Genomic DNA, 225,769 nt, shown 5'->3' on the forward strand with positions numbered 1-225,769 from the left:
CTTGGACTCTTAAAAGTTTCAAGTGACAGCCCTTATTAGTGGCACCCCTTGGGGGCTCCCTCAAACTCAATGCCAAGACTAGCCTGACTGGAGGGAACTTAGACAATGGGGTGGGCAGTTGATGTTCCAGCATCTTGAGTGGGTGCCATTGTTCTGTGACACCTGGATCCTGGGGTTCCATAAGCTGGGGTTCTAGGATGTCCATTCTTAGTTGAGTCTCATTTCCTGTCATATCGACGTCAAAGGCCCAAGACCTTCCTCCTCCCCTTGAGCAAACAAGCCACGCCCTGCACCAAAGTCCATCTCACCTTCCAGCTACCCTAGGTAATTTTCCTGGTAATTCAGTGTTTCTAGGAAAGCATGAGTCTTTCCACCCCCCGCCCTGAGATTTACTGACATATGAACACATATGATTGGCATGATATAAGAACCACTCATCTGCTGGCCATCTCTCCAGGTCTGGAGCCAGAGAAAATGATCTGAAATTGTAGCAGGAGAAATTGAGGTAGGATACTAAGAAAGCTTTTCAGGAGTGGGGCTAGGCAAGAGGTGCAGCATGAGGGAATAAGAGTGAATCCTCAGTATCTAAGGGAGGTGGCAGGTGGTGGGGGACTTCCTTATTTGGGTCATCTTTGGTGGTGATTTGACAGGAAGGAACAAAGTGGCTTCAAACATTATACAAGTCACTGGTCTGTTCTGTGTCCTGTTTTCTTTCTCATTCTTTCAGTGTGGAATCTATATGTCCCTGGGAGAGATGTTTGTTATAAGAATGACCAGCTGATGGAGATGCTGCTGTAATTATTGGTGGTAATAATGGGCAGCAGTGAGCCACCCGGTGTGATAGTGTAGGAGAAAACAGTCCAAACTCCTGCCAAACTCTCTCTACTGATGGCAAATCAGAGGAGACTCAAATTGTAAGTTTATAGTGGTCTGGCTTTTGGCCATGACAATGACACCTTGCCCTTTTAATTTGGGGCCCGTGCAAATATTCACTGAAAGCTGTCAAGAGGAAAACAGAATTGGTTATTGAATCACTTGCTTCCTCTAGGTGTATGAAAAATAATTTCAAGTTTAACAAATAGAAGGAAACCACAGGGTCCATGTCAAAGCTGATGAGCTATTTCTGAAACTCGTGCAGAATTGTGGTTTGTGTGGTCTATGTCACGGCACCCTTGAGGGAGAGTGGGCAATTGCCTGAACTTGGAGGCTGTGTCCTGTCCCCAGGCTGCTCCAGGGCTGCCTCCTTCCGACTGGGCCTTCTTATCTGGGACTGTTGAGGGCAACAGGCCTTCCGAAGACCAGTGAAGAAGGAGGCCCTGCAGACAGGAGGCTGACAGGGTAGGAACAAGGCCATGATCCCTTTGCAGAAGGACAACCAGGAGGAGGGTGTCTGCCCCATCTGCCAGGAGAGCCTGAAGGAGGCCGTGAGCACCAACTGCGGACATCTCTTCTGTCGAGTGTGCCTGACACAGCATGTGGAGAAGGCCTCAGCCTCTGGGGTCTTCTGCTGCCCCCTCTGCCGGAAGCCCTGTTCCGAGGAGGTGCTAGGGACAGGCTATATCTGCCCCAACCACCAGAAGAGGGTGTGCAGGTTCTGTGAGGAGAGCAGACTTCTTCTATGTGTGGAATGCCTGGTGTCCCCTGAACACATGTCTCATCATGAACTGACCATTGAAAATGCCCTCAGCCACTACAAGGTAAGCCTGGGTCACCGCATCCAGGCCCTGCCTCCACCTCGCTGAGGTGCTGCATCCTACATGTTCATCATGCCTGGCACCTCAGAGTAGCTCAACAATGGACATCTCTCTTTGTTTCTTCTGCTTCATCCTGTTTTGGACCCTTGTCTTGCTTTTCTGTGTATATTTTAAGGCTGATGTTTCCATGCATTAATGTGAGTCTGTCTAAAAGAGGATATTGTCAGTGTGATGTCAGAGTCCCAGTCTGCTCATCTGTAGAATAGAGTAATTGGACTAACTAATGCAAAACCCTTTCAGGACTAAAACTGTGTGAACTCCTGGTTGATAGTACTAGAAACTTGGCTAGAAATGTAATCAGGTTTTATATACACTAGTAATTATCCTGCAAATATATTAAAACCTGAAAGTTACTAAATAATTTTTTCTCTCTTTCTCTTCCTTCTGCATTTGTCTTATCTTTCCTTTTCCTTTCTTTGCTATGGCAATTATTTTATCTTATTCTGTTAAATTTTCTATCACAAAAGTTACATGCTGTAAGTAATAAATTCAGAAAGCACTGAAAGGTATAAAGTCAAGACTAAAAACTTGTCTTCCTTTCTCCCTCCATTCATAGTCCTCAGAGGTAACCATTGTTTGATTTTTGTACATCCTTCCAAAAAATGTGTGTGCTTATGAATGCACTCTTACACACACACACACACACACACCCTCAAAGGATTCTCTCTATATTTTTTTCTGTAACTCATTTTTGTTATCTAAAAGTATGGCTTGAACATTTTCTCATCAGCATGTATAGATCTTCTGAATTATTTTCAACAACTGTGTGGTATTAAATTCTATGAATGTACCATAAATTGGCAGACATTGGGTTATTTCCAAGCTATTGTTTTGTTTTAAGATTACACAGAATGTTCTAATGAATATCCTTCAACATATATATTGGAGGACCTAGAATATCCAAGATATATTTTGGTGAGAGCATAAGGTAGAAATCTAACTTTAGTTTTTCCAAGTTATAATCAATTTGTCCTATCACCATTTATTGAATGATTCATATAGTTTCCCCATTGATTTGAATGCCAATGTCATAATACACCATATATGCATATTTTCTTGCATATTGCCTTGATTCTTTGTGCTGTTCTATTCTGTCTACGCCTGCCTATAAGCCAAGGTATTTTAGAGATTTTGTCCTTACCATATATTTTAATGTCAGGTATTTTGATAGAATCCTCACAATACTCTTATTTTTCAGAATTCGTGCAGATATTTGTATATCTTTATTTTGCCAATTAGCTTTGGAATTATTTTTATCAACCTTTCCCCTGACCCCAATCCAGTTAGTATTTGACTGGACAATTGACAATATTTTCACATGGCATCCTTCTATCCAATAGTGAAGGCTGAACTTCCAAAGCTGAGGTAGCTTTGAGATATTTGACTTTTGGAGAACATGTTATGATACAGAATGAGAAAGTGGGGAGTCCAGATTAAAAGTGACTACAGAAAGGTAGAGAAATAATTGAAAAAGCCAGAGGCAAAGTTCTATTTGGTTCTAACATCATTCCCTCTAGGTGCAATGTCCACAGGAGAGTGGGGAGGGATTCCTCACCTGCTGATGAAGCAGCATAAGATGGAGAAATTTATTTCCTCACTAAACGATTTTTTCAGGTCTGTCCTTTGTGTTAGATGTCATGCTAGGCATTGTAGAAAGTACAAAGATGATTCATAATTCTTGTTTCAAATCTATCTTTAAATAATGACAAGAAAGCTAAAACAAATAAATAACGATGACACTTGTTCATTAAGTAAAAACTTAGTAAGTTCCTGCTGTGTGTGAGAAACTGCAGCATGTGCTAGGAATCAATGAAGACAGATTCCATTCCTTCTGCCAGGAGTTTGCAGTGTAGTAAGGGAGACACAAATAAGTAATCAAAGAACTGTAACTTTTTTTCTTTTTTTTTTCTCTTTTTTTTTTTTTTTTTTTTTTTTTTTGAGATGGAGTCTCACTCTGTCACCCAGGCTGGAGAGCAGTGGCATGATCTCGGCTCACTGCAACCTCCGCCTCCCAGGTTCAAGCAATTCTTTGCCTCAGCCTCCCGAGTAGCTGGGATTACAGGCACCCACCACCAGGCCCAGCCAATTTTTGTATTTTTAGTAGAAACGGGGTTTCACCATCTTGGCCAGGCTGGTCTTGAACTCCTGACCTCATGATCCATCTGCCCTGGCCTCCCAAAAGAACTGTAACTTTTTATTAGTTAGGAAGAAAATAAACAAGGGTCTGGGATGAACAGTAATGGGTGGCCCATGTCCATTTGGTCAGTGAGGGCCTCATAGAGGAAGTGACATTGAAGCTGAGGGCTGGCAGAAGAGAAATCAACCTGCAAAGACAGGAGGTAGGGAGTGCATACAGATGCCCACACCTGAGAAGTCTTGTTATATTTGAAGAATTTATCATTAGAGTTTGAATCGACAGGACTTACTGATAGATTAGAAGTGGGTTCTTTGTAAGAAAAAAACAACCCCATCAAAAAGTGGGCAAAGGATATGAACAGATGCTTCTCAAAAGAAGACATTTATGCAACCAACAGACATATGAAAAAATGCTCATCATCACTGGTCTTTAGAGAAATGCAAATCAAAACCACAATGAGATACCATCTCTGCCAGTTAGAATGGCAATCATTAAAAAGTCAGTAAACAACAGATTCTGGAGACGAAGTGGAGAAATAGGAACGCTTTTACACTGTTGGTGGGAGTGTAAATTAGTTCAACCATTGTGGAAGACAGTGTGGTGATTCCTCAAGGATCTAAAACCAGAAATACCATTTGACCCAGCAATCCCATTACTGGGTATATACCCAAAGGATTATAAATCATTCTACTATAAAGACACATGCACACATATGTTTATTGTGGCATGGTTCACAATAGCAAAGACTTGGAACTAACCCAAATGCCCATCAACGATAGACTTGATAAAGAAAATATGGCACATATTCACCATGGAATACTATGCAGCCATAAAAACAGATGAGTTCACGTCCTTTGCAGGGACGTGGATGAAGCTGGAAACCATCATTCTCAGCAAACTAACACAAGAACAGAAAACCAAACACCACATGTTCTCACTCGTAAGTGAGAGTTGAACAATGAGAACATGTGGACACAGGGAGGGGAATATCACACACCGGGGCCTGTGAGGGGATGGGGGGTAGGGGAGGGATAGCATTAGGAGAAATACGTAACGTGGATGATGGTTTGATGGGTGCAGCAAACCACCATGGCACATGTATACCTATGTAACAAACCTGCATGTTCTGTACATGTGCCCCAGAACTTAAAGTATATATATTTTAAAAAGTGGGTTGAAGGAAGGAGGAAGGTCAAAGACGACTTCATGAGTTTCTGGTTTGAGAAACTGAATAGATGATGTGAAAGATAATAACTTGGTAGAACAGGTTTGAATGCAACACCAAGAGTTTCATTTAAGACAAGCTGAGTCCAAGTTGAGACACATCGAAATAGGATCTTACATATGCAGCTGGATCACAAATTTAGATCTCCAGAGTCGTATTCCTAGAACCTAGAACAAAGATCCATCCAGACAAAGACAATATTTAAATCCAAGAAAAGTGGGCACGGTGGCTCACACCTGTAGTCCCAGCACTTTGGGAGGCCAAAGTGGGAGGATCACTTGAGCCCAGGAGTTCAAGACCAGCTTAGGCAACACAGTGAGATACTATCTCTAGAACAATAACAGCAACAACAAAGTGAAATTAACAGGATTTAAAAAAAAGAACGTGACAATTTGGGGCTGGGTGCAGTGGCTCACGCCTGTGGTCCCAGCTACTTGGAAGGTTGAGGTGGGAGGATTGCTTGAGCCCAAGAGAGTGAGGCTGGAGTGAGCTGTGATTGTACCACTGCACTGCAGCCAGGAAGACAGAGCAAGACCCTGTCTCAAACAAAGAAACAAACAACCAAGAAACCAAGGAAACTGATGTAATTGCCTCAAAAGAGGCTAGACAGAAAAGAAGTTTTGGGGTAAGTTTCTGGGAAAGGCCGTCATTTAGATGTAGGCAGAGGAGGACCCAGCAAAGGAGACAGGATGAGTTGCCAGAAAGGCAGGAGAAAAACAAGGGGAATGGTGCCCCAGCTGCTAAGAGAGAAGGGTATTTTAAGAGATTATAATAGATTGCATTGAACGATGCTAACACTTCTGTAAGATGGTGGCAGAGGCATGAGAGCTGAGTTGGGAGGAGGCACACTTCTTCCATAGTAATAACAGGGAACAAGAGAAGGTGTCTGCAAGCCTACACAGTTTTGCAGTTTTGGAAATCCAGGTTTTGTTCTGGTTTTTATTTTCTCATAATATTTGAGGAAGGAACATCAGCAGTATGGGTGGGATCAGGATGGATGTGAAAGGTTTGAAAAGAAACAAGATGGTGTGATGCAGTGTGGGAGAGCGCTTACAAGAGAAACTATGTAGGGTTGGCAGACAGTATGTAGCACCAATTTGAGTTCTGAAATGTTTAACATGTTTCAGGAGGCTGCCTGAGGACAGACAGCAAACAAGAAGGTGATGGTACATTTTACCATGGATAAGGAGTTGTCTGAAAAGTAACACAGAGAGGGAGGGTAAGGGAGTTGAGTATATTTCTGAAGAAGTGATTATAATGGTGGACCCTATGTGTACTCATGGATATTGACAGCGTACTTTTGAAATTAAGGAGGGTTTTTTTTTACTGATTTTTTCACCATATCTCTATTTATTTGAATTAAACTTTGTAGTTAAGTATTGTAAATTATGTTCTTTTAAAAGAATCATATAATCCCTGACTGTACTCTAAAAAGACCGAAAAATTTATAAAATCTACAAATTCTTATTTGTATACCTGTTTCCTCACTGACCAATCAATGTCAGTGTCAATCACTTTAATGTATTTTGCTGGTTTAGTAAGTGTGTGACAGTGATGTACGTTGTTTTACTTTGCTTGATTATGAATGCTAGTAGTGGTGAGGCTTTTATCCATGAAGACTCGCTGTCTGCATTTTCCCCTAGAATCAGGGCATAAATTCTACATGATTGCATCAAAGCAGTTTATCTTTTGGATAATGAGCTCCATTAGTTGTGTTTAACCTACATTTTTTTATTCTGTTATTTCTTCTTAATTATATTTTTGGGCAAATTTTTAGAAATTTGTATTTAAATTAGCTCTATTCTTTTTTATAATATAATCTCCACGTCTTAAATACACAGAAATTTGTTTAATATGAGTGTGCTGCTCTGTTTTATTTTTAAAGGTTTATTAATTCCTGGCTTACTTGGAATTTCATATAGTATGTTGTGTGAAGGATGACTCCACGTTAATTTTTCTTTATTCTGGTATCCAGTTGTTCCCAAAATATTTATATAACAGTGAGTCCTTTCCACATTTACGTGTTGTTTCTCGCTTGACATCAATTAAGTTCTCATGATGGGCTGTTTTTTTTTACTCTAGTCCATTGATTATTCTTTCTGTTATTATTATTATAGTTTTGACAACATGTTACTTTATGGTTTATTTTTAAATCTAGCAGCATTTTTGCCATTTAATAATTTTATTACCTGATATTTTTGCTGTCTTTTAAGATGAGTGCTTTTTTACAATGTTTCTAAATTTCATAGATCATTCCATAAGATTTTAATGGTTATTGCATTAAATTTGTTGATTACTTTAAGAATCATGACTTTTGGGGGTTTAGTTAGTCTTCTCAACCAGTACCAAGATACATCACTAACAGCTTTCCACTATGTATCTGAATCAGATATTAAATTGTCTTTACTTAAACCTCATGTGCCCTGACTCTATTGAGGGTAGCTATGTATTTTATAACACCATTTTTTTTGACAATTTTTACTTGTAGATTCAAATGAGATTCTTTGCTGAGCTCATGTATTTACTCATACATTTTTTTAAATTTTCTGACATTTTCTAGATCATAATTGTGTGAGTGATGTTGTTTTTAATTCATATTTTTGGACACAGTTCTGTAAGGAGCATGCATTTTGAAAGCTGTTAATTTTTCTTTTTTTTTTTTTCAGTGTCAGGGATAGGTACTTTTTGTCTGTTAACCACTTTTCTTTTGTACATTGTGTTAGCAAGTTGTTTAAGAACAAATTTAATGCCCTTTTTTGTCAGATTTTAAAAATTTAATATGATTTAATCTGAATGACAGAATTTTAAAATATTCATTTAGACAAGACAGGTCTTCGACTATTTTCTAGATTTCAACTTGTCTTTTTTTCTCTGAGGAATATTTTGGTAGGTGAAAGTGTATAGAATTTAGCTTTTCAATTCTAATGAGTGTCTTGTTTATATTATATGCACCCATTAAATACTTTTATCCAAAAATTGGTGAAAAAGTACTTTTTAGAAACAGAGGACTTTACCTTACTCATTTTGAATATTGTAAACAATATGACTGTATTATCTTCAGTCATTCTATGCCTTTATCTTTATTGCTGTTATCTTTGCCTTCTTTTTTTCATTCACACAGGGTCTGTAGTTGGCTTTATTAAATTTTAAACTGCCAGATGATAGGACTGTGGCTTTTTGAACTGGACCTTAATAGGCCTGACTTTGACAGGCAGAAAAATAAAGCACTCCTGACAGAGAGAAGTAAAAGGCCATGAGGAGGTGTGGCTGCACGGGTGTGTTTGGGAAGCAGAGAGCAATGTTGTGTGCTGGTGAAGAGAGTTCAGAGTGAGCAGAGAGAGAATCCCAGACAATGTCAGTTGGGGCTGGGTCCTGGGGCACCTTGGATGCTGGGTGGAGGAGTTTGGGCTTATCTTTGTTGCTGAGAAGCCATTTTGAAGGGAGGACTAACATCAACAAAGGTGAAATGTGACAGATTTCAAGCTGAATGGCAGGCAGAATGGCAGTCCCAATGTCAGAAACATGAAGGTCAAGAGGAGTGGACTGCAGAAGAGCTTGGGGAACTGGGCAGCATGTTTGATTCTACCATATTGATTTTGAGCTGCCAACAGGGCAGTAGGCAGCACTTAGCTCTCACTTGGAAGCATGAGATGGATTGCTAGGAAAAAAGATTTGGTTTTGGAATTCTAAGATCTGAAGGCTCCAGAAAGGAAAGCTAAGGACATAGTCTGAGATAGAAAAGGGTTGAGGAGCCAACTTCAAGGCTCCTTTTTACAGAAAAAAATGAAGAGGCAAAGAAGCAGTGGCAGAAGGCACAGGTCTAGGAAGGATGGGGTGGAGAGGAGGTGCAGAAAGGCACCTGCGGATTTCATGGCTGGAGATCTCAGGTGACTTTGGAGAGAGAAGCTTTAAAGGAGTGACGAGAAACAAGGCGGCTGGCTGAGGAATGACGACAGTGAGGAGGTGAAGACAGCAACACCAAACAACTTGACTGTGAGGGCAGCAAGTGAGTAGATGCAAGGGGTGAAGGCTGTTTGTGCTTTTCAGGACCTGAACTCTTGTGCTCACGCAGACAATTCCACACCAGCCTGTCACCTTCTTCAGCGAGACTCATGAGCGACATCCATGATGCCCATTTATTACCGCCCACTCCTATGACTTTTTTATTTCGTCTCTGCTGGGAAATGCCTGCAGGAAACACCCAGTGACGTGACACGTTTTTAGTAACTTTGTGGTGACATCACTGTCTTCTCTGCTTACTGCAGCTTTCTGTTCACCAAATGCCCTTGCTGACCCCTCACACACACAGTCCTTTGACCTTGATTTCACCAGGAAATTCTCAGGCTGGAAAGAACTTTCAGTTGTCTTCACCATCCCCTGACTTCTACCTGTACATCTCCAAAATCTCCTCAAAAAAGATTTAAAAAAAAAAATCTGAAGTAGGAAATATTTACTGAAACACACACTTTTCAGCTAATAGCACATCCTGATCTTTAGTTCACAAATCTCTTCTCGTTTTGTTTTCTATTTTATCATTCACCCTCCAACTGCCCCCCTGAACCATGGGCAGCCATTTAAAGCATTTGTTGTTATTTTTGCTTCTCTTATAGGTCATCAAAAACCTGAAAGCAAAATTTTTTTAGAAACTCAAATCATTCTTTAACTCCATAGCTTCAAGGACACAGCGACACATCCAGATGCTGATTTAAGATTGAGAGAGAAGGCACTGCCTACCTGGGCTATGAGTTTGCACCTAGTAAAGGGCTCTATCTTGTCACTCATCCTAGTGAGGACCAGGCAGCAGAGGTAGCAGAGGGTTGCCATCTCCTCTTTAAGGCAATTCCCTCCAGACTGGCTTCATGTGTTAATGTAAAATAGTAAGAAGTGCTAGAAGACTGTCATATAACTTTTATATGTTGAGAGAAAGCACCCTGAAGTCAAGTAGAAATGGTTCTGTTGCTATCTATTACTTTTTCTGTACTTCTAAGACTGTAAAAAAATTACCCATTACTATTTCCCCCCATCATTATCCAATAAATAAACTCTCAAGTCCCTTACTCCAACCATGATGCTCTAAAAGCATTTCTTTGTAGGCAGAATTTTACATTAGTTGCATTCTGGGATCAGGCCCCCTACCGTGTTCCATTGACTCCTCCCAGTGGGTGCCCCCCTCACTCCCAGTCTGACAAGCAGGTGTGTCTGTCTCTTTAGGAACGACTCAATCGCCGGAGCAGGAAGCTCAGAAAGGACATTGCAGAACTTCAGCGGCTCAAGGCTCAGCAGGAGAAGAAACTGCAGGCTCTGCAGGTGGGTTTTTCAGGTTCCTGGGAAGGACTCCCTGGAGTGTTCTCAGGAGCCCTTACTTAACTATTCTGGACATCTGTCTGTCCCTGGAGCAGCCTGATGTGGGCAGATGGTCGTGGAGGCTGAAAACCTGGGTGTTGACCTTGGCGTCAAAGTTTGCTGGTTCAGTGACCTATGCAAGTTAAGCCCTCTGATCTTTATGTGACTTACATGTTAAATGAGAACCAGTCCTGCTCTTCCTGGATCACAGTAAGGATCAAAGGAGACCAGTGTCTCGTCAATTGAAAATTACTACACAAGCCGTAGGCCTCTGTTTCTTTTTATTTTTATTTTTTTGAGACGGAGTCTTGCTCTGTCGCCCAGGCTGGAGTGCAGTGGCACGAACTCCGCTCACTGCAAGCTCCACCTCCCGGGTTCACGCCATTCTCCTGCCTCAGCCTCCCGAGTAGCTGGGACTACAGGCACTTGCCACCACGCCCAGCTAATTTTTTCTATTTTTTAGTAGAGATGGGGTTTCACCATGTTAGCCAGGATGGTCTCGATCTCCTGACCTCGTGATCCGCCCGCCTTGGCCTCCCAAAGTGCTGGGATTACAGGCATGAGCCACCGTGCCTGGCCGCCATAGGCCTCCATTTCTGTCTCTGACAGTCTACCTTTCTATTCCTCTTGGTCACATGACATCTGTAGATATTCAGAGAGTGAGGTGGAAAGGTGAGGTGTCCCTGCCTTTATGAGAATCAAAGCTGCTTCTGCAATACCTGTGACACACAGAACCAACACCATGAAGGCAAGAGGATTGAGGAATCAGCATTCCTGCTCAGACTTTCAGAGACTGTGAAGGGCCAGGAGGGAGCCACCTGACACTGAGTCTTAGGGAGCCCCTTTCCTGTAGTTTCAGGTAGACCATGGGAACCACAGGCTGGAGGCTGGGCTGGAGAGCCAGCACCAAACCAGGGAACAGCTGGGTGCCCTCCCTCAGCAGTGGCTGGGCCAGCTGGAGCACATGCCAGCAGAAGCGGCCAGAATCCTTGACATCTCCAGGGCAGTAACACAGCTCAGCAGCCTGGTCATTGATCTGGAGAGGACGGCCAAGGAATTAGACACCAACACACTGAAGGTGCATACCCTGAGGCCTTCCCCAAGGGCTGGGATTCTCCCCGATAGGAGGCAGCCCATCTGCATCACCCTTCTGGGAGGTGTAAGAGGGAGGGGCCTGTGTGATATGTGGTGACTTGTGGTAGATGTGGCTTGTTCCAGGCTACAGAGTGCTGCTGCAGCAGAATGGGCACAGAAGAGGGGTGTTGCTATGTTCCCCCAGTTCTCAAGGTGGCACCCCAGAGTGGCCTCCAAGAGTGAATTGGGAAAGGAATTTGGAGGTGATAGGAACCTGAGAACCAATTATGATTCTCACTTTTTCTCTCTCCTAGAATGCTGGTGACTTACTGAACAGGTACGAGCTGTCCCTTCTTCTTTCCCACATGTGCCTATAAACCCACACAACACAGACATGCACAGAGGTCAAGGAGACCCACTGCTCCGTTAGCTTTTGTATCTTGATGCTACATGGCCAATGGAAGAGCCAATGGAATATATGAATACATATTAATCTATGAAGGATTTCTTTGTTTCTAGGAGTGCTCCACAGAAATTAGAGGTTATTTATCCCCAGTTGGAGAAAGGAGTCAGTGAATTGCTTCTTCAGCCCCCTCAGAAGCTCTGACCTGTTCATCCCTGGGACACCTCACTTCAGGCTCACCTCAGCCTCCTCTCTCTCCTTCCTCCAACCTGTCCAGGCCCCCACTGGGTCTACCCAGTGCATCTTTGGGCCTGCCAGCTCCTGAACATGTCACCATTTCTTCATGTCCACAGTCATCACCTGATGCCTGACCCTCTGACTCTTGGATGATAGCCAGCCTCCTTCCAGGACAGGCTCATGCTTGGGGCTGCCACTGTGGAGGTCGGGGCCCATGGTCTCCGGGAGCATTTGTGAAATCTCCATTTTGCCTGTAAACTGATGGTAGTGCCCATCTCTCACAATCTCATTAAAATAGGATCCTCCAGGCCTCTGAATGGCCCGAGCTCATCAGCAGTGACACCACCTCACATGTGGAGCCCAGCTGAGTTCCTGCAGTACTTGTTGTCTGTACCACTCACCTGGCACTTATTTATTATTGTTGTGGAAGACAGACTCAAAAACAGCCTCCCTTCGTGATCCTCACCTCTTGGAATTCATGCCCTTGTTTGGTCCCCTCCCCTTGAGTGTAAGTGGGATCTGTGACTTGCTTCTAATCAATGGAATAAGGCAAAGGTGATAGGGTGTCACTCTGGCAACTGTGTTGCATTGTATAGAACTCCTCCTTGCTGGCCCACCCTTTTAGAGCCCCTCCTAGGAGCCAAGAGCAGCTTCCAGCCAACAACAAGCAGAGGCCCTCAGCCTTGTGGCTGCAAGAACCTGAATTCTGCCAACAACCTGAGTGAGCTTGGAAGCAGATTCTCCCCCAACTGAGCCGGATAAGAACCTAGTCCAGCCAACACCTTGATTATAGTCTTGTGAGTACCTAAGCTGAGGACCCAGTGAAGCTGTGCCAAAATTTCCCACCCACAGAAACGGTGTGACAATAAATGTGTGTGTTTTTTTGTTTTTTGTTTTCGTTTTTGAGATGGAGTCTCACTCTGTTGCCCAGGCTGAAGTGCGGTGGTGCGATATCGGCTCACTGTAACCTCTGTCTCCTAGGTTCAAGCAATTCTCCTGCCTCAGCCTCCCTAATAGCTGGGATTATAGGCGCCCGCCACCACACCCGGCTAATTTTTTGTGTTTTTAGTAGAGACGGGGTTTCACCATGTTGGCCAGGCTGGCCTTGAACTTCTGACCTCAGGTGATCCGCCCACCTTGGCCTCCCAAAATGCTGGGATTACAGGTGTGAGCCACCGCTCCTGGCCGTGTGTTGTTTTAAGGCAGTAAATTTGTGGTAATTTTTGTGGAGTAATGGATAATGAATACAATTGTATATTAGTCATTTTTGTATAAGCCTCACTTCTTTGGGTGAGCAGGGATCATACTGTGTCTGTGTCCTCATGTCTAGAACAGTGTCTGGCTCATAGCTGGTGTCCAGTAAAATTTTAAATGTATGTATAAGTGAATTAATAAGAAAGCATAAGGAAGGGCTCTTCTCAATCCTCTGATTAAAAAGAGCCATCAATTACCTTATAATCAGTATTTATTGAGCCCTTGCCAAAGTAGTCAATACCATACTGAGAGGTATAAGGAATAAAACATGGCCACAATTATAAAACAAGCCACGTGGTGGTGCGAAGAGTGAAAACTACAGGGTCAGACTTGAGTTTAGGTCTCGGTCCTGACACCTAATGCCTCTGTAACCTTGGGCAAATTACTTAGCCTCTCTGAACCTCTGTACTCCCCCCTCTAAAATAAGGGTTATGGTACCTGTGGCCTGGGATTGTTGTCAAAATTAAATACATGCTGAGTGTCTGCTAAAGTGTCTAAAACGTAAACATTCAGATATGTTCATTTTATCTTTTTTTTTTTTTTTGGTGTATTCTGGCTTTATTGGTTTTTTTTAAATTATACTTTAAGTTCTAGGGTACATGTGCACAATGTGCAGGTTTGTTACATATGTATACATGTGCCATGTTGGTGTGCTGCACCCATTAACTTGTCATTTACATTGGGTATTTCTCCTAATGCTATCCCTCCCCCCTCCCCCCACCCCAAAACAGGCCCTGGTGTGTGATGTTCCCCACCCTGTGTCCATGTGTTCTCATTGTTCAATTCCCACCAATGAGTGAGAACATGCGGTGTTTGGTTTTCTGTCCTTGCGATAGTTTGCTGAGAATGATGGTTTCCAGCTTCAACCATGTCCCTCCAAAGGACATGAACTCATTCTTTTTCATTAAATCTTTTTTTTAAAAAACCACTTCCCCTTTTGAAATGAAATATGGAATGATAAAAAATTTTTAAATAAATTCCACTTCACCATCCAGAAGTTTATAATTTAGCTGTGGAACTATGACTAAACAGATACAGAATAAGAAGAGAGCGTGTAACTGCACTGAATTAGGTATCACAGAGGCTAAGTGCCCTGGGAATTCAGATGAAAGAAACAGCGAGCCTGGGAAAGTCAGGGTAGGTTTTGTGGGGGAGGTGGGGATTGGACAAGTGGGAGAGGAAGGTGAGAACATTCTAGGTCACAATAACCACATGAATGAAAGCATAGAGGTAGGAAAAAGCCACGGCACCTTTGTAGGAGTGTGAGGAAACCAACCTGGTTAGGCTGGAATGTTCAGGAATGGGGAAGACGAGAAGTCAACAGTCTAAATGGATGACACCAAGACATAGTGAGGTTTCTGAGTCAGGAATGAAGGGAGAAGTGGTGTTTAATGAAAGCCAGTCTGGATCGTTTGCACAAGAAGGACTGGGACAGAGAGTTGGGGGCTGGAAGGAGAGGGGAGGAGAAAGAGCCTAGTGTAGATGTTCAGAAAAAAGGTATAGTTATTTGGCAAGAAGCTGCAGATCTCAGAGAAACATAAGACCCCAAATCTAAGAGCAAGACATTAGCCAAGGAAAGAACACCCCTGAAAGTGACAGCTAGCAATTCCTGCATCCCAGATGGAGTTAATGTCACCAAGAGAACTTGTACTAGGAGTAGGAGGAGACTGACAGCCCCCAGGGTCTCTCCTCAGGAGAGAAGTCAGTTATACTGAAGATGCCTTCCAGGCCCCCCTTGGTCCCTTCTGACGTCACCGCAGATGATCGGGCCGGGGTGGGAGTCTGAACAGCAGATAATTGGCCAAACAAGTCTATGAGGTCACCTGTCAAGGAAGACCTTATCAAAGAGGGACAATAGTAATTAACTGAAACCATCAGGTCCTCTCGGAGATTCAGAAGGGATCCATGATGAATGTGTCATTAGTTGGCAACAAGAGCAGACACGGAGAGAATCAGAGATGCATGTGCAGCCACGATGTATTGGAACAGGTGTCCACGACCCATGCTGCTGAGAGGCCGCAGGAATATCCAGTCTTCGTACTTCTTTGGACTTCGAGCCCACTTCTTACCGGTAGATCCTGGGCATACAACATACCACTGCATAATGGTCATGAGCACAGACTTGGGAGCCAAACCACAAGACTTCAAATGCTGGCTCTGCGACTTACTATCAGCTGATTTGAGACCAGCTGCTCGGCCTCCACATGTCTCAGTTCTCTTATGTACAAGATGGGCACCTACCTCCTGAGGTTGTTGTGAGGATTAAATGAGTTAATATATACAAATATTTATTATGGTGTTTGGCCAAAATAAGTTCTATGTGTGTGATTGTTATCAGCATTTTTGGAATCTCTAGTTCTTCCTACAGGAACGAGTGGTGACCCCACCAACTCACTCACGCCTGACATAGCTTCTCACGGGGCCTGGCTCATGGTGGAAAATCGCATTTTCCTTATTTCTGCTTTTATAATAAACTTACCTATCATTTGAACTAACTTGAGTGGGTCTCAATTCTTTGCAATAGAAAGGGTTGCTACCATGTAAGCTGTGAAAAATGAGGTGTAAACTGTGGATGTTACAAATGTGCAACAGTCCTTCAGAGTCGGAAAGGGTAGCTGGGACTCTGGGGCCTCTAGACTTGAGCACTTCCTGGGGAGGGAACCCAGAGTCCCACTTCCGGCCAGCAGAGCAAGGAGGTTCATTAAGCTGCCTTATCTTGAAGTTACCAGGTTTTAGGATCTACCCACTTCCCCTGTGCTGACTCCATACTCCGAAAGCAAGTAAACTTCAAGTAAAATTACCCTAGGGGAGAAGCAGGTACTGACAGACCAACATGAGTGTTTTCACTTATGAGCAGTTTTATTTCTCAGTGTAAGACATATAAATTGTTCTCACTGACATATAACTATTAAAAGAAAAATAAAATAAAACAATTTAAAAAGAAGAAATATAAATTGTGTTTCTGAATCCAAGTCACCTGTGGGGGTGTAGCCAGCATTAAAATAATCGCCAGGACCCATGCAGGCATCTATCTCTGAATGAGGCAGTGCAGCATAGCAGTTAAGAGCTCTTGGGTCAGACACAGATGAACTGGTTGCATGATCTTGGCTCGTTACCAAGATAAAGTGACACAAGGTGTGTAAAGCTCCCGAGCTGCAAGCCAGGATCTTCATACACATACATTTTAGAGGATAATAGTCCTTTCAAAAGACACAGCTAAAGCCAATAAAAATAAACAGAAAAATAGGATCTACTTTTTAGTGGAATCACAGGTTTGGGTGCTTTGGATTTGTTTTATCATTATATAGGCACTTGTGTGTGTCTGTATTTTTTTGAATATACAACATTTTAATGAGGTACTGCACACTCCCAGGGAAAGCAATTCAATCTCTAATCCCTGGCTTATGATCTCCACCTCTTTTCTACCTGCTGAGCTAAGGATGAACAACAGAACTTCTCAATTGAATTCTAAGCTTGGGCCTAAGCACGCTGTGCCCTCTGCCTTTGAGTTTGCACCCTGGATGGCTCCCCTCCTCCCAGGAGACCCAGTAGGGAGATGACAGAGCATTGTAGTTTACATCTGAGCAGAGTAAACAGATGATGTTAAGGAGACTGTCAGTGAAGGGCATGATTATGCAAAATAAAATACAATAGTGACAAGAACAAGAAAATAAAACATGGTCACTCTTCCATCCCATTTCTCAGATGTCACTACAGTAGTCTCAATTACGGTAGTCTCAATTACGGTAGTCTCAATTCCAGTAGTCTCAATTCTTTAGGCTAAAGGTCGTAGGTCATCCAACTTATGCCCTGGCCTCCTTCTGGAATTCTTTTACCTAGCAGTTTCTGAGCCCACAGCTGAGCTATTTGTGACCCATTTGCTTCCACTATCTCATTTCTTGACCTCAGATGGTAATCAACTGATCAGGAAGACAATTTCCCCAGGGTTGAGTGTGGTCCCTGGGTTATGATTTATGGCTATACCTTATGTCCTCCTGCCCCCAGGCCCTGCACCTTAATCTCACCCAGAAGTGGCAACACCAGGAGGAAGGAGGCAGTGAGTGGTGTCGGCTGGGGATGGCACACATCTGCCCATGAGGACAATGGAGACAACCCAGTGCTCCATGAGTCACAGGTCATCCAGCCAGTTCTCTGCTGTTTCCTCTTCTTAAGACGCTTCTTCCCCTCTTTTCCCTATTGACCATAGGCATCCTTTAGACCGTCCTTTTCAGAAAGCCATCCCCCACTCACCCCGTCCTTCCAGGCTGGGCTATGCCCCTTCCCCTGAACTCCCATAATGCTGGGGTTGGACTTCCCGTAACACCCACCACACTGTGCTGTAATTTCCTCTTTATGTTTCTCTGTCTTCCCAAGAGCTCTTTCAGATATAGAGCAGGGTTTTTTTTCTCTATATTTTCAAGTCACCAGTGGCCACCACACTGCTTGGTTCATAGTTAACACAAACTAAATGGTTCTAGAGAATGTGATTACATGAACTCTAACATTACTGGAAGAAAACAAGATGAAAAGAGGTGAGATGCCTTGTTTAAAGTCATACAACTGGTTGCCAGGCTGGTTCAAGAACCCAGGTCTTCTGACTTCAAATCCAGTGCTCTTTCTATGCAGCTACTTCTGTGCCAAGCAAGGATGGTGGTGAGCAGAACTGGCAGCAGCCTGAGTCCCCAGGTACCCTGGCCATCCACTGGGCATTGGGGAAAGGACTTGATCAGTAGATTGAGTGTCCTCTCCTCTATCCCTTACCACCCGGCCCCATCCCATCTTCTAAAGCAGTCATTTCTATTCCAAGTCGTCCAGGTGATTCAGCCAGGGATCAAGTCCACATGGTACTTGGGTTGATATGAGTCCTGTACTTAGAGGAGAATAGGTAACTGCTCCTTCTCAGGAGCTCAGGGAGAAACTGGACCCTCGGCCCCAGAGCCCAAAGAAGGGAATGACCTTCCTAGTGAAGGAGGCAGTGAAGGTGTAGATGGGCTCTCGGGTGACAGCGTTGGTGAAGGTCACCCAGCCCACCTCATAGTCAAGAGACACCCTCACCTGCCAGGGCTGCTCCTTCAGGGTCAGCCGTGTGGGGAAGGAGCCCAGAGCCGAGACGAAGCCCCAAGCCAGCCTCACAGCCCACACCCCCTCCTCTGGCCGCAGCCGAAGCTCCCCCTTCCGCTGCACATCCTCGCTCACCACGCCCATGGTGCAGCTGCCCCCATGGGCCAGGTCTATACTCACCACCCACGTGTGTCTCCCCCCTGTGATGCCAGTGTGGGCCAGAACACAGGTGGCCCGGTCAAAACGCTGGGGGTTGTCTGGTGAGTTCTGCCATTTGTAGGAGAACTGAGCTCGCTGGTGGTCCTCGGACAAGAGGAGCTTGGGGTGGGAAGTCTGAGGGTCTAGAGAAATGTGAGCTGTGGGGATAACCAAAAGCGACAGATGTCAGCAGACATGCTATTACCTCCAAGGAAGGCATAGAAACTCCCCCTGGGCCCCTCCTGTTAGTGTTATTATTACCAAAAACATGTATAGTGCCTACGTGGACCAACAGTGTGGAACCACCTGGGAACTTGTTAGATATACGCTCTCAGAATCTGCATCCTAACAAGATGCCCAGGTGATTCGCACACAGGTAAAGCCTGAAAAGCCTGCCTCAGAGGATGTGAAAGCTCTCGTTTAGTTCAGTGTGGTCCTCGGGAAAGCTCCTCTTCTCACCGCAAATTGGTTGGTTTCCAAAGCTGTGTGTGCCAGCTTGGATCTCCTGGGGCTGATACACCACATTCTCCCCTCCTCCCATCTCTATCCCAGAGCGCAGCGACATTTCTCCCTTCAGTCCAAACTTCATGATTCCTCCCTGTTTTCCTCCCAGGGCACTGGTGACTCATTTACAGTCTTCCCTCCTGGCAGGCTCTCTGGCTCACCTCTGGGTTATTCACTCTGCCTCAGTAATTCTGAAACTGTCAGAGTCTGAGGACCACTTTTTAACACCAAAAACTGCTGCAGAGCCTTGCATTTCGTTACTTTTAGTATTCATAAATTGAGAAGCTTCCATAAATTTAGGTCCATCCGTGGGGTAGAGAACCCCCTCCGACAACTCCGTGACTCCCAGGGTCTTAGGCTGGTTGATTGAGAAATGACAGCCTTGAAGGGGTCCATTCTGTTCATTTTTTTCCCACCCACAGGCCGCCCTCCTTCTGTCATCTGTGAAATGACATCTGAGAGGAAGCAGGGGTTCCTCACAGTTCTAAAGAGGTGATTATAAACCCAGATCAAAGTCCCCTTTATCCAGAAAGCATTCCCAGATGGACTTTATCCCATTCTGCATTTTCTGCTTTAATCTTTCTATCTACTCAACATGCGCAGATCAGGATGTGAGCTTCATACCACGAATGTAGTATGTGTATGTGCTTGTCCTTTCTTCATGTTTCTCCTGAGAGCCTTACAAACAATGTGACACACACACACACACGTATATATACACACATGTATTATATACACACACATATGTGTATATATAATATATATGATGTATATATGTATCCATGGGTGTTTGTTATGACTATTGTCATGGTCATAACATAGTCATAGTGCAAATCCTGCAAAATTTTCTCTCCTTTCCAAGGACTTCTCATTCCCTCCCATCCTGACATAGGCTCCTTACCTGGCTCATAGTCCAACTCAAAGCATAGTTTTTCTGTAAAGAAAATAAACCAGGATGAGATTTTATTAGTCTTACAAAACCATCAGACACTTAATGATGAGAAAACTGAGGCCAAGAAGAGGGAAGGGACAAGAAGAAGAATGTAAGCTGGAATCCTCTAGACCAGTGGTTCCAAGCTTGCATCAGAATCATCTGGAGCTCTTGTTAAAACACATCTGTTTCAGATTCAGGTGCTCTGGGGTGGAGCTGAACATCTGTATTTCTAACAATTTCCTGGGCAATGCAGCTGCTGCTGCTGGTGGGAGCCCCACTGCCCTAGCCCTGAGCAAACAGGGACCATGTCTGCCTTGCTCACCTCTGTACCCGCAGAGCCCAGGACATAGTAAATGCTCAAGAAATATCTGCTTAATGAATAGAGAAATGGGTTCATTTATTTATTATTCCACTTGGAAATAATTTTGGGGAGAGTCAAAGGTCAGCCTTTGATTAGAGTGAAATTTCCTTCACTGACAGGTCACTGGAAGTATTTGCAGGAAATGGAATTATGGGAAAAGTCCTTCTAGGGTGACATAACTGTGGGTGGGTCATTTAAAAATTGGTGTCATCATTCATTCTGTCATGGTTAGTGAGGAGGTGGTTGGCAGAGAGCCATGTCCCATTCCTGACTCTCATCCAAACCCTCCCCCACACCCTACCACCACTCCCTGTTCCGGAAAAGGAAGTGGAGCACAGTCCCCGTAGGACCGTCTAACTCTGAGCCAGACTAACAGAAAGAAAGTGAGAAGGAAGGAGGGACGAGCCAGATACCACAGGGTCAAGATAAATACTGTTGTTGGCTATTAATTAACAATGTTCATCATCAAAAACTTATCACATATTACAAATGTTGCTGTGGGATTTTTTAACTTATTAAGAATGATATATTGTTAATCATTCTCTTTCATATTGCTTAATGACCACTGATCAGATTTGTTGAATTATTTTAAAATCTGTTTAACTTTTTCACCAGAAATATTCACCTTTATTCTCTTTCTTCATTGTCACAATATCCTAATAGGCAGATTTTATAAAAATCTGCAAATAAGGAAATCAAGGCACAGGAAGGAATAAGGCTTGCCAAAGTCACACCTTTCATCAGTGGAGCGTGGAGGCCACTCCTAAACCTGGGCTTCATGGCCACCTGCGCTCTGTGGAGGCCTGGGGTTCTCTTACCCAGAAACATCTTCATCTCCCTCTGCAGCGGGAGGGCCTGCTGGGGAAAGTCCCGAATCCTCTGGCCCAGCTCTGGCGACACAGCCACCGGTTTCCGGCACTTTCTGGTTTCACATCTAGGGGCACAGAAATGGCTGGGTCTGGGAATTATCATCCTTAATAATGTCTCCAGACTCAGCTGGTCATCTTCTAATAGGGCATGAAGGCGCTAGTTCCTGCAGGCAGACGTACTTCCTCTAGGATGAATCCCACTGCCCATTTTTGGGCATCTACGGATATACCTGAGAAGGCATTTGGGTATATAGAGGTTTATATGTAAATTTGTATCCTTAAGTGAGAATGTTATATACTTGTGTGGCAATAACTAGGCATGCAGTACATGTATGTATATTTATATGGAAAAGGAAAAGAGAGAAACTATATTGCTTACCTTATTAGAGTGCTTCTGATGTCCTAGGAGAAAGAGATACCAGGGATTCAGTTTCCAGCTTCTCCTTTCCATTTTTCTTTCCTTTCTTTTTCTACTTTTATTTTATTTATTTTTTGTTTGCTTGTTTGTTTGTTTGAGAAAGGGTCTCACTCTGGTGCCCAGGCTGGAATACAGTGGCGTGATCATGGCTCACTGCAGCCTCAACCTCCTGGGCTCAAGAGATCCTCCTACCTCAGCATCTTGAGTAGCTGGGACTACAGGTATTTGTCACCATGCCTGGCTACTTTTCTTTTTTCTTTTCTTTTTTTTTTTTTTTTTTGTAGAGATGGGGTTTTGTTATGTTGCCCAGGCTCCTCCCACTTTTCTTATGACTGGAAAAGACAAAATATATTTCTAGCCCTGGACAGGAAAAGGATACCAGATGCATAGAGTCACAGAGCATTAGGACTCACCCACCTCTGTGGATCAGAGCCCAAAGCATTTATTTTTTAGATAAAGATGGTGAAGTGACCTTCCCCTGCTCACTGGAGGCAAAGTAAGTCTCATACCAAGGTCTCCTGTTTCTCAGTCCTAAGAGCATCATTCTAAGTCATTCTGCCTTTCCAATACTTTGTGGGGACCCCAATATCTCTCCTCCAGTGTGAGGAAGTGAAATAGACCAGGACAAACTTCCTGACTGGTGGTTGGTGACATTTAGGTTATAGAGAATGGTTTGCAACGTACTTAATACTTTTTCAAAGTGCTACTTTCACTTCCATCTTACTGTTGGATCCTCACAAAAGCCCTGTGAAATATTTAAGGAAAGTATCCTCCCTATTTGGCAGATGGTGGGACGGAGAGGTGGAGACCAGAGAGCAAAAAGTGACCAGGGAACTCTTGGAAAAGCATGAACTAGAATTGAGACCTTCTGGTCCTCTGACCCACCTCCCATCTGGGATACAGAGATGTGTGAGTCAGGGAGACATGGCTTAGGCAAGACAAAGATGCAAGAGTCACAGGACAGCACAGGTGGGGCAAGGTTCCGGTTCAGGCCTCACCGTCAGGAGCTCCCTTGCTGGCCTCTCATTCTTCTCCTCCAGTTCTTCAATAAGAGCACTAAACCGGCAGATCTCCCCAGCAACCAGCAAATCAAATTCATCCCGTTGCTTCAAGATGTCCCCATCCAGGCTCTCCAATTGTGCTAAGAGGATGCTCTGCTGTTCCTCTAGAAACTTCCTCAGGTGTGCGAACTCAGAAATCACCTGTTGTCTCTTGGTGGACACCTGAGTCTGAGGGGGCAGGAGGCGAGCCCAAGAGAAAGTTTGCTTCCTCCTTCCCCCTCTGCTCCTCTTCCTCCCCTGTCCCCAGGTAGATCTGGAACTGTGTCATGGTTTCCTTTTCACTTGTCATCCCATTTTGGGAAGCAAGACTCACACTGTTGTCTCAGCACCATCTGCTGCAGCTTCTAAAAGGGGTAGGGCTTACAGGAGGTGTAGGAGGAGGTGGTGGGGACACCCTACCTCCTGTCTTGTATGAAAAGCACATTATGTACACAGCCCTGACCTACTTTACAGTTACAATCTCATTTAATGCTTACAGTAATTCAATGAGGTCATGATGATTTTTACTCTCCATTTTACAGATAAGTAAACTGAAGTTGGAGAGTTGCTTGAGGTCATAGAGTTAGTGTCAGAGTCAGGATTTAAACTCGTAATAACTTCAAAGCCCTATAATCTATGTTGCCTCAGTTTCAGGAAGACACTGGACCCTGAGGAAGGGGAAGAACCTGGGGAAGGGGTGATGACTTACCAGGAGGACTTGCATCCTTTTATTTTCTCTTGACTGGACTTCTTGAATCTCCTCTCTCTCTTTTCTTAGACATTTAAGACACTTATGGATTTGTTCCTGGGGAGAAGGAACATAAAATACTCAAGATGGAAAATGATTTGTTCAGGTTTGTCTGGTCATCTGACCCTCTGCCTCCAGGAATGAAATGGCCCCAGGAGAGGAGTCCCTTCCTTAGCTGACAATCCCTGAGCCTTCACCACCCTGACAGCTTACTCCCTTTGGGTCTTGTTCCTCTTGATTTGTCTCCAAGACTTTGGGTCAGGACTTTCCCCCTTTATCCTGTGCCATTAGAGGCTGTGACTTGGTTTTCCCACTTGAGTCTTTCTTCAGGTTTAACATTCTATTGTGTTTTGCTTCGGGTAAGTGGTATCTGGGGTCTGTACTGAGTTTGATATGCCCCGCACTGAAATCATTCTGAGTTTCCGACTCATCCCAAAGGAACATGTGTAAATAACAACCCTCCCTTGTTACTGAAATCAATTATCTGTGTATGACTCCAGAGGGGAGAAGAAACTTGGGTAATGTAAAAATAATTGATAAATTGTTTTCAAAATTATTTGCTCCAGAATAGAGTTAGGAACAGGTACACACACATGATAAATATGTGTGTTCAAAGATATGTTAGAATTCTCACTATCAACTGCTAATTAACTAATTAAGACATCCACACACAGACTTGTACTAAAACGTAATTCATAAGCACAATGCATAAACAACTAAAACCAGCACACATTCATTGAATGACAGATAAAATGGCATGCCACATACATTTACCCAGCCTGAATATATGTAAACATGAATTTATTCACAAACAGGAGCTCTCAGTTACACTTACACACTCAAATATATACATACTCAGACTCCCATCCAAACACACCAGACACACTTCTAAACATGCAAACATTAACACATATACACACTGTTTGTACAATCATTCCCTCAAATGCAAACTTCAGACACACCTGATCCATGGCACAGACACACACACTCATGTTTGGTCACTCATTCATTCAACAAGTACTTGTTGAACTCCCGTTATCTGTTGGCCACAAGTGAACACAGAACACACTCAACAAAACATAAAACATAAACACAATTTTCCATGCCTGAGTCTACTGCCTGGGTGATCATGTAAGTAAGGAGAAAGAATTTGGCCCCCGGGTGGCCTAAATAATCCACAACTCTGCTGTTTCTCTTAGTCCAGTCCAGTCCACCCTGGGATCCCCCAGTTCCCCTTTCCTACCCTATAGGGAGCCGCCGCATCCTCCAGGAAGCGCATGGTGTGGGTAGCGTGCTCCCCAGCCTCCCGGCACACCACGCACAACTGCATCTCATCATCCTCACAGAAGAAGTAGATCTTCTCTCCGTGCTCTTGGCAGACATCCTCCTCTCCCAAACCCAGTGTGGACACCAGCTGGAGGCGCTCAATGTTCTCCACCACATTAGCCAGCTGCCAGTTGGGCCGGAAGCTCCCAGGACGGAAGGGTTCTTTGCAGAGTGGGCAAGTAGGGGACTCCTCCAGGTCTGGGCCTGGTATCTCACAGTAGCGGGTAAGGCAGGCCCGGCAGAAGTTGTGGCCGCAGTCGATAGTGACCGGCTCCCTCAGGGTACCCTGGCAGATGGGGCAGTTGACTTCATCTGCCAGGCTGGTCACAGAGGCGGCAGAGGCCATGCTGGTACTGCTGCTGTGGCTTCCTCAAGGCCACTCTCTCTGCTTGGCCACGGGGGAAGGGCTGGGTCACACACTCACACACCCACACATGCACATGGCTGGACACAGGCACATACTAAATATGCACCAGCACCCATATCATCACACACTTGCATCTCTGGCAGCCAGGGTTCTATTCTCCTGCCAACAGCAGAGATGGGAAATAGCAGAGGAGAGGAAGGAAGAGGGGCTCACAGCATTTCAGAGGTGACCTTAGATGACCATAACCAGGGGCTGGCCATTTCTTTCTGCCCATCCAGAGACACTCACAGTAGAAGGAAAGTGGTGATATGTCAGCTGTCCACTGTCAAAAGAAATATTCTTTTGGGGGCAAGTGGGAGACTGGGTCACAGAGTGGAGATGCCACTCCAGCCTTTCTGCCATATGGCCAGCTGTCTCCAAAGAGATTGGAGGTATCAGCCAGCCCAGGGCTTGCCCATCAGCAAGCAGGAGAGTGTGGGGACTCAGATAAGGTCCTTGTGCCAGGGTGTACACTGCACCAGCAACTTCAATGGTGATGCCTCAACTGGCCTGCTGCAGGCCTCAAAAGAGGCTGGAATATTCCCTATGATGGGGAGGAGAAAGAAAACTAGTAATGGCCAGAATTTATTTACAACGACGGTACAACTTACATTGATACAAGCAATTTAAAAGTATGATCTTATTTCTGTGTCTGCTCTGCAACATCAGTGCTATTAGGATCTCCATTTCATAAATGAGAAAGCTGAAGCCCAGCCAGGTTATTCAGCTTGCCCAAGGCACACAAGTAAGAAGGTGAGTGACCATAAATAATTTGCTGTCAGATCTGTCTTCCGAACAATGCTATTCAACATAAACGCAAAGTGAGCCACATATGCAATTTAAAATTTCCTAGTGGCCATATAACAATAGTCTAAACAGGTGAAAGTAATTTTAATGATGTTATTTTATTTAGTCCTATATTTCCAAAATATTATCATTTCAATATGTGATCCATATAAAAAGTCATTAATAAGATATTTTACATTTTTAAATTTGTGAAAAGTCTTTGAAATCCGGTGTGTTGGCCGGGCGCGGTGGCTCACGCCTGTAATCCCGGCACTTTGGGAGGCCTAGGCGGGCGGATCACGAGGTCAGGAGATCTAGACCATCCTGGTTAACACGGTGAAACCCCGTCTCTACTAAAAATACAAAAAAATTAGCCTGGCGTGCTGGCCGGCGCCTGTAGTCCCAGCTACTCGGGAGGCTGAGGCAGGAGAACGGTGTGAACCCGGGAGGAGGAGCTTGCAGTGAGCCGAGATCGCGCTACTGCACTCCATCCTGGGAGACAGAGCGAGACTCCGTCTCAAAAAAAAAAAAAAAAAAGAAAAAAAAGAAATCCGGTATGTATTTTACATATACAGCATGCCGCCATTCAGACCGGCCACATTTCAGTGCTCAGTAGACACATGTGGCTGGTGGCTCCTGTATTGGACAAACTAGTTCCTGGGCTGCACTCGTGGCAGGAAGAGCAGAGATTGGATGGGAAGGGGAGGTAATAAAGTGATTAGAGTAAAAAGGGAGCAACCACAAGGGGCTAGGCTGATCACCCAGTGGGAGAATGGGGGAAGGCCTGGTTTTATCCACAGATGTGTGCATGGGTGAAGGACCGTGGCTGCAGATCTTGGTCTTGGCGTGAGGTGTGGGAGGAGCGTAGGGCTTTAAGCCAGGAGACTGGGATCGTCCCTGACGTGATACTTTCTAGCTTTGTGACCTTTGGAAAGTCACTTTACATTTGGAAAGTCAGTTTACATTTCTTTCTCTGTAAAAGGAAGGTAATAATGTTTGCCTAGAGGGTTATTAAAATTGAATGTAGTAATATAAAAATACTAAACCCTAGATAAATGTGGTTGAAACTGATTATCTTTCTGACTAATCGTTTTCTAATGTGTATCAACATAAATCATTTGCATTATGGTTTCTTGCCTTCTCCCCGCTACAGTAAAAATAAATAAATAAATAAATAAATAAATAAATAAAATAGTCCAGTGTTACCAGAACCCCAAAGGGGACTGTTGTGCCAGGTGGTGGGGGATTTGGGACCGTAGGAGGGGCCACCATGGGCAGATGTGGTGAGGGAGGAAAGGAGAGCAGAAGAGGGGACCCGATGAGCAATCCTTACACCCTACCTGCAGTGTCGAAACAGCGTCCCGCCCACACACTTCCCGCAGAATCTCCCGAAGTCCACACCTCTCACTCCAGCCTGGACTTTGATGCTGTGGGCACGCCTCAGAGCCAGAAGTTTATGGCTCCCACCTGCTCAATCTGACAGGAAGCTTCTGCTCCCCAGTTCTCCCCAGCCACTGTGGTCTACAGATTCCAGGAAACCCATCCCCCTGTGACCTCATGGTGTGCTCTGTTCTCCACCCTAGGGACCAGAAGGAGCCAGGAGTAAAGAACTGGCTTACTTGGCCGCCACTGGGAAATTCTGGGTAATTCGAGACGCCCTGGAATTTGGACCCACTCCGCTGATAGGTGGTGGCCAGGGTTCTAGGGAACACAAGAGGCGGAGCCAGGTGGCTTCCCTGTGCTGGCATTCTTGCCTCTCTCTCTCTTTCTCTCTCTCTGTCTCTCAGCCTTGCAGCCGTTTCCCTCTGCGATTCATGTAAGTGTGACTCGATTTCAGGGAAAGGGAACTCGCGTGGGCTGAGGAGACCGGAGTGGACGGGCTGGGGAAGGCACCGTGATGCCCGCAACCCCGTCCCTGAAGGTGGTCCATGAGCTGCCTGCCTGTACCCTCTGTGCGGGGCCGCTGGAGGATGCGGTGACCGTTCCCTGTGGACACACCTTCTGCCGGCTCTGCCTCCCCGCGCTCTCCCAGATGGGGGCCCAATCCTCGGGCAAGATCCTGCTCTGCCCGCTCTGCCAAGAGGAGGAGCAGGCAGAGACTCCCATGGCCCCTGTGCCCCTGGGCCCGCTGGGAGAGACTTACTGCGAGGAGCACGGCGAGAAGATCTACTTCTTCTGCGAGAACGATGCCGAATTCCTCTGTGTGTTCTGCAGGGAGGGTCCCACGCACCAGGCGCACACCGTGGGGTTCCTGGACGAGGCCATTCAGCCCTACCGGGTAAGAAGTGTAGCTTTACCTAGGGCCTGTTTGGGGCAGGATGATGTCCTGTTATGAGGGGAGGAAATCGGGGGGTATCTGGATGAAAGGCTTCCACATCAGGGAACCCTAAGGTTACAGGGACTTTCGAGGCATTCCCAGACTGAAGGCAGATAGGGCTCCACTTGGATATGTGGTAGTTCCTGGTCTGGGGGGAACTTCAGCTCCAGCTCTCGGAGGACCCCACAGAGGTGGAGTGCAAAGAACTGTAGCCTTGGCTTCACTCACTATGGAAAGAAAGCTCCAATGCCGAGTGGGATCTTCTGCAGATTATGGGCAGGGTAAACTTGTTCTCCCAGGATCCAGACTGGAAATGGGATTTATAGGGCCCTGACTGCCAGGGCGCAGAGGGGAGGGAGGAGCTGGGAAGGGGAACCTGCTAGCACTGCTCTTCTTCTTGAGAAAGGGAGGGTGGCAGTAGTCCAGAATTGTGAGAATTCCCCATCTGGCCTTGGGGCACTTTCCTGTCAGCCTCTCAGATCTCTCTCTTGTCATACAGTCACCAGGTCTGGAAGTGGTTACCTTAGAAACACCTCCCAAATCTTTAATTCTGCCATATCCTCACAGCCAGATTCTCCCTATCTCTTGCGCAGACTTTGCAGTCTCCATGGCATTTCCTGTCTCCATTCTCACCCTTTCCAGTCACCTTCCAATCTGCTGGGAGACAGATCCTCTTAAAACACAAAGTCACTCATCTGCGCAAAATCCCCCCATGTATACCTAGTGCCCAAAGAAAGTCCAAGGTCTTTAGCAAGACATTCAAGGCCCTTTGCAGTCGGGATCCTTCCTCCCTGTCCGGCCTCATCACTCAGCCTCCCTCCTCAAGGCACCACGTGTCTGGCCAGACTGAGCTGCGCTTGCTGTTTTTTCCTGAGTTGTCTTATTCATTCCTGCTTCCGATACTTTTTGCACATAGTCTCTTCCTCCTAGAATACTCTTCTCCCCTCCTCCCACCTCTCTCTCTCTTTTTAAGTATACAATTCAGGGGCACTAAGTCCTTTTCTCTTTTTTCATTATACTTGTTCTGGGATACATATGCAGAACGTGCAGGTTTGTTACATAGGTATGTACGTGCCATGGTGGTTTGCTGCACCCATCAATCCGTCATCTACATTAGGTATTTCTCCTAATGCTATCCCTCCCCTAGTCCCCCAAGCCCTGACAGGCCCCGATGTGTGATGTTCCCCTCCCTGTGTCCATGTGTTCTCATTGTTCAACTCCCACTTATGAGTAAGAACATGTGGTGTTTGGTTTTCTGTTCTTGTGTTAGTTTGCTGAGAATGATGGTTTCCAGCTTCATCCATATCCCTGCAAAGGACATGAACTCATCTTTTTTATGCCTGCATAGTATTCCATGGTATATATGTGCCATATTTTCTTTATCCAGTCTATCATTGATGGACATTTGGGTTGGTTCCAAGTCTTTGCTATTGTGAACAGTGCTGCAATAAACATATGTGTGCATGTGTCTTTACAGTAGAATAATTTATAATCCTCTGGGTATATACCCAGTAATGGGATTGCCAGGTCAAATGGTATTTCTCGTTCTAGATTCTTGAGGAGTCGCCACACTGTCTTCCACAATGGTTGAACTAATCTACACTCCCACCAACATTGTAAAAGCATTCCTATTTCTCCACATCATCTCCAGCATCTGTTATTTCCTGACTTTTTAATGATCACCATTCTAACTGGTGTGAGATAGTATCTCATTGTGGTTTTGATTTGCATTTCTCTAATGACCAGTGATGACAAGCTTCTTTTCATAGGTTTGTTGGCCACATAAATGTCTTCTTTTGAGAAGTGTCTGTTCATATCCTTCACCTACTTTTTGATGGGGCTCTTTGTTTTTTTCTTGCAAATTTGTTTAAGTTTTTTGTAGATTTTGGATATTAGCCCTTTGTCAGATGGATAGATTGCAAAATGTTTCTCTCATTCTGTAGGTTGCCTGTTCACTCTGATGATAGTTTCTTTTGCTGTGCAGAAGCTCTTTCATTTAATTAGATCCCATTTGTCAATTTAGGCTTTTGTTGCCATTGCTTTTGGTGTTCTAGTCATGAAGTCTTTGCCCATGCCTATGTCCTGAATGGTATTGCCTAGGTTTTCTTCTAGGGTTTTTATGGTTTTAGGTCTCACGTTTAAGTCTTTAATCCATCTTGAGTTAATTTTTATTTCAGGTGTAAGGAAGGGGTCCAGTTTCAGTTTTCTGCATATGGCTAGCCAGTTTTCCCAACACCATTTATTAAATAGGGAATCCTTTCCCCGTTGCTTGTTTTTGTCAGGTTTGTCAAAGATCAGATGGTTGTAGATGTGTGGTGTTATTTCTGAGGCCCTTCTTCCGTTCCATTTGTCTATATGTCTGTTTTGATACCAGTACCATGCTGTTTTGGTTACTGTAGCCTTGTAGTATAGTTTGAAGTCAGGTAGCATGATGCCTCCAGCTTCATTCTTTTTGCTTAAGATTGTATTGGCTATGTGGGCTCTTTTTTGGTTCCATATGAAATATAAAGTAGTTTTTTTCTAATTCTGTGAAGAAAGTCAATGGTAGCTTGATAGGGATAACACTGAATCTATAAATTACTTTGGGCAGTATGGCCATTTTCACAATATTGATTCGTCCTATCCATGAGCATGGAATGTTTTTCCATTTGTTTGTGTTCTCTCTGATTTCCTTGAGCAGTGGTTTGTAGTTCTCCTTGAAGAGGTCCTTCACATCTGTGGGCACTAAGTCCTTTTCTCTCCCTCTCTATTCAACTGGAAATTTATCTTTCAAGGCACATTGTAAATGTTTTCTGCTTTCCAAACCTTCCCTTAGGCCTACAGGCAGAGCTGACCTCTGTGTTCCCATCTCACTGTGTGTACCCCTGGACTATTGCATTTATCTATCTGTATTTTAATCACTTGACATTGACTTCTTCCTGAGATTGTGGTCTCTTTAGGGCAAGGACTGGGCCTTTTCCACCTTTGAACCCCTCAGCACTCAACGGTGTGCCCAGGATGTGATAGTTAATAATTGTGAGTTGAATTATTAATTCAGTCACCTCTATCCACCCATTCTTCTCCCCACAGGATCGTCTCAGGAGTCGATTGGAAGCTCTGAGCATGGAGAGAGATGAGATTGAGGATGTAAAGTGTCGAGAAGACCAGAAGCTTCAAGTGCTGCTGGTACAGGCCACGTCACTGGCTACCTTTTCCTTTGAAGGTTTTCTTAAGAGACTCTGGGGAAACCCGTTGGCTGGTATCTGTTTCCTGGCTGAAAAGAACTGACAAACTGTTCTCATTCACCTTCCTGTGGCTGCACAAAGGCATTTGGGATCTCAGACCATGAGCACTAGAAGTGGTTCTGATGTCTTGCAATCCAAGATCCATCTTGTATATCACATTTTACAGAGCAGAAAACTTAGGACCAGAAAAGCAATGCTCCCAAGGCCACATAGCAAAGCTGAAGTTCATGAGGAACCTGGATTTCTTGACCCTTAATTCATTTTTCTTTCCATCCTAGTCTGTTTGCCTGAACACACCACCTTCAGGTGGGAAGCCTGGGGTCAAAAACATATGTTAGTGTCGGGATTCTAGTCCTGACTACAGGCTGACCTTGAGGACAGTAGGCTGATGGTATGGCTACATCTGGATCCCTCACGCCTCTTTTTTCATGCTATAAAATTATGGAGGAATCACAGTGTGAGGATTTCTGGTACCTTGACCAAGGAGAGAGTGTGGGGACAAAGCAACCTATCCACCATCCCTCAGCTCTCATCAAAGTATGCCCTGTAGTTGGTGATTTCCACGGCTAAAACCAAAATTACACACTCTCCCACTAAGTTGTGTTGACTCCAATCACAACTTACTTTTGCCTCTAAGAAATTATTACAGTCTTCCCCACCTAACTCTAAGAAGGCATAGTAGGGTTACGATGGTATTGTAGTTGTGGAAATATTTTTGAAAAGTTCAACATCATTCTGAGAGCATAATGTAGCATTATTATTAGAGTATCTAGCTAAGACAGTAGCACAGCCCTCATCATTGGTAAGTTCATCCTGAGACTTAACTACTTCTAGGCATATTAGTAAATGGAATGAGTCTTGGAACCAGTTACTCCCTATCCCTGTTAATCAATAATAAGTATACAGATGATCATCCTGGAAGCTATCTCTGAGCCCCTTCCTAACCATGTCTGCCTTTTATCCCTTGAAGACTCAGATCGAAAGCAAGAAGCATCAGGTGGAAACAGCTTTTGAGAGGCTGCAGCAGGAGCTGGAGCAGCAGCGATGTCTCCTGCTGGCCAGGCTGAGGGAGCTGGAGCAGCAGATTTGGAAGGAGAGGGATGAATATATCACAAAGGTCTCTGAGGAAGTCACCCGGCTTGGAGCCCAGGTCAAGGAGCTGGAGGAGAAGTGTCAGCAGCCAGCAAGTGAGCTTCTACAAGTGAGAGACACCTCACCACTTTGTAGGATAAGAGAGGGACTCCACGGGGAAAGGGGTGGGCACCATGCTTTGGGCTGGAGAGAGGCAGGAAAGGGAAGTGGAGAGAGGTTAAGGGGGTGCAGATCCAGAGGGGCTGGAGACTTGCCCAAGTCATACACTGTGGTCATGTTAAGGGCTTTAGGGTCAGACAGTCTTGGATTTGAATGTTGGCTCTTCCAATTGTGTGACTTGAGTGAGTCTCTTAGCCTCTCTAAACATGGCGACAGCAATAGCACCTCCCTCATAAAGTTATTGCAAAATTATAAGAAACAATCCATAAAAAATGCTTGGCATGATTCCTGATATACAGAAAGAACTCAATAACTGGTGTCTGCTATGGTTATGAATATGTGATCCTGGCTCACATCAGGTCCAGCTGATAACTGAAGGCAGGCCCCTGCTCTCTACCACCTCCTAATCATTGCAGACACAACCCACCCCCACGATAAGGCTGAAACAGGGAAACCAGCACAAATGAACTGACTACAGAAACCCAAATTAGTAAGAAAACATGATGTAAAAGAACAATCTAATGAGTAGGTAATTAAACAGGACAACTCTGCAGAAGGAGAGTTTTGAGCTCATATTTTAAGGGAAAAGTGATGTACAGAATCCCTGACAGGAAGGACTTATGGAAACTAAATGTATGTTCTTGTCTTTCTTTTGCAGGATGTCAGAGTCAACCAGAGCAGGTAGGGCCCACTCCCCGGTCCTGCCTCCTTTTACTCAACATCAAGACTGAATGGGAAGGGGCAGGGGCACTTACTGCCACCCACTTTGCCAGGAAAGCAAAGGCACTCTGGCAGACACACTGTCTCATTCAACTGTGCACAAACAGTCCAAACTAACTAAAGATTTGCATTCTAAAGGTTCATTTTTAAATTGAGTGGTTGGTATTGGGGACACATTTTTTCCCCTAGAAGTGAAGTTATAAATAATAATCATGTTTTTAGGTTGATCCAGGAACATTTATTTAATCTATGAAATTATTAGTACTTGAGTCAGTATCTAACACCATTTAAAATGTAATTTAAAGGGGGAATACTTTCTGTAGACTATGATAAGCATGGAAACCAGGAATACCAGCCTGTTCTTTCATTCATTCATTTTTTACACACATCTCTGGTTTCCTTCAGAATTTTCTAAATGCTACTGTAAAAGGACAGCCACCAGGAGCCAGAGACATTGTAAATGCATGGCCCTTTCCTTCCCTGTCTGCTATAAGCATTAGCAGTCTGCACTGAGATGAGGAGAGGTGTAGTGACTAGGGAACACTTGTCACGTGCTTTGTGCCTATTCCCGTGCAGGGAGGATAAACCCAGGGTCCATGAATCAGGAAGTGTCTCCAAACATGCTTTTCAAAGAGCATTAGAGGTTTAGATCTAGAAGGGCTTGGAGGTCTTCCAGTCTGAGGAAGAAACTGAGACCCAGGGGGTGAAGAGTCTTCAAGGTAATGCAGCAAGTGTCTAATGAGGACTGAGCTGGGACCAGAATCAGGAGTTTTTTTCATTGCAATATATATTTTCGTTGATCCTTTTTTTTTCTTCCCTTCTAGCCTCTTTTCCTTTACAAATAGCAGCATACATAGGGTAATTTAAGGCTGTTTTCAAATGGTACCCTGTTGCCCTCTAGAGACCAAAAGGGGTAATGATCTCTGTCCCTCAGCCCCTACAGAACTAAACATTCTCCTAGAGGGGCTTACCTCCAATTCTTGAGAAGTGATTATCCTTAGTTCCTCTGAGGTTTAACTGAAATGCCTCCTATTTTAGTAACTACACATTTCCAGAAAAAGTAAAGAAATGATACTAAATTTGATTATTCACCACAGACGCCAAGATCATTCTTTAGTCTGATTTCAGCCTCACTTGGTCTCACCCGAACATTTGTTTTTGGAATTTGGACCTAACTGGTTACCAAACCTGTCTGCAGGTGTGAGATGAAGACTTTTGTGAGTCCTGAGGCCATTTCTCCTGACCTTGTCAAGAAGATCCGTGATTTCCACAGGAAAATACTCACCCTCCCAGAGATGATGAGGATGTTCTCAGGTAAAGGGGAAGGCGCCACAGTTTTCCCCAGTCCCATTAGCTGCCCTCCTGTCTTCCACCCATCTCCATCCTTCTCTGCCCTTGAAACCTGGCTCGAGACATCTTCCCTCCCCAGAGCCTTCCCTTAGTGATCTCAATTTATTCAGGGGCACTATTCCCAGAGCATCTCCTCCACTCCCTAAGGACAGGTGCAGGACTGAGAGTCCAGGAGGGCGAGGACCCTTCTCCTTCACTAGACCACAGCAGAAGCCGAGTCTTCTGTCCTCATCTTCACATTGTACTCAAGACACCTTGCCCCTGGGGGTGCCTATAAGAAGTAATAAGTCACAGATCTCTCTTTCTATTTCTGCTTCCCTCAGAAAACTTGGCGCATCATCTGGAAATAGATTCAGGTAAACAACTTGGGATTTGGGGAGTCATTCTTCCATTCATCCATTCAATCCATGGCAGCAAACAGAGCAATAAAATGCATGAATTTTGGAGCTTGATTGCTTGAGTTCTCGATTCCAGTTCTTGCTAGCTCTGAGACACTGGGCAAGTTATTAAGCCTCTGTCCCACAATATTTTCTTCATCAGTAAAATGAAAATAAAAGTACTGTACCTGTCCCATAAGTAGCTGTGAGGACAAAATAAATTAATACATGCAAAGAGCTTAGTATATTACCTGACTCATAGTAAGTGCTCAATTAATGTCATCTACTTGTATAGATATTACTCGTTGAAAAATACTTATCAAGCCCTAGTTTTTTGAGCAGCATTGTGCTGGGCTCTCTACTGATTTGAGCAAAAAATGTGCAATTTTCTAAAAATCACATTTATTTTTAAATTGGTGCTTAGTTTAGAAGTTGTTTCCATAAGCATCACCTCACTCACTCTGGTATAGGTAAGTGCTTTTCAAACTTAATATGCAGAAACGTCTCCTAGGGATCCTGTTAAAATGCAGATTCTGATTTAGTAGGGTGGGATGGGGCCCAATATTCTGCATTTCTAACAAACTCCCAGGTGGTGGGGATGCTGCTGGTCCCTCCCGCTGCACTTTGAGAAGCAAATCCTTAACAGCACCACTTGCTGATTAGGTAGAAGGGCGGTTCAGAGAAGTGGCCCAATGGCAGGCTGCCTAAGTCCAGTACTCCTTCTGCCTCCCACGTGCGTTGCCTGCTCTAGGAACATCTGTGGTTGCCGCCCGCTGTTGATGTCTGCGCGCTCCTCCCTCTAGGGGTCATCACTCTGGACCCTCAGACCGCCAGCCGGAGCCTGGTTCTCTCGGAAGACAGGAAGTCAGTGAGGTACACCCGGCAGAAGAAGAACCTGCCAGACAGCCCCCTGCGCTTCGACGGCCTCCCGGCGGTTCTGGGCTTCCCGGGATTCTCCTCCGGGCGCCACCGCTGGCAGGTTGACCTGCAGCTGGGCGACGGCGGCGGCTGCACGGTGGGGGTGGCCGGGGAGGGGGTGAGGAGGAAGGGAGAGATGGGACTCAGCGCCGAGGACGGCGTCTGGGCCGTGATCATCTCGCACCAGCAGTGCTGGGCCAGCACCTCCCCGGGCACCGACCTGCCGCTGAGCGAGATCCCGCGCGGCGTGAGAGTCGCCCTGGACTACGAGGCGGGGCAGGTGACCCTCCACAACGCCCAGACCCAGGAGCCCATCTTCACCTTCACTGCCTCTTTCTCCGGCAAAGTCTTCCCTTTCTTTGCCGTCTGGAAAAAAGGTTCCTACCTTACGCTGAAAGGCTGAAGTGGGGCGCGCGAAGGGCGGCGAAGCGGAGACGGCGGCTCTCCGGGATCCAGCTCCGCCCCTGGCCAATGTGCAGCCCGGGGGCTCCCTGTGCCCGCGTGAGGCGAGAGAACAGGGGACTTGAGTCTCGAACAGCGGTTGTTTTTACTTTATTTATCTTAGGCCCTCAGCTCCCTGACGTCCTGAGCCTCCCTGTGACGCTCCGGCCTTCTCTGCACCTCAGAGTGCAGAACCACAGGCGGCTTCGGCTGTGCCTAGGGCAACAGCCAACCTAGGAGCCAGCTGGCTTTCGGGGAAAAAAAAGAAAAAGACATCTAAAATAAAATGTTTAAACTGTTTCAAAATAATTATCTTGGGAAAATCAGGGTTTTGCTGGGCTTGCACTAATTTATACAGTTAACTTCGTACTTTGACACACACCTGAAGATGCCTCCACCTTTGTAGGGCTTAGGGCCTTTTCATCAGCCCTGGGTGGACCCCAGGGCCCCTTCCTTTCCCCTCCCTTCTGGCCATTTCTCTGGACTTGTAGAGAATGTCCTAAGAAAGTGTGACTCACAGACCTCTGGATTCCATGTGTCCAATTAGCGCTGATGGGGCTGGAGAAAGGCTTAAATCCAATGGAATCTGCCTGTGTTGGCAATTTAGGGCCGAGATGGCTCGAGGGAGTAGATGCAGAGAGGAAGGGTGATGATCCCTCTGTGACCAAGACACAATCCTGTCCCTTCTTTTAGTCAGGATACCCCTGATGACAGACAGTGGGACAATCACCAGGCCCCATTGTTTAATAAAACGAGGCTTTTGCTCAGGTCTAACTAACCTCTCAAATATTTGTTATTATTGCAGTTATTATTTGGACACAGAAACAGACCACAGGTTAAAATAACTTTAAAAAGCAAAGTATTAATCCCTATACAAGTGATGGTTCCTTCCACCCCTACCCTTTCTCCTCTCAAGTTGAACACTCACATTCTCACCCTTCCACCCCAACCTCTGAAAAAAATCTGCCTTCAACTCCAATCCAGGTTCCCTGTAGTGTAAGACAATACCCTGTGTACAAGAACACCTTAGGGTCGGCACGGTGGCTTGCGCCAGTAATCCCAACACTTTGGGAGGCTGAGGCAGGTAGATCACTTAAGGTCAGGAGTTTAAGACCAGCCTGGACAGCATGGTGAAACCCTGTCTCTATTAAAAATATAAAAATTAGCTGGGCGAGATGGCAGGCGCCTGTAATCCCAGCTGCTCAGGAGGCTGAGGCAGGAGAATCACTTAAACCAGGGAGGTGGAGGTTGCAGTGAGCTAAGATCAAGCCACTGCATTCCAGCCCGAGTGACAGAGTGAGACTCCATCTCAAAAAAACAAAAAACAGGCGAGGCTCGGTGGCTCACGCTGGTAGGCCGAGGCAGGTGGGTCACCTGAGGTCAGGAGTTTGAGACCAGCCTGGCCAACATGGTGAAACCCCATCTCTACTACATATACAAAAATTAGCGGGGTGTGGTGGCAGACCAGCTACTTGGGAGGCTGAAGCAGGGGACTCACTTGAACCCAGGAGGCAGAGGTTGCAGTGAGCTGAGATTGTACCACTGCACTGCAGCCTGGGTGACAGAGTGAGACTCTGTCTCCAAGAAACAAACAAACAAATAAAACAAAGAACATCTTCATTATTGCATAAGCCCTGCTCCTAAAGCATGGGTCAGATGTTTTAAAGGCACTCAAAGAGTTTGGACCATATGTGAATTTTATTTAAAAATTTAACATGAATCTATGTGATGTGAATAATTAACCCTAATTTGACTGCTGGGGAAATAGAGGTTCTTGATATAAGAGAAACCAGACAATGTGGGGTTTCTTCTGCCCCCCAGTGTGGTGAGCAGAGCCATCCTTTTCTGACCCAAGTGGCTTGGTAGTCCAACCTAGTAGTAGTAGTAGTGGTAGTAGTTGTAGTATTGCCCAGTGCTTATTATAAAAGTTGTATATGCTCATGGTTAAGAAAATTCAAACATTTTCAAAGTGTATAAATAAAAACCTCTTTCCCCACCCACTCAACACTTCCCCTTGCCACTCCCCATAGTTAATCATTGATATCAATTTTTTGTACATCCTGCAAGTTTTGAATACAAATATATATTGCTTTCTTTTTTTTTACATAAATTAGATTATGCCATAAGTATTCTTTGCAACCCCTCCAAAAGAAAAACTATGTGCAGCACATGCTAATTGTACCATTGGTCAAACGTTACACGAGGCTATAAAGTTAAAAAATTTGTTTTAATTTTATCTTCATTTGAACCTTACAACAAGCCTGTGAAATACCTAAGACCTATTTTGTTTTTCTCATTTGGTGGTTGAGAAAACTGGCACACAGTTAAATGAACTTGTCTAACAATTTTCACAGCTGGTCCTTGTGACCTGCTGAAGTAGAATCTACCTGTCCTGGAGCTCAGTGCAGTCACATTTCCACCACACTCAGACTTCTAAAACAGACACATCCCAATGGGGCTTTGTTTCATTTGCTACCCATTGAATTCATGTTTTAGACAGGGCATTTTTGGTTTCATATGAAACAGAAAAAAAAAAAAAAAGAACCGATGAACCATAAGCACACTGTATTTCCAAGTCTCTGGTACTTCTAATTTTAGAGTGGTCCAGATAATTTAAAAGTGTGGATATGCACATTTGGAGGCTTTGTGCCTATATTAATAAATTGTTCTGCATAAGAAAGGAAAGACAAATTTAGAAGCCAAAAGAAATTTGGGAGTGGCTAAGACCTCAGGGTGAGGACTGAGAGCTGCCTAAAGGAAAAGCAGAGGAAAACGATTCATTTGGTGGTCCAGCTGGAGCTGCAGGATGGCTGTGTTCCTGTGTTTGTGATGTAAAACTGTCCTCTATCTCCCCTACAGGATCCTCTGCACAACCTGTCTTGCCCCTAATGCTTTTTGTAGGTGTTCCTGAATTCCAAGTGCTGAGTTCTGTCCACTACTGGGCAGGAGGCAAAGAGATCCCACAAAAGAATTGCTGGGCTGCTGGACTATGTGAGGAGCAGTCACACTGATGTGCCTCAGAGAACCAGAGGGGTTATTGTAAGGAGCAAGGTGGGACCTATAAGGGAATCTCTCTGGAGCCCAGGAACCGTGATGACAGTGAGCTGGTTGTAATGGGAACTAGAGCCTAGGCAGATGCATTGTCTCTCTGGTGGGCTTACTTTGCTCTGGATGTGGGGCCCATTCTCCTGTCTATAAGGAAGCTTTATAGACATGGCCTTTATGGCCTTTATTTTCTCTTTCATTTTCAGTTCTTTCCTTCTTTCAGACTTCCAGTGTAGAGCGTTGACTCAGTCATACCTCTCAGTTCTTGGAACACTATCATTATCAGCCCATGCAAGGTCTTCTGGTTTTATTTGTATTTTCTCCTCTCTCCCCAATTTTTATTCTCATTCTCCTCACTCCCATAGGCAGCTACTCCCTAATGCTTTTGTTTTTTAAAAAATTTTTCAACTTTTAAGTTCAGGGGTACATGTGCAAGATGTGCAGGTTTGTTACATAGGTAAATGTGTGCCATAGTAGTCAGCTACACAGATCATCCTATCACCCAGGAATTAAGCCCAGCACCCATTAGCTATTCTTCCTGATCCTCTCCCTCCTCCCACCCCCGCCCTCCAACAGGGCCCAGTGTGTGTTGTTCCCCCCGCCTCCTGCCATGTGTCCATATGTTCTCATTATTTAGATCCTACTTATAAGTGAAAACATGCTGTATTTGGTTTTCTGTTCCTACTTTAGTTTGCTAAGGATAACAACCTCCACTTCCATTCATGTCCCTGCAAAGGACATGATCTCATTCCTTTTTATGGCTGTAAAATATTCCATGGTATATGTGTACCACATTTTCTTTATCCAGTGTATCATTGATGGGCATTTAGTTTGATTTCATATCTTTGCTATTGTGAATACTACTGCAATGAACATACACATGCATGTATCTTTATAGAGAACGATTTCTATTCCTTTGGGTATATACCCAGTAATGAGATTGCTGGGTTGAATGGTATTTCTGCCTCTAGGTTTTTGAGGAATTGCCACACAGTCTTCCACAATGGTTGAACTAATTTACACTCACACCAACAGTGTTAAAAGCATTCGTTTTTCTTCACAACCTTGCCAGCATCTGTTGCTTTTTGACTTTTTAGTAATAGCCATTTTGACTGGTGCGAGATAGTATCTCATTGTAGTTTTGATTTGATTTTCACCTATAACCATCTGATATTTGACAAACCTGACAAAAATGTCTCTAGTAGCAAGTATTACTAATCTATTAATTACTAAACTCCCTTTAATCCAAGAGTATTTGTTGTTTGTGCTCAGGATTTCTTTGGCTATTTGGGCTTTTTTTGGGAGGGGGGGTTGGTCCATATGAATTTTAGGATTTTTTTTTCAAATTCTGTGAAGAATGATGTTGATATTTTGTTAGGGATTGCGTTTAATCTGCAGATTACTTTGAACAATATGGTCATTTTAATGATGTTGATATTCCTTCCAATCCATGAGCATAAGGTGTTTTTCCATTTGTGTTGTTTTGAATTTCTCTCAACAGTATTTTGTAGTTTTCCTTGTAAAGATCTTTCGCCTCCTTGGTTAAATTCAATCCTAAATTGTTTTTGGTAGCAAAAATTTCTAAATGAGATTGCCTTCTTGATTTCTTTGTTGGCTAAATCATTACTGATGTAAAGAAATGCTACTGATTTTTACATATTAATTTTGTAGCCTGAAACTGTACTGAATTCATTTATCAAATCTAAGAGTTTTTTGGTGAAATCACACATTGTGTTTCTTTCTTTTGCCTGATTCTTATAGCTAGGATTTTAGTACTATGTTGAATAAGAGTATTGAGAGTAGACATCCTTGCCTTGTTCCAGTGCTTAGAGGAAAAGCTTTCCACTTTTCCTCATTCAGCATGTTAGCTATGGGTTTGTCACATATGGCTCATTTGAATTTGAGGTATGTTCCGTCTATGCCTAGTGTGTTGTATGTTTTTATCTTAAAAGAATGTTAAATTTTATCAAATGCTTTTTCTGCATCTATTAAGATGATCATATGGTTTTTGTTCTACATTCTATTGATAATATGTATCATGCTTATTTATTCGTATTGAAACATCTTTGCATCTCTACTATAAATCCCACTTGATTTTGATGTAGTATTTTTCGATGTGCTGTTGGATTTGGTTTGCTAGTATTTTGTTGAGGATTTTTGTATCTATCTATGATTTTGTATCTATGTTCATTAGGGATATTGACATATAATTTTCTTTGTGTTGGTGTTCTGGTGTATCTGTCTTCTTTTGGTATTAGGGTGATGCTGACCTCATATAATTAGTTAGGGAAAATTCCTTCCTCTTTGACTTGTTTGAACAGTTTCAGGAGGATCAGTATTAGTTCTTCTTTGTATGTTTAGTAGAATTCAGCTGTTAATCCCTCCAGTCCTAGGCTTTTCTTCTTTGAGAGACTTTTAATTACTGATTCAATCTTGCTATTAATTATTGGTCTGCTCAGGTTTTCTATTTTTTTCTGATTCAGTCTTGGTAGGTTGTGTGTTTCCAGGAATTTATCCACTTCCTCTAGATTTTCCAATTTTATCTAGTTGTTTATAACAGTCTCTGATGATCTTTAATATTTGTGTGATGTCAGTTGTAATGTCTCCTTTTTCAATTCTGATTTTGTTCATATGGGTCTTCTGTCTTCTTTGTTAGTCTAGCTAGTAGCTTATCAATTCTGTATATCTTTTCAAAGAACCAATTTTTCATCTCATTGATCCTTTGTATTTCTTTAAGTCTCTACTTTCGGTTCTGATCTTTATTATTTCTTTTCTTCTGCTAATTTGGGGTTTGGTTTGTTCTTGCTTTTCTAGCTCCTTCAGGTACATTGTTGGATTGTTAATTTGTAATCTTTCTACTTTTTTGATGTAAGCATTTATTGCTGTAAACTTTCCTCTTAGCACTGCCTTTGCTGAATCCCACAGGTTTTATGTTTCCATTTTCATTTGTTTTTAGATTTTTTAAAATTTTCATCTTAATTTCTTTTTTTTTTTTTTTTTTTTTTTTCAGATGGAGTTTTGCTCCTGTCTCCTAGGCTGGAGTTCAATGGTGTAAACTCGGCTAACTGCAACCTCCACCACCTGGGTTCAAGCTGTTCTCCTGCCTCAGCCTCCCAAGTAGCTGGGATTACAGGCGCCTGCCACCACGCCCAGCTAATTTTTTTGTATTTTTCACAGAGACGGGGTTTCACCATGCTGGCCAGGCTGGTCTCGAACTTCTGACCTCAGGCGATCCACCCGCCTCAGCCACCCAAAGTGCTGGGATTACAGGTGTGAGCCACCATGCCTGGCCTTCTATCTTAATTTATTCATTGACCCAATGGTCATTCAGGACCATGTGGTTTAATGTCTATGTATTTGTATAGTTTCCAAAGTTCCTCTTGGTATTGATTTCTCATTTTATTCTATTGCGGTCTGAGAAAATACTTGATATGATTTTAATTTTTAAAAATTTATTGAGACTTGTTTTATCGCCTAATATATGGTCTATGTTGGAGAAGTTTCCATGTTCTGATGACAAGAATATATATTCTGCAGTTGTTGTATAGAATGTTCCGTAAATGTTAGGTTCATTTGTTCTAAAGTCCAGTTTAAATCCAATGTTTCTCTGTTGATTTTCTGTCTAGATAATCTGTCTAATGCTGAGCATGAGGTGCTAAAGTCCCCCACTATTATTGTATTCCAATCTGTCTCTCTCTTTAGAGCTAGTAATATTTGCTTTATGAATGTGGGTGCTCTGGTGTTTGGTGTATATATATTTAGAACTGTTGAATCTTCTTGCTGGATTGATCCCTTTCTCATTATATAATGACATTCTTGGCTTTTTTTTTTTCACAATTCTTGACTTAAAGTCTGTTGTATCTGATATAAGTATAGCTACTCCTTCTCACTTTTTGTCTCCATTTGCATGGAATATCTTTTTCCATCCCTTTACTTTGTCTATATTTGTCTTTACTGGTAAGAAACTTTACTGAGTTTCTTGAAACAGCTTACAGGTGTATTATCTTTTTAAATAAATCCAGCCATTCTACATCTTTCAAGTAAAGAATTTATTCCATTTACATTCAAGATTATTATTGATATATGAGACTTTGTTCCTGTCATATTGTTTTCTGATTGTTTTATATATTCTTTGTTCCTTTCTTCTTGTTTGTCATTGTGGTTTGGTGGATTTCTGTAGAGGCACCATTTGAGTCCTTTCTCTTCTTCGTGTGATTGCTTTACTAGTGAGTTTTATACTTTTGTGTGTTTTTATGATGGTAAATGTCATCCTATCACTTCCAGGTTTAGGACTCCCTTGAGCATTTCTTGTAGGACTGATCTAGTGGTAACAAATTCCCTCAGTATTTGCCTGTCTGGGAAAGACTTTATTTCTCTTTCCTTTATACTTTAATTTGGCTGGATCTAATATTCTTGGCTGGCAGTTATTTTCTTTCATCATTTTGAATATACCATCCCATTATCTTTTGGCCTGTAGGGTTTCTGCAGAGAAATCCACTGGTAGTCTGATGAGTTTTCCTTTTAGGTGACTAGGCACTATTCTGTTGCTATTTTTAGAATTTGCTCTTTATTTTGACTTTAGACAGTCTAATTATAATGTGCTATGGAGAAGACCCTTTGCATTGCATCTGCCTGGGAAACATTGAGCCTCCTATACCTGCATGTCCAAATCCCTTGCTAGGCTTGGAAAGTTTTCATCTATTATTTCATTAAATGGATTTTCTAATCCTTTCATTTCTTCGTCATCCTCGGGGATACTAACAATTCATATATTCAGTTGCTTTATGCTGTCTCAAATATCATGAAGGCTTCGCTAATTTTTTTATCTAGGCAAAGTAAATTGAATTTTTTTAAATTATTTTTTCTTTATTTTTGTCTGACTAGGTTATTTCAAAAGAGCTGCCTTCAAGCTCTGAGACTCTTTCTTCTCCCCAATCTAGTTCTATTGTTGAAACTTTCAAAGGTATTTTGTATTTCCTTTAATAAATTCTTCATATCCAGATTTTCTATTTTTCTTTTAAAAAACAATCTATTGCTTTAGTAAATTCCTCATTCATATCCTACATTATTATCTTTTTTCTTTCTATTGTTTTTCAGAATTCTCTTATATATCACTGAGTTTCTTTTTTTTTTTTTTTTTTTTTTTTGAGATGGAGTCTTACTCTGTCACCCAGGCTACAGTGCAGTGGCACGATCTCGGCTCACTGCAAGCTCCGCCTCCCGGGTTCACGCCATTCTCCTGCCTCAGCCTCCCGAGTAGCTGGGCCTACAGGCACCCACCACCACACCCGGCTAATTTTTTGTATTTTTAGTAGAGAGGGGGTTTCACCGTGTTAGCCAGGATGGTCTCGATCTCCTGACCTCGTGATCCACCCACCTCGGCCTTCCAAAGTGCTGGGATTACAGGCATGAGCCACCGTGCCCCGCCTACTGAGTTTCTTTAAAATCAGTACTTTGAATTCTTTATCTAGAATTTCATGAATTTCTTTCTGATTGATAACTGTAGCTGGAGAGGTATTGTGTTCCTTTGTTGGTGTCATATTTCTTTGTTCTTTAGTTTCCTGTGTCCTTACGTTGATATCTGCACATTTAGTGCAACAGTCACTTCTTCCATTTTTGAAATTGCTTTCATAGGGGAGGATTTTTTTTCTAAAGATTTTACATGTTGTTTGTTGAGTAGGGTGCTTTGGCTTTGATTTTGAGTACCTATAGTAGTGTGATCCCTGTATGATTTATTTGGCAGTATAGAACATCAGTGGTTTCTGTGACTTCCTCATTGACTTAAGGTGCACTTATTAGTGAAAGCTGTGGTGAAGTTTGGCTGGGAAGTAAGATGCTAGGTGGGCCAGTCTTCAGGCCCTAGTGATGGCAGCGGTGGGTTGAATGAGCCTGTGCTTGGGCCCACAGAGTGGCTTAAACTGACAACAGTGTTAGTGGGTCTTGGAGGGCCAATTCTTGGGCCTTCAGGTGACTCGCTCAGATGCTAGCAGTGGCAGCGGTGGGCCAGGCATGTGGACAACTTCTCAGGCTCCTGGGAAGCTGGTGTGAAATGGGTAATGGCAGTAGCAGTGGTGGAACAACCTGCTAGGACCCAAGCAGTCTGTGCTGGTGTTGGTGGTGGCTGTGACAAGTTGGGCAGGCTAGTACCCTGACCCACTGGTAGCATGTGTGGGTGGGTGTCAGTTGTGGTGGTATTGGTAGATTGAGTTGGACTGACCTCAGATCCTGACAGGAATGATTCAGATGCCAGTGGTGGTAGATTGGGCTGGGCAATTTCCGGGCCCCTGGACGATGTGCTTGTGTACTGGGGGGATGGGATCAGGCCGGCAGACCTGTCCTCAGGGCCCCCTGCAATGCATTCAGGTGCTAGCTGTGATAGACAGAGATGGGGAGGTCCCCAGACCACTGGCAGAATGCTCAGGTGTGGGCTGGCTGTGGTGGCTGCACTGTAGTCCTGCAACAAGGAAAGGCAGGGCCACTCTCAGCTGGCGCATCATGAGCAAGTAGCTGTGGGGAGTGTCATCTGCTCACACCTTTGTCCACACCAGCCCATAGCAGCAGTGGTGGGATTTGTCCTAGGAATGTGCGGAAGTGCCCCATCTCTACTCTCCCTCCTCAACTTAGCCTTGGCTTGGCGGCAGCAGCCCCAGCCAGGCCCAGGGGCAGAATGCAGACCCAGGTGGTTGAGCTCTCAGAATAATGACTACAGGTTTGCCACCGGGAGGGCAGGACCCCTCTCAGGTGGAAGAGCAAGGACAAGTAGCCACAGGGAGTGCAGTCTTCTCAAGCCCTGGTCTCACAGCAGCCTGTAGCAGTGGCGATGGGATTTGTCCAGGGGGCGGTGCATGAGAGTGCTCAGTCTCCCATCTCTTTTTTGCCAGGTGGCAGCAGTAGCAGCAGCAACAGCAGCGCCACATCAGTCCGGCCTCAGGTCAAGACTTATGTGATAGGCATTATTCTGGGTACTTGGGATGCATCAGTTTTTAAAAAGTTCCTTTCTAAAGCTCATGCCTGTAATCCCAGCACTTTGGGAGGCCAAGACAGGTGGGTCACCTGAGGTCAGGAGTTCATGAACAGCCTGGTCAATATGGCAAAACCCCGTCTCTTCTAAAAACACAAAAAAATTAGCCAGACATAGTGGTGTGCGCCTGTAGTCCCAGGTACTTGGGAGGCTGAGGCAAGAGAATTGCTTGAACCTGGGCAGCGGAGGTTGCCAGTAAGCCGAGATCACGCCACCGCACTCCAGCCTGGGCAACAGAGCAAGACTCCATCTCTATTTAAAAAAAAGAGAAAATCTATGGCTCTTTCTGTTCTCCCACAACCATACTCTAAATGCACTCTTTCTGTACCCAGTTTGTCCCTGCTTTAGGACTTTGCTGTTCCCTCTAGCTGATGTGATCTTAGACCTTCCCTCTCACCATTCAGATTTCAGCTCTCATGCCATCTTCTCAGGGAACTCCCTTCTGATCACACATTATAAAATAGATACTAGGTCACTATCTATCACAGACTTATTTCACTTCCTTGCATAGTGCTAATTACTTTTTTTTTTTTCAATTTTAACATACTGCCTGTCACCATTTGCTGGAATATAACCTCCAAGAGTGCAGAACTTTGTTAACCTTATCACTGTTGTAACCTAGAAACATCCTGGCACATCACGGGTACTTAATAAATGAATTCAGGAGACATATGAAGCCTGGAGATAACAGATTTGAGAGAATACAGAAAATAGGAGGAAAAGTCAACAAGAAATAATTCAGGCAGGGCACAGTGGCTCACGCCTGTAATCCCAGTACTTTGGGAGGCTGAGGTGGGAGGATCACTTGAGCCCCGGAGTTCAAGGCCACAAGTAAGCTACGAGTGCATCATCACTAGAGCCTAGGTGACAGAGTAAGACCATGTCTCTAAAATAATAAAAATTCAGCCAGTTGTGGTGGCTCACACCTGTAATCCCAGCTAGTCAGGAGGCTGAGGCAGGAGGATCACTTGAGCCCAGGAGTTCCAAGGCGGCAGTGAGCTATGACCCCACCACTGCACTCCCGCCTGGACAAAAGAGCAAGACTCCATCTCTAAAAATAATAATGATAATTCAATAAAATTTCCCAGAACTGAAAAGCTATAAGTTTCTAGAATGCAAGAGCCCACTGATTTAACCAGCACAACAGAGGGAAAAGCTCATACAAAGTCACATCAAGAAATCTAAGAGTAAAGGCATGGAGTCTCATGCCTCTAATCCCAATGCATTGGGAGGCTGAGCATCACTTGAGACCAGCCTGGGCAATATAAGAAGACCCCGTCTCTACAAAAAATAAACAAATTAGCCAGGTGTGGTGGCATGCTCCTGTAGTCCTAGCTACTCAGGAAGTTCAGGTGGGAGGAATACTGGAGCCCAGGAGTTTTGAGGCCACAGTGAGCTATGATGCACCACTGCCCTCAAGCCTGGATGACAGAGTGAAACCCTGTCTCTAAAAGAAGAAAGGAGGGGGACCACGGAAGGAGGAGAAAGGAGGAAAGGGAGGAGGAGAAGAAAACTTTAAGAGTAAGAACATAGATAAGACCCAAAACTTCCGGTAAAAAACAAAAACAAAAAACAGGCCATATACAAAGGATCAGAAATCAGGGTGTCACAAGAATTCTCAACAACAAAGGATGCCAGAGGGCAGTGGAGCAATGCTTTTGAAATTCTGAAGGAAAATTATTTCCAACCATGAATCCTAAACTTAAGGAACCTACTTAAGTATAAAAGTGGGATAAAGATATTTCCAGATATTCGAGATTTTAAAAATTCAACTTCCATGCACCATTTCTCAGAAAACTCCTAGAAAATGTTCCACGAAAATGAAGTAAATTAAGAGAGAAAACATAGGATAAAGAAATAGAAGCAATCCAGGACCCCCAGTATGATGGTGAAGGAATATCCAGGAAGCCACGTACAGGTGAGGAAGCAGCTATTCCAGATTCAAGGCCAGGAGGCTTCAGAGATGCATCAAGACAAAACTGGTAAGAACACCTGGTGAAAGAGGACCTGGAGATTTTGACAACCAGTGAAGGAATTTGGAGTCCAATAAGTAATAAAGACATAGGAAATGATGCAAAAAGGGAAAAGGAACTCCAGGAAGACAAAAGGTTCTGCAGGAAGGAAAAATTATCGTGGCCACATGCACAGCTCTGGTGTGAATAGCTTTTACACAGATGTAATAACAAGCACACTGAATACTTGTTTAACCAGTTAGTACCACACTGAAGGGATGGTGATGGATGGAAGAGAATGTCTGTGTGTGTGATAAAGGAGAGAGAGAGTAGAGGGCTGCATCTTCCTGCTCCACAGTGGGAAATGAGAGGATAAGGCCCCAAACACGAGTTATTTAGAAAAAATCAAGGCAAACACAAAATAGTTTGCTGAAAGGTATGAACTGGGTCTTTGGAGGGAGGAATGGGGCAGGGAAATGTTCCTATTTGTAAGAAGCACTGTAGAAAGTTTACCATATGCGCAAGTAGAGTTATACAAAATGAAAAACTATGAATATAAAAAATAAAAAGGGAAAATTTACATGAGCCCACAACTTAGAGAACAGAGAGGAAATATGCTCTTTGCCACTAGCGTAATTTTACAGTTAGTTTCGTATAATCCTCCCTTTTCCATCTTTAAGATGGCAATTTAAAAAATCAGAAAGGACGGCTGGGCGCGATGGCTCACGCCTGTAATCCCAGCACTTTGGGAGGCCGAGGTGGGTGGATCATGAGGTCAGGAGATCAAGACCAACCTGGCTAACATGGTGAAACCCCGTCTCTACTAAAAATACAAAAAAATTAGCCGGGCGTGATGGCGGGCGCCTGTAGTTCCAGCTACTCGGGAGGCTGAGGCAGGAGAATGGCGTGAACCCAGGAGGCAGAGCTTGCAGTGAGCCAAGATGGCGCCACTGCACTCCAAACTGGGAGACAGAGTGAGACTCCATCTCAAAAAAAATCAGAAAGGACAAGAAAAACAGTTGACTGTGTTAGGATGCAAGGCTGAATCTCTGCACATTCTATTTCCTCTGAGGCAGTGCTTATTTTCCAAGGAAGAATTTTTGGGTGTGCTATACTGGAGGTCTCCCTTCTCAGGGAGAGTCATCACTTGCTCCAAAACGCTGGACCTCAGCTCAAGGGCACCACTGCAGGAGGAATAACAAGGTGGAGCCACGCGACAACTCGTCTTGTGTTCCGCAGTAGGCTCTTTTTGAGGGACTTCCAGAAATGACAGCATGTGTGCAGAGAACAGAAAGCAAAGTTACACTGTTACAGAAGGCACAGAAGGAAAACCTTCAGCTACTGCTATCAGTGGAATTTCTCTGTAGCCAGACTGATGTCTGGTGGCATTTGAGATATAATATATAGACCTACAAATACAGATCTCCAGGCTGTTCAATCAACAAGTCTTTATTGAGCACCTACTCTGTGCCCAGCACTGCACTAGGTGCCATAAGAATACAAGAGTAGTATAAGATGTTATCCGCCCTCCAGGAGCTTACAAAACTAGAGGCAGAAATAAGATGTACATGTGACTCAGGCAGCATGTGACACACACAAAGTGGGCAGCTCTGAGACAATGGTGGTCAAGAGACCACTGAGGCCCAGAGCCGTTGGAACAGTCTCTTAGAACAGGGTGGAGGACTTAAAACTTGGATGAACAGGGGCTGGCAGAGCACTTGGAATGGGTAAGGACAAGACTGGGAGATCAATTTGGCTGGAGCAGGGGAGCTTGTGTTAAACTATGATGATGAGGGGCACCTGGACAGAGGTTGGGTCCGTGGGCAATGAGAAGACATGTTACTCCCTCTCTTGACATGAAGACCTGGTGGGCTTGTGGCCTCCTGCTGCCTTCCTTTCCCTGTCTTCCCATCTCCACTCTCTCCTACGAAAGTGGAACCTGGATGCTGGTAGGGCCAGAGACAGAGGCTTAACACCCTGCTGGGGAACCCGGTCAGAACTCCCGAGGCAGGAGAGGTTCTGCTCCACCGGATGTTTGTCTTGGTGTTTTTGGATGTGCTGATCAAGAGCAAGATGTTCTGGATTCTTAAAACTCCCCTCACAAGGACCAGTCCACAGACAATTTATTGATCAGTGATCACAGCTTGTACCCCAAAGCCGTGTATGTCTGGATCCTTCCCTAAGACCACAGATAGCTCCAGGGAGTCCCACCTCCTTGGCTATGGAAATATGCTCAGCCCTGGTTTCAGAGAAGCCTGGACTCCACTCTGGACCCCATGAGATGATATGCACTGGTACTCCAGGCCTTAAATGGCCTGGGAAGCCTCAGCAGATTTTCATTGTTTATTTTCAGCATTGCCATGTATGCTTAACTCTGAGTTGGGGTGGGGTAGGTCTGTTTAAAATGCCAGGGAAGGTGGGCAGCAGAGTGGATTTGTGCAAGAAGGAACCTGGGGGGGTTTAAGGACAGCAAAATGATCTTAGGCGTAATTGACTGGTTTTTCTGAGGTCTTGCCACACTGGGCAAGAAAATGCTGCATCAGGCCCTTATTCCACAGAGAGTGCAGAGCTGGGGCCAAGGTCGTGGTCAAAAAGGAAAGGAGCCCTCATGGACTCCAGGGTCAGAAGTTCCCTCGGGAAACCAGCAGGAGGTGGGAAAAGAGCCCCATTAGGGCAGTAGATGGAGCAATAGCACTGAGTGAGATTTCAGGGGGCCACAGCAATGGGGAGGTGGCTGCCAGTGGATATGGGGTCCCCTGCTCCAGGTGCTTAGGCCAGGCATCCTGTCCCCCCATTGAGAGTCCTGGAATTCCAAAGAAGTGAAGCATCTGAGGGTTGGGGCCGGGGGCAGATGTCAGGGCTCAGGGTCTTAGCAGGAGGCGTGTTCCTGGCCACTTGAGCCACAGGAAGGGGACCAGGCGCCGCGTGAAGGTGGCAGTGAAGGTGTAGATGAGTTCCTGTGACTCTGCGTTGGTGAAAGTCACGGTGCCCCCTTCATAATCCAGGGCGATGCCCACTCTCCGGGGCCGCAGTGCTGGGAAAAGCTCAGCCTCGGGGCTGGTGTTGGCCCAGATGCCGGAGGAGGAGAGGCGCAGCGCCCACACGCCATCCTCTGGCCGCAGGGAGAGGTCTCCCTTCCTCTTCATAGAGTCTCTAGCCACCCCCACCATGCAGCTTTCCAGAACTTCCTCCTCTTCCTCCTCCTCTTCTTCCTCTTCATCACCCAACGATTCCTCATCTTCATCCGTTTCCCAGTCGTCGTATCCATCCCCATAGCCGGCCTCCTCTTCCTCCTCCTCCTCTTCTCCCTCTTCCTCCTCATCCCCCTCTTCTTCATCCTCAGACCAGCCCTCCCTCTCCACTTCCACTTCCCAGTAGACCTTGCCCCAGGTGAAGCCCTTGCTGCCCAGCACCCCAGGCTCACAGTCAAACTGCTGGGGGTGCAGGTAGGCACTCTTGTACAGGCTGGTGTAGGTCACGCACTTCCAGTCCTCTGACAGCTGCAGGTACCCACTGGCCGACTGTGGGTCCAGGGTGACGCTCACTGTGGGGACAAGGGGAAAAAAAAAAAACAGCATCACTGTTTTGTTTTGTTTTTTAAGTCAGAGGGAATAAAATTTATTTTGGCAGATAGTGTTAAACAAAATTAAAGTTGCATATATTAGTAATATAACTCAACTTCCTTAATTTGGTATAAGTGTGACACATTTTCTGGCTTTGTATTCTGCTAGATCACCATAACTAAACTGCTTTATAAACATGATATACTGAAATTTAACTTGACTGTTTTCGCTTACACTCTGATTCCAAACAAAACTTTTCATAAGCTTCCTCTATCTCTGGATCTCTGGGTCCAACTCATCATTAATATCATCCAAGTGTGGATCACCAGCCCCTGAAAAATCTGTTCCATTTTCTTCATAATCCAGAAAAAAAGTCCTCTTTTTCAAGTAACTCTTGATACGCTTCTTGGTAATCCGGATCAGCTGCAGTGAAAGGAACACTATGAAACACAATTACTATGTGAATGAACACTATAAAATGTTGGTTCATTCACATAGTAATTGGGATCTTTTTTGGCTGTTGTATTTCTGTATGATGAAGTTGCATGGACTCTACCCCAATTACTCCACTGGAGTTCTACAAGCTTCAAGAGCATCTGTTTCATGTCTCTGCCACAGCTTGCATCTATAGCAACATTTTCAATTTCTTGAATACTTTCTTCCATATCAGTCCTTCCTTTTCCTTCCAAGCATCTTCCAAAACTGACCTTGTCAACTTCAGCAATTTTATTGCACAAATTAAGCTGTCATCCATGGGATTAGAAAAGAGGGCATTCAGGCATTCGGCAACTCCTGAAGACCAACCTGAAGAATATCTGCCCTTGTAACCTGTCCATTTGTTCCTCTGATCTCCAGGTTATGATAAAGCTCTCCCAGAAAGGGTACAAATGCATGAAATTGTTTTGGAGTAACTTCATCCCCTTTTGCAGCTTGATCTTTAATGTCATATTCAGTCCGACATCTTTGAAGTAGAAACTGGCAGAAGGTGCTACTCTCTGTGCTAACTGTCAGATGATGTCAGGTAATTACACAGGTGAGCTCCCATGTAAGAGAAATTTGGGGCTGGGCACGGTGGCTCACGCCTGTAATCCCAGCACTTTGGAAGGCTGAGGCGGGTGGATCACAAGGTCAGGAGATCGAGACCATCCTGGCTAACATGGTGAAACCCCATCTCTACCAAAAATACAAAAATTAGCCGGGCATGGTGGTGGGCACCTGTAGTCCCAGCTACTTAGGAGGCTGAGGCAGGAGAATGGCGTGAACCTGGGAGGCGGGGCTCGCAGTGAGCTGAGATCACACCACTACACTCCAGCCTGGAAGACAGAGCAAGACTCCATCTCAAAAAAAAAAAAAAAAAAAAAAAAGAAATTTGGGACAGATGTGGCCTCTGTGGAACTTGAGTTCCACAAGTTCTTGCAAAGCATCATCTGTTGTAACACAAGCATTCAGGGTCTCTGTAAACTGTTCAATTTCCGTTTCAAAACTACCAGGCTGCTCTGTAAGATGGTTCAAGAAACCCTGAACAGGTACTGACAGAGTGGGATAATCCTCACCATCATCCTCATAGGATTCTCTATAATTAGAATAACCTGATAGGTAAAATTTGACGGTATTCACAGACAGCTCAGACATTAATAAAGAAGCTACAACCACCTAAGGTTTAACCACTGCTAACTCAGTTCTGCTACGGGATTTTATCCTGTGAACTAGATGAAGCTCTCAGGGCCTTGTTTGCTCCCAGACAGGCCGACCTCCTCAATGGTTCTCACGAAAGCAAGTGTGAAAGTGGGCCAGGAGGAGACCACCAGTCTTCACAATCCAAGGGGCACCATTCACATCTTGGTCTATGTGGATGGCGCTCCTTGGTGGTTGGTATGCAGTGTACAACCTAACTGCAGGGCTGAGAGGGAGCACAATAGTGGGGCCTGTGGTGGATATGGCCTCTGGTCTTCGGTTGCCCCTGCTGTTTGCTCTGAATATAGGAGCCATGCAGCCAGGAAGATGAGAGAAAGCTCGGCCACAGGAAAAGGACTGGTGGTAGGACCTGTGAGGATAGGAAAAAGAAAAGCAAACACAGGGCAAAGAAGGATCAGACTAGCAAGCAGAGGCCTCTACTGCAGACTAAAGAGTAGGCTGATTAGAAAGTGCAAAGAGGGAGGGGGGCTTCTATTGTGCAGCTGGGAAATTCTTCCTGATGCAAAAGAGGCTGCCTGGGGGAAAACTGAGCAGTCAGAATCTCTGCAGGCGGAGTTTCCTATATTTGATGTACATCTGGGAAACACCCTCTAGACACTCACCTGTCTTATATTCCAAGTCTCTCAGCAGCTTCCCTGGGGAGAAAAAAGGACAGCAATGACTCAAGTCCCGAAAACTTATGAGCCCATTTCTTGCTCGGGCAGTATCAATTTCCTGATAGGGATCCATGTCTAAGACAAGAGGCCCTCAGAAGAGTGAGGCTCGACAAGGTGATGGAAAGGAGCCGGGTGCGCTCTTTCTACGAGGTAGCCCTGCTCTGACTCCCACCCTTTGTGCGCTCCCCAACCCTTACCCTGGAATTCCCTCAGGCCTCGTTGCAGAGAGAGGAGTTTATCTGAGAATTCTCCGGTCTTTTTTTTAACCACTCGAGCAATGGGTTTCCCAACCCAGAACTTCTTCCGTGGATACCTAAGAAGATGACATACATAACAAGCTGTTACTCAGCTCTTCTTACTTTCCTTCATACTTATCTCTCAATCCTCATGGCAATTATGAAGGGGAGAGGAAAGGTATGATTATCCCCAAACAAGTTGCAGAAAAACAGTGGCCCAAAGACACCAGCTGAACCAGGGCTTCAGAACATCAGTAGACTCCACATCCAGGGCACTCTGTCTACTAAGCCATGTTTCTAACCTCTCTGCTCTGTCCCACCTCAAATAAGGCCAGTGGGCCAAGGAGCTGGGGCTACACAGAGAACTCATAAGGAGGAGAGCAAGTCTGCAGTTCTCAAGGATGTGTCCTGCTCCTCAGAAGGGCATCACGATGAACCATGGGATGTGAGTACCTCTGGCACCATACCACTCCCCATGAATTCAAATGCACCTGGTCAGAAGGGGAGGGAACATAAACAAGGGGGATGAGGTACGCCATGGAGAGGAGACTCTTTTACCTGTTTAGGAAGTCTCTCGTGTCCTAGAAGGGAAAGAAAAAAGCACAAGTATCAATATGAATCAAATAAGACTTCAACGCATCTGCACCCAACACTGTAGCAGAGATGGGACATATCAGTGAACAAAACAAATGTGGTCCCTTTTTTATGGAGCTGACATTCCAGTGGGGTCACTGCATAAAACAACAAGAAAACAAACAAAATCGGCACAATGACAGAAGCCACAATGGCTGGGAGATGACATGGGCAAACTCTCTGGGAGATACCTGCACAGAAAATTGACGGATAAGAAGTACTGGCCAGATGAAGAGAGGTAAGGTAAAACAGGAAAGGGCTTGGTGAAAGCGGCAGAGGCCAGACTGCGCAGGGCTGGATATGCATGGTAAGGAGTTTGACTTTTGCTCCACGTACAGTGGAACCCCACCAAGGGTTTCAAGTAGGGGCATGATATGTGTGATCCGCTCTACATGTGGCTGAGACTGCTGTGTAACCTCCAGAGTCCACTCTCCCCTTCCTCCTTTTAATAATAGAACCCCTGGAGTTATTGCTGGTCAGGCGGCCACCTGGGAAGACTACATTTTCCAGATCCCCTACGACAAGGTCTGGTCATGAGACTAAGTTCCAGCCAATGGAATGTGATAGAAAGCAATGACCATAATTCTGGGCATTGTCCTTTAAAAAAAGAAAATTGCTTTCTACTTCCTTTTTACCCCAACTGAATTTTGGACATGGTGGTGGTGAGCCCAACTTTGACCACGCAGCAGAGGACAACATCCCTAGAAGCTGGTGGAAGAACCACATGGAAGTAACCCAGTCCCTTGGATAAGCTTATGTACAGCTACTGTGATAGCTCTAGACCCTGCACCTCTGAACTGTTAACTGAGGCAGAAATAAACTTCTATTCTGTTTGCGTCACTGTACAGCAGTGTGCCAAAACCCTAAGTGACCACTCACTTGGCTGCCCCACAGAGAAGGGACTAAGGAGGCAAGAGGAACATGGGGAGGTTGGTCCGCAGGCTTTTGCCGTGGACCAGGGGAGAGCTAAAGATGGCCCGAACTAAGGTGGTGGCAGTAGGGAGAAAAAGAGAGAAGCAATACATTCCAGGTATTTTAGAGACAGATTCAACTGGACATACTGGTCAAGGATAAACAAGAACAGAGCATGGTTTGTACAGGAGGGAGAATGGTGGTGCTATCTCTGTGACAGACAGGTGGTAGGGCAGGGTGAGTGGGAAGAGGGCTATTCTGAGATGCTCAGATTCCCTTTTGTAAGTCAAAAGCCTCCTTAATACCCTGTATTAATTGATTTTTGCCTTCCTTTCACTCATTCCACAAATATTTATTAAGTGCTTCCTAGGTACCAGGCACTCATCTAGAAGCCTCAGAACAGTTAAAAAAAAAAAAAAAAAAGAGAGAGAGAGAGAGAGAGACAAATCCCTACTTCTGTAGAGCTGACATTCTAGCAGGGGAAAGCAGACAATAATCAATGTAGCAAATATATCATACTACGTGAGTGATACGCACCACGGGAAAAGAGAGCAGAGTGAAGGGGGATGGGAGCAGGGGCCAGTGGGGTGCAGGCTGGCTTCCTGGAGAGGGTGAGATTTGGGAAACAAATGGAATTAACAAATTGTGGCTGCTGATGACTGCTTCCAAAAGTTTGGGAAGAGTTGTGAGCTTTACTCCAGAGGAATAAGACAAGAAGTCAGAGGCACATCCCAACCCCCCGCTATGAAGCAAATGCCCAGAGACTGGTAGCACATTTCTGGCCAAGTCCTCTAACATGCCCCTCAAAACATGTAAGTCCAACGCGGCTTCAGAGGACAGGCAACAAAACAGACAGCGTGTCCTGACAGCTCTGCTGACAAAGGTGGCATAAAAGAGCAAATGAATGGAGCAGTAGCTGGAGTGTGGGCCAGAGGCCCAGTTGGGCATATTTCCTGACATGGAAGTTCCTAGAACAGTAGAAAGGGAGAGAATTATACAGGAGAAAGAAGAGTCCTCTAAAGGTTAAAGGTTGTGAGCAGCCCAGAGAGGGTGGGTCCCGAGAGCCAGGGCAGGGCTGGCCCTGCGGAGAAGAGGCTGAAAGACTCAGGAGCCCCCATCCACAGCCACATACGGGGCCTCTGGAGGGAAGTGATCCGCCCAAGTCTCCTGGAGGACTCTTCTCACCCAAGACATCTGAAGCTGTCATGAAACAGGCAGAGCCGAGCAGTGGGGCTGCGGCAATGAGTCATGGCAAGCTCCCGGAGGGGATGTGCCCGGTTACTAACAGAGAGCATCAAGAAAGTTCTTCACGGGGGTGTACAGCAGGAGAAGCAGGGTGCAAGCATGCCACCTGATCCTGCAGGGCCTGCCCGGGTTACCAGGGCAGGATGCAGTGTCTCTCTGGGCCTCTCCTGTCACCCCAATCCCTTTAATGTCTTCTTGATGCTCCCAGCCCATAGGTTTGTCTTTCCTTTCCTATCACCTCTATCAAAAGGTCTCTTCTATTTTACACATTTTGTCCTGCTGCTTCTCTCTCTCACCTGTATTTCTATTTTATTTTAATTTTTTTGAGACAGGATCTCACTATGTTGCCCAGGCTGGTCTCAAACTCCTGGGTTCAAGCAATCTGCCTGCCTCAGCCTCCCAAAGTGCTGGAATTATAGGTGTGAATCACCACACCAGCCTCACCTGTATTTCTCTATCAGACTTCTGGACCCTATTTTAGGTCTTTTTCTTACTATACTTTGACAGCCAAATAATCTCTGGGAAAATATTAATGCTAATTAGGGAGTTAGCTGTCCAGTTCCCACGCAGTACAATCAAACTCAAATAAGCACACAGACAAAATCTACCATTTTTCTGCGTATGGTTGGTTACCCAGTTTTCCTAGCACCATTTATTAAAGAGACTGTCCCCCCTTCCCCATTGCATGTTCTTGGTGCCTTTGTTGAAAATCAGTTCGCTGTAAATATGTGAATTTATTTCTGAGTTCTCTACTCTGTTCCATTGGTCTATGTGTCTGCTTTTATATCAATACATGCTGTTTTGGTTACTACAGCTTTGTAGTGTATATATATATATTTTTTTAATATATATATATTATATATATATAAATATATATAAAATATATATATAATATATATATAAATATATATTATATATATAAATATATATAAATATATAAATATATATAATATATAAATATATAAATATATATAATATATATAATATATATTATATATATAATATATATATTATATATAATATATATATTATATAATATATATTATATATATATAATATATATATATAAAATATATATATATATATTTTTTTTAATGGAGTCTCACTCTATTGCCCAGGCTGGAATGCAGTGGCGCAATCTCGGCTCACTGCAACCTCTGCCTCCTGGATTCAAGTGATTCTCCTGCCTCAGCCTCCCGAGTAGCTGGGATTATAGGTGCGCACCATCACGCCCAGCTAATTTTTGCATTTTTAGTAGAGATGGGGTTTCACCATGTTGGTCGGGCTGGTCTCAAACTCCTGATCTCGTGATCCGCCCGCCTCGGCCTCACAAAGTGCTGGGATTACAGGTGTGAGCCACCACAACTGGCTGTAGTATATTTTGAAGTAAGATAGTGTGAGGCCTCCAGTTTTGTTCTTTTTGCTTAGGATTGCTTTGGCCATTTGGGGTTTTTTGTGACTCCATATGAATTTTAGGTTTTTTTCTATTTTTCTGAAGAATGTCATTGGTATTTTGATAACAGGGATTGTATTAAATCTGTAGACTGCTTTGGGTAGGATAGTCATTTTAACAATATTAATTCTAATCCACAAGCATGGAATATTTTTCCATTTGTTTGTGTCCTCTTCAATTTCTTTCATCAGTGTTTTGTAGTTTTCATTAAAGAGGTCTTTCACCTCCTTGGTTAACTTCATTCCCAGGTATTTTATTTTACTTTTGTAGCTATTGTAAATGGGATTGCTTTCTTGATGTCTTTTTTAGCTAGTTTGTTATTGGTGTATTAAAAATGCAGTAGACTTTTTATGTTGATTTTGTATCCTGCAACTGTACTGAATTTGTTTATTAGTTCTAAGAGTTTTTTGGTGGGGCCTTTAGGTTTTTCTACATATAAGTATAGCCGTTATGGAAAACAGTATGAGAGTTTCTCAAAAAACTAAAAATAGAACTACCATATGATCCAGCAATCTCATTACTAGGTATTTATCCAAAGAAAAGAAAATCAGTATATCAAAGGGATACCTGCACACTCATGTTTATTGTGGCACTATTCACAATAGTTCAGATGTGGACTCAATCTAAGCATCCATCAACAGATAGATAAAGAAAATGTAGCATATATACACAATGGAGTACTATTCATCCATAATAAATTTGAGTTCATGGAAGTAAGACAGTAGAATAGTAAGGATTAGAGGCTGGGAAGGGGGCTGGGGAGAGGAGAGTGGAGAGAAGTTGGTTAACAGATACAAAGTTATAGCTACATGGGAAGAATAAATTCTAGTGTTGTGCAGCATTGCAGGGAGAATATAATTAACTATAATTTACTATACATTTTCAAAAAGCTAGAAGAGAGGATTTTGAATGTTCCAACACAAAGAAATGATAAGTGTTTGAGGTGACAGATATACTAATTACTCTGAGTTGATTATTATATATTATATACATGTATCAAAGTATCACTCTAGGCCAGGCACAGTGGCTCACGCCTGTAATCCCAGCACTGTGGGAGGCTGAGGCAGGCGATCACCTGAGGTCAGGAGTTCAAGACCAGCCTGGCCAACATGGTGAAACCCTGATTCTACCAAAAATACAGAAAATAACCAGGTGTGGTGATGTGCGCCTGTAATCCCAGCTATTTGGGAGGCTGAGGCAGGAGAATCGCTTGAACCCAGGAGACAGAGGATGCAGAGGCAGGAGAATTGCTTCAACCCAGGAGGCGGAGATTACAGTGAGCTGAGATCACGCCACTGCACTCCAGCCTGGGAGACAGAGCGAGACTCTGTCTCAAAAACAAACAAACAAAAACCTCTACATCCCATAAATATATACATTACATAGCACTAAAATTAAAAGAGAAAACACAAAACAAAAAAAGAAACCTACCAGTACCAATAGCATTTCCTATACTAGTTTCAAGCAGACACCATTTTCTCTCCCTTCCCTTGACCTTATCCCACCCCAGGGAGAGCTGCAATCTGAGTGCTCTGAGTCACTGAGGGCCAGGCTTCTGCTCTGAGGGCCACTTCTCTGGGTGCATTAGGAAAAGGCACCCCTCTGGGCAAACACAATGGATTTCAGCCCCACCACATCCTCAGCTGTGTGCCTCTGTTCCACACAGTAGGCATTCACACATGGCAGGGGCGTGGGGAGAGGAAGGAGAAGAGAAACGGGCAAAAGGAGATGCAGAAAATGACCCAGTCAAAGAGTATGACGAGAGAAATCTGAGAGAACAGAATGACATCTGGAGGAAAAGAGGGGGCCAGAGAGACATTCTGGACAAAATAAGAACAAGAGCTCAGAGCCCAGGAGTCAGGACATCTGGGCTCAAGCTGTGACCTGACACCCACCCCATGGCCTGGGACAAACTCCTTCCACTCTCTGGACCTCAGTGACTTCATCAGTAGGGGCTGGACTGGAAGGTCTAAAATCCCTGCCAGTCCTCATTCTGTACATCTGAATTCACAACAATGAGGAGCAGGTGGCCGCCTCCTTCTGCAGTCTGTCCCAGTGTACATACTGCAGAGTCTGCCTTGCTATCTCTCCCTCCTGGCTATTGCCCTGCCATTAGCCTGGGACTCCACCTTCCTAGAGATCCTGGGTGGCTCTGCTGCTGACAGACAGACCCAGCCACCCTAAACAGTGCAAGTGGGGGAATACCATCAGAGAGCCCCTCCCCTCCCAGCCTATGAGAGCAGGAAGGTTGAGCCCTCTACCCCTCCAAAGGGGGCTGGGTCCTCTTCAGGGTAAGTGTGATCCCCAGAGGCTCCCGGTGGGAGGAGATGTGGTGCTATTTCAGCTTCACAGCCAGTTCTTCAGCCCCAAACCCTCCCTTTCTCACTATCAAAGCCCCCTCCTCTAGGAGGTGCCCCGAGGCCCCCTTGTCTGCTTTCCATCTTGTTCTCTGTGTGGTAATCCCATGGGCCAAAGAAAACCTGGCCATCTCTGTCTCCCTTCCCCAGTTACCCTATCTCTTCCAGATCCTCTGGGTCTTTGAGAGGAGCTGCTGGTCAGCCCTCCCTCAGCCACCCCCAACCACAACACCATAAAAAGCTTCCACCAGCTGCTAAGTGTCTGCCAATGACTTGTTAAGAGGGCTTGTGATGGCAGTGATGAGGATGGAGGATGGTAAATGATATTAATAATCTTCCCTTTCATTTTCTACTATACCATTTAGTTTTTTGAACAGTTTTGTGTAAAAAGTTTATTTTTTGAAGTGACAGCATGCCAGTTATTTCATTTTATGCTCATGCAATCTACAGACTAATTGGCAGGGGTAAGGATTATCATCTCCATGTTTCAGATGACAAAACTGAGCCCCCAAGTCTTCTAAGGTCCTGCAAGTGAATGGCAGGGCTGGGACCCACCGTCCTGGTCCCTGGCGCCCTGCCCAGGGACGGCCTCTCACCTGCATGAGCTCTGCAGCTGGCTGCTGCGCCTTGCCCTCCAGTTCGGAGATGACCAGGGCCAGCCGGGCAAGCTCCCCGACGCCCCGGCTCTTGAACTTCTCCCTGCCCTCCGTGAGCTCCTGCTCCAGCTTCGCCAGCTGTTCCAGCAGGTGTTCCTCCCGCTCCCTCAGGAACTGATGACCCTGCTCAAACTCAGCCACAATGTACTGCCTCTGGTCCTGGAGCTTCTTCTGCAGGGGGCGGGAAGGGGAGAAGGGCTGACACCTCTGCTCAGGGTGGAGGGCCCAGTGCTGGAGGTGTGCAAGGCTGGCTCGTTCACCTCGCTACCCCCGTTCAGGAATTCTACAGGATCTGGAGTGGGAGGAGCTATAGAGGGTTCCTGGTCCACACTCCTCTTCTCAAAGAAGACTCCAGTAATGAATTAGTTCAGTTCACCCCACCACTATATGGTCAAAACCCCGTCTCCACCTGACTGGTCAGCCACAATCTGTTCTAGCTAAACCAGTACGCTCTGGGGCCCCTAGAGAAACTCTGTGGGTCTCACTCATGAGCCGACGCACTTTTCCCTCCTGGACAAAATCTGTCACCTCTTCCAGGAAGTTTTGCTTGATTAATGTCATCTAAGCCTGACCAGCCCTCTCTTCAGCACCCCACTGTTCAGTCTAAAATATCTATATGTACCCCACCCCTGCCATGTAAGACTGTATCCTGTTTCCTCAGCAAAATTGTGTGACGTCTGTGCTTAGGGACCATGTCCTTTCCTGCCTCCAAATCTCCTCCCCAGCTGGGGTTGGGGGAGTCCTCAGTGGCCCTGTTGACTGGTGCTGGGCTGGGGGCAGCCATGCACACTGAGGGCCTGGAGGGGTCCTTGGACTTGGCTGTCTCTAGTTTACTGTTTCCCTCTCCCTAGGCCTAATGACTCACCACTGGCCCTGACCCCACTACTCCTCCACTGCCCACTTCCTCAACATACACAGTTCCCCAGAAAATCAGAACCATTTGATCAGTTCCCCCCAACCCCATCTCTAATCAAGTACATAATGTGCTGCCTGTTTTCTAACTACAGTTGTCCCTTGGTATCAGTGGGTGATGGGTTCCAGGATCTCCCTCCCCAAGGATACCAAAATCCAAGGACGCTCAAGTTCTTATGTAAAATGGAATAATAGTTACATAAAATCTACTATATACTTTAAATTATCTCTAGATTACTTATAATGCCTAATATAATGTAAATGCTATATAAATAGCTGTTACACTGAATTGTTTAGAGAATAATGACAAGAAAAAAAATCTGTACATGTTCAATAGAGATGCTTTTTCTTTTTTCTGAATATTTCTGATCCATGGTTGGTAAATTCACCGGTACGGAACCCACAGATATGGAGGAGGTCCCACTGTACTGGCAACCATGATCCTGGGCCTGGACCTCACTACATACAGCGCCATCAGAATTGGCAGGCCTGCCTTAGCTGTTTTCTAGCCCTTCCCTCTCAGTTCTTACCCTGGAGCCAGCTCCCTCCTTCTAAACTCTCTCTGCTCTCAGGCAACCTTGTCTTTCTCTCTCTCTTTGAAAGAAAGAATGAAGCCACACCTTCTTCAGTCCCCTGGCAGAAGAGAACCAGCAGCTGGACATGGGCCCTGCCATCAAGGTGACAGTCACAGAAAACGGAAGGGACTCTAGCTGACATCCAGGCAGCCCACTTGTCTCTCAGACAAGAAACAGGCCCAAGACTACACGGCTCAGAAAGACAGCACTTGGGCTAAAACCCAGGTCTGCTACTGCCAGGCTGACGCCCATCCTCCCTGTGAGCAGCGCCTAGAAACACCTCCCAGCTGCCGCCTACTTGCCCAGGCTCACCCTGCCCTACACGGGCGCACCGCCTCAGGGCTTCCTGAAACAGCCTCACTTACCAGCGCGGCCAGGATATCAGCTTCTCCCTTTGCCTGGAAGCCCTGAATTTTGTCTCTGTCTCTCCTTAGGGTACTCAGGTGGTTCAGGATTTTTTCCTGTGGAAAAACAAGCAGTGGCAACAGGTGGATGCTCTGGGCTGGGGCAGGAAGGGAGACTCAGGCTGAGTCCTCTGAGGACTGCAAGGTGGAGCGTCCAGAGAAGGTGGCAAGGCACCATCGGGGGTGAAGAGGGCTTACCCTGTGGGGCTGGGCGGCCTTCTCCATGAGGACGGCCGTGTGGGGCCTGTGCTCCCGGGACTCCCGGCACATCACGCACAGCAGCTTCCCGTCGTCCTCACAGTAGTAGTGCAGCTTCTCTCGGTGTCGCTCGCACAACTTCGCGTCCTGCTGCTCCCGGGTCACCTCTCCCGGCTGCCTGCCCTTGTCCACCTTCAGCCGCTCAATGTTCTCCACCAGGCTGGCCAGTTGCCACACGGGTCGGATGTTCTCCTTCTTAAAAGGCTTCTTGCAGAGTGGGCAGACGGGGCGGCTCCCTGAGATGGGGCGGACATCTGTGGTGCAGATGCGGCAGAAGACGTGGCCACAGTCAATGGTCACAGGGTCCCGCAGGTAATCGAGACAGATGGAGCAGGTCACCTCCTCTTCCAGGCTCCGTAGTGGGGCTGACGTGGCCATGGTATCCTTAGTTCAGAGAGGTCTCCGTTCACTGGTGAGGACTTCTCCTTGGAGACGCGACATAGAGTCAGGAGCAAGCACAGTAAAGGGGCAAAGGTGGCAGCCTGCACAGGGCTGCCAGCTCCAGCACTCAGTCAATCGACAGACACCACCAGCTCCTACAAGGCTCACACAATGTCAAAGAGAAGAGGACCTTATAGATCTAGTCCAACTCCCTCATTGTACAGATAAGGATATGGAAACCCAGGAAGATTAGCTTGGTAGAGTGAAGAGCAGGACAGCCACTAGCCTGTACGTTGCTGTTGGGAGAGCCTCAACACCCTTTCCTTCTATCTGTTGGAAAATCGCTGTAATGCACCAACTGTAATAAAAAATCACTCACTACCTGCTGGGAAACTCATAATGATACACATATAAATCTACAATGTCTACTGTGGACACAGTGCTCCTTCACTCAACTGTGCAAAGCACAAGACACACGAGCAGTCATGGGGGTCCTGACAGAGTCAAGAGACTGCCCGTTTTTTTTTTTGGTTTTTTTTTTTTTTGAGATGGAGTCTTACTCTGTCGCCCAGGCTGGAGTGCAATGGCGTGATCTCAGCTCACTGCAACCTCCGCCTTCCAGGTTCACACCATTCTCCTGCCTCAGCCTCCCGAGTAGCTGGGACTACAGGCGCCCACCACCACGCCTGGCTAATTTTTTGTATTTTTAGTAGAGACGGGGTTTCACCGTGTTAGCCAGGATGGTCTCGATCTCCTGACCTCGCGATCCACCTGCCTCGGCCTCCCAAAGTGCTGGGATTACAGGCGTGAGCCACTGCACCCGGCCAAGAGACCCCTTTTGTTTGCTCCTCAAGGTTTCAGGTTTCAAGAACTAAGAGAGGGCAATGTGACATGGCTCACCCTGTAAATCCAACACTTTGGGTGGCTGAGGCAGGAGGATCACTTGAACCGAGGAGTTTGAAACCAGCCTCAGCAACATAGTGAGACCCTGTCTCAACTAAAAACATTTAAAAATTTTTAAAAATACCCCAGTGTAGTAGCGTACATCTGTAGTCTCAGCTACTGAGGAGGCTGTGGCAGAAGGATTACTTGAATCTGGGAGGTGGAGGCTACAGTGAGCCATGATTGTACCACTACACTCCAGACTGGGCAACAGAATAAGAGACTGTCTCAAAACAAAAAACCAGAAAACATTAAAAAACAAACAAACAAAGAGCACTGAGGTTCTTTACCAAAACTTGAGAAGCATCAGGAAGCTTCAGGAGTCTGACTGTCAGCATTTCCCTTTGTGAGTATTTCCCTGGGCTGTTCTACAGTTTGGGTTTAATTTGCTTCCCCTAGAAGGCTGGACTCTAAACACAGCCCTCCAGAGGAGCACAGCTTAGCCTCAGTGGACTTGTTCTTGGCTGTAACTGCCTCGTCTAGATGGCAGGAATCCTCAGGTGGCTGTGGCTGCTATGTGCTGTGAGGCCTTGGCTTGTACAGGGAGCGGGGACACACAGAAAGGACTCTGCTTCTGTTTACCTTTGTAGTCCTGGCCCAGTTCCAGGCTGAGGTTATGAGCCTCAGTACATCTAACCCAAGACCAGCCTCCTGCCCCTGACTCTGTGTGACAATACAGAAGTCACTTAAGTACTGAGCCTCAGTGTATCCATCTGTAAAATGGGAAGAGTGATACTTACCTTTAAGGGTTTCTAAGCAGGTCATGTGAAAGAATTACGGGAAAAGTGCTAAGCACAAGCCTGGACAGAAATCTAGGAGAAAACCCACAACCCCTGGTTTCCAAATCCAGTGAGTGTCCAAACCACAAACAAAGAGTTAAATTCAAAAGTGGCAGCAAAAGAGGAAGTGAGCAGAACCAGCCACAGTGACACACGTGCTACAGAGTTCAACAACATCGTCACGGGGCAGTACCTGGAGGACTTGCTCTCCTATAGATCCATGGAAGGCAACTAGAGCAGCGCTGGGAAGACAACCAGCAGGGCACAGAGGTGACTGCGAGGCTGGAATGAAGCAACCTGAATTACAGGCAAATCAATACTATTAATGATTATGTATGGTGAAAGTCCATCGCAACAGAGTTCAGTGGCCTCTGTCAGTAGTGACATTAATGGGACAGAAATAAAACCCCCAGTCTATAAGACCCAAGAGTAAACAAAACAGGGATATAACGTCCACTCATTGAGGGTCTAGTACAATAATACATAAAAGTGTTTTATAACGTAAAAGGACTACATAAATATAAGAGACTCTTATAGTGCTGATAATAAATTCCAACTGGAAGCACTAATGGATCTAGGTATGTGTGACTTTAAGAGACATAATGAGGGGAAAATCAAGCACCTTCAAAGCTCAAATGAAGGAATCAAGGAATTTAACTGTCAAGTGAAAGTAATATCAAGTTCCTACATGTTAGTAATGCTGGTAGAAATGCTAGGAATTGGCCGGGCGTGGTGGCTCACGCCTGTAATCCCAACACTTTGGGAGGCCGAGGCAGGTGAATCACAATGTCAGGAGATTGAGACCATCCTGGCTAACACGGTGAAACCCCATCTCTACTAAAAATACAAAAATTACCCAGGTGTGGTGGCATGCACCTGTAGTCCCAGCTACTCAGGAGGCTGAGGCAGGAGACTCAATCACCTCAAACCGGGAGGCAGAGGTTGCAGTGAGCTGAGATCGTGCCATTGCACTCCAGCCTGGGTGACAGAGTGAGACTCCATCTCAAAAAAAAAAAAAAAGAAAGAAATGCTAGGAATTGCCTGGTCCAACTCCTTGGCTTTACTGTTGAGGAAATAAGCCTGGCTCAGCACTTTTTCAGTTGTAACATACTGCAAGTGTTTGGAAAGAGGAAAAAGGAGTGGTACTGGGCGTGTCTGTGGGCTTTCAAGCCCTTTATCATGCCGCTTTGCCAAATGGCCTAGAAGTTTAAAAGCTGAGGTTTTTCTTTGTTGAAGGATAGCCTGTGTTATCTTTGGGTTGGGAACTTATTTTGCAATTTACTTGCAAAATAAGAAGAATAAAAGGACTATGAAGAGCTCAGCTACAGCTCTTCTTCCATGCAAAACAGGACACCTCATCACCCAGGCTCCATGCTGGGGTTTGATGGTCTCTAAACCTCCTGAAACTATCTAAAAATTATTGCATATGTACTAGATACCTAAAATTGTCTGGGGATTACAGAAGAATAACCTGTAAGATTAATCAGCAAATAAGTAGAAGAGGGATAACAGAATTAGAAAATCATTTTGCGACTGCCATTATAATAGCACAAGGATCATCAACAGATGCTAAAACTATTAGGTGAAAGGTTTTGGGGGATGAGATAGTACCCATGGTGCCAAAGCACCAACGAATGGGTTACTTCCTGACATACCTTCGTAAGGAAGAGATCCAGTGGTTATCTTAACTAAGTGACCAAATCCAGCATCATCAGCAGACGGGGCAAAGTGGCATGTGCTTTCTGGCATGGCACTATATGAATCACACAACATTACCTATGAAGTTTTTGTGCCAAAAATGTTTGACTTGAATGAATCTAGTCAAGATTTTAGATCTAACTTCCAGTTTATAAAAAATATAAAGGAAAGGAATACTCTGATGTATGTTACAACTGAAAAAGTACCGATGGAGGAATTAAACCACACCATGAGGAAAGAACCAGATAAATCCAGAATGCTGGACATTGCACATGGCAACTGGCCTAGTCTTTTAAAAGGTCAATGTCATAAAAAAAACCTTCGAAAGAACTGCTTTTGATTTTTACAGACTAAAGAGAAATAATAACCAAATGCAATACGTGAACCTTGATTGGATCCTGTAAAAAGAAAAAAAAGGTTATAAAAATAGTCTTGGAACTATTGTGGGAAATCTGTAAGTAGACTGGGTGTTGGATCATATTAAAAAATTATTTCCTTTCTTTTTTTTTTTTTTTTTTTTTTTTGAGACAGGGTCTTACTCTGTCCCCCAGAGTGCAGTGGAACTATCTTGGCTCACTGCAACCTCTGCCTCCCTGGCTCAAGCAATCTTCTCATCTCAGGCTCCCAAGTTGCTGCAACAACAGGTGCATGCTACCACACTTGGCTAATTTTCAAAGGTTTCTGTAGAGAAGAGTTGCCACTATATTGCCCAGGCTGGTCTCAAACTCCTAGGCTCAAGCCATCCTCCCACCTCAGCCTCCCAAAGTGCTGGGATTATAGGCATGAGCAACTGCACCATGTCTAAAATTATTTTAATGGTATTTACTGAGGTTATGTATGAGAGTGCCTATACTTCTTATTTATTTATTAATATATTTATTTATTTTTGAGATGGAGTTTTTCTCTTGTTGCCCAGGCTGGAGTGCAATGGCGCAATCTGGCTCACTACAACCTTCGCTTGCCAGGTTCAAGCGATTCTCCTGCCTCAGCCTCCCTAGTAGCTGGGATTACAGGTGCCCACCACCACATCCGGCTAATTTTTTGTATTTTTAGTAGAGACGGGGTTTCACCAGGTTGGCCAGGCTGGTCTCAAACTCCTGACCTCAGGTGATCCACCTGCCTTGGCTTCCCAAAGTGCTGGGATTACAGGCGTGAGCCACCGCGCCCGGCTGAGAATACCTGTATTTCTAGGCAATGGATGCTGTAGTATTTAGAGCTCCATGTCTCCCACCTAATTTGAAATGGTTCCTTTCTTTCTTTTTTTTTTTTTTTTTGAGACAGGGTCTTACTCTGTCCCCCAGAGTGCAGTGGAACTATCTTGGCTCACTGCAAAGCAAAATAAAAAGCTAGAAAAGTTTTCTGGGGAGGGAGCTATAGTTTTCTATCACATTCTTAAAGAGGTCTGTAGTAACCATCAAAAATGGTTAAATCACTGATACAGAGATCATGGTGCTTGACACCTTGTAGAAGCTCAATACACATTTACTGAACAAGTGAATGGATTCAGGGGAACTGCAAACAATGTTAGTTGTATAGAACCATTTATTTTTGAGAGTCTGCCATAACTAGATAAACGAAACACAGTACCACTTCTATCACCAATCCCTTCCCTTGCTTATACAGCCTCCTTCTGAGGAAACTGAGGCTCAGCAGGGTTAAGCAACTTGCCCAAGAGCACATGGCTAGGAAGCAGTGTCTGGTGCCAAGGCCTCCGCTCAATCCACTACACTCTCTTCCCTACCCAGGCACACTGTAAAATGGGGTCTAATACCAGCTCCTTTGTTAGGAAGCTCAGATGAGGTCATCTACATGGAAGGGCTTTGTAAGCGGAGTAATGCTGACAAAAGAAAGGGGGCATATATTCTGCTGATACTGACCAAAAGCACCCTAGCCTTAGCTATGACAAACTTTCACATATGGGGTGAGCAATAAAGTGTCCCTGTTGGACAGTAGTTTTCCTTCTTAGTGATGGAGGATCTCAAGATTTCAGAATTAGGAGAAATGAGGTTGAGTATGAGAGATGTGAGCAGACCAGAATAACCACTCCCCTTCCCCATACACAATTCTGTCAGGTCCAATGCAAAATTCACCCTCTCCAAAAACTCTTCCCCAACTTGCCACACCCTGCTGTGGTTCTGCCCTTTTATGCCTTCAGTATATTCTCTGTGATTATCTCAACAGGTTTCCACAATAAGAGGTAAAACCATTACCGTTCTCTCCATTCCTGACTCCTGGGCAGACAGAAACCAAAATTAGAGCCAAAAAAAAAAAAAAAACCTCAGAGATGACCCACTCCACCCCCACTCCCTTTACTCAGATGAGAATTCTGAACCTGAAGAAGTCACTTCATGAACTCCCTTGCACCAGAGGTCACACATCCCTGCTAGGGGTGAGGGGGCATTTTTCTGTCTCTTCAATAAACCAGAAGCAGCCGGGCGCGGTGGCTTCTGCCTATAATCCTAGCACTCTGGGAGGCAGAGGCGGGTGGATCACCTGAGATCGGGAGTTTGAGACCAGCCTGACCAACAAGGAGAAACCCCATCTCTACTAACAATACAAAATTAGCCAGGTGTGGTGGCGCATGCCTGTAATACCAGCTACTGGGCAGGCTGAGGCAGGAGAATTGCTTGAACCTAGGAGGCGGAGGTTGCAGTGAGCTGAGATCACGCCAATTGCACTCCAGCCTGGGCAACAAGAGCAAAACTCCATCTCAAAAAATAAAAATGAAAAAATAAACCAGAAGCTAGCTGCAATTCTATAGAACCAGGAAGATGCAACAAACAAGCCCTGCAATGTCCTGGTACCCTCCTCACAGGCAGAACTGCAGACACTCCCTACCTTTCTCTAAGAGGTTCCCTTTTCCCTGAAATCCACCCCTCCCCTATAAGTCTCTGGACCTCATAAATACCTAATCTGCATATGTCAACAGACTGGTCAAGGTGACACCATGTAATTTCAAGATGTGGATGCATGCACGATTATTGGCTCCAAGAATAATCACTATGAGCTGCAAAAACTAGCTGAAAGCCGGGCACGGGGGCTTGTGCCTGTAATTCCAGCACTGTGGGAGGCTAAGGCAGGAGGACTGCCTGAGCCCAGGAGTTTGAGACCAGCCTGGGTAACATAGTGAGACATTGTCTCCAAAAAAAGAAATTAGCTGAATTAGCTGGGTGCGATGGCGCATGCCTATAGTTCCAGCTACTTAGGAAGTTGAGGCAGGAGGATCTCCTGAGCCCGGGAAGTTGAGGCTGCAGATAGCCATGACTGCGCCACTGCACTCCAGCCTGGGTGAAACTCTGGCCTGCCTCCGGCTCCTAGATGCCACCCAGAGAGGTGCCCTGGTAGACACTGAATCCCAAATGTGGACTCTGGGGCCCAAGAAAGTAAATGGAGAGGCCTGGGTTTTCATCCTGGCCTCCAGGGTACCAGTTCAGGCCTCTCTTGAGTATCCCAAGCTGCTTCTCAAGCATATGTCTGGACCTCCAAACAAGAGCAAAGCACCTGTAATCCCAAAGCACTTAGCCTAGAGCTCCATTCCCTGTGGGTACTCCATTTAAGGGCTCCTGGGTCCCAGATTAATCCCCGTATTTTAATCTGAGATAAGCAAACTCTCCATGGGGTAAACTTCCGTGAGACACCTCTAACAAACCTGGAGAGGCCAGAATTCGGGGCAAAAAGCAAGTGATCTGGATGTGCATACTAGGAGTGACTGCACCCCTACTGGCCAGGCCAAAGGCCTGGATCCCAGGCTGTCCCAGGAGATCCCAGTGACTGTGGATGATGCGTTCCTGTGGTCACACTTGGCTTACTTTCCCCACGGAGCTGAGCATCAGTGGTGCTCTGAAGCACAGTGCAGGCCACAAAAACTACCAGAGCTCTGAACGCTAGAAATCCCCACAGGGCTCAAAGAGGGGCAGGAGGTAGCAGCCAGCTGGGAGGTGGATGAGACAAGGCGTTAAATTGCCCTGGTCTTGCAGCTGACCCACAGGGGAAAATTGAGGGTTCTTCATATTTGTGCCAGAATATCTGTCTAATGTTGAATCATGAACCAAGCTCTCTCGTCTAAAATATTCCTAAGTGTCACTTGGTGCTTTGCACCAAATATAGGAAGGAATCCTTTATCATCTTGTGGAATGGTTCAAACCTTGACTACACATCAGATTTGTAGTCTTCAAACTGGTGAGTCTTCAAAACATACCCAGACCAACTGACTTAGAATCTCCAGAGGTGGCCCAGGCTCTGGTATTAAAAAACAAACTTCCCAGGAGATTCTAAAGTCTATCCAGGACTGTGAATCACTAGAACCCCTTATTTACAGAGGAGGAAAGTGAGTGCCAGAGCCTCGGACTCATTTGCCCAGCAGCAGAGCTGGCTGGCAGCAAGGCCAGCACTAGCACGAGGTGGGGTGAGGTGCACCTCCCAGCTCTGGGCTCCTTCCATTCCACCATACACTGCACTTTGGTGCCTGGAAAATGAACTCTTCCCTGCCCATATGGAGTGCTGTGGAGGGTTAGCCTCACAGGCAGAGGAAATCATCTGCCGGAGAAAGGGTAGCGGTGAATTTGAGGAGCTGACAATTGGCCACAGGTGCAGTGCAGTGAGGCGAGCAGAGGAAGGGTGGAGAAACAGGAGGGAACAGATTATGCAAGACTGTGACCCAGGTTAAGAATTTTGGACTTTATCCTAACAGCCCTGGGAAGCCATTGAGGGTTTAAGCAGCAGGATGTTAAAAGTTATTCAACAGCTAGCAGATGTTTATTAGGTGCCGACTATGTGTCAGGCACCGAGGTTACAGCAGAGAACAAAAGTGGCAAACTCCCTGTCCTACCAGAACTTACATCCAGTGACCTGAGGAATCCTTTAGAAGCTGAAACCAGATCCAACTGTGGGATCATCAAACCCTCAAGGGTTTCCTGATTTACATAAACCTCCTCTCCCCTTTGCTGCCCCAGTGCTGCAGCCACTCTGGCCTTTTGATCCTCAAACACACTCGGTCACGTGTTCAACTGCCAATCTGCCCAGGTGACCAACCAGGTTAAACCCCTCAATGGCTTTCTGGTGCTCCAGGAATAAAGTCAAAACTCCTGTCCTTCCTTTCTTCTGTGAGGAGGCTGTCCCAGGAGATCCTAGCTGGATTCCCAGATAATCATGGCCCAGCCTGTGTCTCCAGGCTCATTTCCTGCCACTCCCCACCTCAAACTCACAGCCAAACCAAACCGCTCTCCATGCCTCAAAGTGCTATGCTCTTTCCTGGCTAAGCCCTTTGACAATGTAATTCCTTCTGCCTAGAACACCATCCCTTTCCCACTTAGCAAATGCCTTTTCTAGCTTGAAGTCTCAGCTGAAAGCCACCTCCTCTGGCAATTCTTTCCTGACCTGTCAGATTGGGTCCACATGTAGTCTAGTTATACAGCCCCAAAACACCCCATGCTGCACCCTGTACTTCTCTGCAATTTTAAGTCCTGACTTATTAGTGTAATTACTCGCTTAACACCAGCTTTTTCCATGAAACAAGGAGAGAGATTGTGTCTGTGTCTGTCTTATCCCCAGAATCTACATAGTACTTGGCACAGAGTAGACAATAAAAACTGACTGAGAAAACAAAGCACAAGCACAGAGTATCTGACACAAAGAAGATGCTTCCTACACATCTGCTGAAGGAATGCGAACAATCTTAGCCACCTGCCCTTTCTCTCCAGCAAGATGGTAGTAAATTGGTAGAGAGAGAAGCAATTTCTTCATATTCCCTGTAGCAGCAAGAACAGTGGGCTGCACGTCACCAGCAAATCATCGTATCCAAGGTTTCGCTCCAGGAACTTACAGAAACCAGGAGAAGAAAAAGCTGTGTCTGAGAAAATGGTTGTTGTGGAGTAAATTGTAATAGTGAGAATCACTCCTTCCCTTTTCTTTAGTTTTAGACCTAGGTATACACCCCATAAACAACAGAGTTTATTTTCTCAGGTTTTGAGCCTCGAATGAATGGAATTTTTTTCCTTTTTTTTTTGCATGTATTTGGGTGGGGGGCTGTCAACATGTTTGTGAGGCTCATTCATGTGATTATGAGCTGATTTTATTTAATTGCTGCTCTGTAACTATACAATTTTTAATGCAGTCTACTGATAGCCATATGAGTTGTTTCCAGTTTGGGACAATTACAAACACTGCTTCAGTGAATATTTCTGCATACATGTTCTAGCACACACAGGCAAGATGTACCCTCAATTTGACTAAGCAGGCCAAACTGTTTCCAAAGTGACTGTAGTGCTATGTAGTCTGCCCAGCAGGCTATGAGCACTCATGATGCCCCACAGCCTCACCAACACCTGATAATATCAGCTTTAATTTTTGCCACTCTGGAGGATGGGATATAGAATGTGTGTGTGTGTGTGTGCACGTGTGTGTGTGTGTGTGTGTGTGTGTATTTAACTCCCCAAAAGGAAACAGCATGAGACAGGCCCAATAACAGGCCAAGGAATCTTATAGCAGCAGACCAGATATTGTGCTCCTCGACCCAACCAGTAAATGCTGTAAATGTTTATCTTTGGGGAGAGAAGGGGAAGGGCCCACCCAGCTTCTGTTCTTCTTTCCCTTGGTAACTTACCATCTATGAGTTAGTGAGATGGAGACATTCTAACCATTAATCCAGGGAAAGGGAGGAATCTAAGCCATCAGCAAGGGAGTTAGTGCTTTTCATCAAATTTGAGACACCTGTGACATCACATTTTAGCATCTCTGAAATGTGATCAATTGCATGTCATAATTTAACTGGCAAAATATTTTTTTGATGTGGAGCATAAAATAAGGGCACATAAAAGATTTGGTGGTGCTGTAGTTTGAACATGTCCCCCAAAAGTTCACGTGTTGGAAACGTAATTGCCAATGTAACAGTATTAAGAGATGGGGTCTTTAAGACGTGCCTGGGTCATGAGGGTGGAACTCTCATGAATGGATTAATGCCTTTCTTGCAAGAGTCCACTGGCCTCCAGAACCGTGAGCTGAATAAACATCTGTTGTTTACAATTTACCCAGTCTATGGTATTCTGTTACAGCAACAGAAAATGGATTAAGACAAATAGCATCTTAGATTTGGTGAGATGTGGCATATTTCCTAAAAAGTGCTGCCAGGATCATCCTTCTGGCACACAGGATCTCATCTTTGTTATTCTCCTGCTTCAATCTCCTAGCTGAGGCTGGGTTTGGTGCCTCATGCCTATAATCCTAGCACTGTGGGAGGCTGAGGCAGGAGGATCCCTTGAATCCAGGGGTTCAAGACTAGCCTGGCCAACATAGTGAGAGACTGTCTCTAAAATAAAATAAATAAATAAAAATAAAAATAAAAATAAAAACAAACACACCAAAAAAACTCCTACTAGCTGAGGTCAAAACTGCACAGGTGGCCAGGCACGGTGGCTCACGCCTGTAATCCCAGTACTTTGGGAGGCCGAGGCGGGCAGATCATGAGGTCAAGAGATCGAGACCATCCTGGCCAACATGGTGAAACCCAGCCTCTACTAAAAATACAAAAATTAGCCGGGCATGGTGGCACGCGCCTGTAGTCCTAGCTACTCGGGAGGCTGAGGCAGGAGAATCGCTTGAACCCAGGAGGCGGAGGTTGCAGTGAGCTGAGATCACGCCACTGCACTCCAGCCTGGGTGACAGAGCGAGACTCCGACTCAAAACGAAAAAAAAACTGCACAGACATCCTCCCCTGCCCTGCATCCGGCTAGCCCCAACTTACCCATCCAGCCCCAAATCCCTCCTCGTCCTACCTAATTCTCTGGCCAATTAGATACACTGAACCAGGAAGACAGCCCCTTCTTCACTCCCCACTCTCCACCCATTCCCTTGTACATGCTCTTCTCTCCAGTCCAGCGCATCCTTGAAGGCTTGAATACAATTTGTCCCCTTATCTGTGAGGTGTTTCCTGTACCCATCCCATCTCTGAGTTGAATGTATCCCTCCTCCTGCAGCTTTGCATATACTGTATTTCTACAATAGCACTATCACAGTGCTTCATACAGTAGCACCCCCCATCCGCTAAAGATACATTCATACAGGAGTCCCCTCAATCCTCAGGAGATGCATTCCAAAACCCCCAGTGGATGTCTGAAACCTGTTTCTCCTACACATACACACTCGTAATAAAGTTTATAAAGTAGGCACAGAAATAGATTAACAATAATAACACAACAGAATAACTATAACAACATACTGTAATAAAAGTTATATGCATGTGGTCTCTCTCTCTCTCAAACTATCTTGTACTGTACTTACCCTTCTTGTGATGAAGGAACAGTGGGAGGGCAAGAGATTTCATCATGCTACTCAGAACAATGCACATCTAAAACTTATGAATTGTTTACTTCTGGAATTTTCTGTTTACTGTCTTTGGGCTGAGGTTGACCATGGGTAACGGAAACCACGGAAAACTAAGCCATGGATAAGTGGCTGTAATTGATATTTTTATCTGTCTTCTCTCCCACCAGAATGTGAACCCAAAGGTCATGCCTCACTGACCTTTTTATCTCCAATATCTGGCACAAAGTAGGGGGTCTGCAAATGTTTGTGAAATGAATGACCTCCTCTAATTCCAGAGCCCTGCCATCTCCATTCTTCCCCCTTTCATTACACACCCCCCTTTCCCACATTAAAATTCTGCTTCAGCAGCAGGCTTCCAGGGCTCTCTTTAGATTAGACATTCTTGCCCACACACATTACCTAGATCTCTCCTGGCCTCCCTCCATACACACACAATTTTGGGGGGAAGAACAAAATTCCATTTCTATAAAGCTGGCAAAATCTAATTCATCCTGATGCCAGCCAATTTATGTTTTTGTCTTCTGAAACCAACTTCCCATTCTCCGTGTCTTTTCTATTCTGATCCTGGGGGGTCCAAGTCTGAAGTCATTCCAAGAAGCCTCAATACACACCATGGACTCTCTTCGGGGGTTTGCAGTGTCTTCTGTGGTGATCACACACAATCTGAGTTCAACCTGTTACTCCCCTGCAGGAAGTGATATCTAAGAAGTCACCCACTGCCTTAGGCCTTCAGTCTCCTTACCTCTTAACAAGGTGAAAATATTTTGCCAAGTTTACCAGGCTATTTGAGGTTGAGGCAAGGTCACATAAGTACGAGTGTCTCATTAGCAAAAAGCTCTATAAAAATACTATGAAAGAGCACAGGAGCCAATGTGAAAAGAGCTCCCAACAGCCAAAGCCACAGTAATTTGAGCAACAAAATAAAGTAGTATTGGATTATAAACCAAAGTATAAAATAAATGTCCCTGAGTCTACACTGAAATTAATGATTGAATAAATTAATAAATGGGGGAGAAGAGAGAAACAAATCTTCTGCAAATAATAATATGTAGATACTTGCCCTCAAGAAGGGGGAATATAACTCTCGGCTCCCTAGGTATGGGCTGCACTTAGTGACTTCCTTCTAAAGAGGACAATACACGCAAAGAGTGGAAAAGACACTAACTGTACAGTGGAGAAACCTGAAAAACACTATCTCACCCAAATCAATATTAAGTCATAAATCATGTTAGTACATGCCCTTGACACGATGGGATGATAATGGCAATCTACCTCTGTGGTCTTCCTCCCAGTTACCCATAAGCCCAGTCTTAGGAGAAAAACATCAAATTCCAATAGAGGGGCATCCTACAACATACACGACCAGTATTCTTCAATACTGTCAAGGTCATCAAAACAAGTCTGAGAAACTCCCACAGCCAAGAGGAGCATAAGGAGACATGACAACTAAATGTAATGTGGTAACCTGCATGGGATCATGAAACAGAAAAAGTACTGAGGTAAAAACTAAGGAAATCTGAACACACTATGGACTTTGGTCAATAATAATGTATTGATATGGGTTAACTGCAACAAATGTACCACACTGAGGTAAGATGTTAATAACAGGGGACCCGGTTTGGAGCGTGTGGGAACTTTGTACTATCTTCTCAATTTTTCTGTAAATCTAAAAGTGTTGTAAGAAATAAAGTCTACTTAAACAATAAAATTGCAATTTTTGAAACATAAAAAGCCTATTTTTTTTAAAGGTGATTTTTTTGAACTTGGGGAAAAACATGTTAGGGATTATGATTTCAGCTAAGAGTTAAAAACAGGAGGTTAAGGCATGCATAAACGAATGTCATTCTCCCCTCTTTTGAAGTACACACAAATCGTGGTGTCAAAATTTGAAATCTACTGGAGATTTGGAAGTGTGTCCCTCCCATTTACTCCACAGAGTTAAATTTACACTTTTTTTCTAAGGCCAAATAGGGAGAAAATCAGTAAGAAAAATGCTAATGAGCTGGAAGGAGTGAAAGCACAGCTCCAAGTATTTGTGGCTAAACCGGTTTACTCCGAACAAAAAAAAAAAGAAAAAAAGAAAGAAAGAGAAAGAAAGCATGACACTTTGGTCAGGGAGCTGGATTAGTCGCCTATCTACCAGGCTCCAAGCAACCGGACGGTCATCCAGGCCCCGCTTACTTCTGGTTCCGCAGACTAGAATGGATGGGAGTCTGAGTAGGATACCAGAAAGCGAGAAAGACCCAAGAGGAGGGGGAGAATGGAAGGACAAACAAACAGGAGGGATCTGGCTGGCAGGGAGGACGCAGCGAACTTGACCCCCTCCTGAGCCCGTCCGGGGGCCTGGCCCCGTTTTGAACCCGGGCCCGGCGGCTGCGTTGGGTCGCCCCAAACCCGGGGAGCGTACGAGACTGTTGCTTCGCTGTATGTCTCATCTGCACCCCCTACTCACCGGTCCCGAGCTCCGGGCCGCGAATCCCGGCCGGCGCCCCTCCTCTCTCACGGCGGTCTGTTCCGGGTCCCGCTCCTGCACGAGCAACCAGCGCGACAGCTCGTCCCCTCCCCGTAATCTCCCGGCTATTCGGGGCCCTTCGCCGAGATTTCTCCCGGACCAGCCCCGGGATTGGCTCCTGCAGAACTTCGCCGTCCAATGGGAACCTTAGTCTCTTTTACGTCACTGATCACCGGGCAAATCCCCAGACAGCCGCGGGCGGTGGGGCACCAGGGGCAGCGAAATGGAAACTGAAATCAGGCGGGACCGAGGCTGCGCCAAGAGCCGCAGCCTGAGTTTGGCGCGTAATTGGGGTGGCCTGTTACACGGTCTAAGGGAGTAAATGCTAAGGCTTAGGAGTCACCTACGTAGGACTCTTGAAAGGGCAATAATCCCCTTTCCACCTCTCGAGACCCCTCACTGCCCAACTCCGGCCTTATACTGGATCAGGGTCCGAGGGCGCTTTGAGGGGAAGGTGGCGCTCGCCAGGTGCTCAACATTAAATACGAAGTCCCCTCCCCTAACGTGGCCTAAATTTGCTTCCAGGACAAAGCAGGATTTTAGCAAGCAAATACTCTCAGAGACCTATTTACGAAAATTATTACTTCCTAGGTAAAATAACGTTCAACCAGACAGCCATTGTCGCCATTCGACGGAAGGAAAAACTGAGGTTCCAGGAGCTTAAGGGTCTGGGCCCAGTTCAGGGGGGTTGTTTCCGCTCCTCGACGCTGAATTTAGAAACCAGAGGCTACAAAGCGGGCCGAGACTTGGGTTCCGCAGGTCCTTGGTGGGGAGGTTTCCAGGAGGCTCGGGCGCGCCCCCGCCCACGGCCCCGGAAGCTGACGCCGCCGAAGCGTACGCCGCTGCCCAGCCTGCGCTCGCTTCCTGCTCTGCCTGCAGCCGCCGCGTCCTGTCCAGCGGCAGGGCCATGCCCTGTGCTGCGGTCGCCGTGTCCCAGGCGCCGCCGCGTCAAGATCCCCGTCTTTCCCGGCCAGCCAGGCGACAGCGGCATTCAGCTCGTGCACTGGGCTGGCAGCAGGCTGGGAAGAGGCGGCGCAGGTTCTCCGGGTCAGCCAGTGCCCTGCTCCTAAGGGTAGAGATCTAGCTGGGGACACTGGTCGTCCGCCTAGGCAGTGGTGAGAGGGTGGGCTACAGTTGTTTGGGTATTCATGAATGGAGGAACTCAGGGTCCTAGACCCTAAAACCTGCTGAATCTTCACCCCTCCTCCGCTGGGGGTAGGGAAATTTGCACTGCATTTAAGCAATGTATAGTGGAGTGGGTGGGACATTCAGAAGAAACCACAACCACATTTAACACCCCGCGTCCTTCCCTTCTCCCCCAGCCCGGCATTTTGTCTTTTTCCCCTTTGTCCAGCAGTATAACTCACGCCGCCCCTCCGGGCTGGGAGGAGTGTAGACCTCACCTGCTGAGCACAACTCTGGCGGGCCTGTGCTCTGGAGGTGGTCTCAGCACCTACCTAGACCCTCTTGATACCTGCTTTTTTAGTTGGTGTTGTGGGAAGAAAGTGTGTTTAACATGCTCCTTAAATAATGCTCTGCCGCCGAGCGCAGTGGCTCACGCCTGTAATCTCAGCACTTCGGGAGGCCGAGGTGGGCGGATCACAAGGTCAAGAGATCGAGACCATCCTGGCCAACATGGTGAAACCCCGTCTCTACTAAAAATACAAAAATTAGCCGGGCGTGGTGGCGCGCACCTGTAGTCCTAGCTACTCAGGAGGCTGAGGCAAGAGAATCGCTTGAACCCGGGAGGCGGAGGTTGCAGTGAGCCGAGATCGCCCCACTGCACTCCAGCCTGGGGACGGAGCGAGACTCCGTCTCAAAAAATAATAATAAAATAAAAAATAAAGCTGTGCCACTAAGCGTTTTCTCCCTGTCCTGAGGTCTTTGGCCTATTCACAGACCATTCTGGGCAGACTCCAGCCACAAATCCACCACCCCACTTAAAATTCTCTATCCTCTCAGCACACTTAGAGGGGCATGGAAGACTCTTGCAGGGGCTGGGGCTCCTGACATGACAGCTCCGCTTAACTCTCTGACCTCCCTCATGCCACTTCTCCCTCGGTCCCTGTGCTTTCACCTTACACCTGGTCTTGAAACTCCCTGCCCCAGCCCCTTGCATGGCTGCCCGCTTCTTGTCAGTCATGTCTCTGTTTAATTGACATCTCAGAAAGGTCTTCCTCCCTCACCCAGTTGAAACCAGTTCCCCATCATGCATTATTCTGTTTCCCTTTCTTCATGCATTTGTTGCCATTTGAAAGCACCCTGTTCATTTCTTTATCAATGTGTTTATTTTCCATCTTCCTCCCCCTCAATGTACGCCCCAAGAGAGTTGAGACAACACCTGTCTTCCATGCACATGGCTTCCATGTAAATAAATGTATGTTAAATGAAATGAGCTCAGTGTGGGCATTTCTTTTTATTTTTGTAAAAAAATTTTATTATTATTACACTTTAAGTTTTAGGGTACATGTTCACAACGTGCAGGTTTGTTATCATTTAGCATTAGGTATATCTCCTAAAGCTATCCCTCCCCCCTCCCCCCACCCCACAATAGCCCCTGGTGTGTGATGTTCCCCTTCTTGTGTCCATGTGTTCTCATTGTTCAATTCCCCAGTGTGGGCATTTCTAAAGCTGCCTGGCCCTGCTTGGCTGGGTATCAGTCATGCACTGAGCCCCTCTCCCACCACACTACATCTTGATTGATACAGCTTCTCAAGTCCAAGTAAGGGTAACAGAAATGGACGCTGGGAACACAATTTCTGCTTTGTGGTGGAGGAGACAGCTTTGTAGCAGCTTTGTAGCTTTGTGCCCCTCTACAGCTTCCTGCTTCATTTAAGGTTCTGAAGCAGAGTTGAAATTCCTTCCTCCAGCTTTCCATTTCTGTGGTCATACCAGATGGAGGCCAAGGCAGCATATGGGGCTGGGTAAGAGTTCTGCGTTGAATTCTCCAGTATGCCACATTCTGTGAGGCTTTGGGGCAGCTGCTCAACCTGTGTGCCACAGGTTCTTCTTCTGTAACATGGAAGTCGCTAGATCTGCTTCGTACGGTTATTATGAGGCTTAAATGTAAAGCTTTGAAATAGTGAATCAGTGCTGACTAGGCCAAAGGGTATGGTATAATTATTTGCATTTGAAATAAATATCTTAAATGGAGCAAGAAGATTTAGTAGGTATATTCCTTGAGCAGCTCTGGTTTAGCCTCAGGAGGAACTAAAGGCCGCTGTCTAAAAATGAGTTTGTATATGACAGGGTACAGGAAATGCCACCCCAAAATATGGCACCTTGGAAATTGAGAAAATAGCAGAAACAGGAAGGTTTCTCTGACCTCTTGCTCCTTTCTGCCCTGAAGCAGGCCATAGAAACTAGAGTTCCCCTTGCCCCTTCTTCCCTGAAGCAGGCCACGAAATCTAGGAAGGTCACTCTCTGACCTGCTCCCTCCTTCTCCCTCCTTCATCTGAAGCCCCTTATATAACAGGCATCCTCTCCTATGCCCTGAGGGAGGGACTGCCACACAGGTATGCCAAGAAGAAACTGAATAGACAGGCCTTTCCAACTTCTCAGTTTATCACCGTTAGCTCATACACTTTTGTCCTTGCAATCATACATCTGCCTGACTGTCTATACAACTACACAAATGTCCCCATTTCTTTGGGTTTTCGTTTCTGAAAGTTCCCATGTCATGTAAAACTTGGATAAAATAAATGTGCATGCTTTTCTCTTGTTAGTCTGTTTTTTGTTATTGAAGTCTCAGCATAAACCTTGTGATGGGTAAGGAAAATATATCAGTTTTTTTCCCCTAAGTTTAGTATAAACATATTGAGCTAAATCATACCATTCAGAATCTCAGGATTTTAAGAATACTAGAGTGCTTGGAAAGAGGCCTCCAAACCAAAAACAAACAAACAAACAAAAACTTGAAAACATGAAACTCCCATTGGTAAAGATGCAAAGAATCTGTTTGAATCTTTTGTGTGAAGGATACCTTGGTATTAGGGCCAGAATGAATAAATGAATATCTGTAAAGGAAAAGGTAAAAGTTACATCAATGAAACAATTTTAAGCCAACATTTCTGTTTTCTGGTAGAGGCATAAGCTAATAAATAACTTTTGTGCTACTAAAATCTGCCTGCTTTTGTGCTAAGAACTGGCTGCAGGATAAAAAATAACAGGTTTAACTGTCCTTTTTAAAAGGAAAAAAAGGCATTTTGAATGCTAATAGCGTTAACTACTGGGTTTTGAACAGAAAGCGTAGGCTGAACCAATCTCTTATATGACTTGGGATGTCATTTAAAATACTTTGTATTCCAAATTTGGTGACTTTTAAATGTCTATTAACTCAAAAGTTAGTGAAAATATATTGTATAATATATAATGACAAATTCAACTTAAAAAAAAAATTTTTTTTTTTTTTTTTGAAACAGGGTCTCACTCTGTCACCCAGGCTAGAGTGCAATGGTGCAATCATGGCTCACTACAGCCTCGACCTCCTGAGCTAATGCAATTCTCCCACCTCAGCCTCCTGAGTAGCTGGGACAGATGTGTGCCACCATGCCCGGCTAATTTTTGTATTTTTTATACAGACAAGGTCTGGCCATGTTGCCCAGGCTGGTCTCAAACTTCTGGACCCAAGCAATCCTCCTGCCTTGGCCTCCCAAAGTGCTGGGATTACAGGCTTGATACAACGCGCCCGGCCGACACTGTAGCATTTTCTAATAGGCCTACGTAAAAATTATCTAATTCTCTAGGGTAGTTTAACTTTGATTTAGTATTTTAGGGTATTTAGAGTACTCCTTAGGGGTAGACATTAACTTGTAGAAAAGTGGTATCAATGGAAATGATTCTTGGTCAATAGCAATGTCAGTGAATTTTGTTCAGTGGAGGTACAGAAGATGTATGTCCAGTGTATGTATATTCAATCTTCCAAATTCTCTTTGAACTAGTTCTTTTTTTACTAGTCTCTTGTTAGTACATCGTTGATACATGCTCACTTTTTCTTTGTATAGGATACTGTCATTGACTTTTAAAAATTATACTTTGGCAATACATTGCATTTTATTATTATGTCTCTTAATCTTATTATAACAATCTACCCTTCCCTTATTTTCATTCCATTAATTTGCTGGAGAAGCCAGTTCATTTATCCCATAGAATGTTCCCAGTACTGGATTTGGTTGATTGCTTCCTCATGGTATCAATTAACTTGTTTCTCTATTTCCTGTGTATCTTAGATAAGATTCATAAGATAATAAAGGATGCTATGTAGTCATCTCTCATTCTAAGCAATCAAACATTTTCAATATCTTTCACCATATGTCCCTAACCCAGATACTACTAGTCCGTCTCTCTCTGCTGTAGAGGTAAGCATCACTCTGCATTTCTGTGATAATCATTCCTTAGCTTTTATTTTTATTTACTTAAAAGGCTTTATCAGATTTGGGGTTTTTTGTTTGTTTTTGAGATGGAGTCTCGCTGTCATCCAGGCTGGAGTGCAGTGGCGCGATCTCGGGTCACTGCAACCTCAGCCTCCTGGGTTCAAGTGATTCTCCTGCCTCAGTCTCCTGAGTAGCTAAGATTACAGGTGCCCGCCGCTACGCCAGGCTAATTTTTGTATTTTTAGTAGAAACGGGGTTTCACAATGTTGGACCAGGCTGGTCTCAAACTCCTGACCTCAGGTGACTCGCCCGTTTCGGCCTCCCAAAGTGCTGGGATTGCAGGCCTAAGCCACCGCTCCCGGCTGGGTTCAATTTTTTAAGGAGAATACTTCAAAAGCAGTGCTGTGTACCTATGGTATCACATTTAGAGGTATATGATCTCATCCCACTATTAGTGATGGTAGATTTGATGGAAGATTCAGGTATTGTCAGCCTGATCCCTCCATTCCCCAGTTTGTGAGTTATGGATTTACTGCCTCTCAGCTCCAAAAATGATCCTGAATCTTTTAATTATGTTTTCTTTGCCATCTGGCCCTGAAGCTTTGTCAGTAGAGGGCACTGGAGAGTCATTGCAGGGAAAAACGATTTTGCTTCCTGGTTCTGGCGTGCTGTTTGCCAGGTTCCTGCAGTGAGTGCATGGTTTACCAGCACCTGCTCCTGCAGCACCCAAAACTTACCTAGTGTCCAGTTACTTCAGTCACAGTCAGCAACACCCAGCAGCGAGCAGCTTCCTTAGGCACCCCTCCTGAAGGGATTTTATACTGGAGTGTCTCTGGTATGAACAGCTTTTGCCTGCACCCTAGAGAGTGGGTTTCCAGCAAGTTCTGCCATAGCAGAACCACCTTGATGTCTCTACTCTCCCTGACAAGGCTAGATCCCATCCTCTCTTGTTTTCTCAAAAAACGGACTAACCATCTATAAATATCTACTCTCCTGCTTCAGCAAATTTTTTTACCGTTTCACTGAATTATTCTCATGAGCATATAAACATGTTATAATATATCGCTTTAAAAACCAAAACAAGACAAACTCCTTGATACCATAAGTTTTTTTGGTTTTGTTTTTGTTTTTGTTTTATAGAGTTTTGCTCTTGTTACCCAGGCTGGAAAGCAATGGCACGATCTCAGCTCACTGCAACCACCGCCTCTGGGTTTCAAGTGATTCTCCTGCTTCAGCCTCCCCAGTAGCTGGGATTGCAGGTGCGCCCCCCCACCACTCCCGGCTAATTTTGTATTTTTAGTAGAGACGGGGTTTCACCATGTTGGCCAGGCTGGTCTTGAACTCCTGACCTCAGGTGATCCACCACCCCACTCCCCGCCCCACCCTGGCCTCCCAAAGTGCTGGGATTACAGGCGTGAGCCACTGCGCCTGGCCGGTAACATAAGTTTTTAAAAGGTTTTTGCTTCAGGTACTCTCCTATTTTCCTGCTCCACATTTACAGCAAAATTAGAAAATATTGTCTGTACCTGCTCTCTGTTTCCTTTTCTCTCCTTCTTTACTCAAAAACTGTGAAATATATATTCAAAAGTGTACATATAATCCATATACACATTTTAAAGTATTGATGAGATAATAAAGGATGTTATGTAATCATCTGTCACTCTAAGCAATCAAATATTTCCAATATCTTTTATTATGTGCTTCTAACCAATAGATCACTCTCCCTCTCTCTTTGCTAGAGCTGCATTTTTTTGTGATAATCATTCCCTAGCTTTTATTTTTATTTTTATTTTTTGAGACAGAATCTCGCTCTGTCACCCAGGCTGGAGTGCAGTGGCGCAATCTCGGCTCACTGCAACCTCCGCCTCCTGGGTTCAAGCGATTCTCCTGCCTCAGCCTCCTGAGTAGCTGGGACTACAGGCACGTGCCACCACTCCCAGCAAATTTTTTTGTATTTTTAGTAGAGACGGGGTTTCACCGTGTTAGCCAGGATGGTCTCAATCTCCTGACTTCGTGATCCGCCCCATCAGCCTCCCAAAGTGCTGGGATTACAGGCGTGAGCCACCGCACCCAGCTTTTATTTTTATTTTTAAGAGATTAGGTCTCACTCAGTCATCCAGGCTGGAGTGCAGTGGCACAATTATAGCTCACTGCAGCATGTGAACTCCCGAGCCCAAGGGATCTTCCCACCTCAGCTACAGGCTCATACCACCACACCTAGTGAGCTTTTCTTTTCGTTTGGTTTCATTTCTTTTTCTTTCCTTTCTTTTTTTTTTTTGAGACAGAATTTCGCTCTTGTCACGCAGGCTGGAGTGCAATGGCGTGATCTCTGCTCACTGTAGCCTCCGTCTTCCAGGTTCAAGCAATTCTCCTGCCTCAGCCTCCCAAGGTAGCTTGGATTACAGGTGCCCGCCACCACGCCCAGCTAATTTTTTTGTATTTTTAGTTGAGACGGGGTTTCACCATGTTAGCCAGGCTAGTCTTGAACTCCTGACCTCAGGTGATCCACCTGCCTCAGGCTCCCAAAGTGCTGGGATTACAGGTGTGAGCCACCGTGCCCGGTCCCAGTGAGCTTTTCTTATTATTATTATTTTTGTAGAGATGGTGTCTAGCTATGTCGCCCAGGCTTGTCTCAAACTCCTGGCCTCAAGCAATCCTACTGCCTCAACCTCCCATAGTGCTAGGATTAAAGACGAGCCACCACACCAGCCATCCTAGCTTTTCTTTTTATTTATTTATTTATTTATTTATTTATTTATTTATTTATTATTTTTTAGTGTTTATTGATCATTCTTGGGTGTTTCTCGGAGAGGGGGATGTGGCAGGGTCATAGGATAATAGTGGAGAGAAGGTCAGCAGATAAACACGTGAACAAAGGTCTCTGGTTTTCCTAGGCAGAGGTCCCTGCGGCCTTCTGCAGTGTTTGTGTCCCTGGGTACTTGAGATTAGGGAGTGGTGATGACTCTTAACGAGCATGCTGCCTTCAAGCATCTGTTTAACAGCACATCTTGCACCACCCTTAATCCATTTAACCCTGAGTTGACACAGCACATGTTTCAGAGAGCATGGGGCTGGGGGTAAGGTTATAGATTAACAGCATCCCAAGGCAGAAGAATTTTTCTTAGTACAGAACAAAATGGAGTCTCCTGTGTCTCCTTCTTTCTACACAGACACAGTAACAATCTGATCTCTCTTTCTTTTCCCCACATTTCCCCCTTTTCTATTCGACAAAACCGCCATCATCATCATGGCCCATTCTCGATGGTCGCTGTCTCTTCGGAGCTGTTGGGTACACCTCCCAGATGGGGCAGCCGGGCAGAGGCGCTCCTCACTTCCCAGATGGGGCGGGCGGGCAGAGGCGCTCCTCACATCCCAGACGATGGGCGGCCGGGCAGAGACGCTCCTCACTTCCCAGACGGGGCAGCTGCCGGGCAGAGGCACTCCTCACTTCTCAGACGGGGCGGCTGGGCAGAGGCGCTCCTCAGTTCCCAGACAGGGTGGTGGCCAGGCAGAGGTGCTCCTCACATCCCAGATGGGGACGCCAGGCAGAGGCACTCCCCACTTCCCAGACGGGGCGGCTGGGCAGAGACGCTCCTCACTTCCCAGATGGGGCAGCTGCCGGGCAGAGGCGCTCCTCACTTCCCAGACAGGGTGGCAGCCGGGCAGAGGCACTCCTCACTTCCTAGATGGGGTGGCAGCTGGGCAGAGATGCTCCTCACCTCCCGGACGGGGCGGACGGGCAGAGGCGCTCCTCACCTCCCAGACGGGGCGGCCGGGCAGAGGCGCTCCTCACCTCCCAGACGGGGCGGCCGGGCAGAGGCGCTCCTCACCTCCCAGACGGGGCGGCCGGGCAGAGGCGCTCCTCACCTCCCAGACGGGGCGGCCGGGCAGAGGCACTCCTCACTTCCTAGACGGGGTGGCGGCCGGGCAGAGGCTGTAATCTTAGCACTTTCGGAGGCCAAGGCAGGCGGCTGGGAGGTGGAGGTTGTAGCAAGCTGAGATCACGCCACTGCACTCCAGCCTGGGCAACATTGAGCACTGAGTGAGCGAGACTCCGTCTGCAATCCCAGCACCTTGGGAGGCCAAGGCGGGCAGATCACTCGAGGTCAAGAGCTGGAGACCAGCCCAGTCAACACGGCAAAACTCCGTCTCCACCAAAAATACAAAAACCAGTCAGGCGTGAGAGCACATGCCTGCAATCCCAGGTACTCGGCAGGCCAAGGCAGGAGAATCACAGGAGCCCAAGGCAGGGAGGTTGCAGCAAGCTGAGATCACGGCAGTACAGTCCAGCCTCTGCAACAGAGGGAGATCCAAGGGAGAGGGGGAGAGGGAGAGGCCAAGGCCTAGCTTTTCTTTATACTTCCTTGATACATGTATGTATCCCTGAACAGGATATTGTCTAGTTTTGCCTATTTTTAAACTTTGTATACGTGGAATTGTAATGTATGTGTTCTTCTGTGACTTGTCTTTATTTTTGAGATTCACCATCTTGATGCATATAGCTTTGGCTTGTTCATTTTCACTGCTGTGTGGTATTCCAAATTTGAAAGTCCCATGTTTTTTTTCTTCTCCATTTTACTATTCTTAGAACTTGGTTTGTCTTCATAGTTTTGCTGTTATGATCAATGATGCTATGAACATTCTCATACATGTACCCTGGCACGTACCTGCAAGACTTTTTAGAATATGTAACTAGTAATGAAATTTCTGAGTCTTAGAATGTGGTTGCAGTATATATAGTGTTACTTTGTGAGGGGAGAGTATTTCCCAGGGGTTGTATAATCTACATTCCCTTTAGTGGCAGTTGAAATTCCCATTAAACCACATCTGCAACTTCACTTGGAATTGTCAGACTTTTGACTTTTTGCCATTTTGATGTGTGTGAAATGTTATCGCATTTGGTTTTAGTGTGCATTTTCCTAATTATTAATGAAGCTGAGCATTTTTCTTTTCTTTCTTTTTTCCTTTTTTTTTTTTTGGCCAGTTGTATTTCTCTTTCTGTATAGTGTCTTTTATGTTTTTTATACTTTCTTCTATTGGCTATTTTTAGTTTTCTTTTGGATTTGTTACCAAAATGCCAAGGGTTTGGTCTAGGTTGCTCACTGCACAGTAAGCCAATCACTGAGACAACAAGTATTGCGAGGGAAGAAGGCTTTATTCAGGTGTTGCAACTGAGGAGATTGGAGATCAGTCTTAACTCTGTCTCCTCTTTTCAACAGATTAAAATTAAGGGTTTATAGAGCAGGGAAGAAAGGTAACTACATATGGGAAAACAGGAATTAGGGAGGGGTAAGGAAGAGGATTTGGTCAACAGGCAGCCTGGGGTCAGTTAGGCAGTCATGAAGGGTGAGGGGTCTGGTGTCTTAGCAGTTGCAGTGAAAGGTAAGTTTCAGTTTCCTGATACTACCAGGGAGCCCTGATAGTCAATTTCCTGAGAAAGGAACTCAGATAAGACAAATGTAAGTTTCTCAAGTTTTAAGACTTGTAGGGTAAATTTCTATGTTTATTAAAAAAAAAAAAAACATAATCAGTCCTATGGGACAAATGGGTTGGTTTCAGATTTATGGGAAATATTTGTTTTTTGTATATTCTGGACACTAATTCCTTGTTGGTTATATGTGTTACAAACATCTTCTTGGAGTTTCTGGCTTGTTGTTTCTCTCTCTTTATGTCATCTTTCGAGAAGAGAGAAGCATTTGTTTTTTCATTCTAAAGTAGCTAAACGTATCAATCTTTATGTTTTGGACTCTTGGTCTAGTTTAATAAGTCCTATCTTGTCTTGAGATTACAAAGATAATCTATATTATTGACTAAATATTTTTCAGTTTAGCTGCTATAGACTGAATGCTTGTGTCCCTCCCAAAATTCACATGTTAAAACCTAATCCTCAGTGTGATGGCATTTAGAGGTGGGGCCTTTGGGAGGTGATTAGGTCATGAGATCAGAGCACTACTGAATGGGATTTGTGTCCTTATGAAAGAGACCCCAAAGAGCTCCCTTGTCTCTTCCACCATGTGAAGACACAATGAGAAGTTAGCAGTCTGCAACCCAGAAGAGAACATTCATCTGAAACTGACTGTGCACCCTGAGTTCAGACTTCCCCTACCTCTAGAACTATGAGAAATAAGTGGTTGTTATTTAAGCCACCCAGTCTATGGTATTTTTGTCATAGAGGCCTGAACAACTGAGACATTTGCCTTTCATATGTAAATCTTTATAGATCTGGAATTAACTTTTGTGTTTAGAGCAAAATATATATTTGTTTCCCCTTTTTTCCATATGGTTAACTAATTATCTCAGTGTCATCTAATGCACAGCCTCTAATTTTCCCCACTGTTTTACACTGCAAGCTCTGTCATATGTTATATATCCATCCATGCCTTCACCAATACTCATTGAGCATCTACTTTATGCTAAGTGCTCTTCTGGGTGCTGGGAATAAAGCAGCGACAAAACAGACAAAAATGCCAGTGGAGCTTGTTTTCTGTTGGAGGAAGGCAAACCACGAACAAAGTAATAAAGAATTTGTAATACTCCGGATGCGGTGGCTCACACCTGTAATCCCAGCACTTTGGGAGGCCGAGGTGGGTGGATCACGAGGTCAGGAGATCAAGACCATCCTGGCTAACATGGTGAAACCCTGTCTCTACTAAAAATACAAAAAATTGGCTGAGCGTGGTGGCACACACTTGTAGTCCCAGGTACTTGGGAGGCTGAGGCAGGAGAATTGCTTGAACCCGGGAGGCAGAGGTTGCAGTGAGCCAAGATCCTGCCACTGCACTCCAGCCTGGGCGACAGAGCAAGACTCAGTCTCAAAAAAAAAAAAAAAATTTGTAATATTAGATGGTAGTAGGTACTATGAATTAACACAAACCAAGAAGGGGAATAGGGAGTGGGGAGAAAATGTTCCAATTTTAAATAGGGAGGTTAGAGAAGTCCTTACAGAGAAAGTGATATTTCAGCAAATGCCTGAAAGAGGTTAGAGAGCCAGCTTTGAGAATATCTGAGAGAAATGTGTTCTAGGCAATGGGAAGAGTCTGCGCAAAGGCCTTGAGGCAGAAGCATGCCTAGCAAGTATAAGGAGCTGTAGGGATGCCAGTGTGTCTGGACCAGAGTGAAGGAGGGGTGAAGTGCAGGACATGAGGTCATCAGGTGAAGTGCAGGACATTAGCTCAACAGAAGTGAGCGGGTCCAGGCTGGGTAGGACCATGTGGCCCATTCTAAGGACTTTGATTCTACTTTGAGTGAGATGGAGGGCACTAAAAGGACAAAGGACTGATAGGCTCTGACTATAGGCTTTAACTCATGTTTTAATTTCTCTGGCTCCTCTGTTGAAAATAGAACCAAGGAAACAAGAATGGAGGTAGCAACACCTGTCAGAAGGCCACTGAAATAAACTAGGCAAGTGATGATGGGGGTTGTGGGAAATAGTCAAGTTCAGAATACATTTGAAGATAGAATTAACACAATTAGGTATGGTGTGATAGGAACAATAGAGACAAGGATTATGCCCAGGTGTTTGGCTTAAGCAACTGGAAGGATGCTGAGATGGGAAAGACTTGATAGAGGGTAGGGGCGTGGGCAGGGACAGACCAGGGGAGAGGATTTGGATCTGATTTTGGTTATGCTAATTTTGAGATGTCTATTAGACATGCAAAATGTAGACCAGACTCTCAACTCATTTAAGCTACTATTAGTGGCTAGCCTTTTCTCTTACCTTCCAGATTTCTGGGCAACACTCCACTCTTCCTGATGCACACTCTTCCGTTGCAGCCTGGGACTCTACATTTCAAGCAAGATATTCTTACACATAACGAAGCTTGAAAAGCATTGCTTTAAGCTTGCCTTTGTCTCTCCAAGTACCTCCAAATGTGTATTTAATGCTTTTATTATCAGAAAAGTGTTAGAAAATCAAATACCCCCAAAAAATTCCCTATTTTCACAGCATACCATACAACTACTTTCTACAGAGTTTCCAACATTTTGCAGTAAAATCATTGTTCACAATTTTTTTGGGTCACAGTTTTTGGCAAATGAAGCATGGTATAGGATGCCTGGGACTGCGGAGTTTCCCAGGACACAGGACTTTCCACGCAAAACCAGAAAGATTCCGGACAAACCAAGAAGAGTTCTTCACCCCAGATGTGTGAAACCAGTGGCAAAGTGCCTGCTTTAGGGAGGGCAGCATGGGACAGTGAATCAGAGTGGACATTGAACCTGGGTCCATTTGTGGAAGGTGGTCCTGTTACAGGAAAGAGGTCCCAATCCAGACCCCAAGAGAGGGTTCTTGGATCTCGTGCAAGAAAGAATTCAGGGCAAGTCTGCTGGAGTGCACAACAAAAGCAAGTTCAGTGGTGAAAGAAGAGCTACCCCATAGACAGAGTAGGGCATTCCAGAAAGTAAGAGGAGGAACGTGTCCACTCTAGGTACAATGCTTATATATATATCTTTATATATATATCATATATATATATATGATAAAAGAAGATCATGGGAAGATGTGCTCTGCTACAAGAGTTTGTGATAAAGGATTAATTTCCTTAATTACTATGTTTTGCAAGAATCAATATTATTATCTTTAAAGCAAAATTAGAAGTGCCTTTGTTCTCCAGGTGTCAGGATTATCTGGACATTGCTAAATCTGGGTCAGTTTAGTAAACTTTTTTTTTTTTTTTTTTTTTTGAGACAGAGTCTCCCTCTGTTGCCCAGGCCAGAGTGCAATGGCACAGTCTTGGCTCACTGCAACCTCCGCCTCCTGGGTTCAAGCGATTCTTCTGCCTCCGTTTCCCAAGTAGTCCGGCAGGCACATGTCACCACACCCAGCTAATTTTTGTATTTTTAGTAGAGACGGGTTTCACGATATTGGCCAGGCAGGTCTTGAACTCCTGACCTTGTGATCCACCCACCTCGGCCTCCTGAAGTGCTGGGATTACAGGTGTGAGCCACCTTTCCTGGCCTAGTAAACATTATTAATCTATTCCCTTAACCATAAATGTCTAGAGGCTAGGAATACCTATATTTCTGGAAATGCACCCCGCCAAGTTGCAGCCTCATTTTCCTAGCCCTCACTCAAAATGGCGTCGCTCTGGTTGGAATGCCTCTGACAGTCTTTATGAATGATAAAAGAGTGTAGTCAATCATAAAGCTCTGACTCACTCCCAGTTTGCCCTTTCCTTCCTAGAGAATGTCTTTCAGGCTCTTCCTCCCCTCAGAAGCTTTCAACATCCACTCCATTCCCCTAAACTGGGGACTGAGGACATTACAGCTTCTTTGGTGCTTCTAGGGACCGGAACATGGCTTCTTTTAGTTATGGATTAGGTTTTTATTGCTGCTGTAACAAATTACCACAAACTTAGCTGTTTAAACAACACAAATGTATTCTGTTACACTTCTGCAATGTCGTTGGTGGGCCAGATTCAGATTCTGGGCCACACAAAAGAATTTGAGAGTGAGTCCAAAATAAGACTAGGCAAAGGAGTTTATTGCAAAGTGAAAGTACACTCTGAGAGGCAGAGTGGGCTGCTCAAAGCTAGCTCAAAGCTAGAGGCAGCAGTTAGTGCCTTAAGGGGAATTTCCTTTGTGGAAACTGTACATACATATTAATAAAATACTGGTGAGATCAAGTAAGCCAAGGCAGACCTGTGGTTGGCACATGAGCTACTTGCTCTAACACGCATCCCATGTATCATTAGCGTATAAAATCCCCACGTGGTGGTGTGTTTTTTGCTATTACAATGAGGAAAAGGTCACCATAAGCTAAACCTTGAGCCTAGCTGTGTATGCAAGACCCTGGAGAATTTCCCAGTCACGCCTCCACCCACCCCAACCAAGGCAGGAATTTGTAGCTAATAGCTTCTTAGGCTTTTGGTGCTGATTGGCTGGAGATGGGGTAGCTACATCATGAACAAAGGGCTTTCGTTCTCTTTCCCAGGCTGTATAGGGTATCAAGAACTTGTAACCACCTGGCAGAATCCTGCAGGACTGCTTGTCTTGCAAAAGACTTCAGTGCTGATGCAGGAGGGTGCAAGTGAAAAGAATTCACTGTAAAAGGAGCCGTGGGGCTTCACACATGGGACAAGTTAGTATGGCCTCCTAACCTTACTTATCTTGCCTCAGTAGGTCAGAAGTCTGAAACAAGTCTCAATGGGCTAAAATCAAGTTGTTAGTGTGGTTGCATCTCTTTTTGAAGGCTTTAGGGGAAAATCTGTTTTCTGTTCATTCTGGTTGTTTGCAGAACTCAATTCCTTGTAGTTGGAGGACTAGGTTCCTGTCTTTTTACTGGCTTTAAACAGAGCTGTTAACAGCTCAAAGGGCTGTAGAATTCCTTGGCTCATAGCCTCTTTTCTCTGTATTCAAATCCAACAACAGCTGGTTATGTCCATCTCATGTCCTATCTCTCTGAGCTACTTTCTGCTGCTTCTTCTTTCCACTTTTATTAAAGATTCGTGTGATTAGATTGGACCTCATACGGCCTAATAACCTCCCTTTTTACAAAGTCAACTGATTAGCAACCTTAATTCTCTTTTGCCATATAACATAATATAGTCAGGTTCTAGGGATTAAGACATGGACATCTTGGGGATAGGGACATTCTTCTGCCTTCTACAAGTTGTATGGGATATATTGAACCTCTAATATGTGCCAGGTGCTATCATAGGTTCTGGTGATATAGTAATGAACCAAACAAAGGCCCCAACCTTCATGAGCTTATGTCTCAGTGAAATCCCATATGCAATACTATGAATGTATCTCTTTATTTTTTAGTACACCTTAAAAAATAGCTTTATTGAGTCCAACTGATATTCAATAAACTGCACATATTTATGTTTTTCATGCTCTCTCAAGATGTGGAACAAAAAAATAGCACACATATTTTTGTACCTGCCTGGCAAAAATTCCCAAAGATTTGCTTAATTCTGTTCAGGTTGTTGAACAAAATTTACATTAGCAACAAATACCAGGGAATGAAAATAATGCACTTTTGTTGATAAAGTAACAGATTTTGCCTGGTTGTCTTTGGAGCCGTCATGCTCTGTGTGTGTTTCTGCTTCCAGATTTCTTTTTTTTTCTGTCCAACTTTTATTTTAGGTTTAGGGGTACATATTTAGGTTTGTTACATGAATAAATTGTGTGTCACAGGGGTTTGTTGTACAGATTATTTCGTCACCCAGGTAATAAGCATAGTACCTGATGGGTAGTTTTTTGATCCTCACCCTCCTTCCACCCTCCATCCTCAAATAGACCTCAATGTCTATTGTTCCCTTCTTGGTGTCCTTGTATACTCAATGTTTAGTTCCCACTTATAAGTGAGAACATGTGATGTTTGGTTTTCTGTTCCTACACTAATTTACTTAGGATAATGGCCCTCCAGGTCCATCCATATTGCTGCAAAGGACACGATCTCATTCTTTTTTATGGCTGCATAGTATTCCATGGTGTATATGTACTACATTTTCTTTATTCAGTCTACAGTTGATGGGCAGTTAAGTTGGTTCCATGTCTTCACTATCGTGTCTAGTAAACTGCATGTATTTAAAGTATATAATTTGATGAGTTTTGACATAGGAATCCACCTGTGAAACCATCACCACAATTAAAATAATGAATATATCTGTCACCCCCCATAGCTTTTCCCTTCTCCTTTGAATTCAACCCATCCTATAACCCATCCCCAGGCAAATACTGGTCTGCTTTCTGTCACTATAGGTTGGCTTCCTTTTTTAGAATTTTACATAAACGAACTCATAATATGTACTCTATTTTTCTCTAGATTCTTTCATCCAGCATAATTATTTTGTGATTAATCTATGTTGTTGAGTGTATAAATAGTCCATTCCTTTTTATTGCCATATAGTAGTTTATTGTATGGATGTACTACAATGTGTCTATTCATTCAAATGTTGATGGAAATTTAGATTGTTTCCAGTGTTGCCTGCTTCTTGTTGCATTTAGCAAAATATTATAAGAAAGTGCAAACTCAGGCAAGAAATGACCAGACTGCAAGCAGAGATTGAAGGAAATAGAGTCCAGAGATGAGAGTCTTTACAAGATTGAGAAATGCTTTTATATTTCAGATAACAGGAAATATGGCTTTAGTTGCTTGTGTTAGGCCAAATAATGACTGTCCCCCCACCAAAATGTCCACATTCTAGTCCCCAGAATCTGTGAATATGTTACCGTACATGGCAAAAGGGACTTTGCAAATGCAATTAAGGACCTTGAGATGAGGAGATCATCCTGCATTATTCCAGTGGGCCCAATTTAATCACATGAGTCATTAAAAGCAGAAGATCTTTCCCAGCTGCAGTAAGAGAGAGACATGTGATGATGGGACAAAGGGTCAGAGAGATGTGTTATATTGCTGATTTTGAAGGTGGAGAAACAGGGCCATAAGCCAAAGAATGCCAGCAACCTCTAGAAGCTGAAAAAGGCAAGAACACAGATTCTCCCTGTGAGCCTCTAGAAGTAATGTGGTCCTACTGATACCTTGATTTTAGCTTAGCGAAACTACTGTTGGTTTTCTGACTTACAGAACTGTAAGATCATAAATTTATATTATAAATATATAATATATATTATATTATCATAAATTTATATTTATATATTAAATTTATATTTATAGATTATAAATTTATATTTAAGCAACTAAGTTTGTGGTAATTTGTTAAATCAGTGATAAAAAACTAATACCTTCCTCTAAGCTTTTCCCAAAGGCCTTGTATTAAGGCAAACAGAAGGACAGACGCCTAAGGAAACAATTAGATTAAAGGAGTTTTCTTCCCACTCAAAGTTGTTACCATTAAATTAAGAGTGACATGAGTCATTCAAGAGAGCTTAGAACAAAAGATTTCAGAATCTGACCTAGAAAAGAACTTTGGTTGTGGTCATTGATGCATGAAACAAATAAACAAGAAGCCCTTTTAGTTTTTGAAGAAATTGTATTCCCAAGGAAGCCATAAAGCTTAACATAAAAAAGCCTGTGGTTAAGCTTAAAATAACTCATAGGCCCTCAAATTGCAACCACAGAAGTCAGGCTGCAAAATCTGTATGGGGCAATCCTAAGAAATGAGTACTCCTCACTTCTTCTTATATTGGCTATGGTAGATAATGGAGAAGAAAGAATCTTCCAGAAAGCAAAGCCAGTGGTCAGGATGACAAACAAAGGAGTTCCTCCCACAGAGAGGACCAGTGATAGTCAGATGGACTAAGCTTGGAACTTACTCCATTGAGAGGGCAAGGATAATTTAGGATTCCCACCCAGTAAGATTTAATCATTGCTGTGGGCCAATGATTGTGTGTTTCTGTTTTTTAAATAAGAGTTTCTTTTGCCATTATCCTGTTCTCACTTCACCATTGTATATTATCTGTGTTTACGTGGTAGAGGGCGATAATTTAGATTTTATTACTTTATGGGTCACGGGGCCATGAGGACTCAAGTGTATATCCAATAGAAAACTGCATGTCACCTAAAGATCCTGGATTTTGAGCTGGATGTCATAACTGGATGAGATATTTCCCTAGGGGGTGAGGTGAGTTTTTTCTAAATGTGAAAAGTAGAGTATATGTGGATTATTGGTGACCATTGCTGGTCTGTGTAATGACTTCTAACTGACCACAAAATCCATTTTCCTTCTCTCAAACAAATAAAGTATAGCTGAGACCTGGCTGGACCACATTTCCTAGCCCTCTTTGCAGTTAGATGTAGCCATGTGACTAGGGTCTTGACAAAGGAATATAAGTTGTGATAAATGAAACAGTCACCTCACAGATTAAAGAGACCTTGAACTTCAGCCCTTCTTGAAATCCTTCATCATTGGTTGAAGCAAATTGATCTTGTAATCACATGCTGAAGATAGAAGAACTTCTAATAGCATGCATCCCTAAGTGACTTCATAGAGTACAACCACCCACCATCTTGATAAACCTACCCAGGACTGTTGAGATGGAAATAAACTATTTTGTTTGAGTCATCTCATTTATAGTTTTCTCCATTATTACAGTTTTGTTTTCTACCCTAACATGCAGAATAAAATAGCTATAGGAAGAAGTAAATAGTTTTCATGTATCCAAATCAACATTTAGGTAGAAGATATAACAGAAGAAAAGATACTATTTATAATATCAACAAAAAGATAAAATACTCTGGAATGAACTTACTTTGAAATGTGTGATACCTATATGTAACAAACACTTAAATACTTTAAAAACCTGAAATATTTCTCAAATACATACATTGATCATCATAAAGTTATCATCCCTCCGGGCTAATCTTAATTTAACTTGTAAAAAATAAAAATACCAGAGGCGTTCTTTTTTTTTTTTTTTTTGAGACAGAGTTTCGCTCTTGTTGCCCAGGCTGGAGAGCAATGGCACAATCTCAGCTCACTGCAACCTCTGTCTCCCGGGCTCAAGCAATTCTCCTGCCTCAGCCTCCTGAGTAGCTGCGATTACAGGTACACACCACCACCCCAGCTATTTTTTGTACTTTTAGTAGAGATGGGGTTTCACCATGTTGACCAAGCTGGTCTCGAATTCATGACCTCAGGTGATCCTCCCTCCTCAGCCTCCCAAAGTGTTAGGATTACAGGCGTGAGCCACCGTGCCCAGCCAGGTGTTCTTTTTAACTAGATAAACTGATTCAAAGATTCATATGAAAAATAAAGAAAGAATACCAACTAAACCTCAGACAAGGGGAGCTTGAGAAAAACTGGCTTTGCCAAATATGAAAACATTCTAAAGCCTCAATAATGAAAAGAATGTGATGTTGGTACATAAACAGACAGATCAATGAAAAATAAAAGGAAGTCTAGAAATAGACCCAAGCATACAGTAATTTAGTGGATGATAAAAATGGGATCTCAGATCAGTGGAAAAGATAGATGACCATTCAATAAATGCTTTTGAGATAACTGGATAACTACATGGGAAATAATATTTAAAGTTGGGCACAATTCCAACTGTATAGCATGATAAACTCCAAATGGGTCAAAGTTTTCAATGAAAAAAAGGAAATATTCCTTTCTAACTTTGGAGGAGGGCTATCTAACTGTAACTCCAAATCGTAAAAGCCATAGGACAGAAAATTAACTACATAAAATAAAAAGCAGTTCCGAGTAGCAGAAAATATCATAAAAATATCAAAAGACAAATGAAAAACTTATATTTTCATGCATATCACATCCAAAGAAATGACCTCTTTAGCAATTAAAATGCACCTTAAAATTGAGAAGAAAGAGACTAGCAATCTCTGAAAGAAAAAGTAAAAAGAATTTTAACAGACAATTGTTGTTGAAATTCTGTCTGCTGAGATCCTTTTTCCTTTTTTCTGTCTCGGGAACTGTGAAGAAACTCAGAAAAGGAAACAAAAATAGTTATTAAACGCATGAAAAAACACTTAACCTTGCTTTTACCAGAGGAAGAAGAAAAACTACAGGAGATACCATATCTTTCCTGTCAGATTGGCGAAAAGTTAAAAGTTTGGCAACACCCTCTGTTGACAAGGCTATGGAGAAACAAGCACTTTGAATTATTGGTTATAGGAGTCCAGTTTGGGACAAACCTTTTGGAGGACAATTAGGCAATCAATACCTTTCAAAATTGTTTGTGAATACAGCCTTAAACCCTTCAATTTCATTTTTTGAAATTCATTCTACAGATATAATTATACACATGCAAAAATATTATGTATAAGTTTATTCAATACTGCTTGCCTTAACAAAAGATTGGAAAAATTCATGCACCTATCAATTTGAGACTAACTAAACACTCACACACACACGAACAATAGAATATTATGCAATGAAAAGCTAATCACAACGCAGGAGGTCTCTGTGTGCTTTTGGTAAGATCTCCAAGATATACTGTGAAGTGAGAGAATGAGGTGAAGAACGTTGTATAACAGGCTACCTCTGTGTTAAAAAAGAGGGAATGAAGAGCCATTATTATATTATCATGAAAAATTTGGAAGATACACAGGTAATTAACAAAAGAGATTACCTCTTTGGGGTAAGGTGTAAACTGGACAGATTGTGGACAGGATTCTGAGTGAGATCCTTCACTGTTCAGTCTCCTTTGCATCAATAAGTGTCTCTTAAAGTAAATGGACAAGTAGAGGAATGGTGTCAGCATAATGTGGAAGCTGCATTGTGTAATATACAATTTCCCCCATATGTTAATGTTCTGCACTGAGTAATAGCAGCTGTACCAAAATAGCAGCCAAGTCCCAAACACGATTTAAGGGAGCAAGCTATGAATACAATGCTGTGCACAATGCCGTTGACTCCTTCTCCACTTTACTCATTTTGGCTACATTCTCTATCCTGAAGTGCTTACTAAGTAGTTCCCCCAATTTTCATGCACTTTTTCTGAACTATTTTGAGAATGGGAATATTAAGGTGTTGCCACAGTTCCATAACAACTTGTTGCTGAGATGCCCCTTAAGAGTGGGGAAGAAAAATCCATTAGGCTTTAGAATAATTCCACAAGAGCTTTCTTTTTCTACTTTAGGTGTGATTGACATGCATTTGTAGATGTGTTAGTGCAGATTGCACTTCATGGCACAAGGTCCTATTTGGAGCCATAACAGCAGCTTCTTAATGAAAGAAGGAAGGTGGCAATGCAGAAAAAAAAAAAAAAATCAGGTTTTTTTTTTAAGCAGGTGCAAAACAAACAAGCAGAAAATAACCATCCAGAGCTACCCATCTTTGTCATCTACATTTTGTGCAAAGCTTCAACTGCTTATCCTCTATAGCTTCTCATGGTGATGTCCCTCCACCTGGTCTCCATAAAGCAGCAGCCTCCATCTTTCCTTATCCCCTTGTATCTTTAGTTCCCCCTTTATTTATTTTATTTTATTTTTTCATTCTTTTAGTTGTTATTTTTTTTGAGACGGAGGCTCACTCTGTCGCCCAGGCTGGAGTGCAGTCGTGCAATCTCGGCTCACTTCAACCTCCGCCTCCCGGGTTCAAGCCATCCTCCTGCCTCAACCTCCTGGGTAGCTGGGACTACAGGCACGTGCCACCATGCCTGGCTAATTTTTTGTATTTTTAGTAGAGACGGGGTTTTACCGTGTTAGGCAGGATGGTCTTGATCTCCTGACCTCGTGATCCACCCACCTCGGCCTCCCAAAGTGCTGTGATTACAGGCGTAAGCCACTGCACCCGGCCTCCTTTTTAAAATTTTTTTGAGATGGAGTCTTGCTCTGTCACCAGGCTGGCATGCAGTGGTGAGATCTCGGCTCTCTGCAACCTCTGCCTCCCGGGTTCAAGCGATTCTCTTGCCTCAGTCTCCCGAGTAGCTGGGACTACAGGTGCGCACCACCACGCCCAGCTAATTTTTGTATTTTTAGTAGAGGTGGGGGTTTCACCATCTTGGCCAGGATGGTCTCGATCTCTGGACATAGTGATCTGCCCACCTCGGCCTTCCAAAGTGCTGGGATTACAGGCATGAGCCACCGCTCAGCCTAGTTCCCCCTTTAAAAAGTCTTTCATCTATTTAGAGTTTAACAAGTCTTTTTTTTTCTTTTTAAAAACTATGCTAGTATTTTTATTCGAATTGTTATTGCTTTGTTAGTGTTATGAGTATGAAGATGAATAGATTTTGAGTTGCCTATCAAAACTCTGTTTTTCCTACAAACACTGTTGTTTTTTTGTGAACATTTCCATATGAATTCAAGGACCTGATTTTCCATATCTGTTTAAAAGGCTGTTGAAATTTTGATAGAGCTTAATTGAGTCTGTAGATCACTTTGGATATTATTGACAACTTAACAATTTTCAGTCTTTCTACCCATCAACACAAGATGTCTTTCCATTTATTTAGATCTTCAATTTCAGCAATTTTTTATAGTTTTCAGTGTACATTCTCACTTGAGTGTACATCCTCACTTCTCCCTCTCCTTCTCGGTCTCTGGTAACCACTATTCTCCTCTTCCCTTCTATGAGATCAGCTTTTGCAGTTCCACATATGAGTGAAATCATGTGCCATTTGTCCATTGCTTGGCTTACTTAATATAATGTCCTCTTGGTTCATTCATGTTGTTACAAATGACAGGATTTCATTCTTTTTATGGCTGAAAAGTATTCCGTTGTGTATATATGCCACATTTTAAAAAATCTATTCATTCTTTGATGGCCACTATGGTTAATTTCATATCTTGGCTATTGTGAATAGCACTGCAGTGAACATGGGAGTGCATGTATCTCTTTGATGTACCAATTTCATTTCCTTTGGATATATATCCATTAGTGAGATTGATGGATCATATAGTAGTTCTACTTTTAATTTTTTGAGAAGCCTCCTTACTGTTGTCTGTAATGGCTTGGATAATGGGGTGGCTATTGGTACGTGTTCCTGAGGAATAGGAAGAATGAGAGAGAGAGTAGATTTGGACGTGTGAGTTTAAGGTGCAAGTAGTACATTCAAGTGGTGGTTCAGTAGGCCTTGGTAGCTCCCCAGAGTTTGCATCTGTAGGTAGAGGTCACTGTTAGTGATAAAGTTGTGGTTTGATTTGTTTTTCAAAGTGTAGGTGATACCTACTGTCATGAAACCAATTTTGCAGGTTATAACCAGCATTTTTAAAACGGACTGTAATTTAAAAATCAGAATATATTACAAATAATAAAGAAAAATGGTACCCAACAAACTTTGTGTGTGTGTGGGTCTGTGTGTGCATATGCATGTATATTAGACTGGGACATGTGTGCCTTTTTTACTGTGATGTTTCAAAACATGTTTGAAAAAATTAGTTTAAACCATGATGAAGAGATTTCTCAGGCAGAGTATGAATAACAGACCTGTGGATGAACCTAGTGGTTTCTTTTCTTTTCTTTTCCTTTTTTTTTTTTTTTTTTTGTGACGGAGTCTGGCTCTGTCGCCCAGGCTAGAGTGCAGTGGCACAATCTCGGCTCACTGCAAGCTCCGCCCCCCGGGTTCACGCCATTCTCCTGCCTCAGCCTCCCGACTACCTGGGACTACAGGCGCCCGCCATCACGCCCGGCTAATTTTTGTATTTTTAGTAGAGAAGGGGTTTCACCGTGTTAGCCAGGATGGTCTCGATCTCCTGACCTTGTGATCCGCCCGCCTTGGCCTCCCAAAGTGGTGGGATTACGGGCGTCAGCCGCGGCGCCCGGCCAAAACCTAGTGGTTTCCAATGTGAAGCTCTCATATTTTCAGATGAGTTTTAAGATATAGGCCCAAATTTTGTTAATTCTTATTCTCTACTTTTGAATTATTTACAGCAAATATATTTTACTGAGCTGATCTACTGAGAGGTGGGCACAAATCCTTTAGACTTTATTGAAAAATTACTTGTCCAAAATCTTCTAGGATACTCCCACTTAATTACATATATGAGGCTGGGCGCGGTGGCTCACGCCGGTAATCCCAGCACTTTGGGAGGCCGAGGCGGGCAGATCACGAGATCAGGAGATCGAAACCATCCTGGCTAACACGGTGAAACCCCGTCTCTACTCAAAACACAAAAAATTAGCCGGGCAGGGTGGCCGGCGCCTGTAGTCCTACCTACTTGGGAGGCTGAGGAAGGAGAATGGCGTGAACCCGGGAGGTGGAGCTTGCAGTGAGCCGAGATCGTGCCACTGCACTCCAGCCTGGGCGACAGAACAAGACTCCGTCTCGGGGGAAAAAAAATTACATATATGAGCACCCTTAGAAATGCTTACAGCAGAGCTAGCTGCCTAAAATTAACATTTATCTAACACTGCAAGCCAGAACGTGTTCTGAGTAGTGCTCTGGAAGGGACTTTGGATTTTGAGAAAAAAGGTTGGGAGCAATTTGAACATAAAAACTATTTTCTCATGGGTTCCATTTTGATGTTCATTAAACTCACAACTTCTTTGTTTTCTTCATGTCTTCTTAGAGAATGATTTCTCACTTTGAGAGTGAACTCTTGGCAGGACTTGAGCATAGTGATCACAACTGCTGCCTCCCCTCTGCGAAATCTGGAGGATGAGATAATGTGCTCCATCTGTCTTGACTACTTGAGAGACCCAGTGACCACTGACTGTGGTCATGTCTTTTGCTACCACTGCATCATTAAGGTCTGTGAATCTACTAGGCAACCATTACATTGTTCTCTGTGCAAGACAGCTTTTAAGAAAAAATATCTGCCATGTGTGGCAGATGGCCAGCCTGATGGAGAACATTTGGAGAATGAAGGTAGATGAGGAGAGACAACCCAGAGAGGAAAGACCACCTGAGCAAAAAGCAGAGAAGCTGTGTAGGCGACATCTGGAGAAGCTCCATTAATACTTCAAAGGATGACCAGCAGATGGTGTGTGTGATGCATTGGAGTCCCGAGAACACAAGCACCATGCTGCTGTTCTCCTAGAAAAGGCTGCACAGCCTCGTTGGGTAAGAATCGTGTTGGACCCCAGCTCTGTTCTTTTAGCCAGAAAGTTCTATGGTACCTTCAGGATAAGGTGCAGGTTTTTTGCATTACTTTATTGAGGTATGATTGACATGTAAAAGCTATACATATTTAATGTATACCAATTAATGAGTTTGTAGATAAGTATACACCTCTGAAACCATCATCACAGCAAAAACACATGTCTATCACTTTCCAAACTTTCCACACACCCTCTTTATTGTTATTATTTTGTGTGTGTGATAAGAACACTTAGCCAAAGATCTATTCTTTTAGTAAATTTGAAGTATACAATACAGTGTTTTTAGCTATAGGCATTATGCTATATAGTAGGTCTCTAGAACTTCTTTATCTTGCATAACTGAAACTTTGTAACTTTGACCATCAACCCTCCATTCCCCATCCCCACCAGTCCCTGGCAACCACCATTCTACTCTGTTTATGTAAGTTTGACTGTTTTAGATTCCACATATAAGTGAGGTCGCACAGTGTGTGTCTGGCATATTCACTTAGCATAATGTTCTCAAGGTCCATCCATGTTGTTACCAATGGCAGAATTTCCTTCTTTTTAAGGCTGAATAATATTGCATTGTATGTATATACCACATTTTCTTTATTCATCCATCAATGAATATTTAGGGTTTTTTAAATCTTGGTTATTGTGAATAGTGCTGCAAAGAACATGGGAAGTATATGGGCTATAAATACCCAGAAGTGAAATTGCTGGATCATATGGTAGTTCTGTTTTTAATTATTTGAGGAGCTTCTTACTGTTTTTATAATGGCTGTACCAGTTTGCATTTCCACCAACAGCGTATCAGGGTTCCCCTTTCTCCACATCCTCACCAACACTTCTTATCTTTTAAAAAATGTAATAGCATTTCTAAGAGGTGTAAGACAGTTCAAATTCTTTAGCATGAAAGATTCTTGGTAAAGTACTACCCTTTGCATTTGGATAATAAAGCTGGTTTGGTTTTATATCTTTTATGGAAGTAAGTCTATCACGTTGCCTTGATGGTTTCATCTCTGAGGTTCAGATCAAGTCTTATCAGCTATACAGAATACCAGCACTCCTGATAGCTCTCGTAGTATATAGCTTCAAGTGGTATGTACACAGTTGTTACAAAAATATTTTTGAGGTCGGGTGCGGTGGCTCACGCCTGTAATCCCAGCACTTTTGGAGGCCGAGGCGGGCGGATCACAGGGTCAGGAGATCGAGACCATCCTGGCAAACACAGTGAAATCCTGTCTCTACTAAAAATACAAAAAATTAGCCGGGCGTGGTGGCGGGCGCCTGTAGTCCCAGCTACTCGGGAGGCTGAGGCAGGAGAATGGCGTGAACCCGGGAGGCGGAGCTTGCAGTGAGCCGAGATCGCGCCACTGCACTCCAGCCTGGGCGACAGAGCGAGACTCCATTTCAAAAAAAAAAATTTTTTTTTGACAATACTTCAGACTGTATAAAATCTATGTAATTTTTCTTTCAGAATTTAACAAGGAAAATATTATTTCCTCTGGGGTCCTAGTATGTTTCTTCTTGTCTGCTAAAGAAACATCAGGCCAGGCTTGGTAGCTCACACCTGTAATCCTAGCGCTTTGGGAGGCTAAGGTAGGTGAATCACTTGATGTCAGGGACTCAAGACCAGCCTGGCCAACATGGCAAAACTTCATCTCTACCAAAATTCAAAAATTAGCCAGGCGTGGTGGCATGCACCTGTAATCCCAGCTACTTGGGACGCTGAGGCAAGAGAATCGCTTGAACCCAGGAAGTGGAGCTTGCAGTGAGCCAAGATTGTGCCATTGCACTCCAGCCTGGGCAGCAGTGTGAGACTTTGTCTCAAAAAAAAAAAAAAAGAAAAGAAAAGAAAAAAGAAACATCAGGCAGTTCATTGTTTCCCTTTTCTCTTTGCCTGCCAATTTAGTCATCCTCTTAATAATCTGGAGTTGCTGCCAGGTGTGGTGGCTCATGCCTGTAATCCCAACACTTTGGGAAGCAAGGCAGGAGGATAGCTTGAGAACAGGAGACCAGCCTGGGCTATAGCAAGACCCCATCTCTACAATAATAATAATAATAGTTATTATTATTATTATTTGGAGTTGGCATATATACTTTCCTTGACTTTTTGTGTTAATTTTTTGTTTCTATTTTTTTTTTCTTTTTACGAGACAGGGTCTCACTATGTTGCCAAGGTATGCCCTCAAAGACTTGGGCTCAAGAGATACTTCACCCTTATTTTCCCAAATAGCTGGGACTACAGGCACATACCACTGCACCCACCTTCTATTTTTGTTTTATTAATTAATTTTAATTTTAATTGTCTGTATTTTTGGTAGAAAAGGATAGTGTAAATATAAATTAGAAACTATACCATAAGTCTTGTTAGTTGTAATTATAATATGATATTATTTTGTCTTACTTCTAAGAAATTGCTCTAGGCCATTGTATCACTCAATGTATCTTCCTTATTAACTAGAATGGAAATTGTTCCACACGACCATTGTTAAACTACACATGGTCAAATGCGGTTTGATTTCACTCTGGAATCACTTTGCATCTCCCTTTTTTCATTGAGGTCATTTTCAACTTGATCTTGAGACTATCCACGTTTATTTTCTTTTTCTTTTTCTTTTTCTTTTTTTTTTTTTTCTTGAGACAGAGTTTTGCTCTTGTTGCCCAGGCTGGAGTGCAGTGGCGCGATCTCGACTCACTGCAACCTCCGCCTCCAAGGTTCAACTGATTCTCCTGCCTCAGCCTCCCAAGTAGTTGGAATTACAGGCGCTCACCACCATGCCCAGCTAATTTTTGTATTTTTTAGTAGAGACAGGGTTTCACCATGTTGGCCAGGCTGGTCTTTAACTCCTGACCTCAGGTAATCCACCTGCCTCGACCTCCCAAAGTACCAGGATTACAGGCATGAGCCACCGCGCCCAGCCCGAGACTATCCATGTTTATTTTCATAGGGCAAAATTCTAAACCATCGGAAGATTCTGAAGGGATACAAGGATAGGATTCAGAATTCTCAATCTATGGGAGAAGATGAGATTCAGGCCCTGGTGGTAAGAGAGGTCTCTAGTAAATGTTCTGTATGAATATGTGTATGTGTGTAGGGCAGGGGTGTGTGTGTAGGTAGTAGCGGGGCATAGGTTAGGGAGAGGAAGGGGTATGTGTGTGGGGGGAGTATTGAGGAATGGGGAGGGGGAGAGTGATCAAAGAGATATCTGTTCTGAACTCATCCTCAGAAGATCTCACACATGTTCTGGTGTTTCCTAGCCTCTCAAAAAGGTCACTTTTCTCTTTCTGCATTTACTGTAGACAACATTTCAGAACCACAGGCAAGACATTGTATCAGTGTTTGAATAGGGCCATCGGTTTTTGAGAGAAAGGGAACAGTACCTGTTGGAGCAGCTGGTAGGGCTAGAGCAAGAACTCACCAAAAGGAGGAACAGCCGCGTCATCAAGGGTTCTGAGGAGGTGGTCCAGCTTGGGACCCTGATCACTGAGTTGGAGAAGTCTCGGCAGCCAGCACTTGAACTTTTGAAGGTAAAGGACCAACCAAACTGTATCTGAGTCCTCTTGCTCTATGACTATGGTGTGGCCTATTTGCAAGAGATTTGGACAAAGAGTCAAGAGAGACAAGGTGTTATTCTCATTTACTGAATTCTTTAATAACTGAATTAGCCAACCAATAGGTTTTAAGCCCCAAAGTGCAGTGGGCAGGGGTCTATAATATGCACAGACCATATAATGGAATATTAAGATCTGTACATTTATAATTACAACAAATAATCTGATGTTAAATCTTCCAGTCAGATTGGATGCCACAAGAATTCTGGAAACAGCTAGTGTTTAGTCAGAGAAGCCTTCAAAGAAGAGGCTTTTGATGTTGGCCTTGAAGGAAAAGTAAAGATTTATTTTATTTTATATTTATTTATTTATTTGAGATGGCATCTCCCTCTGTCACCCAGGCTGGAGTGCAGTGGCGTGATCTCAACTCACTGCAACCTTCACCTCCTGGGTTCAAGTGATTCTCCTGCCTCAGCCTCCTGAGTAGCTGGGACTACAGGCACCCATCACCACGCCCAGCTAAGTAAGATTTAGATTGTCAGAAAGGAGCTAAACATTCCACTTGGTAGGGGGTGGGGACACACTAGTTACAATTAGATAAATGAATGTAATAATAAACTTGGTATATGTGTTGGCAGGTGGGCGTAGGTGCTGGGGAAGATAGGAGTAGGAAGACTGATAAGAAGGGGACATAGAATGAAGGTAGCTACCTTTCTGGAAGAGTCAGATTAAGTGAGGGAGAAGTGAAAAGTATGATGGGGCCAACTGAGTTGAGGCCTTCCAAAGCAGGCTGAAATTTGAGCCTTAACTGAATAGACAATGGGATTCTTAACAGATTTTTATCTGTCTATAAATCAAGAAAGGTTTCTGGAGAGGATAGTCTAGAACTCAAATGAAAGACACGAAGGGGAAGCATTTGTCCTTATAAATTGAAACTGCAGGCCAGGCACAGTGGCTCACACCTGTAATCCCAGCACTTTGGGAGGCCAAGGCAGGCAGATCATGAGGTCAGGAGATCGAGACCATCCTGGCTAACACAGTGAAACCGCGTCTCTACTAAAAAATACAAAAAAAGTAGCCGGGTGTGGTGGTGGGTGCCTGTAGTCCCAGCTACTCTGGAGGCTGAGTCAGGAGAATGGCGTGAACCCGGGAGGCGGAGTTTGCAGTGAGCCGAGATTGTGCCACTAGACTCCAGCCTGGGCAACAGAGCCAGACTCCATCTCAAAAAAAAAAAGAAAGAAACTGCAGGCTGGGAGTAGTGGCTCATGCCTATAATCCCAGCACTTTGGGAGGCTGAGGCAGGCAGATAACGAGGTCAGGAGTTCGAGACCATCCTGGCCAACATAGTGAAATCCCATCTCTACTAAAAATACAAAAATTAGCCGGACATGGTGGCAGGTGCCTGTAATCTCAGCTACTCTGGAGGCTGAGGCAGGAGAATCACTTGAACCCGGGAGACAGAGGTTGCAGTGAGCCAAGATCACACCACTGCACTCCAGCCTGGGTGACAGAGTGAGACTCCATCTCAAATGAAAAAATAAAATAAAATAAAATAAAATAAAAAAATAAAAAAATAAAACAAGAAAAGAAAAGAAAAAAAGAAACTGCAACAGAGGGGAGACAGGTCCGGGTCCATCAGAATAATTCTCTGTTCAGTCCTGGTGTATACCCATTTCTCAATGATCCCACAGTAGAGAATGATGATGGCTCCTGAGAACTATTTTTATGACAGTGTCCGTGTTCTGTTTTTTTCCAGGACCCAAGTGACATAATATGCAGGTAAGTGCTGCTTGCTTTTTTTCTTTTAAATTTTAACCACTTATGTCTCCTTATTGTTTTCTCTGTCTATCATCTTACTGAAATTTGACAAGTGCTGGAAAGGGATTGTTTAGAAGGGAGAGAGGTTATTCTGGTTAGTGTATGTTGAAAGGTATTCTATGGAATAGAGGAGGGAGTTCTAGAAAAAAATATTGTCATGGAACTTACGATGGTAATGGGCTAAGAAAAATAAAATGAGAGGAGATTATAGAAAAGTATTGGAGAAAATTTAGAATCCATGTTCATTTCTAAAACTAGTTTCCTTTCATTCTTCCCCTTCCTACATGGTTCTCAGCCTCCACTCCTGGCCACAGTTTCTCCCATATTCTGTAGAGCACATTTCATTATCAGATTGTCCTCTGCCTGATAGTGAGGTTTCCTGCATTCTGGTTGTCCATAGAAAGCAAACACCTCTATGGCTCACAGGGATAATGATTTCCTCCTCATGTCTTTCATTTGAGGTCTAGACTGTCCTCTGCAGGACATTCCTCAGCAGTGGGTCTGAGGAATATGTTAAACATTTAACATTGACAGTTTTCAAAATCATACCCACATGATACAGAGAAGCTTTGAACAGAGAATAAAGTCAGGCATTTTGATAATACACAACTTATCTGCAGAGACACCCAGGACTATTGGCATATACTGAGCATTTCCTGTGGGCAAAACACTGGGTAGAAAGGAGTGTGATGGGATAGGTTACCAGATTATGGCTGGGGAGACCAGATAGACACATATGAGAGATGAATAATGATATAAAAAATGAGGTTGACACAGAATGGGTAATACTTCTTGCCTTGAAGTGTTTTGTCCGCTTTAGCAAAATTATTCCAGCTTTATATTGATTAGTGTTCACATGGCATTTCTTTTTCTGTCCTTTAAGTCTCAAACTTTCTGTGTTTTTTAAAAATGTCTCTTATAAGCAACATAAATTTTGTTCTGTTTTTTAATAAATCCATTCTGACAATATGCAATGGAATATTTAGTATTTATCCATGGAAAATTACTATGTCATTCACATTTTCAAAATAATTTGCATAGTTGATCAAGATAATGTGCTTAGATTTACTAATTTTTCTTTTTATATCTGAATGTTTTCATTTCTTATTTTGTGTATTTCTACCTTTTTTTTTTTCTTTTGAGCTGGAGTCTCGCACTGTTGCCCTGGCTAGAGTGCAATGGTACAATCTTGGCTCACTGCAACCTCCGCCTCCTGGGTTCAAGAGATTCTCCTGCCTCAGCCTCCCGAGTAGCTGGGATTACAGGTGCCCGCCGCCATGCTCAGCTAATTATTTTTTGTATTTTTAGTAGAAATGGGGTTTCACTATGTTGGCCAGGCTGGTCTCGAACTCCTGACTTTGTGATCTGCCCGCCTCAGCCTCCCAAAGTGCTGGGATTACAGGCATGAGCCACCACGCCCGCCCCCCTCTTTCTTTTCTTTTCTTTTTTTTTTTAAGAGACAAGGGTCTCCTTATGTTGCCCAGGCTGGACTCCTGGGCTCCTGGGCTCAAGCGATCCTCTCACTTCAGCCTCCCAAGTACCTGGGAATACAGGCACATACTGCCACACTCAGCTGTGTAGTTCTATTTTATCTCTTCTATTTGCCTGTCCCTTTTTTCCCTCCTACTTTTATGGATTGTTGAGCCCTGCTTTTGCGAAGTACCATAATTTCTAGCATATGGTATTTTTATTACTGTTTTCTAGATATTTTGAAATTTTGAATTTGATTTTCTATTTAACATAAGATTTGTTTAAGAAAGAAGCTATTTGTCAGTGATATGCTGAGTTTTTTTCTAATAGGTCTTTTTGTTTCATAGTTTTCAAGTCTTGTGATAAGAAAAGTTTGCTATGTCTACTTTTTGGACTTTTTTTGAGGCTTTCTAGGTTATATGTTGTAAATTTTTGGACAGTTTCAGACACTTGAAAAGAAGGTGCACTTTTTCTTGGAATAAAATAGGATTTTGTATATCTCTGTAAGGTTGGCCTTAGTAATTCTGTTATCTAGGTATTTTGTACTAATACTTATTTTCTGACTTCTTGATATGTCATGGACTAAAAGAGGTCAGTCACAGATTCCTACTAACAGTGGTTTTTGCCTATTTTTTCTTTTTTTTCTGAGATGGAGTCTTGCTCTGTTGTCCAGGCTGGAGTGCAGCGGCACGATCTTGGCTCACTGCAACATCCACCTCCCGGGTTCAAGTGATTCTCCTGCCTCAGCCTCCCGAGTAGCTGGGATTATAGGTGTGCACCACCACACCCAGCTAATTTCTGTATTTTTAGTACAGACAGGGTTTCACCATGTTGGCCAGGCTGGTCTCGAACTCCTGACGTGATCTGCCCGCCTCAGCCTCCCAAAGTGCTGGGATTACAGGCGTGAGCCACCGTGCCCAGCTTATTTTTTCTTATATTGATATAGTTTTTGCTTTTTACATTTTGATGTTCTTTTTCTACATGACTTTTAAGGAAAGTTATATCTTAATTGTGAATTATAATCTTGTTTTAAAAAACAGACACAGAGTTTTAAAAAACAGAGACTCGCTCAGTCACCCAGACTGGATGCAATGGTGAATTAAATAGTTCACTATAACCTTGAACTCCTGGGCTCAAGCTACCTCTCCGCCTCAGCCTCCCAAGTAGCTGGGACTACAGGTGCATGTCATCACACCTGGCTAATATTAAAATAATTGTTTTAGAGGGGTTCTCACTGTTACTCAGTCTGATCTTGAACTCCTGGCCTCAAGTGATTCTCCTGCCTTGGACTCCCAAAGTACTGGGATTATAGGCATAAGCCATAGCACTTCGCCTATAATCTTTAAGTAACAAAAAACGTTGTTGTCTTATTTAATATTTTTCTCTCCCAAATTCAATTCTATCCGATAGTAAGATCAAGATATCGGAATTCTTTCATTTTGGATTTAGTTAATACACCTTTGCCTACCATTATCTTAATTTTAAATTTTTTAAAAATGTAAAGCTTTATCTTAATTTTCTTTTTTTAATTTAATTTTTAAAATATATTTTAAGGTATACAACATGATGCTGTGAGTAAAATGTTTATTACAGTGAAACAAATTAACACCTCCATCATTTCACATAGTTACCTGCTTCCCTTCCCACTCCCAACCCCTCATTGCAAGAGCAGTTATCATTTACTCATTTAGCAAAAATCCTGAATACAATACACCATTTTTATTATTTTTTTAATTTATTTTTTTGAGACAAGGTCTCACTCTGTCACCCAGGCTGGAGTGTAGTGGCACGATCTTGGCTCACTGCAACCTCCACCTCCCAGGCTCAAGAGATCCTCTCACTTGAGCCTTGCAAGTAGCTGGGACTACAGGCACGGGCACCACATTTGGCTAATTTTTGTAGAGACAGGGTTTCACCATGCTGCTCAGGCTGCTGTCGAACTCCTTGGCCTTAAGTGATCTGCCCACCTCGGCCTCCCAAAATGCTGGGATAACAGGCGTGAGCCGACATGCCTGGCCTACAATGCCCTGATATTAGCTATAGTTGGCAGGTTGGGCATTAGATCTCCAGACCTGTTCATCCTACATATTTGCTACTTGGTATCCCTTGAGGTACATCTCCCCATTTCCTCCACCCACCCTACCTCTGGTAATCACTATTTTATTCTCTATTTCTGTATATTGGACTTTTTAAAAAATTCTACATATATGTAAAATAATGCAATAGTTTTCTTTTTGTATCTGGCAAGTTTTATCTTAATTTTCATTTAATCTGATATATATCCCCAAATAATTCCTTTAGAGGTTGTAACAGCGAGGGAGGAGCCAAGATGGCCGAATAGGAACAGCTCTGGTCTACAGCTCCCAGCGTGAGCGATGCAGAAGACGGGTGATTTCTGCATTTCCATCTGAGCTTTGAAGAGAGCAGTGGTTCTCCCACCACGCAGCTGGAGATCTGAGAACGGGCAGACTGCCTCCTCAAGTGGGTCCCTGACCCCTGACCCCCGAGCAGCCTAACTGGGAGGCACCACCCAGCAGGGGCAGACTGAAACCTCACACGGCCGGGTACTCCAACAGACTTGCAGCTGAGGGTCCTGTCTGTTAGAAGGAAAACTAACAAACAGAAAGGACATCCACACCAAAAACCCATCTGTACATCACCATCATCAAAGACCAAAAGTAGATAAAACCACATAGATGGGGAAAAAACAGAGCAGAAAAACTGGAAACTCTAAAAAGCAGAGCGCCTCTCCTCCTCCAAAGGAACGCAGTTCCTCACCTGCAACGGAACAAAGCTGGACGGAGAATGACTTTGACGAGCTGAGAGAAGAAGACTTCAGACGATCAAATTACTCCGAGCTATGGGAGGACATTCAAACCAAAGGCAAAGAAGTTGAAAACTTTGAAAAAAATTTAGAAGAATGTATAACTAGAATAACCAATATAGAGAAGTGCTTAAAGGAGCTGATGGAGCTGAAAACCAAGGCTCGAGAACTACGTGAAGAATGCAGAAGCCTCAGGAGCCGATGCGATCAACTGGAAGAAAGGGTATCAGCGATGGAAGATGAAATGAATGAAATGAAGTGAGAAGGGAAGTTTAGAGAAAAAAGAATAAAAAGAAACGAGCAAAGCCTCCAAGAAATATGGGACTATGTGAAAAGACCAAATCTACGTCTGATTGGTGTACCTGAAAGTGACGGGGAGAATGGAACCAAGTTGGAAAACACTCTGCAGGGTATTATCCAGGAGAACTTCCCCAATCTAGCAAGGCAGGCCAACATTCAGATTCAGGAAATACAGAGAACGCCACAAAGATACTCCTCCAGAAGAGCAACTCCAAGACACATAATTGTTAGATTCACCAAAGTTGAAATGAAGGAAAAAATGTTAAGGGCAGCCAGAGAGAAAGGTCGGGTTCCCCTCAAAGGGAAGCCCATCAGACTAACAGCGGATCTCTCGGCAGAAACTCTACAAGCCAGAAGAGAGTGGTGGCCAATATTCAACATTCTTAAAGAAAAGAATTTTCAACCCAGAATTTCATATCCAGCCAAACTAAGCTTCATAAGTGAAGGAGAAATAAAATCCTTTAGAGACAAGCAAATGCTGAGAGATTTTGTCACCACCAGGCCTGCCCTAAAAGAGCTCCTGAAGGAAGCGCTAAATATGGAAAGGAACAACCGGTACCAGCCGCTGCAAAATCATGCCAAAATGTAAAGACCATTGAGACTAGGAAGAAACTGCATCAACTAACGAGCAAAATAATCAGCTAACATCATAATGACAGGATCAAATTCACACATAACAATATTAACTTTAAATGTAAATGGACTAAATGTTCCAATTAAAAGACACAGACTGGCAAATTGGATAAAGAGTCAAGACTCATCAGTGTGCTGTATTCAGGAAACCCATCTCATGTGCAGAGACACACATAGGCTGAAAATAAAAGGATGGAGGAAGATCTACCAAGCAAATGGAAAACAAAAAAAGGCAGGGGTTGCAATTCTAGTCTCTGATAAAACAGACTTTAAACCAACAAAGATCAAAAGAGACAAAGAAGGCCATTACATAATGGTAAAGGGATCAATTCAACAAGAAGAGCTAACTATCCTAAATATATATGCACCCAATACAGGAGCACCCAGATTCATAAAGCAAGTCCTGAGTGACCTACAAAGAGACTTAGACTCCCACACATTAATAATGGGAGACTTTAACACCCCACTGTCAACATTAGACAGATCGAGACAGAAGGTCAACAAGGATACCCAGGAATTGAACTCAGCTCTGCACCAAGCGGATCTAATAGACATCTACAGAACTCTCCACCCCAAATCAACAGAATATACATTTTTTTCAGCACCACACCACACCTATTCCAAAATTGACCACATACTTGGAAGTAAAGCTCTCCTCAGCAAATGTAAAAGAACAGGAATTATAACAAACTATCTCTCAGACCACAGTGCAATCAAACTAGAACTCAGGATTAAGAATCTCACTCAAAACCGCTCAACTACATGGAAACTGAACAACCTGCTCCTGAATGACTACTGGGTACATAACAAAATGAAGGCAGAAATAAAGATGTTCTTTGAAACCAATGAGAACAAAGACACAACATACCAGAATCTCTGGGATGCATTCAAAGCAGTGTGTAGAGGGAAATTTATAGCACTAAATGCCCACAAGAGAAAGCAGGAAAGATCCAAAATTGACACCCTAACATCACAATTAAAGGAACTAGAAAAGCAAGAGCAAACACATTCAAAAGCTAGCAGAAGGCAAGAAATAACTAAAATCGGAGCAGAACTGAAGGAAATAGAGACACAAAAAAACCCTTCAAAAAATTAATGAATCCAGGAGCTGGTTTTTTGAAAGGATCAACAAAATTGATAGACTGCTAGCAAGACTAATAAAGAAAAAAAGAGAGAAGAATCAAATAGATGCAATAAAAAATGATAAAGGGGATATCACCACTGATCCCACAGAAATACAAACTAGCATCAGAGAATACTACAAACACCTCTATGCAAATAAACTAGAAAATCTAGAAGAAATGGATAAATTCCTGGACACATACACTCTACCAAGACTAAACCAGGAAGAAGTTGAATCTCTGAATAGACCAATAACAGGATCTGAAATTATGGCAATAATCAATAGCTTACCAACCAAAAGAGTCCAGGACCAGATGGATTCACAGCCAAATTCTACCAGAGGTACAAGGAGGAACTGGTACCATTCCTTCTGAAACTATTCCAATCAATAGAAAAAGAGGGAATCCTCCCTAACTCATTTTATGAGGCCAGCATCATCCTGATACCAAAGCCTGGCAGAGACACAACCAAAAAAGAGAATTTTAGACCAATATCCCTGATGAACATTGACGCAAAAATCCTCAATAAAATACTGGCAAACCGAATCCAGCAGCACATCAAAAAGCTTATCCACAATGATAGAGTGGGCTTCATCCCTGGGATGCAAGGCTGGTTCAACATACGCAAATCAATAAACATAATCCAGCATATAAACAGAACCAAAGACACAAACCACATGATTATCTCAATAGATGTAGAAAAGGCCTTTGACAAAATTCAACAGCCCTTCATGCTAAAAACTCTCAATAAATTCGGTATTGATGGGACGTATCTCAAAATAATAAGAGCTATTTATGACAAACCCACAGCCAATATCATACTGAAGGGGCAAAAACTGGAAGCATTCCCTTTGAAAACTGCCACAAGACAGGGATGCCCTCTCTCACCACTCCTATTCAACATAGTGTCAGAAGTTCTGGCCAGGGCAATCAGGCAGGAGAAGGAAAAAAAGGGTATTCAATTAGGAAAAGAGGAAGTCAGATTGTCTCTGTTTGCAGAGGACATGATTGCATATCTAGAAAACCCCATCATCTCAGCCCAAAATCTCCTTAAGCTGATAAGCAACTTCGGCAAAGTCTCAGGATACAAAATCAATGTGCAAAAATCACAAGCATTCTCATACACCAATAACAGACAGAGAGCCAAATCATGAGTGAACTCATTCACAATTGTTTCAAAGAGAAAAAAACACCTAGGAATCCAACTTACAAGGGATGTGAAGGACTTCTTCAAGGAGAACTACAAACCACTGCTCAACGAAATAAAAAAGGATACAAACAAATGGAAGAACATTCCATGCTCATGGGTAGGAAGAATCAATATCGTGAAAATGGCCATAGTGCCCAAGCTAATTTATAGATTCAATGCCATCCCCATCAAGCTACCAATGACTTTCTTCACAGAACTGGAAAAAACTACTTTAAAGTTCATATGGAACCAAAAAAGAGCCCGCATTGCCAAGTCAATCCTAAGCCAAAATAACAAAGCTGGAGGCATCACGCTACCTGACTTCAAGCTATGCTACAAGGCTACAGTAACCAAAACACCATGGTACTGGTACCAAAACAGAGATATAGACCAATGGAACAGAACAGAGCCCTCAGAAATAAGGCCGCATATCTGCAAGTATCTGATCTTTGACAAACCTGACAAAAACAAGAAATGAGGAAAGGATTCCCTATTTAATAAATGGTGCTGGGAAAACTGGCTAGCCATATGTAGAAAGCTGAAACTGGATCCCTTCCTTACACCTTATACAAAAATTAATTCAAGATGGATTAAAGACTTAAATGTTAGACCTGAAACCATAAAAACCCTAGAAGAAAACCTAGGCAATACCACTCAGGACATAGGCATGGGCAAGGACTTCATGACTAAAACACCAAAACCAATGGCAACAAAAGCCAGAATTGACAAATGGGATCTAATTAAACTGAAGAGCTTCTGCACAGCAAAAGAAACTACCATCAGAGTGAACAGGCAACCTACAGAATAGGAGAAAATTTTTTCAATCTACTCACCTGACAAAGGGCTAATATCCAGAATCTACAAGGAACTCAAACAAATTTACAAGAAAAAAACAAACAACCCCATCAACAAATGGGCAAAGATATGAACAGGCACTTCTCAAAAGAAGACATTTATGCAGCCAACAGACACATGAAAAAATGCTCATCATCACTGGCCATCAGAGAAAAGGAAATCAAAACCACAATGAGATACCATCTCACACCAGTTAGAATCGCGATCATTAAAAAGTCAGGAAACAACAGGTGCTGGAGAGGATGTGGAGAAATAGGAACACTTACACTGTTGGTGGGACTGTAAACTAGTTCAACCATTGTGGAAGACAGTGTGGCGATTCCTCAGGGATCTAGAACTAGGAATACCATATGACCCAGCCATCCCATTACTGGGCATATACCCAAAGGATTATAAGTCATGCTGCTATAAAGACATATGCACACGTATGTTTATTGTGGTGCTATTCACATTAGCAAAGACTTGGAACCGACCCAAATGTCCATCAATGATAGATTGGATTAAGAAAATGTGGCACATATACACCATGGAATACTACGCAGCCATAAAAAAGGATGAGTTCATGTCCTTTGTAGGGACACAGATGAAGCTGGAAACCATTATTCTCAGCAAACTATCCCAAGGACAAAAAACCAAACACAGCATGGTCTCACTCACAGGTGGGAATTGAACAATGAGAACACCTGCACAGAGGAAGGGGAATATCACACACCGGGGCCTGTTGTGGGGTGGGGGGAGGGCGGAGGGATAGCACTAGGAGATATACCTCATGTAAATGACGAGTTAATGGTTGCAGCACACCAACATGGCACATGTATACATATGTAACAAACCTGCACATTGTGCACATGTACTCTAGAACTTAAAGTATAATAAAAATATATAGATATTTAAAAAATTAACTTAAAAAAAAGAAATCTGTAACAATAAGATGATCCTGTGGGACTGAATGCTTTTGTCATCCTTAAACGCATAATTGAAACCTAATCTCTAATGTAATGGTGTTTGGAGGTGGAGCCATTAGGAAGTGATCATGCAATGAAGGCAAAACCCTCATTAATGAAATGAATGCCCTTATAAAAGGGACCCCAGAGAGCTCCTTGCCCCTTCCACCATGTGAGGACACCAAGAAAAAGCAACATCCATGAATCAGGAAGCAGCCCTTACCACACACGGACTATTCCCAGGCCTTGATCTTTGACTTTCCAGCCTCCAGAACTGTGAGAAATAGATTTCTGTTGTTTGCAAGCCACATAGTCTATGGTATTCTTTTATAACTGCCCAGATTGACTAAGACAGATGATGATGAAAATACCAAGTATTGGAAATTAACATCAAAATTCTAAATGACAATTTATTCAAAGAGGAAATCTAGAGAAATTAGAAAGTCTTCTGTATTCTGAAGGATAATGAAACACACATATCAAATGTATGGGATGCAGCTGAAGTAGTACTAGAGAAAAAACCAATATCCTTAAATGCCTATATTAAGAAAGAAGGTAGGTCTCAAATTAGTAAATTAGCTTCTGCTATAAGAAACAAAGAAAAACAAATTAAACCAAAGCATGGAGAAGGAAGAAAATAATAATTAAATAGAAAAAATGAGGCAGAAAGAGAAAATTAATGAACCCAAATATTGGTTCTATGGGGAAAAATCAGTACACTTTATAAATTTCTAGCTAGACTGATCAAGACAAAAAGATGCACATTAACAATGTCAAGAAAAAACGAACATCAGTGCACACTCTCTAGATCTCAAAAAGAAATATTGATAATCTCATGTCAATAAGTTTGACAAGCAAATGAAATGAACAATTTCCTTGAGAGAGAAAACTTATGAAAACTGACCTGAGAAGAGACAGAAAATGTGGCCAGTCATATATTGACTGTAGAAATTGAATGTGTAATCAAAATCCTTCTCATATAGGAAACTCCAGGTCCAGAAGGCTTCACTGATGAAATGTATCTAACAAATAATTTAGAAATAACATCAATTTTACACATACCTTTTAGAAATTAAAGGAGGCAACAACTTTCAATTTAATCTATGCAGCCAGCTTTCACAGTCAGGCGTGAGTATCTGGCTTTTCCAGGTGCACAGTGCAAGCTGTTGGTCAATCTACCATTCTGAGATTTGGAGCACCGTGGCCCTCTTCTCACAGCTCCACTGGGCAGTGCCCTAATAGGAACTCTGTGTGGGGGCTCCAGCCCCCTATTTCCCCTCCACACTGCCCTAGCAGAGGTTCTCCGTGAGGGCCCTGCCCCTGCAGCAAACTTTTGCCTGGGCATCCTAGCATTTCCATACATCTTCTGAAATCTAGGTGGAGGTTCCCAAACCTCCATTCTTGACTTCTGTGCACCTGCAGGCTCAAAACCATGTGGAAGCTGTCAAGGCTTAAAGCTTACACCCTCTGGAGCCATGGGCCAAGCTGTACCTTGGCCCCTTTTAGCAGCAGTGGGAGCAGCTGGGACCCAGGGCACCAAGTCCCTAAGCTGCACACAGCATGGGAACCCTGGGCCTGGACCAGGAAACCATTTTTTCCTCCTGTGCTTCTGGGTCTGTGATGGGAGGGGCTGCCATGAAGACCTATGGCATGCCCTGGAGACATTTTCCCCATTGTCTTGGGGGATCAATGTTTGGCTCTTTGTTACTTATGCAAATTTCTGCAGCCAGCTTGAGTTTCTCCTCAAAAAAATTGGTTTTTCTTTCTATTGCATCATCAGGCTGTAAATTTTCTGAACTTTTATGCTCTGTTTCCCTTTTAAAATGGAATGCTTTTAACAGCACCCAAGTCACCTTTTAAATGCTTTGCTGCTTAGAAATTTTATCTGCCAGATACCCTAAATCATCTCTCTCAAGTTCAGAGTTCCACAGATCTCTAGGGCAGGGGCAAAATGCCACCAGTCTCTTTGCTAAAACGTAACAAGAGTCACCTTTGCTCCAGTTCCCAACAAGTTCCTCATCTCCATCTGACACCACCTCAGCCTGGACCTTATTGTTCATATCACCATCAGCATTTTTGTCAAAGGCATTCAACAAGTCTTTAGGAGGTTCCAAACTTTCCCACATTTTTCTGTCTTGTTCTGAGCCCTCCAAACTGTTCCAACCTCTGCCTAATACCCAGTTCCAAAGTCAATTCCACATTTTTGGGTATCTTTTCAGTAGCGCCCACTCTACTGGTACTAATTTACTGTATTAGTGCGTTTTCACGCTGCTGATAAAGAAATACCCAAGACTGAGATGAAAAAGAGGTTTAATTGGACTTAGAATTCCACATGGTTGGGGAGGCCTCAGAATCATGGTGGGAGGTGAAAGGCACTTCTTACATGGCGGTAACAAGAGAAAATGAGGAAGATGCAAAAGCAGAAACCCCTGATAAAACCATCAGATCTCATGAGACTTATTCACTACCGCGAGAACAGTATGGGGGAAACTGACCCCATGATTCAAATTATCTCCCACTGGGTCCCCTGGGTCCCTCCCACAACACATGGGAATTATGGGAGTACAATTCAAGATAAGATTTGGGTGGGGACATAGAGCCAAACCATATCACCAGCATTACCCAAATAAAAATCCCAGACAAGAACATCACAAGAAAAAGAATCAAGAACAAATATTCCTCTTGAATACAGACTCACAATTCAATACAAAACGTTATCCAATTAAGATATACATAAAATGAATAATATGCCATGCCATATTGGTTTTTTTAAAGGGAAAGTAAGGTTGGTTTAACATCTGAAAATTAAACAATACAATTCACCCAATTAATAGAACAAAGAACAAATGTTGCACAATTATTATAGTCAATGCAGAAAAAGCACTTGCAAAATCAAGACCATTTCATGACAAAATAGCTCAGCAAACAAAATCGAAAGCAATATCTTCAATGTGGTTAAGGACATCCATGAAAAGTTTACAGCTACCCTCATATTCAATTATGAAAGGCCAGATGCTTACTTCCTAAGATTAGCAACAAAGCAAAGATGTGGCTCTCCTCATTTTTGTTTAAAACACCTTACGAGCATCCTAACCAGTGCAATATGGCAAGAAAATGAAATAAAAGACCAATAAAAGGACCAGGTGTGGTGCCTCATGCCTGTAATCCCAGCACTTTGGGAGGCCAAGGTGGGAGGATCACTTTAGTTCAAGAGTTTGAGACTAGCTTGAGCAACATAGTTAGACCCCTGTCTTTACTAAATATAAATAATTTTAAAAAGAAAAAAAATAGATTGGAAAGGAAGAAATAAAATCTTTCTTTCTCAGCTTAATTACATATGTAGAAAACAATAAGGAATTCTGAAAAAGTCTCTGGAAGTAATAATTAAATTTGCAAAATTGTTCACAAAAGATATGTAATAAGTCTCTTAGACAAACATGACAAAATAGCAACAATACTAGTCATCAAAGAAGTGCAAGTTAAAACCACAATGAGAAACCATCACACATCATCTAGAATAAGTAAAGTTCAAAAGACATATGATAATTCTAAATACTGGTAGGAATATGGAAAAAATAAAAATCTCTTATATTGTTGGTAGGAACGCAAAAAAAAGTTGCAGTCAGTTTGTAAAATAATATGGCAATTTCTTAAACAGCTACCCATCCATTTACCATATCACCCAACAATTCCACAAATATTTATTTATCCAAAGGAAATGAAAATTTAAGGCCATGCAAAGACTTGTAGTCAGTTATTTATAGTGGTTTCATTAATTACAGACCCTAACCGGAAATAACCCACATGTTTATCAGCTGGAGAATAGAGAAACCAACGAATAAACTGGAATTCCAACAATGCTCAGCAGCTACTCAGTGACAAAAATGAATGAAATATTATTACTCTTAACTACATGGAAAAATCTCAAATATTGTTATGACAAGTGAGAGACCAAAGGACTACATAACATATGATTGCATGTCCATGAAATTCTAGAAATTTCATTATTACAGTAACAGAAAGCACAGCAGTGGTTGAGTGAAGAGAAGGGGGTGAGGGTGGGAGGCAAGGATTAAATAGAAAAGGGGCTTAAGGAAAGTTTTTAGGGAAAAGAAACTGTCCTCTATCTGGGCAATGTGGTAGTTACATGACTATAAATAATTACCAATATTCATAAAACATTGTAGCTAAAACTGGTGAGTTTTATTATACACAAACGCCCCAATTAGGAAAAAAAAAGGTGGGGGAAGAAGGCAAAAATGAAGACACTTTTACATAATCCAAATCAGAAAATTCATTTCCTAGGGGTCTTGTACTACGTATAATTTTGAAGGAAGTTCTTCAGGCTGAAGGGAAATGATTCTAGATGGTGACCTAGATATATAGAAAGGGATAATTAACAACAGAAATTATGCACATACACAGATCACATACACACTCATTTTCTTAATGACAATATGAATGCTTAAAACAAAAAGTATTACTGTATTATTGAGTTTATAAAGTATATTGATGTAATATATACAACAATAATAACATAATGGTAGGTTAAATGAAACTGCACTGTTACAAGTGTCCTTTATTTTGCTGGATGCAGCTTAATATTACCTGAACTTCACCATGAAAAGTCAAGGAATCGGGTTTCAATTCTTACAACAATAAAAAATTAGTGTAAAGAAATATACCTAAAAGCCACTAGAATTAAAACCATAAACTAAAAAATGTTTACTTAACACATAAGAAAGTAGGAAAGGAGGAATAGGAACAAAAAGATACGAGACAAATTGAAAACATATAGCAAAATGGTAGACCAAAACCCAACCATTAAGAAATGACACGACCTGAGTCACATTAGCAGGACTGCTGAGCACTGTGGGGAGAACAGACATGGGCAGGAAGTGAGGGACAGTGTTAGTGCCACAATTCAGGGGTGACAGGGTGGCAGGGACTAAGGGGAGAGGAGGGTGTGAGGGATGAGAGGGGCAGAAATAAGGGCTGGAGAGGCAGGAAGTGAGGAAAAGGAGCAAGGGAAAGGACTCTAAAGCAGTGGAGGAGCCTAGCAGGGGGTTCTTGGCATGCATTCGGTATTTAATACATTTTGTGGGACTGCCAAAAACTAATGGCCTCCTCATGATTAAAAACATAAGAGTAAAAAAATACCAAGTATGCAAATAAAATATGCACACTGCTTAGATGTGCATAATTCATAAAAACAAGCAGTGCTTAAGCATTGATGATAGGCATTTTGACTTCAGTGCAATTTTGAGGCTCCTTGTTACAATATACAGTAATAAATCCTGCTTCTTTGTATTGAGATGTCCTGGACTCACACAGGGAAACTCGGGTTATGGAATGAAGATAATTTTAAATGCAACAACCCAGAGTTATGGATCCACAGTCTGGGAAAGTAAACTTAAAGCTTTGTGACTCGAATTGCAATGCTGTTTGGATACACTCATATATGAAGCAGGCAAAATCAGGTCTTTTACAGATTAGAATCCTGATCATTCAGGGGTTAGATTGTGCTAACCACTGTATTAATAAACAAACAAACAAAAAAACCTGGTCACTATGAGAATTCTATCTTGTGCCTTCAGCCACAACTTCACCAGGTTTAAAGAGAAAACCCCTTTCTCTACACCGCCATTCCCAAGGCGAGCTCACTCTCTGGCATCAAAGTTCCCTGGGGTGAGTTTTCTTCTAGGATAGTCCAAGGGGAGAGGTAAGGAGTCGGAAGTCCAGTTCAGGGACGAGGATTCCAGGATGAGCGTGAATGGGAAGGGGCTGGGCCCAGCCTGGGGGTTCTCTCCCTAGTTTCCACAGACAGATCCTTGACCAGGACTCAGGCAGTCAGTGTGACAAAGAGGCTGGCGTAGGAAAAGAGAGGTCAGGACAAAGTCCCAGGCCCCAGGCGTGGCTCTCTGGGTCTCAGGCCCCGAGAGCGATGACTGCACTGGGGAGTCACAGGGTTGGGGATTGCCCACTCCCCTGAGTTTTGGTTCTCCCAACCTTCTTCCTGGATACTTGTGACATAATCCCACTTCTCACTCCCGTTGGGTGCCGGGTTTTTAGAGAAGCCAATCAGCGTCGCCGCGATCCCGGCACTACGATCCCGGCACTACAGTCCCGGCGCACCCACCCGCACTGAGATTCTCCCCAGACGCCGAGGATGGGGGTCATGGCTCCCCGAACCCTCCTCCTGCTGCTCTTGGGGGCCCTGGCCCTGACCGAGACCTGGGCCGGTGAGTGCGGGGTCGGGAGGGAATGGGCCTCTGCGGGGAGAAGCGAGTGGCCCGCCCGGCCCGGGGAGCCGCGCCGCGAGGAGGGTCGGGCGGGTCTTAGCCTCTCCTCGCCTCCCGGCTCCCACTCCTTGAGGTATTTCAGCACCGCAGTGTCCCAGCCCGGCCGCGGGGAGCCCCGGTTCATCGCCGTGGGCTACGTGGACGACACAGAGTTCGTGCGGTTCGACAGCGACTCCGTGAGTCCGAGGATGGAGCGGCGGGCGCCGTGGGTGGAGCAGGAGGGGCTGGAGTATTGGGACCAGGAGACACGGAACGCCAAGGGCCACGCACAGATATACCGAGTGAACCTGCGGACCCTGCTCCGCTATTACAACCAGAGCGAGGCCGGTGAGTGACCCTGACCCGTGACCCTGGGGCATAGGTCACGATCCCTCCCCATCCCCCACGGACAGCCCAGGTCCCGGGTCTGAGTCCACCCCGAGGCTGCGGGACCTGCCCAGACCCTTGACCAGGGAAGAAACTCGGGCGCCTTTACCCGGTTTAATTTCAGTTTAGGCCAAAATCCCCGCGGGTTGGTCGGGGCCGGAGCGGGGCTCGGTGTTCGGGGCTGACGGCGGGGGCGAGGCCATGGTTCTCACACCATCCAGAGGATGCATGGCTGCGACGTAGGCCCGACAGGCGCCTCCTCCGCAGGTATGAACAGTTCGCCTACGATGGCAAGGATTACATCGCCCTGAACGAGGACCTGCGCTCCTGGACCGCCGCGAACACAGCCGCTCAGATCTCCCAGCACAAGTGGGAAGCGGACAAATACTCAGAGCAGGTCAGAGCCTACTTGAGGGCAAGTGCATGGAGTGGCTCCGCAGACACCTGGAGAAGGAAGGAGACGCTGCAGCGCGCGGGTACCAAGGGCCACGGGGCGCCTCCCTCATCTCCTGTAGATTTCCCGGGCTGGCCTCCCACCAGGAGAGTAGGAAAATGGGACCAATGCTAGAATATCGCCCTCCCACTGGTCCTGAATGGGAAGAATCCTGGGTTTCCAGATCCTGTACCAGAGAGTAACTCTGAGAGCCCACCCTGCTCTCTGGGACAATTAAGGGATGAAGTCCCTGAGGAAATGGAGGAGAAGACAGTCCCTGGAATACTGATCCGTGGTCCCCTTTGACCCCTGCAGCAGCCTGGGGCACCAGGAATTTTCTTCTCAGGCCTTGTTCTCTCCCTCACACTCAGTGTGTCCATGGCTCCGATTCCAGCTCTTCTGAGTGCCTTGGCCTCCACTCAGGTCAGGACCAGAAGTCCCTGCTCCCCCATCAGAGACTCGAACTTTCCAAGGAATAGGAGATTATCCCAGATTCCTGTGTCCAGGCTGGTGTCTGGGTTCTGTGCTCCCTTCCCCACCCCAGGTGTCCTGTCCATTCTCAGGATGGTCACAGGTATGCTGCTGGAGTGTCCTATGAGGAATGCAAAGTGCCTGAATTTTCTGACTCTTCCCCTCAGATCCCCCAAAGGCACATGTGACCCGGCACCCCGTCTCTGACCATGAGGCCACCCTGAGGTGCTGGGCCCTGGGCCTCTACCCTGTGGAGATCACACTGACCTGGCAGCAGGATGGGGAGGACCAGACCCAGGACACAGAGCTTGGGGAGACCAGGCCTTCAGGGGACGGAACCTTCCAGAATTGGATGGCTGTAGTGGTGCCTTCTGGAGAGGAGCAAAGATACATGTGCCATGTGCAGCATGAGGGGCTGCCAGAGCCCCTCACCCTGAGATGGGGTAAGGAGGGGTGTAAGTTGTCTCTTCTCAGGGAAAGCAGGAGACCTTCAGCAGGGCAGGGCTGAGGCCTGGGGGTCAGAACCCCTCACCTCCCTCTCCTTTCCCAGAGCCGTCTTCTCAGCCCACCATCCCCATCGTGGGCATCATTGCTGGCCTGTTTCTCCCTGGAGCTGTGGTCACTGGAGCTGTGGTTGCTGCTGCAATGTGGAGGAAGAAAAGCTCAGGTAGGGAAGGGGTGAGAGGTGGGGTCTGGGTTTTCTTGTTCCACTGTGGGTTTCAAGCCACAGGTAGAATTGTGACTTGCTTCATCACTGGGAAGCACCGTCCACACACAGGCCGACCTAGCCTGGGGCCCTATGTGCCAACACTTGCTCTTTTGTGAAGCACATGTGAAAATGAAGGACAAATTTATCACTTTGATGATTGTGGTGATGGGGACCTCCCAGCAGTCACAGGTCACAAGGGAAGATCCCTACTGAGGACAGACCTCAGGAGGGCAGTTGGTCCAGTCCCCACACCTGCTTTCCTCATGTTTCCTGATCCTGCCCTGGGTCTGCAGTCACAGTTCTGGAAATTTTCCTGGGGTCCAGGATTTGCTGTTTCCTTAAGGACCTCATGCCCCATGTCCTCCCTGACCTCTCACAGGTTGTTTTTTTCTCACAGATGGAACAAGGAGCTATGCTCGGGCTGCCTGTTAGTATGGGGGATTAGAGGGCTGCTCCCTGAGATCACTGGGACAGTGTAGACAAGATTCCTCCTTTAGCCACATCTCCTGTGGGCTCTGACCAGTTCCTATTTTTGTTCTACCCCAGGCAGCAATTGTGCCCAGTACTCTGATGCATCTCATGATACTTGTAAAGGTGAGACACGGGGGGGCCTGAAGCGGGTGGGGGTGAGGCAGAGGGGACATGATTCTGTTGAGGGGTTCTCTGGATTTAGACATCTTGACCATGTGGTAGGCTGTTCAGAGTGTCACCAGGTACAGTGACTGCCCTGGATTTGTTTATGATTATTTTCTCCTGTAGCTTGAGACAACTGCCTTGAGTGGGACTGAGAGATACAAAATTTCTTCAGGTCCTTCCTCTGACACACACCATTGTAATTTCAAGAGCTCCTGACTTCTATATCTGCACTTGACACGTGAATATATCTATGTGTCTGTGTTCCAGTTAGTATAATGTGAGGAAATGGGTGACTGGTCCACCACTGCCACCAGGACCACCACCCCACACTAACCTGTCCTCTCTTCCCCGGTCAAGTTTCTTTTTTCAGCAGAGGTGAGGCTGGGACATTTCTATTCATGTCTTAACTTTTAAGTTTCACTGAGCTGCCACTTACTCCACTATTCAAAATAAGAACCTGGATATGAATTTTTCAAATTCTTGCCATGAGGTTGGGTTGATCGTTCAATGAAAGGAGAGCAAGACTCTTAAAACTTGAGAGAGGAAGTAAAACCTGAGAGCCTTCCAGAATCCATTTTTGCTGTGCTGGGCCTGTGTAGATGGAGACAGGAGAGAGAGGGCTGTGAGGAGCTGAGTGTGGACAGCCTATGCTCAGTTCATCATGGAATTTGATGTGGTCATTCATTGGGTTGGTCATCTTCACTGCTCCATTGTTTGTGTCCCTTCAGTAGAACCTTGTTTCACCAGGACCTGTGATCACAGGGACACAGACATTGCCTGGGCCTTGTCCTGTCTCTAGGACCGTGGACAGCAAGGGCTTCATGGGCTGGGTCAGGCTATGGTCTGGCCCTAATATTTTGTATCATTATTTTTGGTTTCTTTGTTTCTGTAGAGGACTATGCCTGTTCTTATTCTGGTGTCTGCGTTCTGATCTCTTTCTCCCCTGGGTGTCCCTCATCTCTGACAGCAGCAGGAGTCATTTTTCCTGTCATTAACCCCACAAGGTGGAAGGCAGCCCCTGCACACAGAAGTCTGTGGTATTAAGAGGTGAATTTTCAAGCCCATGCAGCTTTTACCCTATTTCTAGGGCTCTTTCTTGGATTGTATTTTCTATCTTTTCCCCAACCTTTTTAAAGGAACTAGATTCTGAAATTAGCAGAGAAGAGGGATGCCACAAGTTCTCATCTTAGGTAACTTTCTAGTGGAACTCCTCTTCTGCTCAGCTCTCCTACCCACTCTCCCTTCCCTGAGTTGTAGTAATCCTAGCACTGGCTCTAATGCAAACTCATGGATCTATAAAGCAAAGTCTAACTTAGATTTATATTTGTTTGGAAATTGGGATTCATAGTCAAAGATTGTTCTTTCCTAAGAGGGAAATATAATTGCATGCTGCAGTGTGCAGAGGGGTTGGTGTGAAGGAGGGATGCGGGGAGGGAGGGAGGGAGGACACACAAGCAGCACTGCTGGGAAAAGCACAGGCGGCCTGGATGTCAGTGTGAGGGGACCTTGTGCTGTCGTTGCTGCAAAACCGCATTTGGCCTGAGGCTATGTTAATAAAGATACTGCCTTTAGAATAGGAGGTGCTCTACAATGATCATTCATTCAGCCGACATTTGCTGTCTGCCAGACATATGACAGAATGTTTTTGCATCCGGGGAAAGTCATTGAAGTAAAATCAGAAAAATCTCTAGCCTTGTGGAGCATGTGTTCCAGTGAGAAGAGGCAGACGGTACGTACACTCTAATATATGCAGAGTAAATGAGGAAAGTGTTAGAAGGTGATAAGTGCTGTGGAACAGGTGATCAGAGTATGGGTTGTGGGACAGAGAAGGTAGCTATTGTGCTGGGGTTGTCAGCGTGGGCCTTGTTGGGAAGGTGACCTTTGATGAAATATTTGAAGGACATAAAGGAATTTGTCATGAGGGTATCTGGAAGAAGTTTTTTCTAGGGAGTAGGAACCTTCAGTGTCAGTGTACCAGGGCAGGATCATGTCTGTGTGTTCTGGGAAGAACACAGGATCGGGTATGGCTAGAGCAGAGAGTCACTGAGATAAGGTCAGGGGTTTGGTCAGATCATGTGGGCATAGGGGTCGAGTATGTGGGAAGGATTTTGATTTTGAATGAGATAGTTTTAAGCAGAATAAAGACATGCCACAACTTCTCTTTTAAAAGGATCACTGTAGCTGCTCTGCTGAGAACAGAATCCAAAGGCCAGCGATGAGCAAGGCAGATGGGAAAACTGTAGGAAATGAGTGCAGTATTTCAGGCTGGAGATGTCGGTTACTTCAACTGGGGTGTGAGCCGTGGAAATAGTGGGACGTGATTGGATTCCTACTATTTCCAATCACTTTATACCGCATTTTCTAATGGACTAAATCTGGGGTATGAGAAAGAAGAGTAAAGGATACCAAAAATGTCAGACTGTGACTAAAAAGAGTTGCCATCAGCTGAGAATGAGAAGACTAGCAGGAGCATATGAGAGGAGGGGACGTCACAGGCAGTCACTATGGGAGATGTGGGATCTGAGATGCCGCTGAGAAATACCAGTGAGGTAGTCGGGTTGGCAGTTGGACAGATGAATCTGGAGACATTTAGGAGAAATAGACTTGGGAGGTGATGTCATATAAAAGTTATTTAAAGCCTTGAGTCTGAATGATGTCTCCAAGGGAGTGATTGGCTGTAGAAGAGAACAGGAACAAGGACTGAACACTAGGCCTCCGTTGCTAAAGGATCTGATCAGACAACACACCTAGATCAGACTGCACAGTCCTGACCCCACATCTAGAAGGTACATAGACCAGGGAGTTCTAGACTTTCCTGTGGACAGGAATCACCTGGACATCACCTTAAGTCTAAGCTGATCTGGAATCGAGAATGAGATTTCCTACTTATATAATGTTGCTGTTGGCGCTGATGCTGCTGGTCTTCAGATCCCACTTTTGGTAGCAAGAACACAGACCAGGATTCCTAGGCTATGCATCAGCCTCGCCTGTGAGGCTTGTTAATAAGAAATTCTTGCACTCCGTGCGCAACATTCTGACACGGGCATCTGTGGAGAGGCCTGAGTATTCTACAACAAGCCCACAGCAAACCTGGTGCTCAGCCAGATTTGATATCACTGAGATCAGTAGTTGGAGAATGCCCAGGATGGGGAGGGGTCTCAGACCCACATTTAAGTGTTGCTTTATTCTGGGTTATTTATTTATTTATTTATTTATTTATTTATTTATTTATTTATTTTTAAGGAGGATGTGTTTCTTTAATTATAAGACAGGATGCTGAGAGATAAATGTCATTTTCTCTATCATGGGGTATAGCCAGATGGAAGATTGAGAAGTGGCTCACAGCTCAGCAGAATGAAAAAATATCTGAATGCTGCTTTCTGAAACTACTCTCCAGAATGATTTCACATTCACTCCTTGGAGCAAACAATGACTTGCAAATTTTTCTAATTTAAACATAAAGGAGTGTACATATTGGTATTAGTATTCATTTTATTTTGGGGAAGGGCACTGTATTAGTCCATAGTTCGTTTTCACACTGCCGATAAAGACATACCCAACATTGGGAAGAAAAAGAGGTTTAATTGGACTTACAGTTCCATTTGGCTGGGGAGGCCTCAGAATCATGGTGGGAGGTGAAAGGCACTTCTTACATGGTGGTGGCAAGAGAAAATGAGGAAGAAGCAAATGCCGAAACCTCTGATAAACACATTGGATCTCAGGAGACTTATTCACTATCATGAGAATAGCATGGGAAAGACTGGCCCCCATGATTCAATTACCTCCCCCTGGGTCCCTCCCACAACATGTGGGAATTCTGGGAGATACAATTCAAGTTGAGATTTGGGTGGGGACACAGCCAAACCACATTGGACACAGAACCAGGTTTGAAGCTACACAGCCAGGAACATAATCCACAGCCACCCTAATTCAGATCTCTCATAGGAACCACTGCCCCTGCTCCTGAGCACAGATGCTACTGCATATACCTCTGATACCCTGATGGCCGACACTGGGCCCTGTGGCAAGGACTGCTATCACTGCTGCTCCTGAGAACTGCTCCACTACTCCTCAGCCATCTTTACCAAAATGCAGTATTTACTGTCCCAGCCTCTCTGTGTCATCTCATCCTGATTAGAAGCCCACATGCGGTTATCTAAATTGTGCAGCCAAAGCCTCTTGCAGTGTTTAACTGCAATAATGTTGGGGAAAGTGAATTTTTCTCTTTTGTAGAAGGAGGTAGTCCCTGCCTTCTAGTAAGACTCTTCAACATAGGAAGAGAATTCACTTGCTGGAGGTAGAGGGGTGAGGGATGGAAAAAGAATGACAAATTTCAATTCCTAGAATCATGTTCTGAGACTAGAACTTTATCTAGTACATTGCAGGCACCTGGGTTTGGTTGAGTGTATAATAAATGACATAGTTCAACTTATTCCCTTGACAGTTTGTTTTGGGGTCCAGCTTTTGTCTACCCCAGTTTTCACACACAGATACGTGGAGAAGCATTGTGTGATGGTAAAATGATTACTTGAAAGCCTTTTTCCCTATCTTTGTCTCTTACTAGGATTAAAAACCCATATCTGTAAGACATCAGAGGATCCATGTATACACTGACATTTTATATAAATTTTTAATATTTTGTTCTATCCACACATGCTCCTAGGGAGAGTTATCTATACATTCACCAGTTTTAATGTGACTGCTCACAGAAGCCTAAACAACCATCCTAATTTAGATGCCATTTTACTCAAACTATTGTATGAACAGCTGATAACCATACTGTTTTTAGCAGACCCAGTGACATGGTATAAATGCTCATCTTTTGCTTGACTGTTACTAGTCTGGGATGAGATAAAGTAGAGGTTTACTTGCATAGTTCACTCACAATTTCCATATGTATATTATTGTGGGCTGCTAACAAACAGTCCACAGACCAGTGCTAGCCCACAGACTGCACTTTGAGAGTAGCATTGGTCTAGATGTACTTGTATTCCAGCATCTACCTCGGTGTCAGATTAATGGCAGGAATTAATCAGTAGCGAATGGGGATTCCATTTCCAGTAATAGGGTGAACTAGGTTTTAAAGCTGCCTCTTCTACCAAAAACAACTAAAAAAGAGATGAAATGTGAAAATCACGCAAAAGTATAGAAATATAAAAAAGGGAATAATCTTTTTGGTCAAAATATAAATGTGGGCAGGATTTAGAAAAAGGGAAGTTGCTTTTATCTTGAGGGCGTTTGCCAAATCTGGAAAAATCTTAGCTTTGGTTTTCTCAGCTTCATATGGTATAGTGCAAAGGAGGTAATTCTCAGAACTTGTTTGTATAGGGAGTATAAGAGGAGACACTTTTGTGTACCCCATGAAATATGGGAAACAAAAGATGTGTTTCCTCAGAGTAAGAAAAGAAAATCTGTTTCATCCCCCAGCACAAGAGTATTCTAAAGAAATTTGCCTTTGAGTCAGCAAAACCTGTTTTTGAGAATTTACAACCACCAGCCAGCACTCCTGCAGATTTGTTGCCCAAACTAGCTTTACCGTTTTGGGCCAAAATAACCTCAAAGCATGATTTTGATTAATAATTGTCCTGGATTAGCGATGATCCAAAAATTGGAAGAAGGAAACAAAAATCTCTATAGGAATGCATATTTAGCCCATATGTCAAAGAATTTGCCCAAATAATTCTACAAGGAAAAAGCTGCTCAGAGCATGAACTGTATAAAGTACAAGTGGAGAAAAGTCAGTCTGATTGAGAACCAGTGGAAACAATAGATAAGAGGCTCATAAAGCTTCAGTATTTGAATTATGAAACAAAATAACATAACTAGTATTACATTTAAAATAATTATGAGCTGGGCACGGTGGCTCATGCCTGTTATCCCAGCACTTTGGGAGGCTGAGGCAGGCGGATCACCTGAGGCTGGGAGTTTGAGACCAGCCTGACCAACATAGAAAAACCCCGTCTCTACTAAAAATAGAAAATTAGTTGGGCGTGGTGGCACATGCCTGTAATCCCCGCTACATGGGAGGCTGAGGCAGGTGAATCACTTGAAACTGGGAAGTGGGCATTGTGGTAAGCCGAGATTGCGCCACTGCACTCCAGCCTGGGCAACAAGATCAAAACTCTGTATCAAAATAATAATAATAATAATAATAATAAAATAATAATTATGACAAGCTTAAAAATGCCTACAGAATGTATTAACCTAAAAATGACCTGTTTTTCAAAAGAACTAAAGTTAGTTTTTAGGAAGTAAAATTAACTTTAAAATTTTTAACTTAGTTGAATTAAAAATTAAAAAGTCATGATCTATTGATTTCTGCTTTGGATTATGATGGAATAACAAGGACCAGATTTACTCTCATGCCTTAAGCACAACAAACTCAAAATAATATATGAAAAAATAGCTATGTACTCAGATACTAGACAGCAGGTATCCCAGAGACTGTGATCTCTGGAAGGAGGGGAATGGAAGAGGTAAGGTCTACAGTTGTCCAGCTTCCTTCCTGGACAGAGTTTCCAAGGCAGAGTGCAGAGAGGCAGAGCCCTAACCAGGAGGTTCACTGAGGTGAGGGGACAGAGTTGTGAACTTGGAGACTCCAGGACATCCAGAATATGCAAAGATGAAGGCACATAGAAAAGACAGCTGATGATAAAAAGCACTGTAAGTCTGCAAGAGGTACCCCTCAAATTTTCAGTTAATCAGCATATTATATAAGGGAACTACCCAAAGACAGGGAAAGAATTATCCGAAAGGACTTCAGAGAATAGTACCCAGTGATATACAGGCCTGGAAATAATGCCTGTTCCCACTAGCCAGACTGGAAAGCCTCATAATTTGCTGAGCATTGGATAGAGTATTCTGAAGGGTCTTATGTCAGCAGTGGTAAATAATTAGCCCTGGACTAAACACTTTTTGTTTTTTTGCTAAAAGATATTAAAAGACTTAAAATGATCAAACAGCTCCTGAATAACTTAATTTGTCCCAGTAAAAATAAAAAGCTCAGCCGGGCACGGTGGCTCATGCCTGTAATCCTAGCACTTTGGGAGGCCAAGGTGGGCAGATCACCTGAGGTTGGGAGTTCAAGACCAGCCTGACCAACATGGAGAAATCCTGTCTCTACTAAAAATACAAAATTAGCTGGGCATGGTGGCGCATGCCTATAATCCCAGCTACTCGGGAGGCTGAGACAGGAGAATTGCTTGAACCCAGGAGGCACAGGTTGCAGTGAGCCAAGTTCTCACCATTGCACTCCAGGCAACAAGAGGGAAACTCTGTCTCAAAATAATAATAATAATAAAAAAGCTCATGAATACTTATAGAATGCAAAAATATCTGGCACCTAACCTGGTAAAGTCATGTCTGGCATTAAATAAAAACAATCACCAGGCATATAATAAAAACAAGAAAATACAACTCAGAAGGCAGAGAAAACAATCAGTCTAAAGTTACCTAGAACTGACATAGATGTCAGAATTAGCAGGCAATAACATAAAACAGTTATTGTAAATGTATTCCATATGTTCAAAAAGTTACACAGAGACATGAAAGATACATAAAACATCAAAATCAAACTTCCAAAGATGAAAATGTCAGACATAAAATACACTGGATGTGAGGTGAGATTAATGGTAAACTTTATGTTGTAGATTAAACAGTGACTTTGAAGACATAGAAATAGAAACTTTCTGGGCCAGGTGCAGTGGCTCAAGCCTATAATCCTAGCACTTTGGGAGGCTTAGATATAGAAGGAATGTATCTTACCAGGATAAAGGCTATGACAAACTCACAACTAACATCATACTCAATGGCGAAAGTTGCATACTTTTCCTGTAAGATCAGGAACAAGACAATGATGCCCACTCTGGCCACATCTATTCAACATTGTACTGATAATTCTAGGCAGAGTAATTAGGGAAGAAAAAGAAAAGGGATCTAAATTGGAAAAGAAGAAGTCAAATTGCCTCTGTTTGCAGATCACAAGATCTTATATATGGAAACCCCAAACACTCCACCAAAATACTACTGGCACTGAAAAAAAAAATCAGTGAAGTTGCAGCATACAAAATCAGCATACAAAAATTAGTGGTACTTTTATATACTTACCAAAAACTATCTGAAGAAGAAATCAAGAAAATAATCTCAGTTATAACAGTATCAAAAAGAATAAATTACTTAGGAATAAATTTGATCAAGGAGCTGAAAAATCTGCACACTGAAAACCATAACATAATTGGAAAAAAAGAACCATAATTGGAAAAAAAAGAAGTCAAATTGCCTCTGTTTGCAGATCACAAGATCTTATACGTAGAAACCCCAAACACTCCATCAAAATACTGTTGGAACTGAAAAAAAATCAGTGAAGTTGCAGGTTACAAAATCGGCATACAAAGATTAGTAGTACTTTTATATGCTTATAAAAAACTATCTGAAAAAGAAATCAAGAAAACAACCTCAGTTATAACAGTATCAAAAAGAATAAATTACTTAGGAATAAATTTGATCAAGGAGCTGAAAGATCTGCACACTGAAAGCCATAACAGTGACAAAAAAAATTGAAGAAGCCACAAATAATTGGAAAGATATCCTTGTTCTTGGATCAGAAGAATCACTATTGCCAAAATGTCCGTACTACCCAAAGCAATCAACAGATTTAATGTAACCCCTATCAAAATTCCAATGGGATTTTTAACTGAATTAGACAATCTCAAAAGTCGTATGGAACCACAAAAGAACTGCAATAGCTGAAGCAATCTTCAACAAGAACAAAGCTGGAGGCATCACACTTCCTGATTTAACATGATACTACAAAGCTATATTAATGAAAAGAGTATGGTACTGGCATAAAAACAGCACATAGAATAATGGAATAGAACAGAAAGCTCAGAAATAAATCCATGCATATACAATTAACCTTTGAAAAGGTGTCAAGAATATATAATAGGGAAAGGATACTCTCCTACATATATAGTGATGGAAAAACTGGATATCCACATGGAAAAAAATAAAACTGCATCCCAATCTTACACCATATGCAAAGTCAACTCCAAATAGATTAAAGATGTAAATGTAAGACCTGAAACCACAAAACTTGGAGAAGAAAGCAGGTGAAAAGCTCCAAGACATTGGCCTTGGCAATGATTTTTTGGGGGGTATTACCTCAAAAACATATGCCAAAAAAGCAAAATTAAACAAGTGAGACTACATTAAAGTTTTTGCACAGCAACACAACAATAAACAAAATGAAAAGGCAAACCACAGAATGAGAGAAAATATTTGCAAACCTTATATTCACTAATGGGTTAATACGTAAAGTCTATAGACTCCATAGAACTTAATAGCAAAAAACAGATAACCCAGTTCAAAAATGGGCAAAAGACCCGAATAGACATTTTTTCAAAAAAGACATACAAATGGCCAAGAAGTATATGAAAAGGTGCTCAACATCATTAATCATCAGAGAACTGCAAATCAAAACTGCATTGACATATCACCTTACATCAGTAAGAATAGCCATTAACAAAAAGACAAGAGATAATCAGTGTTGGTAAACTGTAGAGAAAGGGAACCCTTATACATGGTTGGTAGGAATGTGAATTGGTAAAGGCATAATGGAATACAATATAGATGTTCTTCAAAAAAATTAAAAACATAACTACCATACGATACAGTAATCCTACTTCTGGGCATATATGAAAAATGAAATCAGTAAATAAATTTCTGTACCCCCATATTAATTGCAGCACTATTCACAATGGCCAAGATATAGAAACAAAGTAAGTGTTTATTGATTAATGGATGAATAAAGACATTGTGATACACACACATACACACACACACGAATATTATTCAGACATGAAAAGGAAGGAAATACTGCCATTTGTAACAACATGGATAAACCTGAAGGACATTATGCTAAGTGAAATAAGCCAAACACAGAAATAAAAATACTGTATGATCTCATTTATATGTGTAATCTATAAAGTGGAATTCAGAGAAACAGAGGTAGAAACAATCAGTTGAATTAACTTAACTTTGACCTGAGGCTGCCTGTGTACCTAAGTAAGTAGGTAAACAAATCAAAACCTAAGTTAGGAGTATAACTGTTAGCTGGGGTTCACCCAATCACAAGCAGCCAGCTCATCACACCATGCCCAAATAAGGCAAATGCCTAGCTGTAGCCAATCAGGTGATTTTTCTTCTTCTGTGTCTGGCACATAAAGGCTTGCTGCGCACACTCCTGGGTGGAGCTTTCTGACCCTCTCCTGGTTCTGAGTGCTGCCAAATTTGTAAATTATTTTTTGCTCAAATAAACTCTTCTAAATTTAGTTTGTCTAAAGTTGTTGGATTTTTTTTTTTTTTTTTTTTTTTTTTTTAGTGGTTACTAGGAGTCATGGTTAGGGGAAATGGGGAGACGTTGGTAAAAGTTTACCAACTTGCAGTTATAAGGTGAATAAGTTCTGGAAACCTAATGTACAGTGTGAAAGGAAAAATAATCTCAGGTCCCCAAAATCACTAAGCCAAAGTGATTTGGGCTTACAACAGGATGGCAACTATTGGTATACTTGAAATTTACTAAGAGAATAGATCTTAAGTATTCTCACCACACACAAAAATATTAACTATGTGTCATAGATATGTTAATTAGCTTGATTGTGGTAATCATTTCACTATATATGCATTTTAAAAACCATGTTGTACAACTTGAATATATATAATTCTTGTTTGTCAATTATGCTTCAATAAAGCTAGGGAAAAATAAAATACTTAGAAATAAATGTAATAAAAGAAGTACAAAATTTATACTACAAAAAAACCGACAATATTTTTACAGAAATCAAAGAACTAAATAAATAAAAAGATGTTCTATTTTTATGGATCAGAAGACAATATTATTAAGATGGCAGTATATCAAAATTGGTCTACAAATTCAATGCAGTTCTATCAAAATCCCAGCTGACTGCTTTGCAGAAACTGACAAGATGATATTAAAATTTATATGGAAATTCAGTGAACTACAAAAGTTACAAAACTTTTGACAAAGAACAGAGTTTGAGGAACTATACTTGCTCATGGCAAAAGTTACTACAAAGCTGCTATAATCAATACAGAGTGATACTGACATAACGATAGACATACAGATCAATAGAATAGAGAGGCTAGAAATAAAAGTTTATAATTATGGTCAATTAAATTTCAAAAATACTGCCAAGGCAATTCAGTGGGGGAAAGAAAAATCTTTTCGAGAAATTATACACAACTCAATAGCAATAAAACAAATAACCTAATTCAAAAATGGACAAAGGACCTGAATAGACATCTTTCCAAAGACGACATACAAATGACCAACAGGTATATGAGATGGTGCTGAATGTAATTAATCAGAAAAATGCAAATCAAAATTGCAATGAAGTGTTACCTCACACCTGTCAGAATAGTTATTATCAAAAAGATAAGAGGTAATAAGTGTTAATGAGGGTATAGAGGAAAGGGAATCCTTATACATGGTTGGTGGGAATGTAAATTGGTACAAGCATTATGGAAAACAGTATGGTTTTTCCTCAAAAAATTAAAACGATCTTTCATTAAAAAAATTAAAAACAGAACTACCAGTATATGATCCAGCAGTTTTACTTCTGGGCATGTATCCAAGGAAAATGAAATCAGTATCTCAAAGAAATATTTGCACCCATATGTTTATCACAGCATTATTTCCTGGAAATAACCTGAATGTCTGTCAATTGATGAATGGATGAAACATATGTTTTACTCTGTTTTATGCTGCTATAACACAATATCACAGACTGGGTAATTTATAACAAATAGAAATGTATTTTCTCTCGGTTCAGGAGGCTATGAATCCAAGATCAAGGCACTGGCTACTGGTGAGAGCCATCTTGCTGCATCATCACATGGCTGAAGGTAGAAGGGCAAGTAAAGTACAGAGAACACACTCCTGGAAGCCCTTTTATAAAGGCATTAAAACCACCCCCAAGGGTGGAACCCTCATGGTCCAATCACCTCTCAAAAGTCTCACCTCCTAATAATGTTACAATAGCAATTAAATTTCAATATGCAGCTGGGTGCGGTGGCTCACTCCTGTAATCCCAGCACTTTGGGAGGCTGAGGTGGGAGGACTGCTTGAGTCCAGGAGTTCAAGACCAGCCTGGGCAACATAGTGAGACCCCATCTCTACAAATATATATATACTTCAACCCATGTTGAAATATAAATGGGTTGAAACAACATGGGTTTTGGAGGGGACAAAAATTCAAACCATAGCAATATGGTGTGTATGTATACAAACACACACAAAATGGAATCATAGCCACAGAAAAAGGAAGTACTGACATTTGCAACAACATGGATGAACCTGGAGGATATTATATTAAGTGAAATAAGCCAGACACAGAAAGACAAATATTATATAACCTCATATTTGCAATCTAAAACAAGTGAAACTCATAGAAACAGAGGTAGAACGGTGGTTACCAGGGGCTTGAGTGGGAGAAATGGGGAGATGTTGGTCAAAGGGTGCAAATTCTCAGTTATATAATGAACAAGTTCTAGAAATCTAATGTTCAATATGGGCAGTAATGGATTTGTTAATTTGATTGCAATAATCATACAATGTATATGTGTATTAAATCATCATGATGTATGCCATGCACAACTTTGTCAATTAAATGTTTTTTAAATATGAAATGGCCAATAGTTAAAAAAAATTGTGCTGATGTAACTGTATATCCACCTGCAAAAGAATGCAGTTTGACCCTACCTCATATCATATACATAAATGACTTAACATGGACCAAAGACCTAAATGTTAGTGCTAAAACTATAAAACTTACAAACAAAAATGTATGCAAAAACCTTCATGACATCGGATTAAGCAGTGTTTTTTTAAATATGACACCAAAACACAAGTAACAATAAACCAAACAGATAAACTGGATCTCAACAAAGTTTAAAACTCTGTGTTCCAAAGAATACAATCAAAAAAGTAAAAATACCACCCTCAGGCTAGGAGAAAGTATATATAAATCTTATATGTGAGAAAGAATTAGTATATAGAACACATAAACTCTTACAAGTCAAAAATTAAAAGATAAATAATACAAGTAAAAAATGAACAAACGGCTGAATAGATACTTCTCCACAGGAGATATAAAGATGGCTAATAAGAAAATGAAAAGATGCTTGGCACTATTAATCATCAGAGAAATGCAAATTAAAAGCACAATGATATACCCCTGCACGGTCACTGGAATAGCTAGAATAAATAAGACAGATATCAATAAGCAGTGGTGAGGATGTGGAGAAATTGGAATTCTTGGACACTGCTGATAAGAATGTAAAATGGTGCAGCCTCTTAGAGAACAGTCTGGCAGTTCCTCAAAGTTTGAATGTAGAATGAGTATTTGACCCAGCAATTCCATTCCTAGGTATATACCCCAGAGAAATGAAAACATGTCCATGCAAAAATTTGTACATAATGGTCAAGCAGCATTATTCTCAATGGCTGAAAAGTGGAAACAATACAGATGCCCAGGAACAAATGAATGAATAAGATATGGTCAATCTATGGAATGGAATATTTGGCCATAAAAAGAAATGCAGTACTAATAAATGCTGCAATGTGGATGAACCTTGAAAACATTATGCTATGTGAAAGATACCAGTCACAAAAGACCATCCATTATATTATTTCATTTATATGAAATGTCTATAAGAAATAAATTTGTAGAGAGAAAGTAGATTAGTGGTTGCCTAGGACTGAGGAAATGTTGGAGGGAAAAATGGGGATGACTGCCTGAGAATAAATATACATGGGTGATGAAAATGTTCTAAAAATAGTTTTGGAGTGATGAACATGTTCTACAATTGATTGTGGTGATGGTTGCACTATAAATATGCTAAAAACCATTGAGTTTAAATGGTTGAATAATATATGAATTTTATCTTAATGAAACTGTTCTAATGAAAAATGATGGCTCACACGAAATAAAATCGATGTGCCAGAGCTGCCATGGCAGATTGTGGAGAAAGAGACCAAAAGGCTCAGAGCAGTGAGCATGCTGGCATAGATAGATACACTCTATAAAACTGGATCATGCACTGGGTGACTGTTTATTTGGAAGGGCCCAAAGGAAACTATTTATCAGGCAACAAGTTATGGGCAGGTGAATGGGGTATTAACCTAATTTTGTCCTTTGTGGGCTGGAGCTGACTCTATGAGATGATACTGGAGAACTTGGTGCCCTAGCAACAATAGGACAGTAGGATCCCAGAAAGCTAGAGGCCAGCTGGCAGCAAGGCAGAATCAAAATGGACAAAATCCCCAAAATAGTGAGTAATGTTAGAATGGAAGCCAGGAAGTCCTGACTGCAAGGGATTTAGGGAAATTACTAAGACTATGGTGTTTCTAGTTGGGCAGCCTATAAGACTGTTGTTTAATATTAGAATCAATAGATGAAAAATAGATGAGCTGAAATCTGAGATTAATTTCTCCAATAGAAGTTTAAAATCCCTTGCCCAGTTTCCAGACCTGAGCCAGTTCTTAGATCCAGAATCCATTCATTGAAGGAGAGTCACGTCCCCTGATGAAGTATCTGCAACACCATAAGTGTGTACAGTAGACACTTTCTACACCCTTCCCTAAAGGGATCAATGGCCATTTACTCAGGTATCAAGACACTGATAAAGGGGAATGTCCAGATATTTTTAGGTCTATTGGATACAGGGTCCAATTTCACACCGATACCTGGGGAACCAAAGCACCCTCATGGACTTCTATTAGAGGAGAGGCACACGGGGAACTGAAAATAATTTCCTGTCTCAGGTCCACCTGTATCTCAGTGGATTCTCTGTGTCCACACATCTGCTTGGTGGTTATTTTTCCGGTTTCCAAATATGTAATTGATGGATTTATTTTGTACATTAGTTATTTCACTCACACTTTAGTCATTTCACCTGTGGAATAAAGGATTTGTAGTAAGAAAGGCCAAGTGGATGCCCCTAAGAGAGCTTCTAATATCAACCAAGATAGAAATTTTAAAACAATGTAGTATTTGAGGGGCAATGAAATAAACTGTCACTCAAAGACATAAAAGATGCAGGGGTTGTGGTTTTATCATCAACTATTGAATTCACCACTCCAGTTCTAGCAAAAATTGGATGGATGATAACAGATGACAGTGGATTAATGAAAATGTAACCTATAATTAGCCCCAACTTCAGCAGCTGTGCTGAATGTGATATGTTTTTTTAAAAAAAGCAGATTTATTGTTTTTGTATATTATATAATGCCATTGATCTGCCTAAATGCATTCTTTTAAATACCTATAAAAAGGAGGGCCAGAAGCGAGTTTTATTCACAGAGGACAAATAATAATACATTTAAAAAAATATTTTAGTTTTGATTTTCAATTTTTGTGGGTACATAATAGCTGCATATATTTATGGGGTACATGAGATGTTTTGATACAGGTATGCAATGTGAAATAAGCACATCATGGAGAATGGGGTATCCATTCCCTCATGCATTTATCCTTTGAGTTACAAACAATTCAATTACACTATTTTTAAATGTGCAATTATTATTGACTATAGTCCCCCTGTTGTGCTATCAAATAGTAGGTCTTATTCTTCTAAAATTTTTTTTTACCGATTAAACATCCCCACCTTCCCTTCAACGTCCACTACCCCCACTACCATTCCTAGCCTCTGGTAACCATTTTTCTACTCTTTATGTCCATTAGTTCAATTGTTCTGAATTTAGGTCCCACAAATAAGTGAGAACATGCCATGTTTGCCTTTCTGTGCCTGGCTTATTTCATTTAACATAATGATCTCCACTTCCATCCATGCTGTTGCAAATGACTGGATCTCATTCCTTTTTATGGCTGAATAGTACTTCATTGTGTATACATACCAAATTTTCCTTATCCATTCATCTGTTGTTGGACATTTAGGTTGCTTCCAAATCTTAGCTATTGTAAACAGTGTTGTAAAAAACATAGGAGTGCAGATATCTCTTCCATATACCGATTTTCTTTTCTTTTTTGAGACAGGGTCACACTTTGTCACCCAGGCTGGAGTGCAGTGGCATGATCTTGGCTCACTGCAACCTCCGCCTCCTGGGTTCAAGCGATCCTACCTCAGCCTCCACAGTAGCTAGGACTATAGGTGTGAACCACTACAACTGCCTAATTTTTTTTTGTATTTTGTAGAAATCAGGTTTTGCCATGTTGCTCGGGCTGGTCTTGAACTTCTGGGCTCAAGTGATCTGCCCTCCTCGGCCTCCCATAGTGCTGGGATTACGGGTGTGAGCCACCATGCAAAACGCTGGTTTTCTCTTTTGTGGGGTATACACCCAGCAGTAGGATTGTTGCATCATATCGCAACTCAATTTTTAGTTTTCTGAGGAACCTCTAAACTGTTATCCATAGTGGTTGTACTAATTTACATTCCCATCAACAGTGTACGAGGGTTCCCTTTTTTCCACATCCTCACCAGCATTTGTTATTGCCTGTCTTTTGGATATAAGCCATTTTAACTGGGGTGAGATTACATCTCATTGCAGTTTTGATTTGCATTTCTCTGATGATCAATAATCATCAGCAACTTTTCATATGCCTGTCATTTTTATGTCCTTTTTTTTCTTTTTCTTTCTTTTTTTTGAGACAGTGTCTCTCACTCTGTCGCCCAGGCTGGAATGCATTGGTGCAATTATGATTCACTGCAGGCTCAAGTGATCCTCCCATCTCAGCTTCCTAAGTAGCTGGGACTACAGGTGTGCACCACCACTCCCAGCTATTTTTTATTTTTGTATTTTGCAGAATTGGGGTTTGACCATATTGCTCAGTCTGGTCTCAAACTTCTGGGCTCAATTCCGTCTGCCTTGGCCTCCTAAAATGCTAGGATTAGAGGCATAAGCCACTGTACCTGGCTTTATATGTCTTCTTCCTTTTTCTTTTCTTTTTTTCTTTTTTTTATTTTTTTATTTTTATTTTTATTTTTTTGAGACGGAGTCTCACTTTGTTGCCCAGGCTGGAGTGCAGTGGTGTGATCTCGGCTTACTGCAACCTCTGTCTCCCAGGTTCAAGCGATTCTCCTGCCTCAGCCTCCTGAGTAGCTGGGATTACAGATGTGCGCCACCATGCCTGGCTTATTTTTGTATTTTTAGTAGAGACGGAGTTTCACAATGTTGGTCAGGCTGGTCTCGAACTCCTGACCTCAAGTGATCCACCCGCCTGGGCCTCCCAAAGTGCTGGGATTACAGGCATGAGCCACCACGCATGGCCTGTATGTCTTCTTTTGAGAAATGTCTATTAAAATCTTTTGCCCATTTTTTACTTAGACTTTTAGATTTTTTTTTTTTTTTTTTTTTTTTTTTTACTATAGAGTTGTTTGAGCTTCTTATATACTCTGGTTATTATTTCTTTGTCAGATGGGTAGTTTGCAAATATTTTCTCCCATTCTGTGGGTTGTCTCTTTATTGATTGTATCCTTTGCTTTGTAGAAGCTTTTAAACTTGATGTGATACTATTTGTCCAGTTTTATTTTGGTTGCCTGTGCTTGTGGGGTATTGCTCAAGAAATTTTTGGCCAGACTACTGTCCTGGAGATTTTCCCCAATGTTTTCTTATAGTAGTTTCATAGTTTGAGGTCTTAGATTTAAGTCTTTATTACATTTTGAATTGATTTTTTATTTTTTATTTTTTGAGATGGAGTCTTGCTCTGTCGCCAGGCTGGAGTGCAGTGGCACAATCTCAGCTCACTGCAACCTCCACCTCCTGGGTTCAAGCGATTCTCCTGCCCCAGCCTCCTGAGTAGCTAGGACTGCAGGCACATGCCATCATGCCCAGCTAATTCCTTTTTGTATTTTTAGTGGGCGGGGGGGGGGGGGTGAGTTTCACCATGTTGGTCAGGATGGTCTCGATCTCTTCACCTCGTGATGCGCCTGCCTCAGCCTCCCAAAGTGCTGAGATTACAGGTGTAAGCCACCATGGCTAGCCTTGATTTGACTTTTGTCTACAGTGAGAGGTAGGGGTCTAGTTTCATTCTTCTACATACGGATATCCAGTTTTCCCAGCACCATTTCATTGAAGAGACTGTCTTTTCTTTTCTCCAGTATAAGTACTTGGCAACTCTGTCAAAAATGAGTTCCCTGTGAGTGCGTGGATTTGTTTCTAGGTTCTCTATTCTGTTCTGTTGGACTATGTGTCTGTTTTTATGTCAGTACCATGCTGTTTTGGTGATTATAGCTCTGTAGCATAATTTGAAGTCAGGTAATGTGATTCCTCCAGTTTTGATCTTTTTGCTTAAGATAATTTTGGCTATTCTGGGCATTCTGTGTTTTCATATAAATTTTGGGATTTTTTTTTCTATTTCTCTGAAGACTATTATTGGTATTTTGATAGGGATTGCATTGAATCTGTAGATTGCTTTGGGTAGTATGGACATTTTAACAATATTGATTCTTCCAATCCATAAAGATGGAATTTTTTCCTTTTTTTGTGTGTGTCCTCTTCAATTTCTTTCATCAATGTTTTATAATTCTCCTCATAGATATCTTGCACATTTTTGGTTAATTCCTAGGTATTTAATTTTATGTGTGGCTATTGTAAATGAAATTACCTTCTTAAATTTAAAATTTTTCAAATTGTTCACTGTTGGCATGTAGAAATGCTACTGGTTTTTATATGTTGATTTTGTGTCCTGCAACTTTACTGAATTTATTGATTCTAATAGTTTTCCTGTGGAGCCTTTAGGTTTTTTCCAAATATAAGTTCATATCATCTGCAAACTAGGGTAATTTAACTTCTCCCTTTCCAGTTTGGATGGCCTTTATATCTTCTCTTGTCTGATCGCTCTAGCTAGAACATCCAGTACTTTGTTGAGTAACAGTGGTGACAGTGAACATCCCTGTTGTGTTCCAGATCTTATAGGAAAGGCTTTCACTTTTTCCCCATTCAGTATGATACTAGCTGTGGGTCTGTCATATCTGGCTATTACGTTGAGGTATATTTCTTTTATACAGTTTTTTGAGGGTTTTTATCATGAAGGGATGTTGGATTTTATAAAATACTTTTTCAGCATCAATAGAAATAATCATATGGTTTTAATCATTCTTTTTGATATGATGTATTACATTGATTGATTTGCATGTGTTGAACCATCCTTGCATTCCAGGGATAAATCCCACTTGGTCATGATGAATGATTTTTTTTTAATGGAGTCTCACTCTGTCACCAAGGCTGGAGTGCAGTGCCACAATCTCAGCTCACTGCAACCTCCACCTCCTGGGTTCAAGCGATTCTCCTGCCTCAGTCTCCTGAGTAGGTGGGATTACAGGCATGCACCACCACACTCGGCTAATTTTGTATTTTCAGTAGAGACAAGGTTTCACCATGTTGGTCAGGCTGGTCTTGAACTCCTGACCTCAGGTGATCTGCCCACCTCGGCCTCCCAAAGTGCTGGGATTAGAGGCTTAAGCCACTGCACCCGACCCTGATGAATGATCTTTTTAATGTATTGTTGAATTTAGTTTGCTAATATTTTGCTGAGGATTCTGGCATCAATATTCATCCGAGAAATTGGCCAGCAGTTTTCTTTTTTTGATGTGTCTTTGTCTGGTTTTGGTATCAGGGTGATACTAGTCTCCTAGAATGACTTTGGAAATATTCTCTCCTACTCTATTTTTCAATAGCTTGAGTGGGATTGGTATTAGTTCTTCTTTAAATGTTTGGTAGAATTCAACAGTGAAGCCATCGGGTCCTTGGTTTTCTTTAGTGGGAGACTTTTTATTATGGCTTCAACCTTGTTACTTGTTATTAGTCTGTTCAGGTTTTGGATTTCTTCCTGGTTCAGTCTCAGTAGGTTGTATGTGTCTAGGAATTGTCAATTTCTTCTAGATTTTCTAATTTATTGGCATAGAGTTGCTCATAGTAGCCCCTAATGATCCTTTGAATTTCTGCAGTGTCAGTTGTAATGTCTTTTTCATTTCTGATTTTATTTATTTGTATCTTGTCTCTTTTTTCTCAGTCTTGCTAAAGGCTTGTCAGTTTTGTTTAACTTTTGAAAAAAAGCAACTTTTTGTTTCATTGTTCTTTTGCATTGATTTTTATTTCAATTTTATTTATGCTCTGATTTTTATTATTTGTTTTCTTCTAATTTTTTGTTTTGCTCTTGCTTTTCTGGTTCTTTAAGGTTCATTGTTAAATTGCTTATTTGAAGTTTTTCCTCTTTTTTCATGTAAGCACTTACAGCTATAAATTTGCCTCTTAGGACTGCTTTTGCCGTATCCCATAGGTTTTGGTATGTTGTGTTTCCTTTATCATTTGTTTCAAGAAATTGTTCAATTTCCTTCTTAATTTCTTCATTGACTCAATGGTCATTCAGGAGCATATTGTTTAATTTTCATGTATTTGTATAGTTTCAAAAATTCCTCTTGTTATTAGTTTCTAGTTGTATTCCACTGTGGTCAGAGAAGATGCTTGATGGTATTCAACTTTTTTAATGTTTTAAGATTTGTGACCTAACATATGGTCTATCCTTGAGAATGATACATGTGCTAAAAAACAATGTGTATTCTGCAGCCATTGGATAAAATGTTCTGCAAGTATGTATTAGATCCATTTGATCTACAGTGCAGATTAAGTCTGATGTTTCTTTTTTATTTTCTGTCTGGAAGATCTGTCCAGGGCTGAAAATGTGGTGTTGAAGTTCTCCAGCTATTATTGTATTGGGGTCACTCTCTCTCTTTAGCTCTAATCATATTTGCTTTGTATATCTGGGTGCTGCAGTGTTGAGTGCATATATATTTATATTTGTTATATCCTCTTGCTGAACTGAACCCTGTATTAGTCTATTCTTGCACTGCTATAAAGAAATACCTGAGACTGGGTAATATATAGAGAAAAGAGGTTTAATTGGCTCACAGTTCTGCAGGCTGTACAGGAAGCATGGCTGGGGAGGCCTCAGAACACTTACAATCATGACAGAAGGTGAAGGGGAGGCAAGCCTGTCTTACATGGCTGGAGCAGGAGGAAAGTGGGAGGAGGTGGCACACACTTTTAAACAATCAGATCTCACAATAACTCACTCACTGTCATGAGAACAGCACCCAGGGGGATGGTGTTAAACCATGAGAAACCACCTCCATTATCCAATCCTCTTCCACCAGGCTCAACCTCCAAAATTTAGGATTACAATTGAACATGAGATTTTGGTGGGGATGCAGATCCAAATCATATTATTCCACCTCTGGTGTCTCCCAAATCTCATGTCCTTCTCATACTGCAAAATACAGTTATATCTTCCCAACAGTCCCTCAAAGTCTTAACTCATTCCAGCATTAATTCAAAAGTCCAAAGTCCAGAGTCTCGCCTGAGACAAGGCAAGTCTCTCCCACCTGTGAGCTTACAAAATAAAAAAACGGTTAGTTACTTCCAACATACAGTGGGGGTACAGGAATTGGGTAAACACTCCCATTCCAAAAGTGAGAAATTGGCCAAAAGAAAGGGGCTACTGGACCCATGCAAGTCTGAAACCCAGCAGGTAGTCATTAAATCTTAAAGTTCCAAAATAGTCTCCTTTGACCCCATATCTCACATCCAGGGCACATTGGTGCAAGGGGTGGGCTCCCAAGGCCTTGGGCAGCTCAGCCCCTGGGACTTTGCAGGGTAAGCCACTGTCACTGCTTTCACGGGCTGGCATTGACTGCCTGTGGCTTTTCCAGGTGTACAGTGCAAGCTGTCATTGGCAGATCTACCATCCTGGAATCTGGAGGACAGTGGCTGTCTTCTCACAGCTCTACTAGGCAGTACACCAGAGGGGAAGCTGTGTGGGAACTCCAACCCCAAATTTCCCCTCCACACTACCCTAGTAGAGGTTCTCCATGAGGGCTCTGTCCCTGCAGCTGGCCTCTGCCTGGACATCCAGGCTTTCCCACACATACTCTGAAATCTAGTTGGAGGCTCCCAAGCCTCAATTCTTGCACTCTGTGCCCCTACAGGCTTAATTTAACACCACACGGGAGCCACTAAGGCTTACAACTTGCATCCTTTGGAGCAGCAGCCTGAGCTATACCTGGGGCCCTTTGAGCTGAAGCTGGAGCTGGAGCAGCTGGGATTTGGAGAGCAGTTTCCTGAGGCTGTGCAGGGCAGCAGGACCCTGAGCCTGGCCCAGGAAACCATCCTTCCCTCCTAGGCCTTTGGGCCTGTGATGGGAGAGGCTGCCCCCAAGGTATCTGAAATACCTTCAAGGTGTTTTTCCCACTATCTTGGCTATCAACATTTTGCTCCTTGTTACTTGCAATTTTCTGCAGCTAGCTTGAATTCCTCTCCAGAAAATGTTTTTTTTTTCTTTTCTACAACATGGCCAGGCTGCAAATTCTCCAAACTTTTACACTCTGCTTCCTTTTTAAATAGAAGTTCCAGTTTCTTGTCATGTCTTTGCTCACAAATATGAGCACAGACTACCAGAAGCAGCCAGGCCATGTCTTGAACGCTTTGCTGCTTAGAAATTTCTTCTGCCAGATACCCTAAATCTTCGCTCTCAAGTTCAAAGTTCCACAGATTCCTAGGGCAGGGGCACAATGTCTCCAACCACAATGTCCTAACAAAAGTGACCTTCACTCCAGGTCCCAATAAGTCCCTCATCTCCATCTGAGACCTCCTCAGCCTGGACTTCATTGTCCATACCACTATCAGTATTTTGGTCAAAACAATTTAACAAATCTCTAAGAAATTCCAAACTTCCCCTCATCTTCCTATCTTCGGAGCCCTCCATACTCTTCCAACCTCTGTCTGTGTCCCAGTTCCACTGCCGTTTCCACATTTTCAGGTATCTTTCTAGCAATGCCTCACTCCTCTTTACCAATTTTCTGCATTATTCTGTTCTCACACTGCTATAAAAAAATACCCAAGACTTGTTAATTTATGAAGAAAAGAGGTTGAATTGGCTCATAGTTCCACAGGCTGTTCAGGAAGCATAGCAGCATCTGATTCTGGGAAGGCCTGAGGGAGCTTTTACTCATGGAATAATGCAAGTGGGAGCAAGCATCTACATAGCAGGAGTAGACCAAGGCAAGCGGGTGGTGTGGAGAGGTGCTACACACTTTTAAGCAACCAGATTTCAGAAGAACTCACTATCATGAGAACAGCACTAAGAAGATGGTGCTGAATTATTCATGAAAGATCCACCCCCATGATCCAATCACGTCCGACCAGGCCCCACCTCCAACATTGAGGATTACAATAGAACATGAAATTTGGGTGGGGCACAAATGGAAACCATATTAACCCCTTTATCATTGTATAGTGACTTTATTTGTCTCTTCTTATAGTTTTTGTATCAAAATCAATACTCCTCTTTTTTCTGGTTTCCATTGGCATGGAATAACTCTTTCCAACTCTTTACTTTCAGTCTATGTGTGTCTTTATAGTTTAAGTGTGTTTCTTGTAGGCAACAGATCAATGGGTCTTGTTTTCTCCATTCATTCAGCCAGTGTATGTCTTTTGATTGGAGAGTTTAGTCCATTTCCATTCAATGTATTATTGATAAGTAAAGACTTACTCCTGCCTTGTTATTTATTTGTTTTCTGGTTGTTTTGTGGTCTTCTTCTTTCTTTTCTTCCTGTCTTCCTTTAGGGAAGGTAGTTTTCTCTGGTGATATGATTTAGGTTTTTGCTTTTTATTTTTTATGTATCCAGTGTATGTTTTTAGGTTTGAGGTTACCATAAGGATTACAAATACTATTTTGTAACCCATTATTTTAACCTGGTAACACTGTTTGCATTAACAAACAAAAAGAAAACTAATAAAAACTCTACATCTTAACTTCATCCCCCCACTTTTTAACTTTTTGTTGTTTCTAATTTTATCTTATTTTTCTGACTGTGTCTTGAAAAGTTGTTGTAGTTACTATTTTTGATTGGTTTATCATGTATTCTTTCTAGTTACACACCACAGTTACAATGTTATCATACTTTGGGTTTTTCTGTGTACTTACTCTTAACAGTGAGTTTTGTACCTTTAGATGATTCCTTGTTGCTCATTAATGTCTGTTTCTTTCTGACCAAAGTACTCCCTTAAGCGTTTCTTATGGGACCAGTCTAGTGTTGATGAAATCCCTCAGCTTTTGTTTGTCTGGGGAAGTCTTTGTTTATTCTTCATGTTTGAAGGATATTTTTGCTGGATATACTATTCTAGGGTAAAAGGTTTTTTCCCTTCAGCACTTTAACATATGTCATGTCACTCTCTCCTGGCTTGTAAGGTTTCCACTGAAAAATATACTGCCAGATGTACTGGAGCTCCATTGTATGTTATCTGTTTCTTTTCTCTTGCTGCTTTTAGGATCCTTTCTCTACCCTTGTCCTGTGGGAGTTTGATTATTAAATGCCTTGAGGTAATCTTTGGGTTAAATTGGCCTGGTGTTCTATAACCTTCTTGTACTTGGATATAAATATCTTTCTGTAGGTTTAGGAAGTTCTATATTATTATCCCTTTCAACAAACTTTCTATTCCTATCTCTTTCTCTATCTCTTCTTTAAGGCCAGTAACTCCTAGATTTGCCCTTAAGAAGTTATTTTCTAGATCCTGTAGGCATGCATCATTTTTTATTTTTTGTCTCCTCTGAATGTGTATTTTTCCTTTTTTTTTTTTTTTTTTTTTGAGATGGAGTCTTGCTCCTTCACCAGGCTGGAATGCAATGGTGTGATCTCGGCTCACCGCAACCTCTGCCTCCTGGGTTCAAGCAATTCTCCTGCCTTGGCCTCCCAAGTAGCTGGGATTACAGGCATGAGCCACCACACCTGGCTAATTTTGTATTTTCAGTAGAGATGGGGTTTCTCCATGTTGGTCAGGCTGGTCTCAAACTGCTGACCTCAGGTGATCTGCCTACCTCAGCCTCCCAAAGTGCTGGGATTACAGTCGTGAGGTGAGCCACTGTGCCCGGCTTTGTTACTCTTAATAGTGCTGCAATGAACATACACTTGCATGTGTCTTTATGGTGGAATGATTTATATTCCTTTAGGTAAATACCCAGTAATGGGATTGGTGGGTCAAATGGTAGTTCTGTTTTTAGCTCTCTGAGGAATCGCCACACTGCTGTCCACAGTGATTGAACTAATTTACACTCCCAACAAGTGTATAAGTGTTCCTTTTCTCCATAACCTCACCAACATCTATTATTTTTTTACTTTTTTGTAGCCATCCTGACTGGCAGATGATATCTCATCGTGGTTTTGATTTTGCATTTCTCTAATGATCAGTGATAATTGAGGTTTTCTTTAACATGCTAGTTGGCTGTATGTATGTCTTTTTTGAAAAGTGTCTGTTCATGTCCTTTGCCCATTTTTTAATGGAGTGGATTTTTTTTTCCTGTAACTGTGTTTAAATTCCTTATAGATGCTAGATATTAGCCCCTTGTCAGATGCATAGTTTGCAAAAATTTTTTGTCATTCTGTAGATTGTCTGCCCTGTTGTTTCTTTTGCTGTGAAGAAGCTCTTAAATCCGATTTGTCCATTTTTGCTTTTGTTACAATTGCTTTTGGTGTCTTCATCATGAAATCTTTGCCAGTTCCTATGTCCAGAATGGTATTGCCTAAGTTATCTTCAGGATTTTTATAATTTTGGGTTTTAACCCTTTAAACCATCTTAATTTTTGTACATAGTAAAAGGGGTCCAGTTACGATCTTCTGCATATGGCCAGCCAGTTATCCCAGCACCATTTATTGAATAGGGAGACCTTTCCCCATTGCTTGTTTTTGTCAACTTTGTTGAAGATCAGATGGCTGTAGGTTTGTGGCCTTATTTTTGGGCTCTCTATTCTGTCCCACTGGTCTGTGTGTCTGCTTTTGTACCAGTACCATGCTGTTTTGGTCATGGTAGCCCTGTAGTTTGAAGTTAGGTAATGTGATGCCTCCACCTTTGTTCTTTTTGTTTAGGATTGCCTTGACTACTCAGGCTTTTTGGTTCCATATGAATTTTAAGTTTTTTCTAGTTCTGTGAAAAATGTAATTGATAGTTTGATAGGAATAGCATTGAATCTATAAATTGCTTTGGGTAGTATGGCCACTTTAATGATATTGATTCTTCCTAGCCATGAGCATGGAAAGTTTTTCCGTTTGTGTCATCTCTGATTTCTTTGAGCAGCCTTTGTGATTCTCATTGTAGAGATCCTTTACTTCATTGGTTAGCTGCATTCCTAGGTATTTTATTCTTTTTGGTGGCAATTATGAATGGGATTGTGCTCCTGATTTGGCTCTTGGCTTGGCGATTGTGTATAGGAATGTTAGTGATTTTTGTACATTGATTTTGTCTCCTGAAACTTTGCTGAAATTATCAGATGAAGGACATTTTGGGCTGAGGCTATGGGGTTTTCTAGATATAGAATCATACTGTCTGCAAACAAGGATAGTTTGACTTTCTCTCTTCCTATCTGGATGCCCTTTATTATTTCTGTTGCCTGACTGCTGTGATCAGGACTTTCAACACTATATTGAATAGGAGTGGTGAGAAAGGGCTTCCTTATCCTGTGCCACTTTTCAAGGGGAATGCCTGCAGCTTTTGCCCATTCAGTATGATGTTGGCTGTGGGTTTGTTATAGTTGGCTCTTATTATTCTGAGTTATGTTCCTTCAACACAAGATGGGAAGCTCCCCAAATCCACATCTCTTGCTTGTGGGGGAGCCATCCTCAGCACATCGGCCCTACCCAACCCACAGTAGATACCAACATCCCTATGATGGATGAGCTATGGGGGAGTCCCCCCAACCCCGGAGAGAGAATTGGCCCCCGATGGGGACTTAGGGAGGGCTGAGTTGGCGAGCTGTGGGAGGTCATCACCAGTGGGGCTCAAGCTCTCCCCTCCAAGCTCCAAGGATCTCTGCAGCCACAGGACGCATTCCTTCTCCACTTAGATCTTGTCTGTGAAGTATCCAATTGCCTTCCATTTCTACTTGGTGTAGAATGTAGGGGGCAATGAATGAGACTGCTGCATATTGCAGAGGGTCCATGTCCAAGCACAGGCAGTTGTAACGGTAGTAGCCACATCACCAGTACCTGTGGTTCCTGCTAGCCCCTCCACTGCCCAGGCCAGATAGTGTCAGTCTGGCAGACACACCCCCAAGGACTCTCCCTCATGGTGTCTGCTCCTCTGCCCCACCCTTCTGATCTCACAGCTTCTCCTTAGGTGACATTCACACTTTAGACAAAGTTGTTTGGTCCCCTGATTATGATCTCCTTTACTTGCTGTCAGCTCTGCCTGGGAAGAGGTCTATGCTCAGTTCCAGGATACATGGAAAAGGCACTGGACGGGCAGGTACAGTCTTGGGCTTTACCATGAACTGTGTTGTTTAGTCAAGTTGTTTAACCTCCACTCTGTTCATCTTGTATATATGGGTGGGGGGTGAAGACTATGAGCCCACAGGTCTGCTTCTGTGCTCACTGTAACAGATTCCTAAGTGCAAGTCCCTGAAACAGGATCACAGTACACAACATTAACATAAGAGGGTACATTATGCACGGTACAGCTTTCCTTGAGGTTCTAGAGAATGCAAAGCTTAACATTAACAAGTACCAAACCTCTGCTGAAAAATCCTCTAATGAATTTCAAGGTTAAATATAAATAAACTGTGGGACTGTTCTGCCTAGAGTAGTCACACCCTCCTCGGGGGTCCCACAGTCCACAGGCTCAAACTCCTCATCCAACAGTTACATGCTGCACCAACTTTCAGACTGTCTCTCCCAGTAGGCAGTGAGCCCCTAGAAGGCAGGGACTATGTAACAATGACCTGGCAACTTTGTTGAATAGCTGCTCCTATCAGGATCAGCTCATAAAAAGCCAAGCACTGCTCAGCTTTTATTATGCCTCTTACTGATTTATGCCTTCATTTGGCATTCAAGAACTTGCTCCAATAGTGCCAAACAGTTGGGAGATATTTACTACAAATTATTAAACTGCAGTCTATCCTCTGAACCGACTGTGCTCAATCCCACCACACATCTTGCTGCTCCCTAACTTCTAGCTGCTTGGAAAGTCTCATTTTCTTCATCTACTCAAATCATACACATCCCTCGGGTTCCATGCAAAGTTCCATCTCATTCGTGAAACTCCCTGACCACTGGGATATCTGGCCCATGAACTTGAGCAAACTATTTCTTCTGCATCTCATTTGGTATTTGAGGAGGGACTGTTCTCTGACGTCTCCTGGTATGCCTCATAGAGTCAGTAAAGTGTTTCCAGACCTATAGGTACCACCCCATATTGTTAGCTCTTTGAGGATACACACTAGGTTATACTTTTCTGGTTCTCCACCCTGAGCACCCAAAAGGCAGATGATAGGTACATCTCAGCTCCAAAGACACTGCTGAAGATTGAATTAATGACACACAGAGAAACTGACCCTGGTGACCAGCCTGGGCCAGTTCACTCACGTGACTGTGGGGGCTGGCAAGTACATAATTTTCAGGTTAGACTGGCAGGCTGGAGACCCAGGGAAGAGCTGACACTGCAGCCTGAGGCCACAGGTAGCAGTGTTGCTGGGTTGCTGCATTCTTTACTGTGAGATTTAGAAAAACTGTCATTATCATTATCCTAATATTGTCAAAACTTGTAGGCAGCCTATTTGCTGTTTTTGGTTCTTATTGTTGGTGTGTTGTTATTCCTGTGGAAACCATAATTGTGCAGTGTTTTGATATCTATGAATTCAAAAACTTAAACAGAATATTAAGAACAAACTAATAATAAAGTGACAAACTTTGGATACCTTTTTAACATTGTTTCTAAATATTGTAAACATGAATCTTCTGGACCTCAGAGGGAACAAGGAAGCTATGATATTAATAATGAATCATAATCTGGAACATCTGATATTGTACACAAACTATAACAACTGGAAATGCCTTTGCAACTGCATAAGAGTTAGTTCAAAGAAACAATAATCTGCACTTCTAAAATTTAAAAAATCCCCAATAACTTTTGACAAAACTCACAGATGGCTTATTATTGCTAGCAATATAAATATTGGATGCAAATCATGCTCAAAAGCTGTGTGAATAGCCAAAAGTGCTAAGCACATTCTGTCAGTGCTCATAATTCAAGGAAAACATTAGCAAAATTCAAAGAAAAAAAACTTGAAAATATTAAGAACAGCTTTGTACAATAAAGTATTTGAAAAAAGCAACAAACAGTGGAAAAATGCCATCAGATGTTAGTATACAGTTTACCCAAATGTGTAATTAAATAGAGCATTTTACATCATTAAGTAGAGGCTTTTAAACAATTACACATAGTGCATATCATTGCAGTATAGATTAATGGTTCTGCTGGTTGCAAACCATATTCTACATAATAAGACAACTTTTGGAAAATTTATTAATCCAAGCAATAAATCATTATCAGTGAAGTGTCAACCATTTCACAAAATGTATTTAAGTTTTAGTTCCTTAAATACTAAATGTAAGACTTATAGGAAAATGGGTTTTTGTTGATCTGAGGAACTCAAACATACCAACCTTACTCATCAGTGCCCAAGAAAAATAGCTTTAATGTGAGACAGTTGCATGATGGTACAGATAGTGCCAGTATATGCAACGAAGAAAGTTCAGGTTTCACCAAAATTTTGCAAAATTTCGGGGTTTAAAAATCTGTTTATTGCAGAAGTCACACTGACTGTCTCACATTTACTCTTCCTCGTGTCCTGATCCTGCTGACTTGTCCACATGGGCAACTACGAAGCTGGCACAACTATACTTCTTTGTTCACTTTGGTCACCACCATTTGTTCTGCTGCTGGGCTGCCCATGTGTAGGCAGGTTTCATGAAAATATCAGGTTCCCTAAGCAACATGAACTGGGAGGCTCAGAGAGGGATTTCCCTAGTCACTGACTTACTGAGGGATTGACTGAAGATTCCCAGGCACTAGACAGAAGCAGTTGGGAAAGGAATCATTTCCTGATTGCCTGTGGGGGAAAAAGAAACTCTTTTTTGGATAGAACAGTCTGGATGGACTCTAACACAGTAAAAAGTGAAGGCAGTGCATTCTTCAGAAGGGCAGCAGATGGGGCACCACGCATCCCCACAGAGGGGCTGTCCTGCGGTCCTTGCAGGAGTTGCCAGGCTCCCAAAATCTCCTCCTGCTGCTATCCCCACCCTGCCTGAAAAGAGGTAAGGACGATGATGGGGAGGGAGTCAAACAGACTCGGGATAGGAGGAGTGAGTGCCCTGGTAAAACCAATTAACTTAGCTAAACCTTTGGCTAAAACTCTAGGAAGGGAGGCACAAAATGGAAACGTGTGGGGTTTTTTTTTTGCTTCTCTAGGTGAAGGTTTAAATTAACTTCAGCATGGGTAAAACTATTCTTTCCTTCTTTTTTCTCTCCCAGAGTTCTCACCACCTCCTCCCAGGCTAAATCCTTCATGTTGCAGGAGACAGAGAATCCCAGGTAAGACCCGGACTTTTTCTCCTCCCTCCCTTCCTTTTTTCACCGTGTTCAGGATAAATTATCTTGGTTTTGTTTCTGGAGGGAAAAGGGCAGAGAGGCCCTGACTTGAATCTCAATCACATTTCTGCACACAGTACCTGAGGAGACAGAATAGCAGAGGGGTGGGAACAATTAACATTGCTCTATGGGCTTTAGAATGGAGAAAAAATAATTCCCACTCTTTTTTCTTTTACCCAAATCCAACTTCAGTTTTCTCTCCAACTCTCTAAAACCACACCAATACTATTATCATATCATGTGTAGCTACTTGGGGGGTGGTGAAGGGCTGAGTACGCATCATGTTCAGGTAGTAGGGTGTTAAACGAAATAGTTCCTCACAGCAATGCCCAAAGTCATCCTTGGTCACAATAAAGGAGAATAAAGGGGAAAAAGTATGATTATTGTATTAGATTGTGGGGTTGCAGGTGAGGTTTTTTTTTCCATTTTAAAAATTATTTTGTTGTTATAATGATGATGTCAATTTTTAAAAAAATAAAAGAATGGAAAAAGTTGACTTGGGATTTCATAATGCAAAGAAAAAAGCAAAACAAAAAAGAACAACAAAAAGCAAACAAAACAAAGATTTATATGTAATACCTAATTTAATCCCTTCGTAACTCTGTGAAGTGGGTCAGTATTGACGGGTCAGCTTAACTAACAGATATTAGGAATCAGATCCAAAACAACCAGCCATGATCGCACAGCTTGTGGAACCCAGGTTCTTTGACACTCAGCCCAGTGTTCCACCTGCAATGGCAACCTAAGTGAGGAGGGGGCCTCAGAGATGAGGTGGTCGACCCTTACAATGTTGATATTCTCCATGCTTTCTCAGAGCAAGTGGCTGAATCTCTTTTGTGACAGAGAACTCACCACCTACCAAGGCAGCCCATTTTATTAAGTCTAATTTTTAAAAAAGATACTTATGATGAGCACAATTCTGTGTCTCTCATACTCTATGGAAACGACCAATTTCTGACCTCTATGTCACAAAGAGTAAGTTTAATTCTTCACATAATAGCCCTCCAAATATTTGAAATCTCTAGTCATAGCCAGATATATTGCATCAAAATAAATGGCTATTTTCTGCAGGAGGGTTGGTCCAAATGTCCTAGCCTACCATTACCTGAAGCAAGAAGTCCTCCCTATTTTTTGAAGAACTATATTTATTTGCTCAAATCATATTTATTAGGGGCCTGCTATCTGCCAGGCAGTGGGGATGCAGCGATACAGGTCAAATAGGCATTTGGAGTGTGGAAGTGGGTGCCCACCCTAGTTGGGGAGCATCTCAGGATGTCCTCCTCAAGGAGATGACATGTCAACTGAGCCCAGAGGACAACAGGAGTTGACAGGGAAGAGTATTTCCTAGAGCGAGAAACTGGAGGCAGCTGTAGTGAGGTGCTGATGGGTTCTGGCCACCACCTGGACCACCTAGATTTGATGTTTCTCCACCCCCACTTAGTTGTGTGACCCTGGACAAGTTCCTCACCCACTACGTGCTTTAGAACCCTCACTGTGAAATGGGAGATGTGATAGGAATGTTGTGAGGATTGTTTGAGTGAATACATGCGAAGGACTTAGGACAAGCCTGGCACATAGTTAATGCTCAATCAATGTTTGCTCTCGCAACTGGAGGGAAACAAGGTAGTGGGCAGGAAGGGGGAGTGCGCAGACAGTTCCTGCTAAGCCTTGTAAGTTACCCATGGCCCAGCACTGCAACCAGAGAAGTGAGGATGAGACTTCCACTTTGAGAAAGGCCTCTCTGGCCGCAGCACGTAGAGGAATGGGAGGGGATTAGAATCTGTGTGCACGGACTAGGTGGGAGCTAACTGCAGGGCCAGCATCTGTGGCACAGATTATCTCTCTTCATCCTGAACCCCTCCCTCTTCCCGTCTCGAATCCTTTTCCCACTCCTGACCACATCCTCCACCTGTCAGAAAGTCACAGTTAAGGAAGAGATTTCCGAGCACACCTTGGACAGAAGTCATGATGATGGGGCCCATGACTGGCAACCTGCTGGGAGACGTGGCCTGCAGTGTGTCTGGAGTACACGGGGGACCCTGGGAGCATCTTCTGTGTCTGTGGCCCCTGGCAGGCGTGCATCACTTGGTGCTGTGCCACTATCAGATCCACCACGGGAGCCATGTGCTGTTCATTCCACAAGGAGCCCTTTCAACAGGGAGACATCAGGCCCAACTGGATTCTAGTCACCTTGGTCTCCAGTCTCCTACTCTCAAGCCCATGAGTGACAATTCAGCACAGGAAATTTGGTTCTGTGAGCAGCATCTATTGGCAGGATGACCAGCAATTCTTGTGTGTGGTTTGCAAAGATCTTAATGGAGCACAAATGTTACTTAGTGCTGCAGAAGGAGAACAATGCTAGGTTCCACAAGGTAGTCTGTCCTTTTGCTGTCTTGTCTACACCAGAGAACCTTTGGTTGACTTGCTTTAATATTGGCTTCAGTCCTATTACAACACAACAACAAATTATTGTATTCTAAACACAGTTCTAAATGCAACAATAGTTCATCTTTTAATCCTGGATTACACAGTTTACAATTACTTGCAAATGCATAGTACCTCACTCCAAAAAACCTCAGGCATCCAGGCATCACAATTTCTCTAACTGCATGACATAGAAACTTCCATGTCACTAGAGGATTTCACAATCCATATATGAATCCCCTGAAGACTTCTTGGTGTGAAGGAAACATCACTGGACACAACACTGAAAATGGCAATAGTCCGGGCATGGTGGTTCATGCCTGTAATCCCAGCACTTTGGGAGGCTTAGGCGGGTAGATCACCTGAGGTCAGGAGTTTGAGACTAGCCTGGCCAACACGGTGAAACCCCGTTTCTACTAAAAATACAAAAATTAGCCAGGTGTGGTGGTGCATGCCTGTAGTCCCAGCTACCAGCGAGGCTGAGGCAGGAGAATCACTTGAACCCGGAGGCTGAGGTTGTGGTGAGCTGAGATCACGCCACTGCACTCCAGCCTGGGCAACAGAACGAGACTCCGTCTCAAAAAAAAGAAAAAGGCAACAAAAGCCCTGGATAGATAGGGTTTTTTTAGGTGAGCTATAACATCTGGGCAAATAAAAACACTATGTTATTCCTAGAAAAATTATAGAAATCTAACTTAACCTTGTCAACATGGGGATTCATTATCTTATTTAGCAAACTAAAGGAACAATAATGTAACTGCACCTCAGGTACAGCTGGAACCAGGGATTTGAATGCAACTAAGACTTCCCATCTTTTATTTTCTCTTCTCTAGATTAGCTCAATTTTTTGCAACACATTTCCTGTATGAACTATAACTATAGCCATTTCTAGATTAATACCTCTTGTCAGCAAAGCAAGACAGAGGTATTCTCTGGTCATGAAGAAAATTCCAGAAAAGAGCTCTGAATCAAAGGCCAAAATCCTGGCATATCTGGTGCTGTGCAGAGCTGAGAGACTGGCTGAAGAGTGTGCCAGTAGTAAGCTATCCTAGGCATAGGGCCTGACTAGAAATCAGACCCTAATGTAGCAGTATTGCATCATCTATAGCCTAGATTATGCTGCAATGATATACAACTCCCGTATCTCACTGGTATAAACCAAAAAGATTTCTTTTACATGCTACCTGTTCATCAGGAGTTGCTGAGGGGGTCACTTGAAGTCACTTGGAGATCCAGGCTCGCCAAGCAGCCACTGTCTTCGGCACCAGCTAATGCCCTGCTAGTGGGCAAAGAGGGAGCTCTGGAAGAACATAAACCAGCAGTTAAATTCCCAGTCCAGAAGAAATACATATCACCCCTACTAACACCTCATTACAGGGCACAGAAGATGACAATAATGACCTCTCAGGCTTAAGGACCCTTCAACTCTGAGAGAGGGTATCTAGTGGTCACCTAGCTACTATCCTGTCTTTCCCTCAGGCAGAAGTGTGTGTGGTTTCCAACACCCCCAGCTGTGTCCCGGTCCGTGACAACAAAATCTTTGTAATCTAAAGTTTGAAGCATTTCAGAGGTCAGAAGGGTGTTTACTGTTAAGACTCTTGCTCTCACTTCTACCTGACAAGAGAGAAGAATTTGCATAGACTGTTAGACATGTTACTATTTTTTGAAAGCACTAGGTATTTGGGACAAGGTCAACATGTTTCCCTATCAGAAATCACTCATAGATATGTTCTTTGAGGTCAGGAATTCTATGAAATAAAAATAAAGAAAGTTATTGAGCCTCTCTTGGATGCCAGCACCATGCTCAGTGCTTTCATTTTTTTCAGTATACTCACATTACTGATTATCCTTCATTTTAGTTATGATCAAAGCAAGAGTTGAAGGAATGTCCTTGGTTCAAGGCTACACCCTAGGAGACACAGTCAGAATTTAAATCCAGCTTTCTTTCATTTGAAAGACTGTGCTCTGTGCTGGACCACACTGTACAGTTTTTAAAGTGATCTAACAACGACAGCATCCATCAGTGAACTTTAAGTCTACCAAACAGAAATTGCTCTTAATGGGTTCATCTAATGGCAGGGCCGGCTCAAGGCAAAATTTTTTGCCCCCATCCCTCTTTTTCATTCGACACGATTTTGCTGTATCATCCAGGCTGGACTGCAGTGGCGTGGTCACAGCTCACTGCAGCCTCAAACTCCTGGCTCAAATGATCCTCCCTCCTTATCTTCCTGAGTAGCTGGGACTATGGGCGCATGCCACCACACCTGCTAATGTTTAAAATTTTTGTAAAGATGGGGTCTCACTATGTTCCCTACGATGGTCTCAAATTCCTGGCCTCAAGCAATCCTCCTACCGCAATCTCCTGAAGTGCTGGGATTATAGGTAGAAGCCACAATGCCCAGTCCCCTTTTTTGCTGTATCATCCAGGCTGGACTGCAGTGGCGTGGTCACAGCTCACTGCAGCCTCAAACTCCTGGCTCAAATGATCCTCCCTCCTTATCTTCCTGAGTAGCTGGGACTATGGGTGCATGCCACCACACCTGCTAATGTTTAAAATTTTTGCAAAGATGGGGTCTCACTATGTTCCCTAAGATGGTCTCAAATTCCTGGCCTCAAGCAATCCTCCTGCCGCAATCTCCTGAAGTGCTGGGATTATAGGTAGAAGCCACAATGCCCAGTCCCCTTCTCCCTGATTAAAAATATTTTTTTTTATTTTTTTCCACTATTCAACTTCCATTTTAGGTTCAAGGGGTACATGTGTAGGTTCGTTATATAGGTAAATTACAATGTTGTGGGGGTTGTGTATACAGATAATTTTGTCGCCCAGGTAATCAGCATAATACCCAAAAGGTAGTTTTTCAGTCTTCACCCTCCTTTCACCCTCCACCCTCAAGTAGGTCCTGGTGTCTGTTGCTCCCTTGTGTCCATGTGTACTCAATGTTTAGCTCCCATTTAAAAGTGACAACATACGGTATTTGGTTTTCTGTTCCTGCATTAATTGTCTTAAGGTAATGGCCTCCAGCTCCATCCATGTTGCTGCAAAGGCCATTATCTCATTCTTTATGGTTGTGTAGTATTCTATTCCATGGTGTATATGCAAGTTTTCTTTTTTTTTTTTTTTTTTTTTTTTTTTTGAGACGGAGTCTCGCCCCGTCGCCTAGGCTGGAGTGCAATGGCGCGATCTCGGCTCACTGCAACCTCTGCTTCCCAGGTTCAAACGATTCTCCTGCCTTGAGTAACTGGGATTACAGGCACCTGCCACCATGTCCAGCTAATTTTTGTATTTTTAGTAGAGACAAGGTTTCACCATGTTGGCCAGGCTGGTCTCAAACTCCTGACCTCGCCAAACTCCACCCGAATCGGTCTCCCAAAGTGCTAGGATTACAGGCGTGAGCCACCGAACCTGGGCATCTAGGTTGATTCCGTATCTTTGCCATTGTGAATAGTGCCGCAGTGAACATACATGTGCGTGTGTCTTTAGGTAGAACTATTTATATTCCTTTGGGGATATACCCAGTAAAGGGATTGCTGGGTTAAACGGTAGTTTTAAGTTCTCTGAGAAGTTTCCAGACTGCTTTCCACAATGGCTGAACTAATTTACATTCCCATTTGCAGTGTATAAGCGTTCTCTTTTTTCTGCAACCTCATCAGCATCAGTTAGTTTTTGACTTTTTTAATAGCCTTTCTGACTGGTGTGAGATGGTATCTCATTGTGGTTTTGATTTGCATTACCCTAATTAGGGATATTAAGCATTTTTTTCTTATGTTTCTTTTGAAAAGTGTTCATGTCCTTTGCCCATTTTTTAATGGGGTTCTTTTTTGCTTACTAAGTTCCTTATAGATTCTGGTTATTAAACCTTTGTCAGATGCACAGTTTGCAGATATTTTCTCCCATTCTGTAGGCTGTTTACTCTGTTGACAGTTCCATTTTCTGTGCAGAAGTTCTTTAGTTTAATTAAGGCTTACTTGGCAATTTTTGGTTTTGTTGCAGTTGCTTTTGGAGTCTTCATCATGAAGTCTTTGCTAGGGCTGATGCTCAAAATGGTATTTCCTAGGTTTTCTTCTAGTATTTTCATAGTTTTAGGTTTTACATTTAAGTCTTTAATCCACTTTGAGTTGATTTTTATATATGGCGAAATATAGGGGTTCAGTGTCATTCTTCTGCCTATGGCTATCCAGTTATCCCAGCACCATTTATTGAATAGGGAGTTCTTTCCCCATTGCTTGTTATTGTCAATTTTGTCAAAGATCAGATGGTTTTAGGTATGTGGCTTTATTTCTGAGTTCTCTAATCTGCTCCATTAGTCTATGTGTCTGTTTTTGTACCAGTGCCATGCTGTCTTAGTTACTGTAACCTCATAATTTGAAGACAGGTAGTGTGATGCCTCCAGCTTTGTTCTTTTTGCTTAGGATTGCTTTGGCTATTTGGGCTCCTTCTTGGTTCCATATGAATTTTTGAATGTTTTTTTCCTAACTGTGAAAAATGTCATTGGTAGTTTGACACTGAATCTGTAAATTGCTTTGACTAGTATGGCAGTTTTAACAATATTAATTCTTCCTATCCAGGAGCATGGAATGTTTTCCCATTTGTGTAATCTGATTTCTTTGTGCAATGTCTTGTAAAATTCTCATTGTAGAGATTGTTTACCTCTTTGGCTAGCTGTATTCCTAGGTATTTTATTCTTCTTGAGGCTACTGTGAATGAAACTGCATTCTTCACTTGGTTCTCGGTTTAGATGTTATTGGTGTATAGAAATGCTACTGATTTTTGTAAACTTATTTTGTATCCTGAAACTCTGCTGAAGTTTTTTCAGAGCTAGAAGCCCTCGGGAAGAGACTATGGAGTTTTCTAGGTATAGAATCATTATCTATGAAGAGAGATAATTTGACTTCCTCTCTTCCTATTTGGATGCCTTTTATTTCTTTCTCTCACCTGACTGCTCCAAATAGAACTTCCAGTACTATGTTGAGTAGGAGTAGTGAGAGTGGGCATCCTTGTCTTGTTCCAGTTCCTAAATAGAATACTTGTACCTTTTGCCAATTCAGTATTATGTTGGCTTTGGGTCTGTCAGAGATAGCTTTTATTATTTTGAGGACTATAACTTCAAACCTAGTTTGTTGAGGGTTTTTAACATGAATGAATGTTGAATTTTACCAAAAGCCTTTTCTGCATCTATTAAGGTATCATGTGGTTTTTGTTTTTAGTTCTCTTTATGTGATGAATCACATGTATTGATTTGGGTAAGTTGAGCCAACTCTGCACTCCAGGGATAAAGCCTACTTGATCACGATGGATTAGCTTTTTGGTGTGTTGCTGGATTTCATTTGGTAGTATTTTGTCGAGGATTTTTGCTTATATGTTCATCAGGGATATTGGCCTGAAGTTCTTTTTTTCTGTTGTGTCTCTGCCAGGTTCTGGTATCAGAATGATGCTGGTCTCACAGACTGAGTTAGGGAGGCGTCCCTCTTTCTCAATTTTTTGGAATAGTTTCGGTAGGAATGATACCAGCTCTTCTTTATATGTCTGGTAGAATTTGGCTGTGAATCCATCTGGTCCAGGACTTTTTCTGGTTAGTAGGCTTTTTATTACTGATTCAATTTTGGAACTTGTTATTGGTCTGTTTGGGGTTTCAATTTCTGGTTCAATCTTGGGAGGCTGTCTGTTCCCAGGAATTTATCCATTCTTCTAGGTTTTCTAGTTTGTGTGCAGAGGTGTTCATAATAGTCTCCAAGCGGTTTTTGTATTTTTGTGTGGTCAGTGACAACGTCCCCTTTGTCATTCCTGATTGTGTTTATTTAGATTATCTCCCCCCTCCTTTTTTTATTAGTCTAGTTAGTGCCTATCAACCTTATTTATTCTTTCAAAGAACCAACTTTTGCTTTCTTTGATCTTTTGTATGGTTTTTCTCATCTCCATTTTGTTCAGTTCAGCTCTGATTTTGGGTATTCTCTTCTGCTAGCTTTGGGGTTGGTTTGCTCTTGTTTATTTAGTTCCTCTAGATGTGATGTTAGGTTGAGATCTATCTTTTTGATGTGGGCATTTAGCACTACAGTTTTCCCTTAACACTGCTTTAGCTGTGTCCCAAAGATTCTGGTATGTTTTTATCTTTGTTTTCATTAGTTGTAAACAATTTCTTGATTTCTGCCTTAATTTCTCTTTGTTTACCCAAGTCATTCAGGAGTAGATTAATTTCCACTTAATTATATGGTTTTCAGAGATCTTCTTGGTATTTATTTTTTTGGCACTGTGGTCCAAGAGTGTGGTTGGTATTTCAGGGTTTTTTTGTTTTTTTGAGATGAGTCTCATTCTGTCAACCAGACTGGAGTGCAATGGCGTGACCTCAGCTCACTGCAACCTCCTCCTCCCAGGTTCAAGCAATTCTTGTGACTCAACCTCCGAAGCAGCTGGGATTACAGGTGCATGCCACCATGCATGGCTAATTTTTATATTTTTTAGTAGAGATGGGTTTTCGCCATGTTGGCCAGGCTGGTCTCAAACTCTTGACCTCAAGTGATTTGCCCACCTCAGCCTTCCAAAGTGTTGGGATTACAGGTGTGAGCCATTACATCTGGCCGGTATTTCAGGTTTCTTGAATTTGTTGAGAATTGCTTTCTGGCCAATAAAGCAATTGTGGTCAATTTTAAAAGTATGTACCATGTGCAGCTGAAAAGAATGTATATTCTGTTTTTGTTGGACAGAGAGTGCTGTTTTTTGTTTTCCATTTGCTTGATAGATCTTTCTCCATCCCTTATTTTGAGGCTATTGGTGTCCCTGCATATGAGATGGGTCTCTTGAAGACATACAGTTGGGTCTTGCTTCTCTGTCCAACTTGCCACTCTCTGCCTATTAATTGAGGCATTTAGCTCATTTACATTCAAGGTTAATATTGATATGTGCAGATTTGATCCTATCATCATGTTGTTATTTGGCTGTTATGTAGACTTCATTGTTTACTTGCTTTATAGTGTCAATGGTCTATGTACTCGAGTGTATTTTTGTGATGGCCAGTATTGGTCTGTACATCTCAGGGTGGCTTAAAGCACTAGGAGAAAGCATGCAAAACAGCCCAAAGTGAAGCTCACTTGGCAGCTGAGAGTGAGTTCACACCTTGTACTCTAAAATGAGGAGGTGCTCTTTTCTTCTCACTCTAATTAAGGAAGACTGAGAAGCCCTTCAGCACTTCACTGTGCCCCCTGCTGCCCTACACCTCCCCCCTACTTTGTGGTAGATTCCTGGCACTTGAACTCTCTACAGGCCCAGGAGAGAACAGCTTTCTTGAGGTCCTAAGGATACCTGAGAATCATTCTCAGAGTTAATGGAATCTTCTGTATTTTCTGTGGATTTTGATTATCTACTTTTTTTCTAACTTCTGTGAAATTAGAGAATTGAAAGCCTGTCATATCACTGGAACTCAGTTAAAATGTGGTGTCTTCTCCAATATTGTCCAACTAGAAGATGTGGGAATCCCACCTGATATAAGAACTAAGAAATATGACTACAAACAAACTAAAGGGAAAATAAGAGGAGAACTTAAAGAATATTTGGGAGTTTTAGGGAGGTCATAACTGTAACAAGCTAATGTCATCCATATGTCCAAGGGAAAGTGAATCTGAATTTACAGGGCAACTTCCGTGGGCCAGGTTCCTTCACACATAATTTCAAGTCATGCTAAAATGAATGCATCCAAGGAAAATTTTATCATACATAACTTATGATAAGGAAACTTATGCTTAGGAAGATTAATTAGGAGGTTAAGGTCACCAAGCCTCCAGACTGTTTCGCCAGGACCCAACCAGGTCTGGCTTCTGTTTGGTTTTGGAGTATGTGTTATCCCCACTCCATCATGCTGCCTCTCCAACCTGCAACCCAGTGCCCAGGGGACAGGGGTCAGGCCAAAATCAGAAGGGACACTAACACCAACAGGCCTGGCGAGGTGGGAAGTACAGGGAAGGGGTGACTCCAGCTTACTCTTCTCTCCCTCTCAGAGGGACCATCAGGGCCATTGGCACTGTTGGGTGATAGAAGTTGTAAATACGGGGTAAGGGACATGGATGACACCATCTCCATATGTGTATGTGATAGAGTGGCAGGCCAGAAGTTAACAGCCACATCCAGGGAGCCAAGGATATAGTTCCCAGTAACGGGGCTTGCGTTCTGCTCTCAGGGCTGATGAAAGAGGATGGAAGTTGTACTTTCTGTTCCTCTACTTCAATAGAAAGTAAGCTAAAAGGAGAAATTGGGAGACAGAGGTTTACAAAAGGAAATTTATAATGGGGTCATATCAAGATAATTCAAGAGGGAAAATAAGACAAGGTGGCTCCTTCCCTGAATTGGTGACACAACACTAATCACTGTCCCCACAGAGTGGCTGGGCCTGACCCCAACTACAGGAGCTCAGCTGTCTCTACCCTCTGAGGGTAGACAGGAAGCAGTGGTCATGCTACTGCAGCCTAATGACTTGAGATTAGAATTGGCCATTGCCCCACTGCAGGGTGTGTGCCCAGCACACTTTGACAGCTTCCTTCTCTGTTCAGTCTTGAGAAAAAAATAACACTAAATAAGGAAGGTGAAGCTACAGAAAGTCCTGACTGTCAGAAAATGTTAACATTCAGGGCGAGGAAAGACTTTAGAAATCATTCCAAATTTCATGAGGGTAAATCAATTTAAGGGCCATTAAGGTCGGCAAGTGGCAGAACATCGATGCAAACCTAGGGCCCTTCACTCCTCCTCCAGTGCACTTTCCACCATGCCAGGAAGAAGGGTAAACAGTAAAGGTGCCAGGGGAAGGGCTGAGGCTTGTCTCCTTCCATTTCTTTTCCTCACAGAAAATGAAGGATACAAATGGAGCCGAAAATTTAGGCCGCTGGAAGCTACAGGTCTGTTTCAGATGGATCTATTCTTTTTCCTGGGTTCAGTGAAGTTATTTGGCCATAAAGCCCTAAACCATGTATGATCATAACATTTTAAGAAATAGAAGCCAGGTATTAGAAGATTCCGTTTTCTCTATAAATAGTTCAAAGTATCTCAATGAAGTTTAGGTATCCAAAAAAAAAATACCCCAACTTTTAAGAGCATTAAGTATTATGAGTAATAAAATAAATACTTATAGCAATGGGGGTTTAAGGACAATTTACCTCTTGAACATAAGTAGATATGCTCAAGAAAGTTATCCCAAGGACAGGGTTGCATGCACAAAGAGACGAGACCAAGTTAAGTTCCACAGTCAAAACAGACATCCCTATTTCCTTCCTAGTAGCATCTGTACAGCATAAATAGGTATTTGTGAATGAAGTCATGAAAAGATCCTCAAAGGTCTGTGTTAGAGCAACTGTGGTTAAAATACGAGAGTAGGAAAAGTGAGATTCTCCAGTTACTAATAATTCAGACTTTAGACTTTTTAGAAAGATGATCATCTTTTATTTCTTTCAGGAGCCATGGCTATCAACCTGGAGAGAGGCCAAAAGACACCTAGGCTTTTTGTAAACCAAAGATTGAGGTATCCACATCAGTCAGCAGTGGCTTCTGCAGCAGCAGCCACAGAAAGTGAGTAATGGAAACAAAAGGATAGAGATATACAGGAAGTCCTCTTTCCTCACCTGGAGAAGAAAGAAGACAGCAAAAAAAATTAGGTCAACCCCACAATCAAGGTAGAGCTGCTCTAAAATCTGAGGTAGCCAATGACCAACACAAACCACCTCACCTTTCTGAGACTCAGCTCTCCTGTAATGAAGAAACCACACTGACCCTGGATCAAAATCCCCAGACAGTAGAAGTGACCTTGGATTTCAAGAAGGAGCAAATTACCTCTGCTTATGCAGATAAAGACGCCACCATTTTTGGTTTTCAGGATTTCACAGGGAAAATAGTCCCATTCTTTGGCCTCTATTAGCCAGAGGCCCAGATGACCCTATGTCCCTGAGATAGGACATGGCTTTCCCATGGCCTCTTATGAGAACCTGCCCAGCAATAAGTGTTTTTGTTGTTGTTGTTGTTGTTTGTTTGTTTGTTTTTTAGACAGTTTCACTCTTGTTGCCCAGGCTGGAGTGCAATGATGCGATCTCAGCTCACTGCAACCTCCACCTCCTGGGTTCAAGTGATTCTCCTGTCTTAGCCTCCTGAGTAGCTGGAATTATAGGCGGCCCCACCACGCCCAGCTAATTTTGTATTTTTAGTAGAGATGGGGTTTCACCATGTTGGCCAGGCTGGTCTTGAACTCCTGACCTCAGGTGATCTGCCCACCTTTGCCTCCCAAAGTGCTGGGATTTCAGGCGTGAGCCACTGTGCCCGGCCACAATAAGTTTTTAATTACCAGAGTCAGTGGTTCCTGTCATTGATTGAGCTTACTGACTGGACAATGAGAGGGTCATATGTGGCTGTCTCCAGCCATTACATTAAGGTGACACTTGAGCATGACATGAGGTCTGCATTCTCTACAATCGACTGGATCTGTCCCACTGCTTCCCACCAGGAGCAGAAGCATGCTTGTGCCAGTTCCTAAACATCATCATTTCATTTTCAGCCCACAGCCCTCCCCTGCTCAGATTTCCCACCATCTAAGGCAGCAATCCTCAAATGCTAGTGTGCACAAGGATCTAAGGCACTTGCCGAAAATGTAGATTCCTGCACCAACCCCAGAGAACCAGAAGCAATCCCTCTAGGGTAGAGCTTGAGAATTTGCTTTGAAAAAAGATCTTACATGTTTTTGGATAACACTTAAAGATGGTCCTAGAACAGTGCTTCTGGAAATTTTAATACATAACCAAATTAAGAGCAGCTTGTTAAAATGCAGACGTTTAAAAACTTGGTGCGGGCCTGAAATTCTGCACTTACATGTTCTCCCAGAGGAGCTAAAGCTGCTGGTCCTTTTGGCCACACTTTGAGTCACCAGAACCCAAAGGATTTCCGGCCTGTATCTGGGCCCAAGAGAGCAAAAGTGTCACAAACACACACAGTTTTAACCTTCCCTGATTCTCAGTGGAGTAGAATCTTCTCCCTTACTTCCAGTCAGACAGGTCCCCATGGATAAGGGGGTACTGCTCTGCTTTGTGTGCCCTCAGTTTCCCTTTATGGAACTCTGTTCTGATCTCAAGCTTCCACTAGACCTGCTATTAGAAATGCTGAACACTGATTTTCTGTGAGTATAAAGTAGTTAAAAGAAAAAAGAAATATATGTAAGGCTGTAGAGTTTCCATCTGTAGACATCAAGAAATGAGTATGAACTGTTAGGCATTCCCCAAGATTGTTGTTCAAAGATCCTCCCAAGTTTGAGACCTCAAATTCTTTCAGGTGATATTCATATCATTTACTCTTTTTTTTTTAAACTTAGAAAGTGAGTTGCAGCAAGTTTTCTCCTGAAAGAATTGCAAAGATGAACCGTGGCCTCTTTCTATATTCATAATTTTTGTCTTAGGTTAAAAAGACTCCCCCAAGGACAGAAAATTGTACCTAATGATACAGCCTAGAGCGCATGTTGTTCCTTTTGTCTACAGTACCTTCTACCTCTGGCTCAAATGCACTCTGGTCACTGATGCACCTCCAGTTCTCACAGCTTAGTAAATTATGGTGTAGTGATCACGTCTATGTCCCTACTTCCCCAACCAAATTTTCTGAGCTATGCCAGGGTGAGGATGTGGCCCTTTTCATCTTGTAATTCCCAAAAGTTTGTGGTGGAGTGCAGAGATGACCGCTAAATGAAAGAATCACTTGTACTGGTTGAAACAATACCAATAAATACCTTAGGTTCTGTGGTGAACACAGATCAGTAAATAAATGTTGGGCAATCTTCCAGTCTCTCAGTGTCCCACGGGATATCTGTTCCCCCATAGGGAGCACAGCTAGAGGTCCTTTACCTACGCTGCGGGGACACTGATTTGCATGGGGAGGCCTGGTGCAAGGCCTCTGCTGGGTATGAGCAGCAGTACAAGCGTTTGAAGGCTGTGTGCTGTTCAGAACTTGGAGCTGGTTGGGGGCCTCCGACGCCCTGTGCTGACAAGCTGGCCTGGGGCTTCTCCCCGCTAGAGTCTTCTCTGTATCTCAAGGTATGCACATCTCTTCCTGGGCACACAGGCAATGGGCTAGACAAGCATCTCTCTCCTCTAAAGCTTGTCACCAAGCATTCCTTCTAGAGGGTGGGGTTTGGAAATTCCCACTTAATATAGCCCACCTTCTGTCATTTGATATTTTCTAACACTGGAGTGGTGGTTCCCAATCTCTTCACCATCAAGGAGGCTTAATTTCTTCCCTCTCTATTTTAATACGGTTTTAACTACCAAACAGAATCCTCTAAGTGATCATTTGTTTTCTTATACTGTTCATCAGAGAGATGTTTAAGATCAACATGAAGATGACAAAGTTACATCATTTGCTATTCAATATTGGAAAATACATCTCACCCCATATTGAGATCCTAGTCTGGGCTAGCTGAGTTACGGGGGCTGCTAAAACTCTAGTAATTGCAACAGCTGTCTGCCTTCCATTCTCCTGCTATGGCACACACTTCTTTCCTTTAGAATCAGACCCCCGAGATATATGATTCATAACCTTATGGCTAGAAAAAAGAGGACATGATCATTCTACAGGTTCCTTGCTCCCTTGAATTACCTCTCCTGGGCCTATTAAGAACAGGCACATGAAGAAAGAAACCCAGGGTTGTGCCACAATCGCACAAAAATCTGTCCACAGATAACACCTCAAGGAGGTAGGGCCTGCCCACCTGAATCACTGTTGTCTACATAATGCAACTTAACCATCCTGTTCTGCGTTTAGCTATTCAAGACTTTTGTAACCAGTCCCTGTGGTATGGGTTCTGTTTTCCCAATTGTACCCTGACTGAATCACTGGGTATCATGTCAGAGGAGGGGGACCTATTTAACCTCTTTTCCCTGGTGTCCTGGAGCCCAGGGGCTCCTACGTGGCAATGGGGGCCAGATACCCTTCCTCAGCTAGGATATAGGGGTCCAGATTTCCATAATATCTATAGATTGATTTACTTAAAACTTATTTGTTGTCAAAATACAAATACCCTGGGCTTAGGAAGAAATTAATACTTATCAAGACTATGTCAAATAAAAACAACTACCACTAACTGAAACCACTTAGTTATCAGATATATTATACATATCACTCCATGTAATCCTCCCAACAAAATGATGTCATCTAAGAGATGAGAAACTGGGGCCCAGACCAGTGAAGCCCCATGGCATAAGTCACACAGGCAGGAAATGGTAAAGCAAAAATTCACACCTAGGTCTTCCTGGGCTTTGCCATAACGCACACTGGCTTCTTCACTGTGGCTATTGCCTGACAGAATGAGACTCAAGTAATTACAAGGATTCATCAGAAGGGAAAAGCTGACATGACCAGAACTAGAACACAGCCCAGGGAATGCAAGTCTGGGTAGATCATGGTACTCGAAGCCCAAGGATCATTTGAAAGAGGTTTAAAAAAATAAAAAAAGGAGTAAAATGCACAAGTGAAATGGAGGTGAAACTTAACTATAGCTTAATTTTTACTTCAAAGACTGCTCAGCTCATTTTGGGAATGTGAGGGGAATTAAGAAGATTCTGGATAGGTTTGTAGGAGAGGCAAGGTGTGTGGGGTATATGTGGGGACAAAGGGAGCAATTGTATCCTAGACTGTATCCAATAATTTTCTGGGACAAAAGAGAGCAAATGTAGACGTGGGGAAGTAGTAGCTTGAGTGGTATCAGGTGCCAGAAAGAAGACCAAGGGAAAAACCTCTGATGACCACGGGGATAGTGTAAATTGAGTAGCAAGAGGAAGGAGGACTGCAGAAGTTCAAGAATGATGAGAACTGAGGAAACGAAGATAAACAGAGATAAACACAGACAACTTCACCGCAGCAGAAGAGAAGATGGTGTTACACAGGTAAGCAGGATCAAGAAATGGCTTTTTTGTTGTTGCTGTTGTTTGGGTTTTTTTTTTTTTTTTTGATTCGGAGTCTCGCTCTGTAGCCAGGCTGGAGTGCGGTGGCGTGATCTCGGTTCACTGCAACCCCCGACTCCCTGGTTCAAGTCTCCTGCCTCAGCCTCCCGAGTAGCTGGGATTACATGCACATGCCACCATGCCTGGCTAATTTTTGTATTTTTAGTAGAGATGGGGTTTTGCCACCTTGGCTAGGATGGTCTCGATCTCCTGACCTCATGATCTGCCCGCCTCAGCCTCCCAAAGTGCTGGGATTACAGGCATGAGCTACCGCACCTGGCCTGGCCTTTTTTTTTTTGTTTTTAATGGAGTCTAGCTCTATTGCTCAGGCTGGAGTACAGCGATGTGATCTCGGCTCACTGCAATCTCTGCCTCCCAGGTTCAAGCAATTCTCCTGCCTCAGCCTCCTGAGTAGCTGGGACTAAAGGCATACACCACCGCACCAGCTAATTTTTGTATATTTAGTAGAGATGGGGGTTTCGCCATGTTGGCCAGGATGGTATCGAACTCCTGACCTCAGGTGATCCACCCACCTTGGCTTCCCAAAGTGCTGGGATTACAGACATGAGCCATCGTGCCAGGCCAAGAAATGGCTTTTAAAAATGCTGATTTGAAAGCAAAAGAGAAGGAAGTAGAGAAGAGATTTATGATTTTAAGAAAAAGGAGGAATATGAAGGATCAACTTTGCTCTTTTCACCAGCCAAAGGGCATATTCTAGAAAGATGGTTTTAAACCTTCTCTTCCTGCATTTGTAAGTGCGCAAAGATGCCATGCCTTTATTTCTCTAGAACTGGTTTTTCTTCCTCACAAGTCTCTCATCCATAACCTTAGTCCAGCCCAATGGACAAGACCATGAGGAACCTCAAACGCCCTTCCAAAAAGATTTAGATTTTATTCAAGAGGTGAAGGAGAATCAATAAAGATGACTGAGTAGGGGAATACTATAGTCAGAGTGTTTTGTTAGAAATATCACTGAGGCCATACAGGGGAAAGACTGGGAGTGTGGCAAGAGAGTGAGACCAAATGCTCAGATAAAGGTAGGGAGGCAATTGTTATAGTCCAGAACTGAAATAGGACAGTGGAAGTGGAAATGGAGGGAGGGAACAATAAAGACATGTTTAGAGATATCAGAAATTGACCATTAAAATAGGCATACAGGAAGGGAAAATGTATCTCATTAATTAAGAAAGCAATGGCATACTGGATACCAATAGCAAATAGCAAAGAAATGGTTGTGTGTGTGTGTGTGTGTGTGTGTGTTTTTAAGGGAAAAAAATGAGGATAAAGGGAAAAGAAAGTGATGTTACTAACCCTCCATGTAATGATAATCTCCAAATAGCTCTTCCCAGCAGTTCCATACTTAAGGGTCAGGATCTCCATTCAGGGATCTTTCTGTGGTGCTCTAAAGGGGCAGACTGAGGACTTTAAGGGCTATCACTTTCAGGTGGCTTTCTAAGCAGCAGAATTCATGGGATGAGGAGGACATGCTTGTTCTTTACAGATTCACTGAAGTGAATCTGGGGGCTGATCGATGATAACAGTGTGTTGATCCCAGAGATGACAAAGGGGCTGAGTGTGGGATAATGGAGTTCCTGAAACCCCTATGATGAATATGTCCACCCTTCCTTTTCATCAGCTGCTAGTCCCTATCTCATCCTTCTCCTGTCCCAACCCCATTATTCCTAAATCTGAGCTCAGGCTTGCCAGCACCTCTAGGAGTAAATCACAAGACTGAGACCAGAGCAACAAGAAAAGCAGAGACAAATGACTCAACAAGACAGCCACAGGAGGCAGGGCAAGGTGGCTCACGCTTGTAATCCCAGCACTTTGGAAGGCCGAGGCAGGCAGATCACAAGGTGGAGATTGAGACCATCCTCGCCAACGTGGTGAAACCCTGTCTCTACTAAAAATACAAAAATTAGCTGGGCATGGTGGCATGTGCCTGTAGTCCCAGCTACTGGGAGGCTGAGGCAGGAGAATCACTTGAACCTATGATGCGGAGGTTGCAGTGAGCCGAGATCATGCCACTGCACTCCAGCCTGGCGATAGAGCAAGACAATGTCTTAAAAAAAAAAAAAAAAAAAAAAAAAGACAGCCAAAGGAAAGGGACTAGAAGAGAGAGGAATGCAAAAGAATAGAAAATCTGGGCCAGGTGTAGTGGCTCATGCCTGTAATCCTAGCACTTTGGAAGGCCGAGGCAGGCAGATTGCCTGAACTCAGGAGTTTGAGACCAGCCCAGGCAACATGGCAAAACCCCATACAAATACAAATACAAAATGTTAGCTGGGCATGGTGGTGCATGCCTATAGTCCTAGCTACTTGGGAGGCTGAGGCATTAGAATTACTTGAACGCGGGAGGCGGCAGAGGTTGCAGTGAGCCGAGAATTCACCACTGCACCACTGCATTCGAGTCTGGGCAACAGAACAAGGCTCTGTCTCAAAAAAAAAAAAAAAAAAAAAAAAGAATAGAAAATCGAACTCTATCACCATCACCTGGGTAGTTCCCTCCATTCTCCTATGACTTCCAATAAGTCATTAGCAGATCACCTATCATCTCTTTAATTTCTTCAAAAACAAATAAAATCTCAAACTTGCATTTGGGAAACTGAGAAACTTTCAGGAAACACAGAAACACATCTTCAGGACCTTGGACAGCAGAAAAAGGACCACCCCACCCCCCCAGCCCCCCACCGCCCCCTTCCCCGGCCTCCCCACAACACGACACCCACGCCAGCAAGACTGCTGAGGAAATGTGACATCTCAACATGCTGATAAGGGAAAGGATAAATAAAGGGCTATACAGTCATCAATGGAGAGTGTTCAGGGAAGGTATGAAGACTCAGGCTACAACAGTCAAGAGGAGCCCTGGGCCCTACAGAATGCCTCGTCTGACTTCCTAATACTATGAGCCAGAGAAGGACATTCTGTACACCTACATTACAACTTCCCTCTTCAGACATTGATTTTTAAAAGAATATATAGAATAGAATATTGATATTGAGACTTTTTCCAATTCCTTGGGGAAAAATGCATAAAAATATAACTTGCAGTTCACGGATCTAGAAATAGCCTTACAAATGATAAAGAAAATTTCACAAAGGTAAAATATCTCATCAAGGTAGAGTAACACAAGAGCTGTTGACCCAGGATTAGTCCTTGGACATCCTGACTTCTGTGCAGTGTTTTTCTCTTTGTAGTTGGTAAGTGGCTAAAGATCTGGATTCTTCTTCTAGCTCTGCCATACACCAGATGTGTGACCTTTGGCAAATTACTCAATCATGCTGAGCCTTGGGTTCCTTCTTTGAACTGAGCCCCCACCCCCACCCCACATGTCAGGCACTATCAGGGAATGAAAAACAAAATCAATCTCCATGCTAAAGTAGCTCTCCAGTGTAGCACAGTTCAGATATGAAAATATCAATAATCCAACAATACTAGTTAAACATATAAAAGTAGTACAGAGAAAAACATTAATAACCTGACGTTTAGAGCAAGATTAGGAGGGCTTCACAATATAAGCAAAGGGAAACCCAGGAAGAAGAAACAGTAAAAGCATCAAGCGGTGCAACAAGGCATTAGATTTAGGAAACCATCAATAATTTAGTTTTGATGGATGGCAATGGTGGTGGGGAGAGACATGGGGTAATGAAACCTATCATATACTGATGTTGTGGAAGTCCAATGAGTCACTATAGATAATCATTAGCTACTATTATGCCAACAGCTATCCCTATGAGAAAAAAATTCCTTAATTTAACATTTATAGAAAACCTCTGTTTGCTCCCTATACTAGGGGCAGCTCCTTTTGGTCCCTTCCTAAAGAAATAGAGCCAGTTTGAGAAACAGGAAAATCAAGTTCCATACTTTCCTAGCCTATGAAATACGAGTCAAGAGGTAAAAGTGCTTCCTCTATCAATATCCTGATTCTTCCACTGAAATGTCACTTAGCGGAGCACATCTTTTACTTGTGTGATTTGAAAACAAGGCTTTGCCTAAAGACCAGGGTATGCAAGGGATCACCTCTGGGACGATCTCATGGCACTGAGCACTCAAGCAAGGTGGTAACATACGAGTCAGACTTGATAAAAGTCCATTTCCCAGGACCACTTGACAATAAGGGCACAGAAAAGTGCTCTGAGGAATAATCTTCATGCTATTACCATTTTCAACCTCTTGTACTTAATACTAATTTTCTTAGCTTCCTATAATTAGATACGTACATATGAGCTAGTAGCAGCCACAGTCCTACAATCTGACTAGTTCATGCCCAACTGCATGCCTGCATCAGGGACATCTGGCTATTGTAGTGTCATGGAAACTCTCCTCTCTGGTGAAGAGTATCTAGAAACACCCATGAATTTTAATATCTATACTCTGTACTGGTTTGAACAGTGTCCCCCAAACTCATGTCCACCCAGAACCTCAGAATGTAATCTTATTTGGAAATAGGGTCTTTGAAAATATAATCAAGTTAAGATGAGGTCATACTGAATTAAGGGTGGACCCTTAATTCAATGACTAGTTTCCTTGTAAGAGGGAAACTTGGATGCAAAGAGACACACCCATAGAGAATGTGATGTGATGATGGAGGGAGAGATCGTAGTGACAAGCCTACAAGCCAAAGAATGGGAAAGATTGCCGGCAAATGCCAAAAGCTAGGAGAGGCATGAAATAGATGCTCCCTTAGACTCTCCAGGAGGAACCAACCTGGCTGACACTTGGATTTCAGACTTCTGGCCTCCAGAATTTTGACCGAATAAATTTCTGTTGTTTTAAACCACCCAGTTTTTGGTAGCTTGTTAAAGCAGCCCTAGGAAATAAATGCATACCACCACCACTCCATCTATTTTCCTTCTATGTGCCCAACATTTATCTTCTCAGAGGATGATTATAAACCCTAGTTATTGTATCAACACATGGGAAGGGACACTGAGCAGAACAGCAGGAGAATGAACAATTAGTATCAGATTAGCAACTTCACAGGTAAGGTAAAGGGCATGGGAATTTACTTCTCAAGGCTCTATAATATGAGACTCTTTAAAAACCCTGTGGTGTTTTTATATACATCTACAAGTTCTGTGATATGCTTCCTTTGAAAAAGGCAGAGCCTAATTCCCCTCCCTTTGAGTGTGGTCAGTGCTCGATGACTTGCTTTTAACGAACAGAAGTGACAGATGTGACTTCTGAAATTAGGTCATTAAAAACAATGTAGCTTTCTCCCTGCTCTCGCTCTTAAATCACTTGCTCTGGGGGATGCTAGCAGCCATGCCATGAAGACACTCTAAAAGGAGATTTATGTGACAGGAAACACACCTTCTGCCTCAGGCACACCCAGCACACCCTGCCAGGCACATGAGTGAGCCACCTTGGAAGAGGATCCTCCAGCCCTGCTCACACTTTCAGAACTGCAGCCCCAGCTGATATCGACTGGAACCCCATTAGACTCTGAGCCAGAGCCACTCAGCTATGCCATTTCCAGATTCCTAACCACGCAAACTGTGAGACAATACAAGTTTATTGTTTTCAACCATTAATCTTTGGAGAAAAACAGGGCAATAGATAATTAACATAAGAACCTTTAACATAGTCTTCAATCAAGTCCTAGTAAGTACTCTTCCTGCCTATAAGACACCCGCTATGTGATTTCTTCCTGCCTCTAACATACCTCTGGAACAAGTGCAATTCCAAATCCCTTAACCCAAGCTAGAGCATAGAATTCACAGGACCGCTGCCTTTGTCCTCTTCCAGCTCAGAGACTGATGTCTATATCATGAATGCGCTAAGAAAGGGAGAATCACGAGTGGAATCCAGTATCAGTAGCTGGGAGCAAAGGACACTTGCGGTAAGGGTCCTCGGGTTTTTCACTGCAAGACTTTTACCTGTCAAAAAAATTAAAATAGAAAAGAAAATTTAATCATTTAAAACAAACATTCATTGAGTACATTCAGTGGCAAGCATAGTACCAGACAGCAGGCATAAAAATGGTCCCTGCTTAGAAATTCACAGGAATGACAAATAGGTTTTGTAACAGAAGCTACTGCTGTACCATTTATATTCCCTTAGACCAAGATCTGGCTACAGAATTTGTGAATCCCTGTGCAAAAGACAAACGTGGGGTCCCTTGTTCAAGAATTTCAAGAGGACAGCAGCAGACCAGTAAACCAACTCCATAGGTATATGTCCATGAAGCTAGCCCTGCCTCAGGCATTCACCTCTGTGTGAAGGCTACTAACTGCTCTTTCAGTAAGCTTTTTTCTGGCTGATTTGGATGCTTAATTTGCACCAAGGGAAAGCTTAATATCCCTGAAAGCAGCACTCAACCAACGGCAAAATGGCAGTTGGTAGATAAATGCTCCAGCTTCTTCCCCCCTTGGGTGGTATAACTGAGAACTATTCTAGTGTTGAGTTTTCCAGTGGGATTGAGATGCAAGTGTCCACAGTGTAACTGGGAGATTCCTTAAGATTACCTCTAAAATAAACTACTTATACTCATATTCTTATCTCACAGTCTGCTTCTTGGTAAACCCAAACCATGACATCTTTCATCTTTCAAGCCAACTCTAACTTGGAATACAGTAAAATGAAAAAAATCTAAAGCTGCATCTCATTCAACAGGAATGAATGTAATATAGTAACGCTGGCCCTCACCATGGCAAGGAAAGTGGTGGCTCTTTAAATCTGAATGGTGAAAAACCTTGTGTTTGGACTTTGAGACAAAAAGCTGTTAATGAAGGCTGTTAAGCAGCAGTTACAGGGTCTTATTTGTTTTAGAGCTACTTCTTTCCGTAATGTACAAGTGGATCAAAGTGTGGCAAGACTGAAGGTAGGAAAACCAATTAGGAAATGAGAAACTCGCAACTGGTAAATAGGACAGGATATCTACCTGGATGACTACCCACATCATTGACCAAAATGGAGAAAGCACACTAAGTTGTCAAGAATAAATCAATCTGTGTCGCATAAGTGGCCACAAGTACTGGGATCACCTACCCATTGAGCCCCTGAATTTAACTAGCAAGGAGTGGGAAATGAAGAAGGCCAAGGGGCCGATGATGAGCACTGGGAACTGATGGCTCTTTTTGATACTAAGAACAAATTAGGAACACGAAGCACTAACAATGCTGCTGCATCCACCACTGATTTTCACCACGGAGTGCTCAGCAAAATCAAAACAAGAACTTGTATCCTAAAGATGATATCACATGGGCCTACTGAACACTAAATCTTACGACTTTTTAGGAATTTAGAGATGTTCACTCCATGAGACACTGAAATAGTGTCTAGCTTGGCAAGGTAGAAATCTGTTTCTCTGACATGTGATGGCCTTGTTGTAGGCAGTCTTGGACTAAAATGCTGTCAGCAACATAGACTTCCTCAGTGTTCCTGCTCTGGAACTCCCAAGGCAGTGGTTCCCAAAGTCTGCTGCACACTGGAATCACTTGATTTTTTTAAACAATGATGTCTGGCTTCCACCCTGAGACATTCTCATTTGATTGGTACACATGGTGTGACCTGGGAACTGGGATTTTTAAAAGTTCCCCAGGTAATTCTAATGTGCAGCAAAGTTTGGAGATGACTACCCTAAGGAACTGGGCCCACCACAGGGTCTGAGAGGGCTTACCGCCATACCTGCACTGCACTCCAAACAGTGGGACAAAGCAAGGGGCATGAACCAGAAGCTGCACACACCATCTCTGTTCACCCTTACTGGCCAGTCACATGGCCATACCTGGTTGCATAAGATGCTGAAAAATGTAACTTGTATTCAGCCAGCCATGTGCCCAGCTAAAATTTTTTATTCAGGAAGAAGAGGAAGACAGGTATTGGAAGATAACCAGCAATCTCTCCCACCCCCACAGTTGTCTTTTTCAAACAGAAGTAACCCAATCTGGCAAAAGTACCGATCCTTAGATTTGGAGACAAAACAACGGGCTTCTCTGACTTTTGTCAGACATCTTACACATCACATGTAGATAGAGCCAGAGACTGTAATGAATCATTGTCAGCAGGAAGAAGATACAAGCTTGGAGATATGCATCAGAATGAATACCCATGCAAATTCTTGAATTTTCACCTGAGGGAGGTGTTGGAGGAATAAATTGTTCTATGGGACAAAATCAGGTGCAATATCAAAATTCCATGTACCCACTCTAGTTGACTGAATACAGTGAAGCATTTCCAGTACAACAATATAGGAAAACTTCAAATAAAGGGGTATTCTCTAAATTCCACTAAATACATCATCTTTGGCCTGAAACTATCTTGTTAAGCTACTTGTTGAGACTCTTCACTCTAGATTTGCTTGGTGCTGCCTTTGCATTCAAGTCCTGTTTTCCAGAAGAAATACATATATAATCCAATAGTAATTTCATCACCATGCATCCTGGATGCTGCAGTTAGCCTAAATGAAATAAAATATACTAATCATGAGTGACAGTGATTTTTTTAATCGTAAAATGTATTATCAAGCTATTTATAAGTAAATTTCACATTACAAATAAGGCATTAACTAAACCACTGCTTTACAGAAAATCACTTAATGACACTCTAGTATTATACACTGTTTACAGATTAAAAACTTAAGTTTAAAAAGGTAATTTGTTTGAAGTCACATAACTAGTAAACTACTAGTTATAACTTAATTAAGAGTACACTGAATTAAGTTATAACTAGTAAAGGACTAAACTTCTAGACTTGAACTTCTGATGGTCTGACCTCAAAAATATCTTATTTTTAAAATTATAGCATGGAGCACCTTGCATATCATGATATAGCTATATTACTTTGCAGGGTTTTTATGTCTAAGTTATTTTCTCCTCCTGTTCCACTTCCACCCTCCCATTCACTCTCTTCTCTCCTAGTAGACAAAGTCCTTACCTGTCTGCCAGTCCCCAACCCCATGCGTGCAATTACCTCATGGAAGGAGGGAAGGCGGGCAGGGAAGAGGGGACCTCCTAGCCCACCACCTTCCAACACACCTCTGCAGAGCCCAGGCCCTTTCAGGCGCCCCAGTCACAGCCACACCAAGCTTCTAGCTACTGCTCAGCACACACTTACCACCTGGTTTCCCTGTGCTTCTCATTTGTAATTTTGGTTTTTAGTCTAGTTCAGACATTCCTTCAATTCACATTAAGCATCCATTTCCTCTCTGATATTCTTGTCTCTGGTCCCTTTTTTGTCTTATCCATTTGGACATCTATTCCTAAGCAAAACATTCTAAATTCTATTTTCATTATCTTACTCCTTAGCCCAGATCACCAGAAGCTCCCTACTATCAACACAAATTGGAAAATCTCTGGTGTGATTATGAGGAGACCATTCAGTATTTTCTTTGACACTATTAAACAACATTGAGTTTGCCTAATGTCAGTACTAAAGGCCAGGTTGTAAAATAGTAAAACCTGCAGTGGTCTCTAAGGCAACTAGCTGTTTATTATAGTAGTTGGGGAAATGAAGATTTAAAAAATCTTCTAAGGAACTTTATTATAGATCTGTTTACTTAAGTAAAGCATATACAGGAAGATGCGGGAATCATAATATATGCTTATGAAGCAAAACTAAATGCACCTGTACTACTACACCCAGATTCACATACAAAGGACAAAGAGCTTATATCCAGACTGCATGTGTCTGTTTTTGCACTGCTATAAAGAAATACCTGAGACTGGGTAGTTCAGTTTATAAAGAAAAGAGGTTTAATTGGCTCACGGTTCTGCAGCCCGTACAGGAAGCACAGTGGCTTCTGCTTCTGAGGAGGCCTCAGGAAATTTACAATCATGGCCGAAGGTGAACAGAAAGCAGGCACATCTTAAATGACAGGAGTAGGAGCAAGAGAGAGAGCGGGGAGGTGCTATACATTTAAACAACCAGATCTCACAAGAACTCACTATCATAAGAACAGCATCCAGGGGGAAATCCACCCCCAAGATTCAATGACCTCCCACCAGGCCCCACTTCCAACATTGGGGATTTTCATTCGACATGAGATTTGGGAAGGGACACAAATCCATATCACAGACTGTATAAAGAACCCCTCCAGTCCAGGCGTAGTGGCTCATGCCTGTAATCCCAGGGCTCTGGGAGGCCAAGGTGGGAAGAGTGCTTGAGGCCAGGAGTTTGAGACCAGCCTGGGCAACACAGTAAGACTCTGTCTCTACAACAGAAAAAAAAAAAAAAGGAATTCCTCCAGGTACGGGGGATGCTGAATATAGAGTCAAGGGTGATTATTCCCCAGCTTTGAGATTTAACGTCTGCCCTCTTAGGCTTTGGACTTGCTTGAGGCTTGTTAACCCTTTCTTTTGGCCTACTTTTCCCTTTTCAAATGGGAATGTCTATCCTATGCCTGTCCTGCCGTTGTACCTTAGAAGTAGATAACTTGTTTTGATTTCGCAGATGGAATTTTGGTCTTCTGAGTTGATGCTGAAACAAGTTAGGACCTTGGGGATATGGGGATTAAATATAGTTGTATGTGAGAAGAACATGGGTTTGGGGGACCACAGGCAGAATGCAATGGTTTGAATGTTTGTCCCCTCCAAAACTCATGTTGAAACTTAACCTTCAGTGTGGCAGTATTGACAGGTGGGGCCTTTAAGAGATGTTCATGGATTAATGAGTTATCATGGGAGTTAGACCAGTGGCTTTATAAGAGGAAAAGAGACTTCAGCTAGCATGCTCTGCTCCTTTGCCATGTGATGCCCCATACCACCTCAGGATTCTGCAGAGTTCCCATGAGTAAGGAGGCTCTGACCAGATGCATCCCCTTGACCTTGCACTTCCCAGCCTCCGGAACTGTCAGAAATGAATGTTATTTTTTTTCTAAAAAATAAACAAAAAACTCCTTCATAAGAAAAAGATTGATGACTCAATGGAAAAATGTGAGCAGAACAGATGTTTCAGAATAGAGAATACCAAATGGCCTATAAACATAGGACAACATATACTATCTGATTTGTAATCATGGAAAATACTCAGTAAAAATGGCCAAAATTCAAAAGTCTCAAAATACCAAGTACTGAGAGAATGTGAAGCAATGGGGACTCTGCACTGCTTGGTGGAGCTGCTGTGAGCTGATACTAGGGAGAATGAATGGATCTGGGAACAGAGATTAACATGTAAATAGTTCTCTTTGACAGTGAAAGGGTCTGTTCAGGTGTGAGTACATTCTGGGTCTAACAAGGGAGGGCAAGAAAAAACAACAGTTCTCTTTGGTGGGTGTAGATCTTAGGCAGATAAAGAAACTTCAACTTATTTGAGAGAGGAGGTAGGGGATGGGGAGGTCACAGAGAACTTTGGGTTTCTTCAGTTTACTATGCCACTGCACCATATTTTCGGGTATGAGTTCTGAGCCCCACAATGGCCATAATAAGCACTTAACCACAGACCTAGTGACGTATGTATAAAATATACACTAGATTCCAAAGACTTAGTACACAAAAGAACATAAAATATCTTATTTGTAATTGTTTAAAACTGATTACATGTTAAAATGATAATATTTTAAATATAATGGGTTAGGTTGGTAAAATAAATTATTAAAGTTAATTTTAACTGTTTCTCTTTACCTTTTTTAATGCAGCTATAATTAGAAAACCTCAAATCATATAAGTGGCTTGCATTATATTTCCTTTTTTGAGACAGAGTCTTGCTGTCACCCAGTTTGGAGTACAGTCGCGCGATCTGGGCTTACTGCAACCTCTGCCTCCCGGGTTCAAGCGATCCTCCTGCCTCAGCCTCCCAAGTAGCTGGAATGAATTACAGGCATGAGCCACCAGGCCTGGCTCATTTTTTTGTATTTTTAGTAGAGATGAGGTTTTGCCATGTTGGCTAGGCTGGTCTCAAACCCCTGACCTCAAGTGATTAACGTGCCTTGGCCTCCCAAAGTACTGGCATTACAGACGTGAGCCACCACACCTGGCTCACTTCCATTATATTTCTATTGGACAGCACTGCTCTGGAGAAAAATTAAGATTCTCCTTTTATAGGATATTTTTAAAAAATATTTAAATGTAAGGAATAAAAAATATTGTAAGAAACCGAAGAAAGCAAATTAGAATCTGGAGGTCAGGATGGATTTCTTAATGAGGACACGTAGGGGTGTGTGTGTGTGTGTGTGCGTTTGCATGCATGGACACACGGATAGGGCAAGCACACATACATGTGTGCATATGTATGAGACTGATAAAACAAACAACCCAACAGGAAAAATGGGCAAAGGATAGAATTGAAAATGCACAGAAAAACAATCTGAATGGCAAACAGTAACATAATCAAAATTACTAAAGGAAGAGAAAATTAAAAGTAACTAAGACTTCTCTTTATTGGCTGGGAAAAAAATAACATAAATAATACGTATCTTTGCTGGGCAAGTGGGAAGGGAGCAGGATCATACATTGTTGTAAGGAAATGTAAAGGTTAACAGCCTACTGAGAAAGCAATATGGCAACATCCATCAAATTAGAAACATGCCATATCCTTCGACCCAGAAACCTTTCTCACAAAAATCTACCAGCACATGACATGTGTTCAGAAAGTTATTATTGTAATACTGTGTAGCAGAAAAAAAGAGGAAACTAAGTATCAATAGGAAATGAAGTAAATGCCTATCTACTGACAAAAGGTTAAAAACATTACCTGCAAAACAAGACCGGTTATGGAATTATTAAGGATTATAAATAAAAATATTAGCAAATTTTTAAAAATATGAAAATATCAGGAATGGCACCACTGTAGGAAAACAGACTACAGTAGTTCCCTCTTATTCTTGGGAGATATGTTCCAAGATCCCCAGTGGATGTCTGAAACCACTGATAGTACTGAACCCGATTGCTGTTAATAGGAAGTTTTTTTTTGGTGATGTTTCCCACCCACAATTTTAATGACTTTTCTATCTTAACTAAGTGCTTAACATGCACTGTGGCTGCAACTTTTCCATTTTGAAGTGTGACAGTAAAACTAGCAAAAATTTCTTTTTCCTCCTTTATAATTTCAGGGATAGAAGATTTGTTCTGACCATGGATCTTAGCAAACTCAGCATTTAAAAAATTTCCTTAAGTCAAGAACTTTTACCTTTTCACTTAAAAGAAGCACTTTATGGCTTCTCTTTTGTATATCCAAGTTGCCACCATTAGTACTCCTGCACTTTGGGGCCACTGTCATGTAAAATAAGGGTTCCATGAATATAAGCACTGTGATACTTAGGCAGTAAAATTGATAAGAAGGCTATTAAGTGACTAATAGGCAGGCTGCATATACACTGTGGATACTGGGCAAAGGGATGATGCAAATCCTGGGGAGGGATGGAGTGGTATGGCATGAGATTTCATCATGTTCATCAGAATGGTGCAGCGCCCAATTTAAAACAGGAATTGTTTAGGTGCCAATTTAAAACTTAGGAATTATTTCTGATATTTTCCACTTAAAACATTCAGACTGTGGTTGCCAAGAGTAATGAAACCTTGAGAAATGAAACCAAGGATAAGGGGAGGACTACTGTATTTCATGATATGCTGGTGTGGATAAAAATAGGTGCAACCTTACTGAAGTTGACCATGAGGCTGATCACCTGTTGACCACTGAATAGGCCCCACAGACAAAAGCTCCTGATCTGAGGAATTTCGAAGGGAACAAAGACCACCTGGTGACCACCAAACGGGCCAGACAGAGGCGAAACTCCTTTTCTGGGAATTCAGAAGTAATTAAACTTTCCTAGTATCTGAAGTCTGGTTCCAGACCTCTTTCAACTTTTACAAGTAACTAAAATTTCTATACATCTCTGAAATGCCATGCCGAAACTCATTTTACTATCCTAAGCTCCTGCCTTAAGGTCCACAAATACCTCTAAAGAAAAATACATGGCAGCACACTTAGTCCTCTTGCTGAGGCGCCCCACTGCACTCTTCTGCAGTGTTCTGTTACTGCCTAAGGGGTTCACCTTGCCCCTGCCTAGACAGAGTCAATTCATCGAGACAGGGGAATTGTGATAGAGAAAGAGTAATTCACGCAGAACCAGCTGTGTGGGAGATCAGTCTCCCCGAGCACGGGGGAGCAGAGTTTTAAAAGATAACGTCGTGGGTGGGGGGAAGCCAGTGAGCCAGAAGTGCTGATTGGTCAGGGATGAAATTGTAGGGAATCAAAACCGTCTTCCTGCACTGAGTCAGTTCCTGGGTGGGGGCCACATAATCAGATGAGCCACTTTGGGCAGCCAAGGTGAGTGGATCACCGGAGGTCGGGAATTGGAGACCAGCCTGGCCAACATTGTGAAACCTTGTCTCTACTAAAAAACAAACAAACAAAAAAAACAGAAAAAGCCAGGCGTGGTGGCAGGTGCCTGTAATCCCAGCTACTCGAGAGGCTGAGACAGGAGAATCACTTGAATCCGGGAGGCGGAGGTTGCAGTGAGCCGAGATCGTGCCATTTGCACTCCAGCCTGGGCGACAAGAGCAAGACTCTGTCTCCACAAAAAAAAAAAAAAAAAAAAAAAAAGAGCCAGTTTATTGATGTGGGTAGTGCCAGCTGACCCATCAAGTACAGGGTCTGCAAAATACCTCAAGCACTGATCACAGGAGCAGTTTAGGGAGGGTCAGAATCTTGTAGCCTCCAGCTGCATGCCTACTAAACCAAAAATTCTAATCCTGTGGCTAATGTTAGTCTAGTCCTCAGACAAGAAGGAAGTCTGCTTTGGGAAAGGGCTGTTACCCTCTTTGTTTATAAACTAAGTTTCTCCCAAAGTTAGTTCAGCCTACGCCCAGGAATGAACAAGAACAGCTTGGAGCTTAGAAGCAAGATGGAGTCGGTTATGTTAAGATTTCTTTCACTGTCTCAGTCATCATTTTGCAAAGGCTGTTTCAGTTCTTCCTTTCTAATAAACTTTCCTTTTTTCAAACCTATACTGTTCGTAGGTATGGTAAATTCATTTTACCAACCTGCGAGTTGACCACTTCCCGGTGCCAGGGCTCTGACACCTTGCCAGGCACTTACGGAAAAATAATTGTAAGAATCTAATAGAATTTTAAATTTCCATGCCTTCGAACCCAGCAGCCAAACTTCCAGGAATTTATCCTACTAATATAATGGCACGACGACCTAAAGAGATATGTACAAGGATGTTCTCGACAGCCTTTATTTAATAAGATGTGGAAAGAACCTTAAATGTCTACTCAAAATTGTTGAATAAATCACATGTCTACAAAATGAATAATGCAGACTTGAAAAAGAGTGAGGTAGCTCTGTGTCACCAAACTGGAACAATAAAAGCCACTATAAAGTATAAAAAGCAAGCTGAAGACTGTCTCTATGTTTGAAATTTTTCATAATAAAAAAATGAAAAAAATGGAGGGGGACTAGATATATTGCCTTTTCATGAGTAAGAATCTCACAAGTCTTGGACAATTAAACCCCGCCTTCATCCCTCCCATCTCATCATATCTGACCTCAACCAGTTTCCTACCTACACTGCTTATATGCCCATTTGCTCTATATGACTCAGTCATTTCAAAATTGCTTCTGTTTTCCCTTGATATAAAAATATTAAAAATGTATATTTAAAATTTGTTTAATTATATCCCATTATTACAGTTCATTTTTGCATATTCCTGTGTTGAAAATCCTTTGGTATAAATCAACATCAAAACTCGGTGTTATTCCACTTTTCTTGAACTGTAATCCTTTTTAAACAAGGAATATACCTTTTCTTGTTTAGAGAATATACGTACATTCATAAAGCTTGGCAACTTTCAAAGGCCATAACAAATTTGTGTTAAGAATTCAGATCCCCTTTATTATTGTGGTAAACAGACAGATGAAATTAAGAGATTATAGCTTGTTTTCACTCTCTCCCAATTACTATCGCTTGAAAAATACCGGATATTTCATTATTATCCTGTCAGGAGTCGGCAAACTACGGTCTACTATCTGTCTTGGTATACGTCAAAAGCTAAGAATGGTTTTTACATTTTTAAATGATTGGGGAGGGAGGGCCAGAATCCAAGGGGAGTATTTAATGACACTTGAAAACGTTATTAAATTCAAATTTTAGCATCCATAATAAAGTTTTATTGGAACACAGCCATGCTCATTTAGCTTTTGTTTTTGGAGACAGAGTCTCGCTCTGTCGCCCAAGCTGTAGTGCAGTGGCGAGATCTCGGCTCACTGCAACCTCTGCCTCCTGCTTTCAAGCCATTCTCCTGCCTCCGCCTTCCAGGTAGCTGGGATTACAGGTGCGCGCCACACGCCCGGCTAATTTTTGTATTTTTAGTAGAGACAGGGTTTCGCTATGTTGGCCAGGCTGGTCTCAAACTCCTGACCTCAGGTGATCCACCCGCCTCGGCCTCCCAAAGTGATAGGATTACCGGCGTGAGCCACCGCGCCCAGCCTTCATTTAGTACTATCTAATGATGTTTTCATACTGCAAGGAGAAAGCTGAGTATGGACCACAAGGCCAAAAAGATGTCCTCTCTGGCTCTCTACAGCAAAGATTTGCCAAGCCCTGTTATATGTCATACTACTTGCGCTTCATAATTTTATAGTTTTACCTAGACAGTCTCCCTTTTTTCCTTCCATATTCAGCATAAAATCCCCCTAATATCAGTCTCTAGGCAAGCACATTCTTCATAGTCCTTAGAACTGGACCTCCTCTTGTTAATTTCCTTAGTCTAATCACATTCCTCCTGGTTATCTACAAACAGAAAGCCAGAAAGGAGGGCTATCAACATCTTAAGCGCCACAAATTAACAAATCAAAACCAAATCTCTCTCTCCCTCCGAAGCCACGGCTAAGGAGGCTCACTGCCCAGTTAGTGGCTTTCAAACTACCCTTACAAGTGAGACATCTTGTGAATTAGAACAAGTGCTGCTGCTAAAATCCCTAACGGCTACATAGCAATGTGAAAAAAGGTATCAAATGTAATTTTCTCAAGTTTAATCTTCTTCAATTCTTGGCACAAAAAAAGGAACAGTAAAGGTAGACAACTGTAATTAGCATGTGTGATCCCAAATCTTTATACCTTAGATATTGGATTATATTTTCAGCAAGTAAATAGTTTCTGGCTCCCAAGATGAAAGGTTAAATAATGCAGGGTGTTTGTAAACAGCAGCACAACTTACGCCGGAAATTAGGGCCCTTTCTCACCGAGGAGAGTACAGCAAAATCTGCTCATCTCTTTCAATGAATATTCTCCATGACTAGTGCTGGCGGCGGGGAGGCGGAGCAAGCTATCTTTTCTACCAGCCGTGTCACACCCCTCCTAGCACTAACCCCTCCTCCTCAGCCTTTTCACACCTGTACCCACTACTAGCCCCTCCCCAGCCCCATCACCTCTTCCCGGGCCCCTCACACCTCTCCCAGCATACTCTTCCCCAGCCTCATCACCTCACCCACTTCCTCCAAAATCACAGACCTGCTAAGCTTCCAGCAGCAGGCGAGCAAAGCAGGGAGGCTGTAATGCAAAAGTCCGCAGTCCCTACACAAACACTATCTGCTCCTGCGGAGAAACTCAAGTCACAGCCCCAGAAGTGGAAAGAACAGGCCTTGGCTCTCACCCAGTTAACAAGCGTTTATCCAGCGCACGTGTTGCGGTCGGACCCCATGCGAAGGAGCTAAGGACACAAAGGTGAGCAGCAGAGACGCGGTTCCAGCTCTCCCCCGGCTCCCACTCCAGCGGGATAGGTAGATAATTTCGGTAAATTTCGCCAAGCAGGGGCAGGACAAAGTGCATTTGAAGTCTACCGCGGGGAGAACTTACCTAATCCTTGAATGTTAAAAGGCTAAAAACTCCACTAGTCGGAAGTGACGTGCCAGCTTAGCCCCGCAGGTCCGCCACGTAATTGGCCGCCGCCACAGCTAGCCACCCTCTCCCCGGACTGGCCCGAAGAGAGGAAAAGTGTGGAACTCCACAAGCCGCCCTCGCCCCGCCCTCTTCGTCGACTTTCAGCTGCACCGGGAGGCGGCGGCGCCTGGCCAGAGCCGGGGCCTGGAGCCTGGACTAGACAGCCTCGCCGGCCGGGGCGCCAGTCCAGCGCCCTGCGGGCAATGGGCTTCAGCGCTCGAGCACGCGCATGCGCGGGCCTGTATCTCCAGAGGATTCCTCGGGTCACCTGGACGCCAGCATCTCAGCCACCTGCCCCTCTGGGTCCCTTCTTGCCCTTGATTCCTCCTGCTGGTTCTCATCGCCAGCCCTCCTCCTCCTTCTGCTTCCGCAGGCACCGCTAGACCCGGCCGCGGCCGTCCGCCGACACCCCAGCTTCCACTGACACGAGCCTCGGCGCGGCTTCCGCTTCCGGCGAGTATTGTGTGTCGCGCCGCGGGGCGGGGGCGAGGGGAGGAGGAAGGAGGGAGGCAGCGCTCCGGTGGCTCCGCGCCCCGCACTCCCGGACCCGAAGCCGGGAAGGTAGGTGCTGTCCCGCCGCCGCGCCCGAGCCTGGGGCCTGCGCCCGCCGGCCGGCTCCGCAAGCCGCGTCCCAGCGCCCCGCGACTGCGTCACCGGCCCCCCGCACGTAACCACAGCTGCCTCCGCCCGCCTCGGGCCCGGGCGGACGTTTTGCCGCCCCGGCGACGTCAGCGCGTCCGGCGTTGCTTGGCTACCCCGCCGTTCCCCCGTCCCGCTGCTGCTCACCTCCCCGGGTGAAACTCTGACGCAGTCACCGCGGGTCTCGGCTGCGTCATAGCGGCGGGCATCCCATCTTCACGTCACACCTCTTTCTCACCTGGACACGCATCCCTTCCTACCCTGCCAGCCACGACGTTTCCTCTTTCCCCTCTCCAATGCCCCAGCCCCAGATCTGGCGGAAGAAGATGGAGAACGGGGGTGGGACAGAGTTGTGGACAACCTCTCAGGAGAGGGTCGCAAGGTGGGACCCTGAACAGTGGTAGAAACAAAATGAGATTGTCCCTGAAGTTTGCCCTTCAGCTGAGACACAAGGAGTAGAGGAAGAGGAAGGACTAACACAGAGGCACTCAAGGTCTCACTATGACTGTAGTTGAGAGTCCTCTCCCTTCTTCCCTAACCCTTTCCCCATTTCTCTCACCACTTCTTTGCCAGTCTAGATCCGTCCTGGTGCCTTACTGTGCATACAGTTCTACTCATCTCAGGTGAGGAGGCCACTTAATTTGTAAAAGACTGAGGAAGGGGTAGGATCACCACAAGTCAAAGTTGGATTCCCACAGGTAGAGAGAAATCATCTGACTGAACTTCTCTCCTATTGCTGACAGAAGAAATTCAAATCCAAAGAAGTTATCAGTTCCTACTCCAAATCAAACACATTTGTGTGTGCCAACAATATATACAGGAACAATTGTTGTTAACCTACCTCATTACATGGCCACTTATCTCTCAGCACATAGATCTACCAAATTTCCTTCCTTCCAGTAGGTCCCTGGAGAAGGATGGGGGTCGGGAGGAGAAAGGGTTATGGGGATAGTTAAATCAACTTACCCATGGCTAAAAGTATGGATGTTTTAAGGATAGAGTAGGGGGCCAGCCTTGTGTTTTATTAATCTCTCCTGTGCATTTCCAGTTCTTCTGAGGCTGCGCTTAAGGGAGATCTGATTGCCTCTTTTGTGTCTCTTAATTCCCAACCACTCCAGGACCTATAAGTTGGAGACACACTATGCCCAGGGTGTTAGTTATCAATAGCTATATTGAAAGATTCCAGTCACTACAAATAGACTTGTTGCTCTCTTTTCAAGAAGTTATTGGCCTGAGCTCAGCAATATTTAATATAGTTGCCATAATTTATCAGTTTTCAGCAGTTCTGAGTGTCCAGATGAACACAAGAGAAATGGAATGTCGCATGAAATGTCATTCCAAGAAGAGAGCAGACTTCCGTTAGGCTTGTCTGATGGATAAAAGGACGAATAATTTCAGATTTTCCTGAAAAGAGGAGGTTGCCTTTGCCTCATTCATTCCATTTGTTAGCCTTTAGAGCAGTGGTATCTAACCCTTTCAATATGAGGACTCTCTTTGCTTATCTGTGGTGGCTGATAAAACAAAAATTATGCATGGACCTTCTGTGGTGGTGCTAGAACAAAAGTTATGCATGGACTTTTTTTTTTTTTTAAGCTTATCAGCTGTCATTAGTGTCAATGTATTTTATGTCTGGCCCAAGACACTTCTTCCAGTGGGCCCAGGGAAGCCAAAAGGTTGGATATTGTGATTTAGAAGAATGAGAGAACAGTGTCAGAGAATCAAGCTTAGACTCCAGTGGATTAATCATAAAGCTCTTATAACATTAAACTTTAAAATATGGTTAATTTAAGAAATGTTAATATTTTTATGACATTTTTTACTTCTCAGATTCCTTTCTTGTCTGTTAGAAACGTATGTCAAACGAGGATACAGTGTCTGGAACTATTGGTTCTAAGATACAAGTGGAATGAGCCTGGATCAGGAGAAGTATGCTGAGCTAGAGTTGAAGGAAGCTTCTCTTTCTAACAAGAGAAAGCAGAGGTAAGAGACAAGATAGATCAATTGGGGGTTGTGTGTCGGTTTACTAACAAGAAAAAAAAGGTTGATGGCTGGGAGTCACAAGTTTTGAAAATGGAGAAACAAAGAGGTTGAATTGATTGGAAGAGAAGATGGAGAATAACCAGAAGGGGCAAATCTGGAGTTAGGACTTAACATAGGGATAAATGTCGGGTCAGGGATGCAAAAAAAAAAAAGAAAAAAACCTCCAATTAATATTTTTATTTTGTCTGTCCTCTTCCCCACTCCCAAGTTAAATTATGGCAGAGACAAGTCTGTTAGAGGCTGGGGCCTCTGCAGCCTCTACAGCTGCGGCTTTGGAGAACTTACAGGTGGAGGCGAGCTGCTCTGTGTGCCTGGAGTATCTGAAGGAACCTGTCATCATTGAGTGTGGGCACAACTTCTGCAAAGCTTGCATCACCCGCTGGTGGGAGGATCTAGAGAGGGACTTCCCTTGTCCTGTCTGTCGAAAGACATCCCGCTACCGCAGTCTCCGACCTAATCGGCAACTAGGCAGTATGGTGGAAATTGCCAAGCAGCTCCAAGCCGTCAAGCGGAAGATCCGGGATGAGAGCCTCTGCCCCCAACACCATGAGGCCCTCAGCCTTTTCTGTTATGAGGACCAGGAGGCTGTATGCTTGATATGTGCAATTTCCCACACCCACCGGGCCCACACCGTTGTGCCACTGGACGACGCTACACAGGAGTACAAGGTGGGGAAGCAGACACACGATGTCAGTGTGGGTAAAAAGGGAGAAGCGGCAGAGGATGAGGATGAGGATGAGATACTCCCTAGGTAGAGATCGTAAGCTCCTACTACTCACTTTGTATTCTCAGAGCTGCATATGCAGGGGCACACAGTATGTGTGATCAGTTGTCCTCTAGCCTGAAAAAGAGCAATGGTGAGAAGTGCCCTAAAATTTCTCTCTGACTTTTGCAATACATGTGAGTCTTATGGGTGAATATTGGTATGTGTGGTCATATTTTTCATAAATGAATGAAACCACATGGAAAAGATTAAACTTAGGGAGAACTGAAAAGTAGTCTGGTTTCTTCATTCTGCCTGCCTGCTCAGAATGCTCCTTGTTTTCACACTGGTTATTAGGCATAGGTAATATCGCTTGAGACTGATACCTACCGGACTAAGCTGAACCATTCTATTGTTTGCAGTTTCTCTAGGTAATGGGTAACATGGCATATCATTTAACTTACTGCTGAGACAAAGGAAAATGTTTGAATAAAGGGAACAGAGATATGAATGTGTTAGCATTTTATCATATACTTTGCTTAATTATGTTACTCTTGAAAACAAGATTTCAGGTAACTTACAGTATAATAACCATGTTTTTATTTTAGGTGGATAGAGGTGGATGGGAGGACAGGTTTAAAGAGAGATATTAGGGTACAGAAGGTTGCTTTGATGGTAATAGGCAGTTGCCTCAGTAAGAAAATGGAAAGAGTTGAGAAAGGACACAGAGTTGATGACAGCTATCTCAGATTCAGTAAAAGGACAGTTGGGTGAGCAGAGAGGGTGATGTGGACAGGCTAGTGGCAGGAGGAGGGACTGTAGAAAGTTGACATCCCAAATGACAGGCAAGGAAGGAAGTCAGATCAAGAGGCAGTAAGATGGCTAGGAAGCAAATAAATGGTTTAAAACAAATGGTTTAATCTCTGAATGGTAGGTATACCAGTCAACCCCAAATGTCACCTCTCCCACTTCCTCCCTACCCCTCAGGAAAAACTGCAGAAGTGTCTGGAGCCCCTGGAACAGAAGCTGCAGGAGATCACTCGCTGCAAGTCCTCTGAGGAGAAGAAGCCTGGTGAGCTCAAGGTAAAGGCAGGCAATCCCATGTAGGCTGCTCTGAAGGGTATTTGCCTATGAGGGAATTAACTGTACACTATTTAATCCACCAGTTCCGGTTCATTAGAAAAATGCAGTTCTCGCCGGGCATGGTGGCTCACACCTGTAATCCCAGCAATTCTGGAGGCCAAGGTGGGCAGATTGCTTGAGCTCAGGAGTTTGAGACCACCCTGGGCAACATGGTGAAACCCTGTCTTTACTAAAAACAAAAAATTAGCCGGGCATGGTGGCACATGCCTGTAGTCCCAGCGACTTGGGCGGCTGAGGCAGGAGAATTGCTTGAACCTGGGAGGCGGAGGTTGCAGTGAGCCAAGATCACACCATTGTACTCCAGCCTGGGCAACAGAGCAAGGCTCTGTCTCAAACAAACAAAAAAAAAAACAACAAAAAAAAGAAAGAACAGTGTAGTGCTCTCAAAAATGATGGCATTTTATTAGGCTTGATTGTCATTAAACATTGTACTTAAATTACTTGTCATGAATTAAGTATTAAGAGGGATTTAAGAGATGAAGAACAGACAGAATATCTTACATCTGGTGAGCTGAGAGAGTTTGTGCCTCTTGGTCTCCTTTTTTTGTTAAAGCAGCAAAGGAGGCTTTCTGCTGAGAAGGCAGGGATGGGAGTTTCTTAGAGGACTTGAAGAGAGGAGAATATGGAAGATTCACTGGGGAGAAAGGGAAAAGGAGCTGACCAAGAGTCTCAGAAGAACTATGTAATGACATTAGGACCACATTCTTAAAACTCAAGTAAGCTTACATATGCTAGATGATGTTGGTCCTAGAATGTTCTTCCCCTCCCCATCCTCCACCATAGGATCTTATTCATCTCTCAGGCGGGATGAAAGCCACTTCCTATGCAACCTTTCCTGACCCTTCAGAAATTAACATTCTTAATTTTCATACAATTTTGCACCTCTTTTATAGCATTGCCTTATTTGTAGCATGGCATTTTGGTGTCTGTCTGTCTTCCATTGAACAGTGAACAATTATCATTTGTAGCAAAAATAACTAGAATTGAGTCCTATGCATTAATTCATTATGTATCCATAACATTCCAGATTTATAGGGTTGTTAGGGTCTTAAGAGTTCAGGCCAAATTGGGATAAGTGAGACATAGAAAAGCTACGAGAAAGAGACGGAAGGAAATCCTGAGGCCATCTTTAGTAAGATGTAGGGGTAAACCTAGATATTCTTTAAGGTAGGTATTATTACCTTCAGCTTACACAGAAGGAAATGGACCTTGGGTAAGTGACTAGTCCAAGATCATAAAGCCAGTAAGTGGCAAAACCAGGAATACTAGTTCTTCGTGAATCAGTAAATATTTGTTAAGCTCCTGGTTTAGGCCAAACCCGGTATTTGACACTGGGGAACAATGATGAGCAAAAACACAGTTCCTGCCCTCCTTGAGCTTAAAGTTAAGTGGAGAAAATAAGTAATGGCACAAAATGCACAGCTGCAAGTTCATAAGAAGACAACATAGAAATTTGGCCTCATTAAAGGTTTCCCGAAGAAGTAATGAGTTTTTAAGAGTTGACATGTAGAGATCACCAGAAGCTAAATCCAAGTTTTGATTCATAGAAACATGAATTTTTAAATGAATGATAATATTTCATCAGAAAGCAAGTATTATTACCTTAGTGCCTTATACATTTTAGCAAAGTAAGCATTTGAAATTTTAAAATTTGAACCAATTTTGGTTAGAAATGTGAACTTTTAAAGTTTTTTGTTCTTTTAGAGGCCTTCCAAGAAACCTAAAAATATGAAAATGGTGCTTATTGCTAGTCATTAACTTTCTTCTTCATGTTGATCACCTTCTTGAAGGTAAAGGATGGAGAGAGAAATATACCTTTTTAAAACCTTCTAAATGCTTGAACAGAACTGTCCTGTTTTTTAAATTGTAAATTGTCATTTCAGTGGTCTCCAAAACTACCACCAACATTCCTCTTGTGACCATTTGAATTCTCCCTCCTTCTCCCTCAATGCCCCTTTAAAAAATAATTTGTAATTATGCTGAACTGAAAATTACAGGTAATATAACCTATGTGCATAATGTTAAATTTTAAAGAGTCTATCATGTCCAAATATAATGAAACATAATTGATGATAAAATGTGGTATGTAATATTTGGGCATGACTACCCTGAACGACTTTACAGTGTAGCTGGTTATATGCTTGCCCCTATATGTGTCATTATCAGCAACGCAATAAATACAAATTCAGACTGAGATGGATGTGTGCCAATGTGATTGAAGCACCATAAGTAGCTTAGCTGTTGATGATATGATTTTTCGTAGTAATAACTTTTGGTAAAGTTCTAAGTATAACAATATAATCTTGGGTTTTATTCGGCTATTGCTGAAAAATTCACGTATAGTAAAACCATGTAAGAATTACTCTGTGTTTATACTATATAAAATGGCATTCAAGCCCAGGCCTATGTTTTGGTTTTTGTGTTTTTGTTTTTGTGGGTTTTTTTTTTTTTTTTGAGATGGCGTCTCGCTCTGTCATCCAGGCCGGAGTGCAGTGGTGCCATCTCGGCTCACTGCAAGCTCCGCCTCCCGGGTTCATGCCATTCTCCTGCCTCAGCCTCCCAAGTACCTGGGACTACAGGCGCCCACCACCACGCCCAGCTGATGTTTTTTTTGTATTTTTAGTAGAGGCAGGGTTTCACCGTGTTATCCAGGATGGTCTCGATCTCCTGACCTTGTGATCTGCCCACCTCGGCCTCCCAAAGTGCTGGGATTACAGGTGTGAGCCACCGTGCCTGGCCGCCCAGGCCTATGTTTTTGAATATCCAGCAGAACATTAGAAAATGTTGCAGGTCAGTTCACTATGCCGGATTGTCTCACACATTGGAGGAGTGCTTACGTCATTGTCAGGAACTTCCCCAACCATGGAAAACAAGAAGATGTGCCTATTTCCAAAATATCCTCAGAGTGTGATAACAGCTTCATCAAGAACCACTGCCCTAAAATATAGAGTGAAAAAAAGAGAAAAGATTACCGGTTTATAAGAGGAAGAGCCTTTTTGCTTCCTATTTATCACAGTCATGAATGTTAAACTTACACCCATACCTAAACAAACACACATGCATGCACACATATGTGCAAACACACACACACAAAGGCTGTGTTTTATTGAGGGCAAATGTGAGAATATATTTTGTTCAGATGTACACTGAGAAGGCAGTGGTGGAAAGTGAAGCAGCAAGTGGCCCTAAACTAGAAGAGCTAGTCAGCCTCTGCCAGGAACTAGCTTGAATCCACAAATGCCACGCTTGTCAGGCCCATCCTGGCTTTGCATCCCCACTCTCTCTCCACCCTCAAGCCTGCCTTTCATTCCCTATCCACTTCCTTCTAGAGTCCCAGTCTGTGCTTCTCACTTTGCTTCATCATCAGTCACACGATGCTTGGGGAATTCTTTCTTTAGGGAGATCACTATTTGTTGTAGTGGAGATGCAGAAGAGAAGATGTGCTGATAATTCTCAGAAAGTGTTATGGCTGGTGTTTGAGTCCTATATTATCAAATTTCAGGAATGTTAGAGGCTTAAGTCTGTGTGCTGGCTTAAAGAAAGCATGTTTCAAATTTCAAGAAACTAAATTACTAACAAACTTCTGTAACCTGTTCCTGGGGTAGGAATTGCCAGTTCTCTGAAGTGACTTGAAACAATTTAACAAGTTCAGCCCTGAAATCTACATATGTATATTTTATAATAACCCATATAATTCTTACTGATTCTTACACTTTCCCAGTTCTCTGGTTTTTATCTGGTGCGTGTGTTGCAATATGCAAAGGATGACAATCTTATTTTTAACTTTTTATTATTTGTACTTTCCTTTTCGTTTCGTTGTTTTTTGTTTGCTTATTTTGAGACAGAATCTCACTCACCCAGGCTGGAGGGCAGTAGTGATCACAGCACACTAACTCAAACTCCAGGGTTCAAGCCATCCATCCTCTTGGCTCTTTTTGAGTAGCTAGGACTGCAGATGTGCATTGCCATGCCCGACTAATTTTTTTTCTTTTTAGTTGAAACAAGGTCTCACTATGTTTCCTAGGTTGGTCTTGGACTCTTGGCCTCAAGTGATCCTCTCACCTGGGCCTCCTAAGCACTAAGTTTACAGGCATGAGCCACCATGCTGAGCCTGTACTTTCCTTTTCTCGACAGATTGAATTAACTAGAACTTTACAGTTGATAATAACACAGATATCTCCGATATCTGTAATAGTTAATGTCATCATATTATTGAGTTCTTTGTCTTAAATTAAAACAAATATATATATCCGCAGTGGTCTTCACTACCAAGTCATCAGTAGGGGTGTGATAGTGATGGAGCCATTCTTTACAGAAGGAAATTCCAATGGAATAAAAAATGAGTGTTCTGTTAAACCATTTTCTCTCATTTTCTTTCTTTCTTTTCTTTTCTTTTCTTTCTGTCTTTGTCTTTCTGTCTTTCTTTCCTGTCTTGCTGTCTGTCTTTCATCTCGATCTGTTGCCCAAGCTGGAGTGCAGTGGTGCAACAATTTCAGCTTACTCCAACCTCTGCCTTCTTTGCTCAAGCCATCATCCCACCTCAACCTCTCCAGTAGCTGGGACTACAGGCATGCACCACCACACTCAGCTAATTTTTTGTATTTTTTGTAGAGTTGGGGTTTCACCATGTTACCTAGGCTGGTCTCAAACTTCTCATCCCAAGCAATCCACCTCCCTCGGCCTCCCAAAGTCCTGGGATTACAGTCATGTGTCACCACACCCAGGCTTTGTTAAACCATTTTCAATGAAACTGGAAGTCTGTGTTAATTCATACATATGGTGGGTGAGAGAAAGGCTTCCTTATACCACACTGACCCTGCTGATACAACATCTTCCCTCTCTTCTCAGAGACTAGTGGAAAGTCGCCGACAGCAGATCTTAAGGGAGTTTGAAGAGCTTCATAGGCGGCTGGATGAAGAGCAGCAGGTGTTGCTTTCACGACTGGAAGAAGAGGAACAGGACATTCTGCAGCGACTCCGAGAAAATGCTGCTCACCTTGGGGACAAGCGCCGGGACCTGGCCCACTTGGCTGCTGAGGTGGAGGGCAAGTGCTTACAGTCAGGCTTCGAGATGCTTAAGGTTCGACCTTTGCCCCTGCATAGCCCCTCAGGCTGAGTGCAGTGTAGCTTTGCGTAGGCTGTTTTGTCAGCCTGGGATACTCATTCTTCTGCTCTCCTTCTCTAAATCCAGTTCTTTCTGCCAGGTGTACTCAAAGGGTCTTTGCTACGGAAAAGTGATTTCTCCCATCCCTTTCTAACCATTTTTGTGTTCTTATCTCTGGTCAGCAATTATGTGCTTAATCTGTTCCAAAGAAAAGATACATTCTTTTGAAAGGAGGGAAGTCTAGCCTGAGTTAGTGAAAAACTATGCATTAAAAATTTTGTAAATGCAGTTACCGTTACTTTTAAGTCCTGAAATTTGATTTATGTACTGCTGAAAAAGGACAGAAACATAGTTTAAAGGATACAGGCATACCTCAGAGATATTGTGGGTTCAATTCCATACCACTTCAATAAAGCGAGTATCTTGATAAAGCAAGTCACATTAATTTGTTGGGTTTCCTAGTGGAATCATAATATTTTTGCTGGTGGAGGGTCTTGCGTTAGTATTGACTGATCGAGGTGGTGGTTGCTGAAGATTGGGGTGACTGTGGTAATTTCTTAAAATAAGACAACGACGAAGTTTACTTTCAACTCTTCCTTTTATGAAAGATAACTCTAAGCATGTGATGCTGTTTAATAGCATTTTACTCACAGTAGAACTTCTTTGAAAATCTTTGAAAACCCACATTTGCAGTTACTTACAACACGGGAGTCTTGAACCCCTAAAAGTCATCCGTAAGGGTTGGAATAGACTTCTTCTAAATGCCTGTTAATATTGATATTTTGGCTTCCTTTCACAAATCACAATGTTCTTAATGGCATCTAGAATGGTGAATCCTTACCAGAAAGCCTTCAATTTATTTTGCCTAGATCAGAAAAATCACTATTTATAGCAGCTTTATGAAATACATTTATTAAGACTTGAAAGTCCAAATTACTTCTTGATCCATGGGCTGCCAATTGGATGTTGTGTTAGCGGACGTGAAAACAACATGAATCTCATTTTACATCTCTATCAGAACTTTTGGGTGATCAAGTGCATTGTCAATGAGCAGTAATATTTTGAAAGGAATCTTTTTTCTGAGCAGTAGGTCTCAACTTAAAATTTTCAGTAAAGGGTTGGGCACGGTGGCTTATGCCTGTAATCCTACCACTTTGGGAGGCCGAGGCAGGTGGATCACCTGAGGTCAGGAGTTTGAGACCAGCCTGGCCAACATGGTGAAGCCCCATCTCTACTAAAAATACAAAAAATTAGCTGGGCATGGTGGCGGGCGCCTGTAATCCCAGCTACTCGGGAGGCTGAGGCAGGAGAATCGCTTGAACCCGAGAGGCAGAGGTTGCAGTGAGCCAAGATCATGCAGTTGCACTCCTGCCTGGGTGACAAGAGTGAAACTCCATCCCCCCAAAAAAAACTTCAGTAAAGGCTAGGCACGTTGGCTCACATCTGTAATCCCAGCACTCTGAGAGATCAAGCCAGGAGGACTGCTTAAGGCCAGGAATTCAAGACCAGTCTGGGCAATATAGCGGGACCCCATCTCTACAAAAGGTAATTTTTTTAAATTAAAAACATTCAGTATACCATGCTGTATACAGGTGTGCTGTCATGTAGGCTTTGTTATTCCATTTCTAGAGCACAGGGAAAGTAGATTTAGCATAATTCTTAAAAGCCCTAGGATTTTTGAAATGGTAAGTGAGCACTGGTTTCAACTTAAAGTCACCAGCTGCCCTTGCTTCTAATAAGAGAGTCATCCTGTCCTTTGAAGCTTTAAAGCCAGGCATTGACTTCTCTCTAACTGTGAAAGCCCTGGATAGCACCTTCTTCAATAGAAGGCTGTTTTGTTTACATTGAAAATGTGTTGTTTAGTGTAGCCACCTTCATCAGTAATCTTGGCAAGATCTTCTGGATAACTTGCTGCAACTTCTGCATCAGCACTTGCTGCTTCTCCTTGCACATTTTTGTTACAGAGATGGCTTCTTTTCTTAAAACAACCTACCTAACTAAACTTTTCTTCTGCAGCTTCCTTACCTCTCTCAGCTTTCATAGAACTGAAGGAGTTAGAGCCTTGCTCTGGATTGGGCTTTGGCTTAAGGGAATCATGTGATCTTATATCCAGATCACTAAAATTTTCTCCATCTCAGCAATAAAGCTGTTTCACTTTCTTATCATTCATGTGTTCACTGGAGTAGCACTTTTAATTTTCTTCAATAACTTTTCCTTAGCATTCACAGCCTGGCTTGGTGTTTGGCACAAGAGGCCTAGCTTTCAGCCCATCTTGGCTTTCAATGTGCCTTTCTCACTAAGCTTAAACATTTTTGGCCGGGCGCGGTGGCTCACGCCTGTAATCCCAGCACTTTGGGAGGCCGAGGCAGGCGGATCACGAGGTCAGGAGATCGAGACCAAGGTGAAACCCCGTCTCTACTAAAAATACAAAAAGTTAGCTGGGCGTAGTGGCGGGCGCCTGTAGTCCCAGCTACTTGGGAGGCTGAGGCAGGAGAATGGCGTGAACCCGGGAGGCGGAGCTTGCAGTGAGCCGAGATCGCGCCACTGCACTCCAGCCTGGGTGACAGAGCGAGACTCCGTCTCAAAAAAAAAAAAAAAAAAAAAAAAAAAACATTTTTAGGTTTTGATTTAAAGTGAGAGACGTGATTCTTCTTTCACTTGAACACTTAGAGGCCATTGCAGGATTATTAATTGATATAATTTTAATATCGTTGTGTCTCGGAATAGGGAGGCCAGAGGAGATGGAGAAAGATGAGGGAATAGCTGGTAGTGGATCAGTTAGAACACATAAAACATCATATTTATCGATTAAGTTGTTCGTCTTATATGGATGCAGTTCACAGTGCCCCCAGAACGATTACAATAGTAACATCAAAGATCACTGATCACAGATCATACTAGATATAATAATGAAAAAGTGTGAAATATTGTGAGAATTACCAAAATGTGACACAGAGACATGAAGTGAACACATGCTGTTGGAAAACATGGTGCCAGTAGACTTGCTCAACACAGGTTGCCACAAACCATCTAGCTGAAAAACATACAATGTCAACAAAACACAATAAAGCAAAGTGCAATAAAATGAGGTATGCCTGAAATTGTTTAAATAATATATTGCTTTTGATATGTATATATTAATAATACCTCTAAAGTGTTTGAAATACTTTGTTCTCTTACGTAAATGAATGGTGTTAGCAAAACTAGGGAACATATTTTTTATCTTAGAGATTAGATTACCAGCATTTGAAGCAGTGAGGCTTCATTGTACATTTATTTTTATGTTACGTATTGCTTGGTATTTGTCCCTATGGCCTTTCATGTATGTGTGTTCTGCCTTCCATATTAAACTGGGAAATCCTTGTGGGACAGAGATTTGTCTTCTTTGTCTTCTGGACCCCAAGTATTCACAAATCAGTATTAGCACACAGTTATTAATGTGTTTATTCTTCCTTTTTTTTTTTTCTGAGAGAGTCTTGCTCTGTCACCCAGGCTGGAGTGCAGTGCATGATCTCGGCTCACTGCAACCTTTGCCTCCCGCGTTCAAGCGATTCTCCTGCCTCAGCCTCCTGAGTAGCTGGGATTACAGGTGCACACCACCACACCTGGCTAATTTTTGTATTTTTAGTAAAGACAGGGTTTCACCATGTTGGCTAGGCTGGTCTTGAACTCCTGACCTCAAGTGATCCACCCGTCTTGGCCTCCCAAAGCACTCAGATTACAGGCGTGAGCTACTGTGCCCGGCCAGTTATTGATGTTTATTAACTAATGCAAGACAGGGGATACCAAACCGTAACAGGAATGTGTGATTTGTTCCTATGCCACCAGTCTGGAACTCTCTGTACTTATCCTCAAGGAGAGTGAGATATGTGGTTGGTACTTGGGGGACAGAGTAAAGAATTGATACAATCCCTGTCCCTTATAGGGAGCTCCCAGCATCCTTGAGGAGCAAAGACAAGCATAAAAGAAATCATTGGAAAGTGATATAAATGACCAAGCTTCATGATGACCAGAAGTTGAAAGTAGGGATTAGGTTGGGAGAAGTGCACTCAGGTCCCGCTGGAGCTCTTCTTGCACTGTGTGACCCTCAGTTTATCCTATCCCTATTTTATAGCTGTGGAACTTTGGGGAGGAGGGGGAACCTTTTGCCTTCAGGACCACTGAATACCAGGACCAATATTGCTTTCTTTTCTCCTTCCTTCTAGGATGTCAAAAGTACCCTGGAAAAGTAAGTGATTGTTGTATCTCTCTGAGTGAGTTAGGTCTTGGCTTAGAGAGGAGGGGTACAGTCAGGAGTTTGGGTTGGGGGTGAGGTTGGGAAAGTCATGTAGTGTCTGGGCAGGGTATGGGAGAATGTTCATTGTGCCCATGAAGCCAGTTAGAGAACAAATTATTGGGAATAATAATCCCTTTTCCCCTTTGAACATCAGGACTTCTTGAGAAGGAGAATGATAAGGTAGAATCAGATTCTACTTGTGCCAGTGGGTGGAATTGTGTCCAAACAAGATGGCAGGAGGAAGGGGTTGGGAGAGCAGGGAGGGCAATCATCCATTTGCATGAAATACAGGAATATTCCTAGAAAGTTCGGAAGCTCACTCTCAAGGATCTGTCCACGGGATCATAAGGCTCTCCTTGGATTAGTAAAAGAAATCAACAGGTGAGCTTTTCAGGGAGGAGGAAGAAAGTGGGAAGATGGAGAATTTTAATTTCTCCCTAAAAATGTTAACATCTGAATAGTCACTTGGCTGGAGCTTCCCCCTAACCCTGCCCTTTCTTCCCCTATCTCCCTATCCCTCCTAGATGTGAAAAGGTGAAGACCATGGAGGTGACTTCAGTATCCATAGAGCTGGAAAAGAACTTCAGCAATTTCCCCCGACAGTACTTTGCCCTAAGGAAAATCCTTAAACAGCTAATTGGTGAGTTGTTCCCAAAAGGAAACTAGAAGAAACCACTAGAGAGAAGAAAGCTTTTAGGTCCTACCTTATATGGGTTTCAGTTATCCCATGTCTCACTTTTCTTACTCCCACACACACCTACCCCTTTATCTCGCTTTTAGTCTCACCCTGAGTCACAGAACTTGGAGTGAGAGGAAGCCTTAAGCGTTATCTACTCTTAGGTCCATTCTTTTCTAAATAGAGACCCAGAAAGGTTAAATAATTTGCCGAAGTCATCGGGTAGAGTGGTTATATAATTTATTTACCATGTAAACTTGCATAACCTTCAAAGGCCGGGTGCGGTGGCTCACATCTGTAATCCTAGCACTTTGGGAGGCCAAGGCTGGCAGATCACTTGAGGTCAGGAGTTCGACATCAGCCTGGCCAACATGGTGAAACCCCATCTCTACTAAAAATATAAAAATTAGCCAGATGTGGTGTTGGGCACCTGTAATCCCAGCTCCTCTGGAGGCTGAGGCAGGAGAACTGCTTGAACCTGGGAAGCGGAGGTTGCAGTGAGCTGAGATTGCACCACTGCACTCCAGCCTGAGGGACAGAGTGAGATTCCATCTCAAAAAAAAAAAAAAAAAAGAAACTGAAAGGGAGTGTCATTATATTAATGTGAATATGCAGGGAAAATAGTCATAAACCAGGCCAGTTCCTGGAAAACACACATGGTCACCCTATCCCTAGACCATATGCTGTCTTGCTAGGCATCCTTCTTAACACTTTCCATTTTTTTCTGCCCCTCAGACTACACCTTGTACTTCTCTATATAGTGAGATAAATGATAATGTCAGAGGGAGATGAAGAGAGGACCAGGCGGGAACCTAGATTACCAGCCACTGCAGACTCAAGAGATTATTATCTGTTTACTTTAGGGTCAGGGTGAGAAGTGAGCCATTGCTTTCTCCCCTTCCTTAGGTGACACCATGGATTGAGAAAGTTAACCAAACCAGGTTGTTCTGGGGACCTTTAAGGGATCAGGCTCTGTAAAGGCAGGCTGGAAGAGTGAGGCAGGGGCATTTAGCTATTCCCATCCTCATCTAGCTCCCCACTCTGGCTTCTCCCGCCAGCGGATGTGACCCTGGACCCTGAGACAGCTCATCCTAACCTAGTCCTGTCAGAGGATCGTAAGAGCGTCAAGTTCGTGGAGACAAGACTCCGGGATCTCCCTGACACACCAAGGCGTTTCACCTTCTACCCTTGCGTCCTGGCTACTGAGGGTTTCACCTCAGGTCGACACTACTGGGAGGTGGAGGTGGGCGACAAGACCCACTGGGCAGTGGGTGTATGCCGGGACTCCGTGAGCCGAAAGGGCGAGTTGACTCCACTCCCTGAGACTGGCTACTGGCGGGTGCGGCTATGGAATGGGGACAAATATGCAGCCACCACCACACCTTTTACCCCTTTGCACATCAAGGTGAAACCCAAGCGGGTAGGCATATTCCTAGACTATGAGGCCGGCACACTGTCTTTCTACAATGTCACAGACCGCTCTCATATCTACACCTTCACTGATACTTTTACTGAGAAACTTTGGCCCCTCTTCTACCCAGGCATCCGGGCTGGACGGAAGAATGCTGCACCACTTACCATCAGGCCCCCAACAGATTGGGAGTGACAGGTTGGGATGTGGGAATGACTCGGGTGAGGCAGGGTCAAGTGCTACGGGCCTCCTTCCTGTGTCCTGCTGGAACGTCTTCGTGTCCACCTGGGTCCAGTCCTGAATCATCTTGGAGAAACACCTTGGTTTCTAGGATGGTTTTGTGTGGAGGGGGAGGTAGGACTGGGCTGGATGAGAGAGCACAGCTGTGACTTCCTCCTAACTGTCAGGGTGGGGAGCTGGTTCCCAGAGGATTGTCTACCCTGAAGTCCATCAGGTTTTCTGTTGCACAAGGACGGGTCAGGAAGGAAGGAGAGGCTTTTCCAGAAACAAAAAATCTGTGAGGGTCTGACTTGCTCAAACCAGAGGAGGAAACAGAAACCCCTGCACATCTTTTTAGGGGGTTCTTTGACCCAGGATAGTCTTGCTTCTTGAGGTAGATCACAGGGGTCTGTGTATCTCTGAATTCATGAGAGATGAATGACAGATGCTCTCATGGGTCTAGATATTGAGGAGTTTTTCTGAGGGCAGAGATTGGACATCAACAAGGCTAGAAGGGTCAGGGAAGTGGGCTAAAGGAACAGATTCCTAGAGATTAATGAAGAGGAGGGAGGTTTCTTTGGTCTTCTATTCCAAGGGTAAGGTTGCGATTATGGGTAGGATTGGCCAGAGGTAGGAATGTGGGGAGAAGGAGAGGCTGAAAAGAAAGCAGAGGTGAACCCAGGTCCCTGCCTCAGCCTTCAGCAGAGTTGGCTTATTGCCTGCCTCTATACCAATAAGTCAGTCACCTTGCTCCTCTCCAGAGGCAAAGTGGAAGAGATCCTGCAAGACACATCTATCCTTTCACAGTGTTCCCATGGGAACTTGGAAAGGAGAGTCAGGTATTAGAGGAAAGAGAAGGGTATTTGTATCCAAAGCCCTGGCCTTAAAGAATGTTACTAAGTAGCTACTCCCAAATTGTCAGCCTTCTTACCTGGCCAAGGTGTCCAAGCCAGAAAGGAAAAAAGGTTGTGGAGTCTTTCTCACCCTAAGGACAGGGTGGAAGAGTGTGGTATATAGGGAAGGGCCAGATAGGCAACTTCATTTGGCCTGTGTGCATCTGGCCTGGAACTGGTGTTAAGCCAGGCTTTTGCTTGTTTGTTGCCATCCCTCACCCTTTGCCATTTCCCTTTTCAGAGAATGTAAATGATTTTCATGTTAGGCCAAAATAAACAACTTATAGGGTACATATGTTGTCATAAAAGGTAAAAGTGATGCATGCCAAACCAAACTAAACCAATTTGGATTATCTGCTGTTCGGGTAATCTTCACAGAAATGACTGAGAGAAGAATCTGCAGTTTACTGAGGGCATTTCAGTTCCTCCTACCACCTCAACAGGACTTTGTCCAGACTCTCCTCCTCTTACCTTTGTGCCTTGACTGTGGTTCTTTGTGGCAAGATACTTTGGTTGGTTAAAATAATATGGAACAAAGGATCCACTGAAGTGATCTGTGTGTTGTGTGGTAATTTGGTGACAGCCTTGTACTGATGTGTAAGAATCACTGGGTGTTAGACATGCATGTTCCTGGGTCTCACCCTTAGTGGTTAGTCAAGGTCTGGGGTGGGCCGGACATCTACATTTTATTTATTTATGTATGAGACAGAGTCTCGTTCTGTTGCCCAGGCTGGAGTGCAGTGGTGATCTCAGCTCACTGCAACCTCTGCCTCCCAGGTTCAAGCAATTCTCCTGCCTCAGCCTCCAGAGTAGCTGGGACTACTATGGACTATAGCCATGCACCACCACACCCGGCTAATTTTAGTGGAGACAGGGTTTTGCCATGTTGGACAGGCTGGTCTCGAACTCCTGAACTCAAGTAATCTACCTGCCTCAGCCACTCAAAGTGCTAGGATTACAGGTGTGAGCCACCGCGCCCAGCCTACATCTACATTTTAAACACACCTCTCTCATTTGAGTCCGAGAACCCTTGTGAAACTAGTTCCAGAGGAGGTTTCAGCCATGTCCTTCCTCCCAGCTGGAGCCCTGCTTGTCTGTCCCCGCCTGGCACTGGGTCTGAAATTGGAGAGAAGTCATCCTCTCCTGACTTATGCTGCCCTCCCCATCTCAGGGTTCATTGATCTTCTACCCCTCCAATTCATGTCCCTCTGCTTCTGACTTCAGTAACTGATAGTCACTATGAGTCACAGGACACCAGACAGGAGAACTGGAAGATAGAAGAGGTCAGAGGGAGGGGTGTGAGGTGAATGTCAGTGTGGGGAGTGGGGTGAAGTTTCAGGGGCAGGGGATGCTGTTGACAGATTTCTGTGCTGTACCTAAGCCTAGGAGTTAGAAACCATTCACTCAGAAAGTGAGGATCACCTACTGTGTGTCCAGCACTGCATAACAGGAAGTGTGTTTCTTTGGTAGATGGAATAGTAGGAGTAAACTGTGCTTTCTGAGGACCGGGAGTCCTTTTCCCTCCCTCCAGCACCCTCATGATCCTTCCCACTTTCACCCCCACTGGCACCAGTGCTTTTTTTTAATGTATTACCTCTGTGCCTTCCGTCTGTAGATCTTACAGGCATCTGCCTCGGACCTCAGGAGAGTAGGGCAGAAGCTCTAGCTGGTTATAAATTGCACATAACCATCTCCCCAACCTAGCTACATAAAGAGACCAGCCTTCTGTCCTGAAAATGGCCGATTTAAGATCCTCACCTGCTCCACTAGGTCTCTAGGTGATGTAATTGGTCATGAGCTTGAGGAATACAAAAGCACTGAACATTCATAAAGGGACCCTGGGCATGGATTGCTGGGGTTGTGTTTAGAAACAGATGAGTTTGTGAGGCCTCCGGGAGGCTCCCGAGGGCGCGGGGACTACGTTTCCCAGGAGGCCTCGCGCGGACGCCCGGGCGGGGCTGTGCGAGGGGTGGGGCTGCGGGAGGCCCTGGAGCGCGGCGCTGATGGCGGGGCCGGTGAAGGACCGCGAGGCCTTCCAGAGGCTTAACTTCCTGTACCAGGTGAGTCTGCGACAAGGGCCCCACGGGGACGGTGCTCGGCGTCCCAGAGTGACTGCTTCCCTCCCGCAGGCCGCCCATTGTGTCCTTGCCCAGGACCCCGAGAACCAGGCGCTGGCGAGGTTTTACTGCTACACTGAGAGGACCATTGCGAAGCGGCTCGTCTTGCGGCGGTGAGACAGCCACGGGGCGGGCGGCGGGCGGGACGCGGGAGGAACGCGAGAGGGAGCGCGGGCGCCAGACCACTATCCTCCTCCGCCCCCAGGGATCCCTCGGTGAAGAGGACTCTCTGTCGAGGCTGCTCTTCCCTCCTCGTCCCGGGCCTCACCTGCACCCAGCGCCAGAGACGTGAGTGCTCCAACCGAGGTGGAAGACTGCGGAGCATTGGGGGCGCGGAGGGGGGGCGGGGTGGGGGGCGGGCACTGGAGGCCAACAGCGCCTTTCTCACTGTAGATGGATGTTGGGTGTGGGATTCGCAGGAGTCTTCCTTCTTCGGGTTTGGATTAAGTTGCTAACGCCACTTGCACAAACTAGGGTTTGGGCTCGGCTTTTTTTTTTTTTTTTTCTTCTAGTGTGGGCAATAAATAATAACTTTTAAGAGGCAACCCCACCCATGCACAATAATAGATGTTATTCGGCTTTGTGGAGGACGATTCCCATCACCATTCATTTATTAAGCAGATATTTATTTTCTAAAATGTGTCAGGTACTGTGCTAGATTCATTATTCTCACTGAAATTACGGTCTGATGGGACAGACTAAGAAACAAAATGGTGTAGAAAAAGATTAACTGGGGGAGTAGAATGCTCACTTACTCATGCCAGTGGTGGCGAAGTTATGATAAGCAAAGGGAGTGAGAGATGGAAATTCTAGGCATGTGTGCAGACTCTGAGACAAAAGAGCTTGTGGTGCTGTCAAAGAAATGAGAGTTCAGGAGGCTGGAGTTTGAGGTAGGAAGGCAAGACATGAGACTGGAGAGGGAAACAGGCCAGTTCTTGAAGTCTTGTTAGGGAGTTTGAACTTTATCTTAAAGAGTTCCAGGAAATGGATGGGGCTTATGCCAAGGCCTGACACCATCAAATGTGCATTCAAATTGGGGGTGTGGTGGGGGAGCGGGGATACCTACTGAAAAACACTGGAGGCAAAACTGGCAGCAAGAGACCGTTACTTCTAAACGTGGACAGTCTTTTTCCCATGTTCACCCTAGGCTGCAGGGGACAGCGCTGGACCGTACAGACCTGCCTAACATGCCAGCGCAGCCAACGCTTCCTCAATGATCCCGGGCATTTACTCTGGGGAGACAGGGCTGAGGCCCAGCTCGGGAGCCAAGCAGGTGAGAGGTGATGGAGAAAATGGAGGACACCCCAGAGGATAGGGACAATGGAGAACGTAGAGTGAAGAGGACACATGGACAGGTTCTGGGTTGGTGTGAGAAGTACCACAGTCAGAAAACTAATTCTGTTTCTCTGATTCTGCTCATTTACTCAGATTCCAAACCACTACAACCCTTGCCAAACACAGCCCACTCCATTTCAGACCGCCTTCCTGAGGAGAAAATGCAGACTCGGGGTTCCAGTAACCAGTGATGGATTCACCCCATCTCCCAAATAAAGTTTACTTGTTTTACATTCCATGATTCTGTTCTGTGGTTATTTCAACTCTTAATTCCATTTTCTTCTGTTTCTGTCTGTGTTTCTTGGTCACCTTTGTAATCCCACCATGCAGGGAGATCATGATTTCCATAGACCACTTGGCCTCACTCAGCAGCTTGCATTTCCAAGGCCATGGCCCCAGTTCCCTATCAATGTCCTGAGCCACCTTAGGGGATTCCATGTTTGGGCAGCCATAATTGCTGACTGAAGAGCTGGAGAGAATGATGCCACTGCTGCTGTTTTTAAACAAGGGGAGAAATATGGGGCAGCGGAGAGTGTTTGTATCCTCTAGGCCCACTCATAGTCAGAAAAGACTCAGGTCTTTTCCCAGTCTCAAAGTTGTCTTTAATAAAATTCTGATAAAGGAAATGGCGCAAACCTGAACTAACAAAGTCAAAGATGCTAACAAAGGACACCGACAGACATTTTGCAATTATGTCCCATAGGTAAACTCTCAGAGTTTTCTTAAGAATAAACAACTAAAATGTTTTCTTCGATATCCCTAGAAAGCCTACTGAAGTACAGAATTCCTAGACTGACCTTTTTGCTAAATGCCGGCTAATAAGGTTATGCCAAATGCCAAAAGCATACAAACAAAATTTACTACTTCCAGAATGCAGTTTTCTTTTATTTCTCTTATAAACCCTGTGTTTGCTTATCGATTGCTGTATAAAAAAATCATCATGTTGGAGCTTAAAACATAATGATTTATTATTTCCTCTGGTTCTGTGAACTAGGAATTCTGAAAGACTTTGGCTGGGTGGTTCTCCTGTTACATATGAAATCAGCTTACATAGCTGCATTTAGCTGGTATCTCGTAGGTGGTCTGGAAGACCCAAGAAATTTCACTCACGTGTTTAGCACCTCATTTGCTTCTCCAAGTAGCCTTGCTCCCTCGCTAGCTTTGATGTTCTCACAGCATGGCTGTCTCAGGGTAGTTGTATTTCTTACATCCCCTCTGGCTTCTACAAAAGCATCCCAATATGTAAGTGTTTGGCTGGATGCTGTGGCTCACACCTGTGATCCCAGCACTTTGTGAGGCCGAGGCAGGCGGATCACTTGAGTTCAGGAGTTTGAGACCAGCCCGGACAACATGGTGGAACCCTGTCTGTACTAAAAATACAAAAAAATTAGCAGGGCGTGGTAGCAGGCACCTGTAATTCCAGCTACTCGGGAGGCTGAGGCAGGAGAATCACCTGAACCCAGGAGGCAGAGTTGCAGTGGGCCAAGATCGCGCCACTGCATTCCAGCCTGTGTGACAGAGTGAGACTCTGTCTCAAAAAAAAAAAAAAGTGTTTATCGAGCCTCTGTTGGGGTCACACTTGCTAATGTTCCCTTGGCCAAAGCAAGGCACAGTGCCAATGCCAGATTCAATGTGGAAGGGGCTACGCTGGGAGGTTCATTAGTTCCCTGGGGATCACCAATGTAACAATCTACCACAGGGGTCCCCAACCCCCAGGCCCTGTGGACTGGTACTGGGCTGTGTCCTGTTAGGAACCAGGCTGCCTAGTAGGAGGTGAGCAGTGGTGGAAGGGAGGGATGGGCCAGCATTACTGCCTGAGCTCTGCCTCCTGTCAAATCAGTGGCAGCATTAGATTCACATAGGAGCATGAACCCTACTGTGAACTGCACATGCAAGGGATCTAGGTTGCATGCTCCTTATCATAATCTAATTGCTGATGATCTGGGGTGAAATAGTTTCATCCCAGAACCATACCCTTCCTGCTCCATGGAAAAATTGCCTTTCACAAAACCAGTCCCTGGTTAACCCGTCCCTAGTGCCAAAAAGGTTGGGGATCACTGATCTACCACATCCTTGTTTTGCCTTTGTCCCTGACTTGGTCTCTCCACTGCCTCCTTCACATGTCAGTAAATTATTTGCATAGAAAATACTAAACAGTGTACATGTAAGTAAATGTTTCTGAGTTATCCTTTGACAATTTATTTCTGGAAATAGTGCCTACCTGGGTTAACTTTCAGTCCAACAAAAATGTGTAGCCTGAAAGTAACACCTCGTGCATACCTGGGTCCTTTGCATCCTCAGCTCACCTTCCATGGCTCCTCCAGTAAGTTTAATTTGGGATGACTGAGCTCGTTGACTCTTGCACACTTAATCTGATCTTTGGCTAAGTTTGTCTTGAGTGTGTTATGATTGCACATGACTGAACATGTCTACAGTGGGATAGCAGTGGGGAAACTGAGTTTTGATTTCATGGCTCAGTCACTAAGTGATTCCTCTCATGTGGGAGATGATGGGAATCAGGTCCCAGTCAGGATGAGCGGCAGACAAAACAGTATCTGGAATCTGGTTCACTTGTGAGTCTTTGTGGTTTCTTTATTTATTGTGGGTTTCTATCAATATATAACTCTAAAGATCACAGCCCTCTTCCTCTTTCCACAGCCCTCTTCCTCTTTCCTTTTTCATGTTTAATTATAAATATATGATTACATATATAACATTTATATTCTATACATTGATACATGATTCTATGTATTAATACAGATACATCATAAAGATATATAATGTGATAGTGGCATATTATATGCAAAAATGGATTTCCTAGATGAAAGATGAAAATAAACTGAATCCCTGGAATGCAGTAGCTTTCTCAAGTGTTTCTAGCAGTTCAATAACTCAAAATTTATGCCCTTTTAGGACTCTAAATAAAATTAAAGGAGAGAGAAGAAACTTAGGTTATTCAAATCGAATCAAGAAATGAGGTCTTCCAGTAACCATAGAAACTATGCCTTAGTCACTCCCTGAACATTAAGTTCATTTAGCACTTTCAAAACTAGTGAAAACCAGTATCGTTATTGTCAGGAGGCAAAAGAGAGAAGGATTGAGAGACTGTTATTTTGAATTCAAGTAGCAAAAACGTTAGAAAAGACAGGTCTTGGACATTGAGGAATCTGAGTTATTGTCACCATAATAAATCAGTGTGTATCTCTAATTTAAAACAATTATATCACTATGAAGATAGTGCCTATGCTTAGTAACTGCTTAATAAATTTTCAAAACTATTTTGAAATATTATAGATTCACTGGAAGCTGCAAAGAGCATACTGAAATGTCCCCTACATCCTCACCCAGTGCCCCCCAGTGGTTCCTCTTTTTATTGTGGTAAAATATACTTAACTTAAAATGTATCATTTTAGCCATTTTAAAGTGTACAATTCAGTGGCATTAAGTACATTTGCAATATTATACAATCACCACCACTATTTAGTTCCAGATCTTTTTCATCATCCCAAACAGAAACCTGTTTCCATTAAACAGTCACTTCCAATTTTTCCCTATTCCAGCCCTTAGCAACCACTAATCTGTTTTCTGCCTTTACGGATTTGTCTATTCTGTATATTTCATATAAATGGAATCACACAATTTGTAGCTTATTGTGTCTGATTTCTTTCACTTAGCATAATGTTTTCAGGGTTCATCCGTGCTGTAGCAAATATCAGTATTTCATTCCTTTCTATGGCTGAATAGTAGCCGATTATATGGATATACCACATTTTGTTTATCCATTTAGCCATCAATGGACACTTCCATTATTTCTGCTTTTTGGCTATTGTGAACAGTGCTGCTATGAACATTTGTGTACAAGGTTCTGTTTCAGTATCTGTTTTTAATTTTTTTGTTGGAGGATATAGGTGCGGTTCATTTGATAGTTTTATATTTTAACTTTTTGAGGAACTACCAAACTGCTCTTCATGGCTGCTGCACCATTTTGCACTCCCACCAGCAATGCACATGGTTCTAATTTCTCTCCATCCTAATCTACACTTATTTTCAGTTTGTTTTGTTGTTTATTATAGCCATCCTATAATACATTCTAGTGGGTATCAAACCACTAGAAGTCAATCCAAAACACTAGACAAAAACCGCAAAACCTCTTTGTGGTTTTGATATACAGTTCTCTAATGAGTAATGATGTTGAGCATCTTTGCATGTGTTTGTTGGCTATTTGTATATTTTCTTTGGAAAAAGGTCCTTTCAAGACCTTTGCCCATTTAAAAAAAATAGGTTGCCTTTATGTTTTGAGTTTTAGGAATTCTTTATATATTCTGAATACTAGACCCTTATCAGATATATGATTTGCAAACATTTTCTTTCATTCCGTGGATTGTCTTTGCACTCTCTTGATAGTATATTTTGATGTATAAAAGCTTTTAATTTTCATGATCTTGCAGCTACTTCCTCAAGAACCAAACTGTCTCTCTCAGACCTTATCTTCTGCCTCCATCCTGATTCTTTTTGGAGCTTGTTCTAAGCCTGGCCCTGCTCACTGTGACCTTGACACTACTTAATTAGGACCCCCTCACCTCCTTTCAGACCTGGTGCCTCCAACTATATCCTGCCTCACTCTGCTTTGAAACAGGAAAGTGTTCCCCTGGACTCTTAGAGTAGATGTGGGTATCTGAGTTTCTCTTCCTAAAATCCTTTCCTTCTTAGAGCGATCAATGAGCCCTGTTGAATGGCCTATGGAAGGGAAATGAATGTTCTAAATTTCCTCTGACCCTTTTCTTCGGACCCCCAAAGGCATTCTCCACCAGCACCCACTATGACCCCATCTCTGACTGTAATACCACCCTGAGGTGCTGGGCCCTGGGCTTCCACCCTGAAGAGATCACACTGATCTGGCAGCAGGATGGGAGGACTATACCTAGGACATGGAGCTTGCAGAGACCATTTTATCTTTTTGACAACTTTTTTTTTTTTTTTTTTTGAGACGGAGTGTCACTCTTGCCCAAGCTGGAGTGCAGTGGTGCAATCTTGGCTCACTGCAAGCTCTGCCTCCCAGGTTGATGCCATTCTCCTGCCTCAGCCTCCCGAGTAGCTGGGACTACAGGCACCCGCCACCATGCCCGGCTAATTTTTTGTATTTTTAGTAGAGACGGGGTTTCACCGTGTTAACCAGGATGGTCTCAATCTCCTGACCTCGTGATCCACCCACCTCGGCCTCCCAAAGTGCTGGGATTACAGGCGTGAGCCACCGCACCCGGCTGACAACATTTTTTAAGCTCTGTGTACTATATATACATCTAATTCAGTGTTTTGGACTGCCATAGATTATGCTTTTAAAACATTTTGTTTATCCCTTTTCTTATGGATAGTCAACTAGTTTGCTTCCAACTATATGTTACGATATATATCTCTGTAGTGGAATTCTAGACCGTGGACCTATGAGAGTGGGCCTCTGGAGTACTTAGCCACAATTACAAATTGGATTCTAGGTTTGTGTGTATGGAAATTACCTGAGGAAAGTCAAATTTTCCTTCAGCTTCCACAGTCTATACTCCCTAGCAATATGCCAAGTTCATCTTTCTTTACATGCTCAGTTGATTTTAACTGACTTCTTAATCTTTGTCACAATCTAATCAGTATCAACTCTTTCCCTTTCTTGATGTAACTTGAGTTTCTCTTATTGCCAGTGATACTGTGTAGCTTCAAATAAGTCATCATCATTCATTTTTCTCTTTCTTTGAACTGCCTATTCAAATGTTTCCCCCTATTTTTCCACTAGATTTCATGGTGTTCTTTTCTTTTTGCTTTGAAGGGTGTTATGGGCTAAATGTTTGTGTTCCCCCAAAATTCATATGTTGAAGCCCTAACCCCCAGTGTGGTGGTATCTGGAGGTGGGACCCTGGGGAGGTAATTAAGTTGAGATGAGGTCAGGAGGGTGGGGCCTCCATGATGGGATTAGTGCTCTTTTAAGAAGAGGGAGATTGGAGCTCTCTTTCCCTATCTTATGAGGACACCGAAAGAAGGCAGTCATCTGTATGCCAGGAAGAGGGTCCTCACTGGAACTGAATCTGCTGTCACCTCCAAAACTGTGAGAGATAAATGCCTGTTGTATAAGCCACCCAGTCTGTGGTATTTGTTATAGCAGCCATGGCTGACTAAGACCTAAGGTTTTGGTTGTTTTGTTTGTTTGTTTGTTTGTTTTCTTGTAATGGAAAAGAATTCTTTTAGAGTTTTACCTGGTACATTTGTGCCTTTAATACATTTTGAGTTGATTTCTACAGATTGTGTGAAGTAATCTGCTGGTTCTCTAAGGCTTCAGTGAATGCCTCCTCTCCAAGCTGCACTTGAGTCCTCCCATCTGCCTGGGCCTGGAGCTTCTTATGAAGCCTCAGCTGCAAGCAGTGGTCAGTGGCAATTTCTTTCAGGAGAGAGCCTGCCTTCAGCCAGTCTCCTGACAAACAGCATGCTGGAAGCATCAGCCCTTCCCACTGCCTTTGCTTTCTGTTGATGACCCATTCTTCATGGAGAGTGGTGTTTCTCTTGTCCTTAACTCAACTATAACTTTTCTCTTTTTACATTTTTCTTATTGCCATGTAATTTGGGGCAGAGAGTCTTTGCCTAAGCATGAACTTATTGTGCCATCCTGACCAAAGCCTGTCATTTAGGGATGTGTCCTGCTTTGTGGTGGGTCATTCTGAAATTACCCGTTTCAGCCCAGTGGAATTTAACCAGAAATGTGGGATTGAAACTGTCTCTTGAAGAGGAACTGTGGGGAAAATGAACAAACCAACATTCAGGCTCAGTTGGAGTATGCTTTTAGGCTTTCCCAGGTTATGGAGTATAAAGCTAATTGTTGATTCATTCCTTCCTGGGTTTACAGTTGTAGAAAGAGATCTGGCCTAAAATCCCTATAACTGGGACAGGCTGAGTCCAGGCTCTGACATTGGCTAGCTGTGCGACTGGGCAATATTTTGTTTCACTCTCTAGCCTCATTTTCAATAGGTAATACATGCAAGTAGCAGGAAATTCAGAAAGTATGCAAATAGATAGGGGAATTAATTTTCCAGCTACCCATTTTATCTCCCAGAGGAGAATACTGTAAAAATATTCTGGATATTTTTGTAAATATATATAAACAAGTTGGTATTGATTTAAATTTTTCTTTCATACAAATGGTAGAATACTATTATATGGGTCATATACTGCTTTTTATTTAGCAAAAAAACTTAGTGCTCTTACCATTTTAGTATCTAACATCAGCTTCATTATTTTTCATCACTGTATAATATTCTATTATGTGGGTATACCATAATTTATTTAGTCTGCTCCCTGTTGAGTATTTACATTCTTTCAAATGTTCTGCCCATAAACAATATGTAAAGCTTAGGTATGGCTATACATCCAGCATGGATGAGTCTTCAAAACATACTATTCAGTGGCTGGGTGTGGTGCCTCATGCCTGTAATCCCAACACTTTGGGAAGCTGAGGCTGGTGGATCACCTGAGGTCAGGAGTTCGAGACCCACCTGACTAACATGGAGAAACCCCATCTCTACTAAAAATACAAAATTAGCCTGGCTTGGTGGCACATGCCTGTAATCCTAGCTACTCAGGAGGCTGAGGCAGGAGAATCGCTTGAACCCGGGAGGCAGAGGTTGCAGTGAGCCGAGATCACGCCATTGCTCTCCAGCCTGGGCAACAAGAGCAAACTGTCTCAAAACAAAAAAAAAAAAAAGAAAAAAATCAAACCAAAAAAAACATACTATTCAGCAAAACTCCAGATACAAAAGAACACATATTGTATGATTCCATTTATGTACTGTTCAAAAACAATAAAATATGAATATACATACAGACATATAATTTACTATTTAGAGATTTCTTCTTAGGTGGGAAAACTTTGAAAATAAAGCAAGAAAACATCGCCTGAAAATTCAGGGTAGTAGCCAGTTGGGAGGGGATGTGATTGCTGGAGTAGAGGCACCTGGGCTGCCAGCAACGTTTAATTTCTCAAGTAAGATAGTAGGTACATTGCATGTATGCTTTATTTAGCTGTACTTTTTTGCATTTATGTCATGTGATTGTTCACGATAAAAACGACTTTAAAGTGAAGTGAAAAGAGTACTATGCTTAAGATTTTTGCTCACATTTTATTTTACACCTGGGTCTTTATCCACATGATAAATTTCTAAAGGTTAAGTTACCAGATCAAATACTTTTGCAGTTAAATTTTGATGGAAAATACCAGTTGCCTTTCACAGAAATTACATCAATTTACTCCCCATACAAAACAAGACACAAAATAGTGTCTGATTACCTTACCTTCACCAGCACAATAAGGCATCATCAAATCTTTGGGTTTTGATCACCTGATAAATAACGGTTTCTGTGTATGTGTGTGTGTGTGTGTTTCTGCTATAGGGCCCTAATAATGATTTATGTAAATGTGTACAGAAGTAACTCTTTCAAGTGGTCAGGCTCCAGTGGGTGGGAAACACCTTTATAAAAAAATCGAGAAATTTTGTAGTCTTATTCCAGCCTAATGTAAAAAAAAAAAAAAAATCAAGAACTGCACAAATGTGATTTATGGGTATTGTATCCCAAACGGTCCCATCTCTACTTAACAAATGGATTGACCCATCCTGATATGTCTATTTTTTCATTTCCTAAAACAAATGAGGCTTAACTTCTCTGACCCAAATTGTCCTTGCTGTGCTTCAAGGGGACCCTAGGCAAGGATGTGGGTCAGGGGCAGATGGACTGAAAACGTGTGCAGTGAGTGAGCCAATCATGTTTTAGGAAGATTAAAGCTCCTGAGACAGAGGACTCCTAGGCAGAGATGGCAGCGAGCTCCCCAGCTCAGGCTTTTAGCACCGCCAACTCTCTGGTAAAAGCAGCTGCACCCACCTCTTCCCTTCACTCTCACCTCCTATGTTCTTGGGCATCAAACATAATTTTGCTTCAGAGCTCAAGGGCAGTGCAGCCTAAGGAAAACTTGTAAGAATTCCTCAGTCTTGAAGTCCTTTGCCTGAAACCCAAGGAGAGATCAAGGCCTAGGGAGAAGAAGGGGAACATTCTCTTTGGAATGCTGGGTATTTCTAAGCAGGAGTAGGGGGCTCTGCCCTGGAGGGAAGGTTTGCCTTGAACTGCTCTGCCTGCGCCCTGCCCCAAACTCTGCACTCTCCAGGTCCTAATCCAAACAAGTACAACAGGAGGCTGAGTTTGCAGTGGAGAGTGAAACAGCATGATAGTTACAAAATTGTCAGGACTTGTATGTGGTTGGATGCTATTGTTTTTATCTTCTTTCATTCACTGTTTTCTGCAGTATCACTTTTGCCCAAATATATTTAAAGAAAAGAATTGTATCTCTACTTTCAATTTAAAACTAGTATTTTTCTAATACATTAAAATAACGAAGGAACCAATTATATATTAATATAAACAAAAAACTAAATTAAAAACTAACTTGGGCCATGTGTGTCTATAATCCTAGCACTTTAGGGGGCTGAGGCAAAAGAATCGCTTGAGGCCAGGAGTTTAGAACCAATCTGGGCAACATATTGAGGCGCTATCTCTATAAAAATTAAAAAAAAATATCAGCCGGGCCTAGTGACATGCATAGTCCCAGCTACTTGGGAGGCTGAGGCAGGAGGATCGCTTGAGCCCAGGAGTTCCAGGTTACAGTGAGCTATGATCTCGCCACTGCACTCCAGCCTGGGCAACAGAGTGAAATCCTGTCTTTAAAAATAAGAAAAACTAATCTGTCATTCTGCCAAATAAAGATGCCTCTGGGAAAGCCAACTCTGAGTGATGTCTCAGCTATCTTCTACACATCAGTTCTCAAGTGAACCCCCTTCCCTCAGGACATGTGGCAATGTCTGGATATATTTTGATGTTGTCACAATCAGGAAGGTGTTGGTGTTACAGGCATCTAGTGGGTAGAGGCTAGGAATGTTGCTAAATATCCTACAATTTACAGGACAACCTCCACAATAAAGAGTTATCTGGCCTGAAACATCAAGTACTCACTATAACGCTGAGGTTGAGAATCCCTGCTCTACACAGATCCTCTGAGCCTGATGCTCCAGGCAGGCTTCCTCCCCTGTAATACCCACAACACCTGCATAAATTGCTGTGTTAGCTCTTATCACACTGCAAGGTCATTGCATTTATTGTCTCCTCTTTACAACTGTGGGTTCCTGGAAAGCGGGGGCTCTGTCTGATAGCTATGTTTTGTAACTATGTGTTTTATGCCTTATATTTTTCTCAGCACTTGAACATTGCCTGGCACATGATATTTGCTCCACAAATAACTGCCAGAGGCATGAGTTTAGTTTTGAGACACCTAGGAAACAGCAGAAATTAGCAATGATTAGTGAGATAAAGAGAAGGTTATTAATAAAGCCCTCCCTTTATTACATCGGTCCTTCCTAAAACCCCAGTGTGGATGGTAACATGATTACATCCATTTTATACATAAGTTAATTAATGCTTAGATAATTTACATGACGTGTCCAAGATCTCATGACTGGACAGCGGACTAGTTGAGACTCTCACACAACTTATCTGACTTTAAAACTTCAATTCTCCTATTATTATGCAAAGACTGCCCCTTAAATATACTCCTACTAAAAGACTATGAGTGGCTGGGTGCGGTGGTTTGCGCCTGTAATCCCAGCACTTTGGAAGGCCAAGGAGGCCGGATCACTTGAGGTCAGGAGTTCGAGACTAGCCTGGCCAACATGATGAAACCCCGTCTCTACTAAAAACACAAAAATCAGCCGGGCGTGGTGGCGCATACCTGTAGTCCCAGTTACCTGAGAGGCTGAGGTGGGAGAATCGCTTGAACCCGGGAGGCAGAGATTGCAGTGAGCCGAGATGGCGCCACTGCACCACAGCCTGGGCGACAGAGCGAGACCCTTTCTCAAGAAAAAAGAGACAAAGAAAGACCATGACAGACGCCTCTGCCTTCAAGGTGGCCAACTGGGCACAAAATCTTTCCTCCTTGACTCTTAAGATATTGTTAAAACGTTATTAGGGGAACTGAAATCCAAATTGTAAAGAAGGATGAGTCCAGTGGTGAAAATTTTCCACAAATATTAGAAATAGAAAAAAACCCTTACTGACCTATGAAAGAAGGCAGAAGTCCCAGCGCATAAGAAACGCTAGAGGGGGCTGTAGCCCAGAGAAAACCAATCAACCTACCAAATAGAGCCCCAGAAAGAAACCTCCTCCTCGCCCCTCCGCCTTCCTCTCTGTTCTGACGCTCCTCCATTCCTTGTTTGGAAGACGCAGCTCCTGCATTCCTTCTTTGGAAGACTCCCCCCTTCACCGAGGCTACCTACCAAATCCGCCATAGGGTGTGGTCCAGGGTCGAGTTATCACAGACCTGTCTCCCCAAGGTCCCCGCGTCGCGTTATCTAGGCAGAAGCGCTGACCCCGCATCCCTCCCGTCGGGACCCCACGCGCTGCCCCAGTGAAATGAAATCCTGGTGCTTGTGGCGTGCGCTGCGCGGTTCCACTCCGCTGTGCCTTCCTTTCCGCCCGACCCCGACGGCTGGACGCCCCTCTGTCGCTTGGAGCGGTCCTTAGTGCTACGTGTCCTGGGATCCCCAAAGTTGACCGCCCCCACAGGGTGTGCCAAAGCTCATCAAGCGCCATTCCAGTCTCAACCTTTATCTTTTACAATTTAAAATTTATTTATTATCCATGTAAGGAGAATAACTGGTACACTCAGCGCAGTTCTGCATATATATAGGCCATAAAAGGAAATGAAGCTTGCGTGACACTTTCCGTGAAAGCAATAGTACCGAACTACAAATCAAACTGCGTCTTAGCCGATCTCCTGAAGAAGAGGAAAAGCCTTGCCAAATGCGTCTTCCCAGCAGGATGCAAACCTCCTTCAGCAAACACTGAGTAAATCTGGGAGTGCTGAGACATAGTACAATGCGAGTTTTCAGTGTAATTGAAAAAATTGAAAAAAAAATAACTAAATTAAGATTTTCGACTGTTTTCAAGGACAGTACCAAGGCAGCACGTTTGCAGAGTGATATTTTTCAAAAATGCTGTAAGAAACTATAAAATCAGCCGGAGATATTCTGTTGAAATGTGTTTTTCTACAAAGCAGAGTCAAAAAAAACACATGCTATGTAGTACACAAATAAAGTGGAAGCTGTCGATACACGTATAAATATAAAGGATTTTTGCTTACACAAAAAATATTCCAATGTCCCAATATGCAAC

The 225,769-nt window shown here is 43.2% G+C and overlaps 7 protein-coding genes, 1 long non-coding RNA gene and 2 pseudogenes across 33 annotated transcripts; 6 read left to right on the plus strand and 4 right to left on the minus strand.

Moving 5' to 3' along the window:
* The first annotated feature begins 455 nt into the window (after positions 1-455).
* Positions 456-13,061, plus strand: TRIM40 (tripartite motif containing 40). Of its 2 annotated transcripts, XM_004043559.3 has the most exons (6): positions 456-505; positions 1,049-1,697; positions 10,328-10,423; positions 11,313-11,537; positions 11,848-11,870; positions 12,053-13,056. In XM_004043559.3, exons 2-6 carry the CDS (start codon positions 1,353-1,355, stop codon positions 12,138-12,140), a joined length of 777 nt encoding a protein of 258 aa, XP_004043607.1. In that variant the 5' UTR covers positions 456-505; positions 1,049-1,352; the 3' UTR covers positions 12,141-13,056. The 2 variants fall into 2 exon arrangements, with proteins under 2 accessions (XP_004043607.1, XP_063563322.1); XM_063707252.1 differs by lacking the exon at positions 456-505 and having other exon boundaries at positions 11,400-11,537; positions 12,053-13,061.
* A 3,210-nt stretch (positions 13,062-16,271) lies between these two features.
* On the minus strand, positions 16,272-36,689 carry TRIM10 (tripartite motif containing 10). 2 transcript variants are annotated; one of them, XM_004043560.5, is made up of 10 exons: positions 36,621-36,689; positions 28,222-28,349; positions 27,419-27,657; positions 24,804-25,836; positions 23,522-23,617; positions 22,771-23,001; positions 21,734-21,756; positions 21,304-21,419; positions 20,092-20,124; positions 16,272-18,844 (listed from the first exon to the last, which is right to left on the minus strand). In XM_004043560.5, exons 4-10 carry the CDS (start codon positions 25,230-25,232, stop codon positions 18,327-18,329), a joined length of 1,446 nt encoding a protein of 481 aa, XP_004043608.1. In that variant the 5' UTR covers positions 25,233-25,836; positions 27,419-27,657; positions 28,222-28,349; positions 36,621-36,689; the 3' UTR covers positions 16,272-18,326. The 2 variants fall into 2 exon arrangements, with proteins under 2 accessions (XP_004043608.1, XP_063563518.1); XM_063707448.1 differs by lacking the exons at positions 27,419-27,657; positions 28,222-28,349; positions 36,621-36,689 and having other exon boundaries at positions 16,328-18,129; positions 18,669-18,844; positions 24,804-25,363.
* On the plus strand, positions 27,964-36,638 carry TRIM15 (tripartite motif containing 15). Its single transcript, XM_004043561.5, has 7 exons — positions 27,964-28,356; positions 31,465-31,560; positions 32,590-32,820; positions 33,529-33,551; positions 34,789-34,904; positions 35,264-35,296; positions 36,121-36,638. Exons 1-7 carry the CDS (start codon positions 27,976-27,978, stop codon positions 36,636-36,638), a joined length of 1,398 nt encoding a protein of 465 aa, XP_004043609.2. The 5' UTR covers positions 27,964-27,975.
* Positions 36,690-50,127: 13,438 nt separating the features above from the next.
* On the minus strand, positions 50,128-79,695 carry TRIM26 (tripartite motif containing 26). Of its 7 annotated transcripts, none has more exons than XM_019028741.3 (9): positions 78,821-79,695; positions 66,545-66,648; positions 64,190-64,674; positions 63,953-64,048; positions 62,041-62,271; positions 55,403-55,425; positions 54,806-54,921; positions 54,555-54,587; positions 50,128-52,238 (listed from the first exon to the last, which is right to left on the minus strand). In XM_019028741.3, exons 3-9 carry the CDS (start codon positions 64,625-64,627, stop codon positions 51,556-51,558), a joined length of 1,620 nt encoding a protein of 539 aa, XP_018884286.1. In that variant the 5' UTR covers positions 64,628-64,674; positions 66,545-66,648; positions 78,821-79,695; the 3' UTR covers positions 50,128-51,555. The 7 variants fall into 7 exon arrangements, with proteins under 7 accessions (XP_018884286.1, XP_055245876.1, XP_055245878.1 ...); XM_055389901.2 differs by having other exon boundaries at positions 64,190-64,785; positions 78,821-79,636; XM_055389903.2 differs by having other exon boundaries at positions 64,190-64,785; positions 66,545-66,633; positions 78,821-79,062.
* On the minus strand, positions 52,245-54,548 carry LOC109027137 (polyadenylate-binding protein-interacting protein 1-like; annotated as a pseudogene).
* A 6,378-nt stretch (positions 79,696-86,073) lies between the features above and the next one.
* Positions 86,074-193,420, minus strand: LOC109027166 (uncharacterized). 3 transcript variants are annotated; one of them, XR_008680566.2, is made up of 7 exons: positions 192,885-193,015; positions 180,813-181,026; positions 162,388-162,503; positions 160,731-161,224; positions 108,068-108,232; positions 100,249-100,341; positions 86,074-92,034 (listed from the first exon to the last, which is right to left on the minus strand). It is a non-coding gene; the product is annotated as an uncharacterized lncRNA (long non-coding RNA). The 3 variants fall into 3 exon arrangements; XR_004070700.3 differs by lacking the exons at positions 86,074-92,034; positions 100,249-100,341; positions 108,068-108,232 and adding an exon at positions 143,621-158,859 and having other exon boundaries at positions 192,885-193,405; XR_010134238.1 differs by lacking the exons at positions 86,074-92,034; positions 100,249-100,341; positions 108,068-108,232 and having other exon boundaries at positions 143,621-161,224; positions 192,885-193,420.
* LOC134758727 (HLA class I histocompatibility antigen, alpha chain G-like) lies at positions 125,481-126,417 on the plus strand. The gene is made up of 2 exons (XM_063707452.1): positions 125,481-125,983; positions 126,290-126,417. The coding sequence occupies exons 1-2, from the start codon at positions 125,524-125,526 to the stop codon at positions 126,331-126,333; spliced, it is 504 nt and encodes a 167-aa protein (XP_063563522.1). The 5' UTR covers positions 125,481-125,523; the 3' UTR covers positions 126,334-126,417.
* On the plus strand, positions 126,179-131,745 carry LOC101149143 (class I histocompatibility antigen, Gogo-OKO alpha chain-like; annotated as a pseudogene).
* Positions 192,712-210,624, plus strand: TRIM39 (tripartite motif containing 39). 14 transcript variants are annotated; one of them, XM_055389906.2, is made up of 10 exons: positions 193,400-193,529; positions 194,181-194,230; positions 195,435-195,587; positions 195,856-196,315; positions 197,338-197,433; positions 202,342-202,572; positions 206,802-206,824; positions 207,164-207,253; positions 207,397-207,512; positions 208,607-210,624. In XM_055389906.2, exons 4-10 carry the CDS (start codon positions 195,863-195,865, stop codon positions 209,152-209,154), a joined length of 1,557 nt encoding a protein of 518 aa, XP_055245881.1. In that variant the 5' UTR covers positions 193,400-193,529; positions 194,181-194,230; positions 195,435-195,587; positions 195,856-195,862; the 3' UTR covers positions 209,155-210,624. The 14 variants fall into 14 exon arrangements, with proteins under 14 accessions (XP_055245880.1, XP_063563520.1, XP_018884299.1 ...); XM_055389909.2 differs by having other exon boundaries at positions 195,455-195,587; XM_055389905.2 differs by lacking the exon at positions 194,181-194,230 and having other exon boundaries at positions 192,712-193,421.
* Positions 210,625-212,000: 1,376 nt separating this feature from the next.
* Positions 212,001-213,759, plus strand: RPP21 (ribonuclease P subunit p21). Of its 3 annotated transcripts, none has more exons than XM_019028768.3 (5): positions 212,001-212,131; positions 212,201-212,301; positions 212,394-212,476; positions 213,336-213,461; positions 213,617-213,759. In XM_019028768.3, the coding sequence occupies exons 1-5, from the start codon at positions 212,075-212,077 to the stop codon at positions 213,712-213,714; spliced, it is 465 nt and encodes a 154-aa protein (XP_018884313.2). In that variant the 5' UTR covers positions 212,001-212,074; the 3' UTR covers positions 213,715-213,759. The 3 variants fall into 3 exon arrangements, with proteins under 3 accessions (XP_018884313.2, XP_018884315.2, XP_018884312.2); XM_019028770.3 differs by having other exon boundaries at positions 213,336-213,468; positions 213,617-213,677; XM_019028767.3 differs by having other exon boundaries at positions 212,030-212,301.
* The last annotated feature ends 12,010 nt before the right edge of the window (positions 213,760-225,769 follow it).

Source organism: Gorilla gorilla, chromosome 5, assembly GCF_029281585.2.
Source record: "Gorilla gorilla gorilla isolate KB3781 chromosome 5, NHGRI_mGorGor1-v2.1_pri, whole genome shotgun sequence".
NCBI classification, from domain to species: Eukaryota; Metazoa; Chordata; class Mammalia; order Primates; family Hominidae; genus Gorilla; species Gorilla gorilla.

Bases quoted from the DNA above. Each gene is read 5' to 3' on its own strand.
- TRIM40 (XM_004043559.3), top strand. From the start codon at position 1,353: ATGATCCCTTTGCAGAAGGACAACCAGGAGGAGGGTGTCTGCCCCATC. The intron at 1,698-10,327 runs GTAAGCCTGGGT...CTGTCTCTTTAG, and splicing joins ATGCCCTCAGCCACTACAAG to GAACGACTCAATCGCCGGAG. The intron at 11,871-12,052 runs GTACGAGCTGTC...CTTTGTTTCTAG, and splicing joins GCTGGTGACTTACTGAACAG to GAGTGCTCCACAGAAATTAG.
- TRIM10 (XM_004043560.5), bottom strand. From the start codon at position 25,232: ATGGCCTCTGCCGCCTCTGTGACCAGCCTGGCAGATGAAGTCAACTGC. The intron at 23,002-23,521 runs GTAAGTCATCAC...CTGCCCCCTCAG, and splicing joins AAAGGATGCAAGTCCTCCTG to ACTCAGGTGTCCACCAAGAG. The intron at 21,757-22,770 runs GTGAGGCCTGAA...TCTTTCTCCTAG, and splicing joins CAGCAAGGGAGCTCCTGACG to GACATCAGAAGCACTCTAAT.
- TRIM15 (XM_004043561.5), top strand. From the start codon at position 27,976: ATGCCCGCAACCCCGTCCCTGAAGGTGGTCCATGAGCTGCCTGCCTGT. The intron at 31,561-32,589 runs GTACAGGCCACG...TATCCCTTGAAG, and splicing joins AGAAGCTTCAAGTGCTGCTG to ACTCAGATCGAAAGCAAGAA. The intron at 33,552-34,788 runs GTAGGGCCCACT...ACCTGTCTGCAG, and splicing joins GTCAGAGTCAACCAGAGCAG to GTGTGAGATGAAGACTTTTG.
- TRIM26 (XM_019028741.3), bottom strand. From the start codon at position 64,627: ATGGCCACGTCAGCCCCACTACGGAGCCTGGAAGAGGAGGTGACCTGC. The intron at 62,272-63,952 runs GTAAGTGAGGCT...CGCCCCCTGCAG, and splicing joins CTGATATCCTGGCCGCGCTG to AAGAAGCTCCAGGACCAGAG. The intron at 52,239-54,554 runs GTGAGTGTCTAG...TTGTCCCCACAG, and splicing joins AGACTTGGAATATAAGACAG to TGAGCGTCACCCTGGACCCA.
- LOC134758727 (XM_063707452.1), top strand. From the start codon at position 125,524: ATGGGGGTCATGGCTCCCCGAACCCTCCTCCTGCTGCTCTTGGGGGCC. The intron at 125,984-126,289 runs GTGAGTGACCCT...CCTCCTCCGCAG, and splicing joins TTACAACCAGAGCGAGGCCG to GTATGAACAGTTCGCCTACG.
- TRIM39 (XM_055389905.2), top strand. From the start codon at position 195,863: ATGGCAGAGACAAGTCTGTTAGAGGCTGGGGCCTCTGCAGCCTCTACA. The intron at 206,825-207,163 runs GTAAGTGATTGT...CATGAAATACAG, and splicing joins GTCAAAAGTACCCTGGAAAA to GAATATTCCTAGAAAGTTCG. The intron at 207,513-208,606 runs GTGAGTTGTTCC...TTCTCCCGCCAG, and splicing joins AATCCTTAAACAGCTAATTG to CGGATGTGACCCTGGACCCT.
- RPP21 (XM_019028767.3), top strand. From the start codon at position 212,075: ATGGCGGGGCCGGTGAAGGACCGCGAGGCCTTCCAGAGGCTTAACTTC. The intron at 212,302-212,393 runs GTGAGACAGCCA...CTCCGCCCCCAG, and splicing joins AAGCGGCTCGTCTTGCGGCG to GGATCCCTCGGTGAAGAGGA. The intron at 212,477-213,335 runs GTGAGTGCTCCA...TGTTCACCCTAG, and splicing joins CTGCACCCAGCGCCAGAGAC to GCTGCAGGGGACAGCGCTGG.